This window comes from Lissotriton helveticus, chromosome 5_1 (genome assembly GCF_964261635.1).
Source record: "Lissotriton helveticus chromosome 5_1, aLisHel1.1, whole genome shotgun sequence".
Classification (NCBI taxonomy): domain Eukaryota; kingdom Metazoa; phylum Chordata; class Amphibia; order Caudata; family Salamandridae; genus Lissotriton; species Lissotriton helveticus.
Window position 1 is genome coordinate 1,681,543,162 of NC_136065.1, and position 285,002 is coordinate 1,681,828,163.

The following is a 285,002-nucleotide window of genomic DNA, read 5'->3' on the forward strand; positions in this document are numbered from 1 at the left end:
ATTTCTCCCCAAGAATTGGGAAAGAAGGCAGACCACTGGGTCAAGACTAGGGTGACAAGGACAGCCACTGAGGGGGACCAAAAGAAAGTAGCCAACCCCCCCCCCCTCCCGCCCCCCAGGGGAAAGGTGGTGAGAATCCCCCAGATAAAAAGTCTGAGTCTTCCAAAGGGACCCAAAAACCTGTTCAGGTGGGTGGGTCCCAATCTACTCCCTATGTGCCTCAGCCCTATAGGGGAAGAAACTTTGATCCTAACAAGGCCTATTGTAACAAAGTTGGGACATTTTACTGTAGACAAGAACTGCCCCTACAACAAAGCCCCTAAGGCACCCATTCCAGCTATTCCAGGGACAGTAAATCTACAGATGGGATCAGAGGAGTGCCCAGAGCAAATCTGGGAATACACTCAAGCTAGTCTAGTCTCCTTGGGGATTATGGAGGTTGCCAGTGTGGCTGGGGGGCCAACCAACTGTAACAAATATCTGCAATACCCCTCCATCAATGGAACTAGAGTAGAAGCCCTGAGGGATACAGGTGCCAGCATCACTATGGTAAAAGAAAAACTGGCTTCCCCAGAGCAATACCTGGTTGGGAAAACGTACCCAGTCACCAATGCTGACAGCATTACCACCCAACGCCCCCTAGCTATAGGTGACATTAGGATGGGGGGAGGTTACTGGCCTGAAACTAGTAGTGGTCTCACCACAATTGCCAGCTGACTGTCTGCTTGGAAATTACCTGGAGACCTCAGCCTGGGCTGAAGTTGAGAAAGTAACCCATGCAGCCATGCTGGGTATCCCTAGACTGGTGTGCGTCCAAACCAGAGCACAGAGCAAAAAGAAGGGTGAACAAGTGGGGTTGGAGCCTGAAAGTATGGCCCAACCAACCAAGAGAAAAAGCAAGGAGACTGGGTAACCAGCTTCTACACAGCCAACCTCTCAGGACCCCTCTCCTCAGGGAGAGGACTTGGAAACCCTAGAGGGAACTGAGCCTATGGAGCTTGAGCCTTACTCCTGGGCCTAGGGGGACCCACTAGGGAAGAGCTGTGCCAGGGTCAGCGAGACTGCCCCACTCTTGAAAGCCTGAGGCAGCAAGCAGCTGCAGAAGCCAAGGGAGATGTCTGTGGTGCCTATAGAGCTTATTGGGAAGAGGGACTACTGTATGCTGAGGCAAGAAACCCCAATCCTGGAGCTACCAGGAGAGTGGTAGTGCCCCAGAAGTACAGGGAGTTCCTCCTAACTTTGGCTCATGACATCCCCTTAGCTGGACACCTGGGGCAAACCAAAACTTGGGAAAGGTTGGTTAGCCACTTTTACTGGCCCCAGATGAACCAAAAAGTGAAGGAGTTTGTGAGCTCCTGTGTCACCTTTCAGGCCAGTGGCAAGACAGGTGGCAAGCCAAAGGCCCCACTGATACCACTGCTAGTGGTGAGGGTGCCCTTTGAAAGGGTATGTGTGGACATTGTGGGTCCACTTGAACCTCCCACAGCCTCAGGGAACGAATTCATTCTAGTAGTAGTGGATCATGCTACTAGGTACCCTGAGGCAATACCCCTTAGTGTTACTACAGCTCCTGCAGTAGCCAAGGCCCTCCTAGGTGTTTTCACCAGGTTGGGGTTTCCCAAGGAGGTGGTTTCAGACCGAGGTACCAACTTCATGTCTGCTTACCTGAAGCACAAGTGGAAGGAGTGTGGGGTGCAGTATAAGTTCACTACCCCATACCACCCACAAACCAATGGTCTTGTAGAAAGGTTCAACAAGACATTGAAAGGTATGATCATGGGGCTGCCTGAAAAACTCAAAAGGAGATGGGATGTCCTGTTACCGTGCCTGCTTTTCGCCTATAGGGAAGTGCCACAGAAGGGAGTGGGGTTTTCACCCTTTGAACTTCTGTTTGGTCATCCTGTAAGGGGACCACTGTGTCTTGTAAAGGAGGGTTGGGAGAGGCCTCTCCAAGAACCCAAACAGGACATTGTGGACTATGCGCTTGGCCTCCAGGGGAGCAACGTCAGCACCGCGCCGGCCCCAGCCCTGAAAGCGCACCCGCACCCACGCATCGCGGAACACGCTCACTGACCTGCCTAAACGCCATGAGGTGAACGGCTGTCCTTGAGCCCCTCTTTATCACGCCGTGAGGTGAACGACTTCCCCAGTGACACCAGCGCTAGTGCCGTGAGGGGAACGGCTTCTCCGGCGAACCTTGCGCCATGAGGGGAACGGCATCGCGGCGATATCTATCGCCGCCTACAACTCCCAGCAGCCTCCAGGGGAGCAATGTCAGCACCGCGCCGGCCCCAGCCCTGAAAGCGCGCCCACACCCACGCATCGCGGGGCGCGCGCTGGCGGCGCCGGGACAAGGGCGGGACAAGGGCGGGACCGTCCTAGGCCGTCAGAGGCTGGGCTGGACAACATCCCTAACATTGATAACCCGGGACTGGCTTACAAGGTACTGTGGTCACTAAACAAAATCTGCTCATCATGTTGATATTGGACTAGAGTTACAATAACACTATAAATGTGATTATAGTGTCCCCTAATTTGCCTTGTTATACACCTGGTTGGCAATTTCTTTTCATCTTGCTTCCTATATTAATCTTTACATTTAAGATGGGAACGCGAGTCTGCTCCACAAACATATAGGCCCCGCTCCTCAAAAAGGCATTACCAAACCCACATCAATAGACAGAATGTTAGAGAAGGCATTGGGTGCAGTTGCAACAGAAATAGAGCTTACAGAAAGGTGCTTATCGATTACCCCAAACCTAGATTTGAGCCCCCAAGTCAGTGACTCGTCAATTGATCTAAGGGGAATAAGTGTAGAGTCCACTAAAGATCAATCCTCAACAATGGGCCACTTGCCCCCAGATACCCCCAAGAGTGCTAGCCCTAGGTATCCGGGTAGAAAATGTAAAGCAAAATGCAAACACTTAGCCAAACATCAACCTCCAAGAGAGAAAAGGGGAAAGGAAGTGGAAAAAGATTTGTGCAATAAGGGGGGGCTTGTTCCAGAGTCCACGCCCGAACCCCCCAACAACCAACCAAAGTGGGTTTCACTTCTGGTAATGAATCTCCAGGAGCAAATCAGGTCCATTGTTAAAGAAGAACTAAAACCTGTAGTGGCAATGTTAGATGGGCTACTAGCAAAGCTGAATGGTGGGGTAATGGACTTAGCAACACCCAAAGTTGAAATCAATACAAACAGAATGCCGTATGCGCAGGCTATTTCTAATAACATTCAAATTGAGAATGATATTAACAAAAATAATTATTGTTTGGTAGCGAACTTTGACGACCCTCGGCACGATAGTGAGAACAAGGTACCCCAAGCACAGGGGAAACACCCAGCAAATACTAATTCGCTGAATCAGGATCCCCCGCAACAGAGAACGGGTGGGGCTCCAGCGAATCCTCGTAGGCAGGGAGTGAGTGAGACTCTCCGGAAGCAGGATTGTAGTGCTATAGAGCACAAAAAACAAACATTTAGCCAACCAATTATAAACCTGCCACCGGAGTCAGCCCCATATGTATTGATACTTGCAGGAGTTCCAGAATTAAGAAAGGGCACTGCAGAAACACACCAAGAGTTAAAAAACAAAAACACCCATTGGTTAACAAATCATAGCGATTTTGGGTATGAGAATAGTCATGAGATCATAACCACAAGAAGGGTGGGATGGATAGGCGAACAACACAAGGAGATTGGTGGAGATTGTGTAGTAATTAATTTTAGAAATCCATGCACTATTGAGCACATCCTAGCAACTGAATATGGTTGGAATAGGGGTAGCACTACCTTGCAACCCCTGTTTTTTTTTATCCTCCGACAAGGTCTTATCAGCCAGATTTTTCCTATCAGCCCAAAAGGAGATTCCCTTTTTCTAGAAGACTGGTATTCCCGATTCCAGGTAATCCGTTAAATAATTTCCCAATCTTCAATATCCCGACAGGTAACAGGTTCAGCCCCCTCGAGGGAGTGGACTAACTGAAGGGTTTTAATCCAACCTCTGAAGGGGAAATAGACATTTTATTAATTAATTCAGAAAGGCAGGTTAGTCCCTCAGCGATAGAGCCGGAGTCTGAGGATGGATTGGTCAGCGGGAGCATGAGCGGCTTCCGAGGTCCAGACTGTCTTCTCCCCGGGTCTGGTCTCTGTGAAAACATAGACCATTTAGTGAATTTTGAGGCACAAATTTCTATACCTAACCCCATTAGATTAGTGAATGCACCACCGAATGAGACGGGATTGGTGAGACAAAATGGGAATTCACCACATAATGAGGCAACAAGGGTTTTATCCTGGAATATTGCAGGCTTGATTAGCAAACTAGACGATCCGGATTGGGGAACCTTCATCGAAAGCTTTGAAATCTGCATGTTCCAGGAAACCTGGGCAAGAAGTGAGGCCCACAAGTCGGGCTATGCAAGTTTCAACATTCCCGCAACTTCTGTGCTCTGGTTTGGACGCACATTTCAAACTAATCCCCCGCCATGATAGTGACCACTCTGCATTAGTAGTAGAACTCCAAGCTCTTAGCATGGGTGGTCTGTCCACCACAGATAACCCCCCTGACTCCAGGATGGTGACCTCGAATTGGAGGAGGAAGGTGAAATGGTCCAACATTAGCCAATCGGATGATAGATTGGGCAGTCTTTATGACGCCTTATTGCCAGTTTTTTCAGATGCGTCAAATCTATGTAAACAGAATCAGGAGGGCATAGACCTGCAATTGGCCCAACTGAACCACGTTACATTAGGTAAAATTACTTTTGAGTTTTTCTATCCCATTAAAAAAAGTCCACATAAAGACAAGATGCCCTCCCATCCATGGTTCAATGCCTCTTGTCGAGCGGCAAAAAAGGCTCTGGTATTAGCCATCAGATCCAAAGATTGCCTCACCATAAGGCCGGCGAGAGCGAACTACAAAAGCACCACAAAAGAAGCCAAACGTAGATTGGAAGATGAAAACTGGGCCTCGTTGAAAATTGCACTAGGGGATAGAGATATGAGGACGTTCTGGGGTCTTGTTAATTCTGGTGCAACAGCTCCTCAAATTGCTGTCGAACCAAACTTAGACGAACAGGTCTGGCGGGACCAATTTGAATTACTTTATGCTAAGGAGCCCGGTATTGGACCAGTCAACGGCTGTGACCATTCAGCTACCTGTCCTGCAGTCTACAGGGATCCATTTCCCCAGATCAACGGAGTTGTGGACCAGAACATTAGCCTAAAAGAAATAGAGGCCGCAATAGCTAGAATTGCCCCAGGCAAAGCTCCAGGTTTAGACAAGATCCCTGGAGATCTCTACAGGTCCGAACCTGCTATTTGGGCCCCATATTTGTGGATGCTTTTTAGTGCAATCACACAAGGCATGAAAATCTCTCCAACTTGGCTTGGAGCGGAAATAATCCCGATTTTTAAAAAGGGCTCCCCTTTGCTCGCAAGTAACTATAGACCCATAAGTCTAATAGACATTTCCCAGAAAGTTTTTGCACGGGTCCTTCTACACAGATTGCAGTCTTGGATGGAAGAGATGAGGGTTCTGTCTCCCCTGCAGGCCTGGTTCAGGGAAAAACTGTCGACCCTGGACCAAGTACTAAGACTGCAACTGTTGTACTGGAAGACCGTAAGCATGCAGGGGGGCAGCCTCTTCTTGATCTTTGTAGACTTGCGATCTGCATTCGACTTAGTGCCCAGGGAGAAATTATGGTCAGTATTGGGAGAGCTGGGGGTCCCTGGATATTTAATATGTCTTTTTAAACGGTGACATGATAGCAAGTATGCACAATTAAGTTATGGCAAGGAAGGCAACCTCACAGCACCCATACCTATTAACCGCGGTGTACGACAGGGGTGCGTGCTCGCGCCAACCTTATTTTGCCTTTATATCAATGGTGTGATTGACTCCCTGACAGCAGAAAAAGATCTCGATGCACCTAAGTTAGCCTCCCGTAGAATTTTGGCAATGATATTTGCGATGACACCCTCTTGGTTGCCAAATCCCCTATGGGAATACAAAGGGTTTTGGATAAATTTGAACGGTTCTGTAGTGATAGGGGTTTAGAAATAAACCTACAGAAAACAAAATTTATGGCATTTAACTGTCCAAAAAAGTACACGCCCCAACCTGTCCCTTAATGGCAAACCCCTTGAGAGAGTGTCGTCCTTTGTTTATTTAGGCATCACAATTTCCGAATCTATGGATTGGGGGCCTCACATTACCAAGTCCTTGCTAAAATTAGCACAATCTTCAGGGGGCATTTTGAGGGTTTTCAACAACTCCAGCAAAAGAACCATAAGTCCAGCAATCGAAATCTATAGGGCGCAGGCGAGAGGAGGGGCATTATATGGTGCAGAGCTCGGGCCACCTAAACATGAAGAAGCTAATGAAGGTGGAAAACCAATATTTAAGACAACTATTTAGACTGCCATGCAGTACCCTGCTGGTCCCGTTGCGCCTTGACACAGGCATAACCTCAATAGCTGAAGTAGCAGGCGCCAAACCTATAATGTACTGGCGCCGCCTGTGGGCAACACCCAAACTTACATCATATAGGCAGGAACTAGCAGAAGTTTTTAGGGCATGTGGCGCTGTAAAGATCCCTTGGCTCGTATACATCAAATCTTTATTAACCAATATGGGTCTAGGGTATTGTTGGTCTTGCCCCGAGTCAGCCTGCCCGTTAATATCTAAGGAACAACTGAAGGCTCACTACAAAGAGTATAGACTGACTCAACTGCATACCCTTACTGGAATTGGGAAACTTTCCTCTGGGTTTCTGGAAATTTAAGATATACCCTGTTTCGAGCCGGCAATTGATCTCATAAATCCACCAACAGCAAGCAAGCTTTATTTACAATATAGATATGGGGTGCTTCCACTCCGCTATTTTACATCTAATTGGAGAGACCAACACATGAACGATTGTCCGTCCTGTGAGCACCTCGAAGAATCTGAGCTCCACTTCTTCTTTAACTGCCCAGGCTACAAGAGAGCAAGGAAGCGTTAGTTGGTTCAGATATGCAGGAACCTGGGCAACAGTGTCTCGAAGTCTTTAGGATACTGAAAACTGACTCGAGCATCCCAATAGTGTATTCGGTTGCAGGTTTCCTGTTCTCAATGCGGTGCACTAGAAGGGTTTTCCTGACTTCTAGAATGAACTACTGACAGTTCTTCCCTGAAGCTTCATTACCAGCAGAATTGCTTTTCATAGCCGTAAAGTTTTTAATTCAATAATCTCTGTTTTTACTTGCCTTCTTTTTTAGCTAATTTATTTATTTATTGCACTGCGCACTTTCAACAAATCTCCTGTAAAGTTTTGCCTACCCGTATCCCCAAAATCTCATGTATTGCTAAATATGAAATCACGCTTGTATCTAGTACCGGGTTTTATTTTTCCTTTTTTTTTTATAGACTGTCAGCAAGCGCATTTTTATTTTTTTTGTTATGTAAATGTTTCTGTGTGTACTTTATTTCCCTTTGCTATGTAAATGTATATTGTGTGCTGTACTTTTTTAGGTCATTCTGACCGAAATAAACTTTTTTTGAACTTGAACTTGGCTTGGCCTAAGGTCCAGAATGGCTGAGTACATGGATAAGGCATCCAAAAATCTTGAAGCCAGCCAGGAGCTGCAGAACCACTGGTATGACCAAAAAGCTGCCATGGTTGAATTTCAACCTGGGCAACAGGTGTGGGTTTTGGAGCCAGTGGCACCAAGGGCTCTCCAAGACAGATGGAGTGGCCCTTATCCTATCCTGGGAAAAAAGAGTGATGTCACTTACTTAGTGGACCTGGGCACCAGCAGGACACCCAAAAGGGTTATCCATGTGAACCGCCTCAAGTTCTACAATGACAGGGCTGACCTCACCGTGCTGATGGTGACTGATGAGGAACAGGAAGGAGAGTGAACCTCTCCCTGATCTCCTCTCTACCAGCACAAAAGATGGGTCAGTGGATGGAGTAGTCTTTTCAGACACCCTCACTCCCCAACAGCAGGCTGACTGCAAGCAAGTCTTGCAGCAGTTTGCTAGCATCTTTTCCTTAACCCCTGGTCTGACCAGCTGGTGTACCCATGATGTGGACACTGGTGACAGCAACCCTGTCAAAAACAAAATCTATTGACAATCAGACCAAGTCAAGGAAAGCATTGAAGCTGAAGTCAGCAAGATGCTGGAGCTAGGGGTGATTGAACCCTCGGAGAGCCCCTGGGCCAGCCCAGTGGTTCTAGTCCCCAAACCTCATCAACAGGGTGGAAAGAGAGAGATGAGGTTCTGTGTGGACTATAGAGGGCTCAACTCTGTCACCAAGACAGATGCTCACCCCATTCCAAGAGCAGATGAGTTGATAGACAAACTAGGGGCAGCCAAATTTCTAAGCACCTTTGACTTGACTGCAGGGTACTGGCAAATTGGCATGGCCCCAGGAGCTAAAGAGAAAATAGCATTCTCCACCCCTGATGGGCACTATCAATTTGCTGTGATGCCTTTTGGGTTAAAGAATGCCCCTGCCACCTTCCAGAGGTTGGTGAACCAAGTCCTGACTGGGTTGGAATCCTTCAGTGCAGCCTATCTTGATGATATTGCTGTCTTTAGCTCCACCTGGCAGGATCACCTGATCCACCTTGGGAAGGTTCTGCAAGCCCTGCAATCTGCAGGACTGACTATCAAGGCATCCAAATGCCAGATAGGGCAGGGCACTGGGGTGTACTTGGGCCACCTTGTTGGTGGAGGCCAGGTCCAACCCTTACAGGCCAAGATCCAGAGCATCTTGGACTGGACAGCTCCAACCACCCAGACTCAAGTCAGGGCATTCCTTGGCTTGACTGGATATTACAGAAAATTTGCGAAGGTATATGGGTCTATTGTGACTCCCCCCACAGAGCTCACCTCCAATAAAATGCCCAAGAAACTGAACTAGACTGTTAGCTGCCAAAAGGTTTTGACACCCTGAAAGAAGCAATGTGCTCAGCACCCATTCTAAAAGCACCAGACTACTCCAAGCAGTTCATAGTGCAGACTGATGCCTCAAAGCTGGGGATAGGAGCAGTCCTCTCCCAGATCAATGAGGAAGGCCAATACCAACCTGTTGCTTACATAAGCAGGAGGCTACTCCCCAGAGAGCAGCGTTGGAGTGCCATTGAGAGGGAGGCATTTGCTGTGGTTTGGTCCCTGAAAGAGTTGAGGCCTTACCTGTTTGGGACTAACTTCCTGGTTCAAACTGACCACAGACCTCTCAGATGGCTAATGCAGAGGAAAGGGGAAAATCCCAAACTACTGAGATGGTCCATCTCCCTACAGGGTATGGACTTTGAAGTGGAACACCGACCAGGGACTGCCCATGCCAATGCAGATGGACTTTCCAGGTTCTTCCACTTAGACAATGAAGACTTTTGTTGGAGGCTTCACTGGGGATGGTTGTGGGGTAGGTGGCCTTGGCCTCTGAAATGAACCAGTTGTGGGAGGCGCTGAGACTTCAATGTCTCCAGGTCTTCTTGTACATATGGCAGTTCGGGCTGGACTGTTCCCATGAGGCACAGGGTCAAGACTGATTTGCTTATGGCCATGTCTGAACTGGGGTGGCTTGGTGAGCAAAATAACGATGGATTAAACCCAGATTTGTGACTGGGGGTGAATGTTTTGCCATTGTGCAACATTCCGTCCATCATCTTGTGTGTTTTGCTCTTTTTGTACATATGTCCTTCATCTTTCCTAGTTAGCTGACGCTGTGTTTATTGCCAGTGAGCTTTAATCTGTGCCATGGCATGAAGGGTTCAGTTTTCATGAATTGTGACTTGAGTGGAGATTGTGGTTGAAGCCAATCTATAGGGACACAACATTTGTGTTGGGGTCAGATGAGGCTGTCAGTCTGGCTGACATGAAGGGCCGACACTGACACATTTCTGAAAGATTCACTGATCATTTTCAGCAGGTGTGGTGCAGCTCAAAGGCAAGTGTGCTGATATCGGTCCATTGCACGTGTTAGGGTGGCTGACAGGTGACATCAGGCAGAGCGGTGTATATGAGGTGCAGATTTCCGCTTGGGGTTGGGGGGTAGGTGACATGATGACCCAAGCAATGTCAGCACTGGTTGGACACTGGGGAAGGCCTCCTTAGTGGTTCTAGTTGAGGCATCGCCTTGGATAAGGAAGTCTCCATGGTAGATGTTGTTTTTGAAGCTCGTGCATGGTGTTGCGAAAGATTGAATGTCACAGGGTTGAATACCAGGTTGCTACTGGGAGGAATAGATGGGGTGGAATGTGATGGTCTTTTTGACTTATAAATAATTGAAATAGGCAGCTTAAGAGCTGGCTGACAAGTGTTGAGGGTATTTGTTGTTGCTGTAGGGTGCAGAGCCCTGGGTGACCCATCCTCTTTGTTGGGCGATGATATGAGGTTCAGATGGTGACACCCAGACATCCAGGGTGTGGCAGCTGGACGGGTTCAGCCGGGTCTGTCCCTTGCTCATTGCACCATCAGGATTCAAGCAAGCCGGGCCGAAGACGGCTGTAATGCCAGAAACCGGTCCCCGGAAGCTTGTTTCCTTCCCAGTGTAAGAATTGGCTTTTGTAGTTTGGTTTGCCCTGTTCCCATCATGCACTGGGACAGGAACAGACTAATTTGCATACAGCCAGGTTCTGAAACTGGGATGGTGCAATGAGCTAAAAAACGGTGTTGGATCTTGCCCTGATCTCTTGACTGGGTGAGAGTATTCTGCTTAATTCAGAGACTCTGTCCCTCACCACCCCTTGTTGTAAATAATTTTGTCCACCCTAAGCGTGGAAGGGTATACTCAGACATGAGTCCCTTGCTCATTGCACCATCAGGATTCAAGCAAGCCGGGCCAAAGACGGCTGTAATGCCAGAAACCGGTCCCCGGAAGCTTGTTTCCTTCCCAGTGTAAGAATTGGCTTTTGTAGTTTGGTTTGCCCTGTTCCCATCATGCACTGGGACAGGAACAGACTAATTTGCATACAGCCAGGTTCTGAAACTGGGATGGTGCAATGAGCTAAAAAACGGTGTTGGATCTAGCCCTGATCTCTTGACTGGGTGAGAGTATTCTGCTTAATTCAGAGACTCTGTCCCTCACCACCCCTTGTTGTAAATAATTTTGTCCACCCTAAGCGTGGCTGTAATGCCAGAAACCGGTCCCCGGAAGCTTGTTTCCTTCCCAGTGTAAGAATTGGCTTTTGTAGTTTGGTTTGCCCTGTTCCCATCATGCACTGGGACAGGAACAGACTAATTTGCATACAGCCAGGTTCTGAAACTGGGATGGTGCAATGAGCTAAAAAACGGTGTTGGATCTAGCCCTGATCTCTTGACTGGGTGAGAGTATTCTGCTTAATTCAGAGACTCTGTCCCTCACCACCCCTTGTTGTAAATAATTTTGTCCACCCTAAGCGTGGAAGGGTATACTCAGACATGAGTCCCTTGCTCATTGCACCATCAGGATTCAAGCAAGCCGGGCCGAAGACGGCTGTAATGCCAGAAACCGGTCCCGGAAGCTTGTTTCCTTCCCAGTGTAAGAATTGGCTTTTGTAGTTTGGTTTGCCCTGTTCCCATCATGCACTTGGACAGGAACAGACTAATTTGCATACAGCCAGGTTCTGAAACTGGGATGGTGCAATGAGCTAAAAAACGGTGTTGGATCTAGCCCCGATCTCTTGACTGGGTGAGAGTATTCTGCTTAATTCAGAGACTCTGTCCCTCACCACCCCTTGTTGTAAATAATTGGGTCTGTCATTAGGACAGCATGGAGGCTCGTAGGGGGGATAGGGTCAGATGTGCCTGACTGCAAACAGGGCATTATTTAGTTAGGGGTGTATTGGGAGCTCGCTGTGATTGCTATGAAAAGTGACACGTGGGGTGTGGCTGAAGCTTGTGTTGACTGCGCGTTGGTGCCATGTGAGTTTGTGTTTGATGCGTTGGGATGTGAGATGGCAGATATGGAGCAGGGAGCCGTGGGAGGAAGGCACATGATGAAGATGTGGTGAAGTGATGTGATGTGAGCTGTAGGGGCAGATATACTGGCCCTAAACAGGCCTGAGAGAACTCGTGTTACACTGCAGGGTAAACCGACGGGCCTGCACTGCTGCCAACAGTCCCCAAGACTCCGCCCCCCTGCATGCAGGGCTGCAGCCAGGGTCCACGGTTATGAACATTATTACAAGAGCTCTGAGGTGAAGAGGTGTCTCAGGGCATCCCTCGGCCTCCCCGCACTCTCAGGTGAGTGCTGCTCACGGGAGGGGCACGGTGTGCGCCCCTGAGAGGAGCCCGGCGGCGTGAGGCCTGGACAGTGAGGCCTCTGCAGAGAGGCCGGTTCTTAACACGGAGCAGATGCACAGCAGATGTCCCGGCGTCCCTGGGGTGAGGCCAGGCCAAATGGAGTAAGTGTTTCGGATGAGACTATGCTACCCCTTGCCAGCCATCCCCGCACAGCCGGCTCCTCCGCTGTTCCTACAGCTCCCCCGAGTCCGCGCTCCTCCGCCGCTGCCCACGGCCCTCCCCCACCGCTCACATGTTGCTCCAGTATTTTCTTGTTATTGCACATGTGGCTGCGCGGCGCGCCCTCCCACGCGGTTCTCTGGGGTCCTGGCTGTGAATTGTGGGATTGTCTCCCCAGGCAGTCCCGCTGAATAATGCCGCCTTGTTCCCTGGGTATGAGAGCACTGCCGTGCCAGGCTCCGGGACAATTCCCCCTCTGTCGCTGGCTCCACTCCCCTTCGTCAAGCATACAAGGTTCAGCAGGTCCAGAGTGATACCAGGGGCCCACCACGCCCCTCCCCCGCCAGCAGCCACAATAACCCCAAATATCATCCCTCTGACACTGGACCCTGTTTAGTGGACAACTTCGATGGCGGGAGCGGGGGCATCTCTCATTCACAAGGCCTCGGTGTTCTCGCTCGAGTGTCTATGGTGACGTCACTTCCGTCTCTAAGTGATAAGTCATTAGTATGTGATCTCGTACAGGCTGGTGGTCTCAGGAATCTTAGCTTTACGTTTGGTGGTCTTATGGCTCCGAGAAATGAGGTCGGTGTCTCGTGCGTGGTGCGGTGACAGGAGTTGGGGGGGGGAGGGGGCAGTCTCTAGTATCAACTGCATCGCCTTAATGACGTCAGTGCAATCATAGTTTCAGTGGTGCTCGTTTTCGGTCTGTCGCTGCTATGAGTATGTGGTCTGTGTGATATGGTGGGAGAGGATGTGGCGTTACGGCCAGAGCTGCCGACTTTGTAAGTGGGGAACCAGGCTCGAGTCTCGGCGTCGGCTCATCATTTATCCTGTGATACAAGTATATCTTTCCCGACCTTTGATGGCTCAGGGGACTAATGTTCCAACTCAGCAATTTGTTTTTATCCCATGGTCACAGATTCAGATCTTGGTCGGATCGCTGGGCCTTTCATCCTTCTGAGGTCGATAAAAAGAGGAACATTGAGTTATGATTCAATGAACACCTATTATTTAAGCACCAAGAAACCCCAAGGGGTGAACAAGAGCTTTAAAATAACACATCAAGTCGGCGTGGACCATTTGTTTCTCTCCTCCTCTCTTACCTCAGACTTAGCTATCTCCTGCCTGTCCCATCCTTACCCTGATTTTCTGCCCCACTTTCTCTCTGCCTCTCATTTATTCATGGAGACTTCCAGTTCTCCTACTCATTCGTTCTCAGCTTTCTTTTACTTTCACCCCATTGCACCCTCTGTATGACTTCCCAATTCATTACTTTCGCTACATCTCCATGGCATTTCACGCGCCCCAGTAATATCTCCTTCTGTTCTCATTCTTTCTACGCTCCTACACCCACTCACTCGCCCCTCTCCCCATTCCCGCACTACTTGTCCCTTACCCCATTTTACTCTGGACGCCTTTCTTCTACACCTCTTCCCTCCTCTGCTCTTTCTCCCCTCTCTCTTCCTCCCCGCCTTCCTTTCCCCGCTCCCACCCCCTCCCCTAGTTCCTCTTCCTGTGAACTCTCTGCATCTCTTCCCTGACTGCGCCGTCTGTCCTGGGACATTCCAGTTCTCTCGTCTGCCAGACCCGTGTCCTGCGGACCACCCGTTTCGCAGACCCCCAGCCCGAGCCCGGATTCCTGCTGGGGAGATGTACGCGGGGCGGGGTGAAGCGGCTGACGCCCAGGGCCCTCCCGGGGGGTTCAGCCTGGCCCAGGACTTCCTGAAGAGTCGGAAGGGGACGATGCTGGCGGCAGAGCTGGTAAAGACGCCACAAAAGCCACCCCACCCATATTCACTCCAGTATCACGCCAATAACCCTCCTCCGTGTATGCAAGCGCGCACTTTTAGGGGAAGTTTTCCGATATTGCAGTCAGAGAAGTTCACGTTTCGCTGCTTCTCTCCTCCAAAAATGCCGTATACTAACCAACATACCCGTCACATGACACCGCCCGCTCCACAACCCTCTATTTTTCCTGCGTGAAAAAACTTCCTGTAAACACTTCTCCTAACATTCCCCGTAAAGCACCCTACTGTAAGAACATCATACCCTATACAACAAAGTTCTAAAACATTCCTTCTATCCCTACAACTCTAGTAAGACAACTTATCCTAAATGAACGTTGTCCTATGATAAAATCCACCATATAAAACATTCTCCTGTGGGAGCATCCTCCCCACATTCATTCTTCTGCAGGAACCCTCTCCGCCAATCATTCATAGGAGCATCTCGCCCATTGGAACATTTACATGTTTGTTGAGTACTCCTTATATGGCATTGCCATTCTCCTTTTTTTATTATTATTTTATTTATGAGATTTTGTGTACATTCAATACAGACAAGAATAGTTATGTGGACTAAAATCAATCCCTTGATAGAACTTCGTCCCTGCTATAAGGAACACCTCGCTTTTTTAAGAATCTCCACTAGATGGCGCCGTTTTACGAGCTGGAAATCATCCAAGTACCTCGTAGGGCGGCACGTGCAGTGCACAAAGAACTGCACGCGCACTACACAACGAGCGGCACGCGCCGGCGAAAGGGAGCTTTTGTCTGAAATTTATGAGAATATCTGAACTGTTTTGAAAGTTGTGTGTGGACATAAAAATGCGCCCAGGTCCAATATCCGCTGATACGCTGACGTGCTAAATTGTTCTTCGACACAAAGAGGGGTTTGGGGGGCAGCCAAGCCTTGCAGTTTGGAAGGGGGCGGGGTGGCCGGCAGCGGCCATTTTTTTGGTAATTAGTTGGGCTCCGAGGGTATAGACCAAAAGTAGCCCAAGTGATGTTATAGCCCAAAGGCTATAAGGCGGTTGCCCTCTCTCTCCCAGCCACCATTTTAGGTTTGATGACCTGGTGGCTGGGAGGGTAGCTATAACTAGAATTTTGTCCCTCCCGTCCACCCTTAAGTTAGGGTTTTTTCTGGGCGCGGTTTCGGGCAGTACATATTTTTAGAGTTTGCGGTTTTGTTGGGAACAGGTGCTGCGGTGTTTGGGTTTGCTGTCACTTAAAACAGGTGCTGTGAGGTTGCTGAAAAGTTGGCCAGATTGGCAGAAGTTTGGAGTTACATTTTGGGAAGTTTTGGGGGCAGGGCCAGGGAAAGGTTAGGCAGGTAGGATACGTTTAGAATAGAGGTTAGGTAGTCACAGTTGCAGAAAGACAGATAGGGTTGTAGGCTTTATTAGATGACAGGAGTTTGGAACTGCATTCCTGTGGAATAAGATTGTTATGGAATGTTATGTTATCGGCAGGGTGGGGGATTTTATGTGGGGATCGTAGGGGTGGGTATGGGAAAAATGGAGGAGCATTTTATTGATGTATAGTGAGGTTTTAGTTTGTAAGGCAATGGCCTAGGTTGGACATTGTGATATGCACCTGTTTTTAATAAAGCAGCATTTTTCACATACAAAAAATGGGTCTCGGTGTTGGCTGTCCCCCTTCCTCCCAAAGTCACGTGTTTGGTTGAATCAGTATTTTAGATCATTAGTTGTTGTCGGGAGCCTTTGCCAAAGCTCAACTCTGACATGTTGAAGGCGCTTGAAGGCACCTAATAAAGAGACAGGCTCAGTTTAGGCCACTGAATTGCGGTATATTTTCAATATGTGGGTCATATGCATTGAAGCTCGAGGAACGTTACTGCTAACCAGCATTACCGGCTCACCCAGAAAGAAATCTATAATAGGTACCAGTTTCAAAAGAAAACGTCAAATACATGGAAGGGAGGCATGGAATATGAATGGTGGACATGTTCAATAGCTGTGAATAGCCATGTGAGTAGGAATAAGGGAACCGGGGGTCTGAAAGCCAAACTTGTGGCGGGTCCATCAAAACTTCACAGAGGTAAGTCGGTACCCAAGTTACAAAAGAATCCCAAGGAAAAAGGAAGAACTCATACAAGGACGAGAACACATGAGTGATAAGTGGGAAGATCCAAGCTAATGTATCTGGATTGCCATCAACTTAACCTTGTGATCAGTATTATCATTTGGTCATCCAGTTAGTGCAATGGTATGCCTCTTGATCATAGAGACATACTACCATTATCGTAATAGTAGACTGGATCTTACCCACAGCCACTTCTCAGACACCAAATGACCAATTAAATGGATGGTTGATTACAGAAAGAGAAAGTGCAGTACAAAACACAAAAGATATGTGGTGAATTTAAAATAGAGTGATGTGACCAAAAAGATTACACATTTAATTGGGACATAGGCACATCCCCTAGTTAAAAACAGAACAGAGCAACGGGCAGTATAAACAAATGACTGCCAAAGAGGGCCAACATGTTTCAGCCTCGCGAGCAAATGCTCCCTCGGCTTTCGTCAGGGCCTCTGCTCTCATAAATTGCTACTGCATATAATCGTGTGTAAGTGTATAGCTAAATAAGCAATCGAAAAGGTTGGAATAAATACAACCTGTTGTTTACTAATCCTCCGCAACATTGAATGCAGATGGCATCTGTAACAAATTAAATAAAACAATTAGTAGATATCATACATGTTCTCTTCCTGATGTGGTTCCTACGATTAAGTGTAAAGTGCTTATTAGATTAAAATGCTCACCCAGTTTGACCGGGGACTGGACCTCACCTCACCTGGACCGTGCTCAGGATATAGAGGCCCGTTCTGTGGAGAAAGAAAGCAGATGGAGGGGAACATATAGAGCTGCTCATATACAATCCACTTAGTTGCTCGATCCCATGTTAAACCTCCAATCATTAGCTCTTCCTCCCCAAGCAGGAACAAATTAAAGATAACCGGTTGGTACAACATCAAGATCCGGATTACCACAGCACAACTCAGCACTAAATGTTAAAAGCGAACTTATATGCAGTATTTCACATACCAAACCATAGTCCTCTATAACCATGCAGTAATATATACATTCAGCATGTAATGGTACAACCCTAGATCTCAGTTCTAGGACATGTTTACTGAAGGCTCCCAGGTCAAGATATTGTTTATACTTGCAAAGGCTGGGTAGCCGCGATGTAACATGTAATAGAGGGTTAGTTTTAATGTGCCCAAATCTAAACACTATATTTATCCAAAAACAGCCACTGGATGACAAGAATATCCATGTCATGTGTAGTTGAGGGTTGAAACCAATAAACGTAATACAGGATATCCTTAATTAATGCAAAACCAAGTAACTGAATATTCGTTCAGCTCATCTTTCTCCATCAATCTCCTAGATACTCTTAGCTGCACGTAGTATCTAAAGATAATACATACTATGAGCCCCCCTGCCTGCCTGTCCGTTGTTGCCTCGAGACATTCCTGAGTCTTGGGGGAGGCAACAAACGGCGGCAGACACTCGTTTAAAAAACAAGAATGGGACTATTTTCTTACCGCGCCCATTAGGTAGATCGTCTATTCCTTACTGTAAGCTTCTGGAAGGCAGTCTTTATAAGCCGCCAGGGATACTCTGAAAAAAGAATGGCACACGGGGACTCATCTGTTAAACAAGACCCCATCAAACTATGCCTCCTACGATGTATTCCACCGCCAAAACGCGGAAGTATCAGGACTACAAACTGATGTCATCTGTGTGACGTTTGTAGTTCCCTCGGGTGATATGTCGGTCATCGATCTCTGCGGTGCTCCCGGACCTATCGCTTTGAACAATAAGCGCTACATACACCCTGCGAAGAACTTTGGCTATGTTCTCACCTTAGGCAACTCTCGGCGCCGGCATATCAAACCTAACGCGCACTCGTTGACCAAGGACTACAAACTGTCGTCATAACAATGACGTTTGTAGTTCTCTTCAAAAAAACTTCATTCAATGGACAAACCAGTATCTATTCTGCAGTATAGTCCTTCTTACAATATGGATCCCCTATGTTCTTGTATTATGTAAATGCACAAGGGACCGTCTATTCCTCACCATAGCCCAGCTTCGTAAAGTGTTGTGTCTTAGGAGTATACCTCATGCCATGGATCATTTAGCACAATCAAATATATTTTAAATGAAAACCTTATTAAACTTAATGTGTGTAAATACAGGATGGCGCTTGCTTGTTTCCCTCTGACCCGGTATATGGAATGGTGTGTCCTGAGAGTTTATTTCAGTTCACAGATCGTATCAGCATCCACCCATGTACTTTATACGTAGTAGAACATGTAATGCTCAGTATTTATTAAAAGGCTAGAGCCACTCATGTGGAGAAACCCTTAGTATATTTTATATCTATGTCACTACCCAGGTCCGGTGGGACTTGTTTATATATTTATATCCCTACCCAAATGCGGTATGACTAATAGTCTGTACAGAATAATATCATGGGTAGTGAAAGAGATAAACATTCACTGTGATGTGGACTCCTGTGTGGCAAGGCCAATAATACAGTAACCCTTCCAAGAAAGTGCCCGCCCTTACTCTGTAGTCAAGCCCGCCTTCCCAATAGCAACGGAGGTCAGTTACAGATGATAAACTTTCTCATTATACTGCACACCTCGCTCAGTAAATCTCAAACTTATAAGTTGGACCAAAGTATGTCATTGTTTAACGCAAAAACAACAGTTGATGGACAGAATGCAGAACAATGTCATACATTCACCCCAGTACAGAGATCTGGGCCAAAATCCATCGTTTTTTTGCACTCCACACCACCCCAGTTCAGACATGGCCATATGCAAATCAGCCTTGACCCCGTGCCTCATGGGAACAGTCCAGCCCGAACTGCCAAGCCATGTCTTTCCTGGACCGGAATCAAGCATCCTAGGACCGGTTTCTGGCTATCAGCCGTCTTCAGCCAGGATAGTTTGACTCCAGTGGTGTGGAGAGCATGGGACTCACATCTTAGCATACCCATACCACTCGGGGTGACAAATGCAAAAACAACAGTTGATGGACAGAATGCAGAACAATGTCATACATTCACCCCAAAAGATAGTTCGCCGGCACTGGCGCATTTTGAATCACACCAATGATAAGATTGCTCTACCCATTTTTGCTTTCAAAAGGGCGAACAGTATACGTGACCGGCTGGTGCTCACACGCCCGAAGGATGTACCCAAAAGAATGGTTGGGACACTGTGGAATTTGCCAGCTGTGGTGGGACATCATCCGTGTGGAGGCTGTTCGGTCTGTTCCCAGACCAGACACTCCATGACGGTAGACATAGGCACTGATCGCCCTTGGGAGCAAGTCCATTTTACCAACTGCAATAGTGAGAATTTGATTTACCTTTTGACTTGCCCCTGTTTGACTAGATATGTCGGAATGACTACACGAAAAGTGCGTATTCGGATGCTCGAACACAAGAGTTTGTTCCGATGTAAGAAGACTCTGACAAGGTTAACGAAACACTTTGTTGATAAACATCATGGAGAAGAAGAGTTTCAGTGGACTGTACTTGAAAAACCGTTGATACCATCACAAATCAGTAATGTAACTAAGTATCTGTTCGCGAAAGAGCAGATATGGATATTCAAACTCCGTACAGATACACTGGGGTTAAACAATGACATACCTTGGTCCAACTTATAAGTTTGAGATCTACTGGGCGAGGTGTGCAGTATAATGAGAAAGTTTATCATCTGTAACTGACCTCCGTTGCTATTGTGAAGGCGGGCTTGACTACAGAGCAAGGGCGGGCACTTTCTTGGAAGGGTTACTGTATTATTGGCCTTGCCACACAGGAGTCCACATCACAGTGAATGTTTATCTCTTTCACTACCCATGATATTATTCTGTACAGACTATTAGTCCCACCGCATTTGGGTAGGGATATAAATATATAAACGAGTCCCACCGGACCTGGGTAGTGATATAGTTATAAAATATACTAAGGGTTTCTCCACATGAGTGGCTCTAGCCTTTTAATAAATACTGAGCATTACATGTTCTACTATGTATAAAGTACATGGGTGGATGCTAATACGATCTGTGAACTGAGATAAACTCTCAGGACACAACGTTCCATGTACCGGGTCAGAGGGAAACAAGCAAGCGCCATCCTGTATTTACACACATTAAGTTTAATAAGGTTTTCATTTAAAGTATATTTGATTGTGCTAAATGATCCATGGCATAATGTATACTCCTAAGACACAACACTTTACGAAGCTGGGCAATGGTGAGGAATAGACGAGCCATTGTGCATTTACATAATACAAGAACAAAGGGGATCCATATTGTAAGAAGGACCATTGTTAGACCTGTCTGGATTTTTTGCGCAGTCCCTCCTCATTATTCTTTATTTTGTCCCCTTTTTGCCCCTCATACCCTTAATAATTTTTCTGTCTACCTGTGAGAGTCAGCTGGAGGATAGGCTATCTTGGAAGGTGGGGAAGAGGCTAGTGTGAGGGTTGATCTCCTGGACTGGGAAGCAGCCTAGCTAATCCACTTCTCTACTCCTCCTTTGGGATCCTTGTCTTGTCCCCGCTGTAGCTGGTTAAGGGAGACCCTGGGCGCCTGACTGACCCCTAGCTTCAACATAGTGGGGTGTGAACAGGAGAAGGAGACTGTGGTGCTGCGGAGCACAGTCCTCTGCCCAGTGGAAGGAACTCTGCTGATTCCCTATAACTGTGGAGGGTTAATTCTGGTGGCCCCCACCCTTTTATTCATCCCTCAAAACCATCCTGCCCTGGTTTTAGTGACTGTCCCTTCACCCAATTACCCCCGTCGAGAGTTACCTCTCATCTGCTGTGAGCTGTGGCCAGGAGAGATCGGCGCCGGATTGTGACTGGGACCCCTGGGGCACCATTCGCGCATTAGTCTAGCCCACCCCGGGATCCACTGAGGCTGAGGAACCTTGCGAGGCTTCCTCTCGTGAGCGGGACCCCGGGGGCGCTTTCCGCGCTTCCGTGTATGGCCGAGTGACAACCGGTTGTCTAAGGAAAGCCCGGTGAGACACTTCTAGTTGGCGCCTTCGCGCATGCCTGGTTGTGGCTGTATTTCCCCGGAAGGAGGGGCAGAGGAGTAGGCAGGCCCAGGAGTGAAGTGTCTGCTCTACGAACGAGCGCAGACTGAGGCGGCGCCAGCCTAGCGCTACTGCGCATGCCCGCGGAGGAAGCGTTCTTGAAGACCGACGCTGAGGAGAGGCGCCACAGGTCTCCAGGGAGCGCCGAGTGATCTGCTATTTCCCTCCTGCTCGAGCGCCACACTGCGGTTCTGGCCCGAGCAGGGAGGGAGTGGTGAGAGGCCCGAGAGGGGCTGGTGAAGCCTCGAGCAATTTGCCCCGGTTGGCCTCCGCTCGAGAGCCCCACTGAGGAGCCGGCCCGAGCGGGGGATTGAGCATTGTGGAGCCTTCTGAGCTCTGAGGGCCTCTTCAGTGGTAATTCCCTGACCCCCTTCGTTTGCTGTTCCCCTTGTGAGCCTGAAGCAGGACGATCCCAGCTTCCAGTATCAAGTAAGGAGGTAGACACGTGGGGGAGTGACTTCTACTCCATTAACTGGTGCCATAAATTGAGATTCTGGCCACCTTGAGTACAGCGTCCATGAGGAATCCCTGGCCAGTTTTTATGGGAAGCTGAATTAAGTGCTATTTACCAATGTCATCTTTGAAAAGATAAGGAGGAGAATTGTAAAGTTGTTCATTTAAAGGACACTGGTTACCTGAGCTAAAATAAGGGCTGATCTTGCCAATGGTTAAAGTAATGTTGTAATGAGGGATGCATTTGAGTAAGCAATGTACGATAAATGCACCACAGAGCTAATGAGATGTACTGCTAATACTGTTTAGTGTGGTAATTTGATACTTTGAAAGTGCCTTTATTGATTTCCTGACAAATGTGATGAATCTTGTAGTTTAAATAACAATTTGCTTAACAGTTCGAAAAGTATTTTTGCTGATTCTAAAGTCGCCTGAAATGTTCTAAGCTGTATATCTTGAAAACAAAGAGAATATTATTTTTATAAAGCAGTACTTATTTTCCTATTCTTTGGTGTAGTGTTGTTTTTGTGTGCTATTGCATGGTTTTACTCTTGGGTGGTCTGCAACCTTAACACTGTGCCTCTGAAGTATATGTCTTGCCCTAGGCCAGGCTACCCCAGGTTCTAACATACTGCAGAATAGATACTGGTTTGTACATTGAATAAAGTTTTTTTTAAGAGAACTACAAACGTCATCGTTATGAGGACAGTTTGTAGTCCTTGGTCAACGAGTGCACGTTAGGTTTGATATGTCGGCGCCGAGAGTTGCCCAAGGTGAGAACATAGCCATAGTTCTTCGCAGGGTGTATGTAGCGCTTATTGTTCAAAGCGATAGGTCCGGGGGCACCGCAGAGACCGATGACCGACATATCACCCGAGGAAACTACAAACGTCACACAGATGACATCAGTTTGTAGTCCTGATACTTCCGCGTTTTGGCGGAGGAATACATCGTAGGAGGCATTGTTTGATGGGGTCTTGTTTAACAGATGAGTCCCCGTGTGCCATTCTTTTTTCAGAGTATCCCTGGCGGCTTATAAAGACTGCGTTCCAGGAGCTTACAGTAAGGAATAGACGATCTACTTAATGGGCGCGGTAAGAAAATAGTCCCATTATTGTTTTTTAAACGAGTATCTGCCGCCGTTTGTTGCCTCCCCCAAGACTCAGGAAAGTTTCGAGGCAACGACGGACAGGTAGGCAGGGGGGCTCATAGTATGTATTATCTTTAGATACTACGTACAGCTAAGAGTATCTAGGAGATTGATAGAGAAAGATGAGCTGAACGAATATTCAGTTACTTGGTTTTGCATTAATTAAGGATATCCTGTATTAAGTTTATTGGTTTCAACCCTCAACTACACATGACACGGACATTCTTGTCATCCAGTGGCTGTTTTGGGATAAATATGGTGTTTAGATTTGGGCACATTAGAACTAACCCTCTATTACATGTTACATTGTGGCTACCCAGCCTTTGCAGTTATAAACAATATCTTGACCTGGGAGCCTTCAGTAAACATGTCCTAGAACTGAGATCTAGGGTATTACCATTACATGCAGTCTGTATATTTTACTCCATGGTTATAGAGGACTATGGTTTGGTATGTGGAATACTAAATATAAGTTGACTTTTAACATTTACTGCTGAGTTGTGCTGTGGTAATCGGGATCTTGATGTTGTACCAACCGGTTATCTTTAATTTGTTCCTGCTTGGGGTGGAAGAGCTAATGATTGGAGGTTTAACATGGGATCGAGCAATTACGTGGATTGTATATGAGCAGCTCTATATGTTCCCCTCCGTCCGCCTTCTTTCTCCACAGAGCGGGGCCTCTATATCCTGAGCACGGTCCAGGTGAGGTGAGGTCCAGTCCCCGGTCAAGCTGGGTGAGCATTTTAATCTAATAAGCACTTTACACTTAATCGTAGGAACCACATCAGGAAGAGAACATGTATGATATCTTTTAATTGTTTTATTTAATTTGTTACAGATGCCATCTGCATTCACTGATGTGGAGGATTAGTAAACAACAGGTTGTATCCATTCCAACCTTTTCGATTGCTTATTTAGTTATACACTTACACATGATTATATGCAGTAGCAATTTTTGAGAGCAGAGGCCCTGACGAAAGCCGAGGGAGCATTTGCCCGTGAGGCTGAAACATGTTGGCCCTTTTTGGCAGTTATTTGTTTATACTGCCTGTTGCACTGTTCTGTTTTTAACTAGGGGATGTGCCTATGTCCCAATAAAATGTGTATTATTTTTGGTCACATCACTCTATTTTTAATTCACCACATATCTTTTGTGTTTTGCACTGCACTTTCTCTTTTTGTAATCAACCATTTAATTGGTCATTTGGTGTCTGAGAAGTGGCTGTGGGTAAGATCCAGTCTGCTATTACGATAATGGTAGTATGTCTCTATGATCAAGAGGCATACCATTGCACTAACTGGATGACCAAATGATAATACTGATCACAAGGTTAAGTTGATGGCAATCCAGGTACATTAGCTTGGATCTTCCCACTTATCACTCATGTGTTCTCTTCCTTGTATGAGTTCTTCCTTTTTCCTTGGGTTTCTTTTGTAACTCGGGTACTGACTTACCTCTGTGAAGTTTTGATGAACCCGCCACAAGTTTGGCTTTCAGACCCCCGGTTCTCTTTTTTTTCGTTTGATCATATACACTATTTGGGGATGTGAACCTGGGCTGGTCTTTAAAAATTTCCCTATGACCTTCCCTCTCCCGTTATTGTTGTAGCAGTAGGAATAAGGGTGCATTCCTCTATTTAAGGTGACCTCATTAAAATAAAGGAAGATTAAGCTAATTCGGAGGGGGAGGCGGGATGATGAAAGTTTGAAAAGATGCCGACCCTGTTTAAGTACGTTAAGGTATTCTATTTTTTAGTAGGGTGAAAATAAATGAAAACAAGCATTTGCAATACAATCGGTCTCGCCTCTGGGACCTCATAAGCATTTAGCCATGAAGCACAGTATACTGGGTGCGGGAACATCTACTGGTCTTTAACATGGAAGTGTTGACACTAATAGGCACGTTATAGCACTGTTTTGAGAAGTACTTGTCATGAAACATTATGGTCATATGTGCAGTGGCGGCTAGTACAGGTAAAAGGGGCGGGGTAGTGGGGAAGTTGACAGCGGCGGGTTATTTCAAATTAAATAAATTAAACCTCTTACCTTGCGACGATGCAGTGAGCGCAAGGTAAGTGTTTTTATTTATTTAATTTTTAACTAACCTGTCTGTCGACTTCCACCCTCACCCCGCCCTACCACTCTTACCTGTGCCAGCCGCCACTGCATATGTGTGTACGAGAGTGGTTGCTAAATTTGTAACAAAGCGCCTGAGCTGACCACTGATTGTACTTTTTATATTGCAAATTTTCCTTTTTTGCCGCATAATTTAGTAAACCTTGCCGCATAAAGGGTTGTTAGCATAAACAACCAGTCAAACCAATCTAGTCATTAACATTTACAGAAATAGGAGGGATAAAATGTTTTTTGATGAGATCAAACTCAGTTTATTAATATTGTTTAAAATATTTTTCAAAGTTATGACTGAGAAGTGCAGCTATTCAGTAATACTGTGTCCCTAAAATTGATTTGCCTGTGAACACTGAAAAATGACACAACATGCCTGAGGTTCAGAAAGGCTTGATCAGTTAAGGCAGAGTCAGTATAATAGGCATTTCACAAAATAAAAAATGTAGGCAAATGACACTTCTCTGTAAAGAGGCACGAGAGCGCGTTAAGAGTTGCATCTTAATGAAAATGTCAACAGCTCTGCGGTGACAAGGACGTACAGGCATTTCTGTAAATTGTATGGGCACATGAATGCGCTGGATAGTCTGCTAAAGCTTCTGACTATACGCTGCATGTCAAAACGTGAAAGTGATCTGAATTAAATGAGCGGGGTTTGAATCCGCCATATTGACCAAAAATCGAACTGAAAAAGCATATAAGAGCATTCCGAGTGGCACTGCATAAAAAAGTACGGAACTCTGCTGGAGGTAAAGAGTCTCGTTAAGAAGGCATGCAAGTATTTTCCTGAGTTGAGACTCAAAAAGCTCAGGGACATTTATTCCATGCACCAAACTTTCTCCATTTCTGGGCAGCATGCATCGAATTGTTGGAGCCTGGAAGACGACTCAGACAGTGACTCCATAACCTATCAACACTTCGAATTTTTGTGTGACACACTGGGATTGGTTGAGGTACCACCAGCTGTCCAATCCTCGATCCTCTTACACATTATGAACCCTTCTACTCCTAGACGAAACCGGGTATTGATGTTTGGCAGAGGGATCTGTTGTTATGTGACCTGGAGGTGCTAAAATCACAGACAGATAACATCTGTTAAAAGATCAACTACAGATATCAGGATGGATTCACTGCCTGCAGGTGTAAGGAGGATTGAGACACACTAAATAAAGAGGTGGGTGAGCCGTGCAGAACAAAAGGAAGGTGCACGGCTGCCATTGTTAAGATGAAGTGCTGCCCAAAACCATAGAATGCTGGGAAAAGTAAATAGAGTTTGGCGAGCCACGAACAACAAAAGAAAAGTGTGTAGCTGTCATTGTTAAAGATGAAGCGCGCCATGCTGTGCTGCCCAAAAAAAAACAGAATGGTGCCAAAAGTAAATAGAGTTGGCCGAGCCGCCCAGAACAAACCAAAGGCGCGAGGCCGCCATGGTTAAAGGTGAAGCGGTACAATAGGGGGTGGTGATGGACGGAGCATCTGAACCAATCAAAAACTCACACCCAGTCAACAGATCTGGGTTTAATCCATCACTGTTCTTTAGCCCACTCTGCCACTCCAGTTCAGACATGGCCATATGCAAATCAGTCTGACCCTGTGCCTCATGGGAACAGTCCAGCCCGAACTGCCAAGCCATGCCTTTCCTGGACCGGACTCAAGCTTCCATGGACCGGTTTCTGGCATTACAGCCGTCTTCAGCCAGGCTTGCTTGAATCCAGTGGCAAAGTGAGCAAGGAACTCACGTCTGAGCATACCCTGCCAACTTATGGCGAACAAAGCGGTACAAAAGGGGGTGGTGATGGACGGAGCATCTGAACCAATCAAACACTCACACCCAGTCAACAGATCTGGGTTTAATCCATCACCGTTCTTTAGCCCACGCTGCCACTCCAGTTCAGACATGGCCATATGCAAACCACTCTGACCCTGTGCCTCATGGGAACAGTCCAGCCCGAACTGCCAAACCATGCCTTTCCTGGACCGGACTGAAGTTTCCTAGGACCGGTTTCTGGCATTACAGCCGACTTCAGCCAGGCTTGCTTGAATCCAGTGGCAAAGTGAGCAAGGGACTCACGTCTGAGCATACCCTGCCAATTTATGGCGAACAAAGCAGTACAAAAGGGGGTGGTGATGGACGGAGCATCTGAACCAATCAAACACTCACACCCAGTCAATAGATCTGGGTTTAATCCATCACCGTTTTTTAGCCCACTCTGCCACTCCAGTTCAGACATGGCCATATGCAAATCAGTCTGACCCTGTGCCCCATGGGAACAGTCCAGCCCGAACTGCCAAGCCATGCCTTTCCTGGACCGGACTCAAGCTTCATGGTTAAAGATGAAGCATTGTCGTTGTAATCATAAACAAAACAAGCTGGCGCTGGAAGTAAACAGGAACACTTCTGACTACATGAGCAGAGGCAGGCCAACAAAAAAAAGAGTGCCCGAAAGTATTGTGGAAAATGAAGAATAAGAGCACATGTAACAGGGGCAGTCTGAATGGGAGGTTACAGATGTGCAAAAGGAGGGACTTATAAGGCATTTCACCAATCAAAAGCCGGAATTTATGAAGGACAGTATTAGGAGCCAATAGAAAATATGTGAGGTGCTTGAAGCCCATATTCCAGATACATCATGCCACTCAAAGCAGCGCATGCGCGATGCCTAGGCTCAATCTAAAAAGGTGACATACTCCAAATGAGGGTGAGTTATCTGGTATGAGAAAGGTGTAGTTGAAATACGGAACAGGTGTGGGATATGTGCAGGATATGTGTGATACATGTTTGGAAAAGGTATGGGGTATCAACCAGCCCTTTGTGAGGTGTGGGGGAGATGTGGAAGAATGAGTGATATAATTATGGTTTGAATTTGACCATGTAATATGAAACAGGTATGGGATGTGTGGACATGGTGTGAGGGAATTTTACTGAAACTATTGAGGTCAAGCATTTCTACCAGACAGGTTGTGCTCAGTAACAAATGCTTTAATGTATTGTTTTTAGGATTGTATTGTCTTGAACTTTTGCATTTGTAAGATATTATTACCCTTTCTAAATATTACGTCCCTTTAACCTTTGTGTTTTTTCAGTGAATTTCTAGGAATAATTGAATTCAGGTAAGATCTTATTGCCATACGCAACCCCCCCATGGGTGGCTAACCACCGCTGCGTACAGCCTTTGGCTATGTGAGGCATAAAAGCATGTCCCACCCCACCCTTGTGGGTGACCAACCCCCACCGTGCACAGCCTGCGGCCGTATGTGTGTATGGAATAGGACTTAGGACTCTCTCAAGACTTGTTCCCTTGGGAATCCCACATAACTCAACCAATTGTCAATGTATTTATAAATTATGAACCTTAAATTCTCCAAAACACATGAACATACTTACACTATATAACACAAAAATCACGTTTTCTTACATAGAGCTTGCTTTCTGCCAAATTTGGTGTAAATCTGTTCAGTCATTTTGGCTGTAGCGCTTTATAATTATATATTTGCCCCCAACTTTACTATTTTTAACGCCCACCAGGTGCCCAATATCCCTCCTCGACCTGAAGAGCACCAATACTTTTTATATTATTTTTCCCCTCTCAATCCTAACGTAAGCTGAGTTCACCCTTGAAGGAGAAGAGCATCTAACTAAGGGTTCTACTCAAACCATCCACTCACTCCCTCTCCTCAAAGGTAGGTCCCTCCATGCTCTCACTCATGCAGATATTCAGGTGTGTCTGAGATATATTTCCATTCACCTGCCTTGCAAAGACACATCTCTGCTGCAGCCAGAGTGGCTCCTTCACTATGGCTGAGGAGCGTCGCCCCACCTCTGAAAGGCAGCAGACAGAAGAAAAAGAAAAATGACAAAACTATTTTATTATCATTTTATTTTTCACTTCCAGTCGCGGAGTCTAGGTCGGGGCAGGGTCATGTCACATTGTCACATATCAGGGGAGGAGGAGTGGTAGGCACTGAAAGTGCGCATGTCAGTTTGGCAGGCCGTCTTAGGACGGCCAAAATGACATGCGCACTTTGTTATCTCCAGGCTGTACCTTGGAGATATCAGCAGTACTCAGGTGATCAGACTCTCAGTCCCTGCTGGGGAATGAAACTGGCCTACTCCGCCCAATCCCAGAGCTCCTCTCATGCTAGGAGTAATAGCATGAGAGATGCGCTGGGATTGCGTGGAGATTCTGGGAGCCTGTGCTCCTGGAGATTGCAGTGTGGGAAGCAGAGGAGCAGCGAAGCACAGGAGCAGAAGATCAGGCCTGGTGTAGTGAAAGTTAAGTGTCCATTTCTTTTTTTTTTTTTTTTATTCCCTCTTGTTGGCCCCCCACATTGGATTGGCAGCAGCCATCTCTGGCTGTAGCAGCGCTGTAGATTTCTTTTTAGGAGAAAGCCTTACGCTCTAGGGAAGCAGACGCCAGAGTTAGTTTTAAAATATGCTTCCCCAAAACTGATACATAGTAATTAGACACCCAAGAAATCTTACACAGCCTTTCAACGGAGTCCTTTGACTTCACCTCAAAGTTCGGATAAAATACGCCTGCTCTTTTTCCAGAGGGTGCAATTAGTGGTCAACAGATAAAACATGAAAAGCAAAACCTTCCAAGGCACTGGCTGCTGTGCTCTGCAGGATTTTCTGTCTCAGAGTGGACGTCTTGAGAGGCTTGAGATCCTTGGGTGATGGGCGTAAGGCCTAGGTGTGCGTGCCTGACACATTTTCGCAGGATGATGTCTCTGTCACCGAAGTTAGTATAATGTGCCCTATAAGGACAATGACACCAGCCAATGAAAAATTTGGATGGAGCGTGGGCAAGGCTTTGACAGCATACCCTACTACAGCATGGCTCGCAGAGCGAGCAGCGCATGCGCGCTGCCTCTAGGCTCGACCTATCAAGGTACCAATACGTGTGACATCTTAAATATAATGCAAATAAAACACGTGCTTGCATAGGTGTAATGAAAACTACTGTGTCTGTAAAATGAGAAGCACCCCACGGTAAAGAGTCCTGGCTCCGAGCGCATCGAGTCAGACTTTTATTCAGACATCTGCCTGGCTAATAGACCCCAAAGCATACAAGTTAAGGGAAATAATTGCTGCCTATGTTCACTATTCAGTGACTTGCATTCTTGTGCTGCTCCGAGACCTTCATTTCTGACTTGTTATCGCCATGTTTTCCTGTTTCCAGACCTTCTGCAAAATACTACATTTGTGTGTTTTTTATCTTGGTTGTGTACATGGGTTCCTGAAGGACAGAGCGCTCCCTAAAATGTGATATTCAAAGACCATAGAAATGGGAAGGAGCTGCCACTTAGTGCCTTTTCATGGAGATAAAATGAAATACAGGCTTATACCTGACTATGCACTTGACTTGCTGTCAAAAGTGAGTTTTGAAGGGCCGTGTAGCTGCCTTCTTTGTGCTGTGTCACCCCACATGCACTTCCAGACGGGTGATTTGCAGGAGAATATGGCTTCTATCAGCTCAGCTTTTCTAAGCATTATTTTGCAATTAGTGCCACCGGTAAAGTGGTCTTTCTCAATCCTTAGGCCTTTTATGTAAAGTACAGGTGCATTTGCTGTTTAATCTCTCGGGGTGAATACAGAGCATTCTCGAGTTCTGTATTAATGCTGATTGAAAACTCTGTCCTCATCTGAGCATCACTAGTTGCTGTTAAATATCACTGCTCTTAAGGTTCTCATGTGGTGTAGCCCCCAACATGTATCAGTCCCAATGACCAAGAATAGCAGTCAAAACACTATGTGTTACCTGAGGATTCTCAGTGCAAAAAGTTACTAGTATAGTATTGTACAACATGGCATCCTTCTTGCCACACATGCACCATGCTGATTTAGATATTTTCCGTCCTCCTGCTCCATGGAAATCGACAATCAGTCAGCTTATGGCTGCAACAAACCTTGAATGCAATTCACCAAGATTTTGCTGTCTTTTTTTTGCCGTTTTATATAGCACAATCTCAACTCGAAAGGTCTACATGAGCACCACGTGCATTAGACAAGGTCACGTGAATTTTGTTTATTAGGCACAGGGAGATTAAGTGAATTCCCCAGAATAATAACAGGATGTTGAGTTAATGCCAAGACTACTATTGGCTGACTCTTGGAATTTAGGAGTAAGGCAGGAGTACTAGAAAATTAAGTTACATCTCATAGCAAGATCTCTGTTAGTTCAATCGTTTTTCTAGGCCATGTATTTCTAAGAACTGAGTTGACTTGTTCTGAGCTGATATTTGAATCCTTGTTTTATTAGAACTACTTGGTCAGTTTTCTATTAGCCGGTGTGTCTTCTAGGAACTTATTTACAAGACCCCAACTCTGCTGGAGTGTCACTTTTTGTGACGATCCTGGACACAGCAGATTACTAAATCATATCTATGAGGCCAGGCAAAGCTACTGTTTGTGGGCTCATAGAAATGGAGTAATAGAGTAACGGCCAGATTCATCAATGTCCCGTTTTGCGAGTCCTTAATAGCGATTATTAAGGAATCGCTATTAAAGACTCGCAAAACGGAATTCATGTAGAAATCGCCAAAAAATTGCGATTCCTACAGCTTCCTTATTTGCGATTAGCATAACTCCCAATTCATTCCTATGGGCCTAAAGGCCCATAGGAATGAATGGGGAGGTATTCCTTATTTGCGATTGCAAATTGCTAATCGCAAATAATGATGCGATTTCAAGGGTGCCAGGGGTGTCCAAAGGACACCCTGTAGCACCCCTGAAATGAAAATGTAGACTGATGTTGCACACACACATGTCCAAAGGACATGTGTGTGTGTAACATACAACTTAGACAAATGCACTAAAGTGCATTTTTCTAAGTTTTCGCTATTTACCACGAAGTCAGACTTTGCGGTAAATAGTGGCAAAAAATAGCGAATTCGCAATTTTTTAAAGGTTCATGAATAGCATTTAAGGAATGTCTAATTGAGATTCCTTAAATGCGATCGCAATTTGAAAAATCGCAATTATTTGCGATTTTTCGAATTGCGAGTTCATGATCCATTGATGAATTCCAAATGCCATTTTTGCGGGCGCAAACTGCCGAATTTGGCGATTCGCACCGTTTGCGCTCGCAAAAATGCTTGATGAATCTTCCTTTAAGTGCCCGTACTCTGCGCTCAAGAGGCGTTCTATGAGCATTGCGGTGGGTGTTCCCACTCACATCCCATGGATTTTGACACTGCCCCAGATTTACAAGATCGTGCATACCTGGAAAAGCGACAAATCCTTATGCCTCTTGCTGTGAGTTGTAACGAGGTATTTTTTAAATTTCTCTTCATTTTTAACTCTATCTCTGTATGCTGCATTCTGCAGCACACATAGAAAGAGGAAAACACCTCTTAGGATTGGTTTTGTGTAGGAAGGTGCCCCTTCCTGCACAAAAACAACCCTGCCGACAGTACCTGAATTGGCACTAGGCTGCCGAAATGGTGCCAGCACTGGGGGGAAGGACAGGAATGCACTATAATGCATAAATACAATGCATTCTTTCCCTTTCACTTTGGCAGAGGGCAGCGCAGCAAGATGACTTGCTGCGCTGCCTTATGCCAAATCCCCGTAAATAAGGGCCTTACTATCTTACTCCTTTTCCATTTTTTAAAATCTGAATGAAGTTTTGAAAACTGACATACTTGTCTTTATATATTTCTGGCTGATAATTGCCAATGCAATAAAACCTACAGCTTTTTAGGATCCATTCTTCAGTCTCTTGCTCCTCTTGGGCACCCTTAGGGCAGGAAGGGTGTAGATTCACTCCAAATTATTATTTTTTTTGTCTCACCACTTTGAAAGTTCACCAGCCGTCGCTAGCCAGGACCCGTTGCAGCCAAAGGGCCTTCTGACACTGATGTGGTCTTGCAGGTCACAACACCACCAACCCCCTCCACCCATCACCCCAACTCCTACTAGCAGGAGAGCAACCATCTCACCTCTGCCAGAATCTGTGGACAGTGATAAGGGTAATTCACAGTGAAGGGCCCTCAGAGCATCATAGACACAGAGCAGAGGGCAAAGATCAGCAGTCCGTAATGAAAACAAGTCAGTTGGCATGTCGGATAGTGTTCATGTGTATGGTGGGTAGAGGTTCACCATCTCTGTAGAGTGCCTGCAGACAGAACAGATACGGACAGTTAGTAGGTAACTTCAGCGTATGTCTAAGTCACTGCAGAACTTGGAGAAAGTACACCAAAACTAGGAAGGGGTGAGAAGCTTTGGTAAGGTGAAACCCTCAGCTTCCCAGACTCGATTGAAAATCTAAATAATAGAGGGTTGACCTATCTCTCCTAAATCTCGTCTTTTCACAAGGCTGTACGCGTGGCCCTTATTATATCTCAAGTGAGTGTGCGATCTACACACAATTGAATTAGTGCGATCACCACATTTCATGGATATATTTGTTGGGTCCTCACTCGCGGGTCACACCTGTGGCCTGCTTTATCATCGGACCCACACCTAAATCACCTATGCTCTGCGCGTTTGTAAGCGGAGCACCTAAAGGTGCAAACGAGGGATTGAGAGTGATTGCCTCATGGATCCTAAATTCGTTTTTAATAAGAGAAGTCTTGGGGTAAGGTTAAAAGCAGTGAGTTTTCACAAGGATATGATGATTCTTGACATCAGGAGGTCGACATGTAACTGCCCAGTGGTTCAACTGGCTTTCTTCAGGACCAAATATAGTACTTTATATCCCTGCGTGGTGCGGTTGTTATTTGCAACCTATCTGTATGCATTTATTTAATGTCAGTAAAGCATGCACACAACTGTACAGACCCTAATTAGAACTCTTTCCTCGAATTACATGTCCTATATATTAATTATGGTGGGGTGATCTATGCACACCTATTTATTAGTTAATCAAGAAATGATACTCTTTCTGTTGATCAGTGTTCTAAATGAGTGTACCTAAACACTCTAAATTGAAGTAAGTGGGAGCTAGCTAGCTCAATTGCCTGCTAGACTCAGGCATGCACAACTCTTAAATGGTTTCCCACAAGTTAGCACAGAAATTAAATATTTTCTTTAACATTTCACCATGATTTATATTCAATTTTATTTTAAAAAATCAATCTTTTCAATTATCTTGTAAATAGCAAAACTTTTCTTATATATACATCAAAACAGCCTAATTTTGTTTCACAAAAAATGATTATGTATTCTAAACATGTATAATTCACTACTGGTGTTTTCTTTAGATGATGTAGATGGTAATTGCCCAATGCATTTCGGGACTTTTTATAGTCCCTTCTTCAGGGGCCACACTGTAATTCAAAAACAACAAACAAACATAAACTACTGATTTCAGCACATAATGCATTCTATACGTGAAACTTTACGTATTCGCAAGGTAATCCACAACAAGTATAAAGATTTATTTAAAGATGTAGAAATCTGTGGGCAATTAGCTATACACATATAAACTCAGATCGGTGAAAAACATGAAAAGATGTGTGAAGAAACCAACACCTCAGTGAAAAAATAGTGCATAACTAATTCATGAAATACACTTACTAAAATAATACTCGAAAAACCTCTTTCCAATAATGTATTCTTAAATAAAACTTCTTCCTAAATCTAATTAGTGAAAAACATATATGGTTAGACAACTGGCCTGTAATATGACAAACTGGAAAAAAATACTCTAAAACGCAGCTTACTTTGCAGGATTAATTATCGAGATTGTCACACCTATATGTGGAAAAACATATAGGTATATATTAATTAGGCACCATAAGGTTTTGAGGGGTGGATGATGCCTGTAGTCAAACATTCTTCAAGGGACATCGTCCATGCGATTACCTACTCGATCGCCTGAAACATGCAGGGATTCAAGACCATATATTTGGTTCCGAAGAAAGTCAAGAGACCCACTTGGTGTGGATCCAATGATGAAGCAGGCCACAATTGAACTTGTGGGTGAGGACCCAACAAATATATCCAAGGAATGTGGCAATCGCACTAATTCACCTGGGTAGAGTTCGCACACTTACATGAGACATTATAAGGAACTTGGAGAAAGGGCAGGACTGGTAGCTAGCAGCAATGAAGAGGGATCACCGTGTGCAGAAACAGAGGCACAGGCAGTACATGACAAGGTTTGATTCATTCACCTGGTCCCTCAACCGCCTGGTAGTAGCCACAACAATGCTAGCAAGGTGGACTGTGAACATTCAGATTGACCTGGGCCACTGCTGGCAGGATGTTGCATGGTGGGTCATGCAAGTGACCCCAGCCCTACAGTAAATCCAGACCCCCATCCTCTGTGTCCCTAAACATCCTGCCCCCACCGTGAGCAAAGAGGGCTCTAGCCTCAGTGCCACATTTGTTCAGGAGGCTTCCAGTACCATGTGTTTACATAGACACACTTCTGGGACTGACATATCACCAGTCCCACAGCCAAGTATTGCAGACAAAGCACCAAACTCCAGAGGCAGAAATAAGTGAAGCACTCAGAGGAATTTGTCGTCTTTGTTTTGTTTTGCATAAGTAACTTTTGTTGTTAAAATACTAAGAATGTTATATTCACAAGGATACAGTCAATCCTTGCATGTTACAATGTTGTTGGTACCTGAATAAAAGGTTGTGCTTCAGTTATGTACTAAGCATTAGTATCATGTGTGATGTTTCATTATTCGAGAAGCTAATTTTTCTTACCTCAGAAATAGTTGGTGATTTCTGTGCATCGTGCACGTCCCTCTGCTGAATGTGTGCCCTCCGGCTGCACCAGCATCAGTGGTAACTCATCATCAGAGTCAGTATCTGGCTCAGTGGGGATGCTGTGTAGACCCTTCCTCATTGCAATATTGTGCAGTATGGCACAAGTGGCGATGATCTTGAAGCATGTATCCAGTCTGTACAACAGTGCCCTTACAGTTTTGGGGGAGGCAGCGGAAGTGGGAATTCAGGATCCCAAAGGTCCGCTCCATGATGGACCGCATTATCCTATGTGCCCAGATGTATTGCCTCTCACTTCTTGTTCATGGAGTCAGGTACGGTGTGAGTAGCCAGGGCCGTAAAGCATATGCACTGTCAACTTAACAACAAAAGAAGTAAAACCAATAAGTCACATTACACACGCCATGCTTGCCATTGTTTACTTTGAGTGTGTGATTCTCTTATCAAGTATGAAATCATCGCCAAATTCACCCTGTGCTAGTTGGTTGTGGATTCCACTGTCGCAGAACATGAAGGAGTTGTGGGAGCGCCCTGGGAATCTGGCCACAAGGTCTGATATGATACAGGAGGCATCACACAGGACCTGCACATTGAGTGAGTGTGAGCTCTTACCGTAAATGTATTCAGTTGCTGACAGGGGACATAAGGCAATATGTGTGCCATCTACACAGCCAATGACATTGGGGAACTGTTCTACCCTGTAGAATATGAGGTTTGCTTGCTGCAATAATTGGGGGGTATTGGGAAACTAGATATATTGTTTGATCTTGCTCACCATGATGTCAAGGAACTGGTGGAAGAATCTGTAAAAGGTACATTGTGACACCCACCCTGCCACTGCTATGACCCCCTGGTAACTGCCTGATGCTAAGAGGTGTAGGCAACACAATACCTGCACATGGGGTGGTATTTAGTTGCGTCTGGGTGTTGGGGCCTGAAGCTGAGGTCGTAACTCTGCTATTAAATCAAGTATTACCAGGCTACGTTGTCTGTACTTATCAATAATATCTACCTCTGTCTGTTCAAACAGGGTGACTCTAACCCTAAATATCCTCTCCTGTCTCCTCCCCCTGCTCTGCCTCGCCCCCAAAATCCGTATCTTCCTCGCCAAAACATACAGGACCACCATTGTGAAAGAGCCTGATGCATTTTGAGTGTCATTTTTTATAGTTTTCACCTAGTTACTACCAGATTTAATTCAGTGGCAATTGCATTTTCCAACTAGTCACAATTAAGAATTGCTTTGTACATGCGGTTACCGCAAATAGGAAATCCCTATTTGCGATTTCTTATATTGCAAATTACAAAATGCGATTTCTACTGACTAGAAATCGCATTTTGCAACGCCGCATATGCCTTTCATACATACCAAAAGGGTATTTTGCATTTCCTAATGGCCTGAAATAGCGCTTATGACGGTTAAGAAATGGAAAATCCTTTGTCTTAGGAATGTGGGTGTGCATGTAATGTAACTGGTGCTCAAAAAGCACGCCAGTACGTGAAAAACTGGAAAACAAAAAGGAACAGAAACAGCACATGACCAGGTGATTTGCCTTTTGGTGATTGTTTGCCGCAGCTTTCTTTGGCCGCAGGTGTTTCATCCAAAGCTAAGGCAGGCTATGTCAGTAGAGCTGTCATTGCATGGAATCCCAGAGCTGGTAGCACTGTCCCCAACCCCTGATTATACCCCTTTGTGCTTTTTAACAGTGATTTAGTGTTACACGTCAACTTTTTGTTAAAAAAACCTTTGCATATATGAAAGTTGATCAAAACTGCTGTATGCACCGCTTTGGGTGTGTTGCCGTTCTACGAGTCACGCACGCGTCAGAGGAAAAGAAAAGAAGAGTCAATCTCGACCATTGTGCTGCACTGACATGACGATCTTAAGTATGTATCACCAAAATAAATTAGCATATGCTGGGTGTTCTTTGTTATTTGGCACCATCTTGCGTTATGCAGGTGCTACATCTACCTTCTATTTTCAAAGTGTTCATCCTCTGCAATGCTTTGTGAGCGTTACAGAACTCCGCGGAATTCAGAAGAGTTCACAAGGAATTCTCGGGGATTCCGCGGAGTAGGACTCCGCAAGCTCCTCCCAGGCCTAATTTTATCATGCTTGGAGTCTGGTGAATGCTTAAACACAGCCGGATCATTGTTAAAACAAGCATTTACAATGCAACGGTCTCGCCTTTGCAAAAGTTAGAGCTATTGGCATTGTAAATGACAAACTTTTTATTTATGTGTTGGTTTTGAAAACAGAGAAATAAATGGCATTGTCATTTACAATGGCAATAGCTTAATCACTCGCAAATGCGAGACCTATTGCATTTGCACACACACACACACACACACAGAGCCACACACACACACACAGAGCCACACAAACACACATACACAGAGCCACACACACACACACACACACAGAGCCACACACACACACACAGAGCCACACACACATACACAGAGCCACAGACCACCCGGCACTTGGTGTGTCCTATCTGCGTTGGCAATTATCACCCCGCTCTCGGTATTCTTCCCCCGGGTGTTGTTTACTTTGCAGCAAGTTCGGAAGTAGACGCAGAATGTGACCGTAGCCTCATACTCCTCTTCACTTCCCTCGTACATATGTACAGCTACTTTTACCACGTTTGGAACACCCCTCTAAACATCTCATAACACCAAAAGCCTTCCCTCATAGGCCACTGCCTACCAATCACTCCCAACGAATAAAGTGGCCTCCTACTCGTTCTATCAAAAGTGCTTTGAGGTCATGCTGGGGTATGAGGCGCTATGCAAATGCTACAATTCAATACATCATACCAAACGAGAAGGGTTACACAGAAGAAAATATAATAAAGAGGTGATGAACAGTGAAGGATAAAAGCGAGAAAGTACAAAATGGAGCGACATAAGTAAGGACGTTGAGAAACAAGGACAGGAACCACGGGTGCGGATAAAAAAATAAGAAATCGAGAAAAAAGTGAGCAAGAAAAATAAACACTCGAAAGATATATTGAAGAGGGTTGGGTCATGTTTTTTTAAAAAGTTGTGATCATGGTGATAGAGGAGCTGAGAGGCAGCAGGGTGGGATTAAGGAAGGGAGCTGGGGCAGCTGTATAAAGCTTGTGCATGATGGTGGAGTCAGGATCATTTCATCTCAACTAAGCAGTCACAATGGTAGGTTCCAAGTAGTTCACTCGCCTAGTTTGAAAATAGGGAAACAAGCCTTCTGAGTCATCTCTGCACTCTCTTGCGCTCTATATCTGTCACTCTCTGGATTTATTGGTACTGAATAAAAGACGTATGTCTTAGTTCCCTTGCAGCCTGTGGGGAGGCTGAGGCTGTAGTTAATATTACATCACATTACAAAGGACCCCCTCTGGTAATCCTGGTAAAAGATCTCCTGGCCCTGCAGAGGGCACGTAGCGCTTCGAGGCTACTCTGTGGTTCTTCAATGAAAGCAGGACACTGCACGTGCTCCCCACGATTGAAGTACGAGTTCTCTTCCGTATAATCTTTATACCCTGTTCTGTGATCAAATCCTTTCTAGAATGGCGAGCGCGAGAGCATTTTCTTCCACTTTTCTTCTAGATTTACAGTCTTGAACTGTGGTTCGCGAACAGGTGTTTAATATTTTGACTTAGTGCGGCGTATATGCATTTCTCCTCTTTAACTACAGCCGTTTTCGTTAGCTGTATATGAATAAAAACATGCATGCAGAAGGGGTGCCGGCCATTTGCTCCAATTTCCCTATTTCCGTTAGGGATCCTTGCCCGGTGCCCTGGTCTGACCATTTTATATACCATTTCTCTTGGATGATATCTGGTGCAGTGACACGGGTTTGTTCCCACCAGAAGCCTGCTTTTGGGAAAATTGACCCTTTGGAACTCAAACAGGCTCTTGATAATTCTAGGCCTGTTTTGCCAGGAGAATTGGAGGAAGGTCTGTCAGGGTTCACCGCCTGGGTTGCTAAGGCGGTGGTTTCTGCAGCTTCTCCTCTGCCTGTTAGACCGGCCAGAGACACCCCGTCTAAACCATTGTTTAACTCGAATCTCAAAGCTGCCAAGCATGATTGCAAGGTCTTGGAGCGTGCCTGGCGTCAGAGTGGATACTGCCCCATAGCCAAGAGGAAACTCAGAGTTACTCAAAACATCTACTATGAGGCTATTGCTGTGGATAAAGGGCAAGTCTATGCAGCCCGCATTGACTCTGCCAGGAACAATGCAAAGGAAATGTGTAAATGTAAATGTAGTATACTTGTAAAGCGCACAGCTGCCCCAGCAACGGGGCGTCCCGGCGCTGTATAACTCTGGGGAACCCGTCCTGGCTTTCCCTGTGGGATGGTCCCTGCTGGGAGTCCCCAAGGTGGAGCCAGGCATCCCTGGAATTGGTGGGGCCGTTGTGGAGATTAGGCAAGCTAATGCCCAGAGTTGCCGAGTGGAACCCCTGATTAGAGTAAGCACTGAAGCGAGAATTATCGAGTCCGCTGACCAAGGTCCACGACCCTGCCGCGTCGGGAATTGAACCCTGGTCCCGGGCTGACTTCTGCTCTCAGGCCTGCTGCCTCTAACCAGTGAGCCACACTACTCCACTCCAAATCTTTTCCATAGTGCAGAATTTCACGTCACCGTGGGCCCAAGCGAGTGTTATTCCATCTTCCCTCGCCTGGTGCAATACGCTCTCCTGCTGCTTCAGAGAAAAAATGAAGACCATCCAGGCTACATTTCCCTCTGGTATTGGCCGCTGTGTGGGACCTTTGGCTGTTCACTCTGCTGCCCTCACCTGCTCTCTGTCAGTATTCAGAGCAGTCGGCCCCCTGGAATCTCTTAAAATACTCAGGGGGCTTAAGTCCGGTTCTCCTTCGGACCCCTGCCCGGCTAGGCTTCTAGCATCAGTGGCAGAGAGTGTGCATACTGAGGTGAACTGTATTGTTAACATGTCTCTTCAGACAGCAGTGGTCTCTCAGGAGTGGAAGCAGGCTAAGAACTTGCCTATTCTTAAAAAAGCTTCTCTGGATCCCCTTATTCCAGGGAATTATCGCCCCATCTCCCTCCTTCCGGCCGTTGCTAAGGTCTGTGAGAAGGTTGTCAATAATCAACTCACAGAATATGTTGAGACAGAGGGACTCCTGCACCCAGCACAATCAGGGTTTCGAGCCTCTCAGAGCACTGAGACTGTTTTAGTCGAGGTGGCGGAGGCTATTCGGGAGTGTCTTGGCACTGGCGGGAGGGCAGCATTAATTTTGCTGGACCTCTCGGCCGCGTTCGACACAGTCCCCCATGCTCTCCTTTTGGCCCGACTTGCGGTGATTGGGGTATCGGGAGCGGTCTGGGGCTGGCTTAGTTCTTTTCTGGAGGAGCGGGTGGAGCAGATCTGGCTCCTCCCTTTTTAGGTCTCGCGCCTGCGATGCATATGGCGAAGCCATATGCACATCGCGCAGGCGCGATACTATAGTTGCCGAGTCTGCTTCCCAGGAGACAGGAGACTGGCACGCGCACGCTCAGGAAAGCGATCGGAGCCGGCCGCGCGCGTTCCCAATCTCCTGTTTTTTCCTGGGGCAGAGATCGGTGCACAGTTTTCCATCACCAATGTGCGTGTGGCCTGTCCGTCATGGGTTCCCATCTCTGCGAGATAGACCTGCAGGCTCGCGCACATTCTGCTGCGTCGTGCGTGTAACGTGCGTGTAAATCACAGCAGAAGAGCTTGGGTGGTGAAGGTTCCATCACCACAGTGTTTTGTGGGGAAGTTGCGAGTCGCTGTTAGATTATTTTTGTTAGGTTATACAAATCAAGGAGGGCTAATGTATTTAATTTTTTTACAGATTTGCTTAACATGCAGATTAACCAACCTGAGTAAAATAACTCGGAGGATCAAAAGCGTCTGTGCCAGGCGTGTGTGTGGCTGGAGTCCCAGTTTCCAACCCCAGTAAAACAGTTCGGCCGGCGTGTACTTTTACTTATTTATAGGAATAGCAGACTGATATGCCCAGTTTTCCGTCAAGTGCCAGTGGCTGGTTTCTTTTCTGTGGCTATTTCGGGCAGCCCTCAGCCGTTTCCTGCGACTCAGACAGGGCCCTGGTGGGGGAAGGATCTGGGAAGTGTGGCTACAAACCTGGGAGTTTGTCTGGGGCCTCCAAGATGGTTGCCGCGCTCAATACTACGGTTGTCGGCAAATCCAATCTTGTAGTCACAAAGTAGACCGTGGCAGAGGCCTAGGAGGTACCTAAGGTCATGGCCCCCATACTCCCTTCGGCCGTCTGCTGCGCAGAGCAGAGACTGCAAACAATGGCTGGATGAATGGAAAACAGGCACATTTCATCTGGCGCTGACTGCAGCTCAGCACCCAAAGAATTCAACAAGCTGTGAAGTGTAATCAAGTACTTTAAAATCTTTAAAAACACAAAAGGGGGTAGGATAGCACCCTCGTAACCATCCTCTTGACCCTATGCATTCTGGTGAGGTGTGATGTAAAGTATCAATTTACTCACAGTAATTGCATTTGTAGTTTGAATGTTCAAGACCAGTAGGTGCTGTCACGTGTTTTTGGGTCTCGCCTAGTTAAAGATGAAAACGTTTACAAACAGACAATATCTATTTTTTCCCTTCTTGCACGGCAGCCTGTATTCACTTTTTATAGTTAGTGTCTTGATTGGCTCTATTTTTGTTTGAGCGTTTTGTTTCGCAAAACTTTAAAGTCATAAATATATTTCCCGTTTGCAATAGGACAAAGAAAAACATTGTTTTCTTCTGGTCAGTAGGTGGCGGTATGGGCAATGCCTTTCAACATTACATTGAATATTGTATTTGAATATCAGGATTTATATAGCGCTTACAACTATCATCGCGAGTTAGACGCACTTTATTTGTGTACTGGATGCAATGGATTCATTTTTGGGCTTCAAGAATTTCAAGATTTTGTTTTCAGGATTAGGTGTTTAGTATTGCTGACGTTTTTAGGTATTTTACTTTTGGTATTTTATTAGCAATATTAATGTATTTATCTTTTTCAGTTTATGTTTAATGACCTATAATCCTTTTGTGGCGCTCATGTACACAGAAAATAAATATGGGGGTGTAGTCACCCACTGCAGCATAAGTAAACCTCATGTATGGGGTACATTCATGGCATACCCTGTGGCATGTTTGTCTATGTTTTTGTGAGAGTAAAGTAATGTGTTTGACCTTCACACCCGCCTAGTTTGTGCCAGCACCTTTCCATACTTGCCAAGGCTTGCAGGCGCGTACAGGTGTTTACACTTTGGAGAGGGGGGTTCAAAAGAATTCTCATTCTCACAGACATGTTTTCCAAATTGTGTACTCGCCCCCAGCACACAAATATCCGTTCACAAAAAAAATTGCCAAACTGCAAGTTCAGACCGTAGTGTGTTTTTTGGTAGGAACGAAAAGCAATTTTTTAAAACGTAATTTAATTTTAGGGAAGGATATGTGGCCTTGTGGCTGTAACTTGCCGCATTTAAATGGAACCGGATTCGAATCCCGGCTTCACTCACTTTTCCGTGATTCTGGGCAAATCACTTATTCACCCCGAGCCTCAAAACATGAATAACATTTTATGATACGCATATAAAGCGCCTTAAAGTACTCTGACAATTTCATGGTACCTGACACAACTTAAATAAAAATAAATAAATATATGTCTTTGAACTGAGAGTTCTGAGCGTGTGTTTACGTGCATTATTGCAATTTCTTGACGTTTGGAAAGTAAGAAGTCAGTGCTACAGCGCTCACTGGTCACATATTTTTGTAATTCTATCCCGAAATAGCACAATGAAAGAACGACATAAATATGCAAACTAGGAACGTTACTAAACTAGAAAGTAAAGCCTCCCTGGCTTGCACTGGAATTGCTGGATAGCAGGGTGGGTTATGCGGTGCATGAAGCCTCCAGTGCACAGATTTCTGTCTTGATTAACGTCACTCTGAGTCTCATCCTTTTGAAGTTGTTACAGCAGCAGCTCTGGACCCGGAGTACAAACATGCTGCAGCAATTCTTGGAGACTGTGCTAGTTGAATGAGTTAGAAAACAATGGATATTTTATTTCACAACAATAGACATGGGAAGTATCTTTCAGATCTTGAGGAGTACCTTAAGAAAGTTCGTCAACAAAGACTGGTAAGTGCTTGAACTGCATTTCAGCAAGAGTATTAGAGAATTAATTATAACAAGCATGTGTAATCAATAGGTCTTGCATTTGCAGGAGTTTGCGTTATTGACATTGTAAATGACAATAACTTATTTCTGTGTTTTCCAAACCCGGAAGCAGTGTCTAAACACTTTAAACTTATAGTCCTTGGTTATAAGAAGCAAGGCTTGCAGTAAAAGAGGTGCAGTTACTGGCAGATTTGCTTCTCCTAAGCAACGACTATATGTCCAAAGTGTGTGTTTACGCATCTCTTGTTCTTTAAATTATCACTCCACTTAAAAAACATACCTAAAAACATTGTCATTTACAATGTCAATAGCTCCAACTCCAACAAATGCGAGACCTATTGCATTGCAAATGCTTGTTCTTCCTCCCCCCAGCTGGTCACCACTGGAGTTCCACAGGGTTCCTCCCTTAGCCCGCTCCTCTTTAACATTTATGTTACGCCTTTGATATATCTGGCAGAGGAGCTCGGGGCTAAGGTGATGGTCTATGCTGACGACACGCAGCTGCTGTTTACTTGGGATAAAACATCTGACTCCGTCTCAGCAGCGCAACAGTGTCTTGTTTCCATCTTTAAATGGCTGGCGGATGCACAGTTAAAATGCAAGGAACAAAAATCCGAGATCTTGCTTTATGGCAAGTTTCCGGCTGACTTTCGCGAGCAGCTGTGGCCTCCTAACTCCCCGCTCCCGCCTGCGTCGAGACAGCCTGCAAAAAACCTGGGAGTATGGTTCGATGAGAGTCTTTCCTTTAAAACGCATATTAAAAAACTGGCAGGATGCTGTTTTGGCCTGCTTAAGACTGTGCGGACCTTCTTTCCGCTTCTCCCCCAAGCGGCTAGAGAAACTTTCACCTGTGCCCTGATTCTCTCTCGCTTGGATTATGCCAATGCCCTCTTTGCTGGGTACCCTGGATACCTGCTTAAAAAGCTTCAGGTAGTCCAGAATGCGTCTGCTCATCTGCTATCGGGCATTTCGGCGAGGAACAGTGTGACCCTTCAATTGCGTTCTCTTCACTGGCTTCCTGTTGTTGACAGGGTTAGGTTCAAATCTTTGGTATTGGCCCATCATGCTCTCCATGGCTCCGGCCCCCTCTACCTTCTGAGACCCTTCTCCTTCTACCTTCCGACGCATGCGCTTCGATCTATGTCTCTGCGTTTTGCTCGGGTTCCTCGCTTTAAGCTCCAGAGGATGGGTGGCAGCTCCTTTATGGTGAAGGCCAGTGCAGCCTGGAATGCCCTCCCCCTTTCTTTGCGGTTCATTTAGAACCCTGTTACGTTCAAAAGAAAACTTAAGTCCCACCTTTTTGTCTGTTAGCCTCTCTTATACCCCTCTGGCATCGCGCCGGGACACTCATGAGTATCCGTGCGCGTTACAAGTGGATATAACATAACATTGTCTAAAGTAGGCAGCGAGTACAGTGCAGGCAAGGTACGGGCCGGTAGTGTGCACAGTGCACACACAAACTGCAGGTCCAGTCTATGCACACTAGGCTCTGTGTATATGGCCCACACAAAGTGTGCGCTATGTACCCATCGGTTACAAGACCAGGGCAGTGCATACACTAGTCCTTGACTGCACCCGTGCACAAGCAATCCGTGCAGCGCGCGCACGCTGATTCATCTGTCACTGTAGTAATTTGTGCAGATAAACAGACAGTGGCCGTGCATACTGCGCCCACAGGCAGGGAGTCGACTCTGCACGCACTGCACAGTTTGCCTCTTTGTATTTAGTGTGGAGTGCACACACTGCACTCAGTGTGTGGATACAGAGCACACAAAAGATGGGGCTCAACCCTCGCACCACACAGTTAAATCCTTGCAGTACAAATAGTCAGTGAATTCATACTGCGCACACAAAGTCGGTGTGCATGCCCCCTTCGAATTGCATGCTGTCGTGTGTTTGTGCAGTGCACATACACATTCATTCAGCCAATGAAGGCAGAGAAAAAACGGGCAAGGGGTGGATCTTTGGCACGGCACATAGTTACCTCCTTGAGTGAAAACAGCGCGCATGCAGTGGCAGTGAGTGCAAAGACCGCACACCCAGTGAGTGCACGCAGAGCACACACGGAACTTGAGCGTATCAATTGCATGTATTGCTTATTTGTTGAATGCACATGCATATCCAGTGAGTGCGTGAGGCACAGAGCTAGTGAGTGAATGAATGCACGCAGGGCGCATTCGGTGAGTGAATTCAGCGCATTCAGTGAGGCATGTAGCACACACCCAGTGTGTGCTTCCAGAGACATACAGACGGTCAGTTTGCACTAACTGCACCTACTGCCTGTTTGGTGCACTCGTGCAGGCAGCGTACACGCAGGCACGGAGCAGGCAGACCTTGCACTGCACAGAGAGCGCTCTTCAATCATTTTTGCAGCGCACACTCGGACAGACGGCCGCGGAGCCCCGCGGTGCGAGCAGACTGAGGCAGCCGGGAGGGCTTCGGAAGGAGCTGGGCAGACGGCGGTGGGTGAGCCCAGATCCAGGGCGGGCAGCTGTGAAATCCCCCATCAGACCGCAGCTCTACGCCCACTCCCCAGCTTGGTCCTCCGGAGATGGGCAGAGCGGCGGCTGCGGATCCCGTCAGGCCAGCAGAAGCGGCGCATCCCACCCCGGAGAGGGTCCCGGACCGGCGGCGGAGCGGATCCCGGGGAAGTCCGTGGCCAGGCTGCGGGCAGACAGCTCGGTGGGACCCTGCCTGCTCCTGGTTCGACGGTGGCGCAGCTCGATCCGACCCACTGGTATTTTTTTTTACGTAATATAATTACAAAATTTGCATGAAATATTACTTCCGTTTTTTATGACAACTTCATTAAAAACCCTTGAAGGGGCGGGGAGGGGGGCGGGGTGATGCAGACAGGGGAGAGAAAGTGAAGTGGTTTTGCGTTTCCTTTTCCGAAATGTCCAGACTGTAGTTAAAAATCTCTCTGCAGGCAGCGTGCATCTCAAACTGTTGACTAATTCCAATCCGTGTCCTCTCTTTTCCAGATTACTTTTTAGGATTGCGCTCGCCATGCCTTTTGTCTCTAAGCCACGTCCTTTTCAGACTGGCCGCCCGGACTTCCTGCTGGCATAAAAGGTTCCTTATCTTCTTTATGGGGCCATCTGGACCCATAAAGAAGATAAGAAATGTTTTACACCAGCAGTAAGTCAAGGAACCCAATCTGAAAAGGACGGGGCTTAAAGAGAAAGAAGAACGTCACTAGGACCTCTTCTCCAATGGCTGGCCACCGTTTAGGAGGCCAGCCAATGGAGGAGAGGGGTGGGGCTTAACCTCGCTAGTGATGTTCTCTCTATCTCATTAAATCTCGCCAGGCTGAGATCTAAAAAAGGTTATCTGAAGTAGCCACAAGATGGCACTCAGCACCTTATAAAACAGGGGCCTCCATCCTTTTCTGTAATTAGAGCTACTTGTGTTCAATCAAATTCCTCCAGAGCTACTAATATTATTAGGATTTGGTTTTAACCACATCAGACACGATTACATTATTTCCCACCATATGCAACATTACCCACAGTGATCACCTTGTCAATCAATCAATCAAAACATTTATATAGCGCACTACTCACCCATCAAGGCGCTGGGGGAGGGGGGTCCGCTACTGCTCGAACAGCCAGGTCTTGAGTTGCTTCCTGAAGGCGAGGTGGTCCTGGGTCAGGCGGAGGTGGGTCGGGAGGGAGTTCCATGTCTTGGCGGCGAGGTAGGAGAAGGACCGTCCCCTTGTGGTGGCTCTTCGGATGCGGCGGCGAGGGCGTGGCCGGTCGATCGAAGCTGGCGTTTGGGAGCATAGAAGTTGAGGCGGCTGTTGAGGTATCCTGGGCCTTGGTTGTGTAGGGCTTTGTGTGCGTGGGTGAGGAGTCGGAAGGTGATTCTCTTGTTGACCGGGAGCCAGTGCAGGTCTCTCAGGTGTCCGGAGATGTGGCTGCGACAGGGGATGTCCAGGATGAGACGTGCTGAGGCGTTCTTGTGTATCATGTGTTGATGATACATAACAGCCATACCTGCAGTTCCCCTACCACAAAGTTAACAATTGAAGTAATAGTCTACCCCACACTATTTGATTTTTAGCGCTCAAATATCTGCTTTGAATGTATTTTAGAAATTAAACTGTTTTTTGTATGAATTCTAAAAATTCAATACATGCATTTTCATTTCAAATACATGCATTTTCGTTTCAAATACACGCTTTTAAATTTTAGTATACACATTTTAATTCAACAAGCAAACGCTTCTAATTTATTTCTCTGGGCTGCACACAGGAGAGCTACTTACGACTAGCAGGAGAACTACCAGTAGGTTACAAACTACTCATTGGAGAATCCTGTTGTGAAATGTCTTCATCAACACGTCAGAGGTTACCTCATTGGTCTCTTTGTCTTGAAAAACAAGATACCTCTGTCTGCTTAAGCTTCATAACTGCTCAATGGGGAATAACGATTGACTTATTGCCTTTGCGTGTGATTTCTCCCTTGAGAGCTGTGGAACAGTCAGTCACTAGGATAGAGCACTTACAGTACCTTTAATATGTCAGTAGAGTAAAGCATGCAAAACGTAAATGTGGCAGTTGACACCAGTGGTGTGACGCAAAATGATGCCATCCCAACCCCTGCAGATTGTGATAAGAGGCCCCAGATTCTCCCATATCTCATAGATTTTCATGGCATTGGGCTGTAGGGGTTACCTGAAAGCCTGAGGGGTCCTGTGAAGTGTTGGGTGCCCCCCTGTGTCGCAGTGACCTGCTTTACGCCCCTAGTTCACATTAAACCACATAGCAGGCTCATAGCCAATGTGGTGGGTGGGCCACAGCACATGATTGTGTGGCCCACGTGGCAACGCCTAAGCACTACGGGACACAAGAATGATACACACACTCAGCATTTGGTGTGGGCCAGAAGACCTCGGGCGGTCCCAGTCTGTTTAATATATAGTCTCTGGCCACGCCTGGCCAGAGTATGTACATGGTATGTTTCTGTAGCAGGTTGCTACTACAGGGGAGGGGGTTTTAGGGGGCCTGTACATCCCTTCCCAACTTGGCGATGAACTCTACAATTGCACTTAGCATGCAAAGTCTCTGAGCATCTCACTTGGTCGCTGGTTAGGTCTAAGGTGATACCATTGCTGCCGGGAATGTCCTCTCGCCTCCTCAGGGCCCTGGCTGCTTTGGGAGTCGGACTTGCTTTTGGTCCTGGTACCGACTTGGCCGGGGGTCATCTTCTTCATCTTCCTGACTTTTAGGTCCTGAAGGCCTCTCACACATCGCATTGTTTTCCCCTTCTTCCGGTTCAGGCGAACTGGGTAGGTCCAGTTTCTGGAACCATGATCTATTTCTAGTGGCCAGCTCTTTACCTTTGCAAGTGTTGATCATGGTCTAACTTGCCTGAGTGATAGTTCATACACTAGGCTCGTAAGGTGTTCGGAACTTCCACCCCGGTCTTTAGTTTTTGAGCAGTACCTTGTTACCCGGTGAGATCACCCGTGGGACAGCTCGCCACCTGAGGCGTGCCCGCACATTGGTCAGAGTGTGCCAGGCCTGAGTACTCATTGGGTCATACTGTGGCGAAGACCACTCGAGATGGATTGGGATCGTGTCCCGTCGGTGACCATTGAGCATTAGAGACCAAGGAGAGCGTTGAGTGATGCAATGCGGAGTTCCTCAGCATTCCCTCTGACACTTCTGAAGGCGAACTTCAGGGTTGGTTGCTTAGACGACAGCGATTCTGAGAGTCTTATTCAGTATCCCAAGGTGCTTAAGCAGGTCTTGAAACTCATATCCCTGGAACGGCAGTCCATTGTCCATCTTTATTTCTTCTGGTAGGCCAAAGAGTGTGAATGTTCTTTCCAACACCAAGTACACATTGGCAAAGGCCATGGAGTCACCAATTTCAACAACAGGGTATTTTGAGTAACCGACGACTATGACTACAGTTGTTCTCCTGTCAGGGAAACTTCCTTTGTCAAGACTCACTTTGGACCACCATGTGGTGGATGGCCCTTCTGTCATGTCAGGAGTGGGCACTTCTTGAGAGCTGTAAAGGTGCATTAGGGGCATTGCTTGACCGCGAGACCAGAGAACCAGACATTCTACCTCATGCAAGTTTTTATCTTCGCTGTTCCTTGAGGTCTGCCATGAGCCAGTTCTGTCTCTTGGTGCTGCACTCTTTCCGGGATTACCAGGCGCTGTCCTCTCAGGATGAGTCCGTCTGTTGTGGCGCTTAGCTCATTTAGGGTCACCATATTTTCTTGAGTTTTTCTTTCTCCAGGCCTTGGCACCCATTGGCATCTCGTAGGAAGTTGTGCAATGAGACGCTTTGTAGAGCGCACATCACTTTCTCCAGCACCGGATCTGCTGCGGTAGTGTCTCTGATTTCCAGTGCTTGGGAGCAGACCCATTGGGATACTCGGCTAACGTACACTTTGGTGGCATCTGTGTTATCATCGCTCTCACCAGACGGCGGTGGTGGTTGGCATGAGAGACAGCCTGCTGGGTTCTTGGATCCCTGTCAGTAGGTGACCTCCATGTGGTAGTACTGCAGTTGGATGGCCCAGCGCTCTATTCATAGTGGAGGGTGCGGGAAGAGCCACGAAAGAGAGTGACAAGTGGTTGGGAGTCAGTGACTACTCTGAACAGCCTTCCACAGAGGTACAAGTGGAAGTGTCCCCATGCCCCTTTAATCTCTAGCACTTCTCCCTCGTTTTGGGAGTAACGTGCCTTCGTCAACGTCAGTGCTTTGCTAGCGAAGGCAAAAGGGGCCCGCCTCACGTTCTCCACCTCTTGGGTGAGCACGGCTCCCAATTCAACTGGGCTGGCATTGACCAATAGTTTTTTTTTCTTTGGATCAAAGTAGGCCATGGTGTCTTACTTAACAGTGCTGTCTTCACCCTTTTAAAAGCGCTTTGTTCAGTGGGACCCTATCTCCAGAGGACATCAGACTTGGTGAGGGCTCTCAGGGGTTGGGCGATTGTAGCCAAGTTAGGGATAAATCTACCACAGTAGGTGGCCATCCCCAGGAAACTTTGAACTTTAAAACGGTTTTCGGGGCTGGGGCCTGTTGCATGGCTTGCGACTTTTGGGGGTTGACCTGTACACCATCCTAATTGAACACATAGCAGAAAAACTCAATGGAATTCTCGAAAAAGTTAAAATGTTCCCAGTGCAGAGTGATGCCATGCTCCTACTGGAATTTGAGCATGGCCTGCAGGTGTCTGTGGTGCTCTTCTGCTCTTGCGGAATATATTAGGATGTCATCACTCACATTCATGACACCAGATCAGTGTCTCCCTATTGGCATCCTGGAAGACCTCTGTTATGTTATGTTATGTTATGTTATTTAGTTTTTTAAGGCGCTCAGCTGCCCAAGGGTTTCCCGGCGCCACCTGAAAAAAGGTCTGAAAACAAATGAAAGAAGGAAACCTATTGATTAAAAAGCCAGGTTTTCAACATCCTATGAAAGTGCACAAAGCTAGGCTCATTCCTTAAAGACAGAGGGAGAGAATTCCAAAAAGTAGGCCCCAAATAAGAAAAGGATCGACCGCCTACCCTGGATAGTCTATACCTTGGGACCACAAATTTTGTCTGATTGGCTGAGCGAAGAGGACGAGGAGGGACATACAATTGAGCAATGGATCTCAAATATTGAGGGGCCTTACCTATTTTAATCCTATAAATATAGGTTAAGGTTTTAAATTTAATACAATTCTCCACTTTCAACCAGTGGAGATCGCGCAAGGAACTAGAAACAGAAGTAAATTTAGGAATCTGGCAGAGCAGGCAAGCAGCAGCATTTTGGACAATTTGTAACTTATGAATAACTTCCTTATTGGCTCCAAGAAAAAGGATGTTGCCGTAGTCCAGGCGAGAGGTGACCAAAGCCTGGACTACTGTTCTTTTTGTAGAATCCGGCAACATCCATAAAATCTTTTTGAGCCATCTAAGTATGGAGAAGCATGTTGCAGCCATCTTTATGGCTTGAGGCCTCATCGAGAGATGATCATCAATTATAAATCCCAAATTACGGGCTTGTTTAGTAGGCTGAAGAGTGACACACAGTGTTGGGGGCCCCAGAATTCTTTATTTTTCCCTAGGATGAGCACCTCTGTCTTCTCCCCATTAAGCTTAAGCAGTGCTTAATTTGTAAAATTTGAAGTGCAGGTGCTCAAATCTTTGTCGAGGCCACACCTAATTTTCTCTGGCTCCACCCACTTCCTTCATTTTCACCACCAGCAGCGGCGCAGCGCAGGCCAGGCCAGTACACCAGTGCGGCGCCAGCACCAGCACGACTATACCGGTTCGCTACGCTACGGCCGGTGGGCTTTAAGTGAGCCTGAATTTCAATTGCAGTGGTTCGGCGGGACATTCTATCTAATATTAATAATAATAATCCACATTTGTAAAGCGCACAATCACCCGTAAGGGTCTCTAGGCGCTGGGGGCCGTCGGGAAGATTAAGCAAGCTATTGCCCAGAGTCACATGGTGCTGGGCTAATCTGCTGCCGGAGCCGGTGATCGAACCGTGATCCCCAGATTCCGGAGTCAGTCGCCCGGGCCGTGGCGCCACACCTCTTCCACTAATCAGTATGGAAGGGAGCTGCTACCTCTCCCACAGCCCCCCGCCCCCGTGCCGGTGATCTTACAACCGAAGTCCGGACCCGGCTTGGTACTCTCACTGGCAGTGCTGGCAGGATAATGATTGGTGCAAACTGCAGAGGCCTCCTGACGCGAGCCCTGGCACTTATTTTTTCACAAATTATGCACTGCTACAAAGGATAAAGAAGAATGAGGTACGTTACTAAGAGTCCAAGACCCAAAGCTGTGGAATACATTTAATTCAATCTTGAGAGCAGAACCCAACTATCTAAGATTGAGGAAACTCCTAAATGAAAAAATATTCAGAGAAGTCTTTGAGTAAATATATAGATTTGGGAGTGAGTGAAAAATACAGGTCTGAGGAAGTATCCTGTGTCTAGTACGATTCCTGGTAACTCTGGACTTGTGACTCTTCTATTGAACACTCACAAGTAATGGTGAGGTATTACGCTTCACTACATACAACTCCTAAATCCAATGAATAAAGGAGTAATTCGAGATTGTGGAGCATTAGGGCCATTTGAATAGGAATGTGGCGCTACAATCCAAGTACCTGATAAGTGTGTAACATATATAATTCAGATAAGGCTAGTTAGATTGGTTACGGAAAAGTTTACTTTATTTACTCATGAAACTCATCATTAGATTTCCAAATCAAGTCCAACACATTTTCTTGCATTTTAGTTTAAAAGCACCCTTTCTAGTATTGCCAGGAACAGCATTTCCACGACCCAGTTGTCAATTTGTGGTCTGCAGCCGGATCTCCAGAGTTTTGGAATTAGTCTCCACCCCAACGTGATAGCATGATTTATCCACTCAAATCCGTTCTCATCAATGTGTGGAATAGGATAGACAACTCTTTACAGTACAGCCCATTACCATGAGAATACTTTCTTTCATTTCTGCCCAAAAGGTGTTTATCTTGTCACAACAAAAACATGTTTATAATTAGCAACAGCTGCTTTGAATTGCCAACATTTGTCTGACTTATGGAGTTTTGGATTTTTGGGGCTCTGTGGAGTTCAGTCCTATCCTTTGATGGCAGCAAATGTTCTACCCATCTGAACTAGCTATGGTGTGTGAGACAAAGTTGTGATCTAGTTGAACTTTGGTCTCATTTATTTCACCATGATTAACAGACTAATTTGTTCTGCATGAGTAGATAGAGGATAGCATTGGGAGAGAGAAAGATGTCCGTGTCTCAGAAGAATACCGTGTTGAGTACATGTTGAGTTTTTAGGCAATCACACACAATCTATCTTTTAAAATGCTGAAATCTATTAAAACACAGATTACTGCGTAGTTCATTTAGAACATATATGCCACTGTCAAAAGTGCTGATATTTCTGAGAGACAACCCGTTCTCAGCTGGCATGCTCGAATCCCCAATTCCAAAATTGCGGAGTTTTTGGGATGTGTAAAATACAGGGACATGCGAGCATGAGCGGCCAAACAAAATTCATAAAATTATAGAAATATTTATTAGCTATCAAACGTGTAATAACTTGTGGAAAAGGAATAAGTGTAAGTGTAGAAAATGGAGTGTAGGCATTTTATAAAGGAAATAGTAAACCCTCGGTTAGAGGGTGCCCACTCAAATTCAGTGGGGCCGTTCATTATCATGGAGGTGTGTGGGACCCTATGCAAGTCTATGAAAAAGTACACCAAGCACTTAGAATTCCAACTGGTAGGATCCTTCGCGTCCCTATCTCCAAGGCCTAGGCATCAAACAAAGACAAACTGAGTTTCAGAGAAAGGCGTGGCTAAGCAGGTACCCTACTGTATACATGATGAGTATGCTCGCTTACCCAACCCATCTCGACTGTGCAAGGAATCTTCTCAGAAGGACGTGAACAAGAGAGGGGCCAGTTAATAGAGAGCAAGTGTGCATAAGAGCATCTTTTTTCCCAGACAGTTATGAGTCAGGACCCTCTCATATTAACAGGTATCAAGGATCAAAGTAAAACGTGTGTCAATAGTCCCAGACAGTATATAAATCAGTTGTCTTGGGCAGTAAATGCACACATTTCCTCAGCTGTTATGTGCAACTGTCAGTCTGTGCATCCATTGTCTCATCTAATGAATGTGTATCAATGTCCACAAACAGTAATGAGTTTAGTGGCACCACATAGCAACGAGAATTAATGTTCCCATACTGCAACAAGCATTAACTACAACCTTCAAAGTAAATTCGGATGGACAGCAATAAGCATCTCGACGGCCTCACTCCACATCACATGACAGTGCTGCAGGTCATGCGGGGGCATGTTAACTTTTATACCCATTGCGCAGGGCTTTAAGTGGGACGGTTCCACTCTCAGCACCGGCAGTTCTAAAAGCAGGTGGTGCTGAGAGTGCATGCACAAGAGCAATGTGCTCAGCCCCCGCCCCCCGCCCCCGCCTCCCTGGCTGAACCCGGTCCCGCCGCAGGAATCAATATAAAGTAATACATCATGATGATTGATTGCATGATTTTGCACTATTCAATTCACACACTGTCAGTTGCGAGCGACAATGCCCCTGAACGCCGCCCACCGCACTAGAGAGAAAGAAAGTGAAACCACCATTACCATCATCGGGATCGATCGGCTGCCTGCACCAGGCCACCAGCCCCAGCCAGCCACCATGTTTGGACAAGTACGTACGTCAGAGAGCGGCTGGGCGGGTAGGCTAGGGCAGCAGCAGGGCCTAAAACTTTTACAGTTTTACTAGTCTTAAATTAACCCGCAGCAGCTGCTGCGCAGGCCAGCAAACCACCAGTACAGTACTCAGTGCGGCGCCCTTAGTACGCAGTGCAGACAGTTGTTTTAGCCGCTCGGCTTAGCCTAGCTCACCTCACTAGTAGTTCACTGCTTACTACTAACTAACTCACTGTTGTTTTATTGCAATCTGAATCTCTTCTTACCTATTTGCTTGTGGTGGGCGGGCAGGCGGCTCAGTGAATATTTTAGATTAGGCGGCCCGGCCGGCCTGGTGCACTGCTGCTGTTTGCTTTGCTACCAACCGTTACCCTCCTGGTTAGCTGCGGTCACGGTGGCTTATGCTCGGGCGTGGCGGCGGTGGCGCGCGTGGTCATGTGATGACAAAATCTGAGCGCGCTGCACGTACAGCTGCCCCTACCCCCTACCAGAACACTCGGAACCTATTACAGCCCGTCCAAGTTGAAGTTTTCAAGTCAAGTGATGTGTGTGTGTTTTTTCATGATCTCATACGCAGCCGTCCCAACAGTACCAGTCTTAACTGTGACCTGCATGAATGATTGACACGCACGCTGCTGAGTACACAGTGACAGCGGTAAATACAATTTTAAGAAAGATCAATGACACACGGCCGGGAGAGATGCGTAGAACCGGCCCTGTCAATTAAGTGCCGGTGCTAAGCACCGGAAAGCACCGGCACAAATTAAGCACTGTGCTTAAGTGAATTGACTTGCATCCACTGCATGATTTTACTCAATCCATCTTGAAGAGAAGAGGGCCTGAAGGCTCCTTTGGCAGATAGGGAGAAGACTATTTGGGTGTCATCAGCATAGGAAAAAATTGATAGTCCTGCCTCCTCAGCAATGTCAGCCCTGTGGCACCCCGTAAGGGGAGGCATGGACTTTAGAGACTGCTTTAGAAGGGGAAACCTGAAATGTACGACCAGACAAAAAATTTGCTATCCATCTCAAGGCAACTCCAGTCACACCAATGGATCGAAGTGTTTGCAAGAGCACAGTATGGGACACCGTGTCAAATGCGGCGCTCAGATCTAATAGTATGAGCGCCACAGTGTCCCCAACATCCAAATGACTACGCAACATTTCACTCACTCCCAGAAGTATGGTTTCTGTGGAGTACCCTTCTCTGAACCCTGATTGAGATGGGTGTAAGAGCTTATGGGATTCCACCGAGTGAGTTAGTTGCGAATTCACGTTTCTCCAATAACTTGGAGAAAACTGGGAACAGGGCAATGGGTTGAAAATTGGAAAGTTGGGCTGGGTCAGCATTAGGTTTCTTTAACTGTGGAAGAACCATCGCATGCTTCCATTCAGGAGGAATCAGGGCTTCGTGTAAGGAGGCATTGAGTAGCTCCTTAATCTGCTCTAGAACATGTAAGTCCATTTTTTGCAGTATAGTAATAGGAAGCGGGTCCCGAGGGGAACCTGATTTAACACTTTTTAAAATACGATTAAAATAAATCGTGTCAAACAAAGTCCATTGTTCAAGTTTATTAATGCAGGTCTCCTCCACAACCTCTAACTGAATTACAGGATTTGATAAAACAGTAGTGACCACGCATTGTTGTGAAGTAAAAGTCATAGACTTATTTAATCTGGAATAGATCTGCTCCACTTTATCAAGAAGAAATATTGCAAGCTCCTCACATTGCGATTCTAATAGAATTAGTTGTGGAGCTTGACAAACAGCACCAGAAAGTTCCTTAACCAAGTTAAACAGGACTTTAGGGCAATTTTGAGCATTAGAAATAGTAGTGTTTACAGACTCAGCCCGGGCAGTATTGCAGAGAGAATGATACTCCCTGATTGACTGTTTATATATCACTTTAGATTCTGAGGCGTAATCTCTCCTCCAGTGTCTCTCTACTGCTTTACACGTAGTCTCACTTTTAGTAAGGTAGATGAGAACCAGGGGGCCGGAGGACAATGATTTTTTACTTTCTGGGAGGACTGAGAGAGACAGATATCAACAGAATTAGAAATCAAGTTCATAATAGTCCCTGAGTCAGTCATCGAGGTCTGATTAATGGAGGGCATGGTTTCCATTAAATGATGGTTAAAAAGATCCATATCAAGTTTACTCCAATTTCTAGAATTACATTTATTCCCCAAGTTGGGTAAAATTGGATTAGTCTGCTCTACTGTAAGCCTAAAAGCGACTATAAAATGATCAAACCAAATGACAGGGAGGGCCGAAACACAGCGCAAGCTGAGTAGATTGGAACAAACTGGATCTAATAAATGTCCCACTACATGAGTCGTTCCTGAATTAGTCAGCACACAATTCATAGCCGCTAGATCAGAAGTTACAGATATGCTAGTGGGGCAAGACAGATCATTAAAATGAATGTTTAGGTCACCTAAAATAGTAAAATTAGCTGCACTAAGCACATGGGAAGTAGAGGCCAGCAGAGCCAGGTAGACGATAAAGTAGTATTCCAAAGAAGGTAAACTGAGGGCTGAGAGCAAGTTTAAATAACATAGCCTCACTATCTTTCCAATCTAGCTTTTCAAATTTGCACTTATACAGATTTTTAAAAATTATAGCCAACCCACTACCTATTTTACCTTCACGGTCTCTTCTAACTATAGAATAGCCAGCAGGAAGCGCAGCCGCTACATCAGGGCCTGAGCTTTCATGGAGCCATGTTTCCGTTAAAAAGATGGCATCTGGGTGTTCATTATTTAAAAGGTCAAATATATCAGCTTTATGTTTTGGAAGTGAGCGACAGTTAACACTAAAAAAAGTAAATTCTACATCCTTAGGGAAAGAATTCCTAGCAATACAGTTAGTCTCACGTCTGTTGGTATGAATGTAGTTATTAAAATTAGGCTGACCTTTAGTGGTTGGAAGGGACAATGTAAAGCCACATTTATTGCAATTTCCAGACGCACTATCCATAGAAAAGGGGTGCAGCAAAGTACAATCCATGTGAGAGTCAACACGAAGGTCTAACAGTTGTTTAGAAGAATAAATATAAGGGGTTGATGGAATTTGAGCAGGGCTTATGGCCCCTAGGCCCGTACTGGCGGGACGGGCGCAGACGGGCTTGCCTTTGGCGCGCCTATTGGCACGCCATTGGCGCGCCTTCTGCGCGCATCTGCTGCGCGTCCATCCCGAGTCCATTAAATAGATTAATGGGCGGGCGGTGTGCAAGAGGCGTCTAAAAACTGGAGCGCTAACCGCTCAAGACGCATGGCTCCTACCAATGGCGTCAGGTAGTGTAGAAACAAGGAGTTTAACACACTCCAACAAGTATTAAAAAAGAATTAAAAACGACCCTCGAATCACCCCAAATTCCTAACACAGTATTCACAATTTTAATAAGATTTAAAAGAGCCTATTTCAGCACACTCGTAATTAGATTGCAGACCTGTCAGGCGCTGCGCGTCCGTCCCGGGTCCATTAAATAGATTAATGGGCGTGCGGCGTGCAAGAGGCGTCAAAAACTGGAGCGCTAACCGCTCAAGACGCGTAGCTCCTACCAATAGCGTCAGGTATGTAGAAGCAAGGAGTTTAACACACTCCAACAAGTATTAAAAAAGAATTAAAAACGACCCTCCAATCACCCCAAATTCCTAACACAGTATTCACAATTTCAATAAGATTAAAAAGAGCCTATTTCAGCACACTTGTAATTAGATTGCAGACCTGTCAGGCCTCTGTTGCAGAAGAAATGCCAAAGTTCAGTCTTTTGTACCGACGCAGCCCCAGGTGTGTCAAAAATGTGGTGATATACTTGTTTGCTTCGTAGAGGAGCAGTTGGTGGTATCTAGCATTGAGGTTTAACTTGGGAACCCACCTCGACCCTTTGAGGTCAGCGATGATGTCGTCCATTGTGGGAGTTGTGTCTCTCCCGCTTGATGGCCTGATTGGGGAGATGCATGTTGATGCAGAGACGTATCTTCCCTGGCTGTTTCGGCTTCTCCGCGATGACAATGAGGGAGACCCACAGTGTTGGTCCAGGCACCTTTTCAATGACACCTTGGCTCTCAAGCTTGTAAAGCTCTTTTTCGACTCGTGTCCGTAGATGAAAAGGCACTCATCAGTGGCGAAAGGAGACTGGTTTGCCTAACTTATCAATGTATTGTTTGATCGGAGGGGCTTTCAGGCACCCTAATCCTTTGAAGAGTGGAGGGAATTGGCTCAGGAGTTCATCGACCTGACAGGCTGTCACGTTCCATGCAAAAGATACAAAGCCTAGATCTTCTGCTGCGTGGCTGCCGGTGGGAGTGTTGGCCTCCTTGTCAACCATGTGGAACGAGGTTGTGAAATCTTTATCTTCCGACTCTACTTAAACTGTCATCCACCCTTTCAGGGGCAGGGGCAGATGTAGGGGAAGAGCTTGGTATTTGGCGGGGAGAGAGATGGTCTTCGCCATAGTCATCAGTATTGTTGTATTCCCATCACATTTACTGAGACACTGGAATCAATGATGGCCTTGACGTTCTGAGCCGCAATCTGAACCACACATGTGGGTTGTGACCGCCTATGCCATTTCCGGTCAATGGTAAATGAGATGAGAAAGGCTTCCTCTTTATCATCGTCTGGTGACAAGTCTTCCAGTCGATATTGGTGGCATTGCGATAATTTGGTGGCGCTCTGTGATTCGGAGTCATCCAGCAACAGTAGCCGTATGCCCTTGGTAGCTGTTCACCTTCCCCTTGTGCCTATTCCTTTGGGCCTCCCTCTGCACACTATTGCAAAGTGATTTAGCTTACCACAGTGTGAACATGTGTAGCCCTGTGCCAGGCAGACTTCAAGGAGGTGGTGCTTGTTAGATCCACAGTACTTGCAGCGATGTCCTTGCTGAGGGGTGATGTGAGCTTGTTCAGCCTTCCCTTCATGTGGATGGCATCTGCATGCTTAATTTTCACTGTGGGGGTCTTTTCAGGCTGTTGCGTGATGGCGACGTCCATTTCGGCTGCTCATGCTGCAGACAGATCATGGGATTGTGCCATGATGAGGAAGTCATTGAGGCTGATGTTGGGCTGCCCTTATCTCTTTAGGTTGGTCGTCGGCTGTGCATGTGCTGGAAATTGCACGTAGACATGCATAGAACACATCTATTGACTCCCTTTCTTACTGCCTGACTTGGCGAAGTTTAAAACGTTCAAAATATAGGTTTAATTGTGAATCGAAGGGTGCCCTAAGTGTGTGCATGGCTGCATCGTAGTTGGGATTTCCTGTATTTGGTAGATGTTCGAATAATTTGTAGATTTCTTTGCCTGCATAAGGAGCATTTGATGGATCCATCAGTCTCGCGGGTTGTGACAAAGTCATTTTCCGGCCTTCCAATCCACGTCTTCCAGCACGGTAATGCAGTGGCTGGATCAGCAAGCTTATTAAACGGTTGCTGCACTCCTATGGGCGCAAGTTGTGGGATTGACTGTCCCGGTTGTAGGCCCTGCTGGGGCGCGGCGTTGGCGTAATTGGCCATGGCAGGTTGGTTTTAGTGCACGCAGTTCTGGATGTGGAAACTTGCATTGGTGTTTTCTGAGACCTGTAGGGTGATGCTGACTGTGAGTCTACCTCTGGTGTGGCCTCTATGCAGGGCGTATATATTGTGGGGTCGTGGGGTTGAGGGTGTGAGCATTTTTATTTTTATTCATGTGGCCAGTAGTATGCCCTGCTTTGCCTTTCTTTCCTCTGCTTCCTCTTCTGAATTCCTTTTTTCCAAATTATTTTTCTTATGTTGTTCTGTGATACTCTCCTCTATTCCTGCTCAGCCATGAAAGTCAAACTTCTTGGACCCCACCAGGCCGCCCCTCACCGGGCTGTAGCAGATGGGGGGCACCCTGCGGTGCTTGCAGGAAGATCTGTTGCACAGAGACACATCACGTGCTGAAGGCAGGTGGTGCGGGGCTGCACAGTTATGTTATGTTATGTTATTGTGACTTATAAAGCGATACAGCTGCCACAGCAAAGGGGCGTTCCGGCGCTGGTACTAAGAAAGACTGACATAGCAGATAGAGCAGACACGGACTAAGATGCAGGGAAAAGGTAAGTCCTAATGGCCTTCCTGAATTCTAAATATTGGTTGAGGCCACAAATATGCACAGGGAGTGTGTTCCAGAGAGTAGCAGCTCTGTAACGATAGGAGCGGCTACCAGCACAAACTCTTTGTGTCCGAAGAACCACCACCAAGCGCTGGCCCTGTGAGCGAAGAGGTCGTGAGGGGACATATGGCAAAGGAGATTGGCCAAAATAGAAGGGGTGTCCAGTTTCAAAACCTTGAAGGAAATACATAAGGTTTTAAATTCAATACGCCTGGCCACAGATAACCAATGAAGATGGCAGATGGCGTTGGACACAGAACAGCGCCTACGCAAGCCTAAAAGGGTTCTTGCTCCCGCATTCTGTGCCCTTTGCAACCTCAAAACCTCCGCCTTGTTGGATAAAGAGAACAGGCATAATCAAGTCTGGACAATACCATTGCCTGGATGATAACCTGATGCGTGGGTGCATCAAAGAAGCCCAGCAATGGTCTGAGCCCCTGTAAGAGTCCAAAACAAGTCCCTGCTGTTTTTTTGGTTTGGACTCAATACTTTACAGATGAGTCCAACCAAACCCCTACATTTCTTACTACCTGCTTGGGGGAGGGGGGCTCGCCCAGATTGGCTGGCCACCAGAGCTCACTCCACTGACCATGGTCCTTTCCCACTAACAATACCTCTGACTTGTTGGAATTCAGCTGGAGACAGTTGGCGGTCATCCATCCGGCCACTGCCGCAAGGTCGCCCTGAGACTTAAGGGTGTCCCGCTCTGTGTTATTTGAGAGTGCCACCACCAACTGCGTATCATCAGCGTAGGAGACCATGGTCAAGCCCCTGCTAATGGTTACTGCGGCCAATGGTTGAACATAGATATTGAATAGCAGGGGACTAAGGAAAAAACCATGTGGCACCCCTTGTTTAACAGGGTGTTCGCCAGAAGCAAACGGGGAGTTGTTACCGAAAATGACCTCACGGAGGAATGAGACAAGCTACTCCAGCGCGGAGCCAGTAATTCCTACCTCCTCGAGGCACCTCAAGCGGTGTGTCATGAGACACAGTATCAAACACGGCGCGGCGCTCTGGTCCAAAAGGCTAAGCGCCGACGTTTGCACGGCATCCATTGCCGACCAGAGATGTTCAGTCATAGCCAGGAGAGCAGACTCCGTGCTGTGACCAAGTCGAAAGCCGTTCTGGGAGGGTTCCAATATGTTATTCAGGGACAGAAAATCCGACAGGAGGGAGTTCACATATGCCTCCCTAATCTTTGCCACCCAAGGAAGCAGAGAGATGGGGCGGTAGTTCTCTGGTTTGGCCGGATCAAGCGCAGGTTTTTTAAGTAGAGGAATTACCTTGGCCTGTTTCCAAGCTCTGGGCACAGTAGCTGTGACAAGGGACCCATTTATCACCTGATTCAAGGAAGATAAGATTGTCTGCAGTACTTTCCTGAATTTATCTGGTTTAAGCTGGTCGACGGGGGATCCTGACTTGATCCTACTGCAGAGTGCTAACAGCTGATCCACCGGGATCGGCGGAAAGGTATGTAGAGTATTAGCCATTTGACAACAGCATGCCACCGGCACGTTACTATGTGTGGCCGGAAAGGACCTGTAGATGTAATTCACCTTTTTAACAAAAAAGGTGGCAAGGTCCTCGCACTGCTCATTAGACTTGACGGTCGACCTAGCGATGGTTTGCCGGGATTGCAAGTTGGCGAGTATTGAGAACGTGCTCTTAGATGGATTAGCACTCTCGCGGATTTGGTTGGCAAAAAATGTCGCTTGTGCCAGATATATGGCCTTATGATACCTTTTAATTGCTGCTTGATAGATATCTTTAGCAGCAGGACTATAGTCCCTTCTCCGTATCCGCTCCAATCTCTTACATCCCTTACGCATATCGGCAAGTTCAGTCTTAAACCATGGTCGCGTTTTTACTTTATGATTGACAGACCATTTTTTGGGGGATTAGGCTGTCTAACGGATGGCTTATCCACTCCCCTATGTGCCTCATTGGAATCCTCTGGCAAACTCGGGCGAGTAGCCGAGAGGCAGGCATTAAAGTGTTCCCAGTTCAATTTATGCCAGGGCCGTTTCAGGGAGGTCGTCTGATCCTCAGACTGAGCAGGAGTTATACCATGTAGAGACATTGAAACCAAGAAGTGGTCCGTCCATCCCATCATGATGGGCGCAAGCATTGTGATCAGAGGTATATTAGTAAAAACTGGGTCTAATAAGTGCCCCGCAGTATGAGTTGGACCCGAGACCAGCTACATCAAGTGGCAAGCTGCAAGGTCAGCGACAAAATTCGCCATATCGGTGTCCTCAAGGTTATCCAAATGGAGGTTCAGATCCCCCAGGACTGTGAAGTTGGCGGCATTAACCACCAATATACTAACTGTTAGACATGGCATCATTGGCGTGAATCTCCCTTCCATTTTTTACTGGTTGCCTCCTCTGGTTTTGATATGTTTTTGCTGGTTATATGCTTTGGGCACTGTGCCACTGCTATTCAGCGCCACAGTGCAAGTGCTCCCGATGTTAAATTGATGTACTTATTTGTGACTCCATGATTGGGTTATTTGATTTACTTGTCAGACCCTAGTACAGTGCACCATGTGTGCCCGGGGCTTGTTAATCAAATGCTACTGGTGGGCTTGCAGCACTGGTTGTGCCACCCACAGAAGCAGCTTGTAAAGTGTGTCTCAGGCCTGCCATTGCAAGGCCTGTGTGCAGTCTGTGACTGCCATGTCGACTTGGCCAGTGCTTGCCATTCCCTAAACCTTCCCTTTGCTTCATATCAGACACCCCAATGGTAGACCCAAGGACAGGGTGCATTGTAAGTATAAGGTAGGACATGCCCTGGTGTGTGTAGCATGTCCTCATAGTGAATTACAGCCATTTTCGATTTTCACTATTGCAAGGATACCTGTTTTCCATAGGCTAGAATGGGAAGTTAGATTATTACATTTTATAATCCTAACTGACTCAGGGAACATCGTACAAATTCGAATTTAATATGCCTGATAAAATACATTGTTAGATCTGGGGTCTCTAGTTGGAATGGTTATCACCTTTGTCCAAATAGGGACCCTTACTTCTAAGTCAGGATAAGGGGATTACACTCCTTAATAACCCCTGCTCACCCCCTTGGTAGCTTGGCACGAGCAGACAGGCTAATCTCAGAGGCAGTGTGTTAAGCATTTGTGAATATACACAGTAATACAGTGATAACACTACAGATGGACACAACACAGGTTTTATAAAAAATAAGTATGCTTTATATAGACTTAAACACAAGACCACAAACGACGAAAATCCACAATACTACACTTAAGGTTACTTAAAAGATGATTAAAGTATCTTTATTCAAGTTGTTGGTAAATGCGACAAAGTTCTCAACAAAGTACCTTGATGCGTAACACAAAGTAAACAAAAGGCTCGCAAAAGGGGAGATGCGTTGGTTCCGTGATCCGGGGGAACGGTTCCGTCCTTCCTCAATGCTTGCGTAGAGTAGGGCACTCGTCGTGAGCCTTACCGGAGCGAAGGTGATGCGTAGATTCTCGGCTTGCGGGCCCGTTGTGGTGCGCAAGATGACGCCTTGATGCGATGCGAGGATCCAGTTGCGATGCGAGAAGATGGCCCATCTTGCTCTGTTGCAGACAGGAGGTCAGGAAGAGGCTAAGTCTCCTCCACCATTCCATCATCTGTCGTTAGGAGCATGCCCACTTCGGGCCTCTCTAAGTGGGGCTTTAGGCGGTTAACATGCAGGACCCGCAAGGGGTTCCTGGGAGACCGCAAGTTCACCAAGTAGGTGACATCCCTCTTGCGCTCCACCACCTCATATGGACCGGTCCACCTGTCCTGGAGCGCACAAGGCTCCGCAGGGGCCATGACCCAAACTTTCTGTCCAGGTTGAAGCTCAATCAGAGTGGCATTCTGATCGTACCACCGCTTCATTTCCTCCTGGCTGGCTTCCAGATTTGCCTGAGCAAGATCTCTGAAACGCCGAGTCCGGTTCCTGGAGGCCAGCATGCAGCTATATACATCCTGGGGAGGTTTCCTGGGAGATTGCTCCCAGCCTTCCTTGACCAGACTCAAAGGTCCTCTTACCGGGTGACCATACAAAAGCTCATAGGGGCTGAACCCTGGAGACTTTTGTGGCACCTCACGGTAGGCAAACAGAATGCATGGCAAGAGGACGTCCCACTTACGCCTCATGGGTTTCTCAAGACCCATAATCATACCTTTGAGGGTCCGGTTGAATCTTTCAACCAGCCCATTTCCTTGTGGGTGGTAAGGAGTGGTGAACTTGTAGGTAACACCACACTCCTTCCACAGAGTCTTCATATAATTAGAAATTAAGTTTGTACCTCGGTCAGACACAACCTCTCTGGGGAACCCCACACGGGAGAAGATCGCCATCAATGCACGTCCCACCACGGGGGCCGTCACTGTCCTGAGTGGAATGGCTTCCGGGTACCGAGTAGCATGGTCCACCAGGACCAGGATAAACCTATTGCCCATGGCTGTCTTGGGGTCCAGTGGACCCACAATGTCAATCCCCACCGGTTCAAAGGGGGTACTGACTACAGGGAAAGGTTGGACAGGGGCCTTGTGCCTCCTTCCACTTTTCCCACTTGCCTGGCAAGTTTGGCAAGTCCTACAATGAGTATCTGAACTCTTGTTCTGCCCCAGATGACCAGCTACAGGAACATCATGAGCCAAACCCAGTAGGAAGGCTCTGAAGCGCTGGGGTACCACCAGCACACGGGCTGATCCAGGCTCAGCAACCTTAGGCTCGCTATACAGGAGAGGTGTGGCGCCGCGGCCAGGGCGACTGACGCTGGAATCTGGGGACCACGGTTCGATCCCCGGCTCCGGCGGCAGGTTAGCCCAGCACCATGTGACTCTGGGAAATAGCTAGCTTAATCTTCCCGACGGCCCCCAGCGCCTAGAGACCCTTACGGGTGATTGTGTGCTTTACAAATGTGGACTTTACTTTCTCCTAGTAGATCCAATGTGATCCAGACTGATCACCTGCTGCCTGGTTTGTGGCCTGTTGCCCCAAACCCACAAGAGAAGGGCACTTCTGCTGCTCTTCACAAAATTCCTCCCTGGAGGGACCCCCTTCTTGCTGCCAATGGGTCAGCTCAGGAAGGTTCCACAGTTCAGAAACTTGCTCCCCTGTAGGTTCCAGGGCATCCCCCTCAAGGCCTGCCTCCTCCTGGACCGTGGGAACAATGGGGGCTGTTTTCCCGTGCCCCCTACCTCTTCTCTTTAAGGCAGGTCCCTGGGCCATACTTTCAGGCTCCAGGGACTCTTGAACACCCTTATCTGCCATAGACCAAGTGGTAACACATGCCCGCTTAGGCAGACCCAACATCTCTAAATGCGCCTTCCTCTCCACCTTAGCCCAAGGGGAGTTTTCTAAATGATTGCCTAACAGACAATCAACAGGCATGGCTGGCCTCACAGCTACTTGAAGTGTACCAGAGACGCCCCCCCCCCCCCACTCAAAGGGAACTTGAACCACCTTGCAATGGCTCTCTGTGTTGTCAGCAGCAACAACTGGGAAGAATGCATGAGGGACTACCTGCTCTTCAGAGACCAAGTGACACTTGACAGCTGTCACACTTGCTCCTGTGTCTCTAAGAGCTTCCACTCTATGGCCATTGATGGTCACCCACTGCCTGTATTTTTTAGTGTTAGCAGGCAGCTGAGTTTGAGGGACCATCTCAAAGTCTCCTAATGAGACAAGGGACATTTCTGCGGGACCCCACCCACCTTGGGCAGCCATCTCCTCCACACCCAGGGCTACACTGGTCATCTGATGGGGTGGTGCACAGGGTGGCACATACTGTTCTTTCTGAGGACATTGGGGATCATACCAACGGTGTCCCACCTGCTTCCACTGAAAGCAGGTAACAGGCCCCCTATGAACAGGTTTACCTGTCGGGGTCCTGACTTCTTTTCAGGGGGAGGCTGGGAACCCTTACATTGGCTCCCTTGGGAATTACTTTGGGGACCTTTTTGGAACTCCCTCTGTTTACCCTTGTCCCCCCGCTCTTCTGTTGGGGACCCTGCCCACCTTTGGCGGAGTCTCCCACAAGACCCTTGTGGACCCTAGTACTGACCCAGCGGTCTGCCTCTTCAGCAAGCTTTCTAGGATTAGTCAACATGCTATCAATAAGGTGCTGGCGTAGCTCTGGAAAACAATTAGCAGACAAGTGCTCCCTAGCAACGAAATCATGGAGCCCTTGAAAATTATCAACATTGCTACCCCTCACCCAACCATCCATCGCTCTGCAAAAGAAAGACACATATTCTACCCAAGTGGTTCCCTCCTGTCTCTCCGGAGGCGTGGGTTTGAATCCCACCGCTGCCACCAATGTTAGACCTGGGGGTATCTAGTTGACAATGGTTATCACCTTTGTCCAAATAGGGATCCTTACTTCTAAATCAGGATAAGGGGATTACACTCCTTAATAACCCCTGCTCACCCCCTTGGTAGCTTGGCACGAGCAGACAGGCTTATCTCAGAGGCAGTGTGTTAAGCATTTGTGAATATACACAGTAATACAGTGATAACACTACAGAGGGACACAACACTGGTTTTATAAAAATAAGTATGATTTATATAGACTTAAACACAAGACCACAAATGACAAAAATCCACAATAGTACACTTAAGGTTACTTAAAAGATGATTAAAGTCTCTTAATTCAAGTTGTTGGTAAATGCGACAAAGTTCTCAACCAAGTACCTGGATGCGTAACGCAAAGTAAACAAAAGGCTCACAAAAGGGAAGATGCGTTGGTTCCGTGATCCGGGGGAACGGTTGCGTCCTTCCTCACTGCTTGCGCAGAGTAGGGGACTCGTCGTGAGCCTTACCGGAGAGAAGGTGATGCGTAGATTCTCGGCTTGCGGGCCCATTGTGGTGTGCAACTTGGCGCCTTGATGCGATGTGATGATCCAGTTGCGATGCGAGAAGATGGCGCCCTTGATGCGGCGATGCGTTGACGCCCTGGCAGCCTTGTGACGACTCTGTACTTTGGAGCCGCGACAGGCCCTGCGACACGATTCTCCGGTGATGCGATGGCGACTCTCTCGATGTTGGCACGCTTCTCTGGTGATGCGACAGCAGGCAGCTTCGATGAACACACACTTCCAGGGAGATGCGACGAAGGCTCGCTTCTCCGGCGTTGCGATGATTTCAGCTGCGGCGACGACACGCTTCTTCTCGATGCGTCGCGCTTCCAGCTCCCAGTGGCATGCAAGTGACCGGAGTCAGAATTCCCAGCAAGGAAATTCGGGAGGGAGCTGGGGGTGAGGTCTTTTGGCCCTGAGACTTCAGCAGGAGGCAAGCACAGTTTAAGCCCTTGGAGAATATTCTGTAGATGAAAGTCTTTACAAAGTCCTTCTCCTTTCCCTTGGCAATGAAGCAACCACTGCAGGCCAACCCGGCAAACAGCACACTGGCAGAGGGGCAGTCCAAACTCCTGCAGCTTCCTTGGTTCTTCTCCTTGGCAGAAAGGTTTCTTGTTCCAGAAGTGATCTAATTTCTTGGGATCAGGGTCGCAATATTTATACCCCAAAACCCTTTGTTCTCTGAAGGCAGAGAGGCCTCTACCTAGTCCAAACCAGTTCCTGGGCACTTTGTTTACATGACTCTCTTCTTCCTTTCACTGTGCAGGGCAGAGACATCAGACGTCCCCAGGAGGTGGAGCCAGCACAGGGGAGGGAAGATACAGCTCGGGAGCACTCTGTTGACATGATTCCTCCTCTCCTTTCACAGTACAGGGAAGAGACATCAGACAAGCCACAGGGGGTGGAGTCAGCATTGTAGAGGGAAGGCCCAGCCCTATTCAGGTCCCAGGTGTAACTTCTCCCTTACCTCTGGATGTAAATCTCTCTATTCACCACTGGGCTGTCCCAGCCTGTCTCCTGGAATTCCCCAGCCCTGTCACTCACAAACCAGGCAAGGAATACACAACTCAGCAAAGGCAGACTCAAATGGTTAGGCAAGCAAATACCTGCTTTCTAAAAGTGGTATTTGCAAACACAGAATATTAAAATAAACTTTACTAAAATATGTATTTATTATTCTAAGTTCAGGCATAATAAATTCGAATTTCTACCATGTTCCCTGAGTCAGTTAGGATTATAAGCATGTAATAATCTAGCTGCTCATTCTGGCCTATGAGAACAGGTAGCCTTCAATAGTGAACAACAAAAATGGCTGTAATTCACTATTAGAAAATGCTACACACATCAGAGGATGTCCTACCTTGTACTTACAATGCACCCTGCCCTTGGGTCTACCATAGGGGTGTCTAATATAAAGCAAGGGGAAGGTTTAGGGACTGGCACATGGGTGCACTTGGCCAAGTCGACATGGCAGTGCAAGACTGCACACAGGCCTTGCAATAACAGACCTGAGATACACTTTACAAGCTGCTTCTGTGGGTGGCACAATCAGTGCTGCAAGCCCACCAGCAGCATTTGATTTACAAGCCCTGGGCACACATGGTGCACTGTACTAGGGGCTGACAGGTAAATCAAATAACCCAATCATGGAATAACCAATCAGTACATCAATTTAACATAGGGAGCACTTACACTGTGGCGCTGATCAGCAGTGGCACAGTGCCCAAAGCATAAATCCAGCAAAAACATATCAAAAACAGAGGAGGCAATCCGTTAAAATGGTATGGGAGACTCACGCCAATGATGCCAGGTCTAACATACATCTTTTAGTAAAGTTGGTTTTAACATTCTGTGTTTGAAAATACCACGTTTAGAAAGTAGGTATTTTCTTGCCTAACTGTCCAGGCCTGGCTCTGCTAGTTTGTGTATTCCTGGTCTGGAGTTTTAAGTGACAGGGCTGGGGGATTCCAGGAGACAGGCTGGGGCAGCCCAGTGGTAAATAGAGAGATCTGCATCTAGATGGGATGGAGAAGTTGCACCTGGGACCTGAATAGGGCTGGGCCTTTCCTCTACAATGCTGGCTCCTCCCCTGTAGTGTGTCTGATGTCTCTGCCCTGCGCTGTGAAAGGAGAGGAGGAATCTTATCAACAAAGTGCTCCAGGGCTGTGCCTTCACTCCCCTGTGCAGGCTCCACCTCCTGTGGGGCGTCTGATGTCTCTGCCCTGCACTGTGAAAGGAAGGAAGGAGTCATGTAAACAAAGTGCTCAGGAACTGGTTTGGACTAGGCAGGGCCTCTCTGCCTTCAGAGAACAAAGGATTCTCCGGCTTGCAGGCCGAGAATCTACACATCAGCTCCGCACCATTAAGGATCACGACGCATCCCCTAATCTGCGCAAGCATTGAGGCATGACGCATCCTTTCCCTCGGATCCCGGAACCAACGTATCTCCCCTTTTGCGAGCCCTTTTATTCACTTTGCGTTAAACATCCACGTACTTTTTTGAGAATTCTGTCACATTTATCACCAACTTGCACTAAGTAACTTTTACCATCTTTAAGCCATCTTAAGTATAGTATTGTGGATTTTTGCCGTTTGTGGTCTTGTGTTAAGTCTATATAAAGAATACTTATTTTTATAAAACCTGTGTTGTGTCCATCTGTAGTGTTTTCACTGTATTACTGTGTATGTTCACAAATGCTTAACACACTGCCTCTGAGATAAGCCTGTCTGCTCGTGCCAAGCTACCAAGGGGGTGAGCAGTAGGAGTGTAATCCCCTTATCCTGACTTAGAAGTAAGGGTCCCTATTTGGACAAAGGTAAATACCATTGCCAACGAGAGACCCACAGATCTAACACTAACCATATCCACAAGAGTTTCCCTAAAACCTAAGAATGGCCCCGGGGGCCGATAGTCTAAGAGCCCAACCATAGTATAGTTCGGGCTCAAGGTGACCTTGAAGTAAGCACACTCGCAACCGGCAACCACCTATTTAATAAAAGAACATGGGTAGCAGGATTTAAAAATAATCACTATACCCCCACTAGTGGATGCTCTATTAAGCGAGAGGATGCTATAACCCGCAGGAAGAACAAGGCCTGGTTCAGCTGTCATAGGGGCAGAGAGCCATGTCTCAGTAAGAAAGAGGACGTCCGGAGAGGCATCCTCTAGCAGGTCAAAAACATCAGCATGATGTTTAGCTAATGAACGACAGTTAAGGCTGAGCATACTTGTATGCTTCCTGGACCTGGAAAAGTGGTGGCGAGGGGACAGAGTATGTGTTGCTTGAAAGCCACATTGTAGACAGCAGAATGGGCCCTCTATGATGTTATAATTGTAGCATTCCCTGGTTAGGAGATGGCCCACTAGGCACAGCTCTAGAATCGCTATATAGCGTTAAATTCTTCAATGAAATGATCCAATGAGAGTTTTCTTTAGGTTAGGTATTTTCTTTTATTCAGAAGTAATTATATTCATTAACTTCTTATATCTCTCGTCTTCTGTACAAACTGTTGAACACTACACTTATTTCAACTTTCATTTTCAAAGGCGTTCCAAATACATTTCGTGCACTAGGTGCACTTCTTCAGGGGAATATCTAAATCAAAAATCAATGAACTCATGTTGAGGATAACATCCTACAAAACGTAGGTATTCAGTATTCTATTAAAAATAACCTGATAATCCAGTGTGATACTGTGATAAGAATCTCTGGGAAAGTGGGGTTTATTCCATGTTATTCCCTCTACGATGTTCCCACAAACCTGCCCGCAATGCTCCTCGAGTTCCTAAACTTTAGCAGGCCATTCCACGTATAAATTGCACCATCCTTCATGAAAAGGGCAGTATGTCTGGCGTCGCACTGGCGTGGACGGGCGCAGACGGGCTTGCCTTTGGCGCGTCCGCTGCGCGGCGGCACCATAGCTCTATTTTTATTCTGCTGTTCGTAAGGTCTGCCAAATTACTAGTCCGACTCTCCTCCAAGATGGCCACCGGAAGTGAGGAAAATGGGAGACTGGGTCGTAACGAACTCCCTCCACACAAACAGCACAGGCTGCAGTGGACCGGGGAGATGAGCGACTAAGGTGAGCAAGTTTAACATTTAAATAGGAACATAACACTGCGCAACCACAGTCAGTTAAAACAAAATATAACACAGTGAGTAAAAAGTAGATAGAGCACGTAGCACTATTTATTTTTCAAGTTTTGTTTAGCGCTAGCTAGACCCGTAGGTATCAGAGCGCATCACATACATATTGAGCAAAGCCGAAGGCCCTAACAATACCTAGAAGGCTGACAGTAAGTAAAACCACAGATAAAGAATACAGTATGAACAATAAATAACTGTGCAACGGAGGGGGAGAGAAAATAAGAAAAACAAGGTGATTAGCATAGTCCGTTCGTCAACAATCCTTGAATGGGAGTCAACTCGGGATATTGAGGTCTAGGTTAGTTGACGTTGTTCAGGAAAGTATTTATTAAGGAGATGGAGTTTGAGGTCCCTTTTGAAACAAGAGAAGGAGGGGTTGCATCTGAGGACTCCCAGGAGAGCGTTCCATATCCTGGGAGCGTTGCCAGAAAACGATCGGTATTGGGTGGTTTTCTTTTTCATTTTTGGCGGAATGAGAAGGAGGCTTTCCTCAGCTTTCCACAGTGGTGCAGAGGTCCGTCAGATGCAGGCAGATTTGTGAGTGGCAGTGCGCCTGAGTGCCGCTGGCTGACCCGCCAAAGGCGGATCAGCGAGGACTGGTGCCGGCGGGCCGCAGTGCACTGGGCGTGGGTGATCCGAGCTTGCAAAGGTGCCATGCCTCCCAGTGCAGCAGGCGTGGATGAGGATGTGTAGCATGCATGGCGGACCCTTGTCGCCAGAGTGATGTGGGCCGCAGCACAGGATTTCGGGCCCACGTGGCAAGGCCTAAGCACTATGGGACACAAACATGATACACACTTGGCATTTGGTGTTGGTCGGAAGACCACGAGCGGTCCCGGCCCGTTTATTATATGGGCTCTAGCCACGCCTGGCCAGAGGTTGTACATGGTGTGTCCGGGGCAGGTTGCTACAGCGGTAAAGGATTAGGCGGCCATTATAGACAGGAATGGATGTTTTGGTGGCACGGACCCTTGCAACACAGCAGCATACAAGGGCAGTTTAGTGAAAGGGGAAATAACCGTGTCTCTGAATTGTTTAAAAATTAACACATTTTTTAGAATTGTAAAACGTGTTGGCAGCAGGACATGCAGTGAGTGTTTCCGTACCCATTTTGCGGGAGTGTGGGAAGGGATGCCAGAAGCCATCTTGACCACTACCTGTGTTTCCAATCAGTAGCCTGCCAAGCACTCCCTCGATCCGGAGACTCAACCCATAAGCTCTGGTTGAACTGCTCTGTTGCAGTCCTTTTAGGCGCTGGGCACTGGGTTCACTGACTGAGCCCATGGTATTTAACCATTGGCTGGTAGGATACCATGCAGTGACAATACAAAGGTAAACCAGACCTACACATTGTCTGTGTGAAGAATTCCTCACTTGCACTGCATCCAGCAGGCACAAAGAATGACTTCAGCCACGGTGGTGACCAGTGGGCAGCTGTCATCCTTCTTTGCATAGCCACGCCCATTATGAGCCTGCACTATGGCTGCAGAAAGTGAATTCCTTCCACTAGCTCAAGAAATGTAAAGTATTTACTTTGGAAGCTCACAATTATGGGAAAGTGGTTAGGGCTGGTTCAGGGGTAGGTTTTGGTTTGGGGTACAGGGGTATTTTTAGGGTTCAGGGCTAGGTTTGGCTTTTGGGGTACAGGGGTATTTTTAGGGTTCAGGGGTAGGTTTGGGTTTTGAGGTACAGGGGTATTTATAGGGTTCAGGGCTAGGTTTGGGTTTTGGGGTACAGGGGTATTTTTAGGGTTTAGGGATAGGTCTGGGTTTTGGGGTACAGGGTATATTTATAGGGTTAAGATGGGTTAGTGTTTAAGGGTGTTGGGGTATTTTAAGGAGTAAGGGTGGGTTATGATTATGTGGTGCAAGGGTATTTAAAGGGAGCAGGGTGGACACCCGGAGCTGGAATGTACAGAACCTGGGAAGAAAAAACAATGAAATATTGGGCACAACGCTCGCTTTTTTTCCCGTAATCCCGCACCCCGCACACGCCCATGCCCCCAGCACACGCCCACAGCACACGATATGAGACATGGCATGAAGGGCGGAACGTACCACACGCCCCCAGCATTTGTCATGCCCACAGCACACGCCCACAGCACAACCCAGACACGCCCACAAGGGACTACTTTGCTGGCACAGTTCTTTTACCTTTTAAATGTATATGGTGGGCGTCTGCATAGCCTATGTCCTTCTGCTGCAACTGCCCTTTCCAACGCCGTATTGGGTGTTGTGATTGGTGCTGTGGTTCCTGAGATTACCCACCTCAAAGGTTTGGGCTCTCTCTTTATTATATTAGTATAGATTTAAACTGACTGCTATTAGTACACTTGATAAGCAGTCAGATGTAACGTTGTGTCATAAGTGTAATTCATGGGTGCCAACAGTCTTGTTCAATGAATTGTTCTTGTGATCCGTCCACAAAAAAAAACACCCATTAAAAACAGCGTGAGCCTCTCCACAGCCTAACAATGGTGAAAGAATAGCACACCACCCACAACAGACAGCTGTCATTTGTCACTATGGCCACTGATGAAGGATGCTATCTCTTGCAAATACATTTTTTCCTAATATTGTTTTTATTCTTTCAAAATCTAGTTGTCTACGCTCTCTATCAATTAAAAAATTGCCTCTTATTTTGTAGTTATTTTAAAGGTTCAGTTTTCTTTACAGAAAAAGATAAGTAATAGTCTCCTATATCCCAAAATATATAACTTATGCTTTGTCACTAGGTATTTGTTTTGCTTTAATCACTTAAATGTGTTTTGGGAAAATATCATGCTGCAAGATCACGTGCCGTAAGTGCGCCACTTTTTTGCAGACACTAACACTTTTTCTGCCTTATGTCAGACTCTTAGATTGACAAATGAACCAAAACACTGCCTTAGAATTCTTTTGTCATCCTTAACCTTTTCACTACTCCATTCTCCTTCTTCCCTCCATCTCTTCCTTCCACTGTCCCTCTATTACTTCAGTCACCCTCCTATCCTTTCACCCTTCATGTCCACCAGTGACCCATGCTCCCACTCCCTCACCATCCCCCATCCACCTTCCCTTACTCCTTCCTCCCATCTCCTTTTTTCCATGTTACCTCTCTCCCTCTAACCACCCTCACTTTTCTATTTCCTTCTATTTTCCGTCTCTACCATTCCTCTATCCTTCCTCTCTGCCTTTCAACTCTAACCCCTCTTCAACCTTCCCAGACCTGTCAACTCACACGTCTGTTCACCATCACATTTATTTAATGTGTAACTGAAAATATATACTTCAGTCCTAACACTAATAGCTCCCTGATGCTGAAAAAGCCTTCGAATGTGACCCTTTAATCGGCTGCTACTCATCACTCTGTTCCAGACATAGCCATTGTCCAATTCCCTATTTAGAGCACTCTGTTGTCGCCATCTTACAATCTCAAAGCTGTACTTCTCCACATGTATATTACTATATTTCATGATAATTGCTCTAACTCTGTTCCATTATTGTGGAATACCCCATGTCTGATACCTGGCTATGAAAATAGGCATTATTAGCCTGCTGCAAGGGCTATAATGGTTGTTAAAGGCCCGAGCCCAAGTTATAGGTCTGAGCCGCAAGTGAGGTTCCATAATGAGGGTGCGGGCCATTCCTGCTCTAGCTTCACTCTGGACATGATAGTAATGGCTGATCCTGAACCCACTTGCCACTTCTGTATTATCATGGCACACATTGGCTAGCTCGCTTCATTGTTATCAACTGCCAGAACCATAAAAAATCTAGGTTCTCCTCAATTTTTTTTTTCAGAACAAATTTTATTAGTGTTATGGCAGTTGACAGAATACAAAAGAAACACTGCTCCCAAGATTGCAGAAAGACAGTGAGCATAGAAGAGCAACAGCGTTCAAGAAATTCAGTCAACATTATCCAACACCCCCCTCCCCGCATCCCCACCCGGGTCCCACCCCCCTCCCTGCACGGTGTTCATATTGTCCAGAAACAGGAGCCAAAGCAGCATGGTAGCGACAAGTGGACAGTTCACATGAGGGTAGTATAGACATGATCTGTATCAGAGGCTTGTGGCGCTGGGGGGTCCAGCAATAGGCCCCTATAATCAGCCCATTTCTTCCAAATCCTATAATGTTTCTTGGGGCAGCCTCTGGCCTCAAAGATCGGGCGTTCCAAACCCATGCTAAAGTCCATGCCCCGCTTCCACACCCCCACCAACGGAGCCTTGGGGGCTTTCCAGGCTTGGGCTATATCTCGTTTGGCTATTGTAAGACCCAGAAGGAGCAAGTGTCGTTTATACAGATTACCCCCCACTTTTTCCATAACGTGGAGCAGGCCAAGTTGCGGCGTGCGAGGGAGTTCCCATGCCAACACTTCCTCCAAGCATTCCCATACACCGGTCCAAAACCTCTGCAGCCGTGCACATCCCCATACTGTATGTAAGAAGGAGCCTACCTCACTGCCACACCTCAAACAATCCGGGGAGGCTATCAGCCCCGCCTTCCACAATCGTTCCCTCGTGTAGTATGCCCTGTGCAGGTATTTAAATTGAATAAAGCGCAGGCGCACCGCTATCGCAGCTCCCCTAGGGGCCTCCAGGGCTTCTCTCCAGTCCTCCTCCTCCAAGTCTCCCAGGTCGCCCTCCCAGACCGCCCGCAATTTATCAAGAGAGGGGGAACAATGCGTAACTAACGTTTGATAGATGGTTGAGATTTTTTTTGATTCCAATTCCCCCATAAAGACTTTTGCTTCCAGGGGACTAAACTCCGGCAAGGACGATAAGTCCGCTAGTGCGGGGGTCAGGGCGTGGCGGAGCTGCAGGTACCTGAAGAACTGGGACCGGTGCATATCGAATTCATCTTGCAACATCTGGAACGATTTGAGGACTGTGCCCTTCAGGATGTGACCCAGCGCCGAAATGCCTATGGCATCCCAGCCCTCAAAGCCCCGGAGCGCAGCCAGGCTGGGCAGTCTCCCATTGTGCCATAGAGGGGTTTCGCCCGTGAGCGTGTTCCACCATCCCATGCGGCGGAGCGCATCGCGCCACACTTTGAAGATTACTTGCGTGGCCCTCGGAAGTCTCTTCCGGATAGTCGCCGAGTATAAAATAGTATGGAGCGTGTGTGGGTCCATCATATACCTCTCTAGGGCATAGGTCGGGTCGGTGCGATCCCCGTACCACCATTCGTTAAGAACAAGTAGGTGCGATGCCTGATAGTAGGACTGGACATCAGATGCGGCCAGTCCCCCACAGTAGGTCGACAGGAAGCAGGTGCGGAGCGCCACTCTTATCGCTCCACCGGCCCATAGGAACCGACCCAGAGCCGAGTTCACCTGACGAAACCATTGCTGCGGAATTGGGTACGGGTAGTTCTGCAATTGGTACAAGATTCGGGGTAGGGCCACCATCTTAAAAATGGCCGAACGGCCATAGACATTTAGAGGCATCCTGGACCACATCTGCATGTCTGAGCGGATCCTGTCCCAAACAGGCACTACATTACGGGACCATGACACTCCCTGCACATCGGTTAGAAAGACACCAAGATATTTAAGGCCTCCCGCCGCCTCCTGAAGGGCCGAGGCCCAGGGACCCAAAGTCCCCCTGTCGCCCAGGACCCACAGCTTCGACTTCTGCGGATTGAGCCGGAGGCCCGACACTTCACCGAAAATGCGCATTATTTCAAGGACCCTCGGCCCCGATTTATTGAGGTCTGTAAGGAAGAACAGGACGTCGTCCGCATATAGCGCAATCCTGTCAGATGGGCCCCCAACCCACTCCACACCACGCAATTGGGCATCCATCCTCACCCAGGCCGCAAGCGGTTCCATAGCCAGGGCGAACAGGTAAGGTGAGAGAGGGCATCCCTGTCGGGTGCCACGACCGATGAGGAATGTGTCAGAGGTGGCTCCCGCTATTCTGACCGTCGCCGTCAGGTCCGTATAGAGCAGATGAATGTACGACAGGAAACGTGGGCCCAGATTGAGCCGGAGGAGGAGGGCCCGGAGGTATGACCAACTCAGGGAATCGAAGGCCCGGTCCATGTCCGCCAGCAGGAGGGCCGCGGGGATGCCCGCTGCTCGTGCCGCCTCCACCACCAGGTGAGCGCGACGTATGTTGTGTCTTGTAGCCCTGTGAGGCATGAAGCCTGCCTGGTCGGCATGGATCAGGTCCGTGATGTAAGGGAGAAGACGGTTCACCAACGCCTTAGCCAATATTTTCGCTTCAAAGTTCAGCAAAGAGATCGGCCGATAAGAGTCCGGGCTGTCTTGGGGCCTTCCCGGTTTGCAGAAAACTACGATCTCAGCGTGTCGCCAGTCCGCTGGCAATCTGCCAAGCTCCCGAGCCGCCTCCAGTGCCTTCCTATAGCGCATCCCCAATTGGAGATGAAACAACTTCATAAATTCGCAGGGGAACCCATTGGGCCCAGGGGCCTTGCCCGTGTTCAGGCCACCCAGTGCTTCCCCAAGCTCCTCCGCCGACAGTGGGAGGTCTAGGCGGGCCCTCGCCTCATCCGAGAGCGCCCGGGGAGGAAGGTCTGCGAGAAATTTGTCAATCTCCTCCGCTGGGAGAGATTCTCGGGGGGCATACTGGGTCTCGTAGTATTGAGCAAACATCTGGGCCAGGACCTCAGGGGCCGAGACAGGGCCACCCGCGGCATCTCGGAGACCCGGCAAGGGCTGGGCTTGATAAGTGCTTTGACATAGCCTATATAGCATTGTGCTAGACTTGTCCCCCCATTGATAGATTCTGCTCTGCGTAGCGAGCCAGGCCTGTCGGGCTTCGTCTAACAATAGCGAGGTGTATGACTGCTGGAGGTGCAGGAGCCGGTCCACAGCCACTCCATCCTCCCCCGTGAGACATCTGGTCTCCTGGTTCCGCACCCGGTCGGCCGCCTCCTCCACCTCCCGCCTGCGGGCCCTACGATTCGCAGCGCACCACGCAATGTCCACGCCCCGAAGGACTGGCTTGAGGGCCTCCCACAGGGTCATGGCATCTATACTCGGGTCCTCATTCTCTGACCAGTAGTGCGAGATAGCCTCCCTCATGTGCGATTGATAGTCGCGGCGCTGCAAGTGCCACACAGAGAGGCGCCAGCGAAACGGTTGTCGCCGCACACCGAGGCTCAACGTCAGGGCGACCGGGGAGTGATCCGACAGGCCCCTCGGAAGTATGGAGGTGGAGTCAATTCTGCCCAACCAGGGTTGCGGGACGAATAGGTAGTCCAAGCGCGAAAAGGATTTGTGGACCGCAGAGACAAATGTATATTCACGATCACATGCATGCTGGTGGCGCCAAGCGTCAATCCATCCCATCCCCTGCGCCATCCTACTCAGCCTCGTAGAGGCATCTGACAATTGACCACCCCCAGGCCTACAGCGGTCCAGTCTCCCATCCATCACATCATTCCAATCACCACCCACTACTGTCAACACATGCGGAAGAGTCGTCCATACCTCGAACAGTCGTTCAATCAGGGCATCTTGGAGTGGGGGTGGAGCATACACACTCCCGAAAACCACCGGCTCACTCCCCAGACTCCCCTTAACAAAGACATACCGACCATGCACGTCCAGCCATTGTGTTTCATGTGTGTAGGAGACCCTACGGTGTATGAGAATTGCAACTCCTCTGGACCCTCGCGTAAACCCGGCATGGAACACCTGATCATACCCGTATCTGCGTAGGCTCAGAACCTTGGTGCCCAAGAGGTGAGTCTCCTGAAGGAGCAACACATCCGCTCTTTCAGTCTTCCCCAGACGTAGGACTGCACTCCGTTTAATTTTGTCGAGCATCCCTCGCACATTCCAGCTCAAAATTCGCATGGAGGCCAGCGGGGGGCTCGCCCCCAGTACATCAGCCGCCATCAATCATCCAGATTCCGAAATCGTCAGGCCACTGAGGCCACACACACATGCTCAGTCGTCTCCAGGTTCCCATGTACACCGTGCTAAGGCCCTTCCCAACTTCCCTCCCCACCATCCCCGGAACCCCCAAACTCCCGTCCCTCCCCCTGCAAACTTCCCCCAGAACCCAACCACCCCAACAACCTCCCCTCCAACCCCCCACCCCATACCTCAGCAACATTGAAGTACCTGTCGCGATGCAGGCAATCTCAGCCCTCCAACGGGAGGCCCAAGACCCACTGCACCAATGGATCCCACCCAACTACCCACAAAGTACCCAACTACTTCCCACTCAACACCTGGGAACGAACTCCGGGAGTAGGCCCGCCCTTGGAGAGGCGTCACCCGACCCACTGTCCACCCATGAGTACGAAATTGTGTAGTCCATCAATGAGTGGCATGTCCGAGAGCAGCGCCTGGCCTATACTATACTGCCAAGCACTTCAATAGTCCTGTAGATCCATCGCCGGAGTCAGTGTGAAGAGAAGGGCGTCAGGATTTCGATGGGGAAGAGTCCGTCTCCTCCGGAGCCTCGGCCGACTCGTCGCGGGGAGGAGGGCGTTTCTGGGAGCGCGCCCTCCAGTTGCTTCTGCTGCGTGACCTTCTGGGTGGTTTCGGAGGTCTCCCGGTGGTCGACGAGTCCGAGTTCCGCCTGGGAGGGGTATGCACCTTGACACGCACAGTCTCGTCCGTCCATTCAAATACTTCCTCCGGAGAGTTGAAGAACTGGGTGCGGGACTGGAAGACCACTCGGAGGCGGGCCGGGAAGAGTAGAGCGTAGGGAATTTTGAGCTCCCGCAAACGTGCTTTTGCCGCGGTGAACGACTGCCTCTGCTGTTGGACCAGCTTTGTGTAGTCCGGGAACACAAGGATTTTGTGGTTCTCAAACATGAGAGGGTCCAGGGCGCGGGCCTGTCGCAGGATAACATCCCTGTCGTGATAGTTGAGCAACTTGGCAATCACCGAGCGGGGGCGAGCTCCAAGAGGTGGTTTTGGAAGGAGTGCTCGGTGCGCCCGCTCTACCACAAAGCAGCGCGATAGGGTGTCTGGGGGGAGCCATCCCTCAAGCCATTGGGTCAGGAAGGCCACCATATTTCCTTTCTCACAGTCCTCCGGGAAGCCAACGAAGCGCAGGTTGTTCCTTCTGGCCCTCCCTTCCGCATCTTCCACCCGCAGCGCAAGTCCCTTCTGAATCCCCTCCATGGCGGCAACTTTCTTCTTGAGGACGGCCACATCATCCTCGACCTCCGTGATCCTGGATTCCGTTTCGGTGATGCGGGCCACCGCATTGCGTAGGTCCTGTCGGAGCAAGGTCACGTCGGCACCGACCGCCCCGATCTTCGCATCCAACATGTCCCTCGACTGCGTGATCGCCGCCATCAGCGCCGCGTTGTCGGGTCCCGCACCCTGGGGACCCCCAGATGCTCCGGCCGTCCCACTGGGTCCTGCAAACTTGTCCATTGGGCCCTGCTTCGAAGCATTGCTGCTGTTGCTCCCTCTCGTCATGGCGCGGATAGAGTGATGGTTCCGACCACGAGGGACCAGCAGTCCAATGTGCTCCGCACGTCGTGCACGGCCTCTGATTATGGACGTCTCCCTGACCGCCGTGAGCCTGTGGAGATGGAGCGCACCCCCGTGAAGCTCCCGCAAGGTGCTATACGTGCGGTGGCAGGGGATGGTGTCACGCGGTATCGAGACCGTTCACTACGCTGCGGGCCCGCAGCTATCAGCTCAACATCCGTGCCCCACCTCCCAGCTGTAGTAGCAAAACAATTTGGGGGGCCTCTTGTATGCCCAGGATCGTGCCAGTAGACTGCGGGGGTCTGTCCAAGGCACTTTCCCCCCACCGTGGCCCGAGGCGGCCACCGAGCAGGAGTGTAGCAGTATTCCAGCCCCAGGAAGAGCCCGGCAGGGTCGCAGTCCGAATATGGAGGGGGGAGGGGGGGGGGACGGGGACGAGTAGGGGGTCGGCGGGGCCGCTACCCCCCTAGTGTGCCAGTGTCTCAGAGCCCCGCGGCTCGATCCCGCCGCCGAGTGGGGCCAGGCACAGTCTCAGGGCGTCCCCTCCCCCACTAGGCCTTACACCCAGTCACCTCTCCTTACCCCACCTCCGCTGGAGAACGGGCGTCGATTTCGTCCTCCCCAGCCGGTGTAGCCGCCACCGCAGCAAGTGTCCAGGCGTCAGCGGGGCTCGATCAGTCCCGGTCGCCTCTCCGCCACTGGACTTCCACTGAGGCGGCACCTTCCGGCCGGCGCGCCCCGGCTGCCATACACTTCCGGGCGGATCAGCCCAAAATCAAGGTCCCGGCCGTGCTGTAGAGGCAGGCCCCTTCGCCGTCAGAAGTCTCGGCGGCTGTATCTCCCCAGCCGCAGACCGCCGGGACACCGGAGTCACTGCCGAGGCGTCGCCGTCGGATCCGCCGCTTGCCACCAGGTTTTTGGGCGCAGTGCGGTCGGGGCGACGTAGGATGCAGGCAGGATATGTGGCTGGCGGGACGGAGCTCGGTTAGGCTGCGTCCGCCATGTTCGCCGTCTTGGCCACGCCCCCCGGTTCTCCTCAATTTTGATAAATTCTTTACCAATATTAATTTTCCATTTCCTACTTCGACCGCACCCGTTAGCAAAGTAGCCATCCTTGGCACAACGTTATTCATTACATTCCTACCGCAGAGCATAATCTTTCATTAACTGCATTACAGCACATCCCACACACATTCTGTATTTATTTTTACTGCCACCACTAAACTTAACGTTGGATTTTTTCATTTATTATGATAATATTGTTATACCTTTGGAAACAGTTCACTCATGCTCCAGCCTTTAATCCATGATCCGTAATGGTTTGATGCACCGTTCGACGCTCTTACCAATGGCGGCAGACTGTTCAAAACTAAACGCGTTACACCCCACAAGTCTCGCTTGTAAGAGTGTGTACTGTAATTCACTGCATTGTAATGTCCAACTAGCTGATTACTAGCATTTCCAGATTCGCAAAGTGTGGCTACAACGCCTCCAAAATTCATGACCTTGTTGAGAACAAGTACAGAACCTGGGAAATTCCAGTACTACACTTGGCTTTGTCACAAAAAAGTGTCTTACCAGCCAAACACATGGCCAACTCCCACATACATGACCTGAAAGCAGACCACATGTCCAACTCCCACACACATGACCTGAAAGCAGAACCCATTGCTAACTCCCACACACATGACCTGAAAACAAAACACACGTCTCGCTCCCTCACACATGACCTGAAATCAGAACACATTTCCAGCTCCCACACATATGACCTGAAAGCATGTCCAACTCCCACAAACATGATCTGAAAACAAAACACACGTCCTGCTCTCTCACACATGACCTGAAATCAGAACACATGTTCAACTCCCACACGTATGACCTGAAAGCAAAAAACATGTCCAGCACCTACACACATGACCTGAAAGCAGAACACATATCTAGCTCCCACACATGACGTGAAAGCAGAACACATGTCCAACTCCCACACACATGACGTGAAAGCAGAACACATGTCAAACTCCCACACATGGCCTAAAAGCAAAACACATGTCCAGCTCCCACACACATGACCTGAAAGAAGAACACATGTCCAGCTCCCAACAACCTGAAATCAGAACACATGTCCAGCGCCCACACATGACCTGAAAGCAGAACACATGTCCAACACAAAAACACATGACCTGAAAGCAAATCACATGTCCAACTCCCATACATATAACCTGAAAGCAGAACACATGTCCGGCTCCCACACATAACCTAAAAGCAAAACACATGTCCAGCTCCCACACACATGACCTGAAAGCAGAACACATGTCCAGCTCCTCCACACGAGCTGAAATCAGAACACATGTCCTGCTCCCAAACATGACCTGAAAGCAGAACACATGTCCAACTCCCACACACATGACCTGAAAGCAAAACACATGTCCACCTCCCATACGTATAACATGAAAGCAGAACACATGTCCAACTCCCTCACACATTACCTGAAATCATAACACATGTCAATCTCCCACACACATGACCTGAAAGTAAAACACATGTCCAGCTCCCACACATATGACCTGAAACCATGCCCAACTCCCACACACATGATCTGAAAACAAAACACACGTCCTGCTCTCTTACACATGACCTGAAATCAGAACACATGTTCAACTCCCACACGTATGACCTGAAAGCAAAACACATGTCCAGCTCCCACACACATGACCTGAAAGCAGAACACATATCTTGCTCCCACACATGACCTGAAAGCAGAACACATGCCCAACTCCCACACACATGACCTGAAAGCAAAACACATGTCCACCTCCCATACATATAACCTGAAAGCAGAACACATGTCCAGCTCCCACACAAGACCGGAAAGCAGAACACATGTCCAACTCCCACACACATGAAGTGAAAGCAGAACACATGTCAAACTCCCCATATGACCTAAAAGCAAAACACATGTCCAGCTCCCACACACATGACCTGAAAGCAGAACACATGTCCAGCTCCCGCACACAACCTGAAATCAGAACACATGTCCAGCTCCCACACATGACCTGAAAGCAGAACACATGTCCAACTCCCACACGCATGACCTGAAAGCAAAACACATGTCCACCTCCCATACATATAACCTGAAAGCAGAACACATGTCCAGCTCCCACTCATGACCTAAAAGCAAAACACATGTCCAGCTCCCACAGACATGACCTGAAAGCAGAACACATGTCCAGCTCCTGCACACGACCTGAAATCAAAACACATGTCCAGCTCCCACACATGACCTGAAAGCAGAACACATGTCCAACTCCCACACACATGACCTGAAAGGAAAAAACACATATCCACCTCCCATACATATAACCTGAATGCAGAACACATGCCCAACTCCCAGACACATGACATGAAAACAGAACACATGTCAAACTCCCACACATGACCTAAAAGCAAAACACATGTCCAGCTCCCACGCCCTGAAAGCAGAACACATGTCCAACTCCCACACACATGACTTGACAGCAAAACCCATGTCCAGCTCCCGCACACATGACCTGAAAGCAGAACACATGTCTGGCTCTCACACACATGACCTGAAAGCAGAACACATGTCCAACTCCCACACACATGACCTGAAAGCAAAACACATGTCCAGCTCCCACACACATGATTTGAAAGTAAAACACATGTCCAACTCCCACACACATGACCTGAAAGCAAAACACATGTCCAGCTCCCACACACATGATTTGAAAGCAAAACACATGTCCAGCTCCCACACACATGACCTGAAAGCAGGGTATTGTAGAAACTTTGTTTATCAAATAGTCAAAGAATAGATACAGTTAGGGTGGCCTGGTTCCTCAACTGAGCAATCAACATCTCCCCGCTGACTGACAGCTATTTCCTGGTGTTCCGGGGGGTGCCCTGCTCGCCAAAACACAAGGGCGCGGGAAGAAAGATCCTAACACCTGGCAGTACCGCAGCAGGCCAGGGCTACCAGTAGGCTAGTTGGAGGGTGGCAGAGCTGGTCACATGTCAAGCTTGAGCAGACTGTTGACTACACTCAGCTGTGTTTGGCCAGGATAGTGCCTTTGAAAAGCTTGTAAGACGGGAAGAGAGCTGGCCTTGTATCATGCTCGAGTCAGTCATATGTCAGGCCTGGCACAGAGGTTGGCAGGGCAATGTTTGTCACATGCCGGCAGCTCTTAACCGTGGCCGACTCTCTTCAGAGGCACTGGCCTCTCCAGGCTTCTCCCAGTCTTCCTGCAGGGCGGAGCCTTTGAGTCCCAGAAGGCAGAGGGGGGTGGGGGGGAGAGAAGACAAGACATGTTCTCACCCTGGTCGCGGACTGTGTGCGGGTCCAGGGGCTCTTGTGGAAAATTAGTACGGTCTGGTAAACATTATCTGCGCCATCTTGCCTTTTTCCCCTGATGCCACACTTTTTGTCGTGTGCACCCGCCATTTTAGGTGCCTCGATCAGAACCACCCTCTGCATGCCACTGGCCCCCAGCATAGCCCTTCGCCCTCACAAAGCCCGCACGCTGACAAACCCCCTCGCTCGCACATGCCTTGGGTCATAAACCCCTCTTCAGCGCAGCTCTGCCTCAGAGCCCCATCCTGTTCCCAGCGCGACACCTCCCTTCATTCCTTTCATGGTCCCAGACCCTTTGATACCAACCCCTTTTCCTGTGTGCCCGTTTGTCTTCCTCGTTCCCAGGCCGACACCTAGCTCTGCCGATACTGTTTATTGCCCCTCCCCGTACAGTAGAAAGCTTCCCTCATCAAAGGACCCCCGAGTTGATCAAAGCCCCCACCCCATGAGATCCGATCAAACCCCCACATTCCATGAATCGGCGGAATGTCCAGCTGCGCGATTATCATCACCTGTTGTGACCGGGGTGGGGACTTCAACTGTAAATGTGTGTGGGAACGGGCCCGAGGGGGAGATTCGAAGGATATCCTTTCATACTTCAAAGCATTACAAGACTGTGTTACCTGCAATAAAATTCATTTAACTGTGTATAAGAGGCCAGGCCTCAGAGATGCGGTTAGAGCACCTCGTGACGATACCTGCTGTCCGAACTGATGTGTTCTCATCCGGAGAGAATAAACCTTGTTTCCTGCCTTCCAGTCTCCAGCGCCTGCCTCTTCATTGATTAGTACTTTGTGGGTTAAAGAGGCGATACCGCCGGGCAAATATCGATTGTCCTTGACCTAGTTTTAACAATTGGCGTCCCAAGCGTGGGTCCCATCAGTGACTCGTGGATCCAGTGGGAGAGGTCCTGACGACAGAGTGAACGACTGCAACGATCGGGAGAGCTCTTGCCCAATAGACCCTCGTCTGGCAGCCGATCATCCGAACTTCACTGGTTCCGAACAGACCTCTCTCGAGTGATCTACGGTCCTGACTGGGAACCATCAGGAGTGCCACGAGGAATACGAGGAAAAGAGGACGATCGGGCGCTGGATTCGGAAGATAGGAAACTGTCCATACGGTCCGGGTAAGGTCGTGTAAACACGACGAATCGCGAAATAATTGTTTAATGGTTCAGAAAATACTAGTATCACTCTTTGTTGACCTATTTGGAGATTCACTGTCTGCACACGGAGAAACGGTAGGCTCTTTCTCTTTGCAAATAGTGAAGGATAAGTAACGCAGCCAGCGTGCCTATCTTTCTCCCCCACTAATTAATTATTTATTGGCGAATTGTTTTCAGGAGATTACCCTCTCCCACACTGATTAATGTTTTTTACCCCGAACTACTGTTCGCGGATTGTTTTCTGGAGATTCTCTGTCTGCAAACAGGAAAGAACAGGTTCCCCTTTGCAGATAGTGAAAAGGTAGAGGACGCAGACCTTTTGCGGGCCTACTTATTCTCCCCACTGGTCGTTTATTGTTTATTTGATATTGGTTCATGAGGTATTCACTGCCTGCAAACAACGTAGAATAGAAATATTCTGTCTAGTCTTTGCACGCAGTGATAAGATAGGCAGTGCTGACTTTTTGTCCCTCGTTTTGAGCCGTCATGTCTGTCTTCTCCCCACTGGTTGATAGTTGGTTCAGCCCGGACCGTTTATTAGAGGTGGACCATCTAGCTCCGCTGGAAGGCACCCCTAATAAAGACATGTTCATAAACTATGGATTAGTTACTATAGCCTATAGTAAACTATGGCACAGGTATACCAAAGAAAATCAAGAGAAACAGTGGCCACTGATAGGATCCTTCGATCTTGATAAAATAGAAACGTTAGAAATAGCTCTTCGTAATAATAAGACAACGCCTATTATGCTCGACAGTCTCGGTATGTGGCGCAAAGAAGCAATGCAACGAAAGAAAAGAGACGAGGACAGAGCAGGAAAAGGAATATATCGACAGGACCACCCCAGGACACAACGTCCCGAAAGTAATCCCCCGACACTACGCACAGGACGGCCAGACTTAGGGCAAAACCAATGTGCTTTTTGTAAATATGCCGGGCACTGGAAAGCCCAATGTCCGACTCTACTGAACGAGAGTAGGAACAGAGGGCCGACAAGAATAACAGGCCGGCAGAAAGGGAAAAGGCGCGAGACAAAGATGAATCAGACTGACATGGACAAACCAGATAGAACCACCACGTTTGATTATGCCCGATGGCACAGATTTCGCCAGACCGATTTCAGCGGCATGTTCGAGTCCTCATAGATCGAACAATGTTAAGACGAGAAACCCAGTCTAGCTCTAAATTAACAGGCGACGAACCCCCTACTACCACTACTGTTCCCCACCAATTGACACCAACGGTTTGTCTCAGCCTGGAAACGTACTTGCTAAAGTGACTCGAAAAAAAAACCTCTGTGAACATTAGCCCGACTAGGTTAGTTCATGACCAGTTGCCAAAGGCGTAAGTGCGTACAATCAAAGCCACCAGAAAAAGGCAGCCAACGAATAAAAAGATAAGAAACAGGTAAAAAGAACTCAGAACAATAAGTACGCGCAGCATACAGAAAAAGATAATTATGGCCAATAACTGTTTTATGTTTGTCTTGGGTCTTTGTATATAATACTTGTACTGTCTCCCCGTCTGAGTTTGTGTGCACGTGATGCATGAATCTACGTCATCCCTCTGCCTGTGTTTCCGTGTTACTTAACTTCTGTTAACAGAAGCTCTAGCATGAAACAACCTGGAAAAAAGGAATGGGAAAACGAAATCAGTAGGCCACTGATGAACATGAACTTTTATTTAACATAACGAGCAAGAAACAATAACAATACGTAATAATAACACCTATTAATGCCCTAACAACAGGAAACGTTAGAAACAAGAACGGTAAACTGTAGAAAATGAAAGTCAGCAGAACATCCGCCCCCCCCCACTCTGGAAACTTCCAAGGTGGGGCAGGGTTGCGGCTACGCCCAGCCGGCAGCAACCCATATAAGGCGGGTCCTGCTGCCAACAGTCGGCCAGGAAATCGTAACATAGGGTGGAGCCGGAGGAGAGACAGGGGCCAGCGGGACCCAGCCAGGGGATCGCCTTGACCACACTGGAGAGTTGTAGGGGGGGGGATGTCTATGTCCTCGACTCTCTCTCCCAGTCCGGCCGCGGTGGCACGTGAGAGTTGCAGATAGTCCCGCCACATGCTCTCCCGGTCCGGCCACCAATGGCCGGGGACTGGGGCCAACTGGATCCGGCTGCAGCCGATGAGCCAAGGAACCCGTTCATGGGGCCAGAGCAAGGGGCGTCCGGCCGACATCCTCCGGAAGCCCGGCCCAGAGACGGACGGGACATTTTTTTCTTTTCTCCTCCGTAATGGCAGCAGCAACACGCCAGGCGCCACTTCTTTCTTGAATAATGGCTGCGACAACTCTGGGGGGAGGGATGTCTTGTACATACCTCCGCGAAAATTAGTCCAGGTTGGGCCGGGAGGGAGAGGCGACGCGGACGGGCCTCTCCCACCTCCTCGGATAGGAGGTTTCCCAGCCCCCGGCCCGGCGCCGAACTCCTCCAGCCAGGCGGTGGCGCCAATACCTGCGCAGCACCGAACATACAGCGGTGGCGCCAATACCTGCGCAGCACCGAACATGCCATGGCGGCGCCAATACTAGCGCAGCACTGAACATGCAACGGTGCCCATACTTGCGCAGCACCGAACATGCACCGCAGGTGGCCTTACTTCCGCAGCACTGGACATGGGGCTTGAGGAACACGGGATGTGGAGTGGCCATCATGCATGCCCATGAAAGAGAGCAGCGTGGGGTGCACCGGGAGAGGGAGATGGCGCGAACGAGTCTCCCTCGCCCCCCCAGGTGGGGGCGCCACAGCTGCACCCTAGCCGAATGTCCTGCTCCAACGACACAGAGTTCCATTTCTTTTTCCCCAAAAAGGTCTCTTCCACTCTTGCAGACTCGACGAGGGGGGGACTGCTGCAGGGCCTCAAAATGGCGTCTGGGCCCCCTGGAAGGCGGGTCTAGGCCGCTAGAGTAACTTTGACCAGCAACGTAACTCGGACGCTTGCCCACCGGGGCACGAGCCCCCACCTCCGACAGCATCTCCACAGCCTTGAAGATTCTACAAAAGTCCCCGGAGCCCTCGGCCCCTGCAGGCTTCCGGTGAGGGACAACTGCCTTGATCGCTAACGAAATAAGCATGACATAGCCACTCCTTCTGTTAGCATGAATTCTTGAACTGCCGAAAAGGACTCTGGTCCAACTGCCGGTTGTAGGAAACATTTTTCCCTGATGCTACTTCCGGACTAACCCGGCCCCGCCCAAAATGGCGCCGGTATCAATAGGAACTTACGAACATCTTGTGGTGTTTTTAGCTAAAAAGACTCGATGTTCTGAAATATGTATATGATCCTTTGTACACTTGACGAAAAAGAGGGAGGGTTCACTCGATAAACATGTAAAAGAGCCCTGTGAAAAATGTTTTTTTCAATGTACAATTTATTATGACATTATTGTAGCCGATACATAACCTCGCTTACGACACACGCACACGGTATACATATAGGAAATTTGATTGCAACTAGTCCAACTGTACTGCCAACTATGAAATGAATGCCCCTTGATCCCTCAACTATCGATAGACATTTTAGTTCCCTGCAAATGAATGAATAAGCCTTTTTAATATTCTTAATATTCCCAATACTGCAAAATAACCCCCCTACTGTACGCACTTTAGCCATTGCCGTGCCCGACCAAATACGATTGCACTGTCATATCTGCATGCTGAACGATTGTGCAAATAAAGGTTTTCCGAACTATGAAATGGGTATTGCATACTTTTTGAAAAATGTGGGGTCAGCGGGAGAGTTTTTTTGTGCACCCTGTTCTCTTTTTAAGGTTATTAGAAGATGGTTGCTCAGCTCCAGAGGGAGGATCGAATCTAAGACACGATACTCTGCCTCCAAGTATGCGACTGGCTCAGGAACTAACGTATGGAGAAGGACCTCGACTTCCGAGGATGGGTAAAGTGAGGCGGTGTAAATGATAGAATGTTATAAAGGTACGGCACTCAAAAGGTACTAGGGAACAGAGTTGACCGAAGAACTGATAAACCTTAGAACATCACAGCATTGAAAGAGATTTAAGGACCCCGATAGCTAGATACACCTACCAACTAGAAACCTCGCACTAAGTGCTTCTGATTCTCTAACGCTTCCCTACACACAGCCTATAAGGACACACTGCCCCCCCCCCCCCCTTTGGCTCCAGAAACCAAAACCCCAGGGATTCTATCCCGAGGAGATAAGACGAGTATGAGGTAAGTAAAAGACTTTCGTACCCGTGCTTTTGATATGCTCGAATGTTGTCCCCCCTCCCTTCCCCTCTTTTTCTCCCCCTACAGGCCACATCGGAATCACGACCGAGGTATGGTGAAGATCTGAAGCCTCGCCATGTCTGATACACGAAGCGGACTAACGCTGCCAGGTGGCACCTAAGCACACCCACAAACTGCTCTTGTAACGAAAGAACCAATAAGTTGTATGACATGATGAAAAACGATCACCCTTAATCCGTGTTGCGTGAATGAACACATGTCACGTATGTCTGAAACTACGAGAGAATGTTTGTGTGTGACTGAAGCATTGACTTAACTGGTCAAAGGACCGAGAATGCAAGAAAATGCGACACAATGGTGCCCTTTTTACTCGATGCATGTCCCCTGTACCCGGCCTAATGCTCGTCCGTCCCAAACTGCATGCTTTCAAAATTCTAACACAGACCCGTAATGTCTTATGTTGTGTAATGCGCTGAATAGCCTATCTTAATACACGGCCACTCCCCATGTCGCACGTGTACTATTTAGCCTGTTGTTGCACATCTCTCTCTCTCTCTCTCTCTCTCTCTCTCTCTCTCTCTCTCTCTCTCTCTCAACTCTTCCGAACGACTAGCACCCAAATTGGCAAACCGCCACCCCTAGTGCACCACCCAATTGGCTCCAAATACCGCAAGTATTTGCACAAAATTTATCCTAAATAAAATCACCCTGACGCCGCGTCACTACCTCTCCTTTCTGCTAAAAATTGATGAAACCGAGAATTGGCCATAAGGGAAAGGACAGGTAAGACGACTGAGGTTCCCTAATCTGACCCGTAATAAGGGAACTACATGTCAGCGGCTTCTATGACAAAAAAAAAGGTGCCTCAGATAACGCGACCTTCCCCGTCCCGAATTGTCGCAATACCCAAACAGTAAAGGTGATCCAAACATCCCCATCTTCCCAGAACACCCCCAGTTTTGTATCAGCTGCCCCAGACGAGAGTTTTAAAACTGTCCCTCACCCCCGGTTGTAAGAGATGGGTCGATTTACGACTAACGCAGGCCAGCCGTTGTTCCTAGAAATGATTTGTTGATAAGCAAACTACAGAGTTTAGAATTCGAGAAGTATCACTGAACGCTCACCAACTGAACTGTGGCCTTCTGCTAAATAATGCCCTTATGACACAAAGCAAGACGATAGTCCCTTACCACAGTTTTCTATGTCCCTAGTTGTTTTCCATAAGACCCGGTTTTTAATTAAGTAGTCAGGTTGTAAGAGGCTATGCAGGAACTAGAATGATGTTTGCAAAGTTAAGATTAGACCGAAGTGAAGAAATCGTTGCAATGAATCCTGTTGAAAGTAAAATGTTTAGCTGAAAGGCAGGATGCATTGATAGAATGAAAAATGTTTAGCCTATGTTCGTCTCACAGAAAGATACCTATCAGACCATGGTGATAGCACGTTGCACCTTTTTTTAAATATAAAGCCCTGGAGAACGGTATAGCTTTGTAAGGCTCGTACTAGGAAGGTGGGTCTCTGTCAGAAGAACTGACGTAACTGTAATGCAATCAAAGGTACCAGATCTCGTACCACGACAATGAATGTAACACCAACAAACACCAAAGAAATAGTTAGGAAGGAAAGTTATAGGAAATCCAACAAGCCCATCATCAATTATTTATATGTTGGTTGTGAACCCCAATGTAACGGACGTTTCTTATTTACTTGGAGCTGGGAGAGAAATAGACTTATGTGATTACCTTCCTCTGCCAATTCTCTAAAGACTGTCTTTTCAAACTCATTTAAGGGTACCACTGTCGGAGGAGAAAGAGACCGGATGTGGGAGCACGCGGCCTGACTACAGACCGTGGAACACCTGCGACATTGGCCAAGGCGAGACCGCGACAGTAAGGAGTTGCAGGACGAGGCACTGTTTCCGACAAAATGAGAGGAAAGGGCTGACCTGATGCCCCTGCTCGATGTTCAACGTTTGCCGAAAAGTCCCCGCTCTCTGAACTCGGTCATGAGCCCGCCTACCTGAAATTTTCCGTCCCCCTAGTCTGTTCCCGATCTGGCCCTGCTCCATCCCCCTTTTTTTCCGACCTACCCTAAGGACTGCTCACACACACATTTCTTCCACCTGAACTTTTTGACAAATCGACTCAAAAGGACACAGGGCGAAAAGGACCTCTTTGACCAGAAAAGCGAGGAAAGGGTCATGCCCTGCAACGCGAGACTTAGAATAGAGCTGGATCCATAGCTCCACCGCCGGTGCTCCACAGTGCCAACAAACGACGACAACGAATGCTGAGAACTCACTAACTTCGAACAACGACACCCTTGATTATTGTTTTTACTATGTCTCATTTCTCTCCCAGCCACCATTGTATTTATTATGCTCCAACCAAATATGAACAGAACTTGTATATGTAATAACCTATCAGTTCATATTCCGAATGACTATAAGTATCTATGAAATGTACTCAATGCTCTCACTACAGAATCGTTTTTGTCCGATATTGCATTACTATGACTTTCCTGCAAACAAGTTTATCGATAGACCCGCCTCCTAAGACGAGAGATCTTAAATGTAATGTTTATGACTCCTTCACCTGGGTTCCTACTGCTTTTTCTTATGACCACCACAGTAGACATGAATAGGAAATAGGCCAGCAAGATGTCTTGGATATGTTAAAGGGAGGACTGTGGAAAATTAGTACGGTCTGGTAAACATTATCTGCGCCATCTTGCCTTTTTCCCCTGATGCCACACTTTTTGTCGTGCGCACCCGCCATTTTAGGTGCCTCGATCAGAACCACCCTCTGCATGCCACTGGCCCCCAGCATAGCCCTTCGCCCTCACAAAGCCCGCACGCTGACAAACCCCCTCGCTCGCACATGCCTTGGGTCATAAACCCCTCTTCAGCGCAGCTCTGCCTCAGAGCCCCATCCTGTTCCCAGCGCGACACCTCCCTTCATTCCTTTCATGGTCCCAGACCCTTTGATACCAACCCCTTTTCCTGTGTGCCCGTTTGTCTTCCTCGTTCCCAGGCCGACACCTAGCTCTGCCGATACTGTTTATTGCCCCTCCCCGTACAGTAGAAAGCTTCCCTCATCAAAGGACCCCCGAGTTGATCAAAGCCCCCACCCCATGAGATCCGATCAAACCCCCACATTCCATGAATCGGCGGAATGTCCAGCTGCGCGATTATCATCACCTGTTGTGACCGGGGTGGGGACTTCAACTGTAAATGTGTGTGGGAACGGGCCCGAGGGGGAGATTCGGAGGATATCCTTTCATACTTCAAAGCAGTACAAGACTGTGTTACCTGCAATAAAATTCATTTAACTGTGTATAAGAGGCCAGGCCTCAGAGATGCGGTTAGAGCACCTCGTGACAATACCTGCTGTCCGAACTGATGTGTTCTCCTCCGGAGAGAATAAACCTTGTTTCCTGCCTTCCAGTCTCCAGCGCCTGCCTCTTCATTGATTAGTACTTTGTGGGTTAAAGAGGCGATACCGCCGGGCAAATATCGATTGTCCTTGACCTAGTTTTAACACTCTGACAACTCTGACTGACCTGCCCCTCACACTTCTTCTTCCCACAGGTGCTGTGCCTCATCATCTTCATCTGCTTTACCGCCTCCATCTCCGCTTACCTGGTGGCCCCCCTGCTGGAGTTCCTCTTCACCTTGGCCTTCTACTTCCTGTTCGCCACCAAGTACCAGGAGCGGTTCCCGAGCTTCAACTGGCCATGCTTGGTGGGTACACTGGCTGTGCATACCACTGCCATCCTCCGTGCCCGGCATCCCATCGTATCTAACTCCTGCCCAGGTCTCCCTCTACGCCATCATTCCTTACTCCCACTTGCCCCCTCTTCCACGCTTCCCTTCCCTCCATCCTTTAGCCCCCACCCCTGTCTTCACTCTATACGAGGACATGTTGTTAGGACACCCCTCTGGCACAGGGCAGTTCCTCACTTGCACCCATGTTACCAAGTGGGGTGACCAGATTTTGATAAAAGGGGGGTTGATGCACATGTCCACCTTCCTGTTCTGCCGTGTAGTTTTGAGGATCCTACTGGTGCAGCATGGCCTGCTCCACACAACTCTGTCCTTCAACCTTCCATCTCTACTCGCCCTTAAACCTCCTACTCTCCAATCCTATCCTTTCCCTCCATCCCTCACCCCCATCCTCCTCCCCTCTGTATCCCACATCTCTACAAACTTCCCTCTCCTTTGTCCTTCCACCTTCTTTCTCCTCCATACTGCCTCTCCCTCAACTTTGCAACATTGCCATCTCCTCTCATTCTTCCACCCATCCTTCCATCCTTTCACTGCGACACATCCACCCTAACCAACCTCTCCTTCATGGTTATTTCACTGCCCTTAGTCCTTCCATCCTTCTTTGTTCTGCTCTTCATCGCCTTCGTTCCTCCATTCTTGCTTACTCCCTCCTTTACATTCTTACACTCTTCCTCTTCGTCGTCCCTAACCCTCCTCCACCATGATTCTAGGCCAACTCTCCACCATTCCCCCAGCATTCACTCTATCAGCCTTTGTTACTCCCTCTCTAGCCGCCCACCATCTACTCTTTCTACCTTTTTTCTCCACCGTCTTTGCACCCTCCTCCTTAACCCTTTCACCATCTTTATCCTCCCATCTTCAAAATTAATCTTTCGCACATTCTCCATATATTCCCACATCCCATCTCCTCCATCCTTCATCAATCCTTCCACAGGCTCCCACCTTCATCCATCCACAATCGGTCTCCAACATCTGTCTTTAGCTCCTCTTCTCCAGCCTTGAAGAGTCTATCTCCCCTCCATCTTACCAAACGTCTTCTCCATCACCCAACCATTCTTTACTCATCATCTCCATCATCATTCTTTACTCCCATCCATCTTTTTTTGTCATACTTTAGCCTTTGCTCTACACCATTCTCCCTTTTTCCCTCCATCTCTTCCTTCCACTATCCCTCTATTACTTCAGTTACCCTCCTATCCTTTCAACCTTCATGTCTCCTAGTGACCTTTGCTCCCACTCCCTCACCACCCACCTTCCCTTACTCCTGCCTCCCAAGTCTTCTTTATTATTTCATGTTACCTCTCTCCCACCAACCACCCTCACTTTCCTATTTCCTTTCACTATTCCTCTCATCCTTACCAAATTATGGTGTCCCTCTCCCACTCGGTGAGTACCTCCGTTGTCAGCTTCAGGAACTGCATGGAGGCAGTCTCTAAGTGGATGATTCTGAATTCACTGAAGCTGAACGGAGAGAAAACCGAAATCCTGATCTTCGGTGAAGATCAGGATATTTGGTCCAGCGAGTGGTGGCCCCCCTCCCTTGGAGCCTGTCCTTCACCCACTAAATCAGCCCGAAATTTGGGCGTGATGATTGACCCTTTGTTAGCTATGACACAGCAGGTGAACAGGACTGTAGCAACTTGCTGGGGTGTTATTAGAACTCTCAGGGAAATCACCCATTATCTCTCTTCGCAAGCCCGCAAACAGATCGTGGTTGCACTGGTCGCCTCGCGGCTTGACTACTGCAACGCGCTCTATTCTGGCATTAACAAAGGACTGATACAACGCCTGCAGACCGTCCAAAACGCGGCAGCCAGGTTTGTGTTGGACGTCCCCAGGCTTTCTTCCGCCACAGTAGCCAGGAAGAACCTGCACTGGCTCCCGATCCAACCCAGGATCTCTTTTAAGATCCTGTTCCTGGTCTATGGGGCCCTGTCCGGTGAAGGCGCTGAGGGCGTGAGAGCTCTGCTGATTCCCTATGTCCCCAGCAGGGACCTTCGCTCTTCCAGTAAGAACCTCCTATCTGTGCCGCGGGCTTACAGAGTACGGTGGGGAGGAAGGGCTTTCTCCTCCCCTCCTTGGCCCCTAAACTGTGGAACTCCGTTCCACAGGAGTTAAAAACCCAACCCTCTATCACGCTGTTCAGGAAGGCACTAAAGACATGGCTCTTTGCCGAGGCATACCTGTAATCTGGCACTAGGTTCCGGCTTCTTTTTCTGCTAGGCGCCTTGATGCCCATCGGGCTAAGTTGCGCATTATAAGACGGCTATCATTCATTCATTCATCCATCTTTCTATCTTTCAACTCTAACCCCCCTTCATCCTCCCCAGGCCTACCAACTCACCCTGTACCACAGTGCGTAACACAAAATCGTCTTTTAGGTACTTGCGTGGAAGGGAAACTGGAAACGCCTGCTCTGAGTGGGTTTCCATCTTTTCTTTGGAGCTTTGAATAGCCTATGTCCTATGGAATGAAAGTTGGTTGGGGGAGGTTGCAGAAGTGCTCTCTGGCAGGTCTCAGCATGAAACCCCGCCCCTCCAAGGCCACATCCTCTCATTATGATGTGATTTTTTGAAAGGTTGGTGGGCCTGCTTCACTGGTCCCCTCCGCCCTGCCACTCTGTCTTGCCACCATCTCTCCTCATTCCCAGTAAGCTAGCTCCTAGGTTTCCACCTCCAAACATGTGGCAGAGCACCCCTCTCAGTGTGTAGAAGTGTGTGCCTGGTGGGAGAAGGGGTTTCTTTAGCCGAATAAGCAAGTTGAACTGCACGAGCAGGTAGGATATGAAACATGTACTCAGGCCTCGTGGCGCCTCACTCTCTCGCCGCCTTCTGATGGATGCCCTTCATTTTCTCCATTTTGTAGGATTTCCTGCGGTGCGTCAGCGCGGCCATCGTCATCATGGTGGTATCCATTGCTGCAGCGGCGAGGAGCGGCGGCGAGGGCGGGGCAGTTGCAGCTGCCGTAAGTACCGAATTGTACTGTTGCATTTATATGAAAACCTGATGAAGTGCTTTTGCATACGGGTGGTGGCACGTTATTCAGTGGGGGCTCTGGGGTGATATAGTTGGCAAACTGCACATCTGTACATGGACGTCATTAAGGGGTTGCCAGGTCCCAGGGTTGCAGTTGCGACCCCTGGTTTGTCCCTTTCGACCCGCGGCACTGCCTTTGCGACCCCTGACCTCCGAGATGGCAAGATCAGTACCAAGAAGGCAGAGACTTCGGTCTCCAACCTCCTTATTTTCTGCGCCATTGGGAATATTATGAGAGCGCTGACACTTTTTTTTAGCGCAGAGCCAGGATTTCTGACTGTGGATTTTGCAGGGCTTTTCTCTCACTCGGTGCCCTGTGCTGCTCTTGCAACAAAGATCAGGCGCAGTGCCCCTGTTTACTGTTTTTTTTTTCGTTTTGTGGAGTTGGGCTGTGTTAAGTGTTACAATGTAGATCTATTTTGGGCGCCAGGAGCCACGTCAACTGCAAGACCTATAAACCCCCTTGGCACCGGTTCCTTTGTGCTACAACAAAACACTCAATGACCCACGAATAGCATGAAAGACCAATTTATTAGGACATGGTTGTGTATCTCCAACTTTATCAACAAATAACTTCATATTTATAGCTAAGGCACAATCCCCGACATCACGAGTCCACTCACCTCTTCAACCAACATTCATTCCCCAAACATCATACCTCGTTCCATCCTTCCCTAACAAGGTACCGCCCCCAGCTTTTTCTCCTGCGCTCCGCTCTTCTTCCCCCCAAAGGTGTGGGAGAGCCCGCATGTGACTCTCCACCCCCAAGACTTCTGCCACCCAGAATAAACCCTGTAGTGTTTTTCTGCCCCCCTCATTCGCCCCTTAGACACTATTCAGAGGTGATCTCTCTTGCACCATGTATTTTCATGCCACAAGCGACAAACTGTGTCTCTCAGCTCCATCATGTAATACGCATTCCCCATTCTTGACAAGTGCACACCATGATCCCGAAACAGGGACGCTTCCTCCTCACGAATACCCCCATGAGAGATCTGTAATTCCCAGGACCGCGCAGAAACCTCTCATCGCCCTGTTCAATTTTCTGCAAGCTTTGTCTAGTGCCGTGTGCTGTATTGCCCCGCGCCAGCTGCAGCATGGCACAAATTCAGTCCAAACGATCCAAGTCCCTGCAAAGTTCCGCTTGATGGCTTCGAGATCCCGCTGCATGTGCTGTAAGAGTGTCAAACCCAATAACCGCACAAAATTGTTTTCCCCCAAATGAATCAGCAGCATGTCCGGGCAATCTCTTTGCGTAACCAGCTTTGTCAACCAGGGTAGCAAACTTCCCCATCGCATTCCACTCTTTCTCCACCATAATACTTCATGCCGGCTGCTGTGCAATCCCAGATTCCTGCAGTATATTTGCTCGTCAGCATATTTGGTTGACCATTGTACCAAGGAATGTCCCATGATCCAGGTCAATGTCTTGGCCCCTGGACCGTTCACACAGCCTGCATTAAAGAGAAACAGCATTAGCCTGGCATCCCCAGACCCCCTTTCACCTTTCCCCGTACCCCCCAATGCGCACATTTGAGTCATTTTCTGCCTTTACTTTCTGGCATAGTACTCGCAACAACGGGACCGCCATCTACCAATCCTTCGGATTCGGTCCCAGCCTCACCCTAGGCTTGTCTCCGCTGTCGCTGTCCCTATCCTAAAGGAGTGAGCCCTGAACGCCACCGGATCTCTCCCCAAACGCCGTAGCCCCACGCATAACACCGTCAACAGCTGTGAAGCAGACATTGGACTCCCCCCTCTTGGTGATAAAAAACTTTCTTGTACCTACGCCTCGGCCAAGTCAAAAAACGTTGCCACTCCAGCACCGCGCAGTCTGATCCACTACTTTCTTCGCTCAACCAGACCCACTTTCCCCAGCCCTGTTCATCCGTTTTTGAATGTCGCAACCATATCCCCAAACGCCTCAGATCCATGTTCACTTCATCATGCAGTAAACCTGTTGACCTTGCTGACCCAATAACTCAGAAAGCGCCAAAAAACATCCACACCATGCAAAGCCGGAAATTAACTAACTCAAACTCATTACAACAGCACGTGGGTAGTACCGCCAACAGTTCCCCCCAACAATTCAAAAGTGATGGTCTCCCTCGGTGCCACCTTCCTCCCGACCCTTTGTTTACCCCAAACTTTCAACATCCGGCCTACAATCTGGTCCCCTGCAGGGTCAAACACCCAATGCAGCTTGCCGTAGAACGAAACCCCAGCCGACTTTTCCCCAATTGTGGTGAGCAACAAATCTTTGTCAGTACAGAAAAGTACAAAACGCAACACTCTCTTTCTTACCTCTTCTTGATCCTGATCCCAGCCCTGTGGCACATTTCTTTTGAACGCCCATAACTCGGTCCGTGCCAGCCCATAACTCCTCTTTGTGCATGCCACCAAAGCTCCCATAACCAGGCTGATGACCCTCATTCACCCATCTGCCAGACCTTGTCCGGTATGTGGCGTCTTGACAGCGCCTGCACTGGGTGCCAGAGAATGAAAGCACTATCACTGTGAATGAGATAAAGTATACGCAATGTCATTCTGGGCTCCAGGTACATGTCGAGCCTTCTCAATATTTAAACGTAAACATGTCAGCATAAAACACCTCAACAACTGCAACACCCATAGATCCCTGGCCCTCTGTCTGTTGACTAACTCCACAACTGACATGTTGTCAACATGGAACAGCAATGTTCTGTTTGCCATCTCACCACCCCACAAATGTAGCGCCACCAGCAAGGGAAAAAAACTCCAAAAAGGAGATGCTGTGCCCTTGACGGAGCCAATGATTTGGCCAACACTTAGCGCACCAACAACCATCCCAAAAGAGACCAAAGCCGCGTGCACCTGCCGCATCAGAGAATATCTGGATTTGCCATACTGAGCACGCCATTAAAATCTGCCAAAAATGCCAATTCAGCCCTGGCTGCCATAAAAATCCTGACTCCTTACCACCTGCGGGTTCTTTCTTTCCAGTGACTTCCCCGTCACCCACCCCCACCGACCTCCGTTTCGGTGCATCCTTCTGAGAATACCCAGAGCCCCAAACTGACCACCATTCCCCCGTACCTGAAGGCAATGGTTCAGATAGCCCTCCTTCTTTACGGCGATCGCCTTTGTTGCTCTTCCCTTTGTCCTTGACTGTTATCTGTTCCGGACTTGACTGCTGTAAGACATTAATCGGAGTACAAGTTGCACGCCCTGGCTGGCTCTGTGTGAAATCTGCTTGCCTATTTCCTCTTCTTCTCACTGCTCACCCTACTCCAACTCATTACTCTCATAGTCCAAGATCAGTGCATCCTCACCGACACCCTCCGCGCACTCTACCTGACGTGCCTCTTTCTCTCTATATCCCTCACATTTACTCTCATGCAGTGGGTAATCCCTGGCCTGGCTGACGTAACAGGCCCACTCACTCGGGGTCAGGTGGGCCGCCGCAGAACCCCCGTGTCTTCTGGACAGCGTTTTGAGGCAGTAGTGCGCCCCGCTGGCAGTGTCCCACGTCTGTCAGCACCAGTTGCTGACCTCACCTTGCCCCCTTCCCACCTGGCTGCACCCACAAGGAGGGTATTGTGCATCACTGTGCCATTTGGTCGACAACTCCAGCCTCTTCTCCTCTCTGGCCCCCATCTGCCGGAACCCATACCCAGTGGCCTGCCCCCCCCCACTTTTGTGCCCCCCCTGCCATCAGTAACTGCTTTCAAATTCCCAGCCTTCACACCTAGGACCCGCTCCCTGCTATATCCTCCTCTTCCCGGGCCCTACACATAGCCAACCAGTGTCCCTTGATTTCTTGGACCAGGTGGCGCTGTTCTCTTATTTGGGCTTCAATATCCACTGATGCCCATTTGCTGCATGGTGCCTCTAGCTCTTGTGGCCATTTTGTTGGGTCCCCTTTAACCCTGTCATCCTCAATTGGCACCCCCTCCTTCAACTGGCTGTCCCTCCCAGTGTCTTTAAGTTTTTTAAGGGCGGGGCCCTTTGCCCTGAGTCCCTTTTGCTGCCTCTGTATTGTCTTATGGTGGAGGGGGGGGTCATGTCCTGCCCCCTCCCTTCCTGTACTCGTGTCTCTGGGGCCCAGCCAGCACACTACCTTGCAGAGCTGGGCCTCAAATCATGCCGTGAAGCTTTGCTCCTGCTGTGGCCCGTCCCCGTCTATAGCTTCCTCTGTGCCCCCGGGGCCAGGGAGCTCATTAGGCTGCAGCCATGCTGGGAAGCTGACACGCCTCCCGCCCTTGCTCCCGCTGGCAGTTCCATGACTCTCGCTCCTCCCTCTGCCCGCGCTGACTCACCTTGAGCCTGCCTCCCCCACTCTCAGGTGCTACATGTACTGTACAGGCCGCGTCAGGCCCACCCAAGCATCCTCCAGAACTTCGGGCTGTAGGAGGTCGTGCTGGCCCTCTGTGCCCAGTGTCTGGAGCGCGACTCGCACCTCGTCAGCAGAGGGAGATGCCATAGTCTCTCCCGCCGCAATGAAAAACTGTCACAGCCCACACACGCAGAGCAGGTAGGCCCAAACTTTTTATTCTGGAAAAAACCCCTCACAGTGAGGTACAGGGATCGGAAGAGGCAGATCACGCCTCTCCGGACCCTTATATGTTAATTGCATGACCCGCCCCTTGCGCCCGAACCACCTATCCCCACCCATGTCCTGTTTTGGGGCACTAATTCCCCCGAGGAAAGACTAGTCTGCAACTTCCTATTCCCAGAGGGCCATCATTGCCCATGCCCATGCAAAATCAAAATCTCACATTTACTCCTTCCAGTTGTTCGATTGCAGACTTCGGCTTGGTGGTAGGCCAAGGAGGAGAATGTTGAAGGCGGTAGCAGAAGCGAGGAGGTAAGAGCTGGCTGAGCTAGTGGGATTAGCTCATGAACTACCTGAGGTAGTAGAGTCTATAAATGTAGAAAAAAAGAGCTGCTAATTTACAAGGTCCAGGTGGGCTTGCTGCCAAGAGCAACAAAAGCAACATCACAGAATTTCGAATTCCGCATCACCCAGATGTGAAGTGCAAACACATGCAAACCGTGATGCTGGCACCTGCCCGCCAACTCGGGTGGATTAGGCTGAAGCAATTCATGCACTAAACTGCGAGCATAGTTGCATTCCGTTTAATTTAAATTACGGAAAAGAAAGTGATGTTTTACGCGTAGACTACTGCATGTGCAGCAGGGGCAAATGCCATGCATGCATTCGTTTACAGCTCACAGCCAGGTGAAGACGAGGGCAGCATAAAATTCAAAGTTTTGTGTTTTTGTTTATCATATTGTCAAAACCACCAACTGCAATATTCAGAAGCCTTGAGCGACCCCAGCGGCCTGTTCCTCACAAGCCCTGCACTTTGTAACCATTAACTGTGCACATGGGCCTGGAAAGGTGCTGCAGGGTTCTTTGTGGATCACTACACTGAAATGCATTAGACTAACGCCTGATGCGTGGTACTTGGCAAACCTGTCCTTATCGGTTATGCTCTGATATAAAATGGGAAAAAGGATGGTTCACAATACATACATCCTGAAAATCGTAGCCACAACAACATTATTTTTTATTTGAGAGATGCTAACCACGAGCTATGTGAAGACCTTATGAGAACCGTCAACAAACAAACAGGGGATTCAACCCAAAACCTTTAGTGTACCCCAAATTCTCTTTATCCTTATTAAATTAATAGTTCACCCACCCCTGGCAGTTTGCTTAATGTAGTGCTCTTTTAATGATTTCCACGCTTAATGTAATGCCAGACATAGTGCTGCATGTTTGTACTTGCACTATGTACAGCAGGAGCCTTGGGGGCACCACCAATCAAACAGGTGACAGATTGAGTAGTAACACCTCAGACTACTCCACCCTTGCATTACTCTGTATCGTTTATTATTGGACTTCTGATAAAGTGTTGCCTCTGCGAAATGGGAGCATAGGGTCAAAAAGCGACAGTGCATAATCTTGAACTCTCTTTCATTTAACTGCTCTGCACAGATACCGTTTCTGATCCAGTAATTTTCCTTCCTGTTTTGTTTGCATTAGTTTTAAGCTTTCGAGTTTTTTTTAAATAATTTCCATTAAACCGATAGATCCCAGGCAAATTTCACAGCATAGTTCTTCTTAATAAACGTTTGTAGGGTTGGATGTCTGGGTCGATAGAACATCGCACTTCAACCCAAAAGCCCAGGATTTGTGTTCCTGTCCAGTGTCCAGTTGTTGTCATTTTTGTGATTGTAAATTTTTAGGTCTCGCCTGAGCAAGCGCATGTGCTGCTCTGGCGAGACATTTAGTGAGTGGGCTTTAAAAAAGCAGACCACAGCTTTTTGTGTGGCCTAGAGCGCGCGGTTATGCGCACAGTTATGAGCTGAGGCGTCATCTGGCTTTCCTCTCTTGTCATGGCTCATTAAGTGCATCGCTCGCGGGCACCCTTACAGCCCGCGATGGCGATCACTTTCACTTTGATGGACGTGCGGCGTTGATAATACAGGGCACATTACAAAAAGACCAAGGGCTGGCCTACAACATGGCAGCAGGGCCCGCCAATAGCTGCATTCACTCCTGGGTTCTTAATGTTCTATTCTCACACTCAGCAAGTGGGCACAAATCGTGTGATTCTGCCCAAATCACAGCCTCCCTATGTTTTACATCACAAATGAGTGGCGTGTAGCATACAAACCAGGACATGTCTGCAGTGCATTTCTTTTGTATTCTTGTTTTTGATGGTTCACTGTTCGTTCCAACTACCCGTAAATCTTTTGACGGCAGCACGCTTCGTAACCAACATATTTACCACAGATGCCTGTGCTCTGAACAGCTCCTCTGTCATCACTAAACAGCGCATTGCTTCCCAACATTCTATCTACACATGCACGGCCAGCAGTGCTGAAGCTGAAACAGGTCTCTCTGACCAAGACATCCAGCAGTGCTGGTTACTAAATGCACTGCAGTCCTTGCCTTGCGCCTACGAGCATCTACGTCACAGGTGCAGAGTGCAGTACAGGTGCCCTCGCAGTGCCATACAGGCAGCATCTTCACTTTGGAAATGCAGTGTAAGTGCCAGTGTTCAAATCAGCACAAATAAGCATCGTGCAGAAATCATCTTTATCACTAGATGCTTGCTCCGGAGCCCTGTTTCTCACCGACTAGCTTTAGACAGCTGGCCTGTTCACCAGGAGCCCAACCCTATCCCCCAGATTCATCAAAGTCCCGTTTTGCGAGTCCTTATTAGCGATTATTAAGGAATCGCTATTAAAGACTCGCAAAACGGGATTCATGTAGAAATCGCTAAAATTATAGCGATTTCTAATGCCTCCTTATTTGCGATTCGCAAATTGCGAATTGCAAATAAGGAATGGCTCCCCTAAAGGACCATAGGAATGAATGGGGAGTCATTCCTTATTTGCGATTAGCTATTAGCGATTCGCAAATAAGGATGCGATTTCAAGGGTGCCAGGGTGTCCAAAGGACACCCTGTAGCACCCCTGAAATGCTCATGTACACTGGTGTTGTGCACACACATGTCCAAAGGACATGTGTGTGTGTAACATACAACTTAGAAAAATGCACTAAAGTGCATTTTTCTAAGTTTTCGCTATTTACCACGAAGTCAGACTTCGCGGTAAATAGCGGCTCCAGATTGCGAATTCGCAATTTCTAAATGGTTCATGAATTGCATTTAAGGAATCTCTAATTGAGATTCCTTAAATGCAATTCTTTGCAAATTTGCGATTTCTACGAATGCGATTTTTGCATTTGGGATGATGAATCCCAAATGCAAAAATAGCGCTCGCAAAGGGCCAGATTCGCAGAATCTGGCCCTTTGCGAGCCGATTTACCTTTGATGAATCTGGCTGATACTATTCCTCGAGACAGCAGGACAACAGTGTCATGATAATACTATCAGAATTGTCATTAAAACGCTTGGCACACCCCTTTAGCAGCCACTCTTCTGTGGAGTAAACTGTGTCCAGTATACTAGAGTATGTAATCAGGACACATCTTTAAATAATGTGGCTGGTCGTGTCTCGCTCAGGGAGACACCTTTGACGGGCAGCTTCGTAGTGCTGCATTCCCCTGTCTGCACCCTTGTGACAGCCCCCATCTCTTATGTGGAGGAGTGTAATTAGTGAGGTTTGAACAAGATAGAAATTACCCCAACAGCCACCACCCCTTCTACCCCTCAGCTGTTTGGCTGCTCCCGGGGTGGGGCATGAAGGCGTAACCACAAGTCGATTCGTCAGCTTGACCTCTTTTTGTGTGGTCGCTGCAAAACTGGGCTTTTAATTGGTGTGACTTGGCACAATCTTTTAATTGCCAAGCAAATGCCAACGCATTGACTTTGAAGGATACACTTAAGACAATTCGGATTTGAGGCTTGTAATGGGAATGCTCCAATGTCAGAACAAACTTGTATACTGGTGACTTTGTAGAGCAACAGTAATATCTTGATGTGCCTTCCACAGTGCCTCCATATGTGGACCCTGTTAAAGGTTGGCCACCTTTAAGGAGCCATGTCCTGGCTCCACTGTGACCAGCCTCACCCATTAATGGCCAAGAGCAATTCAAGTTCAAGTTCAAGTTTGGCATTTGTATAGCGCCTTATATACCCAGAGGGTCTCAAGGCGCTTGGGGAAGGGGAAGTTTATTTGTCGAATATCCAAGTTTTTAGTTCTTTTCTGAAGGTGAGGTGGTTCTGGGTAAGGCGGAGATGGGTGGGGAGAGAGTTCCAGGTTTTGGCCGCTAAGTAGGAGAAGGATCTTCCACCCATGGTGGATTTATGGATGCGTGGGATTGCGGCGAGGGCTTGTGTGGATGATCGTAGTTGGCGGGGGGGGGGTGTAAAAGGACAGGCGTGTGTTGAGGCAGTCGGGTCCTAGGTCGTAGAGGGCTTTGTGTGCGTGGGTAAGGAGGCGGAACGTTATTCTCTTGTAGACCGGAAGCCAGTGGAGGTCTTTCAGGTGCCCGGAGATGTGAGCTCGGCGGGGGAGGTCCAGTATAAGTCTGGCTGAGGCGTTTTGGATGCGTTGGAGTTTTTTCTGGAGTTTGGCGGTGGTTCCGGCGTAGAGGGTGTTTCCGTAGTCCAGTCGGCTGGTCACCAGTGCGTGGGTGACCGTTTTTCTTGTTTCGGTGGGGATCCAGCGGAAGATTTTTTTAAGCATGCGTAGGATGTTGAAGCAAGATGAGGTGACTGCGTTGACTTGTCTGGTCATTGAGAGGGAGGAGTCTAGGATGAAGCCTAGGTTGCGTGCGTGGTCAGCGGGAGTGGGTGCATTTCCCAGAGCCGGTGGCCACCAACAATCGTCCCAGGCGGAGGGGGATGAGCCTAAGATGAGGACTTCAGTTTTGTCCGAGTTCAGTTTTAGGCGGCTGTCTTTCATCCATTCGGCTACTTCTTTCATTCCTTCATGTAGGTTGGTTTTGGCGGAGCTGGGATCGTTGGTGAGGGAGAGGATGAGCTGTGTGTCATCTGCGTAGGAGATGATGTTGAGGTTGTGTTTGCGTGCGATGGATGCGAAGGGACTCATGTATACGTTGAAGAGGGTGGGGCTGAGTGAGGATCCTTGTGGTACACCACAGATGACTTCGGTGGCCTCTGATCTGAAAGGGGGAAGGCGGACTCTCTGAGTTCTTCCGGCGTGGAACGAGATTATCCAGTCTAGTGCTTTACCTTGTATTCCGACGTTGCTAAGGCGTTTGATAAGGGTGGTATGGCAGACTGTGTCGAATGCTGCGGAGAGGTCAAGTAGGATGAGTGCGGTTGTTTCTCCATTGTCCAGTAGTGTTCGAATGTCGTCCGTTGCTGCGATGAGGGCGGTCTCCGTGCTGTGTTTGGCTCGGAAGCCGGATTGTGAAGGGTCGAGGGATTTATTGGATTCGAGGAAGGCGGCGAGCTGATTATTGATGGCTTTCTCGATGACTTTGGCAGGGAAAGGAAGGAGTGAGATGGGTCGGTAATTATTGAGTTCGGTGGGGTCTGCTGTGGGTTTCTTCAGGAGGGCGCTGAGTTCGGCGTGTTTCCAGCTTTCTGGGAAGGTGGCAGCGTTTAGGGAGCAGTTGATGACATCGCGGAGATGGGGTGCGATAACGGAGTCTGCTTTGTTGAAAAATTGGTGGGGACATGGGTCGGTTGGTGATCCTGAGTGGATGGAGTTCATCAGACGGATGGTTTCTTCAGTGGTGAATGTGTTCCAGGCGCAGAGGTTGTTAGAGGGGTGTTTAAGTTCAGGTGAGGGTGGTGGGGCTTGGATTCCGGTCTCATTTGCGAAGCTGTTATGTATGTCTGCGATTTTGTTGTGGAAGAATGAGGCTAAGGAGTCGCAGAGGTCTTGGGAGGGGGTGATGTCGTTCGTGCCGGCGGGGGGGTTGGTGAATTCTTTGACAATGTTGAATAGTTCCTTGCTGTTTTGGGCGTTGTTGTCGAGTCGGTCTTTGAGTGCTGATTTCTTGGAGGATCGGATCAGTTGGCGGTGTTTGCGGATGGCGTTCTTGAAGGCTGCTTGGTTGTCAGAGGTTCGGTCTTTTTTCCAGGCTTTCTCGAGGGTGCGGCAGGTCTTCTTTGAGTTTTTGAGGTCCTCATTGAACCAAGGGGCTTTATTGTTGATTTGTTTGGATTGCTGTTTTTTCAGGGGTGCTAATTCATCAGCGCTGTGGGTGATCCATTGAGTGAGGTTGGTTGCTGCAAGGTTTGGGTCCGATGATTTTGCAGGGAGGTTTTGTTGCAGTGATGTGAAGAGTTGGTCGGTTGTAATTTTGTTCCAGTTTCTGCGCGGAATTGGTTGAGGGAGGTTGTGGGTTGTAGTCTTTTTGTATCTGAAGTGTACACAGCTGTGGTCCGTCCATTGGTGGGTTGTGGTGTGGTCGAAGGAGATATGCTTGCTGGAGGTGAAGATTGGGTCGAGCGTGTGCCCTGCGTTGTGAGTGGGGGTGTTGACAAGTTGTTTGAGTCCGAGATTAGCGAGGTTGTCCAGGAGGGTGGTGGTGTTGCTGTCATTGTTCTTTTCTAGGTGGAAGTTGATGTCTCCTAGCAGGATGTAGTCCTCGGAGGGGAGGGCGTGAGGGGTGACAAATTCAGTAATGTCTTCGCAGAATTGTGTGCGGGGTCCTGGTCGTCTGTATATGAGGGTTCCTCTGAGTGTGGACTTCGGGTCGGTGTGGATTTGGAAGTGGAGGTGTTCGGCGGTAGCGAGGTTATCGTCGGAGCTGGTAGAAATGCGGATAGTGTTCTTATGGACGATGGCGATGCCTCCTCCTGTTTGTTTGGTGGTGCGGTCTTTTCGGATGATCTTGTAGCCGTCCGGAATGGCAATGGCGATGTCGGGTGCTGAAGATGTGTTCATCCAGGTTTCTGTGAGGAAGGCAATGTCCGGCGCTGTGGTGTCAAGTAGGTTCCATAGTTCGATGGCGTTACTGTGGACCGAGCGAGTGTTGAGCAGGATGCACTTCAGATGGTTGGGGTCGGAGCGCGGTTTGGAATCTGAGGGTGTGGTGGGTTTCTTAATGCAGTTGTATTTGCAGGAGAGGCAGGCGAATGGTCCATGGGTGCGTCCAGATTCGGCTTGGTAGCAGTTTGGTGATCGGCCGGGATTAAGGGCTGAGAGGGTAGCTGCATTGTATGTGATGCGGGAGGGGTGGGGTTTGCGGGGACCAGGGGGTCTGGCGCTGGGCGCGGTCCAGGCACGGACGGGCGTAGACGGGCTTACCTTTGGCGCACCTTCGGCACGGCCGTAGCGCGTGGACGCTGCGCGTTGGTTCATCCACTTCAAATGGAGAGTGGAGGGGGCGGAGCGTGGGAGGGTCAGCTGGGAGGCGGGATCTAGGTGCAGGGAGGGTCTGGGACGGGCCAAGGGGTCAATGCAAAATGGCTGCAGGGTAAACAAATGCACGAAAGTAGAATATCCAAAGCGCTACACACCTCGAGGTGCACCACAATGAAAGCGCTAGCGGTGATTAATGTGTGGCAAGTAGCGTTATCGAGCGCTGCACACAGAGCTATCTATTTCCAATGATAGTTGTCCAACAACACGAGCGCTGCACAGAAAGCACAAAAACAATTGATTAAGTTCTATATAAGGCGCGTAGGTCACGAGCGCTGCACAATGCTAATTAAGTGATACAAGCGCGTAGGTCACGAGCGCTGCACAATGCTAATTAAATGATACAAGCGCGTAGGTCACGAGCGCTGCACAATGCTAATTAGATGATGCAGACAGTACAGCAAGTTGATTAGCAGTAGCAGTAAATTGTACAATACCACCAGGAGAGGGAGGTGAGGTGAGCGACCGTTTCTGCGTGGAGCAGGATGGTCACAGCTCTCCACGAGGGCAAGCGCAGGCTCTACCTCTGTGGGTGGGAGGGTCAGCTGGGAGGCGGGATCTAGGTGCAGGGAGGGTCTGGGACGGGCCAAGGGGTCAATGCAAAATGGCTGCAGGGTAAACAAATGCACGAAAGTAGAATATCCAAAGCGCTACACACCTCGAGGTGCACCACAATGAAAGCGCTAGCGGTGATTAATGTGTGGCAAGTAGCGTTATCGAGCGCTGCACACAGAGCTATCTATTTCCAATGATAGTTGTCCAACAACACGAGCGCTGCACAGAAAGCACAAAAACAATTGATTAAGTTCTATATAAGGCGCGTAGGTCACGAGCGCTGCACAATGCTAATTAAGTGATACAAGCGCGTAGGTCACGAGCGCTGCACAATGCTAATTAAATGATACAAGCGCGTAGGTCACGAGTGCTGCACAATGCTAATTAAATGATGCAGACAGTACAGCAAGTTGATTAGCAGTAGCAGTAAATTGAACAATACCACCAGGAGAGGGAGGTGAGGTGAGCGACCGTTTCTGCATGGAGCAGGATGGTCACAGCTCTCCACGAGGGCAAGCGCAGGCTCTACCTCTGTGGGTGGGAGGGTCAGCTGGGAGGCGGGATCTAGGTGCAGGGAGGGTCTGGGACGGGCCAAGGGGTCAATGCAAAATGGCTGCAGGGTAAACAAATGCACGAAAGTAGAATATCCAAAGCGCTACACACCTCGAGGTGCACCACAATGAAAGCGCTAGCGGTGATTAATGTGTGGCAAGTAGCGTTATCGAGCGCTGCACACAGAGCTATCTATTTCCAATGATAGTTGTCCAACAACACGAGCGCTGCACAGAAAGCACAAAAACAATTGATTAAGTTCTATATAAGGCGCGTAGGTCACGAGCGCTGCACAATGCTAATTAAGTGATACAAGCGCGTAGGTCACGAGCGCTGCACAATGCTAATTAAATTATACAAGCGCGTAGGTCACGAGCGCTGCACAATGCTAATTAAATGATACAAGCGCGTAGGTCACGAGCGCTGCACAATGCTAATTAAATGATACAAGCGCGTAGGTCACGAGCGCTGCACAATGCTAATTAAATGATACAAGCGCGTAGGTCACGAGCGCTGCACAATGCTAATTAAGTGATACAAGCGCGTAGGTCACGAGCGCTGCACAATGCTAATTAAATGATACAAGCGCGTAGGTCACGAGCGCTGCACAATGCTAATTAAATGATACAAGCGCGTAGGTCACGAGCGCTGCACAATGCTAATTAAATGATACAAGCGCGTAGGTCACGAGCGCTGCACAATGCTAATTAAATGATGCAGACAGTACAGCAAGTTGAATAGCAGTAGCAGTAAATTGAACAATACCACCAGGAGAGGGAGGTGAGGTGAGCGACCGTTTCTGCGTGGAGCAGGATGGTCACCTTTCTTTCTTGGTAGTGCAATTCCTTTCTTGGTAGTGCAAACCTGCAGACCTGCTAATCTGTTCTCCAGTCCCTGCCCAGGGCACAGTAGGACGCACATTGGTGCTGGAGCCTTTCCAGAGAAGTCAACTTTATTGTGTGTGGCAACTGGGAAATCATAACTGCGGACGGCACAGCCTCGGACGCCCGGCCTTACTTCTTTGGTAATTCCAGGGTGAGCTAACATACCAGAAGGGCATTCACTATAAACGGTCATGTATAATACAGCAAGAGACACATAGCACAATCACCATAGCCAGAATCCACACACACATGCAATTGTTGGTAAATATTAGGTGCAGATCACATTCCCTAAAGGAGAACTCGTCCAATTTCCATTAATCGGAAATCATGGTTGATAAGTCTGTACAGTCAGTAATGTTTGAATCATGCACCAGATTTTGGGCTTGCGCCCAGGTTCCCTTAAATATACGAATGGCTAGTTGCAATGTCTTCATATAGATTTGGCACAGGCCTCTGGGCAATATTACAGGAGAAAGACTCTTGGTACAACACCAGTGGATAGGCGAGTAAGTTAGGTCAAACTGGGTCAGTGTGCATTGTCATGACGTAGATGAGCCGTTCAGTTCATATGGAATATAGTGTAGTGGTTTCAGCGTTTATCCTTGTGTTCATTTGTGCTGTAGAACCCCCAACAAGCATTGGCATAGCCAATAGGTCTCGCCTTTGGGACCTTATAAGTGTTTAGTTATCCAGCACAATATCCTTGGTGCAACTACATCAACTGTTGCATGGCTAAACACTTTTAAGGTCCCAAAGGCGAGACCTATTGGCTATGCCAATGCTTTTTTAAATATATGTTGCTCCTTTCAACTGAATGGCCTTTAACAGCTCATTTTATAATTTGCTGGCGGTGGCATATTTTTGATTTTGTCTGCTTTTAAAATATATGTAGTTTTTTTTCTACTGTGCAATCATCCTATCTACACTACAATTTATTAGCTGTTCCAAGTGCTAGAAGTTTTTGGGGAGGAAGGGCCTCGGAAGAGATTTAGGGCAGCATTTGTGTTAGCATATTTTTTGTCTGCAACTAAGGGTGAGTTTTGAGATGTGGTAAGGAAAATGCCCCTTCCTTGTGGGTACAAACTTTATAAAATTCCTTTTTTAACGGGAGTGAGTACTGATGAAGATGTATTTACAGTTGTATGATACAACCATGCATGCATAAACCACACATGCCTAACCAAAGAGGTCTGAACCACGACCATGTCCTTACCACGCATGCCTTTACAATGAATTTCGTTGTAAAGGCATGATTGCTAAAGAAATATGAGTGGTAAAGTGCACACCCCAGCCCCCCACCCTGAACCCCAACACCCAATACCCCAGTCCTGCAATCCACCCCACGAATTTCGTAGCGCGGGCTGCATTGCATTTTGAGATGCAGGGTGCGCTACGAAATTCGTTTTATTTATTAAATTGTTTACTTACCTCCAATTATCCATACTCCGGTTTTTAGCATCCCCCACCCTACCCCTCCCCCGCCCCGCCTTTCGCCCCACTGCAACTCCCTCCACGGGCCGCGGCTGAGGGAGGATAACTAAGGTGGACGGGAGCAGCAGTGATAAAATGCTGGCCCTAACCTATTAGAGGTCATTTTTTGGACAAATAGTTTATCCATGATATATGGATGACCTTAATGGCAGATTTCTAGCACTGACATATTTATGTAATATTTGACATGGGGGCAGCCATGACAAAATGCTGGACCTGGAATATTGGAGGCAATTTTTGAGATGTTGGGGCACCCATAGCACATTTTGAAAAAACACCGGGCAACTAATGGGGAACAGGAGGTTTCATTGGTTTGGCACACAATAAAGAACTTGAACCTTTAATGAGTGTCTCTTGAGAGCCTAAGCTTTTTTAGCAATTGTATGTGAAAATTGTGCTTTAAAAATGCATTACTTTACTCCCTTTTTTCAAAGTTTTCTCATGGGAAGGACCCCAAACTTCCCATAGAAAAGGTTAGGCTCACTTGCTTCACTCACTCTCCAGAGTTCTGGAAAAGGATTTTGCCCCACAGCTTTCAAAGACCATGCCAGCACCCTTATATTTGTAGTATCAAAAAGGGACACTTGTATGTGTTATATTGTTGTATTAGGAAAAAACAAAAGGGAGAACGAGGAAATGGAGGGGTACGTCCTTATCCCCAGATAAACAATCAAACAACAAAAGGGGAATCCAAAAGAAACCTGCAACAGGTGGTGGTCACTTGGATATTAAAGATCACACTAGTCTTTATAGTATCCACCCTTGCTTTTTTAACCTTGTCACAGGACCTCAAGAATAAAGCTGTTGGGGAGGAGCCTAGCTCGCGGCCGTAATGGTCGCCCTTTAGCTCGGCTCCCGCAGCCCTCCGTCCTGATTGCCTATCCTGTCTTCTATCCTGTCCGGGGACGACACATTTTTGGGGCATTGGAAACATAACGGCTTGTTTGTACTTACCATCCGACCCCGGGGTCTCGGTGTGCAGTGGCTCCGGAGTTGTGGCCTCCGTGAGATCGGGGCCTCTGCGAGATTTGAACCGGGACCTGGCCGGTGGGATCCGACGGCTCTCGGCCCCGGCCGAGAGTGAGAACCAGTGTTGGGAGCCGATGTGCGAAGATCCCGGCGATCCTGACCCGGGCCTGCCCTGGTGGCCGCGCGGCCGACGTGGGTTAGAGGCCCCGGGACCTGATTCTGTGAAGGGGTCTCTCCCCGCCGCTGCTTTGTCCGGCGGCCCTGGTCCTCGAGGCCCGGACTCCGCTTGTTTGGGGCACCGGTGCTGGTGCTGGCGGAGACCCGTCTTGGGCGGACATCCTTTTGGCATCGAGGCCGCCCTTGCTGGGACCCCCGGAGCTTGTAAAGTCCTACATTTGAGAACTGTTCTTTCCGGGGGTCTTGGTGGGCGGCGATTGGGCTGATTCACGAAATGGCGGCCGACCCTCTGGAACGAGAATCACCCTGTGGCGGCGGGCCCGTGTTGCCTAATTGTGTGGGGAGCGGATCTGGTGGCCGTGAGCCGACGGTCAGAGATATCCTGGAAGCCCTGAGATCCCTGCATGCTTCCCTGGCCCTGGGCGTCTCGGTGGGTCCGCCACGATCTGCCGCCATTTTGGGCGGCCATTTCTTCTTGTCGCCCTCTTGTTTCGATGACTTCATTGCCTCGCCCCCCTCGATTGACTTGAGTGTCTCCGCCACTGATCGAAGATCGTGTAGTGTGCCGGTGACTTTGGGGCGCCCTGCTTTTCAAGGTTCGGACCCCGGGGACTTGGATGCTGTACTGCGACCCTGTTCGACATTATTGCCTGAAACTATTGGTGGACTGCCTCCTGTGCCTGCTTCGATGACTTTGCCTGTGTCTATAATTGGGGCCACCTCGCCCGCTCCAGTGGCGCAACTGAACTCCTGTTTTTGCATCTATACTTTCTGTTTGGACTATTGCTCCCTTGTGGATCTATCTACCCCCCACGTAACTATGCTAGTCACCATTCCACTCGATTATATGCTGATTTCGTATTTAGTATGTGGTTTTACATTGCCATGTGGTGGGTGGGGTTTGTCGCTCGAAAGGGTTGGGGGTGAAATGTACGACTTCTGTTTGATTCCCGGTATACGATTTAGTAGCATAATTGTTTTTAATCGTAGAACGGTGGGAGGTCCCCTTCTCCTAATGTTTTGTGGCGCGTGATGGGGTGTCGTCCTGGTCTGTTTTTGACTGTGCTTGTCTGGTTGGGCGGAGGGCTGCGGCCGCCCGTTCGGATTATAGTTATTCTGCTCCTCCCTCCTGTCTTCGTTTCTTCGCTTTTGTTGCTTTTTTGTCTCGTTCTTCTTTCTTACTTCTCGCTATATTTCGGGTTCTGGTTTAGGGCGACAGGCACGCTGTTTGAAGGGTAGGCCATAGCCTTCTACAGGGGTGCAGGGTGGGACGGGTGGGTTGGGTTCTACTTTTTGTTTGTCCTCTGGTTCTATGGCCCTTTTCTATCTCTTTTTCGTGAGGCCGCATCTGTCCCGACCTCCTATGGTGTGTTTCGGGTGGGGGGTGTGGCGCCGTTAATCCTCCTGCTATGTTTCGGCTGTCTTTCTCCCCGATCGCCTTACCCCCACTTGGGCTGCTACTCCTTTTGTCTCCTGTCTTCCCGCCACGGGGGGCCTGTGTTGGGCGTGTCTTCTTCCTTTCGTTTTTCATATTTCTTTATTTCCTTTTTATTGTTTTATATTGTCTTCCCTCCATTTTCCTTTCCCTTCCCCTTCCCCTTCCCTACCTCGTCCCCCCCCCTTTTTCCTTCCTGTGTCCTAGAGGTTATTATGACGGGCTGGTTTTGGTGCATTGTCTTTCCGATCCCTCTGTTCTGGCTTGGTAGTGTCCTGGGTGGCGGGCATGTTACGAGGATAATGCTCAGGGGCTGATTGTGTCTCACATATCCTGATTTTCTTGAATGCATTGTATTGTCCCCCCCCGATATTCTGGCCCCATGCCCCCTTATTAATGTTGAAGTTGGTTATGGGATATCGGATGCCTCCGTATTGAAAGTGAGCCTGTCATACGTCTTCTCCCCATATTTTAAAATTAAGCCTTATTTACTCCTGTGTTTTAGCCCTTTGGTTCCTGTATCTCTTCTCCCCCTTATATGATTGTACGGCCTCTGCTTTGTATTGATTGATTATGTAATATTTGCCTGGCGACTCCTGATTGTTTTGCACATTGCGGCCGGCCGGCTTGGTTGTAGGCCTCGACTTGTCTCTCCTTTTTGATGTCAATAAAGGTTTTCAAAAAAAAAAAAAAAAAAGAATAAAGCTGTTCTACCTCGATGGAGGATCCGAGAGGCATTATATTTGCACTTTGATCTCACCCCCTTCACAAAAACCCAGGTGCGATTCTGCTGTAATCAGGCATGGAAGCACACCTGGGTTGCATTCGCAGGCCAGGTGGGAACCCAAAGATGAAGCATGCCACCAACTAGGTTGGTGGGTGAGGGTTCTATTTAAAACCTTATCGTTTTTCCCATTTTCCTGACACAGTGTTGCAGGTTTCTTTTGGATTCCCCTGTAGGGTCCGTCCCTTTTGTTGTTTGTTATATTAATCATACCGTTCTTATGCCTCTTCATCAATGTCAAATATTGTCATGTCATTAGGACTAAGGTTGTCTGACCTCACTTCCTGGGAATATTCAGGGTCAAAGGTCATATGATGTTACTTCCTATGATGTTGTTAAGGTAAAAGTGTGTGTGATGTCTCTTCCGCTACCCCTGGCATGTTGGTAAATTGACATCCATGCATCTGTACCAGGGTTTCCAGCTCATTGTGTGCACTCTGTGTAATATAACTCTACACTGGGTGACCATGTGAAGGGAGACAATATAGTGTGACACACAGATTCACGGTGTGCCTTGGTAGGTCTGTAGCTCTTGTCCCTGCTCATAACAGGGACACGTATCTGGGTGTGTAATAAATGTTACCTTTGGGCAACAAGTCCTTGATCCACATGACAACATGAACGTTTGAGGGCACAGGGACCTGAACTAAAAAGGTGTTCATTCAGCGCTTAGGTTCCTTGAAAAAAGTGTCTGCCATATATTGAACAACAGGAGTGTGAGCCGTTCTATCTCCTTAAGGTGTTTCCCAGTTTCCGCTGTATAATTTCTGTGCCTTTGCTTTCTTTCCCGGTGTCTGCAATTTTCTGAGTCCTGCTGACCAAGCCCAGTAATGTGGTATTACCTCCATTTCCAGCGAATCCCCTGTTCCACTGGGAATGGACAGGTAACCAGGCTAACCCAGGTGCCTGTGAAATATTAATAACTAGCAGAGAGTAAGTGACCTCTATAAGTGCAGGTTTAACCATACCCACATACTAAGTTATGTGCCTGTTTAGTAGGATAATTTCCCCCACAGACAGAGAACTGCACTTGCAAGAGAAAACTGTAGATAAAAAATAAATGTAGGATTTCATACTTTATCCAGCCAAAGTGAAATTATTGTTGATTTCACCTCTGGTGTGGAAATCATGAAATTATCTTATGTACATGATATGGCTTGGCTATTTTAGCCACGCCAGCCAAATGAGCTGCGCACCATATTGGAGCTTGTTGAAAAGGGACTCAGGAAGATTTATAGTGCTCTAAGGCAACTCTATGAGAACAGGAAACACATGGTGCTGAGGCAGTGGGTGTGGGCACTCTTTGGGGAGTTAGGGATTGATCTAGAGGTAAATGCCAACAACTGACTAGCTTTCCCACTTTACCAGAAGAAAAAGGCTTCACTGCTTAGCCTGATTTGTCTGATCGAGAAAAAGGGAGAGAGCTGTCCAAAACCTGAAGCATGAATCTGTTTCCAAGGTCTTATCTAGCCCAAGAACTGTGGGAGGCAGTTCTCTGAATGGATCCCTAAATTCCCTGACTGGGCCTGCAGTGATCCTTCTGCAACCTGCTGGGGTACCTGATGCCTGTATCCTAAGTTGCCTGGGCTGGATAGTCCTGGGACCAGACTGAATCTGCTGCACAGTTGGACAAATACCACTTTGGAGTAATACTTGGGACACTTGTTTAACCTGTTACAAGTTGTGGGGATCTCTCTACAATTATTGTAAGAGTCTCCAAGAAACTAGCACATGAATCTACTGAAATAACATTTTAAAAAGGCTATATCATTCCACAGAGAAATAGCATGCATCAGGTAGCTAAAAAACTATACTCCACTCCCACCAGCCAGGGTCAGGACTGATGCTCCTTAGTGAATGTTCTTGGTGCACTGTCACACTCTAATAGACACTAACAACAACCCACTCTGTAGATCGTTGCTTTTGGACACTTTTGTATTATCCACCCAGTAATTATTTTATCAATTTCAAATGTTCATTTTATCATTTTCGTAGTGTTTGTGGTATTTCCTTTCTTATATTTTCACCTTTCTAATTCAGTTTAGTTTAGACTTTTACACTCTATTTTTTATCTGTATTGTTGTTTATTGCGCCTTACGTCAATCTCTCCTGTGCACAAATCTCTGAGGTTTTATCCTGCCACTCAGCTCAGCCAAGTTACCAGATGTGAGCCAAGGATACCCTTTGGGTTTGTGACTTATACTTGTGGGTTCCTCTGATTGGGTAACGGTTGGCTTGTTCCAAAACTCACATGTACTGTCTGTCTCTCCATATCCTGTCAGTCGGATTCCTTGTTAACGACTATCACTCTTCAAAGTCCACTGTCAGATTACCGTACAATACTGGAGAGTCTATAAGAGTGAGGCAAAGCTTTTCCGGTACTCAATCAAGGCTGTTCCCACACTTGACTGGACCTGTGACAGTGCCAAGCAAATGCTGTGCCCGTGCTAAGTCATTGGTGGGAATTTCCTGGCTGAGTGAGCAAAGCTTTGAAGTCCAAGAAGGCTGGGTTTTATGTGTGCTCTGGGTAGCTTAGCTGATCTGTTTGCTGCTGTTTGTGGCTGGATGTGTTACCCATTTACAGTCTTCCAGTCACTGACCCACAGAATCTCTTCCCCCACAGCTCTTTGGTTTTGTATTGGTGGCAGTATTCTGCTACGATGCCTACCTGATCTTCCGCTCCGAACTAAGTCAACAGGAGTCCACTGAAGCCAACGCTAGGAGGAGTGAGTACCATATACATAGACCACAAACAGCTGGTTCTTCCCATTCACACAGAATCTAGTGTGACCCTAGTCCTACAAAAGGTCTGGCGCTTCTTGCATCAGAAACACCAGGTCCACAATTCCAATGCACATGCTGTGCCTTTCAGTCCCTGAGCAGTCTGTTCCCCCAGGACTAGAAAGAATTGATGTTTCCCTCGCTCCCACAAGCACTCTTCTTGCCATCAATCCTAGCATTAACCTTTGTTTCTCCCAGCCCTTCAAACTCTGCTTGATTCAGACCTACACACCGCGTGTTTGTTCCAGTCCTACACACAGCCTGCCTCGTCCCACCAAGACCCTCTGTCCCCCCTCCTACTAAACACGGTAGTTCTATCAGGCCTACAAGTACCACATGGTCAGCCCAGCCGTCAATGCACTGTGCACTGTCCCTGCACATCCTCCTCCGCCAGCCTTATAAACATTCCCACAGCCAGCCTGTTTCTACTGTTCCTTCATTCTGCATTCCCCCAGTTAAACAACCGGCTTAATTCTCCTATTGCTACATACAGCAATACAGTTCCTCCCCTTCATACAAAGAGGCTGTTCTAGCAACATAAAGCCCTTAGCTGCCTCACCAACCAACTCTTTCTCCTAGTTTCTGCTTAATCATGTCCTCAACTGCATTTTCAGTCTTAAGTTACACCATGCTCTGTGGCCAACTGCACCAGAACCTGCAAACAATTTCTGTCTTTCAAATGCATGCCTGATTGCTGGAGGTCTCATGGTGCTTGGAATATGTAGAGATATTCTTCCCATCAATGCATGTCTCGGATCTGTTTCAGGTTCATTCGATGGCCCAGAGTAGGTTGCTCCAGCTGATGAACATCTCTCCATCCTGCATTGCTGCAAAGGGACGACCTTCGAAGAAGAACAGTTCAAGAAGTCAACGTGAGCCTTTGTGGCATCTGACCAGCTTCCTCTGTCTACCCACCACACTGATTGAATATGATCTGAAGGGGTAAGATGCACTTGAGCAGGCTGGACTGACCAGGGAGAGAGATTGGATCTGAAGCCATACTCCACGTTGAACACCCTGCACATGCACTAGGGGTATCAGCATTACTTCCAGATTGCTATTGTACAAAGAAACACATTTCTCCCAAAATGGGACCCAAGCCTTTCCTGGGGACCTTTATTCTCCCGAGGTGAAAGAGGAATGCAGTTTCCATACTCAACCAGCCCTGGGTGGGATTGTCCCCACCATACTCTAAATACTTCCCATTGATGCCCTGCACCGGAGTGGAACTGGTTTAAGGATCAGAGACTGTTATGATGCCCCATGTGTACTAATTGTGAATGTGCTAACATTGTATAAGGTATCCTGCTGCTAGACTTCATCCTGCTCCACATTAGGATTACTGGTTTGCCTTGACCACCAGGAAACTTTTTGTCAATGTGTATTGGGCATTCTGTGAGAAGACCGGTCATCCAAGCTACCGCCTCGAACACTGGATTGTGTCAGAAGCTCCAAAGAAAAAGATGGGGGTTTGTAACTCCCATATATGGACATATTGACAGTAAAACAATGCTTCCATTTTAGTAAGACTGCTCCTTTTGTAATTGTAGAACTCTCTCCTCTGTTCTCCAACACCCTCTGCAGTGTGCCTGGACCTGAGTACACTGTGCCGATTCACAAAGATGTTCCTATGAGTATTTCAGTCTCACCTCAGTCTGAGGTTAGAATTACTCCTGAATGATTCACAAAGGTTTCTTCCGCAACCAAGTATGTCTTACCTCAGGAAAATTCTCAGTCACAGTTAAGTCTGGACTTAGACACACCTACTCATAGAAAAATAAGCTTTGCAAGTCAGGCCTTGTGTATTTGCTAAACAGCTCAGTGTGATTTGAGTTCCCTGGCTTTGAATGATGGAACGGTTGGAACTTCATAACCAAGCCCCATGGTTAGAAGGGTAGAGGGGCTCCTGGAGTCAACAGGTGCTGTATTTATAGAGGGAAGCACATCTGACTACTACCACCTACCCTGAAGTGCTCAGCTGATGAATACCTGGGCATCTTTGTGAAATAATCGCACACAAACCATCATGTAGCATAAAAAGCCACTTTATTAGGACTCGTTTGTAGTTGGATATATTAATTCAAATAAAAATGCGACATAGTATCAACCTCACTTATACATCAGATTCCCGACAAAGCCTTTCCCTTAAACAAATCCCCAAAGTGTACAAACCATTCCACAATCAGGTCCCCAAACACCAAACCTCATTCTTGCATTTCCCAGTCTCTCTCTCACTGTACCAAGCATCCCAAAGTGAACCTCCTTGTCCTGCTCCAAAGCCCCAGACTTTGTCTTCCTTCACCTGTGCTTCCTCATTCCCCTGAGTGGTGGATATGCCCGCACTTGACTCTCTATCCCCCCAAACTGCCATCATCCAGGAAAACCCCAAAAAGAGTTTTTCCACCCCCATCCTAAAGACCAAATGCAGCAGCCCACTTCATTCATACTCTCCTTTACACAAGACCTTTTTGTTTCACAGCTTCTCTACCATATCCCTCCATTCCTTCATTCAATAGGCATTGTCAAACTGAGATAAAACCACCCCATCGTCCCAGAACAAAAACGAATCTTCTTCTTTAAAACAACTGTGGGATAAAACTTTAATGTCAACTGACATGCAAAAACCTCTCGTAGCTCTGTCCAATTTCTTCCTGGCCTTGTCAATAGTTGCAAGTTTTATTGATCCTTTCCAATGTCTTTTGGGCACAAATTCTGTCCAAAACAAGCATGTGGCTGTAAACTTTCACTTTATCATATCAACTGTAGGTCCTCTTTCATTTGCTGCTAAAGCGTTAAACCTGATAGTCTAACCATATCATTCTCCCCCAAGTGTATTAACGACATATCTGGACAACCCCTCTGAGTAACCAAATCTGCTAGGAAAGGCAATAAGCTGCCCCGTCATATGTGCCTCCACTATAGATCATCCTGTCTGCTACTTAATAATTCAATTAAAAAATAAGGCTTCTTCTATAGATTTGCTGATCTGCATACTTTTCCATCCAATGCACAAAATGCACGTGCCCTGGAGGAGTAAGATGGTGACATGGATAGTAGGACTACGATCCATGTCACCATCTTACTCCTCCAGGGCCCGTTCACACATCCTACGGCAAAAAAAACGTTATTGGGAGAACACACAATAGACTAGCAGCTCCTCTCTATCTCTTATTTTCTCACATATCGTTCACAGTATATAGATTTCCACGGGTCTATCTTTGGCATCTGTTCCAAACCCCAACCAAGATTTGCTGCTTCCGTGGCTGCACCAACTCAAAATGTCCCATACTTGCCTGGGTCCAAGCCCAATTTATTTAACATCATTCTAAACACTGCCTGCTAATGAAAAGCTGTAACCCTTCTTCCCCTTCATTGCAAATGATTTCCTCAGGTCTCTGTCCAGGCCACTGTTGAAATCTCAGCCATTCTTTAACTGGGCAAGCCTCTGCCTTACCTCCTTCACATAACTATACCCACCTACCCGACCAAACTGATCAGTTTCTGAACTTCTTAACCATATTCTCAACTGCAGTTTCTCCAAACGAATTTCAGTATGCAGTACGCCTGCCTTATTCTTAGAACTTAATAAATCTGAAACCCTAAAGGGGACAAAAAACATCCACAACATGCATAATCTAAAAACAGTAATTTCAACAAGATCATAACACCATTTTGATAAACTTTCCAAAACGTTCTGCAATAGTTCAAGCATTATTGCCTCTCTCATTTCAGTAAACTTTCCAAAAAGTTCTGCAATAGTTCAAACATTATTGCCTCTCATACCGGTGTAAAATAACCCCACTCTCTTCCCCAATCACTCAAAGTTCTCCTTAACAGCTCACTTTGAGCAGGACCATAACCCATAACCCCAGAATGTTTTCCCATAGTAAGACAATCCAGACAGTATCCCCGCTACTGCCGTGGGAGATAAACCTTTGTCTATTAAATGCAGTACAAAACGTGTCACTCTAGTGTTTGCATATTGTAAATTGGCTGCCCACCTTTGTATGTTCAACACAAAAAGGGGTCGCTCCCAGTAGTGACCAAGGTGCTCAAAGATTAAATAGTGAGTGTGAACATCTCACAAAAAGTGAAGGACTGGCCTCACACACCACCAGGTGTCATGCTTCATCATCGGCAGTCCTCGCCCTTTAGAAACTTGGTTTGGTAGAGTGCGTGCATTGACCTGATGACAGGGATGCACTTCTAAACTAAGTGGGGGCCTGTGACGAGTGAGTAAGATTTAAAAACCTGTATAGTTACCAAGATAAATTTTAATATGAATGGCAGCTATATGGTATTAAAAGCAAGTGAATGGTGAAATAGGGAAATTATTGTCCCCTCACTGTGGTGAATATTGTCAACATGTTTCCGCCTTCTGGCCTGATTGAGTCCTTGGCATTCATCGGGACCTAAAACAAGGGGGCTCCAGTCTTACCAACCTTGTGGTGAGAAGTTACCACTTTGTGGGGTGACCTATATCACACTTCACCGTGCGTTAAGCCCTAGGACAAGAACCTACATGCCCCATGGGAGAAGGAGAAATGGAAGACCGCTGTAGTCAAACTTGCCTCAAGGTGGTTCTCCCGTGGTTGCACCTAGATGTGTGCCCCTTTCCTCCCATATGAACCTTTGTACCCTGGGACCTTGATATCCTTAGTAACAACACCTGAATTTAGGCGAAAACCAAGGTAGTGATGGTAAAAAACAAACTGCATTGCTGGAGTAATTTCTTTTGGGCTCAGGAGCTAGGCTCCCCTCCTATTACAAAAAAAGAGGTAAAGAGCCTCAACATTCTTGTTGATGAAGACCTCTCAATGAAACCCATTTGTGTCCTCCAGAATACAGAACTACATCCCCAGGAGTAAACTCAGATCAGTATACCTCAATCTCTTAGCGGTCCCCAAATTCAATAGGAAAAGACTGGGGGAACCATGTTTGCTGTGCTGGCTCCCGGTGTTTGAAGCTCTCTCCAAGACAACGTATTAGCAGCAACCTCCTATTAGCATTTCAGAACCCCGCTAAAAACATGGCTTTTCGGAGTAACCCATGGTTAACTGTTTCTTCACTCTACTGCTAGTGCTCTCAGTGCCATGAAACCTTTCGGTGAACATGCACTTTAGAAGTTCTTTATACCTTAACATCCTAATCGGAACCTTCCCTTACATCCCACCCAAGTTTCAAGGCTGCTTCCTGATCAGGGTGTGTCTTTATCAATTGACTGAATTGTAACACATTCACTGGTGTAGGAGCCATTTGCTGTAGCTGCACCTGATATCCTCTCCCTTTGGGTGCTCTCCATTGCTTCCCACTATTGGGCATTGTAAAACATTGTGCAATAGGTGCCTATCCCCACATTTAGAGAATTCATGTTTACATTTGCAAAGCTACCTACGGCAGAAACCCTTGTTGAAATCCCAGCATGCCCCCACATTATGCCCTTGTCCTCTTGTAAAACTTTCCACCCCTGTTGTGCGGGGTGGAATACTACTTTCCCAATGTGTAGTTGCCTGGGGCTATGTAGAAGGTATACATTGTAACCATAATTCTGAATCCACATCCCCCCCATAGTTTCTCTGAGTTCAAACTGAGTCTTGCCCTAAACTCCTTGTCATATCTAACCCAGCGCATATACCCCAAAATGCACCTGAGCTTACCCAATGATATCCAAATACTTGAATATCACTGTTGCAACAGTTTAAACACATCACATATTCATGTTTCCAAATACTTTTTTTGTCTTTTCAGATATTTGTGACCCTAACGGCATTGCTAAACCCATAGCGCAAAGCTTCTTCTTATGTTGCAGTTCCTCCCCATCTTTAATTTCGTATGTTATAGTATCTTCTTTAACATCACTTTTAATTTCTTTATCACACATCATTTTGGTCAAATGATTCCTTTTGGCTTGCAAACTCCCTATACCCCCAAAACCTTGACTTCCCTTTGTCTGTATTTCCTTCAGTTTCTTATTCAATTTATTTCTTCCCCCACACCAAATTATTTAGTTCCTTTCTTGCCCTTTGCTGTATCCCCCATATCCCACACAGACCACCATTCTTTAATACTTTGTGGAAATATTTCTCTTCTTTGTTCCTTGGTTTCGGATACACTTCTCCATTTCTAAAATTCCGTGGTGCTCTCTTTGTCCACTCATGACCTCTGAAAAACACCCAAACTTCTTCCATTACCAGTTAACCTTGTTCTGTCTTCGTTTCTGTAGTCATCTGTATCACTGCCCCCTCGTCTCTCAGCTCACCTTCTTCCCACTTACTACTGCATGATCCATGAACTCATACCAGGGCGTTCATCAGCCCCCCTTGCAAATAATTCATTATCTTCAACAATTTATCTTGCTTTGTGTTCCAAGGTCGAACAATCCCGCGTCGTAGGGAGGGCTGCCATCAACAACCCCATTTCTTCAGACCAATTTCTCCTTTCGGCATTGCAGAAGATTCATACACTTGGCTGCACCAAACTACAGGACCTCCTTCACCACGGGCCCCTTCAGCTGTCCCAACTCTTTCTGTCCCAAACCTCTCTTCCTCTATTTCTGGGGGGAAACATCATTTACTACGAAGGCATCCCCACGCATAACGTTTACCACGGTACACTTACCACGCAAACGTTTTTTCAACGTGGGTGCCTTCCACGACCGTCTATACCACGAAATTACGTTCAGCGTGGGTTGGGGGGAGACGTGGTATTCCGTCCAGTCGTGCTGGGGGGGGCTGGGGGAGGGTTGGGAGGGGGGCTAGGGGGGCTGGGGGGGGTCTCCCCCCCAAAAAATAACAACAATTAAGGAGCGAGTTAGATTTAAAAAAAAAACGCTCTGTGGTATTAATGAAGTAAAAGGAAAGAGCCTCCCCCAAAGACGTGCAGTGTACGTCAAAAAAGAAGTCCTTTATTTATTTTGGAAGACGTGTTTTGACGCTTGTTTCCATGGTAGATGGAAGTAAGGGCTGCTGGAGAAAGACGTGCAGGTAAGACGTGGTACAATCCTTCGTTGTAAATTCCAGCGTGGTAAAGCCACTTGCGATGTAAAATTCGCGTGGTTATGCCATGCGTGGAACTTGAAATCGTTGAAAAATCATATATTCATTTCTGGGACCCATAACTACTGCCCTTTCCTATTTTAACTTTGTATTAAGGCCTCTTTGATAACATTTTGTTGGTGTTCGAAACCTCCTGTATTAATTTCGCTTTCTTTCCAATGTTCCCTTTCTGTGCACAAACGTTCTGATTCTGTCTCTGTTTCCCTTAAAACTGCCTCTGTTCATTAATTTTCACCTCTATGTCCATGTCCTGCAACTTGCTTGTCTGTTTAGTACTGTTTTCCCCATAACGGGCTGTCACTGTATGTGTGTCCAAAGGGACCACAAGTTCCATCAATCGTCCCTCAGTCGTCTTAGTCAATTGAGCCGCCACTCTTTTCCTATTCGGTGCCCCCTGGTGATCCGCTGTGTGCACCACACTCTCTGCACTGTCCCGTGGCTTTATTGAGCACCTGCTGGAAGAGACGCCTGCTGGCCCCTTCCCCGACTCACGTACGAGCCGCGCGTTGGTCTCTTCAGCTAAAGCAATCCTATCTCACTCTTTCGCTGCTCCCTTAATACCCGCATTCCTCTGTACCGGCGCAAGCCGTTCCCCCTTTGACTCCTTGAGCACAACAGATGCCAGTAAGCTATTTTTCCTGTACAGTGGCTTTCTTTCTTTCTTTCTTAACATGCGGCACTGTGACTTATCTCCCCACTGCCCTTTTGTTCCTGGACCTGCCTTGGGTAGGAGAGCAAGCTGCTAGTGCCGCTGCCACACCCCCTGAAACTTGTCTCGACACTTGTGCCATACACACCCATACCTGTTCCAGGATGTCTGGTTTAATGAGGACTTCCCTCCCAGCTACACATATAATGCGCAGTGTCTGCCGCACAGCATCGCTATCCTGCATACCGAGGGATACGTTACCTTTCCTTCAGTTTGGTGCAGACTCCTTTCCTGAAATCAAATGTTAATCTAACCCAGTAAAAAAGAAACTGCCTATCCCACTTTTTGCTCACTTTTCCCTCGCAAACTATCCCTTTCAGCCACATGGTAATGGAGTCAGCAAGAGTCTGAACTCCTGACCTCACTCTTCCTAAATACCTTGTCCCTTAAAACCCGCCTCCTCCCCTGTCACTTAGCCTATCCCCTGCCTTGACCTTGTGGCCCGTTCCATGTCACAAAGACACCCGCGGGGAGACTGGCTTCGCCTGTCGCTCCAGGGTCCTTCATTCTTGTACTATTTCCTAGACTCAAAGATGAACATGCGCTGTACAAATACACATTATGTTCTGTTTATGCTATGAACAGAAGAGGTAGAACAGCCACCTGGTGTTAATTGACCTGTCTGGAGTGGTAACTCCAGTGTCACCAGACCAGGGGCAATAAGAGATTTGCACCTAGAGGGCAAATACACTTTTAGGGCAATGCCAACTCAAGACCATGTGTGGAGCTTTACTCAATATATAGGTGTGAATACAAAATATAATGGTACCCTTTTAACACAAGCTATTTGAATAGGTAAGTGCAACTTAGGAGTGCAAATGGCTTCATGAATCGGGCTCTAAAAAGCACAGCTAATATGACTCAATACCAGGTTCTAGACCAACCACATGCGCATTATCTGGACCTTGTTTTTTCAGCTCGGAGGAGCTCATGCAGAATCTGCTCACAGTGACTTAGGGCGACAGAAGTCAGGAGATGTTCGTAGCCCACAATATGCTGACAAGTCTGCTCCGTGCACTAGAACAACTGTGCACAGAGATCTGTGTAATGCCATGGGTATCCAAATGAGGGGGTTAGTCACTAGCCATGGCAAGATCCAATGTGCAGAAAGAGTTGTACTTCAGTCAGGGTTGCTGTACTTGTGACGCAGTTATACGGTCTGTAGGTGTATGCCACCCGGCATGGTGTAAGAACTAGTCTGTAACCAAGCGGGAGCTTTGAATTGTCTTGCTTGCTTACTAAATGTGAAAATGTCTTCTCAACTACGTCCTCCCGACCTCCCCACTGCTACCACAGCAGTATTTTCTTCTTCTTTTAAACACTAAGTAAATAAAACGTTTTATCTTGCTGTGTTCTGTGTCTGTTGTTTATTGTTTCTGCAGCTCATGTGGTTTTACAATTATAAGTGATAGTTTATTCTGGTTACACTCTTCACTGTGAATAGTGAGTACATTTTTTGGGTTTCTTTGTGCAAATAGTTTGGTGCTGGTGTAATAAGATTTCATTCATACATATATACCTAGCTCCATATACTATTAGACGCCTGCTCTTTTTCTACTCACACTGAAACTCTATGAATGTATTACTTAGAGACATACCAAACTCACTGCTGTGTCATTCTCCTGTAGCCTTAGAGACTGTACTGCATATATGTTATTACCATTGTTGTTTGCAAAGGGGCTAGTAGCAATGATTCGATTTATTTGTTTATTTGCGGGTTTATATTGCGCTACAATCGACTCCTGGAGGAGTATCTCTGCGCCTTTGGCAGACACAACAACAAAGATGGAGGAAAACCAGCTAGAATGTATGCTAGAATTGGAACAAAAAAGTTTTAAGTTGTTTCCTGAATGTTAATGGGTAATGATGTTCCTCACCTCCCTCAACAATGGCAATACATAGTATATAGCACTCTGTACATCTATATATATGGCTTATGCATTGCCATTTTTTATGTGTATTAGTTTTTTTTAAGTTGCTTAACCAAAACCAGAATTCAAGGGGTTAACTCTGTGTAGTAAGGTAAAATCATACAATTTAGTTTTGTTCGAAGAGTTGTTTCATGTGAGGCAGTAAAGAGTATTTTTCTTTTCAGTGCTCATTTTCCTGCCCACTGTCACCTCATAGACAGTACTTAGTCTACACCTCTGTCTTTGTTCTGGCACTTTATATCAAGAGGGGGCATTTGTTTGGAAGTGTGTGTGATCACAAGGCCCACCAACACGACCTTTTATCCTGCAATCTGTAATACCATTACAGCCACTGGCTCTGTCTTTGCACCATGATTTCAGTGTATAGATAGAGCCACAGCTAAATAGCTATTCAAAGTCACCTGAGGCCTGCCCACCCCACCACAGACTCCCAGTATCCCTGTCTACTCCATCATGTATCCTGGATAGACTCCACCTCTGCCTTCACTCCTGGTTCTTTGAAGCTTCCAGTGTGTTGTTGTGTGTATAGTGTTGAAGAAAACACCTATAAATCACGAGGAGTATATTACCCTCAATAGGCCAATTGAGAGTAACAAAATCATTAAAGCAGTCTGCAGCCTTAAAAAGGGAAAGCCCCTAGAGCAGATGGCTCCTATGGTTCATTTTACAAAGCTTTCATTAATGTACTTGTAACCCCAATGGAATGACTATTTTAACACTGTCCAAACAAAGGGTCCAAATCTGGTATGGCAGCCAATGCAACCATAGAAGGAAAAGATCACAGGACCATAACAACTTTAGACCTATATCATGGATAAACGTACATTTAAAATTGTATGCAAAAATCTTAGGGGCCCATTAGGATGTCGGGCGGATCGCCACTGCCATGCGGGCGGTGGCGATCCGCCCGACATCCTTGCCCGCCCGCCACCCATTTTCCCCGCCATAGTAATATGGCGGGGGGGACCGCGGCGGACGGAAACACCGTCCGTGGCTTTTACGCCCGGTCGCCTTGCGACCGAGGCGGGAAAGGGTTTATATGGTGGCGGTGTCTATCAGACACCACCAGCCATTTTAGGATGGGCTTTTGCAGATGCCTTTCCATGGAATGTGGAGTCTGCTTTGGGGGCCCGTTGCGGGCCCCCAAGGACTCCGGGGGGGTGGGGGTGCACATGGGGGTACCTATGGTACCCCCCAGCAGTTCCATGCACAGCATGGCAGGCACCGCACGGTGCCTGCCATGCTGTGCATGGAGGTGCACTGCATGCCTTCCTGCCATTGTGGCGGGCGGTGCTGAGTGCACCGCCCACCACAACGGTTGAAATGCTGGAAGCGCCCGCCACTGTGGCGGGCGCATCCTAATGCTGGCCATGGGATCCCCGCCCTTATGGCGGGTGGTCCAGATCACCGGTAGGATGACGGGCGGACAAAGTCCGCCCATCATCCTAATGGCCCCCTTAGCCTCTAGACTGGAGAAAGTTTTACACAAACTCATCCGCCCATCTCAATCAGGCTTTCTGAAAGGAATGCTTTCCGTGGATAACATAAAGCTGTTCTGTCATGTGACTGACAAATCAAAAACCCTAAACTTACCTGTGACCTCTATGGCTTTGATGTAGAGAAGGGCTTTGATATGGCCTCATTGACCTTCTTACATGCAACTCTGCAAAAATACAAATTAGGCAGTGAATTTATCTATTCCGAAAGCAGGGGGTCAGAATTAACGACTATTTTTCACATCCATTTAACCCATCTCAAGGAACTCGTCAGAGATACCCTCTGTTGTTTTTACTAGTGACAGAACCGCTCTTAGGAACTACACCAATATTAAAGGAATACTCTTCCCCAAGAGTAAGGAATTAGTAACGGCCTACACCTATGCAAATGATATCCCAATATTTACGAAGGACCCATAAAGAGTTATTCCAGATATCATGATAGAAATAGCTAATTTCTCAAAGTTTTCCAGATATTCATTGAACAAGGAAAAAATTGAGGTCTTCCCTCTGAACGTTCTCTACATACCAACAGTAATAGGAGACTATGGGTTAAAATGGCAAACAAAGTCAATAAAATACCTAGGCATCTGGTTCTCCAATGACTTAAAAGAATTGCTAGTGATAAATGAAATTAAAATGCTATCCAAGCTTAAAAATCTATTAAATGCTTGGTCCCCGAAATACATCATGGCGAAGAACAGAAATTATCAACATTATGGTAGTGTAGGAAACTGGCTCTATATATACTACACCAAAATGAGGTGTAGTGTGTATAGAGTTGAGGTGACCCCAGAGGTAGGCAGAGATTAAAGTTAGATAGAACCTTACTCTCTATTTGTGGTAGAGTGGTCGAGCAGTAAGGCAGGGTCAGAGGACAGTGTTAAGCATTTTATGTAACACTCAGTCAGAAAATGAATTCACAAACTCAAGAACTGAACTCTAGGCCAATTGTTTTTTTTATAAAAAAATATATTGTTGTTTTAGTTTAGAACCAAGCAACCCTGGCACAGGTAAGCATTAAATACTTTACAGAAATAAGTTGCTGAGTATAGAACAGTTTGAAAATACAGTAGGAATTGTAGTTTGTTTGGTTTACAGGGGATGCAGTAAGTTGCAATACTTAGAAAATACAGTTCATTGAAATTGTATTGAGTACATTGAAATGAATAGGCCTTTTCAGTAAAATTGCACTTAAGTTACTTTTCACATGACTTTTCTAACTCAGTGCTGGATACCTAGATTCAGCACTGGGACATCTCCTGAAAACAGGTAAGTAAATACTGCACCGAATGGATGGCTGGGTGACAATTGCGCATCAGTTAAGACAGTCAAAGGATAAGGCGACAGCCATCCACCAGATGGTATGGAAAATCTATACCGTTCAGAACAAAAGAAAGATATATCCTGAGCTTAGTTCATCATCAATCAAAGTCCTTAATAAATCAAAGTCGAGACGGTCTTCTTATTCTTCATTTATTTCACCAAGCTGCTCCAAACACAGTCCTAGCCGCCAACACGTGTTTCGTCTTTGTGGTGTAAGCCACAGATTTCCTCAGGGCTAATACTATAAAGTTATCCAATACGACCAGCAAGATATGCAGAAACAGCTATTAAGATTCACCAAGGCCGAGGGTTTATCAAAAATCCTGTAACACAAGGCAAAATGTATAGCCTCTCCGACAAGTCTTCTATGCGCGGTAAATCACCAAGAACCCAGTAACAACAGCATGGCTCAGAACAAGTATGTGAAAAGTGGCGTCTAGCTAGACGCCACTTTTCACATACTTGTGAAGACTTTTAATCACACAACACTGCTGAAAATAGAACACTCCCACCACATCTTCCAAAACTCTCACAATGCCCTGGAACTATTGAATAAAAAAATTAGTAGTAAGACAATCTGTTTCAACATGGCATCTATCTGGCATAACAAACATATTACAATTCTAATTAAATCTCTCTTTTGGGGAACTTGGCCCATTAAAGGTATCACCTGTATCAAAGATCTACACTCCGATGTCAACCTGCTACCCTCATCTATTATAAAATCTAAACTTAACCTGCATAACATGGAATTATAAGATTTTCTGAAACCCAAAACTACTCTTAGAAAAATGGGCGATCCCACACCCCTGACCTACCCTCCCCGCCTTACTCCACAAATGTAAAGAACTTGGTCATGGAGTGTCCATAATGTATAGACTCCTTGAACCACAAAAACATATCTTATCAAGATTAAAAAATAAATGGAACTCACCAAATTCACCATACTACAACCTCACCTTTCTGACTCAACTTGGCAAAACAATATGGCAACCACCCTCCTTTGCCAAAATCACACTTGTCACTAGCTCAGCGTTCTGGTCCATACATTACACATACTGGGCACCAACTAAACTCCACAAACTGGTCCTACTTGACTCAAATCTGTGTTGGAAATGTAATATCTCTCAAGGCGACATCGAACACATTCCACACTTGCAAATGCACATATGTTCACCCGCTCTGGGACATTATACAAAGCCTTATCCACGATATGCATAAAACTAGCTTGACATTGTACCTATCTACATTTACCCTGGGTATTTCCACGTATCCATCCCCTTTAAACTCACCTACATCAGACCTCCTTCTCCTAGACTTGATTTTGATGTGAGGTGCCAAAGTAATTCTATCGGAATGGAAAACAAAGGCCATGGTTTCTTTTAAGAACTGGTGGGAATTATTATGCTTTACCAGAAGTGCTGACAATATTGTGTTCTCCAAATCATATCTGATACACAGATCATAAAAGCTGTGAGACAGATTTGATAAGTATCAACAGAAAAGTAAACCACCTTAGACCGCACATGCTTATTCATACTTCAGGTCAGACACCACTCAAGTCATACCCTATAGATCCCACCCAGCTACTTCTAAAATTAAGATTACATGTTGTGAAACTTGTAACACTGCCAAGATGCGGGTATTCCTGCTGTTACACGAATTCATCCCTCCTTGGTGGATGTCAAACCTAACCATACTCATATACCCCGCCTCCTTCCCCTTCCTCCTTGTCTCTGTCCTTACTTACCCGTTCCCTCTCTCCCCCCTTTTATTAGCTTGGTTTATAGCATCTGCTTCATTTATATACCAGAATATGTAGGATTTTGTACACAAGTGTCACGGATTAAAGCGGACAGTGGGTGACATATAGTTGTGTGCATAACAAAACAAAGCATAGCATAACATAAAGCATAGCAAAACAAAACATAGCATAGTATAACAAAACATAGCATAGCATAACAAAACATAGCATAGCATAACAAAACATAGCATAACAAAACATAGCAAAACACAACAAAACATAACATAGCATACATAACAAAACATAGAATTGCAAAGCATAGCAAAACATACCATAGCATAACAAAACACAACAAAACATAGCATAGCATAACAAAACACAACATAGCATAACAAAACAAGGCTTAGCATAGCATAACAAAACATAGCATTACAAAGCATAGCATAAGAAAACATAGCATAACAAAACATAGCATAACAAAACATAGCATAGCAAAACAAAGCATAGCATAATAAAACACACCAAAACATAGCATAGCATAACAAAACATAGCACAGCATAACAAAGCATAGCATAGCAAAACTCAACAAAACATAGCATAGCATAACAAAACACAGCATAGCATAACAAAACAAAGCATAGGATAGCAAAACTAAACATAGCATAGCATAACAAAACATAGCATAACATAACAAAACATAGCATAACAAAACACAACACATAGCATAACAAAACATAGCAAAACACAACAAAACATAGCATAGCTTAACAAAACATAGCATAGCAAAACAAAACATATAATAGCATAGCAGAACATAGCATACCAAACACAACAAAACATAGCATAGCATAACAAAACATAGCATAGCAAAACAAAGCATAGCATAATAAAACAAAACATAGCATAACAAAACATAGCATAGCATAACAAAGCATAGCATAGCAAAACACAGCATATCATAAAAAAACATAGCATAGCATAACAAAACACAACATAGCATACCATAACAAAACAAAACATAGCATAGCAAAACAAAACATAGCATAGCATACAGCATCACTCCGCACCAACACAGCATCACTCAGGGGCACCACAACATCACTATGCGCTACCACAGCACCACTGAACGCCACAGCATCACTCGTTCGCCATCACAACATCAATCAGCGCTACCACAGCATCAATCTGTGCAACCATTCAACAACACCTGGTTCAAATATGTTCTCTCAATGGTTCAAGCTTTATTACAAATGTAACAAAAAGATGTTAATATTTCAATTCTGTTGTATTTTCGTCACAATAAAATACACTGAACATAATCTTCACAAAAGTTATTTACAAAACTTTAAGCTATTGCCATTATAAATTACAATAACTTTTATTTAAGTATTAATTATTGAAAAAAATTAAAAGCCATTGTTATTTGTAATATCAATACATGTAAGTCACGTAAATGTAACACATATTGCAATACAAATGCTATAGGTGTCACATTTGCGAAAGTTATAACTATTGGCATTGTAAATGACAAAGCTATTAATTTCGCTATTTTCAAAAACAAAACATAAATAAAAAAATTGTCATTTACAATACCAATAGCTCAAACTTTCCTAATGCGAGACCTATTGCATTGCAAATGCTTGTTTTTGGCACTTACTTTGCTACAAAAATGTGCAAACAATGACCCTTTAGAGAAGCATATGTATGTTTTGTACGGTTCCTACTAATTCAATAAGTAAATGCTTATGGTGCGTTTGGGCAACGTAAGCATCAAAACTATTGGGACTGAGTCCAGAATATGTTGACCTAGTTCCTGGCTAGCTCACTGTGCGCCATCCGGACCCATAAACCTTATAGGGAACCTGGCGATGTCTACATCCTCAGAACATGACAGACAACCCTAATTCTGACAATAAAACCGTGGAAACAGATCTACCCTTTCATTGTTAACTCTGCCATGCCCAGAGGGAGATACAGGAAAAACACAAATTGGCATTTAAAACATTTGTTGAAGCAATTGGATTCTTTCGTAAAATACTTGTGCTGCTATTATTAGTAGAAGAAAACAAAGTATATTAATCCGCATTACAAGAATGGTGAAGAAGATGAATAATTCAACCAGTATAAATGTTGCATTGATTATATGAATACATATAATTGTACACCTACCTAGCACGGCCTATCCTAGAGAGCATAGGGCGGATGCAAGTCTGCCAGATACCTTAAAGTGGTCTAACTCTCTATTTGCCTGCGTGCGGGTGTCATCTGGTAGTCAATCTTGGTGTAGAGCAGGATGCTGTCTCTCAGGATAGTGATGGAATTCAACTGGGCTAGAATTCAGGCACGGGTGACCGCGACAATCTATTGAAATGATTCTCTACCAAAGAAAGGCTTGAGGCAGTTTATATAATAAAACTGGACCCATTCATTATATTCATTCTGAGCTCTGGTCCAGTTGTAATTGTGGATTCTACCCACCCAGGGTTGTCGCTGAACGGACAACAACAAGCCAGGCCAATTTGCACAGTGTGCCCAGTCCTTGAACAAAATGTTCTAAGGTATGATAATGTGCCTACAAAGAAATGTATTTGTAAGCAACGCTTTTCTGAGTAAACTCTCTCATACGGGCGCCCAGGCAAATATGTGCTAAAATTCACTGTTTAAAAGGATGTCAACTTTGAATGTGAACATGTAAAATGGAAATGTTTGTGCACAGGGCCTATCAACTTCCCGACAGAAGCTAATGCTACTTTTTTCCAGGGTGGGTTTCTACAAGGGGATCTTCCATTGCAGCTGCGGCTACAATATGTGCACCAGGAAAGAGAAAATGTTCCTTCTTTCTTCCGTTGGTTTGAATGGTGTCAAAAATCATGGAGTTTCTAAAATGTGATGGTCAATGTTAGACCTGACACCTTTGGCGTGGTTCTTCCCCCATCTTTTTGCCTCTGACTCATGTGTTTTGATGCTGTGCTGGATTTCGTTTTTGCTGGTTTAGAATGCTTAGGCCACTCTGCCACTGCTGATCAGTGTCAGAGTGTAAGTGCTCCCTCTGTAAATTGTGATATTGATTGAATATACCTGATTGGCATATTTGTATCACCACGAAGTCCCTAGTAAAGTGCACTGTGTGTGCCAGGGCTGGTGATGACAGATGCTACTAGTGGGCCTGCAGCGCAGATTGCGCCACCCACATGAGTAGCTTTAAAATGGTGACTCAGGCCTGCCAGCGCAGGGCCTGTGTGCCGTCAGAGACTGCCTGTCCCCCTGGCCAGTGTCTCCACTGGCTGGGCCTAACCCTTCCCTGTCTGTGCACATCAGTCACCCCTATGGAAGGCTCAAGGTACCCCCCTGGGCAGGGTGCAGTGTATGGATAAGGTAGAGCATGTACTAGTGCAGGTCACATGCTCTGGTAGTGGGCTGCAGCCATTTTATGTGCTCACTGCTGTAAGGCTATCTTGCTCCATAGAGTAACATGGAGGAGGCTGGGCCCATGTGATACCAGCCTATCTTCCCATAGGAACAAGATGGGACATACGTGAGAGATATCCCTGAACTCAGAATTTAATGACACATCTTTTAGTGAAGGGTGTTTTTAAATCCTGTAATGGAGAATAGCACTTTTAGAAAGTGGCTGTTCTCTTGTCTAAACCTTTCTGTGTGCCTGGGTTTGTGGAATGCCTGTCTGGCCTGGGTGTGACAGAGGGGCTGCAGAGCCCCCGGAGGAGAGGGTCGGAGCCAGCCCGGGGATGAAAGGGCACATCTGCTGCCCGGGAGGTGGGAGGAAGAAAGGCTTGATAAGTGCTGGGCTGTGCCTGCCTGGCCCCCCCATGCTAGCTCCCTCCTGCCGGCCAACTGACACCTCTGGCCCTGAAGCTGACAGGAAGAAGAAAACCAGAGACACCTCAGTGCTCCGCAACCCCCAGAACTGGTTTAGACTGGACTCAGGGCTGCTTGCACAAAGACTTCAAAGGACTTCAAAGACTTTGAGGGGTATAAGGAAAGGACCCCTGACTACAGAAGATTAGAGTCTGAATTTCTACAATCAAGGAGCAACCTCTGCTGGAAGGAGGACTGCCGGGGAACTAAAGGAAGATTGCCTTGCTGTGTGCTCTAAGGGCTGACCTGTTCTGTTGTCTAACTGGAAGCTGAGGAGGAGAAAGGGTCTTTGCTGTGTGCTGTGACCCTACCTGCTTGAAACTGCCAAGACTTTGCTGTGTGCTGTGTCTACAATCTTGAATCTCCAAGGGCCTGAGAAGAGCTGGCCCCCTGTCTGCAACCCAGGAACATAAAGGTTGCCCAAGGAAACAAGACTCTGCTGTGCCCCCTGAAGCTGCTGTGTGGCAAGGAGATCGCGAAATTGCTGTGTGCAGGGAAACTCGGGGACTGCTGGACTAAGCCCTGCTGATTGCCCCGTGTAGCGCGCTGGCTGCTCTCTGTTCTGCTTGAGAGCGCCGCGCTGACTGCTAACTGCTGTATCTCGAGATCGACGTGTTCATCGACACGTGCTTGTGGGGGCCAGAGGGTTCTGAAGCGCTCCAGCGTGGCGCGGGCTAATTCCGCTTGACCCGCCTCAGCATCGCCGCGGGCCCAGGCCCTGAAATCACCCCCGAGGGTCTGCTCGCAGCCACAAAGGGGCCGCGCTGTGGTTGGCTGCCGCCGTAGGCTGAGTGAGAAACGCCGCGACCGGATTGGTCGATTTCCCCAGAGCAGGCGGTGACGTCACGGGAGGCTCGGCAGAAGCGCCGCGACCGGATTGGCTGATTCCCCCTGAGTGACGGTGTCGTCACGGGAGGCTCGGCTGAAGTGCCGCGACAGGATTGGTTCCCGTCGTCAAGGACCTCGTCTGCCTGCGTAATCACCGCCGGGACCGGGGAAGACTGACCCGACCTCGCCGAGGGAATTGTAAGAGTGCTCGAGCCCCTGGCCTGCCGTCTCTGCTCCTCTCCGCCCCCGAGAGACTGGGAGCGGGCGGAGAACCTGCTGAGACCGGCCGGGCCCGAGCGCGAGTGAGCGCTGGCAAGGGAGGCTCGCCTGAGGCAGAAAGAAGTGCCGGGGGAGGGAAAAGGAGCCCCCCCAGCCTTCGGGTGAGACGCGCTGCCGCGCTTGGCATTCCTGGCATTAGGGGCAGATCGGCTTGGCTATTTTAAGCGCTGACATTGTTTTCCTGGCTCGTTTTGAGAGCAAATTAATTATAAATCAGTGGCACTATTTTTTTTTTAACTGCTGATTAAGGAGACTTGAGACATTTGTTTTACATGAGAACTTCCTGAAACTACGTACCACCATTAAGATTAAGTGCATCATTTTTATAACCAAGTGATTATCGTGCAACTGCCTTATTTACATTGCTGAAACTAGATAAAGTTATATATTTTTATAAAATATACTTACCTGTGTGGTCTCAGTTTGTGGTGGATTGGGGATTACTGTTGTGTTAAGTGCAAATGTTATCCACATTGCCTCTGTTTAGCCTAGACTGCTCGCGCCATGCTACCTAGAGGGTGAGCAGGGGTTATCTCAGAGGGTTATTCCTTCACCCTGACTAGAAGCAAGGGTCCCTACTTGGTCTAAGGTACTTACCTCTGCCAACTAGAGACCCCCGGTTCTAACAGTCAAGGACACATTTGTTTGCATTTCCATTCAAATAGTTGGCCTGCTTTTCGCAGGCCCTACACCTGCACATGCAGTCTCTGATATTAAATGTAGCCATGTGTACAGGCAATCAGGCCTGCATTGCATATAACTAGGGCTCCCGGTTTTCCGTTTTTACGGATTTCTACATATAAATACAGACGGAAATCTATATTTCCTTTGTCTGTATTTATATTTAGAAACGGTAAAATACTAGAAAATGTTGCCGCGCTGGAATCCAGAGTTCTCGCCATGCCCCCTTCCTGCTGCTTGAAATTCCTTCCTGGGCGCATACACACACACAGCCGCACCCGAGTACTTCACAGGTCTTTTCACAGACCATTTACTTGTTAATGAGGCTTAATTGTTCTGTCACCCCATGATTGTTCTGTCACCCCATGCCGTAGCCTCTCCCAACGCCCCTGACTCCCTGTCCCATGCCCCAAAATGTGCCTCCTGCAAAGGTGTGACTGACAGTGCATCATGCAGATAACAGACCTGAGTGTGAGTGAATTAGTAGCGCTATAAAAATGAAATGCATATAATAGAGGGGCTAAGGGGATATGAGGGGTACTGTTGGAAGGCGGTAGTGACGAAATTCGTGGATGGGAAGGGGTTGGGGGGGGTCGCCAAACATATTGTAACACCGGTCGCGAACAGCGCTAAAGCCGGCCGTGCACGCTGACTATCATCTGTTTGTGTTGTTGTCATAAGTGAGCTGCTCGGATAAGTCTGAGAGGTATTAAGTTTAAGTTTAAGTTTAAAATATTTGTTAAGCGCAACATACACCTGAGCGGTTTCTTGGCGCTGAGATAGCAAACAGCCTACGAGGCAGAGTCAATCGCTAAGACATAAGCTGAAGAGGGGGACAAAGGTTTAAGACAGAAAGGCCTGAGTGAATAAAAATGTTTTCAGTGATTTGCGGAAAATGGAATACTGGGTGAGAGACCTAAGGTGGAAGGGAAGGGAATTCCAGAACATGGGGGCGAGGGTAGAAAATTTGGAGCCGCCCTGTTTTTTTTTCCTGTAGCGAGGGACTGCTAAAAGATGTTGGGCCGAGGAACGAAGGTCTCTGCCAGGGACGTAAGATTTGATGGCTGAAGATATAAAGAGAGGGGCCAGGCCAGTCCTGGCCTGAAACGCCATGCAGCCTAATTTGAACAAGGCGCGTTCCCGAACGGGGAGCCAGTGGAGGGTCTTCAGGAGGGGAGAGGTATGATGGAATTTGGGGAGACCAAAGGCAAGGCGGGCCACCTGGTTCTGCACCAGTTGTAGTTTGCGCAGGCTGTACTGTGGGATGCCATTGAACAGGATGTTCCCGTAGTCCAGGCGGGACAGGACCAGTGCGGACATAATTAATTTGAGTGCAGAGAAGGAAAAAAAGCGAGAAATGGAGCGGATAGTACGAAGAGTAAGAAAACAGGAAGAAACCACCAAACTTATCTGGGAGTGAATAGTGAGTTTGTCATTTAGCTTGATGCCAAGGGTCTTAACAGAGGGAGCTGGGATGGGGGGAGGACCAAAGGAAGGGGGCCAAAAAAGAGAGTTCCAGGGACTGGAGCAACCACCCGTAACCACAAGTTCCGTCTTATCGGGATTGAGCTTCAGGTGGTTGAAGTTCATCCAGTCCCTGATGAAGGATAGAGTAGATTGGAAGTTAGAAATAGAGTCAGAGGAAGAGGACAGATTAAAGATGAGCTGGAGGTCATCGGCATAGTTATATACCGTGACCTCCAGCTGCTGTAGAGCAAAGATGAGGGGAGAGATGTAAAGATTAAACAGTAAAGGAGACAGAGAGGAGCCCTGGGGAACACCGCACTGGACCTGGCAGGGGGTAGCTGAAAACTCCCCAAGATGAACCGCCTGGGTCCGGTCCCTCAGGAAGGAAGAGAGCCAAATGAGGGCTGAGCCTCCTATGCCCGCCGCCCTGACACGGGAGAGTAAGATGGAATGATCCACCGTGTCAAAAGCGGCGGACAAATCAAGGAGGACCAGCGCCTGAGATTGACCTACATCCATACCTTCTCTGAGGGTATCGAGCACTGACACCACCACAGACTCTGTCGAGTGCTTGGGTCGAAACCCAGCCTGGCAAGGGGCCAACATCCCATTCTCCTCGACAAAGGAGCTGAGCGCAGAGGTGACATGTCGCTCAAGCACCTTACCTAAAAAGGGTAGCAGGGAGATGGGGCGATAGTTGGCCATCACGGAGGGGTCGTCACCTGGCTTTTTTAAAATGGGAACGATGGAGGCGGATTTTAGTGATGGAGTCACAACCCCTTGGGCCAACGAGTCATTAAGGAAACTAAGAGGAGGCAAAGCACAGACAGAATAAACCTGCCGTAAGATGTGTGCCAGGCAGATGTCTGAGGGGGAACCGGATTTGATTTTGGGGAGGAGAGAGAGGAAAAGTTCCTCAGACAGAGGGGGAAAGGAATTGAGGGAGGCTGGGGCAGGGGGAGGCTGGGGGTCAACGAAGAGAGGGGAGGGAGGGGGAATGTTAGATTTAATTGTCGCGATTTTTCCTACGAAGTAGGAGTTCAACGAGTCACAGAGTTTCTGGGAGGGAGGGGGTTTGAATGAGGTCCTGTCAGAAAAAGCCAGGTCGTGGGTGATAGCGAAAATCTCCTTAGGTTGATTCTCGGCCGCCAGGATTTTAGCCGAGAAGTAGGCTTTCTTGGCCTCTGTGATGTTTTTTTTGTAAGTCCCTAGGAGAAGGACGTAACGGGACTTGGAGATGGGAGAATAATCCAATCTCCATCTGCGTTCTGCCTGTCGAACCGTGAGCTTCTGCTCTTTCAGATCTTTACTGAACCACCGATTGGCGTCTTTAGGGCGCCTAATCGAGGTGCTCCGAAGAGGAGCCAAGCAGTCGCTTCCATTCGTAAGCCACAAGTCGATGGCTTTGGCTTGAGCTGCGGACTCCAAACCCGATAAAGAGGGAGAGGAGGCCAGAAGTGAAGCCGTAAGGTCTTGTGTGGTAATGTGCCCCAGGACTGATGGAAGCAGGTGTCAAAGGTCAGCCTGAGTCTTAACTTCTGAGTTGTCCAAAGATAACTCTGCAAAATGGTGGAAAAGCCTTGCTGCCTGCGGCTATACGTCCCACCTGTTGCTCTGTGACCCCCCATGGTAACTTCCCTTTCAGTTAAACAAACAGCCACTCAGTTTACGACATCATGTATATTTATCCGAGTTCTAAATAAAAACACTTTCCTTGAGCGCTCTTGCGTTTTATTTTTTACTTGTCCTCGGTTAAATTGAAATGTTTGCAGAAACAAAATGAGTTTCAGCGTTTTTTCGGCAGCTAATAACACTAACTGCCGTTTGCAAACACCTCTCATCTACACGCATCAAATAAAATGGAACATTTTAAGTGTATATTAAAGAAGAAAATGTATCGTCACTAACCACATATTTGAAAGTTAATATAAATGTGGTTATGAAATCCGACGGTGCCTAATAGCGATAATGTGTTATAGGAATTCTTCCAGCCAGGAAAACTACAGGAATGCAGAATGGTTCTTGCTGAGCATAGAAAATACCGAATAGCAGTCCACAATGGAAATGTCAGGAACCTGCAGCTTAAGCCTGCTGCCCTCAGTTAATTTGGATGATCAACTGCACTGCACAATTAAAATGCCCCAATTACTGAACGGTTTGTTAAACATTGGAAATCTATGTACTGTACAATTTTCTTGTGTCGCAAATTGACATAGTCCCCCTGGATTTTATTTGGAAACCTTCACGAGCCATAGGTTTCCCTGGAAGCGTCCATTCCTGAAGGAGCTGGTAATCTGTTGGAGTATACCAGGGCCCTGCCTCTGAGTTGGGAGTTAAATTAATGAGGTAAGACCAGTGTTTAATTTGCACATAAACAAATAAGTGCCAGGGATCTTGTCAGGAGGTCACCCCAGCTTGCACCACCCATTGCCACTGCCGTCGCTTACAATGACAGTACTTACAAAACTACTGCAAATTGATTACTTTTTTACACATTCATGAACAAGAACTGAAAGCTAAAACAGCTCAATGATAACTATGCTCTTTTTTTCCGCATTGTATACCCCCTTTCTTAGACTGTTACATACTTGTTTATTGTACTATTCTCCATGTGTCATTTGTCTGGAAACTATGCATTTATTTGTCTGAGATATATGCGTTTATTCCTTTTGTATATTCTTACTTGTGGTCAATACCGGATTTATGTCCTTCCTCCCTTCCTTTGTAAAGCGCTCCAATATCCCTCTGGATCTTGTTCCCGCTATATAAAACTTTATAAATAAATAAGCACTTAAATTCACAGTGCTGCAGCAGCGCATCCTGGCACATGGCTTAAAACTAATTGATTTCTTATTCGCTGTACAAGAAATAAAGTACGTTGGTCATTTAGAAAGGAAACCTAACATCTCACTCAGTTTGCGAGACGAAGGCGAGTGCTGAATTCCTGTGTATGCCTGATTCCCTGAACATAACTCGCTCATTGGCACAACTGTACATGCTTGGCTGTCCCGCCCCAACTGGAACACCTGAATGGGGAAGCATATGCGGCTACAAGTACCCCTCAGAGGTCCTTACAGAAAGTCCCCACTTTGTAAGTACTGTGCCCTCTCACTAATGTTCCCCATTTACATCAGTGTGAGCTGTGTGATACATTGCATGTCTGGGTACCATGGCGACAAGAGACACGAAGTGACAGGACAATAAAAGTGCACGTGTACAGCACTGGGATTTTACTGTGCACACTTTTAATCCGTGTTTGTTTTAGGATGGCATCCTTCCCAGAGGAGGGGGCGCGGTTCCTCTGAAGGGGGTAGAGTTAAGTGCCTGTGACAGGTGGCTTTAGATCGAAATACAGAAGCGCTGGCACATGTTTGCTCCTGATAAGTGCTTGTACTCCTCCTAAAGTGTTTTTATAGCAGAACTGAGAAGCACATGTACTCTCCTTTTCAAATTACTCAGTACTGGATCATTTAAAGCACTGCCAAAGCCACAAATTGCTAGTTTAAGTGAGCGCATGTGTGCATTGTCAATTTAAATAAATGTGGAAAAATACTAGCTATAGCATCGCATTTTACTTGTGGCAAAAATAAATGTGGATAAATACAGAAAAAATGCCCAAAAAACAAAATATGGATAAATACAGACGGAAATGGCAAAAAAATAAATACCATAAAACCGGGAGCCCTACATATAACATACATTATCATCATATGAAAGCCCTGCTGCACATGACATAGAGATGTGCTCCCTCTATTTAGTGAAGTGAAAATTGTTATTTTAATACTGGTATACGGTTCAATTCTCTAGGAAAATTGTAAATCTGAGTTGGTCTTGACAATATTCAAACATGTGACTTGCAGATCACATCAGATGTCGGGGGAGCATTAACTCACTGGGCCATTCTAATCGCTATTTGTACAAAGTGCAGACACTAGCTAAGGCCTGAATGTCACTCATTTATTTCAGGTCTCCACATAGCAAGTATCAGACATCAGGCCCGGATTAACTAACATTTTGTGCCTCTTTTTGGAGCAGCCATGTCGTAAAATGTATTTCAGTATTTACAAAGCTACATAAAGATCGATTTGGGTGGCTTTGTAAAAATAAAATGTATAGTGGCGCAGAGCTCTGCCTTGCGTTACTTTGCGTCAGGGGCTTTATTTGTGGGAAGCATGGACATTCCCGTACATCAACCCATGTATTTTGATGCTATCCCAGATTTAGTAAAGTCTGTAAACCTGGGTTTGTGCTAAAACGGTGCGCCTGCCTGCGACTGGCATAATGTGGGGAAATATCTTTATTTCTCCTTGTTACTTCCTCTTTACATGTGTGTTGTATACTGCAGCACACATACAAAGAGGAATACACATCTAAGGATAGTTTTTGTGTAGCAAGGTATCTCTTCCTGCACAAAAACTATCCTGCCCACAATGCAGGAACCCTTACACCACGGCGCAAGGGTGCCTGTGTTGGCGCTACGAAGCCACAAGTGCGCTGGTGGAGGATAGAGAGCTGAACAGATCCATATCTTTGCAAATATGGTGCAGTTCAGTACTTTCCTGTTCTGCTGCAACTTTCCTTATTGTGCTGCATTGCATGAAATGTTAGTCAATGTTGGCCCTGGTGTATATATACTGTACATATATGAGAGCTCTGTTGGGCATATTACCAAGCAATAGCGATAATTATCGCTATTGCTTGGTTAGAGACAAAATTTTACCGCTGAGCTGCGGCGATTTTTACCGCAGATAAACCTTGGTATTACCAAGGTTTATCGCAAATGCGATAAAAAACGGCCGCAATGCATGAATATCGCTGAAAAGTCAGCGATATTCATGCATTACCGAGCTAATGCTCTTAGCCATGTTATCCACCTCCCATTGGATAACATGGCTAAGAACTGCTCAGGGCAGGTGTTAGCTTTTGGAGATATTCGCGCTTAGCGCGAATATCTCCAAAAGTTGGTAATAGGAGATAGCGATGTTAGCGACTGTTTCCAGTCGCTAACATCTTGGCACACCCACTTTGCATGTCATTAGTGATAAATATCACTGACATGCAAAGTGGGGCCCAAGATGGTCGCTATCTCCTACTAGCTGTCGCTAACTCGTGTTAGCGACAGCTAGGTAATAGGGAGATAATTTTATCTCCGCTTTCTTGGCTTTTAAAGCCAAAAAAGCAGAGATAAACCCCCTTGATAATATGCCCCTGTGTTCTATAAAAAGGCCAAAGGCTCTGCATACTTTGAATATATCAGAGACCTGAATAAAGGGTGCATGTAATAAAGAACTGTGTACAGGCCAGACATACTTACACATATCAGAGACATGTTTACAGTTCATATGCCTTCACACGTGCACAGTATTCCTTCCTGCCTACTGTGCACGTCACTATGTAGGATGCATATATTGTCTAGGGTCCCAACATTACTGCTCGAGACACTTTTAGTGATAGCAACACAATCACCTGTAACCTCTGTGAGCCTTTTGGGATGAGTTGGCATGTCACTGACCGAATATTTAGCAAATTGCATGTCATTTTGGAAGTCTCAATTGGAAGGTTTTTTTTTGTCCTCATTTCACCATGACTGCTGCATTCTGAACCGTTTCGGTGTACCCTCGATCCGTCTATGGTCCATGCAGATTGAGACTCCGAGCCACCCTGGCCCAAATCTTGGAGGAGGGGAGCGAAAACTGAATCAAACCTCCACTGAGCCCATGGCATGATGTGATCATTGGACCTTATATCCGGAATTGTAGCCAGCCCCACCTACTTTGAAGTTGAGGTCCTATTTTTCCCATGTCAAGTAATCCTTCCACAACTCATTTGGGCAACTAGAGTTACCTGTAGTATCTAGTTCACATGTCCATTTTATCGAATTTAACCATTCTATTGAAGGTGCAAATAAAATAGTAATCCCCTTTGCGTGTTATTTAATACCTGTCGGGATGCGTTGTTTACCCCTAAAAACACCAGCGTTTCTGTCCGGACAATGTTCTTAATGATGATGGCCCTTAAAATGGTTTCAACATTCTTCCAAAGATCTCGGATTCCTGGACAAGTAAAGAAGACATGGACATCACTGGCTCTTAAAAGCTTACACCTCTTACAGCTCGGAACAGGTTGCAATACAAACTTAGCTAATCTCTGAGGGGTCGAATAGATCCTATGAATAACAAAAAAATTATGACGTTTAAAGTTGGCGGGTGAAACAAAGGCATATAAAGTTTTTAAAGATTCAATCCATACAGATTGTAAACAGTCTTCTTGCGGAGTGCTTACCCAGACATCTGATAGAGCTTTCATTCTATCCTCTTCAGCCTCCAGAAATTGACCGAACCATTTCGCCACCTCTTTAGCACCTGGATTTATATCCTGTACCACAACTTCAAAGTTCCAATTTCCCCCCACCTCCTCTGTAATACTTGAAGACCATGAAGTGAGCTGAAAATATTTAAACCTAGATAGCTTGTTCCCTGACCTGCTATTCAAAACATCCCACAAAATCAAGCCTTCTACGGACAGGAGATCCCCCACAGCAATTAATTCCAGCTTGTTTTAATGGTAGACTCAAAGCATCTTCCAAACAGTCTGGTGTTCCTGGGGATTCCCAAATGGGGGTGAAATCTGAAAAATAACCAATCTTTAAAAGTCGTCTCACTGTTAACCATAGTTTTAGTGCTGATTTTAAGGCTTTTAACCTAACTTTTTAAAGAATTTTTGAGCTCCAAATGTATACAAAAAAGCCTTCTGGCTTAAGTTCTTGACCATTTCCCCCAATATAGACCCCCATGTGTTGATCAAAGGTTCCACCAGCAGCATGCAAATGTTTTTAAATTGAAAAGCCATGCAGTAAAATTTAAGATCTGGCAAAGCTAAACACCCTCCTTTTTTGAGGCTACACTGTAATTTTCTCCAAGATAAACGGACACCCCCTGGATGCCCAGATAAAACTCGTTATTTTCCCCTGAACTTTATTAATTTCTTCTGTTGGAAAAGTGAGAGGTATCCCATTGAAAAGGTATGTAAGCTTTGGCAAGATAGACATTTTAGCCAGATTCACTCTCCCATATATGGAGAGCGGCAGTTTCTTCTATCTAGTTAGTTGTTTCTCCACCTCCCTCATAACTCGCCTCAAGTTGTTAGAAGGAATTTCCTCCATTTTTCAATAATATCTATCCCCAGGTATCTTATTTCCTTGCATCTTGTACCTCCCCACCCCTCCACATTCCAACACATCACTCCTGTCTTAGATGGATTTATAGCACACCCTGAAAAAGTCCTATAGTCACTTGTCAGTTATTCCATTCTTATTAGTGTAAGGGTTGGGTCAGAAGTGTATAGTATTAGATCGTCTGCGTAAAGCGCGATTTTACTATGGGATGGGAGTTGGTGTATAGGTATGATTTGTTCATCTGCTCAACAAGTATGCAAGCGGCTCTATATAGAGATCGAAGAGGAGTGGGCATAGAGGGCAACCCTGCCTTGTCCCTCTGTGTATTTCAAACTTTCAGTCATCTTACCATTGATAAGATTCTTGGCCGTTGGATGTCCATATAGCTTTTGCATAGCCCTTATAAACTCTTGACTAAAACCCATAGTATTCAAGACCCCCCATAGAAACCCCCAGCTAACTCGATCGAATGCCTTAGCAGCATCTATTGTTATTATTGCCAGCGGAATTGATCGCGCAACTGCCAAGTCTATTGTACCGATCAAGGACAATGTAAGGTCCTGTATTTGTCGCTTTGGAACAAAACCTTTCTCATCCATATGAATTAATTGAGGGGCGACCATGACCAAGCGCCATGCCAAAATTCCGGTGTATACTTTATGATCAGTGTTGAGTAAAGTTGGTAAGAGTCTGCCCTCTTTGGATTTTATGTGGGTTTTAATATCAAGGTTATTATAGCCTCACTCCAGGACCTCGGGGTGGTACCTTCCTCTGTATAGGCTGCATTGAAGAGAGCCTTCATCTGTAGCCCAATTTCACCTAACAATTTGCATACTTCAACTGGTATGGAATCTGAGCCTGCAGCCTTGCCATTTTTCATACGTTTTAGCTGCTCTGTAATTTCCCTTTCGGTAATTGGGGCATCCAGTTTATTCCTACTGTCATCTGTAATGGCTGGAAGGCCAAAGATTCTCAACCAATATTTTAATGCTTCTTTGTCCGGTCTCCTGGGTTCCGAATATAGCTCAGAGAAGAGGGAGACAAAAGTCTCCTGTATTTCCTCTTCCTTATTGGTAATCGTTCTCTCCTGATTAATTGACAGCCCATTAATGTGATTTCTAGTTCTCTCTGCTTTAGATTTCCAAGCAACGAATGCACCCGCTTTTTTCCCATACTCGTAGTGTTGCATGCGAGCATTGGCCCATCTGACCCTACACTTCAGGTCTAATTTAATCCTGTAATTTGTCCTGGCCTCCTCAAGGTTCTTCAGAATCTCTTCTTTTAACTGTAGATCGTGTGTATCTTGCTGTGCTCTTTCTTCCAATGTTCCAATCTCCTCTTCCAGTTTTTTCAAGTTGGCCCTTTCTGTCTTATTCTCATAGGAAGTTCACTTTGTAGCACTCCCCTAAGGTACGCTTTAAAAGCATCCCATGTGACACGTATCGGGGCCGATTGGCTATTAATCTGAAAAAATTAAAGGGTGGCTTCTTTCAAACGAGCAGATACATCTAAATCCGACCATATGGACCTCTTAGGCGTCCATCTAGGTTTATTTGGTTTCTTAAGTCCCTTCAATAGGATACTGACCATTGCATGGTCAGAAATATGTCCTGGGAGTATACATACTTCTTTGAGACTCCCTACCAATTCCCTATCTACAAAAAATAATCCAGTCGTGAGAAATATCGGTATTGTTTTACTGTGGAAGGTATATGCTCTTTTACCTGCCTTTAAATGCCTCCAAGAGTCAACCAGACCCTATTCGGCTAGCATATGTTTTAGGGCTAGTCTCGTCTTTATCCCCTGGTAGATAGCTCCACTCCAACTCGTAGACCTGTCCAGTGCTGTATCTAGCAGCGTATTAAAATCTCCCCCTATCATTACTGGAGCTGCTGTTTCTGCTGCCATAAGTTGTAGGTCTATTATATGCTGAGGGTCGTCAATATTAGGACCATAAAACCCAATACAGACGATTTCATAATCTGAGATTCTCAGGGAAGCCATCTGCCGGAACTATCGGTTTTGGAAGAGATCAGCTCCACTCCTACGCCTTTCCTTATTATTATTGCCACTCCTTTAGAATATTCCATCTGATCGGAGGCAACAAAACTCCCTATCCAATTTTGTTTACTATAAAGTGCTCTACTCTCTATTGCCGTTAAGTGGGTCTCTTGGATAATACTTATATGCGCTTGTGACTGTTCTAGATACTTCAATACCAGGCCCTGTCGACTTTTTGTTCTTCAACCATTAACATTCCATGCTGTTATTAATATGTCTTCATCTTTCCCTGGCAATTGGAAGGTTTTGAGTGAGAAAGTGTGAGAACTGTATTGTCCACTGACTTGCATTTGGGTGAGGGATCATTAAGAGGGAGATAGTAAAATACAAATTTATGTTAGGAACTTAGTACAACACTTACATAGCCCTGGCGAGATGTAGAGGGTTGTGCAGAGAACAGATTGTATGTAGCAGGCACTTGCCAAAAATGGCATCCTATACTGTGAATTGTATTTATTTTTGGCTCAAGAGATGGTGAGACCAGAGGCCAGTATTTTGTAAAGGGGCGAGGAAGCAGTTTGAACCCTCTATAGCTTCTATTTTCTCCATACATTACTTAATTGCATATATTTACAGTTTAAGTACTAGGAAGGAAAAGGGATGCTCCCAGAATCACAAAGCATGCCTCAGACATAGAATCAAGTAAAACTAAAACCGCACCAGACGGACACAACCCCACTTTGTATTTATGTTGCAATTGAAAATGCATTGTGTGCTAAACACTAATCACACTTAGCAACATATTTTCAATAACATCCATATGTGTAGCAGACCCTGTCACCGTGACCCAATCAACATTGCTCATGAAACTTCTGTTTACTTTTTTTATATTGTGGTCATTTCTGGGATCCTAGACTTCTGTCCTGAAGGATAACCTCTCACCTCAAGAACGTCCTCATTCAAAGTTGTGATTATTACCAAACCTGTCTTGGAAAGGAGTGGGGCTAGCTCTAATTGCCTATGAAATCTCCTTACCCCTTTTAAAAATACAATAAGCACTGGTAAAGCCAATAGGCTTGACCTATGTAAGAACTATTGACCTTGTCAATGTTTTTTTACATGCTGCACAGCAGCACAATCTGCTGTGCAACATAGCTTAAAATAAAAAAACACATGACTGAGCAAACTACTGAGGAGAGACACGAGGTCCCTTACCATCTCCAAATCAAAGAAATTTCAACGCAAAAATAACTCTACACCACAGGCCAGCCACCAGCTTCACATGGGCAACATTATTTTTTTGTTTTACCTCCAGGAAAACAAAGTGAAGAAGTTTTCGTTATGATATCAGCTGGCATGATGCCATGAAAGTGACTCCGTCACTTTCGGCTGGTCCAACCAACACTACTAAGTGTGGTAGGAATTGCAGGGCCATACCTTGAAAGGAAACCACACGCCTCAACAGGCTTACTAAATGCTGTTTGGGGACCTGGGAATGCCACTAAGACAAAAGTCCTGAGTCTGTCATGCCTACCCCCAAATTGCAGTCATTTACACGCAGAAGACATTTGTTGTTCTATGAAAACCGACACGTGAAACCTACATTTTAAAATATGGTCTGGTGGAGAGTGGAGAAAAGCATAAATCACTTCACCTCTGTTGGACCTGGGGTTACCAGTCCACATAGGGTAGCCTGGCACAGAGTAGGAAGGTCTATTCTCTAAGGCAAAACTTGTGTTAAGCTTGCGTCACACCCTCGCAGAAACCCAGCGCCCATCCACTCAAAAATTACACTACACCAATTTGGAAAAATACGGGTCACTTTTATAAAAGTTCTTCGAGCTTTCTTACTCCGGTAAGGGATCGTATTGTCAATTATAATGTTTTAAATACTCCCCTTAGCGATCATTTCCCAATAAGGTTAGAACTATTGGACGCAGATCTAACTGTGCACAAAAGAGCTGGGGCTTTTTCTGTTGATGTAGACTTACATAGGCAAAATGGATACGCCCTTAAATGGACTAGGGTGGTCCCCGAGGTATTCCTCAGTAAACTTGTCAATGCCTGTTGTACAAACTTTGACGTCTGCTTGGATCCGGAATCTGAGGACGCAGAAATTATAACTAATTTTAAAGAGATAACTGCTAGTATTAAAAAGGGTCTATGGGTTAATGTCAAGGCTAATAAGAACTTAATGAAAAACAGAGGCTGGTTTACCCCGGCCTGTAGCAAGGCTCACAAAAAACTTAAACTGGCCCTGCAACAGCGAGTGAGAAATCAACCTCTGATAAGGATCCTTCGCAAAGAGTACAAGACTGCACTTAAAACTCAAAAACAGCTGTTAAAAAACAAAGCATGGACAGCCATTATGGAGGCCTCAGAATTAAAGGATATGACTGCTTTTTGGAAAGCAGTCAATGCTCCTTTTTTCAAAGACAGTTCAAAGCGCGTATGGAGATAGCTGTAAATGAAGGAGATTGGGTTAAGCATTTTGAAACTCTTTATAACTCAGTAGCAGTTATCACTGACTTAACAAGAGCGCCCATGGTTAAGAAAAAGCACGTTGAAGGGCAGCAACTTAATTTCCTATTGGAAGAGGTAATCAAGGGTATTAAGTCCAGTCTCGGGGGTAAGGCACCAGGTCCTGACGGTGTCCCAGTAGACATTTTTAAGAAGAACATCAGTCTTTGGGCCCCGTTACTTACTAGAACCTTTAACGCTGCTAGCTCTGAGGGCTTACTTGATACGTGGTACAAATCAATTATAATCCCAATTTTTAAAAAAGGGGATAGATCTAGTTGTGCTTGTTACCGGCCCATATCTTTGCTTGACTCCACCATTAAAATAATTGGGAGAGTCATCTTAGATAGACTCCAGAAATGGGCAGAGGAACACCACATCATAAGTGATCTTCAATATGGGTTCCGAGAAGGAGTTGGCACTACCGAGCAAGTACTTAATCTATCAATTTTGATAGAGAAATATACAACGGCTAAGGGAGGTAGACTATTTCTAACTTTTCTAGATCTTACCTCGGCATTTGATTTTGTAAACCATGGTAAATTGTGGACTATTTTAACCAGCCTGGGAGTAGAAGCAAACATTATCAGCTTTTTAAGAGAACTATATAACGGGGCTAGAGCAATGGTCAGATCTGGCCTAAATGGTGAATGCACAAGGGAATTCAGAGTTGGTAGGGGCGTAAGGCAGGGGTGTGTCCTTGCCCCATTTTTATTTTCTATTTATATCAATAACTTAGAGGACACACTCCTGCAGGAATGTATTGATATGCCAAACGCCTCAGCCCGTCGGTTACCTGCACTTATTTATGCAGATGATACCGTGCTCATGGCGAGAACCCCCCTAGCCATGCAGACCATGATCTCGTCTTTCAGTGCCTTTATGGATAAACTTGAATTACAAATAAATTGCACTAAGACTTTCGTAATGAATTGTGGTGGTAATGTTCGCCAAAAGAAAAAAAACATGTTCATTGGAACAACCCCTTTACAGCACACTCCAACTTTCCCATATTTGGGGATTCTCTTTGAGCATACTGGAAATTGGAATAGCGCAATACGGGCTAGGAATTTACTATTCTCCAAAGCCATTATGGCCCTTAAGTCCTTTAGTAAAAAGATGGGCAAAAAGCCAGTCAAAGGGCTTATATATATTTATAACACTAGCTGTGTTTCAGTGGCAGGTATATGGGGAAACTTAAACGTTAGTAGTTTACAAGTAACGGAAAATTGTTTTTTACGATACCTATTGGCACTCCCAATGAGCATGTCCAATTATAATTGCCATACAGAATTGGGAATCCCCTTCTTGGAAGATCTTATCAGAATTCAACCGATCCTCTTATGGCACCGGGTATGGACCAACGAGAGATGTCATCTAAATAGACTCATTTTGGGAGATGCGTTACAGTTGGATGGGGCAAAAAGGATAAAGTGGTTTTGTTATATTAAAACTGTTTGTAACAATATTAAACACCCGGAGTTCTTTGACGAGCCGAAAACCATGCTTAATATTACCAGGAAGGCTTTGAAATCTTTGTGCTTAAACTTCCTTGTGAACCGAAGACAATCAGGTGAAAAGCTTAAAAAGACTGTGATTTCTCACCAAACGGTCACCAAAGGCAGTACCATCCAGCCCTATTTAAACCTACACATGAAAGAGCATGAGAGGTTTTTATTGATCAGGTTCAGATTTGGAATCTTGTTTAGATTATTGAGTTTCCCGGCCACGAATGACTGGGCAAAGGTTCTGTCTATATGCCCTTGCGACAATGTCTCTGATCAATCGGACATACACATCCTATTCTTCTGTAGATTTTATTTGATGCCTAGGAAGAGATGGATTGTGCCAATTTTAAAATATATGAATCTGAGACACTGTCGCCCTGCATTTTTGGCCATACAGACTTTGGAGGATATTATCCGTTTCTTCTGTTGTGGCATTTCTTAAAAGTGTATTTTATCTACGCAAGACTATGATAATATGACTTTGGCCTGTGTACATATATGCTGTGTAGATTGTTTCCCTTTACTCTTTTTCAATGTTTGATGCTTGTAAATTTTATCGTGATTTTATGTACTTTTCTGGTTATGAAATATGGCCGAATAAAGTCTTTTGAACTGAACTACTCCGGTAATCAATTTATAGTTACTTACAATTGGTACCTTCACCACCAATTTCCTGCCCCCCCCTTTTCTCATTCAACAGTACCTTGTTTCCTACAATCAAGGGATACAATGAGTACACTTCTTACTTTAACTTGAAGGCCATTCCTTAACTAATTAGTTATGGCACCATACATAAGTACGACCTTTTACATTGAATAAAATAGGAACATCAAGCATTAGAGCGGCTAGAAGACCTCTGTTTACAATCTGTTTGGTTAAATCGAATCAAATGTTCGTTCAAGAGGTGCCAGGGTTGGTTTCCCACCTTCCCCCCTTTAGTTAGGTTGAAAACAGGCTGAAACTAATCATTTATCAGACTTTTAATGGTTGAAGTTGACTCTCCATGCACTGGCACTCTGGTTGTCTTTAATGACCAGAAATGGGTCTAGAACTGGTAATGTTCAAGTCTCAGGTTAATTGTCTTGCCACATCATGCTCTCTGGCCAGCACGACAGTTTCAGGAGGGCTCCTACGGGGGTCTCACCACCAGGACCTCCAACCTTTGACTCCAGGTCCCGTTCCAGCCCCCAGATCCCTGCTTACTTGAGTATCTCCGACTGATTCAGCTGTATCTAGCGGTTGAAGGAGACCGGACTGCACCGTCAGTCCCCTTTCTCTCCAGTGACGCCTCCCTCACAGGCCGGCTACTCTCCTTCAGAGCCTGCCCGAGGGAAGGACGTACTGGCTCGCGGTTTCCACTGAACTTCTCTTCAGGATGCTTCCATTGGTTTCTATCGGCAAGCCGCGCCACTGGACAGGCGCGAGGGAATAGCGACTCTGGTGTGGTGCCGCCCCTTCTCAGACGGACGATGGGCCCTCCTCCAGACCTGCTTGTGTGCCGCTAACTTCCTGGGGCCAACCTGCCCTCTCTCGGATCAGTCAGCCCTCCAAGGAGCCTGCGCAGAGCAGGTCTCCTCAGTTTCACTATACCGCCTACCCGGCCTTCAGTCCACTCGGCAGCGGCTCCCAGGGCACCTCCAACACGGGCGCCCCTGACTCTTCTCCGGTAAGGAGTCTTCTTTACCCCCGGAATTGAGGCTGCAGGACAGGCAATCCTCACTACGGCGGCCTCACCACCCTCCGATATGTCGAAGGGGGTGGAAGCCGTGTTCTTCCCGCTCAATTGCACTTCACCTCTGTTCCCGGGGAAGCAGAATCCTGGACAGGAAGACGACAGGTTGATCCAGACCCTCCTCATTGAGTTGCGATAACACTGCTCCAATGCCATGTTCTGATGCGTCTGTTTGGACAATGAATTCCTTGGAAAAATCAGGGGCTCTTAGGACTGGAGCCTCACACATTGCTTGTTTCAAAGCGTTAAAGGCTCGCTGACAAGCCTCCGTCCAGACTACCCGTCGGGGTTGCTTCCTGGAAGTGAGTTCAGTTAAGGGTGCCACAATTGTGCCATACCCTTTCACAAAGTGACGGTAGTAACCTGTGAGGCCCGGGAAAGCTCGGACTTCGGTTTGGGTCTTGGGGGGGCTCCCAGGTCATGATAGCCTCAATCTTCGCCTGGAGGGGCTGCACCATTCCCCTGCCCACCAAGTGGCCTAGGTACACCACCAACCCCTGCCCAATCTGACATTTGCTGGCCTTGATTGTCAAGCCAGCCTCTTTCAGGGCCTGGAGAACAGCTTGTAGATGACACAAGTGGTCCTCCCAGCTGCTGCTGAAGACGGCAATGTCATCTAGATAAGCAGCGGAGAAGGCCTCCATCCCAGAGAGGACCTCGTTCACCAGCCGCTGAAATGTGGCAGGAGCGTTCTTGAGCCCAAAGGCCATCACACAGAACTGGTAGTGGCCCTCAGGCGTGGAGAAGTCTGACCTTTCCTTTGCTCCATCTGTAAGGGAGATCTGCCAGTACCCTGAGGTGAGGTCAAAGGTACTCAAGTAATGGGCAGCTCCCAGCCGGTCAATGAGTTCATCCGCCCTAGGTATCGAATGAGCATTAGTTTTGGTCACTGAATTCAGTCCCCTGTAATCCACACAGAACCGGAGTTCTGGGGTGGTGCTCGGTGGAGCAGCTTTTGGCACCAGAACCACCGGACTGGACCAGGGACTACTTGAAGGTTCAATCACTCCTAGCTCCAGCATCTTAGTGACTTCGCTATGAATGCTGGCCTTCACCTTATCAGACAGCCGGTAGGTTTTAGACTTCACTGGTGGGCTGTCTCCTGTGTCCAAATCATGGGTACACAGGTGAGTCCTTCCCGGGATAAGGGAAAACAGCGAGGAGTACTGCTCCAAAACCTGTTGGCAGTCCCTACGCTGTTCAGGAGTGAGGGATGGGGAGAGAATCACTCCCTCCACCGACCCATCCTTTTCCTGAGACGAAAATAGATGAGGGAGAGGCTCACTTTCCTCTTCCTCTGCTCCATCAGTAACCATCATCAAGATGACCTCGGGCCTCTCATGGTGGGGTTTGAGGCGATTGGCATGAAGCACCCGAAGGGGCTGCCGGGGGGGTCTTAAGATCCACTAAGTAAGTGGCCTTACCCTGCTTCTCCATCACCTCAAAGGGGCCTGTCCAGCGATCCTGGAGGGCACTAAGCTTTCCAGGTTCCATCACCCACACTTTCTGACCAGGCTCCAACTCCACAGGGTGAGCATTGTGGTCATACCACTCCTTCATCACTGCTTGGCTGGCTTCCAAGTTGTCAGAAGCTTGCTTCCACAACTTAGCCATTTGGCTCTGGAAGGCTAGCATGTAGCTCACCACATCCTGGGGAAGCTTCCTGGGAGTCTTGTCGCATCCGTCTTTCACCAGGCTGAGAGGTCCACGCACAGGATGCCCATACAGAAGTTTGAAGGGGCTGAAGCTCACTCCCTTCTGTGGCACTTCCCTGTAGGAAAACAACAGACAGGGTAGGAGGACGTCCCATTTCCTCCGCAGGCTCTCAGGCAGACTTCTGATCATGCCTTTCAAGGTTTTGTTGAACCTTTCCACTAGATCATTGGTCTGTGGGTGGTAAGGAGTGGTGAACCGGTAGGTAACCCCACACTCCTTCCACATAGCCCGCATGTAAGCCGACATGAAGTTGGTCCCCCTGTCGGACACAACCTCCTTGGGGAAACCCACTCGGGTAAAGATCCCCATCAGGGCCCTAGCCACTGTAGGTGCAGTAATGGTCCTCAGAGGAATTGCCTCTGGGTACCGTGTGGCGTGATCCACCAGAACCAGGATAAACCTGTGACCAGCTGAAGTTGGTGGATCCAATGGCCCCACAATGTCGATGCCCACCCTTTCAAAGGGGGTGCTAACGACAGGAAGTGGTTCTAGGGGAGCTTTCAGCTTCACCCCTGTTTTCCCACTGGCTTGGCAAGACACACATGTCTGGCAGTAAGTGTTGGACGCCACCTTCATCTGAGGCCAATAAAAGTGGGGGACAAGCCGGGCAAAGGTCTTGTCCTGACCCAAGTGTCCTGCCAAGCGTATCTCATGAGCCAGTTCTAAAAGAAAGGCTCGGTAACGTTGAGGGACAACTAAGGCCCGTGACGAACCGGGCACTGGTGCCTTGGGATCACTGTAGAGGAGACCATCCTCCCAGTAAATATGGTAGTTCCCCGTAACGTTACCTGCTGCCTGGGCTTCGGCCTGTCGCCTCAGTCCCTCAAGGGTAGGGTACTCCTTCTGGCCCTTACAAAACTCCTCCCTGGTAGGCCCTCCTTCCACATGCCACTCGGCAGGGATAGGTAGGTTCTCCAGGGAGACAACATCCCCCTCCGTGGACTCCTGGTCCACCACCGCAGGTGGCCTATCCGTCTCACGGGGCGTGGATGCCGAGGCAGACTTCTCCTGTCCCCGAATCTTTCCCTTTCTGGCAGCTGGCTGTGCCTTTGTTCCAGGCTCCAGCCCTGGTGAACTCCCCCTCCGGGTAGTCGCGGACCTTGTGCTGGCACAGGCCCAGTCAGGTGTACCCAGCATCTCAGAATGAGTCCGGTATTCCACCTCCTTCCAAGCATTGTGCTCCATATCATTCCCCAACAGACAATCAACTGGCACGGCAGGGCTTACGGCAACTCGAAGTAGACCTGTAACCTCTTCCCACTCAAATGGAACCTCGGCCACCGGGTAGTGACCCATTCTGCCGTCAGCCATCGCGGCGATGTGGAGTACATGTGGAATCACCTGCTCTGGAGACACCAGATGACTCCTTACCATAGACATTCTGGCTCCTGTGTCTCTCAGAGCTTCCCCTCTTTGGCCATTGATGGTGACCCACTGCCCATACTTGGTAGTATTTGAGGGCACCTGGATCTTAGGAACCATCTCCCGATCTCCCAGGGACACTAAGGTGACTCCCGCCCATTCCCCTCCCTTATCTAAGGGCAACTCCTCCCCGAGCACTACACTAGCTACTCCCGGGGCTTTTCCTCCAGTGGGAGGGGGTGGTCTCTTTGGGCACTTGGCGTCTCCTTTATAGTGCCCAACCCCACCACATTCATAGCAGCGGACAACCCTTGGCTGCTGACTATGGTCAGGGTGAGGGTTTTTGGGCAGGTTGGCCTTGGGAATGAATCCTGATCCCTTTCCTTGGAAATTGTTTTGGGGGCCTTTAGAGAACTCCCTCTTTTAATCTCCCCCTCTTTCCTCTGGGGAGCGCCCTGACCAGTCCATTGGGAATCCCCTCCAGTCCCCTTTGAGGACACTCGGGTACTAGCCAAGATGTCCGTCCCTCAGCAAGCTTCCTGGGGCTGGTAAGCTTGCTGTCCACCAGGTGTTGTCGCAGCTCGGGAAAACATTTCTCGAGTAGGTGCTCCTTTAAGATTAGGTCATACACCCCTCTTAGTCCTCAACCTCGCTGCCTTGCACCCAACCCTCTAAGGCCTTTTTAGCATAATCTAGGAAATCCACCCAATTCTGTGTAGCCAGTTTGTGGCTGTTCCTGAATTTTTGTCTGTACTTTTCAGGAGTCAGCCCAAACTTCCCTATCAGCGCCATTTTCATGGTGGGATAGTTAGTCTGCTCCTCCGGTTCTAGGGCCAGAAGCGCATCCCTTCCTGCAGGAGGCATGTATTTATACAGGCCACCCCCCCGAGTGTCTTTCCAAAATCCCATGGGCTCTTAGCGAGACCTCATAGGCAGCCAACCATTTCGCAATATCATCCCCTGCACTGTAGCTGGCGACTACGTCTTTTGGCAAATAGGGTCTGGGTTCCCTGGCTATCTCTTTGGGTTCGCTGCCACCAACAGGAGTACTAGGAGTCCCCATTTGCAGGGCCTTGAGGTCTAACTCCCTGAGACTCAACTCATGAGCCATCCTCTTTTCCTCCCTCTCCTTTTCCAACCTAGCTAGCTCCCACTTCAACTGCCTTTTCTCTCTCCGGTCAGCTAATTCGGCTTCGGTCAAGCTCCTTACAGAGACACTACTGCCCTCCCTCGAAAGTGTCCTAGGACCTGTTAGTAGGTTCCCCCCTTCGGTTTGGTACAGTACATCCACTCCGATGACAGTGTCCCGTTCCCCCTCTTCCTCCTCTTTCTTCCCATCTGGATGAGCTGCCACCCATGGTCTCAAGCTGGTTTGGAGTTCCCCCTTTTTAGCACCACGCTTGAAAAACACCCCCATACTTTGGCAGAATTCCCTGAGTTGGGCCACAGTGTAGGTCTCCAACTCCTCCAATTCGAATTCCATTTCTCCAACAGGGTCTTGGATAGCCACTTAGAAGAATTCAAGGAAGGGTAACACGTGAGGGCTTCCTCCACCCACCACCAGGAAAGAATTTGGAAAAACAAAATTTTAATTAGGGAGTCCGCTTGGAGAAAACTCCAGATGTAGGTCTATGGAGCACACTAAGCTACCGCCGAGTGGACGCAAGCACAAACTCTAATCCCACCACTGATCACCAATTATGTTGGACCTGGGGTTACCAGTCCACATAGGGTAGAATGGCACAGAGTAGGAAGGTCTATTCTCAAAGGCAAATCTTGTGTTATGCTTGCGTCACACCCTCGCAGAAACCCAGCGCCCATCCACTCAAAAATGACACTACACCAATTAAGAAAAATACGGGTCACATTTTAATAAAAGTTCTTCGAGCTTTCTTACTCCGGTAATCAATTTATAGTTACTTACAATAGGTACCTTCACCACCAATTTCCTGCCCCCCCCCCTTTTCTCATTCAACAGTACCTTGTTTCCTACAATCAAGGGATACAATGAGTACACTTCTTACTTTAACTTGAAGGCCATTCCTTAACTAATTAGTTATGGCACCATACATAAGTACGACCTTTTACATTGAATAAAATAGCAACATCAAGCATTAGAGCGGATAGAAGACCTCTGTTTACAATCTGTTTAGTTAAATCGAATAAAATGTTTGTTCAAGAGGTGCCAGGGTTGGTTTCCCACCTTCCCCCCTTTAGTTAGGTTGAAAACAGGCTGAAACTAATCATTTATCAGACTTTTAATGGTTGAAGTTGACTCTCCATGCACTGGCACTCTGGTTATCTTTAATGACCAGAAATGGGTCTAGAACTGGTAATGTTCAAGTCTCAGATTAATTGTCTTGCCACATCATGCTCTCTGGCCAGCACAGCAGTTTCAAGAGGGCTCCTACGGGGGTCTCACCACCAGGACCTCCAACCTTTGACTCCAGGTCCCGTTCCAGCCCCCAGATCCCTGCTTACTTGAGTGTCTCAGACTGATTCAGCTGTATCTAGCGGTTGAAGGAGACCGGACTGCACCGTCAGTCCCCTTTCTCTCCAGCGAAGCCTCCCTCACAGGCCGGCTACTCTCCTTCAGAGCCTGCCCGAGGGAAGGACGCGCTGGCTCGCGGTTTCCGCTGAACTTCTCTTCAGGATGCTTCCGTTGGTTTCTCTTAGCAAGCCGCGCCACTGGGCAGGCGCGAGGGAATAGCGACTCTGGTGTGGTGCCGCCCCTTCTCAGACGGCCGATGGGCCCTCCTCCAGACCTGCTTGTGTGCCGCTAACTTCCTGGGGCCAACCCGCCCTCTCTCGGATCAGTCAGCCCTCCAAGGAGCCTGCGCAGAGCAGGTCTCCTCAGTTTCACTATACCGCCTACCCCGCCTTCAGTCCACTCGGCAGTGGCTCCCAGGGCACCTCCAACACCGGCGCCCCTGACTCTTCTCCGGTAAGGAGTCTTCTCTACCCACGGAAACGAGGCTGCAGGACAGGCAATCCTCACTACGGCGGCCTCACCACCCTCCGATATGTCTAAGGGAGTGGAAGCCGTTTTCTTGGCAGCGCTTGAAAGCACAGGTGAGGAGAACAGCTGGGGTCACTGATGACTGGATTTGGATCGGAGGGGGGGGGAAGGTTGACTTGTGCTCACAGTCCTGTCCCTACCCTTGCGAAGCTGCTCAGAGTTCTTGGACACCTTCACTCCGCGGGTCAGCGAGGCAGAGCTTCCCACACAGCTCACTCCACCTTACAATAGCTTAAGTTCTCATCAGTGCCAGGGGTTAACCCCTCTAGTCTTGTGAAGACCGTGTGATCAGGGATATCAGGAACTCAAATACAGCGGGCCAGGTCTACAGGCAGAGGGAACGGTGACAGCAGTAAGGAGGCAACCCTTAAAAGGAGATCAACCCTCTGAGTGTCCTGACCCCCTAGCGCCACAGCCTGCACTCCAACTGGCTCTTAGGTGACAAAATGGCCGCCCAAGTATTGGCATTTTATATCCTCAGTCCCCTGTGTCCAGAACAAGCCAGAAGGTTCTAGATCTTCCCCATAGCTACCTATGGCCCTAGATCCTGAGGTAAAACTTATGGCAGTTATAAGCCACCATTTTGTGTGTTTATGCATTCAGTCAAAAAGGCACTTCCACAAAGAGCGCCAAGGCCTCAGAAAATCATAGGGACAAAGCAGCACCTAGCTCCCAGGACAACACCAAAAATTCCAGTGGACATAAAAAAAAAATGAAAAGAGTTAGGAGGCAAAAGGGAACAAAAATAAATAAATAAAAGGAGGGACCACCCACAGGGCCGACAGGTCTAACAACCTCTTAAAGATGTTCAATTTAAGACACGAATACACTTAACAGAAATGTAGTTTCACATAATGTCACCTAAAAACTGCAGAACTTTAAAGGAGTGTTATTTGCAAGCCCTTTATTCTGCATTTCATTTTTAAAATACCAGACTTTCCTCGACTTTGAACAATAAACTGTCCTTCGTCGTTCTCCTCTTTATGTAGGGACATTATCACTCATTAAAGAAACAAATACAAACATATTGTCGTGGAACATGAGCAGTACATCATAATCCTGCCAACAAGTGCCATATGTTTTGAATCTGGAAAGAATTTTATAGTTTGCTACAAGAACACATGCATGTCCCGACTGCTCACTGCTAGTACTAATTTGTTTTACAGATGTTAAAATCTTCTAAGCATGTTGCTTAGACCTTTTGGGGATTTTAGTAAATGATTTAAATTCACTCTTAAACACGGTTCTGACAGACTATGTGAGGAGCGACCATTTAAAAACTCGACGGCAGCCCATCACCTGGCAGAACACGCCAGCGCAGCAGCCAACAAAGGGGGAACGCAAGGGAACGCGTGCTGGCCCAGCAACAGCCCGACTGGACAACCTGCTGGGAGGGAACAGGGGCCGAACTCAGTCTCAGAGTATTTAAACATATACTAAAATGAGGTGAGAAACATCGGCAGGGCAACTCATTCAGCTGCACCAGACTTCCTTGAACGACTGCTCTGCGTCACCATAAAAAAGATAGTGAAAAGGGAGCTCGAGTAATGCATCGGAAAGGTGGGATTTAAGGGTACTCAAATGTTGCCCGAACAACAGGGCCAAACGAAGTACTTGTTACTAAACGAATGGACAAGACAACCCCAAAACACTTCGCGATTGATGCTTGACTACATTTATTTACATTAAAATAAGTGTGTGGTCGTGGGGGTGTAGCGGGCCGGAAAATCAGGCAAGGAGGCCGTAGGTAGTGGGCTATTTCGAGGTTTTATTGAATTTACAAGAGTCGAAGAAAGGGCTAGTACAGAGAGTTCCAGATGGGTCGGGTAGTTCTTCTTGGTCGGCTAGACTCCACTCGGATTGGTCCACGGCTGGGCTCTGACTTGTTTGCTGGGGAGATACCTCGGAGGGCAACAAGAGAAACAAGGGACCGTTAGTCCGAACAGGGACTCAGTACGTATGCTTCCACCGACACCGGGAAGTGAGGGGGCAGAGGAGAACGAGTCGTGAGGGAGGGAGGTACAGGGAAGAGGGACAAGAAAGAAGGGTGAAGAACGAGAATATAGCAAGGGTGTCAGGGTGAGCGTGACGGGAAGACGGGCTTCTTACGGTGAAAGTGCTTTACGATATTCACAGTGCTTCTACTACGTGATAGGTGCCTAGGAAGGAGAGATCTATACAAAATATGTACACTGAGCACCTAGCGTGCTCACGGGGAGGTTTATGCTACTCACGCGGTCCGTCGTAGCTCTCCAGTGAGCCACGGCCGCTCTTCAGCCTCCTCCTTAAGGACTCCACCAGCCCTCAGACCACTCGTCTTCTTCGGGTTGTTCCTCTTCTCCGTCTCCTAGGCCAGTCTGAGTATCCTGCCACAATGCTCCGACGACGTCTTCGATGTTGCTTCCGCTTTTCACTTGTTCTGTCGCTACCTTAGGGGTGGAACTTCCGGGGTCGAGGTGAAGTGCTTCCGGTTGTTGCTGGTCTTTGATTGGTTCCTGGAATAGAGAGAGGGGAGGGGGACTTTGGGTCATGGTTTCCGCCTCGGCAATGTTACGGACCCGAGGGGTTTGGAGGAAAGTGTTTGTGCGTGACACCCCTGATAGCGGTAAGGGTTCAGGGGGGTACAATCCTGGCGGGGTTGACAACGGGACCTGATCACATCCCCTTCCCCTAGCTGTCCTTCTTGTACGGGTTGGTGAGGGAGGGTAACGGGATAAGAAGTCTGCATTGCCTTGTTCGGATCCTTTTCGATGACGAGTATGGAAATGAAAGGGCTGGAGAGACAGGAACCAGCGGAGGACCCGGTCATTATGTCCTTTGTTCCGGGCCATCCACTCCAAGGGGGCATGGTCGGTATAAATGGTAAAGTCTCGACCCTCCAGATAGTATCTAAGGGTTTCGATAGCCCACTTGATTGCGAGGGCTTCTTTCTCGACTACAGCATAGTTTAGTTCTCTGGGGAACAGCTTTCGGCTGAGATATAGTATAGGTTTCTCATTTCCTTGTTCGTCTTCTTGTGACAGGACTGCCCCTAAACCCTGATCAGAGGCATCCGTTTGTAGAATGAAAGGCCGGGAATAGTCAGGGCTTACTAGGACAGGGCTGGAGGTTAGGGCTCCCTTCAGGTCGGTGAACGCCTGCCATAAAAGGGGAGTAGGGTGCTTCAGGGCGAGTTCGGTGTGTGTAGCCTTCTTGAGAAGATCCGTAAGAGGGGCAGCTCCCTGAGAAAAGTTGGGCACAAATCTCCTATAATAACCTAGGAGTCCGAGGAAAGCTCGGAGATCTTTTTTTGTCCGGGGGAAGGGAAGGGTCTCTATAGCATTGGTTTTGGATTTCTGGGGTCTGATCAGACCTTCGCCCAAAAGGAAACCGAGGTACTGGACGGTTTGTGCAGCCAGGGTGGTTTTGGCGGGGTTTATGGAAAAGCCAAATGAGCCTAGGGAAGAGACAACATCATGCAAATGTACCAGGTGTTGCTCCCAGCTGTCGCTGTAGATGACTATGTCGTCCAGATAGGCGCCTGCATATGGCGCGTGCGGACGTAGGACTTGGTTCATGGCACGCTGGAAGGTAGCGGGGGCACAGTGTAGCCCAAAGGGCATGACAATGAACTGAAACAATCCCTCAGGGGTAGAAAAGGCGGTCTTCTTCTTGTCTTGGTCCCGGAGGGGAATCTGCCAGTATCCCTTGCAGAGGTCAAGGGTGGAAATATATTTGGCCTTCCCTATTCTTTCGACCATTTCGTCAACCCTTGGTAAGGGGTATGTGTCGAATCTGGACACCTTGTTTACTTCTCGAAAGTCTATACAAAACCTGACAGACCCGTCAGGTTTTGGCACCAGGACTATAGGGGAGTTCCAATCACTGATCGAAGGCTCTATGATCCCCATTTTTAACATGTCCTCGGTCTCCCTTTTTATGACTGCTCTTCGAGCCTCAGGGACTCGATAGGGTCGCAACCGAACCACTTTCCCTCGTTCTGTTTCGATTGCGTGTTCGGTGACGGTGGTTCGTCCCGGATAGGGCGAGAAGACCTTCATCACGGGTGACAGGGCTACTTGGAGTGCCCGGATTTGTACCTGGGTCAAAGCAGGATCTAAGCAGGGATCAAAGGGGAAGGAAGACGGGGGTCTGATCCCAGACAGGACAGGGCGGGGTCCTTCCCATTTTTTAAGAGGTTTATGTGATATATCTGGGACGTGCCTCTTGTAGGGTCGAGTTCAATCTCATAAGTAACCAGGGTCACCTGTCGCAGGATGGCATAGGGCCCTTGCCATTGACCCAAGAGTTTTTGGTCGGAAGAGGGCATCATTAGGAGGACTAGGTCCCCGACGGCGAAAACCCTGGCTTTGGTGCCCTTATCATATTGTCGTTTCTGTGTGTCTTGGGCCCTTTCCATGTTTTGTTTGACTATTTCCCGGATCTCTGCTAGATGGGTCTTTAGGTTATTTACATACTCGGGTAAAGGGCGTGTGCGGTCAGGTTCAGCTTCCCAGGCTTCCTGTGCCATATCCAGCAGGGTACGAGGGGGTCTTCCATACAGTAACTCATAGGGGGAGTAGCCTGTACTGCTCTGTGGTTTACACCGGATGGCAAAAAGGGCCAGCGGGAGGATTTCCTCCCACCGTTTGGCTTCCAGCCCTAACAGTTTTATCAGGGTCTGTTTTAAGGTGGCGTTGTAGCGCTCGACCAGTCCGTCTGTTTGCGGATGGTATGCCGAGGTCCTAATTTGTTTTATCCCTAGTCTAGAGCAGACCTGTTTCAGCAGTGCAGAGATGAATGGGGTGCCCTGGTCAGTGAGGATCTCACGGGGAAACCCTACTCGAGAGAATAGGGTGATGAGAGCCGTGGCTATGTTCTGAGCTGTGGGCTGGCGTAACGGAATGGCTTCAGGGAAGCGTGTGGCATAGTCCACAATGACAAGTGCGTATCGACATCCGCTTCGGGAGGGTAATAGGGGCCCTATTATGTCCATCCCAACCCTACTGAATGGTATGTCGATGAGGGAAGAGGTTGTAGCGGCACCCTAGGGGGTCTGTATCGGCTATGTTTTTGGCAAACAGCACATTCACGGCAGTAGGTTTTAATGCGCTGATAGACCCCGGGCCAATAGAATTTTTCAAGGACCGTTCGACTGGTCTTTTCATCCCTAAAATGACCCCCTAACAGGTGACTGTGGGTTAAAAAGAGGACTTTGTCCTGGAAGGGACCAGGAATCAGTAATTGTGGGCTTTGTAGCGGGCCTCCCTTTCTGTATAATAACCCCCTTTTCTTGAAGAAATATGGACCTACTTGTGTGGGGTCCTCGTTGTCTAGGGCCCTTCCCCATGCTTCTTGTAGGAGTGGGTCCTCCTGTTGAGCTGCTCGGAACTCTTGGTCGGTTTGCCAGGGATGTTCATCCACATTCACGGGATAGGCAGAGGTGTGTATATTCTTCTCCTGTCTTTTCTGGCTCTTGGTTTTGTGGGGTTTCGGTTCTCTAGGGGTTGAGGACAGGCCATGAGGGTAGGGGGCCTCTTTCCACCACTGGGCCTGGGAGTCCGTAGTATCCTGGAGAAGAGTAGGGAGTCCGGGATAATCACTTCCCAGGATGGCTTGTTCAGGTAATGCCGGTATAAGACTGACCGTGAGGTTGGTTCCCGGATCGCCGGGGTGTTGCACCCAAACCTGAGTGGTGGGGTAACGTTTAGTGTCCCCATGAACACACTGGATGGCCACTACTCCTGTTGGAGTACCTTGGGGGAGAGTCAAGTCTTGAGGACGGAGGACACTTTGCCGACACCCAGTATCAGCGAGGGCCAGTACTTCCTGTCCGTCAATGGACACGGGACAATGAAACGGAGGGGGAGCAGCCCCCGGCGTGTGGCAGACGTAGTTTCTAACCAGTCCGATTTCCATCGGCACCTCCTTTTGGGGGCACATGCGGGCTATGTGTCCAAAGTTCCCACAATGGTAGCATTGTGGTCCAGGATTGGGTGGACGGTACAGGATTGGAGAGGGCAAGAGAGGAGCGGGTTCAGGTCTCCGGGAGAGCAAAGGCCGGGGATGACGGTTGGCGGTGGGGTTGTGAGGTCTGTGGGCGGCTTCCTCCTTACCGCATTGCAGGTCCTGAGCACGGCCATAAGCGCAGGCTATTTCCACGGCCGTCTCCAGGTTGAGTCCGGTATGTTGATGTACCCACCTCTGGGTGGCGGGATGTAGGGAGTTCAGGAATTGTTCGAGATAGATTTTCTCTAGAATGTCCTCTTTCGTGGAGGTCTCTGGTCTAAGCCACCGGTTGGCGAGATCTTTGATTCGGAAGGATAGAGCCCGAGGGTTTTCTTGGGGCCCTTCTTTGGCCTGTCTTAGTTTCATCCTGTATGTGTCGTCGTCCACCCCCAGACGCTCTAGGATACATTTCTTTATGTCGGCATAAGGGTTGTTGCCTTGGATGTTGGCCTGTTGATAGGCAGCCTGTAAGTCCCCAGTAAGAAGGGGGCCCAGGTATTGGCCCCATCGCTCTACAGGCCAGTTCGCGGCGTGAGTCAACCTCTCAAAATTTGTAAAGAAGTAGTCAGGGTCTTCCCCTGGGACATACTTCTGCAAAACAACGGATGGGAGAGAGGCCATGGGTCGAGGTTGTCCGAAGACGTCGGTCAGTTTGCCCATTGCTTGTTCATGCACGGTTCCTTGGCCCTTCAAAACATCATGCAATTGGCCTCTGTCATCCTCTGCTGTTTTCAGGAATTGTTCCATGAGTTTCCCCAGTTGCTCCTGGGAGTCGGCCATTCTCTTCATGACGGCCTCCATGCCTCCAGCGGATCCCACTTCTGACACCAGATGTGGTCGTGGGGGTGTAGCGGGCCGGAAAATCAGGCAAGGAGGCCGTAGGTAGTGGGCTATTTCGAGGTTTTATTGAATTTACAAGAGTCGAAGAAAGGGCTAGTACAGAGAGTTCCAGATGGGTCGGGTAGTTCTTCTTGGTCGGCTAGACTCCACTCGGATTGGTCCACGGCTGGGCTCTGACTTCTTTGCTGGGGAGATACCTCGGAGGGCAACAAGAGAAACAAGGGACCGTTAGTCCGAACAGGGACTCAGTACGTATGCTTCCACCGACACCGGGAAGTGAGGGGGCAGAGGAGAACGAGTCGTGAGGGAGGGAGGTACGGGGAAGAGGGACAAGAAAGAAGGGTGAAGAACGAGAATATAGCAAGGGTGTCAGGGTGAGCGTGACGGGAAGACGGGCTTCTTACGGTGAAAGTGCTTTACGATATTCACAGTGCTTCTACTACGTGATAGGTGCCTAGAAAGGAGAGATCTATACAAAATATGTACACTGAGCACCTAGCGTGCTCACGGGGAGGTTTATGCTACTCACGCGGTCCGCCGTAGCTCTCCAGTGAGCCACGGCCGCTCTTCAGCCTCCTCCTTAAGGACTCCACCAGTCCTCCGACCACTCGTCTTCTTCGGGTTGTTCCTCTTCTCCGTCTCCTAGGCCAGTCTGAGTATCCTGCCACAATGCTCCGACGACGTCTTCGATGTTGCTTCCGCTTTTCACTTGTTCTGTCGCTACCTTAGGGGTGGAACTTCCGGGGTCGAGGTGAAGTGCTTCCGGTTGTTGCTGGTCTTTGATTGGTTCCTGGAATAGAGAGAGGGGCGGGGGACTTTGGGTCATGGTTACCGCTCCGGCAATGTTACGGACCCGAGGGGTTTGGAGGAAAGTGTTTGTGCGTGACACCCCTGATAGCGGTAAGGGTTCAGGGGGGTACAATCCTGGTGGGGTTGACAACGGGACCTGATCACAAAGTGTTAACATAAATCAAAGTTGCATAGTCTTTCCGAACCACACAGCATTAGGAAATTAGTTAGTATTTAATATACAAAGTATGTCAACTTAGCTAGACACCAGACACCTTAGATGTGGCGTTGGGGATGAATAAGTATATAATAAAACTAAGCGCTATAGCGCAGTCAACGCTGGCCGTCCTAGTCGTTTTTTTTTGTTCTAAGGCAGGAGTGTGAGAGGGCAAACAAGGACGTGAGAGGGGTGGGAGAGACAACAACAACAAAGAGGGAGGGGGTGAAAATGATAGGGCAAACATCAAGGATGGGAGGGTTTAAGAGGGTTAAATAGAGCCTACAAAGACATGCACTCTTAAGGAGTGCCTGATTAAAAAAAGAAAATAAAAGTACCTGTATAGGCTGCGGCCAGTGGATGGACACTGGCCATAGAGACTAGAAACTGTACTTAGTCCAAACTCCATGTACCACAGGATGTCAGCAAGCACCAAAGAGAAAGTGGAAGCAGCAGGAGGCTCTGACCAATCAGAAGCAAGAAGATGAGAGTGACATGGAGGCCAACCAGTGGTAAGTAACAGTAAGTATGGGGTGGGCTGTAATGCGTCTTTATGAGCTTTTCTTTTATTTATAAAAGGTTTTGGTGACTGCTCATGCTTGCTGTACAGGCGAACCCTAAAAACAAAGGCTTCTGAGCCCAACTTCAGTGTTCTGAGGTGGATTGAAAACCCTGCATAGACTCTGAGGACCCAGAGCCTCCAACACACAAGTTAGAAACATGGCTTTAGGTGGGACAAAAAAAGTGGGAGGTCTCCAAAAGGCGTGTGGCCTAAGCAATTAGGTGTCATAAATACCCTTCAGTATAGTTCTCCATACGCAGACAGGGCTCAAGTTGTCCTAGTCTCCAACTAAGACAGTGAGACCTCCGCTCCTGTAAATTTATACCCAAATCTCCAAGTACATGATATATAGGAGAGCCCTAGCTGTGAGCGTGAAGTAGTCTGCTGCAGTAAAGATACACCTACAGAGACCTAACAGACTATCCCCCAGATGCATCAAGCATTCATTTTGCGATTCCTTATTAGCGAAAAATAAGGATTCGCTAATAAGGAATAGCAAAATGCTATGCATGAAGAAATCGCTAAAAAAATTGCGATTTCTTAATATTCCCTAATTGCGACTCGCAAATTGCGAGTCGCAATTAAGGAATACCTCCCTATTCATTCCTATGGGCGGAGAGGCCCATATGAATGAATGGAAAGACATTCTCAATTTGCGATTAGCAATTAGCGAATCGCAAATTGAGAATGCAATTTCAAGGGTGCAGGGGTGTCCAAAGGACACCATGTTGCACCCCTGAAACTAATCTGTGCGCATGTGTGTGTGCAACATGAAACTTTGAAAAATGCACAAAAGTGCATTTTTCAAAGTTTTCGCAAATTACCATGAAGTTCAACTTCATGGTAATTTGCTCTCCCTATTAGCGAAATCGCAATTTTTTTTTTACTTTGTTGCATTGCATTTAAGGAATCTCAATTTGGGGCCCCAACTCATGATCGAGGATTTGGTACAGCGAATAGGTTTGGAGTCTTGGCAAATTTAAATGATTGCGATTGACGTTTAGGGGGCACAGACACGCCAACAAATGGAGTAAGATTATTTACAACAAGGGGTGGTGATGGACAGAGTCTCTGAATTAAGCAGAGTACTCTCACCCAGTCAAGAGATCAGGGCTAGATCCAACACCGTTTTTTAGCTCATTGCACCATCCCAGTTTCAGAACCCGGCTGTATGCAAATTAGTCTGTCCCTGGCCCAGTGCATCATGGGAACAGGGCAGACCAAACTACAAAAGCCAATTCTTACACTGGGAAGGAAACAAGCTTCCGGGGACCGGTTTCTGGCATTTCAGCCGTCTTCGGCCCGGCTTGCTTGAATCCTGATGGTGCAATGAGCAAGGGACTCACATCTGAGTATACCCTTCCACGCTTAGGGTGGACAAAATTATTTACAACAAGGGGTGGTGATGGACAGAGTCTCTGAATTAAGCAGAGTACTCTCACCCAGTCAAGAGATCAGGGCTAGATCCAACACCGTTTTTTAGCTCATTGCACCATCCCAGTTTCAGAACCCGGCTGTATGCAAATTAGTCTGTCCCTGGCCCAGTGCATCATGGGAACAGGGCAGACCAGACTACAAAAGCCAATTCTTACACTGGGAAGGAAACAAGCTTCCGGGGACCGGTTTCTGGCATTTCAGCCGTCTTCGGCCCGGCTTGCTTGAATCCTGATGGTGCAATGAGCAAGGGACTCACATCTGAGTATACCCTTCCACGCTTAGGGTGGACAAAATTATTTACAACAAGGGGTGGTGATGGACAGAGTCTCTGAATTAAGCAGAGTACTCTCACCCAGTCAAGAGATCAGGGCTAGATCCAACACCGTTTTTTAGCTCATTGCACCATCCCAGTTTCAGAACCCGGCTGTATGCAAATTAGTCTGTCCCTGGCCCAGTGCATCATGGGAACAGGGCAGACCAGACTACAAAAGCCAATTCTTACACTGGGAAGGAAACAAGCTTCCGGGGACCGGTTTCTGGCATTCAGAGACTCTGTCCCTCACCACCCCTTGTTGTAAATATTTTTGTCCACCCTAAGCGTGGAAGGGTATACTCAGACATGAGTCCCTTGCTCATTGCACCATCAGGATTCAAGCAAGCCGGGCCGAAGACGGCTGTAATGCCAGAAACCGGTCCCCGGAAGCTTGTTTCCTTCGCAGTGTAAGAATTGGCTTTTGTAGTCTGGTCTGCCCTGTTCCCATGATGCACTGGGCCAGGGACAGACTAATTTGCATACAGCCAGGTTCTGAAACTGGGATGGTGCAATGAGCTAAAAAACGGTGTTGGATCTAGCCCTGATCTCTTGACTGGGTGAGAGTATTCTGCTTAATTCAGAGACTCTGTCCCTCACCACCCCTTGTTGTAAATATTTTTGTCCACCCTAAGCGTGGAAGGGTATACTCAGACATGAGTCCCTTGCTCATTGCACCATCAGGATTCAAGCAAGCCGGGCCGAAGACGGCTGTAATGCCAGAAACCGGTCCCCGGAAGCTTGTTTCCTTCCCAGTGTAAGAATTGGCTTTTGTAGTCTGGTCTGCCCTGTTCCCATGATGCACTGGGCCAGGGACAGACTAATTTGCATACAGCCAGGTTCTGAAACTGGGATGGTGCAATGAGCTAAAAAACGGTGTTGGATCTAGCCCTGATCTCTTGACTGGGTGAGAGTATTCTGCTTAATTCAGAGACTCTGTCCCTCACCACCCCTTGTTGTAAATATTTTTGTCCACCCTAAGCGTGGAAGGGTATACTCAGACATGAGTCCCTTGCTCATTGCACCATCAGGATTCAAGCAAGCCTGGCCGAAGACGGCTGTAATGCCAGAAACCGGTCCCCGGAAGCTTGTTTCCTTCCCAGTGTAAGAATTGGCTTTTGTAGTCTGGTCTGCCCTGTTCCCATGATGCACTGGGCCAGGGACAGACTAATTTGCATACAGCCAGGTTCTGAAACTGGGATGGTGCAATGAGCTAAAAAACGGTGTTGGATCTAGCCCTGATCTCTTGACTGGGTGAGAGTATTCTGCTTAATTCAGAGACTCTGTCCCTCACCACCCCTTGTTGTAAATATTTTTGTCCACCCTAAGCGTGGAAGGGTATACTCAGACATGAGTCCCTTGCTCATTGCACCATCAGGATTCAAGCAAGCCGGGCCGAAGACGGCTGTAATGCCAGAAACCGGTCCCCGGAAGCTTGTTTCCTTCCCAGTGTAAGAATTGGCTTTTGTAGTCTGGTCTGCCCTGTTCCCATGATGCACTGGGCCAGGGACAGACTAATTTGCATACAGCCAGGTTCTGAAACTGGGATGGTGCAATGAGCTAAAAAACGGTGTTGGATCTAGCCCTGATCTCTTGACTGGGTGAGAGTATTCTGCTTAATTCAGAGACTCTGTCCCTCACCACCCCTTGTTGTAAATATTTTTGTCCACCCTAAGCGTGGAAGGGTATACTCAGACATGAGTCCCTTGCTCATTGCACCATCAGGATTCAAGCAAGCCGGGCCGAAGACGGCTGTAATGCCAGAAACCGGTCCCCGGAAGCTTGTTTCCTTCCCAGTGTAAGAATTGGCTTTTGTAGTCTGGTCTGCCCTGTTCCCATGATGCACTGGGCCAGGGACAGACTAATTTGCATACAGCCAGGTTCTGAAACTGGGATGGTGCAATGAGCTAAAAAACGGTGTTGGATCTAGCCCTGATCTCTTGACTGGGTTTAGAGTATTCTGCTTAATTCAGAGACTCTGTCCCTCACCACCCCTTGTTGTAAATATTTTTGTCCACCCTAAGCGTGGAAGGGTATACTCAGACATGAGTCCCTTGCTCATTGCACCATCAGGATTCAAGCAAGCCGGGCCGAAGACGGCTGTAATGCCAGAAACCGGTCCCCGGAAGCTTGTTTCCTTCCCAGTGTAAGAATTGGCTTTTGTAGTCTGGTCTGCCCTGTTCCCATGATGCACTGGGCCAGGGACAGACTAATTTGCATACAGCCAGGTTCTGAAACTGGGATGGTGCAATGAGCTAAAAAACGGTGTTGGATCTAGCCCTGATCTCTTGACTGGGTGAGAGTATTCTGCTTAATTCAGAGACTCTGTCCCTCACCACCCCTTGTTGTAAATATTTTTGTCCACCCTAAGCGTGGAAGGGTATACTCAGACATGAGTCCCTTGCTCATTGCACCATCAGGATTCAAGCAAGCCGGGCCGAAGACGGCTGTAATGCCAGAAACCGGTCCCCGGAAGCTTGTTTCCTTCCCAGTGTAAGAATTGGCTTTTGTAGTCTGGTCTGCCCTGTTCCCATGATGCACTGGGCCAGGGACAGACTAATTTGCATACAGCCAGGTTCTGAAACTGGGATGGTGCAATGAGCTAAAAAACGGTGTTGGATCTAGCCCTGATCTCTTGACTGGGTGAGAGTATTCTGCTTAATTCAGAGACTCTGTCCCTCACCACCCCTTGTTGTAAATATTTTTGTCCACCCTAAGCGTGGAAGGGTATACTCAGACATGAGTCCCTTGCTCATTGCACCATCAGGATTCAAGCAAGCCGGGCCGAAGACGGCTGTAATGCCAGAAACCGGTCCCCGGAAGCTTGTTTCCTTCCCAGTGTAAGAATTGGCTTTTGTAGTCTGGTCTGCCCTGTTCCCATGATGCACTGGGCCAGGGACAGACTAATTTGCATACAGCCAGGTTCTGAAACTGGGATGGTGCAATGAGCTAAAAAACGGTGTTGGATCTAGCCCTGATCTCTTGACTGGGTGAGAGTATTCTGCTTAATTCAGAGACTCTGTCCCTCACCACCCCTTGTTGTAAATAACAAATGGAGTAAGGGCACCACCCTTAACATGTAATAAGAAAGCTAGGGACAGAGGACCCAGAACTGGTAAAATAACGAATGAGATTATAAGTCCGGTAGGGCGCAAAGCGCAAGCTGTCCCAGAGAGGGAACTTGTACCTGACCACATCCCGGTCGAGACTGTTGATGTCTCTTTTACGGAGCATGGCAGTGTTAATGAGAAAGATACCACTCATGAGCAGCTAAATGCAGCAGAGTTAGCGGGTAATTTACCAGCTAATGTAAGCCCCCTCCGACGAGTAGAAGAGGGAGCACCCTTGGCTGATTCTGCAGCGCAGCGAATTGTAGAAACCTGCAAGATATTAAGTTGGAATGTAGCGGGTCTCAATTCCAAACGTAAGGATAAGGTGTGGCTAAGCTTTGTCGTTAGACACAATATTATCGCTTTCCAGGAAACCTGGGATATAAATGATAATTCTTGGTGGGATGGGTACATTAGCTTCGCCAAGGCAGCTATCCCTAGCCGTACCGGCAGAGCTAAGGGAGGCCTGTTAATGTTATGCTCCTTAGAACTGAAGGGCTCCCTAAAACAGATTATTACCGGCTCACACAATATCCTTATTGTAGAGAGAGAGATCAACCCTGTCAGGATATCTCTATACATTAATTTTTATAATTCAGGGAATAGGGACAATACTAGTAGTAATATTGCCATTTTAGACACTATACTAAGGTCAGGCAGTCAGTACACACAGCCTGACACAGAGTATATTTTACTAGGTGATTTTAACATTCATCCCTGCATGTTAGCATGCAGTTTAAATAATAAAGAATGGGGCGAAGATCTCGAGGGACCTCACTTTGAGCACACCTCAGAAGGAGAGGAGTTAGAAGAGCTTCTGGCAAATTTTAACTTGTATGAACCAGAGGGCGACCGAAGAATAACTACATTCACTGGTACAAACCCAGGCACCATAATTGACTATATCTTTATTACGCAAGGTATCCTAAACCAGGTGACCTCTTATCGTACTGTGCCATCTTATCAGAGCGACCTTAACCCCGTCCAACTTAAAGTAGCCTGGGGAGATTACATGGGGCCATATCCGGGGAAAGTGAGAATGGCTAACACTTTGCGTACTTCTGATCAGGGTAGAAGAGTCAAGTGGGCCAAAGTGGTCCCAGAAAATTTTTATGCGGAGGTTTTCGGGAAAATAAAGAAACAGGTTGAGGTGTGTCAGAATCCTTGTGCTTTGGGCAGCGAAATTATAGGGGCCTTTGAGTCGATCTGTGGTCAGGTGGCCCAAGACCTCCTGGCGAAGCCAGTGAGAGGAGCATCGAAAAAGAAGCGCTGGTTTGACACCGCATGCTCCAGTGCACATAGGTCTCTGATGGTAGCCTTGAAAAAAGCCCCAAGGGTAAAGGGCGAGATTGTTGAACTAAGGAAAATCTACAAATCAGCCATTAAAACAAGAAAAGATAGCATCAGACGGGAAGCATGTGAACATCTCCTATCCATGGCTGTCCTGAAAGATAGCCGTAAATTCTGGGAAACAATCAAACAACCACTTTTCTCTGATCAAGTAAATGAGGCTATGGATTGTGTCATCTCATATGACAAGTGGTTGTCCGATTTTAAAAATGTATATGGGGAGAATGATCAGGTAACCCATGATATTTCATTGGTCACCTTAGACGCCACACCAATAAATTTTTACAGTACAGAAGTGGAGAAAGCTATTTTGGCCATAACCAAACACAAGGCCCCTGGCCCTGACGGGGTCCCAGCTGATTTCTTATTACACTCCCCGAAGTTGTGGGCAGAGGTATTGTCCAATGTCTTTACCGCCGTCAATAGTAACCCTACAACATCCTCCTGGGACATTTCAACTATCGTCCCTATTTTTAAAAAGGGCCAGCGGGACGATCCCGGGTGTTATAGGCCCATATCCCTCCTGGACTCGCCAGTGAAGATTTTAGGTAGAGTCCTTTTAGCTAGGTTGAGGGAAAACGTTGAGAACTGTGGGGGCTTATCTGAGATCCAGTATGGGTTTAGAGAAAGGAAAGGCACAATTGAACAATGCTCTAACCTGCACCTGCTGATTTCAAAGTACACGGTGGCAAAGGAGGGGTCCCTATTTCTAGCATTTATGGACCTCTCCTCGGCCTTCGATCTGGTGAATAGGGCAAAGTTATGGATGACATTGCTGAGGATGGGGATTGATGAGGCACTAGTAAGATTTATGGCCTCTCTACATCAAGAGCTGTTTGCGGCTGTGCGGGTTACTAATGAGGGTAGGTGTACGTCCCTTTTCAAATCCCTGAAGGGGTAAGGCAGGGATGCATTTTGCCCCTCCTGCTGTTTACCATTTATATCAACGGGTTGGGTGCACATCTGGAGGAGAAGGAAGCCGACGTTCCGCGTGCAGGAGCTGTTAAGATCCCGGCGCTCCTGTACGCGGACGACGCCGTGCTAATTGCGCGGACGGGTGTCCTCCTTCAACGCCTCTTAAATGCTTTTGGTGCATTCATGGAACAGCTAGACCTAAAAATAAACGCTAGTAAGTCACACACCATGGTGGTGGGACGAGAAAGCAGCAAGAAGAGATCTAAAACCTTTACATGTAGAGGGGACATGGTCTCTAGAGTCCCCACTTTCCCCTATTTAGGGGTCTTATTTGACCAGAAAGGAACTTGGTTTCCTCAAGTGAGGGCGAAGAGGTTAGCGGTTATCAGATCATCAGCTGCGCTTATTGGCTTTGCGGGTAGGTTGGGTGCTAGGCCAATGGAAGATCTGTTCAAAATCTACAAGAGCAAACCGGTCGCCATCGCATCATATGGTTCACCACTCTGGGGCTATGTTAATGTGGAACCAATCCAGAGAGCGGAGAACAGATTTATACGAACACTTCTCTCTCTGCCGCAGTCAACACCAACTTACTCTATACAAATGGAGGTGGGTTTAGATTTTCTCACTGATGGGTTGAACATGGCTCCACTGATCTTTTGGTTAAAGACGTGGCTCAATGAAGACCTACCATTGAACCATAAGATTATGTCTGACGTCTTGTCCTTAGATCACTTTAAAAAGATCCCTTGGTTGGCTTATCTGTTGAAGGCATTCTCAGACCTGGGGAGACCTGAACTTTTCACTGCCCCCAAGATATCAAGGCACGAGATATTGATCTTGTTAAAAAGCACTTTATGGAGAGGGCGAGAGCATCACGTGAGGAAAGGGAGCTTGTGAAACCATCAGTAAGGGGTCATTATTTACTTATTAATTCATTTTCCTTAGCACCGTACCTTGGTTTTGTTACAATCCCATTCCACAGGTTTCTTTTAACTAAGTTTAGATTTAATTTGTTACATTTTTATTTAGGCTCTTTTAAAACATGGGAAAACCGGAACTAGCTCCACCCTGCAGCTGTGACCATTTTTCATTTCAAGACACTATGCATTTTGTTATGTTTTGTGGGTTTTATTTAGAGCCGAGGAACCAGTCATGAAGGAGGCGGGTTTCACACAAGTGAGACCGGCCCTGCTCTATTTGCAATCATTGATTAACCCACACATTACCTTTTGTATGGCAAACTTTTTGGTTGCTGCAGCTAGGATAAAAAAGCACACCCACTAGTCCTATTGTTACACCTTTTTTAACCCTTGTAGATTAGATCTGTATTAATGTATTAATGTAATTGATGGTATGGTTATATTCTAATGTATATGAAATGTTCGATAATTCCCTGCATGAAATGTTTTTAATCTCTTTGTATGACTTTTAATTAAGTCGAATAAAGATAATTTGACTTTTAATTTGGCATCAAGCATTCATTTTGCGATTCCTTATTAGCGAAAAATAAGGATTCGCTAATAAGGAATAGCAAAATGCTATGCATGAAGAAATCGCTAAAAAAAATTGCGATTTCTTAATATTCCTTAATTGCGACTCGCAAATTGCGAGTCGCAATTAAGGAATACCTCCCTATTCATTCCTATGGGCCGAGAGGCCCATATGAATGAATGGAAAGACATTCTCAATTTGTGATTAGCAATTAGCGAATCGCAAATTGAGAATGCAATTTCAAGGGTGCAGGGGTGTCCTAAGGACACCATGTTGCACCCCTGAAATTAATCTGTGCGCATGTGTGTGTGCAACATGAAACTTTGAAAAATGCACAAAAGTGCATTTTTCAAAGTTTTCGCAAATTACCATGAAGTTCAACTTCATGTTAATTTGCTCTCCCTATTAGCGAAATCGCAAATTTTTTTTTTACTTTGTTGCATTGCATTTAAGGAATCTCAATTTGGGATTCCTTAAATGCAATCGCAATTTAAGGAATCTCAATTTAGAGATTCCTTAAATTGCGATTTTTGCATTTGGGATGATGCATCCCAAATGCAAAAATATTGGTCGCAAAGGGGCGGATTCTGAGAATCTGCCCCTTTGCGTCCAGATTTTCCTTTCATGCATCTGGGCCTATGTACCCAGCAAGGTGCGCAAACAGCAGTTAGGACTTGTCCTTTCAGCTCTATGTTTGGGAACTGGACGATTTCATGCAGTTTATTACAAACTGTGCTGGTGTGGGTGCCTGTGTGTGTGTGTGTGATGATTGATGGGGAATTTAATGTTTTTTTTGGTCAGTTCAGAGCTTTTCACCCCAAATCCAAATGTGACACTACCATTGAGAACTAAAGCTTAGTGATCCCCTCTCCTTCGCAGGGTGCGGAACCAAGAGTAGGATTCATGCCCAATATTTGGAATGCACGCTGCATCAGGATATGTAAAGTGCCTTTGTATGGCACATTTCAACCACCTGTATGCTCCCAGGTATTTTGGAATCTAGGCACCCTTTAGCTGTCTGGAATTGTGGGCGACCGTGGTCAAAGTGATCTGTTGAAATTGTATTTGATTGCCTTTTGTATTGTTTATAGGCAAACCACATTGGAGAGTGGCCGGCAATGTTGTAGCAGACTATGCAGGCCATGGCCACATTAGGTGTATAACAGTGGGGTGAGTTTATATTCACTTCTTCAGGTTGGTCGATATTTAGGTCAGTGAGAGGATATATATTTATATATACATATACATATATTACCTACTGGCGGTCGCCAGTAGGTAGTTATAGTTAGGATCGTTTTCCATAGGAAATCCGCAACATTCTATTGGGAATAACTTTGGCGCCGAATGAGGGATCTGCCTGTAATTTTCCTTAACTTTGCCTCGCTGCGCTCCGCTCCTTCCCTGAAAGTTTCGGGGGATCCGTCAAGCGGGGGCCGAGATAAAAGGGGGGTCCCAAAACGTGTTTTCCCCATGTTAATTTCCATAGGGCGGTTGGACTCACTTTTAGCCCGAACGGCTGAATGGATTTCCACCAAACTTGGCAAAATTGTAGGGACTGGTACCCCGATGTGCCTTTGCTATGTCTCAAGATATATGCTCCAGTGGTTTTTACGAAAATTAACTTTGAAAAAATATATATTGGGCTACATTGGGCTATATATATGTTTGAGCCCAAATGTAGCCCAATGTAGCCCAAAGATGGCCACCAGAGACAAAAAAAAAATGTAGCCCAAATATCAGCCAGATGTAGCCCAACTATAGCCCAATGACAGAATGTCCCAGAGTGTTCTAAAGAACAACTAGAGCGCTAACAGTCTTACTTATGACAAAAGTATGGCACACCTGAAGTCATCTTGATTGGAATAAAGTGTTAACACTTAAAACATTTAATTTGCAAAGGAACAAAATGAGGGGGTTCATTTTGCCATAGAAATTATGATTAGTGCTGAAGAAAGAAAAATTAGGGCACATTTTGAGTGACTTCTCAAATCCTCTTATATTTCATTAAAAAAATTCTGATATGCAGTCTCCCAAGATGGCCACCAGAGACAAAAGAGCCCAAATGTAGCCCAAATATCAGCCAGATGTAGCCCAACTATAGCCCAATGACAGAATGTCGCAGAGTGTTCTAAAGAACAACTAGAACGCTAACAGTCTTACTTATGACAAAAGTATGGCACACCTGAAGTCATCTTGATTGGAATAAAGAGGTAACACTTAATACATTTAATTTGAAAAGGAACAAAATGAGGGGTTTCATTTTGCCATAGAAATTTTATATATATATATATATATATATATATATTCACTGAAAAAACCATAGGTTTCACACCAGTTATAGTTAGGAATTAGCATTTAAAAAACCTATTAAATTCACTGAAAAAACCATAGGTTTCAAATCAGTTATAGTTAGGTGGAAATTTTACTCGCATAAAACCATTGAAATTCCCACGTTATAGTTAGTTGGACTCACTATAACTTGCGCATGCAATGCACTGCTGATGATGTCACATATTACATCACTCATGACATGGTCAGTGACATCACTCATGACATCACTGATGACATCTCAAATGACATCACTGATGACATCATCCAGTGAATGTGTATCTTTCTGAAAAATAAATATTTTTTATATATGTATATCTAAAGGTTGATGGAAGAATAAATGGGTAAATAAATGTCTAAATGGATTTTTTTGTGTAAAATTGATTGGTTAACTGATTTATTAAATGTATCTTAGTGAATACATATATTAGCGAGTAATGTTTATTTATTTATTTTTTGCAATTTATTAAGCGCAGCATATACCCGTGGGCGTCTTGGCGCTAAATATTTAATTTCTTTAAATATTTAAATATCTGTATCTGTGTCTCACTTTGTGTATAAGTGGCTGCATGGGTTGGTGAGTAGCTACATGAGTGTGTATATGGGTTATTAGTTGTTTTTTTTAGTATCAGTATCAGTGTCTGTATGGTTCGGTGGGGGATATTACTTAGAGCACAGATGCATGAATGAGTGACTCACTATTTGTATGTATTTTGAAGACAGCATGTGTGCAAGACTGTATGGGTGGATGATTGTGTGTATGGGTGGGTTAGTGAGTATGTGTTTTTATAATTGATTGTTTAAGAGAGTAAATATGTTTCCGTTTCTGTAGAAGTATGTGCAGTGGTGTGTATATAGCAGTATAATCAAGTAAATGTTTTTTTGATAGTTTATTTGCATGTGTGAATTTGTGTGTGAGTAACTATATGGATGAGTATTAGTGTGTAACAGGAATTCGTGCCAGTTTGCATTTTTGAATACCATTGTGCTGAATCAGGAATGAAAAGTTCATCCTTGCAGACCTCTGTACTTTAATGGCGGTGCATCCTCCGTGGCCGGGCTGCCACGTAATAGAATCAATCCCACAGTTTGCCCTGTGCATGAAGACGCCACTCCACAATGGTAAGTTCATCCGAACCCTTTATTTTCCAAACCGGCTTAGTTTCTGAAATTTACATTTCCCTAATGCATTTCGGAGCTGGCTGCTCCTTCTTCCGAGGGAAGCCTGCTTGAGTCACAGAAAAAAACGCTGCACACCTTGCGCTAATTAATTGTTATTTCGCCCGCCAGGGGCTTTACAAAAAAGTTCTTGCCTGCTGGGATTTGTAGTTCCTCTTGTGTGTACTGCGATAATTCTCTGTGCACTTGCAGGATAATTATTTTTCATTTAACAAGCCCTCACGGAGGATGCACCGCCATTAAAGTACAGAGGTCTGCAAGGATGAACTTTTCATTCCTGATTCAGCACAATGGTATTCAAAAATGCAAACTGGCACGAATTTCTGAGGCCCACTGGAGGGCTTGTTAAATGAAAAATAATTATCCTGCAAGTGCACAGAGGATTATCGCAGTACACACAAGAGGAACTACAAATCCCAGCAGGCAAGAACTTTTTTGTAAAGCCCCTGGCGGGCGAAATAACAATTAATTAGCGCAAGGTGTGCAGCGTTTTTTTCTGTGACTCAAGCAGGCTTCCCTCGGAAGAAGGAGCAGCCAGCTCCGAAATGCATTAGGGAAATGTAAATTTCAGAAACTAAGCCGGTTTGGAAAATAAAGGGTTCGGATGAACTTACCATTGTGGAGTGGCGTCTTCATGCACAGGGCAAACTGTGGGATTGATTCTATTACGTGGCAGCCCGGCCACGGAGGATGCACCGCCATTAAAGTACAGAGGTCTGCAAGGATGAACTTTTCATTCCTGATTCAGCACAATGGTATTCAAAAATGCAAACTGGCACGAATTTCTGAGGCCCACTGGAGGGCTTGTTAAATGAAAAATAATTATCCTGCAAGTGCACAGAGGATTATCGCAGTACACACAAGAGGAACTACAAATCCCAGCAGGCAAGAACTTTTTTGTAAAGCCCCTGGCGGGCGAAATAACAATTAATTAGCGCAAGGTGTGCAGCGTTTTTTTCTGTGACTCAAGCAGGCTTCCCTCGGAAGAAGGAGCAGCCAGCTCCGAAATGCATTAGGGAAATGTAAATTTCAGAAACTAAGCCGGTTTGGTAAATAAAGGGTTCGGATGAACTTACCATTGTGGAGTGGCGTCTTCATGCACAGGGCAAACTGTGGGATTGATATATATATATATATATATATATATATATATATATATATATATATATCCATCCAATTACCGCTCCAGTGTGTAGATCCACCATAAAGAGAAACACGGACTCTGTACTCTGTAGTATCTGTAGTAACTTTCTCCCACTGCTGGAAACAGTGACTTTTTAGGGCTCGCCCCTTTTCTATTTCGCAGATCTGCTTCTTTCCCCAAAGGCTCTATTTAGGCAGCTGATTGGCTCTCTTCAAGACGGATTCCCAACAGTTCACGAGAAATAGAATCACGTGACAAGCTCTTCGTGGATGAGCTTGCACGATCCTTCCCCCTGCCAGCAGCATTTGGCACATCAAAGGCTACGCTGCCACATCCACAATTGAAGCTACGATCAAAGGCTTCCGCTGCCCCGCCCCCCGCCGTCACTTATTCAGGGCCGCAGGCCCTGCCTCGCTTCCCGGCTCTGCTGTAACCACATGCTACTGGACGCACGACACTTATTCAGGGCCGCAGGCCCTGCCTCGCTTAATCCGTGCACCCTTTTATTGCCTTGCTTCCCGGCTCTGCTGTAACCACATGCTACTGGACTCCCGTCACTTATTCAGGGCCGCAGGCCCTGCCTCGCTTCCCGGCTATGCTGTAAGCACAGTGTGCACTAATGAAATGCACCTTGAGAGTCACAGTTAGTTCTTTGTCCTCCATTTGCTTCAAGCACCTAAATAAAGTATTTCTTGTTCAAAAACGGCTAATATTAACAATCACACACATATGCAAATTTGCAACCCCACTCACCCACGCAACGCCACTCAGCCACGCCACGCCACTCATTCACAAAACGCCACTCACTCACGCAATGCAACTCATACAGCGCAACTCTCACCCACGCAGCACAATTCTCACCTACGCAGCGCAAATCACACCCACGTAAGTCCAATCACCCACGCAAAGCCACTCAGCCACGCAACGTCAATCTCACCCACGCAGCGCCACACTCACCCATGAATCGCTACTCACCCATGCAACTTCACTCTCACCCACACAACGCCACTCACCCACGCAGCGCCACTCAGCCACGCAGTGCCACTCTTACCCACAAGCATGTCTGTGTACTCCCTCCAACTGCACCCCAGCATATCCGTGTACTCTTTAACAATCACACACACATGCAAATTTGCAACCCCACTCACCCACGCAACGCCACTCACACACGCAACGCCACTCACCCACGCAACGCCACTCATTCACAAAACGCCACTCACTCACGCAACGCAACTCATACAGCGCAACTCTCACCCACACAGCCCAATTCTCACCTGCGCAGTGCAAATCACACCCACGCAAGCCCAGTTACCCACGCAACGCCAGTCATCCATGCAACGCCAATCTCACCCACGCAGCTCTACTCACCCACGCAGCGCCACACTCACCCATGAAGCGCTACTCACCCATGCAGCTTCACTCTCACCCACGCAGCGCCACTCACCCACGCAACGCCACTCAGCCACGCAATGCCACTCATTCACAAAACGCCACTCACTCACGCAATGCAACTCATACAGCACAACTCTCACCCATGCAGCCCAATTCTCACCCATGCAGCCCAATTCTCACCTACGCAGCGCAAATCACACCCACGCAAGTCCACTCACCCACGCAAGTCCACTCAGCCACGCAACGCCAATCTCACCCACACAGCTCTACTCAGCCACGCAGCGCCACACTCACCCATGAAGCGCTACTCACCCATGCAGCTTCACTCTCACCCATGCAACGCCACTTTTTATTATTGCTCGCAATTTTGGCACTTAAGATGTGAGAGCATGCCAGTGGTCAGCCTAAAGATAAAAAGTACAAAACAATATCACAATACGTTCAAGTACTGTACTTCAACATAAATTAAGGTATTCGAAAAACTAGGGAAAGGAAGCTGCCCTGTATACTCGTAAACAGGATATGGTTTCAGTGAACAGAAACCACTTCAAAAATATGAAAAGGCAGGAAACGCGCGAACGTAGCGCTCAACCATAAGTGCAAGTTTTTGCAGCCTTCGGTGTACTGTTCAAAGATAGCTAAATAAAAACCAGTGCATTTACTGCCATCTTTAATAGGAAGCAATGTGTGCTCAAGTCCAAACAGAAGGTGTCACATTTCCACTAATTAACACTATTAGCATTGTAAATGCCAAAGTTAGAATTTTCCACAAGTTAAAATAAAAAATAAAAAAACTTTGTCATTTACAATAATAATCCCTCAAACTTTACTAATGCGAGCCCTATTGCATTGCAAATGCTTGTATTATTTATTTAGCCAAGAGCGCAAATGCAACGGAAAGGATGACGCGTTTCGGCCAACTGCGTGGCCTTGCTCATATATATATATACACCCTAAGGTGGCAAACACTTAGCAACTCTAAGTCTTAGACAGTGGCAGCTCCTCCGCTAAGGCAGAGGAGCGTCGCCCCACTGCTTTTAAGCACTGTAAATAAATGAAACATAAAATGATAAAAATAAGTTTATGTTTCCGTGTTGCTTTACAGGTGGGTGGGCGGGGCTGCTCTGCTCTCAAGGCAGGGGAGGAGTGGTTTGCCCCCTTCAAGTGCGCAATGACTCCTCTCTGAGGCTGCCAAAACAGTCATGCGCACTTCGCATGTACAGGCTGCATTACAGCCTGCACAGGGGCATCTTAAGGATTTTGGGGGCCCTGGGCCAAACTTATTTTCGGGTCCCCTGTTCAGGACAGCTATGAATTTATGATCCAGTTTCAGCTCTTTCATGCCCTCTTTGGCCAGCTCACTGACAGTGCACAGGCATACTCTTCCAGATTCTAAATGTGTTCACGTCTAAAGACCAGGGATAGTGATGTGTGTTTTCAATATTGTAACACAGCAGCAACTCACTAATATTACTGCAAATATTCTCTGAGACAACCTTCTGTTTCTCATATCTGAGATTCTGTTTTGATCTAAAAGAACTTTTTTATGGATGTTGCATGACACATAAAACACAATATTTCTTCACAAAATGTCTGTAATATGTAGCAGACTCTTACCCATCATCCACATTACAAATAAATTAAAGGAAAATAGCATTTGAAACCATCTGTTTAAGAACTTTTCAAGGTCAAAAAGGTGATTCTCTGCAGAACAGAGCTTTCAAGTGCCCCCTGAAAGGCTGGGGCCCTGGGCCAAAGCCCAGTTTGCCCATGCTTTAAAACGTCTCTGAGCCTGCATGGAGAACATCCCCAGACCCGCAGGCACTGAACACCGATCCACGGAGCTCAGACCAATCACAACGCTGTATTGCAACCCTGGATCGGTATCAGCAGCTACTGGTCGTAGACCCTTTTTGCAGGTGTGTTGGTGCCAAGAGTTGTTCTAATGTGTACTGTCTGTGTTGAGCGAGGTTTGAATATTACTTTATAGATCATCGATAGATAGGGCAGGTGCTTAGCCAACTACAAATTTTGAATAACAATAAAAAAAAATCAAAACAGCTTTTGATTTGATAAGGGCGCTGAATGCATTTGGACTACACTCAGATCTTTATACTGATTATAAGAGAATAGAAATACAGACAATGTGACATATAGAGAAAAATAATTAGATACCATTGAGGCACAGGTATTCAGTACGGGCCTCGCAAGGGGTAAGAACGCACTGTACAAATATCAATACAATACACATTGGCTATTCCATGATTATGTTGACTTAGCTCTGCAAATGATTGTAAGGTATTTATTGCATTTCAACAAGGAAAAAGATAATCCCCTTGACCAGACAATAATTAAATTGCACATACTGCAAAGGACGACACTCCAGTCCTCGGTAGAACACTGCGTAATTTTAGGCTGCGTGTGAGAGAAGACGATTGAAAGCCTCGACTGTCCGCCGTCGTTCAAACAACTTTTAAAGTACAACACGAGGGGCACTAAGACAACGGGATTAAGACCCAAGGGTGGCGCAGTACTTTAACAAGATACACGTTGGATCTACGGACCACATAAAAAATGGACTCACAACGGACGGAGGTAGGAGACTTCACGACACCTGAATACTAACGGGCACGAGCGAAGTAGGAAGCGCAATTGATTTAACAACAATAAATGTTTAGCGATACAGCACGCCGGGAGGTGGCAAGTGGCCTATTTAAATCACGTCCTGAAATAGCATCACAGGACACAACCCAGACACCTGATGCTGCTCAGGTTAATGTAAAGAATAAATATCAATAACTAGAGAGAATTTATGAGAGAGAAACGAGAAAGTGGTGGGAGGCCACCTCCCTACAACATTATGTTGAAGTAAATAGGGTACCTCGTGGCCTGCGAATCTACACGATTCCGGCATATGAAAATCCTCACCCGGAATTACTGAGAGAGTGGTCGTAGTACACGGCGCACTCATCAGAAGGGATGCTGAGACTTCTGATCAAATTTGCCTGGATAGATCGCGAGCAAGCTTTAAAAGATATAGAAGCACTGGAGAAGGAAATCTTGGAACTGGTTGACCAAGAGCAGTTGGATACTGAAAAAGAGTCTATGAAAAAACGATTGATTGTTTACGAAAAAAGAATACAACAAAGAAAACAACTTAAGTTTGAACGTGATGCTCGTGACTACGAGCAAGGAAGAATACTGACTTTTGCGAGGAAATATGATGTCCCCCGGCGGAATTTAAGATCAAAGAATCAGACACAAGCAGAATCCAGAGATACCTCCGAGTCGGAAATCACTAGCGCTGAACAGTCCGAGGATGAAAGTGTGAGCGCTAAAAGAACAGATAAATCCAAATCAAAAACAAAGTCTTCTTTTCAGGAGGAATTCGATCTTATCCGCCAGACGTGGATGAGGCAAGACAAGAGTTGTGTCTAATGTGTACTGTCTGTGTTGAGCGAGGTTTGAATATTACTTTATAGATCATCGATAGATTGGCCAGGTGCTTAGCCAACTACAAATTTTGAATAACAATAAACAAATTAAAAAAACAGCTTTTGATTTGATAAGGGCACTGAATGCATTTGGACTACACTCAGATCTTATAACTGATTATAAGAGAATAGAAATACAGACAATGTGACATATAGAGAAAGCTAATTAGATACCATTGAGGCACCGGTATTCAGTACGGGCCTCGCAAGGGGTAAGAACGCACTGTACAAATATCAATACAATACACATTGGCTATTCCATGATTATGTTAACTTAGCTCTGCAAATGATTGTAAGGTATTTATTGCATTTCAACAAGGAAATAGATAATCCCCTTGACCAGACAATAATTAAATTGCACATACTGCAAAGGACGACACTCCAGTCCCCGGTAGAACGCTGCGTAATTTTAGGCTGCGTGTGAGAGAAGAGGATTGAAAGCCTCGACTGTCCTCCGTCGTTCAAACAACTTTTGAAGTACAACACGAGGGGCACTAAGACAACGGGAATAAGACCCAAGGGTGGCGCAGTATTTTAACAAGATATACGTTGGATCTACGGACCACATAAAAAATCGACTTTAAAAACAAACGAAAGGCACGAGGACGATTCTTAGCACCTATAATGAAAGCATAAGTGATTAAGGAACTGCCACGCATAAAAAGAAGAAGGACTGAAAGTGGATAATAAGCAAACGCATAAACACAACAACTGAGGGGAGTGAAACCAGAAATGACATTTGAGAGAACATAATCATTTTGTCTTGATAAAGATGGGAATATAAGTGTAAACCATCAAAACGCATAGACGCATCTGCAGGCACAATTTAAGGATCAACATAGACTTGTAGATGCAAAACAGATCAATGTATCACTAGCTGTGTTTAAAAGTTATAGTTCCACATGATGTGCAATAGTAAATGGTGTGTTTTGTCTTACATATGTTGTTGTCTCTGTTATGCTGGTCATAACGGTATTTGTAATTTGAACTGATCAATTTCCCTTTGTATTGTATGAATTATATTTTAAAGTGTTTTTTTGGTCATCATTGTGATTTTATATGTTTTTTAAGTTTTAAACTAACATTATTTTTAATAAAATACTATGTGACTGCACAAATTGAATATGGTATTTCACAATCAATAATTTGACAAATTGTGGGGGTGTTTAAATTGGGTGGACTAAATTATGTAGCAGAGCTGACTGAATTATGCTGCAAGAAAAGTCTAATTATACAGCATAATGCAATATATTTTGAAGCAGTATTACTTGACTATTTTGACATTTTTACACATGTTAACACTATGGGCAAAGGTTTCACATCATTATTATTAGTATAACACCTAAATACAGAATCTGAAAAGACCTGCCACTGTGCAGCAGCAGGTAGTAGTTCTGTTAGTAACTTTTGAACCATTTGAGCTAGAAAATTTGTTTTGTTACTGTTGGAAAACGAGGCAGCATCTGTGAGGCCTGCACAAATACCATGACTACAATTGTCCTTCCCTGGAAACCAAACACCCAATTGTAGCATCTGACTCTCAGAGGGTAGCGTTGCAAAGCAGTCTGAGGCTTACTCAAGGAAGGTAGTGTGGGCTAGTAATCGCCATTTGCAGGTGCGCAAAAATAACACTCAATAATTGATTGTCCAGTCTGTACTTTGCTTTATAAAAGTAAGAGTACATTTATTAAACCCCACACACTACTCAATACTATGCACCAATTTACAAATATACATAAGCTGTTGGAATTACTTTGTGACATTACATAGCATCTCCACCCCTCCCGCAGGGGGTGGGGTCTAGTACCACCACTCCCATGTATGCACATCATCTTGCCCCCAATGCAGTTGGTTGAGCATAACATGGAGCAAGAGCCCTGCGCACTGGCACCATCCCAGTGGTGACCCCCCCCCACCCATTATCCCAACATGTATTTAAAATAGGTAACCCGGCCTTGGTGACACACAACCGTGACTGAGCATTTCCTACTGACCATGAAGTGTACACCTCTACATCTTAAGGTCTAGCAATCTGGGTTCTTCACCTAAGCGCAGGAGCAAGAATACATGTTTAAGCATTACTTTAGAATGACAGTACACATCACATTTGTGGATAATTAGAATGCATTGCAATTGCAGCCCTTTAAAGGCATCATAGATGAAATCACAGGATTACGCATATACAGTCAGACACCCTAGCAGGAGTGTCTGGCAACATAACCCCCCTTCGCTTATGAGATCACCTTTATCAAGTACTTCACATTAGACATGTGAACTTCAGTCCCTCTAAAAGAAATAACGTTAGTAAATGCACTAAGGGTGTAATTATACCTCTTCACCTCTAGGGGATGCCCTTCTCAAGACACCCCCAACTCAGCTCTTCATCCTTTTGGTGCAATTCTATATACACCCCCAGCTGTAGAACAAACGTTCCAGCCCAGGAGGTGTTGAAATGCTGGCTGAGCCCTTGAGGGGTTAATCTTTCAGAGGCCCCATGAAAGTTAGGGGCTGACTTTTCTTCTTTGTGCTGGGGGAGGCTGTGTTGCTCCTGCAGCTCCCCCTGCACCTCTTTCAACACATGGGGGTGACCCCCCTCCTCTGGGGCCACCAAGCTCCAAAACTGCAGATTTCCAAATGCCTGGCAAGGCATTCTGGGGGGCTTTGTGCTCCTTTTCATGAATATTTTATTAGTGGCTCCCCACTGCTTCAGGGTGAGCCGTAATCGCTTCCCCGGTGCTTCTGCTGCTTCCCGTCCTCATTGGGGGGCCCAGTCCCATCTGGACCCCCAGGTGAGTGCAACAGCGCGGGGAGCCCACACCCGGCTGCTCTGGCTATTCTTCGGGCCCGGTCCCACCTGGGCCCCTGGTGCCGGTTCATGCTTCGCGGGTCGCCGGTCCCACCCGGGGACCACACACACCCTGCTCCTCCGTTGGCGGGAGGCCAGGGAGCCCACCCCCATCTGCCCCCGCCGGCTCCCCGTTCCGGCCAGCACACTCACGTGCTGCCGCATGAGCCGACACAGCAGTTCTGGTCTGCCCGCTCAGGCGGGCAGAAGTGCAGCTCTCAACAGTCCAGGGGGGTCCGGCGGCACTCCCCTTCCTCCTCCTGCACGTCGGGGCCCCTGGGATGGGGACCCGGGCCCTTGGACCAATTTCTTCACGTTGAGCGCGACGGCGCTCTCCGGCTGGCCTTCCGCTTCTTTGGACCCGGAATTGGGGTCCCGGGCCTCTCACCAGCATTTCTCTTCATGGGGAGCACGACGGCGCTCCCCGCCTTATCTTCTCTTCGGGGCCCGGGGGTGGGGTCCCGGGCCCCATTTGGCATACCTTCACCGGGTGTGTGACGGCGAACCCAAACTTTGGCGGGCAAAGGGATGGGGTCCCGATCCCCTGGGGCACATTTTCGCGGGGTGCGCAACGGCACACCCCGACTTTGGCGGGCCCGGGGATGGAGTCCCGGCCCCCCTCTGCCATCTTCACGGCGAGAACGACAGCGCTCCCCGTCTTCGCTTCGTCCGGGGTCAGGGTGGGCTCCTGGCACCTCACTGGGCACTTTCACAGGGGAGCGCGATGGCACCCCCCGACGTCACTTCTTTTTGGGGCAGCCCCCGGGACCGGATTTACCCCGGGGGCACATCATGGACGCGCTTCGTGGTCGGTCCATCCGGAGGTCAAAGGTCGCCTACCTTCTGGAGAAGCTGGGACAGCACTTAAACCATCTGCAGCTGTCCATATGCGACAAACTAATGGTTTGCTGCCCATGTTATCCCCAGCACTACCTGTGGCATCTTCAGTGGTAATGAAATAGTCTGCTTGACATTTCTCAGTCACATGATGTTAACATCGTAAGCAGTTTCTACCTCTTCAGTGTGTTTAAAAAACATATATATATATTTATATAGTGTGTGATCAAGCCATTAGATTGGCAAAACGCGTAACGTTTTGAGGATTAAAACTTTCTGCTCTATATATATATATATATATATATATATAAGTAATTTTGGCTTCACGTTGGGCAGGATATGCATCTCATCCTTGCCCCCGCCCAGTGGACACCAGGCATATGGAGGTTGAGACGGTTGAGGACAGGAGGGAACGGTTTGTTCTACGGCAGCAGAGTGTGGAGTCTGTTTCTTATCATCACAGCGCTTTCCCATCCCCACGCAACCATTTCCAGAAATGAACATGAGAACTGCATTCTGGGACTGGTAGTCGCGGTACATGATGCGACATACCAGGGACATTTGCGATTGGCATTTGGGCCAGGAGGGGCGGAGCAACGCTGGACTAATCAGGTGGGGCGTGATATTTGTATCAGTGAAAATTGCCGCCACCTGAAGCAGTTACACCCGTGGCGCTGACGAAGGCTAATCCTAAGCCGAAATGCATTCGCCTTACAGCGGGTGATGCGAGAGTCTCCTACCTGCTTGAATGGAATAAATGCTGTTTCCACCCGTTCCCCTGTGTTGGCCTCTTCACTCTTACCGTCGGAGGGGGTGATGGATCTATATTACAGCACGGGTTCCAGTACCGTGAAAAGAGGCCCCCGCCTCACTAAATTGGCTCTGACCTGCTGGCTGCTGCTTCGGTGGCGTTTGGAATTACCTGGGGTACCGGGATTTGCCAGAGCCCACCTCCTGGTCTGGGAGAAATCGTAGCGGTGTTGGAGTCATTTTGGCTTCACGTTGGGCAGGATATGCATTTCATCCTTGCCCCCGCCCAGTGGACACCAGGCATATGGAGGTTGAGACGGTTGGGGACAGGAGGGAACGGTTTGTTCTACGGCAGCAGAGTGTGGAGTCTGTTTCTTATCATCACAGCGCTTTCCCATCCCGACGCAACCATTTCCAGAAATGAACATTAGAACTGCATTCTGGAACTGGTAGTCGCGGTACAGGATGCGACATACCAGGGACATTTGCGATTGGCATTTGGGCCAGCAGGGGCGGAGCAACGCTGGACTAATAAGGTGGGGCGTGATATTTGTATCAGTGAAAATTGCCACCACCTGAAGCAGTTACACCCGTGGCGCTGACGAAGGCTAATCCTAAGCCGAAATGCATTCGCCTTACAGCGGGTGATGCGAGAGTCTCCTACCTGCTTGAATGGAATAAATGCTTTTTCCACCCGTTCCCCTGTGTTGGCCTCTTCACTCTTACCGTCGGAGGGGGTGATGGATCTATATTACAGCACGGGTTCCAGTACCATGCTAAGAGGCCCCCGTCTCACTAAGTTGGCTCTGATCTGCTGGCTGCTGCTTCGGTGGCATTTGGAATTACCTGGGGTACCGGGATTTGCCAGAGCCCACCTCCTGGTCTGGGAGAAATCGTAGCGGTGTTGGAGTCATTTTGGCTTCACGTTGGGCAGGATATGCATTTCATCCTTGCCCCCGCCCCGTGGACACCAGGCATATCGAGGTTGAGACGGTTGGGGACAGGAGGGAACGGTTTGTTCTACGGCAGCAGAGTGTGGAGTCTGTTTCTTATCATCACAGCGCTTTCCCATCCCCTCGCAACCATTTCCTGAAATGAACATGAGAACTGCATTCTGGGATTGGTAGTCGCGGTACATGATGCAACATACCAGGGACATTTGCGATTGGCATTTGGGCCAGGAGGGGCGGAGCAACGCTGTACTAATCAGGTGGGGCGTGATATTTGTATCAGTGAAAATTGCCACCACCTGAAGCAGTTACACCCGTGGCGCTGACGAAGGCTAATCCTAAGCCGAAATGCATTCGCCTTACAGCGGGTGATGCGAGAGTCTCCTACCTCCTTGAATGGAATAAATGCTGTTTACACCCGTTCCCCTGTGTTGGCCTCTTCACTCTTACCGTCGGAGGGGTGATGGATCTATATTACAGCACGGGTTCCAGTACCGTGCAAAGAGGCCCCCGTCTCACTAAATTGGCTCTGACCTGCTGGCTGCTGCTTCGGTGGCGTTTGGAATTACCTGGGGTACTGGGATTTGCCAGAGCCCACAACCTAGTCTGGGAGAAATCGTAGCGTTGTTGGAGTAATTTTGGCTTCAAGTTGGGCAGGATATGCATTTCATCCTTGCCCCCGCCCCGTGGACACCAGGCATATCGAGGTTGAGACGGTTGGGGACAGGAGGGAACGGTTTGTTCTACGGCAGCAGAGTGTGGAGTCTGTTTCTTATCATCACAGCGCTTTCCCATCCCCTCGCAACCATTTCCTGAAATGAACATGAGAACTGCATTCTGGGATTGGTGGTCGCGGTAAATGATGCGACATACCAGGGACATTTGCGATTGGCATTTGGGCCAGGAGGGGCGGAGCAACGCTGGACTAATCAGGTGGGGCGTGATATTTGTATCAGTGAAAATTGCCGCCACCTGAAGCAGTTACACCCGTGGCGCTGACGGAGGCTAATCCTAAGGCGAAATGCATTCGCCTTACAGAGGGTGATGCGAGAGTCTCCTACCTGCTTGAATGGAATAAATGCTGTTTCCACCCATTCCCATATGTTGGCCTCTTCACTCTTACCGTCGGAGGGGGTGATGGATCTATATTACAGCACGGGTTCCAGTACCGTGCAAAGAGGCCCCTGTCTCACTAAGTTGGCTCTGACCCGCTGGCTGCTGCTTCGGTGGTGTTTGGAATTACCTGGGGTACTGGGATTTGCAAGAGCCCACCTCCTGGTCTGGGAGAAATCGTAGCGGTGTTGGAGACATTTTGGCTTCACGTTGGGCAGGATGTGCATTTCATCCTTGCCCCCGCCCAGTGGACACCAGGCATATGGAGGTTGAGACGGTTGGGGACAGGAGTGAACGGTTTGTTCTACGACAGCAGCGTGTGGAGTCTGTTTCTTATCATCACAGCGCTTTCCCATCCCCACGCAACCATTTCCAGAAATGAACATGTGAACTGCATTCTGGGACTGGTAGTCGCGGTACATGATGCGACATACCAGGGACAGTTGCGATTGGCATTTGGGCCAGGAGGGGCAGAGCAACGCTGGACTAATCAGGTAGGGCGTGATATTTGTATCAGTGAAAATTGCCGCCACCTGAAGCAGTTACACCCGTGGCGCTGACAAAGGCTAATCCTAAGCCGAAATGCATTCGCCTTACAGCGGGTGATGCGAGAGTCTCCTACCTGCTTGAATGGAATAAAGGCTGTTTCCACCCGTTCCTCTGTGTTGGCCTCTTCACTCTTACCGTCGGAGGGGGTGATGGATCTATATTACAGCACGGGTTCCAGTACCGTGCAAAGAGGCCACCGTCTCACTAAGTTGGCTCTGACCTGCTGGCTGCTGCTTCGGTGGCGTTTGGAATTACCTGGGGTACTGGGATTTGCCAGAGCCCACAACCTGGTCTGGGAAAAATCGTAGCGCTGTTGGAGTCATTTTGGCTTCACGTTGGGCAGGATATGCATTTCATCCTTGCCCCCGCCCCGTGGACACCAGGCATATCGAGGTTGAGACGGTTGGGGACAGGAGGGAACGGTTTGTTCTACGGCAGCAGAGTGTGAAGTCTGTTTCTTATCATCACAGCGCTTTCCCATCCCCACGCAACCATTTCCAGAAATGAACATGTGAACTGCATTCTGGGACTGGTAGTCGCGGTACATGATGCGACATACCAGGGACAGTTGCGATTGGCATTTGGGCCAGGAGGGGCAGAGCAACGCTGGACTAATCAGGTAGGGCGTGATATTTGTAAAAGTGAAAATTGCCGCCACCTGAAGCAGTTACACCCGTGGCGCTGACAAAGGCTAATCCTAAGCCGAAATGCATTCGCCTTACAGCGGGTGATGTGAGAGTCTCCTACCTGCTTGAATGGAATAAATGCTGTTTCCACCCGTTCCCCTGTGTTGGCCTCTTCACTCTTACCGTCGGAGGGGGTGATGGATCTATATTACAGCACGGGTTCCAGTCCCGTGCAAAGAGGCCCCCGTCTCACTAAGTTGGCTCTGACCTGCTGGCTGCTGCTACGGTGGCGTTTGGAATTACCCGGGGTACCGGGATTTGCCAGAGCCCACAACCTGGTGTGGGAGAAATCGTAGCGTTGTTGGAGTCATTTTGGCTTCACGTTGGGCAGGATATGCATTTCATCCTTGCCCCCGCCCAGTGGACACCAGGCATATGGAGGTTAGACGGTTGGAGACAGGAGGGAACGGTTTGTTCTACGGCAGCAGAGTGTGGAGTCTGTTTCTTATCATCACAGCGCTTTCCCATCCCCACGCAACCATTTCCAGAAATGAACATGAGAACTGCATTCTGGGATTGGTAGTCGCGGTACATGATGCGACATACCAGGGACATTTGCGATTGGCATCTGGGCCAGGAGGGGCGGAGCAACGCTGGACTAATCAGGTTGGGCGTCATATTTGTATCAGTGAAAATTGCCGCCACCTGAAGCAGTTACACCCGTGGCGCTGACAAAGGCTAACCCTAAGCCGAAATGCATTCGCCTTACAGCGGGTGATGCGAGAGTCTCCTACCTGCTTGAATGGAATAAATGCTGTTTCCACCCGTTCCCCTGTGTTGGCCTCTTCACTCTTACCGTCGGAGGGGGTGATGGATCTATATTACAGCATGGGTTCCAGTACCGTGCAAAGAGGCCCCCGTCTCACTAAGTTGGCTCTGACCTGCTGGCTGCTGCTTCGGTGGCGTTTGGAATTACCTGGGGTTCCGGGATTTGCCAGAGCCCACAACCTGGTCTGGGAGAAATCGTAGCGGTGTTGGAGTCATTTTGGCTTCACGTTGGGCAGGATATGCATTTCATCCTTGCCCCCGCCCAGTGGACACCAGACATATGGAGGTTGAGACGGTTGGGGACAGGAGGGAACGGTTTGTTCTACGGCAGCAGAGTGTGGAGTCTGTTTCTTATCATCACAGAGCTTTCCCATCCCCACGCAACCATTTCCAGAAATGAACATGAGAACTGCATTCTGGGACTGGTAGTCGCGGTACATGATGCGACATACCAGGGACAGTTGCGATTGGCATTTGGGCCAGGAGGGGCAGAGCAACGCTGGACTAATCAGGTAGGGCGTGATATTTGTATCAGTGAAAATTGCCGCCACCTGAAGCAGTTACACCCGTGGCGCTGACAAAGGCTAATCCTAAGCCGAAATGCATTCGCCTTACAGCGGGTGATGCGAGAGTCTCCTACCTGCTTGAATGGAATAAATGCTGTTTCCACCCGTTCCTCTGTGTTGGCCTCTTCACTCTTACCGTCGGAGGGGGTGATGGATCTATATTACAGCACGGGTTCCAGTACCGTGCAAAGAGGCCACCGTCTCACTAAGTTGGCTCTGACCTGCTGGCTGCTGCTTCGGTGGCGTTTGGAATTACCTGGGGTACTGGGATTTGCCAGAGCCCACAACCTGGTCTGGGAAAAATCGTAGCGCTGTTGGAGTCATTTTGGCTTCACGTTGGGCAGGATATGCATTTCATCCTTGCCCCCGCCCCGTGGACACCAGGCATATGGAGGTTGAGACGGTTGGGGACAGGAGGGAACGGTTTGTTCTACGGCAGCAGAGTGTGGAGTCTGTTTCTTATCATCACAGCGCTTTCCCATCCCCACGCAACCATTTCCAGAAATGAACATGTGAACTGCATTCTGGGACTGGTAGTCGCGGTACATGATGCGACATACCAGGGACAGTTGCGATTGGCATTTGGGCCAGGAGGGGCAGAGCAACGCTGGACTAATCAGGTAGGGCGTGATATTTGTATCAGTGAAAATTGCCGCCACCTGAAGCAGTTACACCCGTGGCACTGACAAAGGCTAATCCTAAGCCGAAATGCATTCGCCTTACAGCGGGTGATGTGAGAGTCTCCTACCTGCTTGAATGGAATAAATGCTGTTTCCACCCGTTCCCCTGTGTTGGCCTCTTCACTCTTACCGTCGGAGGGGGTGATGGATCTATATTACAGCACGGGTTCCAGTCCCGTGCAAAGAGGCCCCCGTCTCACTAAGTTGGCTCTGACCTGCTGGCTGCTGCTACGGTGGCGTTTGGAATTACCCGGGGTACCGGGATTTGCCAGAGCCCACAACCTGGTGTGGGAGAAATCGTAGCGTTGTTGGAGTCATTTTGGCTTCACGTTGGGCAGGATATGCATTTCATCCTTGCCCCCGCCCAGTGGACACCAGGCATATGGAGGTTAGACGGTTGGGGACAGGAGGGAACGGTTTGTTCCACGGCAGCAGAGTGTGGAGTCTGTTTCTTATCATCACAGCGCTTTCCCATCCCCACGCAACCATTTCCAGAAATGAACATGAGAACTGCATTCTGGGATTGGTAGTCGCGGTACATGATGCGACATACCAGGGACATTTGCGATTGGCATCTGGGCCAGGAGGGGCGGAGCAACGCTGGACTAATCAGGTGGGGCGTGATATTTGTATCAGTGAAAATTGCCGCCACCTGAAGCAGTTACACCCGTGGCGCTGACGAAGGCTAATCCTAAGGCGAAATGCATTCGCCTTACAGCAGGTGATGCGAGAGTCTCCTACCTGCTAGAATGGAATAAATGCTGTTTCCACCCGTTCCCCTATGTTGGCCTCTTCACTCTTACCGTCGGAGGGGGTGATGGATCTATATTACAGCACGGGTTCCAGTACCGTGCAAAGAGGCCCCTGTCTCACTAAGTTGGCTCTGACCCGCTGGCTTCTGCTTCGGTGGCGTTTGGAATTACCTGGGATACTGTAATTTGCAAGAGCCCACCTCCTGGTCTGGGAGAAATCGTAGCGGTGTTGCAGTCATTTTGGCTTCACGTTGGGCAGGATGTGCATTTCATCCTTGCCCCCGCCCAGTGTACACCAGGCATATGGAGGTTGAGACGGTTGGGGACAGGAGTGAACGGTTTGTTCTACGGCAGCAGCGTGTGGAGTCTGTTCCTTATCATCACAGCGCTTTCCCATCCCCACGCAACCATTTCCAGAAATGAACATGAGAACTGCATTCTGGGACTGGTAGTCGCGGTACATGATGCGACATACCAGGGACAGTTGCGATTGGCATTTGGACCAGGAGGGGCGGAGCAACGCTGGACTAATCAGGTAGGGCGTCATATTTGTATCAGTGAAAATTGCCGCCACCTGAAGCAGTTACACCCGTGGCGCTGACGAAGGCTAACCCTAAGCCGAAATGCATTCGCCTTACAGCGGGTGATGCGAGAGTCTCCTACCTGCTTGAATGGAATAAATGATGTTTCCACCCGTTCCCCTGTGTTGGCCTCTTCACTCTTACCGTCGGAGGGGGTGATGGATCTATATTACAGCACGGGTTCCAGTACCGTGCAAAGAGGCCCCCGTCTCACTAAGTTGGCTCTGACCTGCTGGCTGCTGCTTCGGTGGCGTTTGGAATTACCTGGGGTTCCGGGATTTGCCAGAGCCCACAACCTGGTCTGGGAGAAATCGTAGCGGTGTTGGAGTCATTTTGGCTTCACGTTGGGCAGGATATGCATTTCATCCTTGCCCCCGCCCAGTAGACACCAGGCATATGGAGGTTGAGACGGTTGGGGACAGGAGGGAACGGTTTGTTCTACGGCAGCAGAGTGTGGAGTCTGTTTCTTATCATCACAGCGCTTTCCCATCCCCACGCAACCATTTCCAGAAATGAACATGAGAACTGCATTCTGGGACTGGTAGTCGCGGTACATGATGCAACATACCAGGGACATTTGCGATTGGCATTTGGGCCAGGAGGGGCGGAGCAACGCTGTACTAATCAGGTGGGGCGTGATATTTGTATCAGTGAAAATTGCCGCCACCTGAAGCAGTTACACCCGTGGCGCTGACGAAGGCTAATCCTAAGCCGAAATGCATTCGCCTTACAGCGGGTGATGCGAGAGTCTCCTACCTGCTTGAATGGAATAAATGCTGTTTACACCCGTTCCCCTGTGTTGGCCTCTTCACTCTTACCGTCGGAGGGGGTGATGGATCTATATTACAGCACGGGTTCCAGTACCGTGCAAAGAGGCCCCCGTCTCACTAAGTTGGCTCTGACCTGCTGGCTGCTGCTTCGGTGGTGTTTGGAATTACCTGGGGTACTGGGATTTGCCAGAGCCCACAACCTGGTCTGGGAGAAATCGTAGCGTTGTTGGAGTAATTTTGGCTTCAAGTTGGGCAGGATATGCATTTCATCCTTGCCCCCGCCCCGTGGACACCAGGCATATGGAGGTTGAGACGGTTGGGGACAGGAGGGAACGGTTTGTTCTACGGCAGCAGAGTGTGGAGTCTGTTTCTTATCATCACAGCGCTTTCCCATCCCCACGCAACCATTTCCAGAAATGAACATGAGAACTGCATTCTGGGACTGGTAGTCGCGGTAAATGATGCGACATACCAGCGACATTTGCGATTGGCATTTGGGCCAGGAGGGGCGGAGCAACTCTGGACTAATCAGTTGGGGCGTGATATTTGTATCAGTGAAAATTGCCGCCACCTGAAGTAGTTACACCCGTGGCACTGACGAAGGCTAATCCTAAGCCGAAATGCATTCGCCTTACAGCGGGTGATGCGATAGTCTCCTACCTGCTTGAATGGAATAAATGCTGTTTCCACCTGTTCCCCTGTGTTGGCCTCTTCACTCTTACCGTCGGAGGGGGTGATGGATCTGTATTACAGCACGGGTTCCAGTACCGTGCAAAGAGGCCCCCGTCTCACTAAGTTGGCTCTGACCTGCTGGCTGCTGCCTCGGTGGCGTTTGGAATTACCTGGGGTACCGGGATTTGCCAGAGCCCACCACCTGGTCTGGGAGAAATCGTAGCGGTGTTGGAGTCATTTGGGCTTCATGTCGGGCAGGATATGCATTTCATCCTTGCCCCCGCCCTGTGGACACCAGGCATATGGAGGTTGAGACGGTTGGGGACAGGAGGGAACGGTTTGTTCTACGGCAGCAGAGTGTGGAGTATGTTTCTTATCATCACAGCGCTTTCCCATCCCGACGCAACCATTTCCAGAAATGAACATTAGAACTGCATTCTGGAACTGGTAGTCGCGGTACAGGATGCGACATACCAGGGACATTTGAGATTGGCATTTGGGCCAGCAGGGGCGGAGCAACGCTGGACTAATAAGGTGGGGCGTGATATTTGTATCAGTGAAAATTGCCGCCACCTGAAGCAGTTACACCCGTGGCGCTGACGAAGGCTAATCTTAAGCCGAAATGCATTCGCCTTACAGCGGGTGATGCGAGAGTCTCCTACCTGCTTGAATGGAATAAATGCTTTTTCCACCCGTTCCCCTGTGTTGGCCTCTTCACTCTTACCGTCGGAGGGGGTGATGGATCTATATTACAGCACGGGTTCCAGTACCATGCTAAGAGGCCCCCGTCTCACTAAGTTGGCTCTGATCTGCTGGCTGCTGCTTCGGTGGCATTTGGAATTACCTGGGGTACCGGGATTTGCCAGAGCCCACCTCCTGGTCTGGGAGAAATCGTAGCGGTGTTGGAGTCATTTTGGCTTCACGTTGGGCAGGATATGCATTTCATCCTTGCCCCCGCCCAGTAGACACCAGGCATATGGAGGTTGAGACGGTTGGGGACAGGAGGGAACGGTTTGTTCTACGGCAGCAGAGTGTGGAGTCTGTTTCTTATCATCACAGCGCTTTCCCATCCCCACGCAACCATTTCCAGAAATGAACATGAGAACTGCATTCTGGGACTGGTAGTCGCGGTACATGATGCAACATACCAGGGACATTTGCGATTGGCATTTGGGCCAGGAGGGGCGGAGCAACGCTGTACTAATCAGGTGGGCCGTGATATTTGTATCAGTGAAAATTGCCGCCACCTGAAGCAGTTACACCCGTGGCGCTGACGAAGGCTAATCCTAAGCCGAAATGCATTCGCCTTACAGCGGGTGATGCGAGAGTCTCCTACCTGCTTGAATGGAATAAATGCTGTTTACACCCGTTCCCCTGTGTTGGCCTCTTCACTCTTACCGTCGGAGGGGGTGATGGATCTATATTACAGCACGGGTTCCAGTACCGTGCAAAGAGGCCCCCGTCTCACTAAGTTGGCTCTGACCTGCTGGCTGCTGCTTCGGTGGCGTTTGGAATTACCTGGGGTACTGGGATTTGCCAGAGCCCACAACCTGGTCTGGGAGAAATCGTAGCGTTGTTGGAGTAATTTTGGCTTCAAGTTGGGCAGGATATGCATTTCATCCTTGCCGCCGCCCCGTGGACACCAGGCATATGGAGGTTGAGACGGTTGGGGACAGGAGGGAACGGTTTGTTCTACGGCAGCAGAGTGTGGAGTCTGTTTCTTATCATCACAGCGCTTTCCCATCCCCACGCAACCATTTCCAGAAATGAACATGAGAACTGCATTCTGGGATTGGTGGTCGCGGTAAATGATGCGACATACCAGGGACATTTGCGATTGGCATTTGGGCCAGGAGGGGAGGAGCAACGCTGGACTAATCAGGTGGGGCGTGATATTTGTATCAGTGAAAATTGCCGCCACCTGAAGCAGTTACACCCGTGGCGCTGACGGAGGCTAATCCTAAGGCGAAATGCATTCGCTTTACAGAGGGTGATGCGAGAGTCTCCTACCTGCTTGAATGGAATAAATGCTGTTTCCACCCGTTCCCCTATGTTGGCCTCTTCACTCTTACCGTCGGAGGGGATGATGGATCTATATTACAGCACGGGTTCCAGTACCGTGCAAAGAGGCCCCTGTCTCACTAAGTTGGCTCTGACCCGCTGGCTGCTGCTTCGGTGGCGTTTGGAATTACCTGGGGTACTGGGATTTGCAAGAGCCCACCTCCTGGTCTGGGAGAAATCGTAGCGGTGTTGGAGTCATTTTGGCTTCACGTTGGGCAGGATGTGCATTTCATCCTTGCCCCCGCCCAGTGGACACCAGGCATATGGAGGTTGAGACGGTTGGGGACAGGAGGGAACGGTTTGTTCTACGGCAGCAGAGTGTGGAGTCTGTTTCTTATCATCACAGCGCTTTCCCATCCCCACGCAACCATTTCCAGAAATGAACATGTGAACTGCATTCTGGGACTGGTAGTCGCGGTACATGATGCGACATACCAGGGACATTTGCGATTGGCATTTGGGCCAGGAGGGGCAGAGCAACGCTGGACTAATCAGGTAGGGCGTGATATTTGTATCAGTGAAAATTGCCGCCACCTGAAGCAGTTACACCCGTGGCGCTGACAAAGGCTAATCCTAAGCCGAAATGCATTCGCCTTACAGCGGGTGATGCGAGAGTCTCCTACCTGCTTGAATGGAATAAATGCTGTTTCCACCCGTTCCTCTGTGTTGGCCTCTTCACTCTTACCGTCGGAGGGGGTGATGGATCTATATTACAGCACGGGTTCCAGTACCGTGCAAAGAGGCCCCCGTCTCACTAAGTTGGCTCTGACCTGCTGGCTGCTGCTTCGGTGGCGTTTGCAATTACCTGGGGTACTGGGATTTGCCAGAGCCCACAACCTGGTCTGGGAAAAATCGTAGCTCTGTTGGAGTCATTTTGGCTTCACGTTGGGCAGGATATGCATTTCATCCTTGCCCCCGCCCCGTGGACACCAGGCATATGGAGGTTGAGACGGTTGAGGACAGGAGGGAACGGTTTGTTCTACGGCAGCATTGTGTGGAGTCTGTTTCTTATCATCACAGCGCTTTCCCATCCCCACGCAACCATTTCCAGAAATGAACATGAGAACTGCATTCTGGGATTGGTAGTCACGGTAAATGATGCGACATACCAGGGACATTTGCGATTGGCATTTGGGCCAGGAGGGGCGGAGCAACGCTTGACTAATCAGGTAGGGCGTGATATTTGTATCAGTGAAAATTGCCGCCACCTGAAGCAGTTACACTCGTTGCGCTGACAAAGGCTAATCCTAAGCCGAAATGCATTCTCCTTACAGCGGGTGATGCGAGAGTCTCCTACCTGCTTGAATGGAATAAATGCTGTTTCCACCCGTTCCCCTATGTTGGCCTCTTCACTCTTACTGTCGGAGGGAGTGATGGATCTATATTACAGCACGGGTTCCAGTACCGTGCAAAGAGGCCCCTGTCTCACTAAGTTGGCTCTGACCCGCTGGCTGCTGCTTCGGTGGCGTTTGGAATTACCTGGGGTACTGGGATTTGCAAGAGCCCACCTCCTGGTCTGGGAGAAATCGTAGCGGTGTTGGAGTCATTTTGGCTTCACGTTGGGCAGGATGTGCATTTAATCCTTGCCCCCGCCCAGTGGACACCAGGCATATGGAGGTTGAGACGGTTGGGGACAGGAGTGAACGGTTTGTTCTACGGCAGCAGCGTGTGGAGTCTGTTTCTTATCATCACAGCGCTTTCCCATCCCCACGCAACCATTTCCAGAAATGAACATGTGAACTGCATTCTGGGACTGGTAGTCGCGGTACATGATGCGACATACCAGGGACAGTTGCGATTGGCATTTGGGCCAGGAGGGGCAGAGCAACGCTGGACTAATCAGGTAGGGCGTGATATTTGTATCAGTGAAAATTGCCGCCACCTGAAGCAGTTACACCCGTGGCGCTGACAAAGGCTAATCCTAAACCGAAATGCATTCGCCTTACAGCGGGTGATGTGAGAGTCTCCTACCTGCTTGAATGGAATAAATGCTGTTTCCACCCGTTCCCCTGTGTTGGCCTCTTCACTCTTACCGTCGGAGGGGGTGATGGATCTATATTACAGCACGGGTTCCAGTCCCGTGCAAAGAGGCCCCCGTCTCACTAAGTTGGCTCTGACCTGCTGGCTGCTGCTACGGTGGCGTTTGGAATTACCCGGGGTACCGGGATTTGCCAGAGCCCACAACCTGGTCTGGGAGAAATCGTAGCGTTGTTGGAGTCATTTTGGCTTCACGTTGGGCAGGATATGCATTTCATCCTTGCCCCCGCCCAGTGGACACCAGGCATATGGAGGTTAGACGGTTGGGGACAGGAGGGAACGGTTTGTTCTACGGCAGCAGAGTGTGGAGTCTGTTTCGTATCATCACAGCGCTTTCCCATCCCCACGCAACCATTTCCAGAAATGAACATGAGAACTGCATTCTGGGATTGGTAGTCGCGGTACATGATGAGACATACCAGGGACATTTGCGATTGGCATCTGGGCCAGGAGGGGCGGAGCAACGCTGGACTAATCAGGTGGGGCGTGATATTTGTATCAGTGAAAATTGCCGCCACCTGAAGCAGTTACACCCGTGGCGCTGACGAAGGCTAATCCTAAGGCGAAATGCATTCGCCTTACAGCAGGTGATGCGAGAGTCTCCTACCTGCTAGAATGGAATAAATGCTGTTTCCACCCGTTCCCCTATGTTGGCCTCTTCACTCTTACCGTCGGAGAGGGTGATGGATCTATATTACAGCACGGGTTCCAGTACCGTGCAAAGAGGCCCCTGTCTCACTAAGTTGGCTCTGACCCGCTGGCTTCTGCTTCGGTGGCGTTTGGAATTACCTGGGGTACTGTAATTTGCAAGAGCCCACCTCCTGGTCTGGGAGAAATCGTAGCGGTGTTGCAGTCATTTTGGCTTCACGTTGGGCAGGATGTGCATTTCATCCTTGCCCCCGCCCAGTGTACACCAGGCATATGGAGGTTGAGACGGTTGGGGACAGGAGTGAATGGTTTGTTCTACGGCAACAGCGTGTGGAGTCTGTTCCTTATCATCACAGCGCTTTCCCATCCCCACGCAACCATTTCCAGAAATGAACATGAGAACTGCATTCTGGGACTGGTAGTCGCGGTACATGATGCGACATACCAGGGACAGTTGCGATTGGCATTTGGGCCAGGAGGGGCGGAGCAACGCTGGACTAATCAGGTGGGGCGTGATATTTGTATCAGTGAAAAATGCCGCCACCTGAAGCAGTTACACCCGTGGCGCTGACAAAGGCTAACCCTAAGCCGAAATGCATTCGCCTTACAGCGGGTGATGCGAGAGTCTCCTACCTGCTTGAATGGAATAAATGCTGTTTCCACCCGTTCCCCTGTGTTGGCCTCTTCACTCTTACCGTCGGAGGGGGTGATGGATCTATATTACAGCACGGGTTCCAGTACCGTGCAAAGAGGCCCCCGTCTCACTAAGTTGGCTCTGACCTGCTGGCTGCTGCTTCGGTGGCGTTTGGAATTACCTGGGGTACCAGGACTTGCCAGAGCCCACCTCCTGGTCTGGGAGAAATCGTAGTGGTGTTGGAGTCATTTTGGCTTCACGTTGGGCAGGATATGCATTTCAACCCCGCCCAGTGGGCACCAGGCATATGGAGGTTGAGACGGTTGGGGACAGGAGGGAACGGTTTGTTCTACGGCAGCAGAGTGTGGAGTTTGTTTCTTATCATCACAGCGCTTTCCCATCCCCACGCAACCATTTCCAGAAATGAACATGAGAACTGCATTCTGAGACTGGTAGTCGCGGTACATGATGCGACATACCAGGGACATTTGCGATTGGCATTTGGGCCAGGAGGGGCGGAGCAACGCTGGACTAATCAGGTGGGGCGTGATATTTGTATCAGTGAAAATTGCCGCCACCTGAAGCAGTTACACCCGTGGCGCTGACGAAGCCTAATCCTAAGCCGAAATGCATTCGCCTTACAGCGGGTGATGCGAGAGTCTCCTACCTGCTTGAATGGAATAAATGCTGTTTCCACCCGTTCCCCTGTGTTGGTCTCTTCACTCTTACCGTCGGAGGGGGTGATGGATCTATATTACAACACGGGTTCCAGTACCGTGCAAAGAGGCCCCCGTCTCACTAAGTTGGCTCTGACCTGCTGGCTGCTGCTTCGGTGGCGTTTGGAATTACCTGGGGTACCGGGATTTGCCAGAGCCCACCTCCTGGTCTGGGAGAAATCGTAGCGGTGTTGGAGTCATTTTGGCTTCACGTTGGGCAGAATATGCATTTCATCCTTGCCCGCACCCAGTGGACACCAGGCATATGGAGGTTGAGACGGTTGGGGACAGGAGGGAACGGTTTGTTCTACGGCAGCAGAGTGTGGAGTCTGTTTCTTATCATCACAGCGCTTTCCCATCCCCACGCAACCATTTCCAGAAATGAACATGAGAACTGCATTCTGGGACTGGTAGTCGCGGTAAATGATGCGACATACCAGGGACATTTGCGATTGGCATTTGGGCCAGGAGGGGCGGAGCAACTCTGGACTAATCAGTTGGGGCGTGATATTTGTATCAGTGAAAATTGCCGCCACCTGAAGTAGTTACACCCGTGCCACTGACGAAGGCTAATCCTAAGCCGAAATGCATTCGCCTTACAGCGGGTGATGCGAGAGTCTCCTACCTGCTTGAATGGAATAAATGCTGTTTCCACCCGTTCCCCTGTGTTGGCCTCTTCACTCTTACCGTCGGAGGGGGTGATGGATCTGTATTAGAGCACGGGTTCCAGTACCGTGCAAAGAGGCCCCCGTCTCACTAAGTTGGCTCTGACCTGCTGGCTGCTGCCTCGGTGGCGTTTGGAATTACCTGGGGTACCGGGATTTGCCAGAGCCCACCACCTGGTCTGGGAGAAATCGTAGCGGTGTTGGAGTCATTTGGGCTTCATGTTGGGCAGTATATGCATTTCATCCTTGCCCCCGCCCAGTGGACACCAGGCATATGGAGGTTGAGACGGTTGGGGACAGGAGGGAACGGTTTGTTCTACGGCAGCAGAGTGTGGAGTCTGTTTCTTATCATCACAGCGCTTTCCCATCCCGACGCAACCATTTCCAGAAATGAACATTAGAACTGCATTCTGGAACTGGTAGTCGTGGTACAGGATGCGACATACCAGGGACATTTGAGATTGGCATTTGGGCCAGCAGGGGCGGAGCAACGCTGGACTAATAAGGTGGGGCGTGATATTTGTATCAGTGAAAATTCCCGCCACCTGAAGCAGTTACACCCGTGGCGCTGACGAAGGCTAATCCTAAGCCGAAATGCATTCGCCTTACAGCGGGTGATGCGAGAGTCTCCTACCTGCTTGAATGGAATAAATGCTTTTTCCACCCGTTCCCCTGTGTTGGCCTCTTCACTCTTACCGTCGGAGGGGGTGATGGATCTATATTACAGCACGGGTTCCAGTACCATGCTAAGAGGCCCCCGTCTCACTAAGTTGGCTCTGATCTGCTGGCTGCTGCTTCGGTGGCATTTGGAATTACCTGGGGTACCGGGATTTGCCAGAGCCCACCTCCTGGTCTGGGAAAAATCGTAGCGGTGTTGGAGTCATTTTGGCTTCACGTTGGGCAGGATATGCATTTCATCCTTGCCCCCGCCCAGTAGACACCAGGCATATGGAGGTTGAGACGGTTGGGGACAGGAGGGAACGGTTTGTTCTACGGCAGCAGAGTGTGGAGTCTGTTTCTTATCATCACAGCGCTTTCCCATCCCCACGCAACCATTTCCAGAAATGAACATGAGAACTGCATTCTGGGACTGGTAGTCGCGGTACATGATGCAACATACCAGGGACATTTGCGATTGGCATTTGGGCCAGGAGGGGCGGAGCAACGCTGTACTAATCAGGTGGGGCGTGATATTTGTATCAGTGAAAATTGCCGCCACCTGAAGCAGTTACACCCGTGGCGCTGACGAAGGCTAATCCTAAGCCGAAATGCATTCGCCTTACAGCGGGTGATGCGAGAGTCTCCTACCTGCTTGAATGGAATAAATGCTGTTTACACCCGTTCCCCTGTGTTGGCCTCTTCACTCTTACCGTCGGAGGGGGTGATGGATCTATATTACAGCACGGGTTCCAGTACCGTGCAAAGAGGCCCCCGTCTCACTAAGTTGGCTCTGACCTGCTGGCTGCTGCTTCGGTGGCGTTTGGAATTACCTGGGGTACTGGGATTTGCCAGAGCCCACAACCTGGTCTGGGAGAAATCGTAGCGTTGTTGGAGTAATTTTGGCTTCAAGTTGGGCAGGATATGCATTTCATCCTTGCCCCCGCCCCGTGGACACCAGGCATATGGAGGTTGAGACGGTTGGGGACAGGAGGGAACGGTTTGTTCTACGGCAGCAGAGTGTGGAGTCTGTTTCTTATCATCACAGCGCTTTCCCATCCCCACGCAACCATTTCCAGAAATGAACATGAGAACTGCATTCTGGGATTGGTGGTCGCGGTAAATGATGCGACATACCAGGGACATTTGCGATTGGCATTTGGGCCAGGAGGGGCGGAGCAACGCTGGACTAATCAGGTGGGGCGTGATATTTGTATCAGTGAAAATTGCCGCCACCTGAAGCAGTTACACCCGTGGCGCTGACGGAGGCTAATCCTAAGGCGAAATGCATTCGCCTTACAGAGGGTGATGCGAGAGTCTCCTACCTGCTTGAATGGAATAAATGCTGTTTCCACCCGTTCCCCTATGTTGGCCTCTTCACTCTTACCGTCGGAGGGGGTGATGGATCTATATTACAGCACGGGTTCCAGTACCGTGCAAAGAGGCCCCTGTCTCACTAAGTTGGCTCTGACCCGCTGGCTGCTGCTTCGGTGGCGTTTGGAATTACCTGGGGTACTGGGATTTGCAAGAGCCCACCTCCTGGTCTGGGAGAAATCGTAGCGGTGTTGGAGTCATTTTGGCTTCACGTTGGGCAGGATGTGCATTTCATCCTTGCCCCCGCCCAGTGGACACCAGGCATATGGAGGTTGAGACGGTTGGGGACAGGAGTGAACGGTTTGTTCTACGGCAGCTGCGTGTGGAGTCTGTTTCTTATCATCACAGCGCTTTCCCATCCCCACGCAACCATTTCCAGAAATGAACATGTGAACTGCATTCTGGGACTGGTAGTCGCGGTACATGATGCGACATACCAGGGACAGTTGCGATTGGCATTTGGCCAGGAGGGGCAGAGCAACGCTGGACTAATCAGGTAGGGCGTGATATTTGTATCAGTGAAAATTGCCGCCACCTGAAGCAGTTACACCCGTGGCGCTGACAAAGGCAAATCCTAAGCCGAAATGCATTCGCCTTACAGCGGGTGATGCGAGAGTCTCCTACCTGCTTGAATGGAATAAATGCTGTTTCCACCCGTTCCTCTGTGTTGGCCTCTTCACTCTTCCTGTCGGAGGGGGTGATGGATCTATATTACAGCACGGCTTCCAGTACCGTGCAAAGAGCCCCCCGTCTCAATAAGTTGGCTCTGACCTGCTGGCTGCTGCTTCGGTGGCGTTTGGAATTACCTGGGGTACTGGGATTTGCCAGAGCCCACAACCTGGTCTGGGAGAAATCGTAGCGTTGTTGGAGTCATTTTGGCTTCACGTTGGGCAGGATATGCATTTCATCCTTGCCCCCGCCCCGTGGACACCAGGCATATGGAGGTTGAGACGGTTGGGGACAGGAGGGAACGGTTTGTTCTACGGCAGCAGAGTGTGGAGTCTGTTTCTTATCATCACAGAGCTTTCCCATCCCCACGCAACCATTTCCAGAAATGAACATGAGAACTGCATTCTGGGACTGGTAGTCGCGGTACATGATGCGACATACCAGGGACATTTGCGATTGGCATTTGGGCCAGGAGGGGTGGAGCAACGCTGGACTAATCGGGTGGGGCGTGATATTTGTATCAGTGAAAATTGCCGCCACCTGAAGCAGTTACACCCGTGGCGCTGACAAAGGCTAACCCTAGGCCGAAATGCATTCGCCTTACAGCGGGTGATGTTAGAGTCTCCTACCTGCTTGAATGGAATAAATGCTGTTTCCACCCGTTCCCCTGTGTTGGCCTCTTCACTCTTACCGTCGGAGGGGGTGATGGATCTATATTACAGCACGGGTTCCAGTACCGTGCAAAGAGGCCCCCGTCTCACTAAGTTGGCTCTGACCTGCTGGCTGCTGCTTCGGTGGAGTTTGGAATTACCTGGGGTTCCGGGATTTGCCAGAGACCACAACCTGGTCTGGGGGAAATCGTAGCGGTGTTGGAGTCATTTTGGCTTCACGTTGGGCAGGATATGCATTTCATCCTTGCCCCCGCCCAGTGGACACCAGACATATGGAGGTTGAGACGGTTGGGGACAGGAGGGAACGGTTTGTTCTACGGCAGCAGAGTGTGGAGTCTGTTTCTTATCATCACAGCGCTTTCCTATCCCCACGCAACCATTTCCAGAAATGAACATGAGAACTGCATTCTGGGACTGGTAGTCGCGGTACATGATGCGACATACCAGGGACATTTGCGATTGGCATTTGGGCCAGGAGGGGCGGAGCAACGCTGGACTAATCAGGTGGGGTGTGATATTTGTATCAGTGAAAATTGCTGCCACCTGAAGCAGTTACACCCGTGGCGCTGACGATGGCTAATCCTAAACCGAAATGCATTCGCCTTACAGCGGGTGATGCGAGAGTCTCCTACCTGCTTGAATGGAATAAATGCTGTTTCCACCCGTTCCCCTGTGTTAGCCTCTTCACTCTTACCGTCGGAGGGGGTGATGGATCTATATTACAGCACGAGTTACAGTACCGTGCAAAGAGGCCCCCGTCTCACTGAGTTGGCTCTGACCTGCTGGCTGCTGCTTCGGTGGCGTTTGGAATTACCTGGGGTACCAGGACTTGCCAGAGCCCACCTTCTGGTCTGGGAGAAATCGTAGCGGTGTTGGAGTCATTTTGGCTTCACGTTGGGCAGGATATGCATTTCAACCCCGCCCAGTGGGCACCAGGCATATGGAGGTTGAGACGGTTGGGGACAGGAGGGAACGGTTTGTTCTACGGCAGCAGAGTGTGGAGTTTGTTTCTTATCATCACAGCGCTTTCCCATCCCCACGCAACCATTTCCAGAAATGAACATGAGAACTGCATTCTGAGACTGGTAGTCGCGGTACATGATGCGACATACCAGGGACATTTGCGATTGGCATTTGGGCCAGGAGGGGCGGAGCAACGCTGGACTAATCAGGTGGGGCGTGATATTTGTATCAGTGAAAATTGCCGCCACCTGAAGCAGTTACACCCGTGGCGCTGACGAAGCCTAATCCTAAGCCGAAATGCATTCGCCTTACAGCGGGTGATGCGAGAGTCTCCTACCTGCTTGAATGGAATAAATGCTGTTTCCACCCGTTCCCCTGTGTTGGTCTCTTCACTCTTACCGTCGGAGGGGGTGATGGATCTATATTACAACACGGGTTCCAGTACCGTGCAAAGAGGCCCCCGTCTCACTAAGTTGGCTCTGACCTGCTGGCTGCTGCTTCGGTGGCGTTTGGAATTACCTGGGGTACCGGGATTTGCCAGAGCCCACCTCCTGGTCTGGGAGAAATCGTAGCGGTGTTGGAGTCATTTTGGCTTCACGTTGGGCAGAATATGCATTTCATCCTTGCCCCCATCCAGTGGACACCAGGCATATGGAGGTTGAGACGGTTGGGGACAGGAGGGAACAGTTTGTTCTACGGCAGCAGAGTGTGGAGTCTGTTTCTTATCATCACAGCGCTTTCCCATCCCCACGCAACCATTTCCAGAAATGAACATGAGAACTGCATTCTGGGACTGGTAGTCGCGGTAAATGATGCGACATACCAGGGACATTTGCGATTGGCATTTGGGCCAGGAGGGGCGGAGCAACTCTGGACTAATCAGTTGGGGCGTGATATTTGTATCAGTGAAAATTGCCGCCACCTGAAGTAGTTACACCCGTGGCACTGACGAAGGCTAATCCTAAGCCGAAATGCATTCGCCTTACAGCGGGTGATGCGAGAGTCTCCTACCTGCTTGAATGGAATAAATGCTGTTTCCACCCGTTCCCCTGTGTTGGCCTCTTCACTCTTACCGTCGGAGGGGGTGATGGATCTGTATTACAGCACGGGTTCCAGTACCGTGCAAAGAGGCCCCCGTCTCACTAAGTTGGCTCTGACCTGCTGGCTGCTGCCTCGGTGGCGTTTGGAATTACCTGGGGTACCGGGATTTGCCAGAGCCCACCACCTGGTCTGGGAGAAATCGTAGCGGTGTTGGAGTCATTTGGGCTTCATGTTGGGCAGGATATGCATTTCATCCTTGCCCCCGCCCAGTGGACACCAGGCATATGGAGGTTGAGATGGTTGGGTACAGGAGGGAACGGTTTGTTCTACGGCAGCAGAGTGTGGAGTCTGTTTCTTATCATCACAGCGCTTTCCCATCCCGACGCAACCATTTCCAGAAATGAACATTAGAACTGCATTCTGGAACTGGTAGTCCCGGTACAGGATGCGACATACCAGGGACATTTGCGATTGGCATTTGGGCCAGCAGGGGCGGAGCAACGCTGGACTAATAAGGTGAGGCGTGATATTTGTATCAGTGAAAATTGCCGCCACCTGAAGCAGTTACACCCGTGGCGCTGACGAAGGCTAATCCTAAGCCGAAATGCATTTGCCTTACAGCGGGTGATGCGAGAGTCTCCTACCTGCTTGAATGGAATAAATGCTTTTTCCACCCGTTCCCCTGTGTTGGCCTCTTCACTCTTACCGTCGGAGGGGGTGATGGATCTATATTACAGCACGGGTTCCAGTACCATGCTAAGAGGCCCCCGTCTCACTAAGTTGGCTCTGATCTGCTGGCTGCTGCTTCGGTGGCATTTGGAATTACCTGGGGTACCGGGATTTGCCAGAGCCCACCTCCTGGTCTGGGAGAAATCGTAGCGGTGTTGGAGTCATTTTGGCTTCACATTCGGCAGGATATGCATTTCATCCTTGCCCCCGCCCAGTAGACACCAGGCATATGGAGGTTGAGACGGTTGGGGACAGGAGGGAACGGTTTGTTCTACGGCAGCAGAGTGTGGAGTCTGTTTCTTATCATCACAGCGCTTTCCCATCCCCACGCAACCATTTCCAGAAATGAACATGAGAACTGCATTCTGGGACTGGTAGTCGCGGTACATGATGCAACATACCAGGGACATTTGCGATTGGCATTTGGGCCAGGAGGGGCAGAGCAACGCTGTACTAATCAGGTGGGCGTGATATTTGTATCAGTGAAAATTGCCGCCACCTGAAGCAGTTACACCCGTGGCGCTGACGAAAGCTAATCCTAAGCCGAAATGCATTCGCCTTACAGCGGGTGATGCGAGAGTCTCCTACCTGCTTGAATGGAATAAATGCTGTTTACACCCGTTCCCCTGTGTTGGCCTCTTCACTCTTACCGTCGGAGGGGGTGATGGATCTATATTACAGCACGGGTTCCAGTACCATGCAAAGAGGCCCCCGTCTCACTAAGTTGGCTCTGACCTGCTGGCTGCTGCTTCGGTGGCGTTTGGAATTACCTGGGGTACTGGGATTTGCCAGAGCCCACAACCTGGTCTGGGAGAAATCGTAGCGTTGTTGGAGTAATTTTGGCTTCAAGTTGGGCAGGATATGCATTTCATCCTTGCCCCCGCCCCGTGGACACCAGGCATATGGAGGTTGAGACGGTTGGGGACAGGAGGGAACGGTTTGTTCTACGGCAGCAGAGTGTGGAGTCTGTTTCTTATCATCACAGCGCTTTCCCATCCCCACGCAACCATTTCCAGAAATGAACATGAGAACTGCATTCTGGGATTGGTGGTCGCGGTAAATGATGCGACATACCAGGGACATTTGCGATTGGCATTTGGGCCAGGAGGGGCGGAGCAACGCTGGACTAATCAGGTGGGGCGTGATATTTGTATCAGTGAAAATTGCCGCCACCTGAAGCAGTTACACCCGTGGCGCTGACGGAGGCTAATCCTAAGGCGAAATGCATTCGCCTTACAGAGGGTGATGCGAGAGTCTCCTACCTGCTTGAATGGAATAAATGCTGTTTCCACCCGTTCCCCTATGTTGGCCTCTTCACTCTTACCGTCGGAGGGGGTGATGGATCTATATTACAGCACGGGTTCCAGTACCGTGCAAAGAGGCCCCTGTCTCACTAAGTTGGCTCTGACCCGCTGGCTGCTGCTTCGGTGGCGTTTGGAATTACCTGGGGTACTGGGATTTGCAAGAGCCCACCTCCTGGTCTGGGAGAAATCGTAGCGGTGTTGGAGTCATTTTGGCTTCACGTTGGGCAGGATGTGCATTTCATCCTTGCCCCCGCCCAGTGGACACCAGGCATATGGAGGTTGAGACGGTTGGGGACAGGAGTGAACGGTTTGTTCTACGGCAGCAGCGTGTGGAGTCTGTTTCTTATCATCACAGCACTTTCCCATCCCCACGCAACCATTTCCAGAAATGAACATGAGAACTGCATTCTGGGATTGGTAGTCACAGTAAATGATGCGACATACCAGGGACATTTGCGATTGGCATTTGGGCCAGGAGGGGCGGAGCAACGCTTGACTAATCAGGTAGGGCGTGATATTTGTATCAGTGAAAATTGCCGCCACCTGAAGCAGTTACACTCGTGGCGCTGACAAAGGCTAATCCTAAACCGAAATGCATTCGCCTTACAGCGGGTGATGCGATAGTCTCCTACCTGCTTGAATGGAATAAATGCTGTTTCCACCCGTTCCCCTGTGTTGGCCTCTTCACTCTTACCGTCGGAGGGGGTGATGGATCTATATTACAGCACGGGTTCCAGTACCGTGCAAAGAGGCCCCCGTCTCACTAAGTTGGCTCTGACCTGCTGGCTGCTGCTTCGGTGGCGTTTGGAATTACCTGGGGTACTGGGATTTGCCAGAGCCCACAACCTGGTCTGGGAGAAATCGTAGCGTTGTTGGAGTCATTTTGGCTTCACGTTGGGCAGGATATGCATTTCATCCTTGCCCCCGCCCCGTGGACACCAGGCATATGGAGGTTGAGACGGTTAGGGACAGGAGGGAACGGTTTGTTCTACGGCAGCAGAGTGTGGAGTCTGTTTCTTATCATCACAGAGCTTTCCCATCCCCACGCAACCATTTCCAGAAATGAACATGAGAACTGCATTCTGGGACTGGTAGTCGCGGTACATGATGCGACATACCAGGGACATTTGCGATTGGCATTTGGGCCAGGAGGGGTGGAGCAACGCTGGACCAATCAGGTGGGGCGTGATATTTGTATCAGTGAAAATTGCCGCCACCTGAAGCAGTTACACCCGTGGCGCTGACGAAGGCTAATCCTAAGCCGAAATGCATTCGCCTTACAGCGGGTGATGTGAGAGTCTCCTACCTGCTTGAATGGAATAAATGCTGTTTCCACCCGTTCCCCTGTGTTGGCCTCTTCACTCTTACCGTCGGAGGGGGTGATGGATCTATATTACAGCACGGGTTCCAGTACCGTGCAAAGCGGCCCCTGTCTCACTAAGTTGGCTCTGACCCGCTGGCTTCTGCTTCGGTGGCGTTTGGAATTACCTGGGGTACTGTAATTTGCAAGAGCCCACCTCCTGGTCTGGGAGAAATCGTAGCGGTGTTGCAGTCATTTTGGCTTCACGTTGGGCAGGATGTGCATTTCATCCTTGCCCCCGCCCAGTGTACACCAGGCATATGGAGGTTGAGACGGTTGGGGACAGGAGTGAACGGTTTGTTCTACGGCAGCAGCGTGTGGAGTCTGTTCCTTATCATCACAGCGCTTTCCCATCCCCACGCAACCATTTCCAGAAATGAACATGAGAACTGCATTCTGGGACTGGTAGTCGCGGTACATGATGCGACATACCAGGGACAGTTGCGATTGGCATTTGGGCAAGGAGGGGCGGAGCAACGCTGGACTAATCAGGTAGGGCGTGATATTTGTATCAGTGAAAATTGCCACCACCTGAAGCAGTTACACCCGTGGCGCTGACAAAGGCTAACCCTAAGCCGAAATGCATTCGCCTTACAGCGGGTGATGCGAGAGTCTCCTACCTGCTTGAATGGAATAAATGCTGTTTCCACCCGTTCCCCTGTGTTGGCCTCTTCACTCTTACCGTCGGAGGGGTTGATGGATCTATATTACAGCACGGGTTCCAGTACCGTGAAAAGAGGCCCCCGTCTCACTAAGTTGGCTCTGACCTGCTGGCTGCTGCTTCGGTGGCGTTTGGAATTACCTGGGGTTCCGGGATTTGCCAGAGCCCACAACCTGGTCTGGGAGAAATCGTAGCGGTGTTGGAGTCATTTTGGCTTCACTTTGGGCAGGATATGCATTTCATCCTTGCCCCCGCCCAGTGGACACCAGACATATGGAGGTTGAGACGGTTGGGGACAGGAGGGAACGGTTTGTTCTACGGCAGCAGAGTGTGGAGTTTGTTTCTTATCATCACAGCGCTTTCCCATCCCCACGCAACCATTTCCAGAAATGAACATGAGAACTGCATTCTGGGACTGGTAGTCGCGGTACATGATGCGACATACCAGGGACATTTGCGATTGGCATTTGGGCCAGGAGGGGCGGAGCAACGCTGGACTAATCAGGTGGGGTGTGATATTTGTATCAGTGAAAATTGCTGCCACCTGAAGCAGTTACACCCGTGGCGCTGACGAAGGCTAATCCTAAGCCGAAATGCATTCGCCTTACAGCGGGTGATGCGAGAGTCTCCTACCTGCTTGAATGGAATAAATGCTGTTTCCACCCGTTCCCCTGTGTTGGCCTCTTCACTCTTACCGTCGGAGGGGTTGATGGATCTATATTACAGCACGGGTTCCAGTACCGTGAAAAGAGGCCCCCGTCTCACTAAGTTGGCTCTGACCTGCTGGCTGCTGCTTCGGTGGCGTTTGGAATTACCTGGGGTTCCGGGATTTGCCAGAGCCCACAACCTGGTCTGGGAGAAATCGTAGCGGTGTTGGAGTCATTTTGGCTTCACTTTGGGCAGGATATGCATTTCATCCTTGCCCCCGCCCAGTGGACACCAGACATATGGAGGTTGAGACGGTTGGGGACAGGAGGGAACGGTTTGTTCTACGGCAGCAGAGTGTGGAGTTTGTTTCTTATCATCACAGCGCTTTCCCATCCCCACGCAACCATTTCCAGAAATGAACATGAGAACTGCATTCTGGGACTGGTAGTCGCGGTACATGATGCGACATACCAGGGACATTTGCGATTGGCATTTGGGCCAGGAGGGGCGGAGCAACGCTGGACTAATCAGGTGGGGTGTGATATTTGTATCAGTGAAAATTGCTGCCACCTGAAGCAGTTACACCCGTGGCGCTGACGAAGGCTAATCCTAAACCGAAATGCATTCGCCTTACAGCGGGTGATGCGAGAGTCTCCTACCTGCTTGAATGGAATAAATGCTGTTTCCACCCGTTCCCCTGTGTTAGCCTCTTCACTCTTACCGTCGGAGGGGGTGATGGATCTATATTACAGCACGAGTTACAGTACCGTGCAAAGAGGCCCCCGTCTCACTGAGTTGGCTCTGACCTGCTGGCTGCTGCTTCGGTGGCGTTTGGAATTACCTGGGGTACCAGGACTTGCCAGAGCCCACCTCCTGGTCTGGGAGAAATCGTAGCGGTGTTGGAGTCATTTTGGCTTCACGTTGGGCAGGATATGCATTTCAACCCCGCCCAGTGGGCACCAGGCATATGGAGGTTGAGACGGTTGGGGACAGGAGGGAACGGTTTGTTCTACGGCAGCAGAGTGTGGAGTTTGTTTCTTATCATCACAGCGCTTTCCCATCCCCACGCAACCATTTCCAGAAATGAACATGAGAACTGCATTCTGAGACTGGTAGTCGCGGTACATGATGCGACATACCAGGGACATTTGCGATTGGCATTTGGGCCAGGAGGGGCGGAGCAACGCTGGACTAATCAGGTGGGGCGTGATATTTGTATCAGTGAAAATTGCCGCCACCTGAAGCAGTTACACCCGTGGCGCTGACGAAGCCTAATCCTAAGCCGAAATGCATTCGCCTTACAGCGGGTGATGCGAGAGTCTCCTACCTGCTTGAATGGAATAAATGCTGTTTCCACCCGTTCCCCTGTGTTGGTCTCTTCACTCTTACCGTCGGAGGGGGTGATGGATCTATATTACAACACGGGTTCCAGTACCGTGCAAAGAGGCCCCCGTCTCACTAAGTTGGCTCTGACCTGCTGGCTGCTGCTTCGGTGGCGTTTGGAATTACCTGGGGTACCGGGATTTGCCAGAGCCCACCTCCTGGTCTGGGAGAAATCGTAGCGGTGTTGGAGTCATTTTGGCTTCACGTTGGGCAGAATATGCATTTCATCCTTGCCCCCACCCAGTGGACACCAGGCATATGGAGGTTGAGACGGTTGGGGACAGGAGGGAACGGTTTGTTCTACGGCAGCAGAGTGTGGAGTCTGTTTCTTATCATCACAGCGCTTTCCCATCCCCACGCAACCATTTCCAGAAATGAACATGAGAACTGCATTCTGGGACTGGTAGTCGCGGTAAATGATGCGACATACCAGGGACATTTGCGATTGGCATTTGGGCCAGGAGGGGCGGAGCAACTCTGGACTAATCAGTTGGGGCGTGATATTTGTATCAGTGAAAATTGCCGCCACCTGAAGTAGTTACACCCGTGCCACTGACGAAGGCTAATCCTAAGCCGAAATGCATTCGCCTTACAGCGGGTGATGCGAGAGTCTCCTACCTGCTTGAATGGAATAAATGCTGTTTCCACCCGTTCCCCTGTGTTGGCCTCTTCACTCTTACCGTCGGAGGGGGTGATGGATCTGTATTAGAGCACGGGTTCCAGTACCGTGCAAAGAGGCCCCCGTCTCACTAAGTTGGCTCTGACCTGCTGGCTGCTGCCTCGGTGGCGTTTGGAATTACCTGGGGTACCGGGATTTGCCAGAGCCCACCACCTGGTCTGGGAGAAATCGTAGCGGTGTTGGAGTCATTTGGGCCTCATGTTGGGCAGGATATGCATTTCATCCTTGCCCCCGCCCAGTAGACACCAGGCATATGGAGGTTGAGACGGTTGGGGACAGGAGGGAACGGTTTGTTCTACGGCAGCAGAGTGTGAAGTCTGTTTCTTATCATCACAGCGCTTTCCCATCCCCACGCAACCATTTCCAGAAATGAACATGAGAACTGCATTCTGGGACTGGTAGTCGCGGTACATGATGCAACATACCAGGGACATTTGCGATTGGCATTTGGGCCAGGAGGGGCGGAGCAACGCTGGACTAATCAGGTGGGGCGTGATATTTGTATCAGTGAAAATTGCCGCCACCTGAAGCAGTTACACCCGTGGCGCTGACGAAGGCTAATCCTAAGCCGAAATGCATTCGCCTTACAGCGGGTGATACGAGAGTCTCCTACCTGCTTGAATGGAATAAATGCTGTTTACACCCATTCCCCTGTGTTGGCCTCTTCACTCTTACCGTCGGAGGGGGTGATGGATCTATATTACAGCACGGGTTCCAGTACCGTGCAAAGAGGCCCCCGTCTCACTAAGTTGGCTCTGACCTGCTGGCTGCTGCTTCGGTGGCGTTTGGAATTACCTGGGGTACTGGGATTTGCCAGAGCCCACAACCTGGTCTGGGAGAAATCGTAGCGTTGTTGGAGTAATTTTGGCTTCAAGTTGGGCAGGATATGCATTTCATCCTTGCCCCCGCCCCGTGGACACCAGGCATATGGAGGTTGAGACGGTTGGGGACAGGAGGGAACGGTTTGTTCTACGGCAGCAGAGTGTGGAGTCTGTTTCTTATCATCACAGCGCTTTCCCATCCCCACGCAACCATTTCCAGAAATGAACATGAGAACTGCATTCTGGGATTGGTGGTCGCGGTAAATGATGCGACATACCAGGGACATTTGCGATTGGCATTTGGGCCAGGAGGGGCGGAGCAACGCTGGACTAATCAGGTGGGCCGTGATATTTGTATCAGTGAAAATTGCCGCCACCTGAAGCAGTTACACCCGTGGCGCTGACGGAGGCTAATCCTAAGGCGAAATGCATTCGCCTTACAGAGGGTGATGCGAGAGTCTCCTACCTGCTTGAATGGAATAAATGCTGTTTCCACCCGTTCCCCTATGTTGGCCTCTTCACTCTTACCGTCGGAGGGGGTGATGGATCTATATTACAGCACGGGTTCCAGTACCGTGCAAAGAGGCCCCTGTCTCACTAAGTTGGCTCTGACCCGCTGGCTGCTGCTTCGGTGGCGTTTGGAATTACCTGGGGTACTGGGATTTGCAAGAGCCCACCTCCTGGTCTGGGAGAAATCGTAGCGGTGTTGGAGTCATTTTGGCTTCACGTTGGGCAGGATGTGCATTTCATCCTTGCCCCCGCCCAGTGGACACCAGGCATATGGAGGTTGAGACGGTTGGGGACAGGAGTGAACGGTTTGTTCTACGGCAGCAGCGTGTGGAGTCTGTTTCTTATCATCACAGCGCTTTCCCATCCCCACGCAACCATTTTCAGAAATGAACATGTGAACTGCATTCTGGGACTGGTAGTCGCGGTACATGATGCGACATACCAGGGACAGTTGCGATTGGCATTTGGGCCAGGAGGGGCAGAGCAACGCTGGACTAATCAGGTAGGGCGTGATATTTGTATCAGTGAAAATTGCCGCCACCTGAAGCAGTTACACCCGTGGCGCTGACAAAGGCTAATCCTAAGCCGAAATGCATTCGCCTTACAGCGGGTGATGCGAGAGTCTCCTACCTGCTTGAATGGAATAAATGCTGTTTCCACCCGTTCCTCTGTGTTGGCCTCTTCACTCTTACCGTCGGGGGGGGTGATGGATCTATATTACAGCACGGCTTCCAGTACCGTGCAAAGAGGCCCCCGTCTCACTAAGTTGGCTCTGACCTGCTGGCTGCTGCTTCGGTGGCGTTTGGAATTACCTGGGGTACTGGGATTTGCCAGAGCCCACAACCTGGTCTGGGAGAAATCGTAGCGTTGTTGGAGTCATTTTGGCTTCACGTTGGGCAGGATATGCATTTCATCCTTGCCCCCGCCCCGTGGACACCAGGCATATGGAGGTTGAGACGGTTGGGGACAGGAGGGAACGGTTTGTTCTACGGCAGCAGAGTGTGGAGTCTGTTTCTTATCATCACAGAGCTTTCCCATCCCCACGCAACCATTTCCAGAAATGAACATGAGAACTGCATTCTGGGACTGGTAGTCGCGGTACATGATGCGACATACCAGGGACATTTGCGATTGGCATTTGGGCCAGGAGGGGTGGAGCAACGCTGGACTAATCGGGTGGGGCGTGATATTTGTATCAGTGAAAATTGCCGCCACCTGAAGCAGTTACACCCGTGGCGCTGACAAAGGCTAACCCTAGGCCGAAATGCATTCGCCTTACAGCGGGTGATGTTAGAGTCTCCTACCTGCTTGAATGGAATAAATGCTGTTTCCACCCGTTCCCCTGTGTTGGCCTCTTCACTCTTACCGTCGGAGGGGGTGATGGATCTATATTACAGCACGGGTTCCAGTACCGTGCAAAGAGGCCCCCGTCTCACTAAGTTGGCTCTGACCTGCTGGCTGCTGCTTCGGTGGCGTTTGGAATTACCTGGGGTTCCGGTATTTGCCAGAGCCCACAACCTGGTCTGGGAGAAATCGTAGCGGTGTTGGAGTCATTTTGGCTTCACGTTGGGCAGGATATGCATTTCATCCTTGCCCCCGCCCAGTGGACACCAGACATATGGAGGTTGAGACGGTTGGGGACAGGAGGGAACGGTTTGTTCTACGGCAGCAGAGTGTGGAGTCTGTTTCTTATCATCACAGCGCTTTCCCATCCCCACGCAACCATTTCCAGAAATGAACATGAGAACTGCATTCTTGGACTGGTAGTCGCGGTACATGATGCGACATACCAGGGACATTTGCGATTGGCATTTGGGCCAGGAGGGGCGGAGCAACGCTGAACTAATCAGGTGGGGTGTGATATTTGTATCAGTGAAAATTGCTGCCACCTGAAGCAGTTACACCCGTGGCGCTGACGATGGCTAATCCTAAACCGAAATGCATTCGCCTTACAGCGGGTGATGCGAGAGTCTCCTACCTGCTTGAATGGAATAAATGCTGTTTCCACCCGTTCCCCTGTGTTAGCCTCTTCACTCTTACCGTCGGAGGGGGTGATGGATCTATATTACAGCACGAGTTACAGTACCGTGCAAAGAGGCCCCCGTCTCACTGAGTTGGCTCTGACCTGCTGGCTGCTGCTTCGGTGGCGTTTGGAATTACCTGGGGTACCAGGACTTGCCAGAGCCTACCTCCTGGTCTGGGAGAAATCGTAGCGGTGTTGGAGTCATTTTGGCTTCACGTTGGGCAGGATATGCATTTCAACCCCGCCCAGTGGGCACCAGGCATATGGAGGTTGAGACGGTTGGGGACAGGAGGGAACGGTTTGTTCTACGGCAGCAGAGTATGAAGTTTGTTTCTTATCATCACAGCGCTTTCCCATCCCCACGCAACCATTTCCAGAAATGAACATGAGAACTGCATTCTGAGACTGGTAGTCGCGGTACATGATGCGACATACCAGGGACATTTGCGATTGGCATTTGGGCCAGGAGGGGCGGAGCAACGCTGGACTAATCAGGTGGGGCGTGATATTTGTAGCAGTGAAAATTGCCGCCACCTGAAGCAGTTACACCCGTGGCGCTGACGAAGCCTAATCCTAAGCCAAAATGCATTCGCCTTACAGCGGGTGATGCGAGAGTCTCCTACCTGCTTGAATGGAATAAATGCTGTTTCCACCCGTTCCCCTGTGTTGGTCTCTTCACTCTTACCGTCGGAGGGGGTGATGGATCTATATTACAACACGGGTTCCAGTACCGTGCAAAGAGGCCCCCGTCTCACTAAGTTGGCTCTGACCTGCTGGCTGCTGCTTCGGTGGCGTTTGGAATTACCTGGGGTACCGGGATTTGCCAGAGCCCACCTCCTGGTCTGGGAGAAATCGTAGCGGTGTTGGAGTCATTTTGGCTTCACGTTGGGCAGAATATGCATTTCATCCTTGCCCCCATCCAGTGGACACCAGGCATATGGAGGTTGAGACGGTTGGGGACAGGAGGGAACAGTTTGTTCTACGGCAGCAGAGTGTGGAGTCTGTTTCTTATCATCACAGCGCTTTCCCATCCCCACGCAACCATTTCCAGAAATGAACATGAGAACTGCATTCTGGGACTGGTAGTCGCGGTAAATGATGCGACATACCAGGGACATTTGCGATTGGCATTTGGGCCAGGAGGGGCGGAGCAACTCTGGACTAATCAGTTGGGGCGTGATATTTGTATCAGTGAAAATTGCCGCCACCTGAAGTAGTTACACCCGTGGCACTGACGAAGGCTAATCCTAAGCCGAAATGCATTCGCCTTACAGCGGGTGATGCGAGAGTCTCCTACCTGCTTGAATGGAATAAATGCTGTTTCCACCCGTTCCCCTGTGTTGGCCTCTTCACTCTTACCGTCGGAGGGGGTGATGGATCTGTATTACAGCACGGGTTCCAGTACCGTGCAAAGAGGCCCCCGTCTCACTAAGTTGGCTCTGACCTGCTGGCTGCTGCCTCGGTGGCGTTTGGAATTACCTGGGGTACCGGGATTTGCCAGAGCCCACCACCTGGTCTGGGAGAAATCGTAGCGGTGTTGGAGTCATTTGGGCTTCATGTTGGGCAGGATATGCATTTCATCCTTGCCCCCGCCCAGTGGACACCAGGCATATGGAGGTTGAGATGGTTGGGGACAGGAGGGAACGGTTTGTTCTACGGCAGCAGAGTGTGGAGTCTGTTTCTTATCATCACAGCGCTTTCCCATCCCGACGCAACCATTTCCAGAAATGAACATTAGAACTGCATTCTGGAACTGGTAGTCCCGGTACAGGATGCGACATACCAGGGACATTTGCGATTGGCATTTGGGCCAGCAGGGGCGGAGCAACGCTGGACTAATAAGGTGGGGCGTGATATTTGTATCAGTGAAAATTGCCGCCACCTGAAGCAGTTACACCCGTGGCGCTGACGAAGGCTAATCCTAAGCCGAAATGCATTCGCCTTACAGCGGGTGATGCGAGAGTCTCCTACCTGCTTGAATGGAATAAATGCTTTTTCCACCCGTTCCCCTGTGTTGGCCTCTTCACTCTTACCGTCGGAGGGGGTGATGGATCTATATTACAGCACGGGTTCCAGTACCATGCTAAGAGGCCCCCGTCTCACTAAGTTGGCTCTGATCTGCTGGCTGCTGCTTCGGTGGCATTTGGAATTACCTGGGGTACCGGGATTTGCCAGAGCCCACCTCCTGGTCTGGGAGAAATCGTAGCGGTGTTGGAGTCATTTTGGCATCACATTCGGCAGGATATGCATTTCATCCTTGCCCCCGCCAAGTAGACACCAGGCATATGGAGGTTGAGACGGTTGGGGACAGGAGGGAACGGTTTGTTCTACGGCAGCAGAGTGTGGAGTCTGTTTCTTATCATCACAGCGCTTTCCCATCCCCACGCAACCATTTCCAGAAATGAACATGAGAACTGCATTCTGGGACTGGTAGTCGCGGTACATGATGCAACATACCAGGGACATTTGCGATTGGCATTTGGGCCAGGAGGGGCGGAGCAACGCTGTACTAATCAGGTGGGCGTGATATTTGTATCAGTGAAAATTGCCGCCACCTGAAGCAGTTACACCCGTGGCGCTGACGAAGGCTAATCCTAAGCCGAAATGCATTCGCCTTACAGCGGGTGATGCGAGAGTCTCCTACCTGCTTGAATGGAATAAATGCTGTTTACACCCGTTCCCCTGTGTTGGCCTCTTCACTCTTACCGTTGGAGGGGGTGATGGATCTATATTACAGCACGGGTTCCAGTACCGTGCAAAGAGGCCCCCGTCTCACTAAGTTGGCTCTGACCTGATGGCTGCTGCTTCGGTGGCGTTTGGAATTACCTGGGGTACTGGGATTTGCCAGAGCCCACAACCTGGTCTGGGAGAAATCGTAGCGTTGTTGGAGTAATTTTGGCTTCAAGTTGGGCAGGATATGCATTTCATCCTTGCCCCCGTCCCGTGGACACCAGGCATATGGAGGTTGAGACGGTTGGGGACAGGAGGGAACGGTTTGTTCTACGGCAGCAGAGTGTGGAGTCTGTTTCTTATCATCACAGCGCTTTCCCATCCCCACGCAACCATTTCCAGAAATGAACATGAGAACTGCATTCTGGGATTGGTGGTCGCGGTAAATGATGCGACATACCAGGGACATTTGCGATTGGCATTTGGGCCAGGAGGGGCGGAGCAACGCTGGACTAATCAGGTAGGGCGTGATATTTGTATCAGTGAAAATTGCCGCCACCTGAAGCAGTTACACCCGTGGCGCTGACGGAGGCTAATCCTAAGGCGAAATGCATTCGCCTTACAGAGGGTGATGCGAGAGTCTCCTACCTGCTTGAATGGAATAAATGCTGTTTCCACCCGTTCCCCTATGTTGGCCTCTTCACTCTTACCGTCGGAGGGGGTGATGGATCTATATTACAGCACGGGTTCCAGTACCGTGCAAAGAGGCCCCTGTCTCACTAAGTTGGCTCTGACCCGCTGGCTGCTGCTTCGGTGGCGTTTGGAATTACCTGGGGTACTAGGATTTGCAAGAGCCCACCTCCTGGTCTGGGAGAAATCGTAGCGGTGTTGGAGTCATTTTGGCTTCACGTTGGGCAGGATGTGCATTTCATCCTTGCCCCCGCCCAGTGGACACCAGGCATATGGAGGTTGAGACGGTTGGGGACAGGAGTGAACGGTTTGTTCTACGGCAGCAGCGTGTGGAGTCTGTTTCTTATCATCACAGCACTTTCCCATCCCCACGCAACCATTTCCAGAAATGAACATGTGAACTGCATTCTGGGACTGGTAGTCGCGGTACATGATGCGACATACCAGGGACAGTTGCGATTGGCATTTGGGCCAGGAGGGGCAGAGCAACGCTGGACTAATCAGGTAGGGCGTGATATTTGTATCAGTGAAAATTGCCGCCACCTGAAGCAGTTACACCCGTGGCGCTGACAAAGGCTAATCCTAAGCCGAAATGCATTCGCCTTACAGCGGGTGATGCGAGAGTCTCCTACCTGCTTGAATGGAATAAATGCTGTTTCCACCCGTTCCTCTGTGTTGGCCTCTTCACTCTTACCGTCGGAGGGGGTGATGGATCTATATTACAGCACGGGTTCCAGTACCGTGCAAAGAGGCCCCCGTCTCACTAAGTTGGCTCTGACCTGCTGGCTGCTGCTTCGGTGTCGTTTGGAATTACCTGGGGTACTGGGATTTGCCAGAGCCCACAACCTGGTCTGGGAGAAATCGTAGCGTTGTTGGAGTCATTTTGGCTTCACGTTGGGCAGGATATGCATTTCATCCTTGCCCCCGCCCCGTGGACACCAGGCATATGGAGGTTGAGACGGTTGGGGACAGGAGGGAACGGTTTGTTCTACGGCAGCAGAGTGTGGAGTCTGTTTCTTATCATCACAGAGCTTTCCCATCCCCACGCAACCATTTCCAGAAATGAACATGAGAACTGCATTCTGGGACTGGTAGTCGCGGTACATGATGCGACATACCAGGGACATTTGCGATTGGCATTTGGGCCAGGAGGGGTGGAGCAACGCTGGACTAATCAGGTGGGGCGTGATATTTGTATCAGTGAAAATTGCCGCCACCTGAAGCAGTTACACCCGTGGCGCTGACGAAGGCTAATCCTAAGCCGAAATGCATTCGCCTTACAGCGGGTGATGTGAGAGTCTCCTACCTGCTTGAATGGAATAAATGCTGTTTCCACCCGTTCCCCTGTGTTGGCCTCTTCACTCTTACCGTCGGAGGGGGTGATGGATCTATATTACAGCACGGGTTCCAGTACCGTGCAAAGAGGCCCCCGTCTCACTAAGTTGGCTCTGACCTGCTGGCTGCTGCTTCGGTGGCGTTTGGAATTACCCGGGGTACCGGGATTTGCCAGAGCCCACAACCTGGTCTGGGAGAAATCGTAGCGTTGTTGGAGTAATTTTGGCTTCACGTTGGGCAGGATATGCATTTCATCCTTGCCCCCGCCCAGTGGACACCAGGCATATGGAGGTAGAGACGGTTGGGGACAGGAGGGAACGGTTTGTTCTACGGCAGCAGAGTGTGGAGTCTGTTTCTTATCATCACAGCGCTTTCCCATCCCCACGCAACCATTTCCAGAAATGAACCTGAGAACTGCATTCTGGGATTGGTAGTCGCGGTACATGATGCGACATACCAGGGACATTTGCGATTGGCATCTGGGCAAGGAGGGGCGGAGCAACGCTGGACTAATCAGGTGGGGCGTGATATTTCTATCACTGAAAATTGCCGCCACCTGAAGCAGTTACACCCGTGGCACTGACGAAGGCTAATCCTAAGGCGAAATGCATTCGCCTTACAGCAGGTGATGCGAGAGTCTCCTACCTGCTAGAATGGAATAAATGCTGTTTCCACCCGTTCCCCCATGTTGGCCTCTTCACTCTTACCGTCGGAGGGGGTGATGGATCTATATTACAGCACGGGTTCCAGTACCGTGCAAAGAGGCCCCTGTCTCACTAAGTTGGCTCTGACCCGCTGGCTTCTGCTTCGGTGGCGTTTGGAATTACCTGGGGTGCTGTAATTTGCAAGAGCCCACCTCCTGGTCTGGGAGAAATCGTAGCGGTGTTGGAGTCATTTTGGCTTCACGTTGGGCAGAATATGCATTTCATCCTTGCCCCCACCCAGTGGACACCAGGCATATGGAGGTTGAGATGGTTGGGGACAGGAGGGAACGGTTTGTTCTACGGCAGCAGAGTGTGGAGTCTGTTTCTTATCATCACAGCGCTTTCCCATCCCCACGCAACCATTTCCAGAAATGAACATGAGAACTGCATTCTGGGACTGGTAGTCGCGATAAATGATGCGACATACCAGGGACATTAGCGATTGGCATTTGGGCCAGGAGGGGCGGAGCAACTCTGGACTAATCAGTTGGGGCGTGATATTTGTATCAGTGAAAATTGCCGCCACCTGAAGCAGTTACACCCGTGGCGCTGACGAAGGCTAATCCTGAACCGAAATGCATTCGCCTTACAGCGGGTGATGCGAGAGTCTCCTACCTGCTTGAATGGAATAAATGCTGTTTCCACCCGTTCCCCTGTGTTAGCCTCTTCACTCTTACCGTCGGAGGGGGTGATGGATCTATATTACAGCACGAGTTACAGTACAGTGCAAAGAGGCCCCCGTCTCACTGAGTTGGCTCTGACCTGCTGGCTGCTGCTTCGGTGGCGTTTGGAATTACCTGGGGTACCAGGACTTGCCAGAGCCCACCTCCTGGTCTGGGAGAAATCGTAGCGGTGTTGGAGTCATTTTGGCTTCACGTTGGGCAGGATATGCATTTCAACCCCGCCCAGTGGGCACCAGGCATATGGAGGTTGAGACGGTTGGGGACAGGAGGGAACGGTTTGTTCTACGGCAGCAGAGTGTGGAGTTTGTTTCTTATCATCACAGCGCTTTCCCATCCCCACGCAACCATTTCCAGAAATGAACATGAGAACTGCATTCTGAGACTGGTAGTGGCGGTACATGATGCGACATACCAGGGACATTTGCAATTGGCATTTGGACCAGGAGGGGCGGAGCAACGCTGGACTAATCAGGTGGGGCGTGATATTTTTATCAGTGAAAATTGCCGCCACCTGAAGCAGTTACACCCGTGGCGCTGACGAAGCCTAATCCTAAGCCGAAATGCATTCGCCTTACAGCGGGTGATGCGAGAGTCTCCTACCTGCTTGAATGGAATAAATGCTGTTTCCACCCGTTCCCCTGTGTTGGTCTCTTCACTCTTACCGTCGGAGGGGGTGATGGATCTATATTACAACACGGGTTCCAGTACCGTGCAAAGAGGCCCCCGTCTCACTAAGTTGGCTCTGACCTGCTGGCTGCTGCTTCGGTTGCGTTTGGAATTACCTGGGGTACCGGGATTTGCCAGAGCCCACCTCCTGGTCTGGGAGAAATCGTAGCAGTGTTGGAGTCATTTTGGCTTCACGTTGGGCAGAATATGCATTTCATCCTTGCCCCCACCCAGTGGACACCAGGCATATGGAGGTTGAGACGGTTGGGGACAGGAGGGAACGGTTTGTTCTACGGCAGCAGAGTGTGGAGTCTGTTTCTTATCATCACAGCGCTTTCCCATCCCCACGCAACCATTTCCAGAAATGAACATGGGAACTGCATTCTGGGACTGGTAGTCGCGGTAAATGATGCGACATACCAGGGACATTTGCGATTGGCATTTGGGCCAGGAGGGGCGGAGCAACTCTGGACTAATCAGTTGGGGCGTGATATTTGTACCAGTGAAAATTGCCGCCACCTGACGCAGTTACACCCGTGGCACTGACGAAGGCTAATCCTAAGCCGAAATGCATTCGCCTTACAGCGGGTGATGCGAGAGTCTCCTACCTGCTTGAATGGAATAAATGCTGTTTCCACCCGTTCCCCTGTGTTGGCCTCTTCACTCTTACCGTCGGAGGGGGTGATGGATCTGTATTACAGCACGGGTTCCAGTACCGTGCAAAGAGGCCCCCGTCTCACTAAGTTGGCTCTGACCTGCTGGCTGCTGCCTCGGTGGCGTTTGGAATTACCTGGGGTACCGGGATTTGCCAGAGCCCACCACCTGGTGTGGGAGAAATCGTAGCGGTGTTGGAGTCATTTGGGCTTCATGTTGGGCAGGATATGCATTTCATCCTTGCCCCCGCCCAGTGGACACCAGGCATATGGAGGTTGAGACGGTTGGGGACAGGAGGGAACGGTTGTTCTACGGCAGAAGAGTGTGGAGTCTGTTTCTTATCATCACAGCGCTTTCCCATCCCCACGCAACCATTTCCAGAAATGAACATGAGAACTGCATTCTGGGACTGGTAGTCGCGGTACATGATGCGACATACCAGGGACGTTTGCGATTGGCATTTGGGCCAGGAGGGGCGGAGCAACGCTGGACTAATCAGGTGGGGCGTGATATTTGTATCAGTGAAAATTGCCGCCACCTGAAGCAGTTACACCCGTGGCGCTGACGAAGGCTAATCCTAAGCCGAAATGCATTCGCTTTAGAGCGGGTGATGCGAGAGTCTCCGACCTGCTTGAATCGAATAAATGCTGTTTCCACCTGTTCCCCTGTGTTGGCCTCTTCACTCTTACCGTCGGAGGGGGTGATGGATCTATATTACAGCACGGTTTCCAGTACCGTGCAAAGAGGCCCCCGTCTCACTAAGTTGGCTCTGACCTGCTGGCTGCTGCTTCGGTGGCGTTTGGAATTACCTGGAGTACCGGGATTTGCCAGAGCCCACCTCCTGGTCTGGGAGAAATCGTAGCGGTGTTGGAGTCATTTTGGCTTCACGTTGGGCAGGATATGCATTTCATCCTTGCCCACGCCCAGTGGACACCAGGCATATGGAGGTTGAGACGGTTGGGGACAGGAGGGAACGGTTTGTTCTACGGCAGCAGAGTGTGGAGTCTGTTTCTTATCATCACAGCGCTTTCCCATCCCCACGCAACCATTTCCAGAAATGAACATGAGAACTGCATTCTGGGACTGGTAGTCGCGGTACATGATGCGACATACCAGGGACATTTGCGATTGGCATTTGGGCCAGGAGGGGCGGAGCAACGCTGGACTAATCAGGTGGGGCGTGATATTTGTATCAGTGAAAATTGCCGCCACCTGAAGCAGTTACACCCGTGGCGCTGACGAAGGCTAATCCTAAGCCGAAATGCATTCGCCTTACAGCGGGTGATGTGAGAGTCTCCTACCTGCTTGAATGGAATAAATGCTGTTTCCACCCGTTCCCCTGTGTTGGCCTCTTCACTCTTACCGTCGGAGGGGGTGATGGATCTATATTACAGCACGGGTTCCAGTACCGTGCAAAGAGGCCCCCGTCTCACTAAGTTGGCTCTGACCTGCTGGCTGCTGCTTCGGTGGCGTTTGGAATTACCCGGGGTACCGGGATTTGCCAGAGCCCACAACCTGGTCTGGGAGAAATCGTAGCGTTGTTGGAGTAATTTTGGCTTCACGTTGGGCAGGATATGCATTTCATCCTTGCCCCCGCCCAGTGGACACCAGGCATATGGAGGTAGAGACGGTTGGGGACAGGAGGGAACGGTTTGTTCTACGGCAGCAGAGTGTGGAGTCTGTTTCTTATCATCACAGCGCTTTCCCATCCCCACGCAACCATTTCCAGAAATGAACCTGAGAACTGCATTCTGGGATTGGTAGTCGCGGTACATGATGCGACATACCAGGGACATTTGCGATTGGCATCTGGGCAAGGAGGGGCGGAGCAACGCTGGACTAATCAGGTGGGGCGTGATATTTCTATCACTGAAAATTGCCGCCACCTGAAGCAGTTACACCCGTGGCACTGACGAAGGCTAATCCTAAGGCGAAATGCATTCGCCTTACAGCAGGTGATGCGAGAGTCTCCTACCTGCTAGAATGGAATAAATGCTGTTTCCACCCGTTCCCCCATGTTGGCCTCTTCACTCTTACCGTCGGAGGGGGTGATGGATCTATATTACAGCACGGGTTCCAGTACCGTGCAAAGAGGCCCCTGTCTCACTAAGTTGGCTCTGACCCGCTGGCTTCTGCTTCGGTGGCGTTTGGAATTACCTGGGGTGCTGTAATTTGCAAGAGCCCACCTCCTGGTCTGGGAGAAATCGTAGCGGTGTTGGAGTCATTTTGGCTTCACGTTGGGCAGAATATGCATTTCATCCTTGCCCCCACCCAGTGGACACCAGGCATATGGAGGTTGAGATGGTTGGGGACAGGAGGGAACGGTTTGTTCTACGGCAGCAGAGTGTGGAGTCTGTTTCTTATCATCACAGCGCTTTCCCATCCCCACGCAACCATTTCCAGAAATGAACATGAGAACTGCATTCTGGGACTGGTAGTCGCGATAAATGATGCGACATACCAGGGACATTAGCGATTGGCATTTGGGCCAGGAGGGGCGGAGCAACTCTGGACTAATCAGTTGGGGCGTGATATTTGTATCAGTGAAAATTGCCGCCACCTGAAGCAGTTACACCCGTGGCGCTGACGAAGGCTAATCCTGAACCGAAATGCATTCGCCTTACAGCGGGTGATGCGAGAGTCTCCTACCTGCTTGAATGGAATAAATGCTGTTTCCACCCGTTCCCCTGTGTTAGCCTCTTCACTCTTACCGTCGGAGGGGGTGATGGATCTATATTACAGCACGAGTTACAGTACAGTGCAAAGAGGCCCCCGTCTCACTGAGTTGGCTCTGACCTGCTGGCTGCTGCTTCGGTGGCGTTTGGAATTACCTGGGGTACCAGGACTTGCCAGAGCCCACCTCCTGGTCTGGGAGAAATCGTAGCGGTGTTGGAGTCATTTTGGCTTCACGTTGGGCAGGATATGCATTTCAACCCCGCCCAGTGGGCACCAGGCATATGGAGGTTGAGACGGTTGGGGACAGGAGGGAACGGTTTGTTCTACGGCAGCAGAGTGTGGAGTTTGTTTCTTATCATCACAGCGCTTTCCCATCCCCACGCAACCATTTCCAGAAATGAACATGAGAACTGCATTCTGAGACTGGTAGTGGCGGTACATGATGCGACATACCAGGGACATTTGCAATTGGCATTTGGACCAGGAGGGGCGGAGCAACGCTGGACTAATCAGGTGGGGCGTGATATTTTTATCAGTGAAAATTGCCGCCACCTGAAGCAGTTACACCCGTGGCGCTGACGAAGCCTAATCCTAAGCCGAAATGCATTCGCCTTACAGCGGGTGATGCGAGAGTCTCCTACCTGCTTGAATGGAATAAATGCTGTTTCCACCCGTTCCCCTGTGTTGGTCTCTTCACTCTTACCGTCGGAGGGGGTGATGGATCTATATTACAACACGGGTTCCAGTACCGTGCAAAGAGGCCCCCGTCTCACTAAGTTGGCTCTGACCTGCTGGCTGCTGCTTCGGTTGCGTTTGGAATTACCTGGGGTACCGGGATTTGCCAGAGCCCACCTCCTGGTCTGGGAGAAATCGTAGCAGTGTTGGAGTCATTTTGGCTTCACGTTGGGCAGAATATGCATTTCATCCTTGCCCCCACCCAGTGGACACCAGGCATATGGAGGTTGAGACGGTTGGGGACAGGAGGGAACGGTTTGTTCTACGGCAGCAGAGTGTGGAGTCTGTTTCTTATCATCACAGCGCTTTCCCATCCCCACGCAACCATTTCCAGAAATGAACATGGGAACTGCATTCTGGGACTGGTAGTCGCGGTAAATGATGCGACATACCAGGGACATTTGCGATTGGCATTTGGGCCAGGAGGGGCGGAGCAACTCTGGACTAATCAGTTGGGGCGTGATATTTGTATCAGTGAAAATTGCCGCCACCTGACGCAGTTACACCCGTGGCACTGACGAAGGCTAATCCTAAGCCGAAATGCATTCGCCTTACAGCGGGTGATGCGAGAGTCTCCTACCTGCTTGAATGGAATAAATGCTGTTTCCACCCGTTCCCCTGTGTTGGCCTCTTCACTCTTACCGTCGGAGGGGGTGATGGATCTGTATTACAGCACGGGTTCCAGTACCGTGCAAAGAGGCCCCCGTCTCACTAAGTTGGCTCTGACCTGCTGGCTGCTGCCTCGGTGGCGTTTGGAATTACCTGGGGTACCGGGATTTGCCAGAGCCCACCACCTGGTGTGGGAGAAATCGTAGCGGTGTTGGAGTCATTTGGGCTTCATGTTGGGCAGGATATGCATTTCATCCTTGCCCCCGCCCAGTGGACACCAGGCATATGGAGGTTGAGACGGTTGGGGACAGGAGGGAACGGTTGTTCTACGGCAGAAGAGTGTGGAGTCTGTTTCTTATCATCACAGCGCTTTCCCATCCCCACGCAACCATTTCCAGAAATGAACATGAGAACTGCATTCTGGGACTGGTAGTCGCGGTACATGATGCGACATACCAGGGACGTTTGCGATTGGCATTTGGGCCAGGAGGGGCGGAGCAACGCTGGACTAATCAGGTGGGGCGTGATATTTGTATCAGTGAAAATTGCCGCCACCTGAAGCAGTTACACCCGTGGCGCTGACGAAGGCTAATCCTAAGCCGAAATGCATTCGCTTTAGAGCGGGTGATGCGAGAGTCTCCGACCTGCTTGAATCGAATAAATGCTGTTTCCACCTGTTCCCCTGTGTTGGCCTCTTCACTCTTACCGTCGGAGGGGGTGATGGATCTATATTACAGCACGGTTTCCAGTACCGTGCAAAGAGGCCCCCGTCTCACTAAGTTGGCTCTGACCTGCTGGCTGCTGCTTCGGTGGCGTTTGGAATTACCTGGAGTACCGGGATTTGCCAGAGCCCACCTCCTGGTCTGGGAGAAATCGTAGCGGTGTTGGAGTCATTTTGGCTTCACGTTGGGCAGGATATGCATTTCATCCTTGCCCACGCCCAGTGGACACCAGGCATATGGAGGTTGAGACGGTTGGGGACAGGAGGGAACGGTTTGTTCTACGGCAGCAGAGTGTGGAGTCTGTTTCTTATCATCACAGCGCTTTCCCATCCCCACGCAACCATTTCCAGAAATGAACATGAGAACTGCATTCTGGGACTGGTAGTCGCGGTACATGATGCGACATACCAGGGACATTTGCGATTGGCATTTGGGCCAGGAGGGGCGGAGCAACGCTGGACTAATCAGGTGGGGCGTGATATTTGTATCAGTTAAAATTGCCGCCACCTGAAGCAGTTACACCCGTGGCGCTGACGAAGGCTAATCCTAAACCGAAATGCATTCGCCTTACAGCGGGTGATGCAAGAGTCTCCTACCTGCTTGAATGGAATAAATGCTGTTTCCACCCGTTCCCCGTTGGCCTCTTCACTCTTACTGTCGCAGGGGGTGATGGATATATATATATATATATATATATATATATATATATATATATATATATATATTTATATAAAATCCGACTTGTCTCCAAGGTGCATCGAGCACAGACAGGTACGTAGACAGCAAAAATACGCCAGAGTCGGACTTCAGTTTCGTGATGCTTTATTTAGTGCATAAAAAGGTGCATGTTGTCAGACGCGTTTCGGGCACGTCTGTGCCCTTGCTCACTGATACCTAACGGTAACACAGCTCAGAAATTTAAAAGAAGGATCACCTGTGTTTTTCGCGCCAAACATTGTTCAAACATAGCCACAGAAATAGGACTACATAATACAGATCCCAAGTAAAACCCACTGAGGGCAGGCGCCATTTTAAAGTGAATCTAGTATAACGTTTCGACATCAATGGTCCACAAATGGTAAATAAACACTCTCATTAAAAGCATAATACAGTTTTGTAAACATTAATATATATATTATCAAAACAGCGAACACTCCTTCAGTTCCAAAACAAAAGGCACACACGAAGTATATTCAAGCAATAAATGCTTTTTTTGGTGCTCAGCCTCCCCCCCCCCCTTTTTGACAGACGCGTTTCGCCTCACGGCTTTCTCAATGTCGAATGTGAATGCAAAATACAATCATTTTAACCAATCACACGTCTCTGTTGGTACTAGACATGGATGATGGACTACCGCATCACTAGATGTGATATATTCCATGGCGGCCATCTTATAATAGGGTTGCAATGTTATTATAGTCCGCATAGTAACAGTTTAACATTTTAAAGTGCATGTGCAGAAAAACAAATAATAAGAAAAAGTAAATAGATTTGACTTTTACTGTATTCAAACTGTCAGAAACCTATTGCGCCCCGATGTTTTGGCATTCCTCGCTTAATTCGGCCGGCTGTCTCCCTTCCTACATATAGAATAACTGTTTGGGGCTCCAATCAATTTTGTAGGAACACAGGGTCCATAAGAATTGCCGAACACTCTGGTATTTATACCGTCATTTTTTAATCACTTAAGGGTTGTTCCATATGCATAGAACCACCAAATTTGTATACAAACACAAGTTATGAGATTGGGATCAATCTCCTATAGACTAGCACGTTGCAGAAAATGGAACATTTGCACTTTGCACTTTTTGACTTTTTGCACTTAAATATTTTAAACATTGGTTTTACTCTAATATAAAATGTACTTTATTTATTACCTTTTTAATAGGATGTATTTATTTATATGCCTATTATTGGGATGGGGTTGAAAGAACTCTTTTATGTCTATGATTGTTTAAACTACAAACAGCTGACGTCACCCATCTATGTAAAGTATTTAAACCAATGTAATCGTTCTCACTGTGTCATGTGATCAAGGCCCGAGGCGGGGCTGAAACGCGTCATGATGTCCATGCACTGAATTAAACACTTAGAAGCACCAGAACTGTGGTCCGTGTCCGTGTTTGAATACTTGGATTGTGTTTGCTGAATACGGAATTTCCAGGATATCCTAAAGCCGGTGGAAGTCTCTCTACGGCGATCCAAGGACCCCCTCTCTGACTGGGCTGCAGCAAATAGGAGAGACCTGCTTTTCCCGCTGTGGAGAAACCCTGAACGTACTCCGTAAGGAGCAACGCTACAGCCCCCCGTGTGAACCGCGAACAACAGTGACGTGCAGTGGGCCAATTGGCGGTGACCAGATTCGGAGGAGTCGGAAACTTCCAAAAGAGACCCAGGTACTAACTTATAGCGGAATAAGGGGTGAGAGGAGTGCAACGAGCGAAGGTGGGAGGACATTGACCGCCCCTTTGAACTTCGCGAGTGTTTTGATTGTAATGGCGTCTGACATAGTGGACGAGAGAGAACAGGCAGCGCTATCAATGTTCAAAGAAGATCCTGCAGCGCGCAATAAACGGGGGAACCCGATAATAGCACAACCGGCAATCAGTACAAGTCTAAAAGATAAATTTAAAATACTTGAGAAGTAAAGCTGCGGCGAACAAAGCAAGTGGTGGGAAGCGAGGTCTTTAAAAACTTACTTAGATGTGGATAGAGTCCCCCGGGGGCTTAGAATACTTTTGGCGCCAAGCTATGAGGAGCCGAACCCCCTAATGATGCGTGCTTGGGCGGAATGCAACTTGGATTCGTCCAAACGTTTAATGAGGATTCTAATCGAGTATGCAGAAATCGACCGCGCGAAACTGCTTGAGGAGATTGCCAAAATAAATGAAGAAATTGAAGCCTTAAACCAACCTGATGACGAGGCAAAATTGCGACTGGAAATGAAGTCAAGACTCAAGAAGGAAGAAGAGAAAATAAAGGATCGCAAAACATTCAAGTTTTTTCGGGACAAGACCGATTATGAAACCTGCCAAATCTTCACCTTCTCTCGAAAATATGAAGCGCTAAGAAAAAATAAAAAAATAGGAAAAAATATTCAAGCTACCGCAAGACCCGGCAGAGATGAAACAGGGTCATCAAGCACCTCACTTACCAGCCTCAGCTCGGGTGCGGAGAGTGATCCAGAACTAAGAGGTAATGCCGACGAAGCCGATCCAACTCGCACTTTGGATGACGAACTGGCTTTTTTATGCGAGGCACGCAAATTAACACTCAGACCCCGCACAAAACAGGTGAACTACGACCAAACAAAAACTGGAAACGCAAGCAAAGGCGCAAAGCCAAACGTAACAAAAACAACATACAACAAAAGAGGAGGCTAGGGAGGGAGGGGCAAATAAACAACAGTGCAGCCGCAAGCAATATTAAGACAATCGTAAACCTTTCACAAACACCACTCAGTGACAAGGAAAACAACATACTGAGTCTGGGCCTAACATATTGCCCTGCAAATGACTTCAACTATGCTAAAACATGACTTGACATATTTAAGGGCACCAGGAAATTGAAACTGCAGAATTATCATCTTCTAAATAAGAAAAGTAACTTGAGCAATCCAATCCTTGAGAGTACTAATATCACAGCCTCCCAAACTGATATCCAAATAGGGAGTACCTTACAACAAGAAATCCAGGAACTATGGGACGATGGGCTAACTGGGACAATGATCGACAGAAGTGAATTTGATATTGTGGAAAATAGCGATCCATAAAACATTGAGACTGCCAAAATCGGAAGCCCTTTAACAGCATTTCGGCCCAAATCCACTTTTAACCCCATTATGATGAAGGATTCCATTGATTTGTTTCATGATCAGGTTACGGCTCAACTAAAAAATCTCAATGTCAACATACACAGAGGGAAAAAGAGATACAATAAAGAACGGACGGAATACTTTGCTCTTATGTCTAAACTTAAAAAGAACAATAAAATCGTCATCAGACCATCTGACAAAGGTGGCAACATAGTGCTGCCAACCAAAGACATGTATACCAAAGAGGCTTTTAATCAACTAAACGACAGAAACTGTTACATGAGGTATAATTCCACTGATCTGAAACAAATGTATGCAACGTTCAATAAGAAACTTTCACATTGGAAATTTGATGGCCTTATAACAAACCAGGAGTTCAAATTTTTGAGAAATAACTTTCCAGTAGTGCCAACTATATACTTTTTACCTAAACTCCATAAAGATCCAAGCAACCCCCCAGGACGACCAATTATCTCAGCGAGAAAGGGTTGCTTGGAACATGTCTCTCAATATGTAGATTTTTTTCTACAGGCCCATGTTAAGACTCTACCGTCATATATCAGTGACACTAGTGACTTCCAACGTAAACTCAAAGATCTGAAGTGGGAACCAGGGTACCTACTAATGGCGCTTGATGTCAGCTCCCTGTACACTAGCATCATCCACACTGATGGATTAAGAGCATTGGATTATTATTTGGAGCAATCAGTGGGTAACATGCAAAAACACAAAACTATGCTAATCGAGATGGTAGAATTTTGTCTTAACAATAACATCTTTATGTTTAACAACCTTCTCTTCAAACAGCTCAGAGGTGTTGCCATGGGAGTCAGCTTCTCCCCCAGCTATGCATGTCTTCACATGGGCTGGTGGGAGGAGCTGGTTCTCAAGGTGGAACACCAGGAGGCCTTGAATACTCATGTGGTCACCTGGCTTAGGTTTATTGATGACTTGTTTGTTATTTGGAATGGCGACATGCAAACTGCTAATGAATTTGTGAAATGTATCAATTCAAATGAACTAAATCTACACTTCACAGCAGACATAAGCCCAACATCAATAACCTTCTTAGACACCGAGGTATACATAGAGCATGACAAAATAGAAACCAAGCTACATCGGAAAGCTACAGCAGGGAACTCGACACTCCATGCCACAAGCTCACATGTGCACCACTTGATCACAAGCATCCCCTATGGGGAAATGCTCAGGTTGAGGCGGATACATAGTAAAGACACAGATCTACTAAAAGCACAACTAGAGAGCAAATCCAGATTTCTAGAACGTGGTTACAGCGAGAAACTCATTAATACTGCCATTAGCAAGTCTATGAGCAAAGAGCGTTACAATTTGCTACTAACAGGCAAGAATAACCAGTGTAGCTTATAAGTACCTAATAGCTCTGTAAACATTGTGAATACAGCTTCTAAAAAGGACAATTCATTTAGACTGGTAATTCAATATAGCCAACAGCACAGGAAAATTGAATTGAATCCATAATAAGAAAACACTGGCCACTGGTATTAAGTGATCCAGTAATAGGCTCCAATCTGCCTAAGAGACCCTCAATCACCTATACCAGAGGCCGCTCAATGAGAGATGAACTTATAAAAACAAGCCCAGAGGTGATTGAATCAACAGATTGGTTAAAAACGCACAGTGGATTCTATAATTGCAAGGTGTGCAAGGCTTGCCAGCAAGGTGTCAACACTAAAACATATGTTTCACCATTTGATCAAAAAGAACATAAAATCAAAAAGCTGGTAACCTGTAAGACAGAATTTGCTGTCTACGTGTTGTCCTGTCCCTGTAACCTCTTGTATGTGGGGAGTACTAAACTCCAAGTACACAAGCGTATTTTACAGCATTTAAGAGCTATCTCGAATCAGGACAACACATATCCAGTAGCGAGGCATTTTAAATCCACCCACAAATCTAACAGCCGGGAGCTCAGATTTTATGTAATTGACTCTGTGGTAGCCAGTAGAAGGGGAGGCAACCGAGAAGAAAAGCTACGTCAATTAGAAACCAAGTATATCTTGGAGCTCAATACCAAACAACCATCCGGCTTGAATATGACAGAGGATCTGTCCACTTGCCTCTAGTTCTTCCTCTTCTTCTTCTTTTTTCAGGTTTTATTCGCTTTTCAGGTTTTACTCTTTTTAACATCTTTTTACACCTTTTTCAGTAACTGTCATCAAACACTGCTGCACTTTTTTAAAAGACACACATTCACTGGATGGTGTCATCAGTGATTTCATGACTGATGTCACTGACCATGTCATGAGTGATGTAATATGTGACATCATCAGCAGTGCATTGCACGCGCAAGTTATAGTGAGTCCAACTAACTATAACGTGGGAATTTCATTGGTTTTATGCGAGTAAAATTTCCAGCTAACTATAACTGGTGTCAAACCTATGGTTTTTTCAGTGAATTTCATAGTTTTTGTAAATGCTATTTCCTTACTACAACGTGTGTAAAACCTATGGTTTTTTCAGTGAATTTCATAGGTTTTTTAAATGCTACTTCCTAACTATAACGTGTTTAAAACCTATGGTTTTTTCAGTGAATATATATATATATATATATATATATATATATAAAATTTCTATGGCAAAATGAAACCCCTCATTTTGTTCCTTTTCAAATTAAATGTATTAAGTGTTACCACTTTATTCCAATCAAGATGACTTCAGGTGTGCCATACTTTTGTCATAAGTAAGACTGTTAGCGTTCTAGTTGTTCTTTAGAACACTCTGGGACATTCTGTCATTGGGCTATAGTTGGGCTACATCTGGCTGATATTTGGGCTACATTTGGGCTCTTTTGTCTCTGGTGGCCATCTTGGGAGACTGCATATCAGAATTTTTTAATGAAATATAAGAGGATTTTAGAAGTCACTCAAAATGTGCCCTAATTTTTCTTTCTTCAGCACTAATCATAATTTCTATGGCAAAATGAACCCCCTCATTTTGTTCCTTTGCAAATTAAATGTTTTAAGTGTTAACACTTTATTCCAATCAAGATGACTTCAGGTGTGCCATACTTTTGTCATAAGTAAGACTGTTAGCGCTCTAGTTGTTCTTTAGAACACTCTGGGACATTCTGTCATTGGGCTATAGTTGGGCTACATCTGGCTGATATTTGGGCTACATTTGTTTTTTTTGTCTCTGATGGCCATCTTTGGGCTACATTGGGCTACATTGGGCTACATTTGGGATCTAACATATATATAGCCCAATGTAGCCCAATATATATTTTTTCAAAGTTAATTTTCTCAGCAGCTACTGAACAGATTTACACCATTCAAAGAAAAGCATAATCTGCGAGCCGGACTCTACCTTTCTACCAAATTTCTTATAAATCCATTCAGCCGTTCGAGCTGTAGCCGTGTCTAAACGTCCTATGGAAAATAACATGGGGAAAAAACGTTTTGGGACCCCCTTTTATCTCAGCCCCCACTTGACGAATCCCCCCCAAACTTTCAGGGAATGAGCGGAGCGGAGCAGGCCATCTTCTTTGAGAAATTCGCAAAGATTCGTCCACCGACGCCAAAGTTATTCTCAATAGAATGTTGCGGATTTCCTATGGAAACTAGGTCCTAACTACTGTCATTGGGCTATAGTTGGGGTACATCTGGCTGATATTTGGGCTACATTTGGGCTCTTTTGTCTCTGGAGGCCATCTTGGGAGACTGCATATCAGAATTTTTTTAATGAAATTTAAGAGGATTTGAGAAGTCACTCAAAATGTGCCCTAATTTTTCTTTCTTCAGCACTAATCATAATTTCTATGGCAAAATGAACCCCCTCATTTTGTTCCTTTGCAAATTAAATATTTTAAGTGTTAACACTTTATTCCAATCAAGATGACTTCAGGTGTGCCATACTTTTGTCATAAGTAACACTGTTAGCGCTCTAGTTGTTCTTTAGAACACTCTGGGACATTCTGTCATTGGGCTATAGTTGGGCTACATCTGGCTGATATTTGGGCTACATTTGTTTTTATTGTCTCTGGTGGCCATCTTTGGGCTACATTGGGCTACATTGGGCTACATTTTGGCTCTAACATATATATATAGCCCAATGTAGCCCAATATATATTTTTTCAAAGTTAATTTTCTCAGCAACTGCTGAACAGATTTACACCATTCAAAGAAAAGCATAATCTGCGAGCCGGATTCTACCTTTCTACCAAATTTCTTATAAATCCATTCAGCCGTTCGAGCTGTAGCCGTGTCTAAAAGTCCTATGGAAAATAACATGGGGAAAACAGTTTTGGGACCCCCCTTTTACCTCAGCCCCCACTTGACGTATCCCCCCCAAACTTTCTGGGAAGGAGCGGAGCGGAGCAGGCCGTCTTCTTTGAGAAATTCGCAAAGATTCGTCCACCGGCGCCAAAGTTATTCTCAATAGAATGTTGCGGATTTCCTATGGAAACTAGGTCCTAACTATAACTACCTACTGGCGACCGCCAGTAGGTAATATATATATATATATATATATATATATATATATATATATATTCAAGCTCCCGGGGAATGTCCAAAGATCAGAAAGCACTCGGGCAGCAAGGAAGCTTCTCCCCAAAGCTTTATTAAGGTCAAACACACGCTCTTGCCAGTTTGCATTGGACTGTGAATCCGGACGCGTTTCGGGCATCTCCCTTCCTCGGCGGCATACAGTCCGTAGAGCACCATGTGGCCCCACCTCCAATTTCAGCAAGATTGTACGCCCCTGATTGGCTGCTCTGTATGATGCTGTGCATTGCTTTATGGGGGCTGAAGTCCGTGTGATTTGATGCTCCATAATTAAAAAGCTCGAATGAGCCCCAGCGAGAGCGACGTGCTGCTATCCTGCCTTGTTGCCCCACAATTGAAGCCACTTGCATAGTGACTCCGTGATCACCTGCTTCTGGAGTGGTGCTCTCAAGCGGCAGGACAACCGCTACAATATTCAAGCTCCAGGGGAATGTCCAAAGTTCAGAAAGCACTCGGGCAGCAAGGAAGCTTCTCCCCAAAGCTTTATTAAGGTCAAACACACGCTCTTGCCAGTTTGCATTGGACTGTGAATCCGGACGCGTTTCGGGCATCTCCCTTCCTCGGCGGCATACAGTCCGTAGAGCACCATGTGGCCCCACCTCCAATTTCAGCAAGATTGCACGCCCCTGATTGGCTGCTCTGTATGATGCTGTGCATTGCTTTATGGGGGCTGAAGTCCGTGTGATTTGATGCTCCATAATTAAAAAGCTCGAATGAGCCCCAGCGAGAGCGACGTGCTGCTATCCTGCCTTGTTGCCCCACAATTGAAGCCACTTGCATAGTGACTCCGTGATCACCTGCTTCTGGAGTGGTGCTCTCAAGCGGCAGGACAACTGCTACAATATTCAAGCTCCCGGGGAATGTCCAAAGATCAGAAAGCACTCGGGCAGCAAGGAAGCTTCTCCCCAAAGCTTTATTAAGGTCAAACACACGCTCTTGCCAGTTTGCATTGGACTGTGAATCCGGACGCGTTTCGGGCATCTCCCTTCCTCGGCGGCATACAGTCCGTAGAGCACCATGTGGCCCCACCTCCAATTTCAGCAAGATTGCACGCCCCTGATTGGCTGCTCTGTATGATGCTGTGCATTGCTTTATGGGGGCTGAAGTCTGAGTGATTTGATGCTCCATAATTAAAAAGCTCGAATGAGCCCCAGCGAGAGCGACGTGCTGCTATCCTGCCTTGTTGCCCCACAATTGAAGCCACTTGCATAGTGACTCCGTGATCACCTGCTTCTGGAGTGGTGCTCTCAAGCGGCAGGACAACCGCTACAATATTCAAGCTCCCGGGGAATGTCCAAAGATCAGAAAGCACTCGGGCAGCAAGGAAGCTTCTCCCCAAAGCTTTATTAAGGTCAAACACACGCTCTTGCCAGTTTGCATTGGACTGTGAATCCGGACGCGTTTCGGGCCTCTCCCTTCCTCGGCGGCATACAGTCCGTAGAGCACCATGTGGCCCCACCTCCAATTTCAGCAAGATTGCACGCCCCTGATTGGCTGCTCTGTATGATGCTGTGCATTGCTTTATGGGGGCTGAAGTCCGTGTGATTTGATGCTCCATAATTAAAAAGCTCGAATGAGCCCCAGCGAGAGCGACGTGCTGCTATCCTGCCTTGTTGCCCCACAATTGAAGCCACTTGCATAGTGACTCCGTGATCACCTGCTTCTGGAGTGGTGCTCTCAAGCGGCAGGACAACCGCTACAATATTCAAGCTCCCGGGGAATGTCCAAAGATCAGAAAGCACTCGGGCAGCAAGGAAGCTTCTCCCCAAAGCTTTATTAAGGTCAAACACACGCTCTTGCCAGTTTGCATTGGACTGTGAATCCGGACGCGTTTCGGGCATCTCCCTTCCTCGGCGGCATACAGTCCGTAGAGCACCATGTGGCCCCACCTCCAATTTCAGCAAGATTGCACGCCCCTGATTGGCTGCTCTGTATGATGCTGTGCATTGCTTTATGGGGGCTGAAGTCCGTGTGATTTGATGCTCCATAATTAAAAAGCTCGAATGAGCCCCAGCGAGAGCGACGTGCTGCTATCCTGCCTTGTTGCCCCACAATTGAAGCCACTTGCATAGTGACTCCGTGATCACCTGCTTCTGGAGTGGTGCTCTCAAGCGGCAGGACAACCGCTACAATATTCAAGCTCCCGGGGAATGTCCAAAGATCAGAAAGCACTCGGGCAGCAAGGAAGCTTCTCCCCAAAGCTTTATTAAGGTCAAACACACGCTCTTGCCAGTTTGCATTGGACTGTGAATCCGGACGCGTTTCGGGCATCTCCCTTCCTCGGCGGCATACAGTCCGTAGAGCACCATGTGGCCCCACCTCCAATTTCAGCAAGATTGCACGCCCCTGATTGGCTGCTCTGTATGATGCTGTGCATTGCTTTATGGGGGCTGAAGTCCGTGTGATTTGATGCTCCATAATTAAAAAGCTCGAATGAGCCCCAGCGAGAGCGACGTGCTGCTATCCTGCCTTGTTGCCCCACAATTGAAGCCACTTGCATAGTGACTCCGTGATCACCTGCTTCTGGAGTGGTGCTCTCAAGCGGCAGGACAACCGCTACAATATTCAAGCTCCCGGGGAATGTCCAAAGATCAGAAAGCACTCGGGCAGCAAGGAAGCTTCTCTCCAAAGCTTTATTAAGGTCAAACACACGCTCTTGCCAGTTTGCATTGGACTGTGAATCCGGACGCGTTTCGGGCATCTCCCTTCCTCGGCGGCATACAGTCCGTAGAGCACCATGTGGCCCCACCTCCAATTTCAGCAAGATTGCACGCCCCTGATTGGCTGCTCTGTATGATGCTGTGCATTGCTTTATGGGGGCTGAAGTCTGTGTGATTTGATGCTCCATAATTAAAAAGCTCGAATGAGCCCCAGCGAGTGCGACGTGCTGCTATCCTGCCTTGTTGCCCCACAATTGAAGCCACTTGCATAGTGACTCCGTGATCACCTGCTTCTGGAGTGGTGCTCTCAAGCGGCAGGACAACCGCTACAATATTCAAGCTCCCGGGGAATGTCCAAAGATCAGAAAGCACTCGGGCAGCAAGGAAGCTTCTCCCCAAAGCTTTATTAAGGTCAAACACACGCTCTTGCCAGTTTGCATTGGACTGTGAATCCGGACGCGTTTCGGGCATCTCCCTTCCTCGGCGGCATACAGTCCGTAGAGCACCATGTGGCCCCACCTCCAATTTCAGCAAGATTGCACGCCCCTGATTGGCTGCTCTGTATGATGCTGTGCATTGCTTTATGGGGGCTGAAGTCCGTGTGATTTGATGCTCCATAATTAAAAAGCTCAAATGAGCCCCAGCGAGAGCGACGTGCTGCTATCCTGCCTTGTTGCCCCACAATTGAAGCCACTTGCATAGTGACTCCGTGATCACCTGCTTCTGGAGTGGTGCTCTCAAGCGGCAGGACAACCGCTACAATATTCAATATTCAAGCTTTGGGGAGAAGCTTCCTTGCTGCCCGAGTGCTTTCTGATCTTTGGACATTCCCCGGGAGCTTGAATATATATATATATATACACCTTCGCCTTAAAGTGTCTTCTTTTAACTTGCAGTAAAATATCTAAATTTCCAAAAAACATTCCCTAATGTGTCCATTATACTGATGACGTCTTTTTAAAAAAGTAAGCTTTTCAGTTGCTCTATGCATCTTAACAATATTAGATGTGAAGGAGAGATGTATAAAATATCAGCTAATCCAGGACTCACATTGCAGACAAGAACTGCGTTACAATGTCACTTAAACACTTTATAACAGCAATTTAAACAAGCATTGGCATAGCGAATAGGTCTCGCGTTTGGAACCTTATAAGTATTTAGTTAAGCAGCACAATATCCCTGGATCAACCGTTGCTTAGCTAAACACCCAAGTCCCAAAGGCGAGACCTATTGGATATGCAAATGCTTTTTAAAAGTTGAGTAGGGGGCTGGCAGGAAGTCTCTGTTTGTCCTATCAAACAGCGACACATCACTTCACTGCCCCTGCTACCTCCTTCCTGCCCAGCCTCTGGGTTTGTTCAAAATGGCGTCGTCCAGGGTCTCTTGCCACATGGTCTCTGTGGTCTCTGAAAAAGCCCCTTCCCCCCTCTCTGCCTTCCCTCCTTGGTGCAGCCTTATGCCTGGCACCCAGTGATAGCTGCTGATGGATGAGCCTGTAACCCCACCCATCATCTCTTCGTGGAGAGGAGGCCTTAGCTTGTGGTAGAAAGGTTACCAATCCATCCTGCTGAGGTTGGCCCTCAGCCAGGACCTGGTTATGACTGACTTAGAGAAATGTGTCATTTCTGGATGACCAAAAAGCAGTACAAATATGACTATGGACTCTGCAGAATACTCCTTCTCACATCCTTTACAGTGGACTTTAGTGCGTGTCTGGAATCTGTAGGCCTTATGAAAGTTATTCTAGCCCATGGGCTCCACACCCCCATAGGAGAATAATGAAGTGAAAGACTTTAAAATCCACTGACCTTCCCTGGCATGTTCCTTCCCAGAAAAGAAAGCCTATTCCATGTCACCACCCAATTCTGCATAATTCCTGCCACACTATTCACTTTGTAGCTGCTCCTGGAGTGCGCACGCTAGGAATCTCCCCTGCGCAGCCCTTACATGTGTGCACGCACATGTACACCTGTGTCTGCATAAAACCAGCCCGGTGTCCCTTACTCCAGCTGCTGCGCAGAGGCCTGGTCAAGCCAGGGGGACACCAGTAAAATCCCCATGTAGTCTCTATCATTATGAGTTTACTGTGGGTGAGTCCCAACTTATGAGGCTCCCCCACAGTAAAAGCTCAACAATTAGGTGCTCCAAAAGCGAAAGATCCGGGCGGCCCATAGTGTCAATCAATCAATCAATCAATCAGGAGTTTGTTAAAGCGCAACTACTCACCCGTAAGGGTCTCAAGGCGCTAGGGGTGGGGGGGTGCAGGTTCCATTCCATCAAGGAGGGGGTCTGTCGAAGAGCCAGGTCTTGAGGTTTCTTGCGAAGATGGGGAGCGATGTTGTCTGTCTGAGGTGGAGCGGAAGGGCGTTCCATGCTTTGGCCGCGAGGAAGGAGAAGGAGCGGCCTCCCGATCTGGTCTTTCTGGTGCAGGGGACCACGGCGTAGGAGAGCTGGGCTGATCGTAGGGTCCTTTGGGGTGTGTGGAATTTGAGCCGGCTGTTCAGGTATGCTGGTCCGGTGCCGTGGAGGGCCTTGTGTGCGTGGGTGAGCATCTTAAAGGTGATTCTCGCCTCGACGGGGAGCCAGTGGAGTGTGCGCAGGTGCTGGAAGATGTGGCAGTGTTTTGGCAGGTTGAAGACCAGTCTTGCGGCGGCGTTCTGGATGTTCTGTAGCTTGCGGATGAGGTTTTAGTTTATTCCGGCGTAGAGTGCGTTGCCGTAGTCGAGTCTGCTGGTGACCAGGGCGTGAGTGACTGTCTTTCGGTGTTCGAGGGGGATCCATTTGAAGGTCTTACGAAGGAGGCGGAGGGTGTGGAAGCAGGAAGATGAGACAGAGTTGATCTGGCGGTCCATTTTGAGCTCGGAGTCCAGGATGATTCCCAGGTTGCGTGCGTGGTCTGTGGGGGTTGGCGGGTTTCCGAGGGCGGTGGGCCACCAGGTGTCGCTCCAGGTGTCGGGGTTCGGGCCCATGATGAGTACTTCTGTTTTGTTGGTGTTTAGTTGTAGGCAGCTGTTTTTCATCCATTTGGCGACTGCTTCCATGCCTTCTCGAAAGTTGCGTCTGGCGGTGTTGGGCTCGTTGGATAGGGAGAGGATGAGCTGGGTGTCGTCTGCGTATGACACGATGTTGAGTCCGTAGGTTCTGACGATGGGGGCAAGTGGAGCCATGTAGACGTTGAAGAGCGTCGGGCTGAGGGAGGAGCCCTGGGGGACTCCGCAGGTGGTAGGTGTGGGGTCCGAGAGGAAAGGGGGGAGTCTGACCCGTTGCGTCCTGCCGAAGAGGAAGGAGCAGATCCAGTCGAGGGCCTTGTCCTGGATTCCTGCGTCGTAGAGTCTGCGTATTAGGGTGCGGTGGGAGACTGTGTCGAACGCCGCTGATAGGTCTAGGAGGATGAGGGCTACTGTTTCTCCTTTGTCCAGTAGGGTGCGGATGTCGTCTGTTGCGGCGAGGAGGGCGGTTTCCGTACTGTGTTTTTTTCTGAAGCCGGATTGGGAGGAGTCGAGGATGTTGTGCTCTTCAATGAATGTGGCGAGTTGGCTGTTGATGGCTTTCTCGATGACTTTCGCTGGGAAAGGGAGCAGGGAGATGGGTCTGTAGTTTTTGAGGTCGGTGGGGTCCGCTGAGGGTTTCTTTAGGAGGGGGTTGACCTCGGGGTGTTTCCAGTCGTCGGGGAACAAGGCGGTCGCCAGGGAGCGGTTGATGGTGTGGCGGAGCATCGGTGCGATGGTGTCGGCGGCTCTGTTGAAGATGTGGTGGCGGCAGGGGTCCGTGGGGGCCCCTGAGTGGATTGACTTCATTGTCTTAAGTGTGTCTTCGGTGGTGAGGGCTGTCCATTCATCAATCGCTGGTTTCCGGGTGTCGGGGTGGTTGGTGAGGGTTCAGTGTGTTGGTTGTCTTCGTCGAAGTTGTCGTAGATGCTCTTGATTTTGTGGTGGAAAAAGGTGCTGAGTTTGTCGCAGAGGTCTTGTGAGGGAGGGATGTCGGTAGACTCGCTGGTGAGTTGGGCGAACTCCTTGATGATGCTGAAGAGTTCCTTGCTGTTGTGTGCGTGGGTGGAGATTCTGTCTTCAATCGCTTTTTTCCTCGTTTCTCTGATGAGTTGATGGTGGGCGTTGGTGGCGGCTCTGAAGTTGTTGTGGGCTTCTGTGGATTTGATGTTTCTCCAGGCCTTTTCGAGGCGGCGGCATGTGCGCCTGGACTCTCGAAGTTCGGTGGTAAACCATCTGGCTTTCTTGGCACGGGTATTGTTGTTTTTCTTGAGGGGGGCTATGGTGTTGGTGCTGTCCGAGATCGATCTATGCAGGGTTCGGGCTGCGGTGTTGGGGTCGTCGTTTTCCGCGATGGTTGGGGTGGAGTTGTTGAGTGAGGAGGTGAGCTGGTCGTCGGTGATTTTGGTTCAGTTTCTTTGTGGAAGCAGGTGCTGGTGTCTGTGGATGGTGGGTGTTCTGAAGGTAAAGTGGACGCAACGATGGTCGGTCCATGGGAGTTCGGTGGTGTGGCTGAAGGTGATGGAGTTTCCTGTAGTGAAGAGGGGGTCGAGGGTGTGTCCTGCTGAGTGCGTGGGCTCGGTCACGATCTGGCAGAGTCCAATGTTGTGGAGGTTGTCCAGGAGGCATGTGGTGTTTGGGTCCTGTTGATTGTCGCGGTGGAAGTTGAGGTCTCCCATCAGGGTGTAGTTGGTGGATGCGATGGCCTGCGGGGAGATAATGTCCGTGATGGAGTTGGCGAAGGGTCCACGGGGTCCAGGAGGTCGGTAGATGAGGGTTCCTCGGAGGGCGGCGGTGGGGCTGGCCAGTATCTTGAAGTGAAGGTGTTCCATCAGTTCTGTGGACTCGTCAGGGAGTGTGCTCAGGCGGAGGCTGGATTTGTGGATGATGGCGATTCCCTCCTGGGTGGGTGGGGCGGTCCTTCCTGGAGATCTTGTATCCTTGGGGGATGGCGATGGCGATGTCCGGCCCCGAGGTGGCGTTGGTCCAGGTTTCGGTGAAGAATGCTACGTCCGGGGTGGTGCTGTCGAGGAGGTCCCAGATTTCTGTGGCGTGTTTGTGGAGGGATCGGACGTTGAGAAGGATGCATTGCAGGGTCTTCGGTTCGGTTGTGTTCTTGTACGCGGGTTGTGCTGGATCCGTGTTCTTGGCGGTGCTGCAGGTGTGCCGGCAGCGATGACAGCTGAAGGATCCATGGGTGTTGGATGGTGATGCTAGCTTGCAGTTGTTGTTGCAGCCTGGGTTGAGTGCGTGGAGTGCTGCTGGGTCATAGCGTTGGCGGGGCGGAGGTCCAGGGTTCCTGGTGCTGGTCGCGGACGGGTCGCGGACGGGCGCAGACGTGCTTGCCTTTGACGCGCCTTCGGTGCACCAGCGCAGTGGCCGCCATTAAGTAGGGGTCGGGGAGGGCTGGACAGCTGGGAGGCGGGAGAGGAGCTGGATTGGGCCGGTCGCGCTGGGGGGGGGAGGGTCCGCGGGGGCAGCAGCGGCGGGGAAAGGTAAAGGGAGGAAAGGAGGGACAAAAGAGCAGAGATGCAGAAAAGGGCAGAAAGGTGAAAGATGGAAAGGGTAGAAAAACGAGTGAAAAGAGTGAAGGAGCAGAGGGAGAGAAAGGGAAAATGGGCAGAAATAAGGCACAAAAGAGCAGAGGTGCAGAAAGGTGAAAGATAGAAAGGGTGGAAAAACGAGTGAAGGAGCAGAGGGAGAGAAAGGCAAAATGGGCAGAAATAAGGCACAAAAGAGCAGAGATGCAGAAAGGTGCAGAAAGGTGAAAGATAGAAAGGGTAGAAAAACGAGTGAAGGAGCAGAGTGAGAGAAAGGAGACAGAGGTCCACTGGACCACCAGGGATGAGGCGCAGGGAAACCTGCGGGTGGAGGAGGGCCTCGATCACCAACACTCAAGAGTGCAGGGGCAGGGGCACCTCACTTAATGGTGGAGCTGCGAGGGTGGGAGAGCAATTTCACTGACATTGAGTCAGTGGTCTTGCTCGCCTGTCCCCGCAGTGGCCGCCATTAAGTAGGGGTCGGGGAGGGCTGGACAGCTGGGAGGCGGGAGCGGGGAGAGGAGCTGGATTGGGCCTGTCGCGCTGGGGGGGGAGGGGCCGCGGGGGCAGCAGCGGCGGGGAAAGGTAAAGGGAGGAAAGAAGGGATAAAGAAAAAAGGGAAAATAAGCAGAAATAAGGCACAAAAGAGCAGAGATGCAGAAAAGGGCAGAAAGGTGAAAGATGGAAAAGGTAGAAAAACGAGTGAAAAGAGTGAAGGAGCAGAGGGAGAGAAAGGGAAAATGGGCAGAAATAAGGCACAAAAGAGCAGAGGTGCAGAAAGGTGAAAGATAGAAAGGGTAGAAAAACGAGTGAAGGAGCAGAGGGAGAGAAAGGGAAAATGGGCAGAAATAAGGCACAAAAGAGCAGAGGTGCAGAAAGGTGAAAGATAGAAAGGGTAGAAAAACGAGTGAAGGAGCAGAGGGAGAGAAAGGGAAAATGGGCAGAAATAAGGCACAAAAGAGCAGAGATGCAGAAAGGTGCAGAAAGGTGAAAGATAGAAGGGGTAGAAAAACGAGTGAAGGAGCAGAGTGAGAGAAAGGAGACAGAGGTCCACTGGACCACCAGGGATGAGGCGCAGGGAAACCTGCGGGTGGATGAGGGCCTCGATCACCAACACTCAAGAGTGCAGGGGCAGGGGCACCTCACTTAATGGTGGAGCTGTGAGGGTGGGAGAGCAATTTCACTGACAATGAGTCAGTGGTCTTGCTCGCCTGTCCCCGCAGTGGCCGCCATTAAGTAGGGGTCGGGGAGGGCTGGACAGCTGGGAGGCGGGAGCGGGGAGAGGAGCTGGATTGGGCCTGTCGCGCTGGGGGGGGAGGGGCCGCGGGGGCAGCAGCGGCAGGGAAAGGTAAAGGGAGGAAAGAAGGGATAAAGAAAAAGGGAAAATAAGCAGAAATAAGGGACAAAAGAGCAGAGATGCAGAAAAGGGCAGAAAGGTGAAAGATGGAAAGGGTAGAAAAACGAGTGAAAAGAGTGAAGGAGCAGAGGGAGAGAAAGGGAAAATGGGCAGAAATAAGGCACAAAAGAGCAGAGGTGCAGAAAGGTGAAAGATAGAAAGGGTAGAAAAACGAGTGAAGGAGCAGAGTGAGAGAAAGGAGACAGAGGTCCACTGGACCACCAGGGATGAGGCGCAGGGAAACCTGCGGGTGGAGGAGGGCCTCGATCACCAACACTCAAGAGTGCAGGGGCAGGGGCACCTCACTTAATGGTGGAGCTGCGAGGGTGGGAGAGCAATTTCACTGACAATGAGTCAGTGGTCTTGCAGAACCACCTTCTAACAGTTACACTCTAAACTGCATATGATGGATTAAGTGACATGTGCGGCAAATCCATAATTATGTGGAAAACGTTGCGGCCGCAGAATTCCACTCCATAATTTCAGTGGCCCACCTGATAGCTGTTTCCCACTGCGCTCCAGGCTTAGTGTTTAAGGCCTTCCTCCACCCACAGGATCCTGCCTGTGTCTCATCCCTGGTAGCCCAGTGGTGAGTCTGTCCCTGCTTTCCTGTTTCCTCCTTTCTCTTGTCCTGTTCTGTTTCTCTGTTCTGTTTTCTTGTCTCTAGTCTTTCTTTGTCTTTTTCGCTCTGTATTTTGCTTTTTCTCATTTCCCCTTACTCTGTGCCTGCTTCCCAGCCCTTTCCCCTGCACGTTCCCTGCGGCCCGCCCCCTTTCAGTGCCACTTAACGCCTCTCAGCTGACCAGCCCTCCCTCCTCCCCAACACTACTTAATCGTGGCTGCTGTGCAGCCATGCTGCTGACACGCCAAATGCTTGCCCGTCTGAGCCAGGACTGCGCCCAGTGCCACGGACCCTGGTCCCCGCGGCTTTCACTGATACGGCACCAGCAGCCTCCAAGCACTCAACACTACACATTCCACCTCCTGCCACCTTGCGTCGCCGAAGGACACCCAAGGCCTGTGCACCTACCAGAACTGCACCTTCTCCTACCTCCGCTTACTGCGCCAAGCGGCTGGGAGGAGGCATCGCCATCGTACACAAAAACACCCTCCGCCTCACAACTAGCTGTGATGACCACTCACCCAACATGGAGAACCTCCACTTCCAGATCAAGACCAGACCGAACGCCACCCCCCGCGGCACCCTCGTCTAAAGACCTCCCGGACCCTGTCCCCTTTCAGCGACTTCATAGTCTACTTCATCGCACACCACACTCTCACCTCACCTGGCTACATCGTCCTCTGCACCCTTACTTTCCACCTAGACAACCACAACATCTCATCACTACTGGAGAACCTTGCCACCATCGGGCTGAAACAACTGGTCTCCTTCGCAACCCACTCAGCAGGACACACGCTCGACCCCATCTTCTCCACAAGTAACACTGGACGGACCACCACTGCGTCCACTTCTCCTTCACCAAACCCACCGAACACCACCACGCTCACCATGACCCATGTAGAAGCTGGAACAAGGTCTCTGAAGACCAACTCGCCACCTCCATCAGCAAAACCCCACCGACTACCAGAAATGCCAATGCCTCAGCGTGCAAACTCCACCAATGGCTCTCCGACTGTGCCAATACACTGGCTCCACTTAGGAAACCTTCTCGCAAGCAGCCCTCCAGGACAGTCAGCTGGTTATCCCCTGCCCTCCAAGAGTCCAGGCGCAGCTGCAGAAGGCTCGAAAGAAGATGGAGGAGCAGCAAGATCTTGGCAGACCATACAGCCTTCAAAACCGCCGTCACCACTCACCACCAACTGATCAGAACCACTAAGAAAACTCCCATACAGGGATACATCAATGCCACCGCACACAACAGCAAAGTACTCTTCACGTTGATCAAAGAATTTGCCAAACCCTGCACTGACATCACAGACATCTCAAGACATCTGCGGCAACCTTGACACCTTCTTCCACTGCAAGATCATAGATATCTATGACAGCTTCTTAATTCAGAACCCACCTACCACAACCGCAACCACCGCCATCCCAAGATCTTGCCACCTTCTTCCATCGCAAGGTCATAGATATCTACGACAGTTTCTCAATCCAGGACCCACCTACCACAACTGCAATCACTGCACCCGAATGTTCCAGACCCCAGCCGACCTTGCTCAACTGGACCACCCTCACTGCTGACGACACCCTGAGGATCATGAAAACCATCTACTCTGGAGCCCCCTCTGACCCTTGCCCTCACCACATTTTCAACCGTGCCGGCGCCGCCATCACCCCCAAACTCTGCCGCACCATCAACTGCTCCATCGAATACGCCACCTTCCCTGAAGAATGGAAACACGCAGAGATCAATCCCTTGCTAAAGAAACCCTCTGCCGGCCCAGCGGACCTCAAGAACTACAGACCTATCTCTCTGCACCCTTCCCCAGCCATAGTCATCGAGAAGGCCATTAACGCCCAACTCCCTGAATTCATCTAAACGAACCACACCCAGGACCCCTCCCAATCTTTCTTCAGGAGCAAACACAGCATGAGACTGCACTCCTCACCGCAACCGACGACATCTGTACTCTTCTCGACCGAGGCAAAACTGCACCCTCATCCTCTTGGACCTCTCTGCGCCTTCGATACAATCTCCCACCACACACTCTGCACAAGACTTCATGACATCCACATCCGAGGCAAAGCGAGTGGATCTGCTCCTTCCTCACCAGCTGTGTGGTAAATAAATAAATAATACCCTATTTTTGAATGTATAAATGAATAACAGATAGCTCAATAAATAAGAGTCAAGATTCGAGGTAGTAGGAGTTTCGCAGGTTTATTACAGCATAAAGGACAGGAACAGGACAACCTGCACAGGAATAGGATGGCAGCGCTGCCGGGGGCGGAATCGGGACAAGGAGCACGCTAACTTTAATAACAATGTACAACATATATATACGAAAACAGTTGCATTACAGTGAATTACAGTAGGCGGAGCAGTGGGTGTGGTCAATAGCAGTCGCGAAAGATAAGGGTGAAAGTGGGTGTAACAGGGCGTATACATAGACATGTGATGCAAACGTAACAGAATATGTCATGAATGGGGCGGAAACCATGGAGGGGGCTACCTAAGGAGCCGGGACCTCTAACCTGGTGGTGCGCGCAAACTGGCGATGACGTATCACTAGGAGAAACTGGGGGCTTCGAACTCTGTGCTAGGAGCAGAGACTGAAGTCTGGAGAGTCAGAGCGACATGTACCTAAGCAATATCTAGTATCTGATGTTTAGAGAACATGTTGATATAAACTAGAAGTCAGGAGGGGAAAGGCTGACAGACACTAAGACTGGACCATGCATTATTCTACATGTAGTGCGTGATGAGGAATATTAAATGACCACTAAATACAGTATTTCTCTTACATGGAGCCGGAAAGGCTAGACAATGACGGAAACTATTGATGCGGTTCAGTAGCTTAGGAATGCAGAGGAGGAGGACTGAACTGATAACTGAAACTATAACATACTCTTGGCAGACTCAGAGGCAGAGCCAGGCTGAACCGGGCACTGCGAGGCAGGAAGTAAGTGAAGGGTCGAGGATACAGGTGGGGGCTGTATCGCTCCTCAGCGAGGGCTCAGGAGACAGGAGCTGAATCTGATGTCCGGGCCCTTTTGAGGCCTAGAAACGGGGACTTTACAATGAAATAACGTGCACACTGAGAGACGTGGCAACGTAGCTTTACATAGGCCTGATATTCGTAGTATTCACGAGGACTGGAAACTGACATACTAGAGGTGGACACAACTATAATTGCGTCTTGAATCGAACATAGGGAATACATATGCATATTAATCATGCACACATAACATATGATGGATGACACGTAGGGACACAGAACATGGCAGAATTTACTTTTCCACATTCCCTCCTTGTCACTACGTTTCCATCAGGAAACATCAATATTCATGATACCATCTATCATTTCATACAGTATCATTTGCTCGTCTCGAATTATCCTGGAACGGGATTTAGAACGGGGCTTGGGACTAGGAATACAAGAGGTAGCACAAATGCCGCAAATCGCAGGGCCACATTGTATACAGAGACAGCAGCTGAATATGATCGCTACTGCAATACCTAGAAAGGACAAGACTTTCCATCCCCATGCGGAAATTATATTCCAGAACCAACCGGACCATGTCCAGGTGCCTGGATCTTGGTGTAACAGATGGGCAATCTTATGGAGTCTGGTTATGGCTGAATAAACAGACGGCGCGTTATTTGGAATGAAAATGCAGCAACTAGATCCGATGACTCTACAGGCCCCGCCCCTATCGGCCAGTATGACGTCAAGGACGAGACGATTTTGCAAAACGACAAATCTCATAGCAGATTGCTCTTCGGTTAAGTTACCAAGAGCAGAGGCAGTCTCATTTACTACAGCTTCGAGGGTTCTTGTTAACCTACGGATCAGTTTACTATTCTGGATAGGTCCTATAAAGAAGAAGAAACCTCTATTGAAATCTGTATATTGTTCTAGAGCAGTTTCAGTATAATCGACAATTGGGGACTCCCTTCTATGTCTAATGTGTACTAGATGTGTGTTTCTGTGATAATCAGATGGGGCTAGGAAAACAGGTGGCAGTAGGAAGGCAATGTAGCAGGTTCCCTCCCAATCGAGGGGCAGACGAACATATGCAGTTTGACCACAAATAAAATAAGAATGACGTGAAGCTTTGAAAATAGATTTCCCACTGTCACTATACTTGACAATAGTAGTACAATCACTATGTCCTACATGTACAGAACCATAATTTCGGACACATAATTCGCCTTTGACTGGTAATACTGAAATAGCAGGTAAGTCTGGAGTGGTATCAGACTGAACATTCAGGACCATGAAATTCGAAGAATAGTTACCTAAATTATACACTTCATTTTCTAGATCTAAACCTGTTCTGTGGGGGAGACCTTGCTTGTCTGGGAAACATGTACTGTTAAGAAAAGACATATCTGTTGAGGATGACGTTAACGTGGACCATGCTCCACACGAACCATTATGTGAAAATGGATAAGGAAAAAGTGGCAGAACTCCCTTCGGTGTCTGGAAAGGGGGGAGTCGACCACACACCCAACAATTAGTGGCATTGCTGGTCTGGTGTGAGTAATGTAACATGCGGATAAAGGAATTATTTCGCATAGCGAGGCGGTAAGAGAGTTCATGAGGAGGTAGGTCACTAAACATGTGCTCTACAGTAGCATTAGAAGACATATTTACATGAGGAACTGGAAGATACAGGTAAAATGCATAACTGGTGCAGGAAATCATAATGCTGAGAAATAATAGGAAACTTAGAAAAACGATACATCGGATTGAGTTTTGACTGACTCTCTCACTATGGGGGTCTATTTTATACATGTCAGAAACAGTCTAACCGTTTCACCTAGGGGAGGACTTAGACAATCAAACTGACTGACTTATTTTACTAGACCGGAGTTTTAACTTATACTCCTGTTGCGGAATTTTCTCTAACAGGGGGGGTGTAGTAACATTGTCTTTTGCGGGACAGTCCTTAAAAATGGTGCTTTGGCAATCCTTCAAATCCTGGGAAATGTTCTTTAAGACGGGTTTCAGTCCATAAAACTTTTTTATATGAGAAAGGTGCACCCAGCCTTTGCGACCTTCCAACTTCACGGCTGTACGGGTGGTGAGGAGGACCTGTCGGGGCTCCTTCCAGCGAGGCTCCAGTGGACTTGATCTGTCAAAATTCCTCACCAACACCATGGATCCTGGAACGATTTCATGCGGTGCCACCTCGGTATTGTCTGGAAATGCGGCGGCAACCTGTGAACGACATGAGTTGAGGGCAGACATCAAGGAAGCTAGGTAATCTGTCAGCATATTACTTGAAACATCGGTAATACTTCGGGGTCTAGGAGTACCCCACATATTTGGGGGGCGGCCGAAAACGACCTCATACGGGGACAGACCTGATCTGGAATGTGCGACCATGCGCATATAGAACAAGGCAACTGGCAGAGCTACCAGCCAGTCCACACCTTTTTCTTTGCATACTTTGGCGATACGGATTTTCAGAGTCTGATTATGTCTCTCTACGAGACCGGCTGCTTCAGGATGGCGTACACAATGAAACTTCCACTGGTACCCTAACAACAGGGAAACGTGCTTCATGAGTTCAGATGAGAATGGCTGACCGTTATCAGAATATACGACTCTAGGGAGTCCATAACGAGGGAAGAACTCACGAACCAACTGCTTGGCAGTGGTCGCGGCTGTGTAATCTGGGACTGGATATGCTTCTGTCCACCTGGACAAAGCGCATACAACTACAAGGACATACTTGAAACCTCGACATCGCTCCATCTGAATATAATCCATCTGGAGGACTTCAAAAGGGTGGTCAGGGGGCTGGAATCCACCTTGTTCCACCGGGACACTTTTACCTGGATTAAACTGACAACATATCATACAGGTACGGACTTTCTGCTTGGCTGCAGCTCGTAAATGTTTGTTGAACCAAATATTCTGGATACTGTCTAACATAGCTTTTTCTCCTAAATGTGCTGGACTATGTGCGGTATTAATAATGACTTGAACCATGGAGTCGGGGAGAAACCATGTGGCTCTACCCTTCGTTAACCATCCTTGATCTGTCTGGACCCCTCCTTGTTCGGACCATTTCTTGATTTCATCGGGAGTAGCGTGTAACTGGATATCTATGACATCTTGAGTAGGGTCCTTAACTGTCATGCATGTAGTCGGATCTGGAGTGTGTGTTATGTTAACTGGAATGTCTGGAGTCTGTGCTGTAAGCTTGGCTGTGCGATCTGCTAGATCGTTACCTTGAGAAATAATGTCAGTAACTTTCGTATGTGCTTTGCATTTCATGATAGCGATAGATGTCGGTAAGTGTATGGCATCTAACAGAGCTTGAATAAGGAGACCATGCTGAATCTTGGTTCCATGAGAAGTCATGAAACCTCTCTCCTGCCAGAGCACTCCGAAGTCGTGTACAACTCCGAATGCGTAGCGTGAATCTGTGTAAACATTAACTTTCCGGTTCTTAGCGTGTAGGCAGGCTTGTGTCAGAGCAACTAGCTCTGCTGCTTGAGCGGACAGGGTGTCAATACGATGTGTCTCAATAACTTCAGTGTCAGTAGTCACTGCATACGCGGCAACTAGTTCTCCTGTACTTGTTCTCATACATGAACCATCCACATAAAGTGTCAGGTCGGGATCTGGTAACGGAATATCTGTCAGATCTTGTCTTGGCTTTGTCGTAATGTTAACTACTTCCACGCAATCATGTGTGGCTGGATCTGAAGTGACTGATGGTAACAGTGTAGCAGGGTTCAGGACGTTGCAGCGTCTGATTTCTATGTGTGGCTGGAACAGTGTCAATTCATAACCTGTTAAACGTGCAATTGTCAAGTGCTGAGTCTGTGTTCGGTTTAAAAGAACTTCCACGGAGTGTGGAACTTGTACTGTCAAGGAATGTCCTAAGACTATGGAATCGCTTTGTCTGATAGCTAGTGCTGTGGCTGCAACTGACTTGAGGCACGCAGGCAGAGCCTGGGCTACAGGATCTAATGTGCTCGAAAAATAAGCACATGGCTTGTATTGTCCTGCTTGATCTTGTGTAAGAACAGATAATGCTGTACCTTCGCGTTCAGTAACGAAAAGTGTAAAAGGCTTACTGTAGTACGGCTGCCTCCTGTGTCGTTAACTGTATCAGTGGCTTGGCTAGAAATGCATACTGAGGAATCCATTGTCTGCAGTAAGAAGTAAGGCCGATAAAAGCACGTACCTCCTTCTGGGTCTTGGGCTGAGGAAGACTCGCTATTAACTGGATACGGTCTGGTGTCAACTGCCTACCCCTCTTGGACAGTAAGTGTCCTAAGTATACCACTTGCTGGACACAGAATTGAAGCTTAGAAGGGGACACCTTGTGCCCCATCTCGGCTAGGAAATACAAGACTGTAAGGGATGCTCGCTCGCAAGCACGTTCAGAACGGGCTGTGATCAGGAGATCATCGACATACTGGAGCAGGGCAGTGTCAGTTGGCATGTGAATGTTGTCTAGTTGTCTTTTAAGTGCTTGACTGTAAATGCTAGGGCTTTCTGTGAAACCTTGAGGAGCGCGTGTGAACATATAGCTCCTTCCATTTAAACAAAATCCGAAAAGGAACTGGCTGTCTGGATGAATAGGGACACTGAAAAATGCGTTCTTGAGGTCGATGACAGTGAAGAACGTGGCTTCGGAATCAATGGCTGTCAATAGGGAAGAGATATCTGGAACAACTGGGTACTGCGGAATAATACATTTATTAAGTTCTCGTAGGTCAATCACTAATCGATATACTGGGGGTGCATTTGGATCAGTACGTTTCATGACTGGAATGATCGGAGAATTGCATACGTTGGAGTCAGTTTCTACAACCACTCCTTGAGCCATGAGCTCGTCAATAATTTTGGATAAGGCTGCTACAGCCTCAGGTGGCAATCTGTACTGTCTGATTCGTGGTAACACTACACCTGGCTTGAGAGTCACACGATAGGGTGTGATTTGCATATAACCAACATCAGTTGGACCTTGCGCCCATAGATGCTGCGGAACATTAGACAATCTGGGATCAAAATCTCGTAATACATAGTGACCCTTAAAGTCACGTAGGAATAATCGTATTCCCTCTGGGGAACAGCATATAACTGCACCTAACTCTTTCAGTGTTTTAATGCCTAATAGGTTTTCTGGACATGACTTAGTAAGTAACAGATCAGTAGTACGGGACAATGGACCTACTTCTAGAGTAACTGGCTTTGAAATTTCATTTACGATAGGTTTTCCTGAAAATCCAAGAGAAACATTTCTTGAGCCTGAGAGCGGAGCCCCTGGAACTTCGGCGTGACTAATTGTGGTCCTACTTGCCCCTGTATCAATCAAAAACTTTCTGTCTTTCCCTAATACTTGACTGTGAACATAGGGACCTTCTTGATCTACAGGTATCTCGATGAGAGGCAAGCCTACCTCCCTCTCTAGGCTGTTTCATGAATACTGTTGGTACTCTGGATACTCAGACTGTGCATACTGGTACATCTGCTGTGTGACATGCTGTGTTGCAGCGATAGGCTGCGGTGCTGTAACTGTCTGTGGTGCATTCTGTAACTGAGGAGTCTGTGAAACTTGTTCTTGTCTAGGCGGACGTGGTCTTTCTTTAGTCTTACCAGTAGCTATGTTGTGTTTCAGAACTGCACACTCGTTTATAAAATGACCTGGTTGTTTACAATAATTGCAGTTCCCTTTAACGGGAGCTGCAGGATGACTGGCTTGATTCGGACCCCTCTTCTGACTGTCTTGAGGAACAGATTGTGCAACTAGTACTTTCATTTTCGTGTCTTTCATACGTTTTCTTTCATGTTCTTGCTCTTCTCTGATCCTATTCTGGTGGTATTGGAGCATCTGCAACATCTGGGACGGGGTATTAGCTTGCCAGGTACTTTCGACTTTCAAAACTCGATTTTTAATTTGTGGGCTTGAATTCTCAACTAATTTAGTAACAAAAAGGTGAGGGTATGACTCACTACTTGTCTTGAGGCCACTGTTGATGCTAAAACATTTCTCGAATCTAGAATAAAAATCACTAATATCTTCGTCTTGTTTCTGTTTACAGGCTGAGATTGCATCCCAGTCTTCCTTTTTAGTTGTCAATAATCTGGGTAAAACTTGAATCAATAATTCAGGTAATTCTTTACATTTATCTCCGAGACCGGTACCTGGTACTCGTGCCTTGTCTTCAGCTTCTAGAACTGCCCAATCGATCTTTTTCTCTCCCACCTCCCATTCTTTTTCCTTGAGCTTTTCATACACCCCTGCGGGCAACAGAACCTTTAACATTTTAATTATATCCGGATACGTGTATTCTCCCATACGGAGCATGTCTTTTAATTCTCTATGGAACCCTGCTGGATCTTTATCATGACAGGGGATTCATTTCTTCATCTCTAGGAGTTCCATCTTTGTAATCGGAGTGTATACAAACACTCGCTGCATTTCGCCACCCGTTCCTCTAACTGGGTGGACTTCTCGTAACGGATTCTGTCTGTCTATGTAAAATGGTTTACTTTCTGGGGGTGAGACATGAACAAAATGCGGGTTCAGAAACGTTCTATATTTGTGGCGCTGTTCTAGAATGACACTAATTAAATCGGTACCTAGACCTCTCCATCTATACTGGAGTAACTCGTTCAGGATATCATGTAACGGACCTGGATCAGAATGTTGACCCTCATACAGAGTAATGAGGTGCTGAATCATATACATACCCACCAGTCGCTGCTCGGCTGGGGGCATTTTCAGAAACATTTGTGCCACTATTTCGTCTGGAAAAGTGGTAGAATCAGTAATCCATCGGACTGCTGATCGGGCTAGTTCTTGTCCATGCATAGTACTTAACTCACTGTAACCGATTCGTGATTTCAGAATGTGATCAGTAGCTTGAAATACTTGTTCTAGAGAACCTTGGTCTGGTACTGGATGATGGAACGTAGACTTGGGTTCTAGACGTAAATGGCGATCTGGAAATCTAGGTTGTCCTACATACGCTATTCTGGCGGAATTCTCGTCGTCTAACTCTTCAGTATCAGAGTTACTTTCTTTCTCGTTTACTTGTGCTGCTTTACGTTGTTCGTGTAACTTTATTATTTCTTTACGGATTTTCTTGTACATACTCTCCATAGCACCGATAGTCTTGTGCTTACCCTCGGCTATACTATTACTCCACTTCATCAGGGCTTTCATTTCGGCCTGATTTTTGGACGGGTAATCTTGTTCTCTTATTAGACAATTAATCAGAAACTTTAATATCATGAGCTGGGTCTCAGCTTTCCTTTGGGACATGACATCACTAATACTTTCTGGATCTTCCCCTGTACGGATGAAACGATATATTCTGTCTAGATCTTCCTTCATATCTGGTAGGGTGACTAGATACTCGGCCACATTTCTTACGCGTAATGAATATAAAACCATATCATCTTCACCTGGGACTGGGTCATAGCAGCATTCGGCAAGGGATTTTCTTATTTCTGCAACAGACAGTCTGGGCGTACGTTGTGACGCTTGCATATGTAATTCGGCTGCCGTTAAACGCTTGTGTGGCGGCGGGGTTCGAGGAGGACCTCCTCCTGCGGCCCCTAAACTAGAATCATCAACTGATGCTTTTCGTCCTGGCAGGGTGGGAAATGGAACTGCGGGCTGGACTTGTATGGCGGGCTGGACCGGGGGTACCGTAACAGGTACTCCGGTGTCTGGAGGAGCGGGAAGTGCCTGATTTACAGGGACTGGCGGAGCGCGAACAGGATTTGCATATTCTGGGACTGTGTCGTCCAAATAGGACGAAATAAAAATATCAGCTGCGGTCTGTTTGTGACGTAACTTGGTCGGAACTAATGGTGGCGGGAAATTACTGGATGCCTCTGGGGTCGCTTTTGGCAAGCCCTCGGCAAGGAGAGGATACATACCCCTAATGAGGGCATTCCTCTGTCTGTCTGACTGTTCGGCTTTGACTTGTTCACCTATCTCGATTAGTTCTTTTTCTTGTGCTCGTTCCGAGGATTCTCTACTTAATTCTGACTTTCTGATTTCTTTTTCGGTTCTTTTATGAGCTTCTTTACGCCATAGCTCGATGGCATCTTTCTGTGATTGTCTGGCTTTCTTTTTCCATAATGCCTCTTCTACTCGCATGATGCACTCGGCATCCCATGTACCCGATACGGGCCATCTATACTTTTCTTCTAACTGTTTTGTATACTCTACCCATAAATCTAGATATAGTATGGCACTTATGCCATGCTTCTGATACATAAAATGACCTGGACTGTCCCTAGGCGGGACTGGAACTGCTTCCTCTAACAAACCCTTTCTAGTTTTTAACTGACGTAATTTTGAAAACAGCGGCATGACTGAACTATAATCTGGACACAATACAATACACAATAAACACGAAAATCACTTCTCACTCATACCACAACATCAAGATACATGAAGAACATTATGAATAACAGTTCGAACAGAATACCACCTGGAATACTGGCTACAGGAAAACAGAATGCATGAATTTCTCTCGAGAACTGAACTGACTAGAACAGAAACTAGATGCACTGCTGAAACAGTACGAAACTTACCGGTCTCATAAAGAGACGCGTCAGGACCCGTATCCACCGAAGTGGACACTTCGTTTGTGTGTCTGGGTACCACCAACCCACGGACCAGAGTCAATTAGATTGACCCTGTCTAGATACTACCCCAGTAATGGTACTCACCGGGCAGCAAGAACGGAAGGCCTCGGACTGGACTGGACTGCTTCGACGACGGACAACGAACTTCGGACTTAAGTTACGGGTGGACCTCCGGATACCTCGGACCTTGGACTCTTGGCTTGGGCTCTGGTCGGGACTCGCCGCATTCCTCCACCGCCTCGTCTGGATGCTGGACCGCCTCCTCCGTCTCCTCCGTGGGCCTGAGGGATACTTGAAGCAGAAATATCTGCACGTGCACGGTATGGTTCCGTCACGGCTGCAGAGGGTCAGGGGGCCGGCGTGGCTTCACCGGCGCGTGGGGAAAGGGCAAGTCCCTGTTCGGGCGCCATTATGTGGTAAATAAATAAATAATACCCTATTTTTGAATGTATAAATGAATAACAGATAGCTCAATAAATAAGAGTCAAGATTCGAGGTAGTAGGAGTTTCGCAGGTTTATTACAGCATAAAGGACAGGAACAGGACAACCTGCACAGGAATAGGATGGCAGCGCTGCCGGGGGCGGAATCGGGACAAGGAGCACGCTAACTTTAATAACAATGTACAACATATATATACGAAAACAGTTGCATTACAGTGAATTACAGTAGGCGGAGCAGTGGGTGTGGTCAATAGCAGTCGCGAAAGATAAGGGTGAAAGTGGGTGTAACAGGGCGTATACATAGACATGTGATGCAAACGTAACAGAATATGTCATGAATGGGGCGGAAACCATGGAGGGGGCTACCTAAGGAGCCGGGACCTCTAACCTGGTGGTGCGCGCAAACTGGCGATGACGTATCACTAGGAGAAACTGGGGGCTTCGAACTCTGTGCTAGGAGCAGAGACTGAAGTCTGGAGAGTCAGAGCGACATGTACCTAAGCAATATCTAGTATCTGATGTTTAGAGAACATGTTGATATAAACTAGAAGTCAGGAGGGGAAAGGCTGACAGACACTAAGACTGGACCATGCATTATTCTACATGTAGTGCGTGATGAGGAATATTAAATGACCATTAAATACAGTATTTCTCTTACATGGAGCCGGAAAGGCTAGACAATGACGGAAACTATTGATGCGGTTCAGTAGCTTAGGAATGCAGAGGAGGAGGACTGAACTGATAACTGAAACTATAACATACTCTTGGCAGACTCAGAGGCAGAGCCAGGCTGAACCGGGCACTGCGAGGCAGGAAGTAAGTGAAGGGTCGAGGATACAGGTGGGGGCTGTATCGCTCCTCAGCGAGGGCTCAGGAGACAGGAGCTGAATCTGATGTCCGGGCCCTTTTGAGGCCTAGAAACGGGGACTTTACAATGAAATAACGTGCACACTGAGAGACGTGGCAACGTAGCTTTACATAGGCCTGATATTCGTAGTATTCACGAGGACTGGAAACTGACATACTAGAGGTGGACACAACTATAATTGCGTCTTGAATCGAACATAGGGAATACATATGCATATTAATCATGCACACATAACATATGATGGATGACACGTAGGGACACAGAACATGGCAGAATTTACTTTTCCACAGCTGAACCCAGAGAGTCAGAGTCAGGCTTCTATCGTTCTCCTTGAAACCTACAGAGATCAGCTGCGGAGTCCCCCAAGGCTCCTGTCTGAGCCTCACCCTCTTCAATATCTACATGGCCCCGCTTGTAGCCATTGTCAGAAATTACAGACTCAACATAGCCTCCTACCTCCGACCACACACCGCTGATTCTCTCCCTCACAACGAACCTACAACCGCTAAGAGCAACTTCCACATCTGGATGAAGGCAGTAGCCACCTGGGTGAAGGAGAGCTGCCTCAAACTCAACTCAGAGAAAACCAAAGTCCTCATCCTGGGCTCCAATCCCTCCACATGGGACGACTGCTTGTGTCAGCAGTGCACGGAACCCACCCCACACCCACCGACCACAAACGCAACCTCGCTCTCTATGAACCTCCAAATCAACGCTGTATCATCCTCATGCTTCCACACATTCCCCCTGCTCCAGATCTTCAAATGGATCCCCACCGAGTCCAGGAGAACGGCCACCCAGGCGCTCATCAGCAGCAAGCTCGACTACGGCAATGCACTCTATGCCGGCACCACCCAAAAACTACAAAACAAATTGCTGCGCATTCAGAATGGCTCCGTCAGACTTATCCTGGACATCCTCTGCCAAAGCCACGTCTCTGATCACCTGAGAGACCTCCAATGGCTCCCGATCAACAAAAGAATCACCTTCAAAGCCCTCCACAACATAGGACCTCCGCCTTTCCCTCTACACACTGATCAGTCATCTCTGATCCGCCCACCTGGCCCTGGCCACTATCCCAAGAATCTGCAAGACCTCGGATGGAGGAAGATCATTCTCCTACCTCGCTGCGAAGACCTGGAAGTCTCTACCTCTGCAGCTGAGGCAATCACAGTCACTGCCTCAGTTCAGGAAGGACCTCAAGACTTAGTTCTTGGACTGGACTGCAGACCCCCCCTTGCCTTGAGACCCATATGGGTGATTAGCTGTGCTCTACAAGAACCTGATTAATTGATTGATTGATTGACAGTTTATCATGGAGGGGAGAGTTGCTGTCATGAGGCATGTAGGAAGTGAGGAATAACGTGGTCTGTTTGGCTAATGAGGTGTAGGGCGCTGTTGTCAGAAGAGTTCCCTCGCGTTCCCTCTTATATTTGAGCGGGCTGGAGAGAGTGTTAGAGCCAGAGGGTGAGTATTACAAGCGACGTTTTAAGGCTTGGGCAAAGTGAGTTCTGGCCCAGGGTCCCAACCTTTCAGAGGGCCTCCGGATGGAGCCAGCTGTGTTCTGCAGAGAATCTTGCCCTGATGACCTTGACTAATTCTTAAACGGATTGTTTTAAATACCATTTTTCTTTAATTTATTTTTAATGTTGGTGATGTGTGAAAGCCTATTACAGAAGTTTTGCAGCGAAAGGTTCTGTTTATGATTCATGCAATATCCATAAAAAGTTTCTTTTAGATCAAAATAGGACCTCACATATGAGAAATGGCATGGCGTCACAGAGATTATTTACAGTAATATTAGTGAGATGCTGCTCTGTTACAATATTGAAAACACATAACACTATCCCCGAATATTAGATGTAAAGACACTTAGAATTTGGATGAGTGTGCTTGTGCACTCAGTCAGTCAAAACTTTATTTTGCTAGGGTTCCGTAGCATAAAAGTACATGGTAAGTTAATACAGACATTAAAATCCAATCTAAGTTCATTTTCCCCTCAGAAAATGATGTAAAGTCCCCCTAATCAATAAAAACGTCTTGAGAAACCCACACCTTACTCTGAGATATCAAATCATGAAATACTCTTTACATCGAGTACAATTAGACCTGTAAGATTTAAATGATTACATTCGATAGGAAAAACAGTCTACGATAGACAAAGTCTTTAAAAATTGCTGCACTATTACACTGAGACGTGGAGCCTTTCCAGGATCCACATTTACAATAGATGAATTGATATAAAGTACATATGTGTCCTTAAAGTGCCAAACATACTGTTGTAATACTTTATTCGATAGATATTTATCATAAAAGTACAAACATACAAATACATGAAAAACAATCCATCCAAAGTACTACGATTACATCCAGAACAGCAAATAGCAATTTAAAAACAACAGAGTAAAATCAATGTTTTAAAACAATGCTTGCTTATTAAAAAGTTTTTATGCGTTACCCAACAGTCTAGAACGTATAATCCAAGCACCCCCCAAATATTTTGCAACCCCACAGATGATGTACATGGAAATAGTGTTGGTTAAAATAATACGGAGTGCTGACCTATGGTCTTTTACACCCAACTCCCTGCATACAGGTTTCAACCATTTAGCCCTAACGGATTTGTAGGCTGAACAGGCAAATACAAAATGGCCAAGGGTTTCCTCTGGACATTGGCAACCTGGGCATTTTAGTTCAATCCCCCCCTTGGTTTTCCACCTTTCCAAAAATTTTTTAAGGGGGAGGGTGCCATATCTTAATTTCAAGAACAAAGTTCTATCTCTAGCTACGTGGATAAAATCCAAAAATGTTTCCAACTTCATAGAAGGTTTGTGGTCAAGAAAGTTCGTCGTTAAAGTTCCCAGGCTTGAGTTGTTATTAATCTTGGCCTCAACCCATTCCCAATATAATTTTTTTACAATTTGCTTTGCAGGAGGGGCTTGTGACACCCAGGACTCATCCCAGGCCTATTGATATTACTAATTTCTTAAGGTTGTTAAGCCACTTTATTTGGTGAGAAACATTTAGGGTTATTAACTCGTCCAGCGCTCGGGCATACCCGGCTAGTTCCTGGGTTCTTCTAAGGCGCACCCAGAATAGCAGCGGCCTTAGTTGAACTTTGTCCGAGATCGATTTTTTACCCATATCAAAAAATAATGGTAACAAAGGGGTAGAAACTGGAAGTGAGACTAAGTTTCTGATGAACTTATTTTCTGCAGTTACCAGTGCCTTAGTATATTCAGCACCCCATAATTCGGAGCCATAAACTGCCGAGGCTAAGGCCTTCACTTCATAGACTACCAAGGCAGGGGCGACCGGTCTACTAACAGAGAGGCGCTGATTCTTTAATATTGCACCGGACACCCTTTTAAGATTTAATACCATTTTTGAAATATGGGAATCCCAGCTCATGTTGTTGGACAGCCTCACCCCAAGATAATCAAATTCGTTCACCACCTCTAAAGGGGATCCACACAGGGTAAGACGAACCTTCCTAACCTTTCTGTTTGGAGATAGAACCATTAGCTTTGTCTTCGAAGTGTTGACCGTTAACCCACGATCGTTACAAAAGAGGGAAAAGCGGTCAAGCAATTTTTGAAGACCCTTAGGGGTCTTGGACATCAGGAGGGTGTCGTCCGCAAAGAGAAGTGTCGGGGTTTTCTCCCCGGCAAGGACAGGGGCATCCGCCGGGTCCTCCCTCAAATGGTCCACCACCCCATTTATAAAGAGGGAGAACAATGTCGGAGCCATCACGCATCCCTGCCGTACCCCCCTGCTGACTGGTACCCTCTCTGTCGTTTGACCCTGGCGCCCCCATCGTATCCTTGCATAGTTGTCCTCATGCAATTTGATAACCAGTTGCAGCAAGGAACTAGGAAACCCCATGGCTTGTAAAATCTCCCATAGCTTGGCACGTGGGATAACATCGAACGCGGTTTTCAGGTCTATGAAAGCCAGATACAGGCAGCCCTTAATAATTGATACTGACTTCCAGTAGACCACACAAAACCGGAAGACTTGATCCATTGCACCAACATTCCGCCTAAAACCAGCCTGAAAATGGCTAAGAATATCATTATCCATTAGCCATGTCTCAACTCGATTTATAATGACCCTGCCAACTACCTTTTGAATAGTGTCAATTAAACTAATTGGTCTGTAGTTGGCAGGGTCTTCTCTGTTACCTTTCTTAAAAATCGTGATCACCTCCGCCCCTTTCCATGATTCCGGGACGGGATGACCTAGCTGGATAAGAGTCATTAAGCTTGCTATATACTCTGCCCAGATTAAGGGATCATGTAATAAAAGATCACCGGGCAGACCATCTGGGCCGGCCGCTTTGCCTGGGAGTATGTTTAAAATAGCTGCCTTAACTTCTTGCTGGGAGAATTTCATTCCATTACCAGTCAACTCCAGACTGGGGTTGCAATTGCTACAGTCTGCTGATGGAGGCAGGGGAGTTTGATCGGCAACATCGCAATACAATTTTAAAAAATGAGCGTGCCATTGCTGTTCAGTAATATGATTTGAAATAGGGTCAACACCCCTCCGGTCTGACGCGTTAATCAATTTCCAGAAAATGGTAGAGTTCTTCCCGCTGGCAGCAATTTTAAACTGCTGCCAATGGTCTTCCTCCCAGTTTTTCTTTGCTGAGGCAATTGAGCCACGGTACTCCTTTCTAGCTAATTTTACTGCCATCAGATCCTTTAGTTTTATCGCTGAACCAATGGCTTTCCTCTTGGCTCTACATTCTGCTGTATACCACGGGTTCGCCTTCAGGGGTCTATTAGCCACCGCGGAGTTCTTTTGGGTATTTTTGAGGAAATACTTTCCTATTTTATCTGTGAAAGTTTTATACTGACCCAATAATTTGTGCCCCACAGAAGAAACCTCTCCCCAATCCACCGCTGCAAGGCTGGAGGTTTCTGCTTTAACTAATTCCCTGATACTGTTAATTTTCTCCTCTTCACATTTTACCACATCCCACTTCAGTTTCCGGTTACAATTGGAGGGGAGAACGTCCTTCGTGACCATCTCTGGCCCCCCGTTGTTACTAAACCCGTGTGCCCAATTAATTTCCATACATAATGGGTTATGATCGCTATCTGAGGACTGCCTGACTTCCATATCTTTTAAACTAGCCCAAGAATAAACATCTAAAAAGATGTAATCAATTTGCGATGGGCAGCTTATCCTATTATAGGTCATTGCCCCATTACGATGAGAAGTAGTCCGGCCGTTTAGTGCCCGTAAATTATGCTCCAAAGCTAGTGCATTCAACTGTATAGCTCTGGCAGTCCACTTTTTAATAGGGGCCAACGCTAAAGGTGGTATGGCCTGTATCCAGTCCTCAGAATTCAAACCCAAAACATCCTCATCATCTAGGGGTTCAAATGTACAATTAAAATCGCCCGCCAGCAGGATTTTAGACCTAGGTGGAAACTCAGACAATTTTACATCTAACAGCTCGATCGTTTGTGAGATTAAACCACCCTGTACCCCTCTTGCATAAACGCAGAACAGATGGACAATGCCCCCATATGGGCTTTTCAAAGAAATATGCAAGATGTCATTGGACTGTGTGTTATGTGTCGTGACAATACAATTCCGGTTCACCTTTACCCAGATATGCAGACCCCCTGAAGGGCGGCCTTTTCCTATAGAAACTGCTGGGACAAAATATGTGGAGTACCCATTTTTATATTGTGGAGACATACACCAAGTTCCCTGAAACATACAAATATGGAAGGGATCAATAAAGTCATTCCAATCCGGATTTTCAAGATTTTTCCTTAATCCTGCTATATTCCAAGAAATGATGTTAATTGAAGAAAGAGCTACAGTTGTTACAATAGTTGTAGGTAATGGGGTACAATCCAGTTAAATCATACTAGTAGCCACATTATCCACAGACACTTCAATCTTTTTTCCAAATGTAGATATAGCCTGTGGTGACCCTGCCTCCTCCCTCAAAACCTCTTGGCCGGAGACATAAATCGAATGTCAATCGACTGCTTCCAGAGCATTAAAATGATTAAAACAGGGTAATGGGGGGGGATTGTGCTGGTGGCCATACCATTCCCCCTGAAACTGATTAAACCCAAAAGGGGGCCTACCTGCTCTCCTTTGTACTGTGCTCCACCCTCCATCTTCGCCCCCATCCCACTGATTTAAGTTATAATCCTGAGAAGGCTCTTCTCTCAACCCCCTTCTTATACAGTTTGGAGCCCTTAACCAGCTCCACCTATTACTGCGATGGTCTGCAAGCATATAGAAATAGGAGAGGGATTTAACTAGAATGGAAGAGTTGTTGTTACATGGGGGTCTAGTACGGATATACTCCACCGTACGCGGGTCCTCAAATGTTACAACAACACAGTCACCCTGGAGATTTTTTTGATTCTCACCCACCCATGGTGCTCTCCCCACCATAAGTAGATTACTACGAATGTTGGGTGGAAGTGGGTAGTTTCTATCTAACCAGTGGCAGACTTTGTTTTTAAGAGCCCAATACGATTCTGTTGATGAGGGGGGGAAGCTCGGGGACACCTGTTAGGACAAATACATAGGAATGGGCATCAGGGGGCAAATTAATATTCCGGCGTATTTTAAAATTTGCTGGATGGGATGAAGGAGGTTTGGGATCAAGGGTAATGGGAGGTTTGGGGGCAGGAGTAATGGAGCCGTTTACTTTCTGAGGTTTACTAGGCACAGTAGAGGTCAGTTTGTTACTACTACTTATATTAACTTTGATTGGAGGTATTTTAGACGAACACACTTGAGGGGTAAGGTTTTTCCCTGCTGCTTGTGTATTAGACAATGGTGGTTTAGCGCCAGCCAATGCTGGTCCACCAGTTGCCTTTTTGGCAGGAACTTTTGGTCTGGCTTTTAACTCCAGATTTAAGGCCTGCAGTTGATCTTCGATGCCTTGTAGTCTAGACTCCAAGGGAGACAGTAAGGATTTAATGAGCTCAGCTATAGAGCTCATAAAAATACTGTTCCTGTCTTCAGCCCCATCAAAGGATTCATCCAGGCTACTCTCTTCAAGAAGATTTGCTAGACTTGAGGTTGAGGCTGAATCATCAGGGATACCCAATGGTAGGGGTTGTAAAACACAATGCCCCTCAGCTCTACCTTCACTATTTTCTATAGTAACCACAAAATCCCTCCCACCTCTGGCCCACAAGAAGTACTAATTGGATCACTGGGAATTCCTGCCCCATCAACTATAACTATTGGATCAGCACTATCCTTGCTTGATGTTTGGGAGCATTTGGGAATAGCGCCCTCCCTCAAACCTCTTTGTGCGAGTGTTGTCTCATGATCGTTGATAGCTATCGGAAGAGCCATTAAAGAGGTAAGAGGGGCTACTTGAGGGGGCATCAAAGGAACAGAAACCAGGGGTACAGATTGGCTGGTAGAAATAGGGTGCGTCACAGGTGTAGGTTGGAAAAGATCTATTTGGGCAGTGCATTGAGTTTTGCTTGGTGTGCGCGCAGAGGCTATAAGGCCTAAAGATGATCTTCTCGCTAATACGAGATCCTGAGACACTCTTCTTTCCATGAGGGCAATCCCCTCATCAATTAGAGTGTTTGTGCGCACAATAAAATTGTCCAATGTGCCCGTCAGCTTAGAAGCACCAGCCGCAGCCTTGCTTCGAGTTTCCCGTGTACACATCCCTATACCCGAGGGTCAAAGACTAGCTGATACAATATACAACAGCAATTACCACATCAAAGCAACCAACAGTAATATATAAAAGTAGGCAAAGTTACTCACACTAAATGAACCACAAGCAGCTAAACTAAAAGGAGGTTTCAGAACAATATGCAGAACCAAGAGCTGTGGCCCAGACCAGACTCTACAGGCCTCGGAGGGCCACAGAGGGCCCGCCCTTTGCCCGGGCTTCGGCGCTCCCGCGCGCTCCTGCGTCGCGGGAAAATGGACCTGTTAAATAGGGGTGGAATGGGCGGGTGGGCGGGGCAAGCAGGGAGAGCGGCCCAGGTGAAACAAGTTGGGCACACACAGGGACTCCTGGGATATGGAGTCCCTGTTGCAATGCTCGCAGCCCTGCCTCCTCACCGCACGCCCCAGGTCCTCCTTCCAAGCACAGTCACAATCCTACTCCTCCCAGCAGCTCCCGCCGATGGATAGGCGCTGCGGGACACGCGCAGCGGGTCCGGCGAGCTGGTCTTCACACACAGGCAGGAAGCTCCAGAGTCAGGGGGCAAAGGCAGCAGCAGTGTCTCCCGTTACAGTGGCCAAACATACTAGGTGCGATCACAGTGCCATCCCCTCTAATAACCCTTCATGACAGAGCACACCTTCTTTTTTTAAAAAATATTTTTATTTATGGTATTTATATTAACCTTAAGCATTGCCAGATGAAGAGTGCAGCAGTCTGACAGAGCAAAGGATCGCCAAGTTGTTGCAGAAAGCACAGGTCAGGCCTACACTGTCTGAAGTTATAGCTTTTAAGGAGAGGCACAATACGATTTTCCTTAGGGCACCATACAACAAACAGAAGAATATGATGTGCAAATTGGTTTAAGTGTAAGTTCCATCACACGGTCAGAGACCAAACTCCTTCACAGAGTAGCATTTATCAGGGTAGCCCAGCATTAACAAAGACGGAATCTTGAAAGCACAAAGTGGTCCTGCTGATTCTAGATTGCAGTCAAATAGGGTTGCAAGCCTACATAGGAGGGGATTAGACTATAAAACAATAACTGCAGTTATTAGACTCCAATCTTCTTAATGCAGCCTTGGCTCGGAATGTCTGCCTAAACTTTCTCTTACTGCATGAGAGGCATGATATTGGTGTTGTGAAAAGATCAGAGAGCCCGATTTCCTCCAGAGTTAATTTAACATATGATATCCAAGGTTTGTTGAGGGCAGAATCTAATTTTAGGCAATCCTCCATCACTCATTGGTTTAAAGATGCAGTTTCCCTTGCTCTGTTTGAATGCTAGAGCAACAGTGGGGTTAGCTTGATTTTATCCGTAATATCAGTAAGTCCTGACTCATCATGGCACTCAGCGTTACAGCAGCTGCATGGGAGTGCTAAAAGATTTTTTTATAAAAGCATCCTCAATACGCTGTATCTCATGAACATCCACCATGCCCCAGATGGCTGCCCCATATGTGGCTTTTGCAACAGATTTAGATGCATAGATGGTCAACAAATAGTGCACAGATTTCATCCCTAATTTCTTACAAAAGCTTAGCAAAGCCAGAATTGTCTTTTCTAATATGGCGGCTCTGTTAGACACCATCTGCTTCCAAGAGTACTTAGGGGTCGATTAGGATGGCGGACGGAAACGGGTACTGTCCGCCATGTTCGTGGAAATCTAACTCCCGGCAGCGCCCGGAGAATCCACGGTTGCGATTAGGATATTCATGTCAAGAAACTCCGACCGCGGCGGACGGATCACATCAAACACCGTCCGCGGTGGACGGAACACATCTAACACCGTCCGCGGCGGACAGACCCAAATGAACACCCACCGCCGCGGACGGACATGACCGCGGAAACAGCCACATTTACCGCCATACCTGTGAAAAATCCGTGTCCGCAATTAGGATAACGCCGCCTGTACCATGGTACGCACAGCCATCCACGTCCGCGGCGGAAAGAATGCAACGAGAAACAGTGCATCACTGCGGAAGGCCAACACGAACAACATCCCTACCGTTAAACCAATGTCAAAAAGTGTGCCGCCAGTAAATAGCAAACACACGAAAAAGGACAACCCCCCTGAAACACCAACACCAATCACAAGCCACTATGACACCCCCCAAGTACCCAATAATGCCCACTAGTCAACACACCCACCTACCACCTGACTGCCAACAACCATTGAGACACGACTATAAAATGACACCCACCCACTACCACAATCCTTTGCATCACAGCATTGCTGCTAGCAAGAGGCCCTATACGATCTACAGCATACTCAAATTGAAGACACACAACCACCACCCTACCACACCCACCACACAAACACCCACCACACCATTCCTACACACCACACACCACACACCTGCACCCCCCAACTCACTCAACCCACACACTGAGCACCACACACCATGGCACCCAAAAAAAAACCTAAATTCACGGACACCGAGTTGAAGGTAATGGTCGATGAAATAGTCCGTGTTGAGCCCCACATATTCTGGGCCAAAGTCCAGCAGACCACCGTGGCGCAAAAGAATCACATGTGGGACAGAATCGTCAGTCGGGTGAATGCGTCAGGGACCGTGCCAAGGACAAAGCACGAAATACAGAGGCATTGGCATGACCTGAAAACCAGGGTGAAAGGCATCCGCGCCAAAAACCATGCGAGAGCCAATCACACTGGCAGCGGCACACCCCCGGAGCCCATACCCTACACCGATTGGGAGGAGAAGGTGCTGGTTATACTTCACCCAGAGAGCCTAGACGGACTTGAGGAAGGAGAAGAGGCTGGTAAGTACAAACCAAGCACCACAAACAGAACGACATGGTCAGCCTCACACAACTGAGAAGACACATCTCCCAGGCACCAAGCCATGCACGTCGGACACATACTCACCAAAATGTAAATGGCTACCAACAGGCCCCCATGTCCACAGGGAGGGTGGTGGTGGTGGGTGGGGTGTGTGAGAGCTCACAACTACAATTCCCAACAGGCCCCCATGTCCACAGGGAGGGTGGTGGTGGTGTGTGGGGTGTGTGAGAGCTCACAACTACAACTCCCAACAGGCCCCCATGTCCACAAGGAGGGTGGTGGTGGTGGGTGGGGTGTGTGAGAGCTCACAACTACAACTCCCAACAGGCCCCCATGTCCACAGGGAGGGTGGTGGTGGTGGGTGGGGTGTGTGAGAGCTCACAACTACAACTCCCAACAGGCCCCCATGTCCACAGGGAGGGTGGTGGTGGTGTGTGGGGTGTGTGAGAGCTCACAACTACAACTCCCAACAGGCCCCCATGTCCACAGGGAGGGTGGTGGTGGCGGGTGGGGTGTGTGAGAGCTCACAACTACAACTCCCAACAGGCCCCCATGTCCACAGGGAGGGTGGTGGAGGGTAGGGTGGGTGGGGTGTGTGCGACTGGACACTGAAATGTATACAAATTGATATGAACATGTAATGTCCACATTACTGACCTGCACAATCTTGTCCCTCAGGTGATCGTAATCTGACTGGGGAAACCAGCACCCGGCCGCAAGACTCGCCTCACACCCATACCGGACTCTCTGGGGACGATGACACAGGCAGCTCCGGTGCGGAGGATGGTGCGGGTCCAAGCAGACAGCCAGGGCCATCAGGCTCACAGGGAATCCCGGCCCCGACAACCGTCGCATGTGTAACTCCAGCGACACCAGCCTCAGTGATCTGCAGAGTCACCACCACCACCACCACCACCACCACCACCAGTACCACCCCTCCTGCCTGTGCCACCCTGCCTAACCCACCGCACGACGCAAGTCCATCGGCCTCCCACCCAAGCAGGGTGAGTGGGCCACAAAGGAGAGAGGCGAGGCCACAGCAGCCAATCAGCAGATCCACACTCCGCTGCACTGAGGAAGGACACCCACCCCATCCTGTGGCAGAGTCCCTTGAAGCCCTAGCCAGGTGCCAGGCTTCATACGACCGTGGCCAGGAACAGGCAGATCGTGCCCACCAGGACTCGGTGGACAACACGAACATGTTGCGTGAAATTTCGGGCTACCTTGGCCAGATAGTGGACATCATGGGCCAGCAGACAACAATGTGGAGGGAATGGATAGCCCGGAACAACCCCACCCCCCCCTCAACCAATTGTCCTGGCGCCACGGCCAGCAACACCACCGCCACCACCACCACCTGTGCCCCTGGCGACGGATGTGGCCCCTGAACAACCTGCCCCCCCAGCTGACTCTGTTCCACCTCAAAGACGGAGGGGCCGTCCGAGGCTGGAAGTGGGTGAGAGCAGTGTGGGTGCGCCATCCACACGCTCCAAGAGGGGCCGCCAATGACTCTGACACTGCCTGAGCCAGCCATTCACCGTGCCAAGTATCCTGTCTCACGTAGCCAATCATTGGCACAGGTCTGCTGGACTAGCCTGACACCACCCAATGTGTTGGCAGCACGGACATTTCATCTGCCATTACCTTCAACTCCCACTCCCCCACCCCACACTTACTTGTAAATATTCACCAGCACCAATGCACAACCTGTAAATAAATGCCACTTACACACTCAATGATGTGTTGCCTCCATGTTTCATCACATGATTGCCTCAGAAACAGACGTAACCAGGTGCAGGGATCCAAGTCGTACATAATCATGCCGCTGCGGGAGTGACCTAGGGAAATTCAGAGACAGCAAACACACGTCAGGAAACAGATTCACACACATCACAACACACTGCACAGCAACATTACACAAACTACACTCATCACAAAAGCATTGGATGAGAGGACACACATCATGGAGACTTGCATGTCCAAATAAATGAACACACACATATGCAACCATCACATACCAGAACACACAGCTGATGCACCCCACATCCACACAACACCAGCAAACATACATAAGGCATTGTCAACCGGCACAAGAGGTAGTTACTCACATTCAAGGGAAGTAGCGATCAATGAGCTGGCGCCTCTGGTCCACACCTTCCTCCTCACCACAATCCTCATCAGTCGACATGGGTGGGATGGGAGGCCGAGGAACTTCTTCCTCTTCAGGGTCCAAGAGCAGTTCAATGTCATTGCGCACGGCCAGGTTGTGGAGCATGCAGCAGGCAATCACGATCCTGCATACTTTGCCTGGTGAGTAAGGCAGGGCCCCTCCGGTCTTATCCAGGCACCGAAACCTAGACTTTAGCAGTCCAAAGGTACGTTCAACCACTCTACGTGTCCTTCCATGTGCATCATTGTAGCGCATTTCACCCGCAGTTGTAGGATTACGTATGGGATTCAGGAGCCAGGGCCGGTTTGGGTACGCCGAGTCGCCTATGTAGGGGGATGACAGACACAAATATCACAACCAGATTTGGTGGGTACCCCATGCCACACAGAGATCACAAAAGTCCCCACGGCAGACTCACCAACAAGCCACGCTTGACCGGGACGCAGATTTGCCATCAGTTGGGGGACAATGCTGCTCCGCATGATGTGGGCGTCATGTGCGGAGCCTGGAAATCTTGCGCACACATGGGAGATGATGTTGTCGGCCAGGCACACCACCTGCACGTTCAGCGAATGGAAGTGCTTCCGATTCCTAAAAACCTGCTCACGTGCCCGTGGTGGAATGATAGCGATATGTGTGCCATCAATGGAACCCACTACGTGTGGTATCTGGCCCAGGGCATAGAAGTCTGCTTTGACTGCTGCCAACTCTTCCGGCCGTGGGAAATGGATATAGTCATCCTTGAACAGCATCATAGCTTTTAAAACATCCTGAAGTACCATGCTGAACATGGACTGTGACATCCCCCCGGCATGTCCAACTGTGTACTGAAAGGTGCCAGTAGCAAAAAAATGTAGTGCCGCCATAACCTTTGCTGTGGGTGTAATGGAACCAGGATACGTCCTTCGTGGCTGCAGATGAGGAGACAATTGGGCAACAAGCTCCATCAACCGACGTCGATCAAGCCGGAATTTCCTAATCACCTCCTCGTCAACCATATCCTCAAGCACAGTGTATGGCTGATGCACATTTGGAGCCCTCCTGTGTGTGAGAGAGATGTAACTTGAGTCAACTTGCAAACGACGCATACGTGTGCAACTACATCACATGTAAGCCAACATTAGCAAGAAGATAAATGTTTATGAGAATGGTCATATGTGTGACATCTCTGATAGTTACTACAATACGGAGTGGCCCTTTAACAATGTGCAGCCACTTGCAACAGGAAGTGTGTCAACACGTACAACGCAACTTACTCACATGTCAACATTACTGACAATACGTGTGTCGTGACCCTAATGTGTAGAAGCCACATCACAGACACACATGCAAGTGCATGCACACAAACGATAATGATACACACACACCATGTCATCATGCACCAATGCCAACACCAACAATGGTGAGCATACGGTCATTACATGCATGGTGACACAACAGCCAACACACATACACTGAATGCATGTGTACCCCCACCATTGTAGTCACCTCGCCTGAACCACACACTGACAACAGATTCAGAATGTGGCCATACAGCCGTGATGTCATGTGTAGATGTGAAGATGTAATAACGTCTGTAGGGTCACACCCGACGTCAACACGTCGACATGCACATCTGTTGCACATTGTGTGCCCACCGATGGGCACAGTATGGACACACATGGAATAGTGCATGACATATGAAGTTTCACTATCACGCTCACAACCCTCATGACGCAACTGCAGACAACACATCACGGAGCAGCGTCTGACAATATAAAATCATTGGCGCCGCCATGGCGGTGCACTGCTTCCGCTACTTTCGATTGGCCATACGCGGCCAGCGTTCCCTCTTCCCATTGGCTGCATGTGCACGGACCGTCACGGTCACACACCGGCAACCGCACGTGCAAGCTTCCGGCACGGATGCTTCAGTTGCAACAATGTTCTATCACTGGCGCCACCATGGCGGTGCACGTACTCTGCGGGGGAGGTGCAGGCCTACACACCCTTTAGATGTAGTCAATGGACATGGCAGTTCATGTCCCCTCTTACAGTCATATAGCATCATCCACCGTCCACGGGCCGGACCAGCCCGGGCTAGGACCGGCGTGCCGGCCATGTCAGCCACCGCCGTGCCAGGCCTGGCCTAGGACCGGCGTGCCGGCCATGTCAGCCACCGCCGTGCCAGGCCTGGCCTAGGACCGGCATGCCGGCCATGTCAGCCACCGCCGTGCCAGGCCTGGCCTGGCACGGCGGTGGCTGACATGGCCGGCACGCCGGTCCTAGGCCGGGCTGGTCCGGCCGGTGGACGGTGGATGATGCTATATGACTGTAAGAGGGGACATGAACTGCCATGTCCATTGACTACATCTAAAGGGTGTGTAGGCCTGCACCTCCCCCGCAGAGTACGTGCACCGCCATGGTGGCGCCAGTGATAGAACATTGTTGCAACTGAAGCATCCGTGCCGGAAGCTTGCACGTGCGTTTGCCGATGTGTGACCGTGACATTCCGTGCACATGCAGCCAATGGGAAGAGGGAACGCTGGCCGCGTATGGCCAATCGAAAGAAGCGGAAGCAGTGCACCGCAACACCAGGGCCAGTCATTGGCCCTTTTACGAACACGCTTCCAGGGCTGACCAATTGCTGGCGACGTATGCCACTGACACGTGCTGAGGGCCCTATATATGTGTGATGTCAAAAAACACACATCCTACCCTGGGACCAGTGCTGCCTGTTCACCTCGACCTGCTGCTGCTGAGCTGACCACCGACTGCTGCCTGTGACCATCACCTCAACCTGCTGCTGCTGAGCTGACCACCGACTGCTGCCTGTGACCATCACCTCGACCTGCTGCTGCTGAGCTGACCACCGACTGCTGCCTGTGACCATCACCTCGACCTGCTGCTGCTGAGCTGACCACCGACTGCTGCCTGTGACCATCACCTCGACCTGCTGCTGCTGAGCTGACCACCGACTGCTGCCTGTGACCATCACCTCGACCTGCTGCTGCTGAGCTGACCACCGACTGCTGCCTGTGACCATCACCTCGACCTGCTGCTGCTGCGCTGACCACCGACTGCTGCCTGTGAGCATCACCTCGACCTGCTGCTGCTGCGCTGACCCCCGACTGCTGCTCTAGTGCCATACTCCGTGATCTTGCCATGTCGAGATGAAAAGAGATCCGGTCTCGTCCCTTCACCGCCGCGGAACTTGATGTCCTCGTGGACGGTGTGCTCCGCAACTTTGAACGGCTCTACGGCGCACCCGGAAAGGTGGTAAGTGCAGTGTGGGACATGTTGGTGTGCATGAGGTGGCCAATGACTCCTGGCTTCTGCAATCTCAGCTGTGTACTGTGGCCTCGACATATTTTTTGGATTGTGCATGGCGGATGACAGATACGTGTTGCCCCTAGCTGTGTGACAGGCCAACTGTCCACTGACTTGCACCCTTTTGTCTCCCATCATGGTAGGTCAAGCTGCACCTTCGCAAGGACGTGTGGAGGAGCATTGCACGTGATGTACGGGCATTGGGGGTGTGCAACAGACAACATACACACTGCCACAAACGCTGGGACGACATTTCCAGGCTGAGCAAGAATGTAGCGGAAGTGACACTGGGGATGATTCCAAGGACGCCACGTCTGGCCCGACGCTCCATGACCCCTCTCATGCACCGTATCATTGCTGTGACGCATCCTGACCTGTCCGAACGGCTGAGTGTGGATCAACAGCAAACTAGCGGTGAGCATACTGTCTGTGTAGGATACTTGGGAGTGCAATGCATGTATTGGTGCCCAGACACAGTATTGAGTTCCGTGGTGCATATGTATCTCTGCGATGCCATGTTGGTGCCATTGGGTGGGTGTAATTTGACATCCAGGTCCGGCATGTTGACACGCCACTTGCTTAGTAGTTGAGTGTTTAAGCACATGCCATAGTGGTCCGTGGACCCATGGCAAGGCATGTGTGTAGATGTACGTGCTCCTGCCCTGTCCGCATGCTGTACATGTGTCACGGCCACCAACGCTTATGTAATGTGAGGATGACTGGTAGAGGTGGGCCGTGTGCAGGATGGGGGCTAGAAGAACTTTGTCAGCTATGGAATTAGGGATTCCTTGGCCTTCTGTACGTGAGTGTGCCCATGACTTACACCTCTTTTCTGTGCATTTCAGCTTTGACAGAGGGCACTCAGCCACAGACGGCGGAGATGAGTGGAGGCAATGCATCCGGATCAGACTTCGCGCACACGCAGACTGACACAGAGGAGGGCAGCGCCGGAGAGGGGGACAGGACCGTCCCTGAGGACTCGCATGTGGAGACACCATCGTCCTCATCTTTGGAAAATCTTGGTGAGCCAGCACTGTTGTCACAGACTGGGAGTGGGCAATCAACACCTTCTGTCGGGACACAGCACACAGGGCCCACACTTCCGCCAACTGCACCATGTACTGTTCGGGCACGCAGGAGTAGGGGGAGCAGAGTGGCGTTCGGTGCAGGCACCGCTGCCCCTGCCACGGTGAGCCAAAATGCACTGTGTGCTGAGGCTGTTGATCTGCTGCGACAGCTGTGTGTGGGGCAGACCAATATGACAAATGCTTTCCAAGATCATGACCATGATAGGAAGTTGGGGCAGGTGGTGGCATTCATGGAAGGGATGCATGGCGATCTTGCTGGTCTACACAGGACAGTTCAGTCATTGGCAAGCAGTGTGTCGTCTGCCATAGTACAGTCGCATGGACAGGGTGCTACTTCTGTTTCCCCATCTACACCACTGGATGTCTCAGGGGGTAGTGAATATTCTGACCAGGACTCTAATACAGGTTATTGCACTAGAAGCAGAGTCAGACAGCACGTCAGGGCACTGAGGGCACAGACACCATCCCCTAGGTCATCAAAATCTGTTCACAAAGACAACGTCAGATACACTGGAGTACTGGAGTACACACACAGGATCCACAAGTGGTGTTGGGGGACATGCCTTCACATGCTACACACGAAAAGGAAGAACCCGCACCTCTATGAATTTCCCACCATATATTTTATAGGGATGAAAAAAAGATAAACACTTTTTTCATCCCTATAAAATATATGGTGGGAAATTCATAGAGGTGCGGGTTCTTCCTTTTCGTGTAAAGTTAATGGGCCCTTACCCCACTTCTGTCCGCATGGGCCATACTCTCCCCTTTTTGAAAAATT

At 48.2% G+C, this 285,002-nt stretch overlaps 1 protein-coding gene across 1 annotated transcript; it reads left to right on the plus strand.

The window, feature by feature from the left end:
- The first annotated feature begins 13,994 nt into the window (after positions 1-13,994).
- Positions 13,995-122,118, plus strand: CMTM5 (CKLF like MARVEL transmembrane domain containing 5). The gene is made up of 5 exons (XM_078641351.1): positions 13,995-14,201; positions 95,096-95,248; positions 98,159-98,257; positions 119,601-119,703; positions 120,525-122,118. Exons 1-5 carry the CDS (start codon positions 14,091-14,093, stop codon positions 120,545-120,547), a joined length of 489 nt encoding a protein of 162 aa, XP_078497477.1. The 5' UTR covers positions 13,995-14,090; the 3' UTR covers positions 120,548-122,118.
- Positions 122,119-285,002: the final 162,884 nt, after the last annotated feature.

Bases quoted from the DNA above. Each gene is read 5' to 3' on its own strand.
- CMTM5 (XM_078641351.1), top strand. From the start codon at position 14,091: ATGTACGCGGGGCGGGGTGAAGCGGCTGACGCCCAGGGCCCTCCCGGG. The intron at 14,202-95,095 runs GTAAAGACGCCA...TTCTTCCCACAG, and splicing joins CGATGCTGGCGGCAGAGCTG to GTGCTGTGCCTCATCATCTT. The intron at 98,258-119,600 runs GTAAGTACCGAA...CTTCCCCCACAG, and splicing joins GCGGGGCAGTTGCAGCTGCC to CTCTTTGGTTTTGTATTGGT.